The 288,358-nt window shown below is 44.0% G+C and overlaps 2 protein-coding genes across 3 annotated transcripts; both read right to left on the reverse strand.

Moving 5' to 3' along the window:
* Positions 1–30,194: 30,194 nt before the first annotated feature.
* On the reverse strand, positions 30,195–219,446 carry NDUFS4 (NADH:ubiquinone oxidoreductase subunit S4). Its single transcript, XM_077285188.1, has 5 exons — positions 219,234–219,446; positions 161,996–162,074; positions 39,576–39,748; positions 34,852–34,925; positions 30,195–30,413 (listed from the first exon to the last, which is right to left on the reverse strand). Exons 1-5 carry the CDS (start codon positions 219,311–219,313, stop codon positions 30,310–30,312), a joined length of 510 nt encoding a protein of 169 aa, XP_077141303.1. The 5' UTR covers positions 219,314–219,446; the 3' UTR covers positions 30,195–30,309.
* Positions 219,447–282,463: 63,017 nt separating this feature from the next.
* Positions 282,464–288,247, reverse strand: FST (follistatin). 2 transcript variants are annotated; one of them, XM_077285199.1, is made up of 6 exons: positions 288,094–288,247; positions 286,830–287,021; positions 285,978–286,196; positions 285,596–285,820; positions 285,002–285,232; positions 282,464–284,317 (listed from the first exon to the last, which is right to left on the reverse strand). In XM_077285199.1, the coding sequence occupies exons 1-6, from the start codon at positions 288,170–288,172 to the stop codon at positions 284,238–284,240; spliced, it is 1,026 nt and encodes a 341-aa protein (XP_077141314.1). In that variant the 5' UTR covers positions 288,173–288,247; the 3' UTR covers positions 282,464–284,237. The 2 variants fall into 2 exon arrangements, with proteins under 2 accessions (XP_077141314.1, XP_077141322.1); XM_077285207.1 differs by lacking the exon at positions 282,464–284,317 and adding an exon at positions 284,467–284,613.
* Positions 288,248–288,358: the final 111 nt, after the last annotated feature.

Consider the following 288,358-nt stretch of genomic DNA (forward strand, 5'->3'; position numbering starts at 1 on the left):
AAAAACTAAAAAAATATCAATTCTGTATTGCAAGTGACATTTGATGTCACAAACAAAGCCTAAAGGCATCTGTCACGGGGTCCTTCTCCGGTATCACACAATCAAGAGAGCAAGAGAAGAATGAACAATCCCAAGCCTTTATTTAGGCAAAAATATGAAAGGTCCATAAACGATCCATTACACAAAGGATAAGATAGTCCAGAAGCCGAATGCAGTTCAGTAAGAGGACAAAAGCCCTGGGAGATGAGTGTCCAACAATCCAGCAGACAGAGGATAACAGTCCATATACTTTTCTTTCTCTCTGAGGTGCTGTGTTCACATCATAGTTCCACACAGAATCTGATCCGTGTCTCACCTCCCTGATATTTTACAACTCCCTCTCCTCATTCACAGGTTAGGGGGGTCGTTCGCAGGGGTTCATTGTTTCAACAAGCTAGGTCAATATGTCATTAGCATATTAGCAAACAGGATTATTCACTGACCCTGTGAGAAGACAACAATACAGTACTGTGGGGGCTGATATCAGATGGCAACCACAGCCATTCATCAATTAGCAAATAACTCATCCTACAAGAGAACACCATGATAATCAGTAAAATATTAATACAAATAAAATGATATCCACATACCATCACAGCATCAAATAGTGTCTTCAGAAGGTATTTGCACGACATCGGGCTACGGGTCAGATGTCCAGCTACAGGTGTTCCAATCACCTCACCCCACCATTCTCAAGTGCTTTCATGATGCAGAACAGGATGGCAATGGAGGGCTCTACTCTTTAGGAGTCCTGCTTTTGTCTTGGATGCAATGATAGAGTTTGATCTTGAGACCATATACACACGTGGTCAAAATCGTGGGTTCCCCTCGTTTAATGACTTGGACTATTCTGAAGTGGCTTTCTATGAGTCCTGAGATTAATCCTATTGGGCATCTTTGGAAAGCTGTAACATGCCATCTGGAAAAGGCAACCTTCAAACACGAGACAACTGGAGCAGTTTGCTCTTGAGGAGTGGGCCAACATACCTGTCGAGAAGTGCAGAAGTCTCATTGACAATTACAGGAATGTAAAGCAATGTCTGACTTTCATTTGTTCATTTTCATAGATTTTTTATTTATTACTTTTGTCAGATTCAAGTTATTTCTGTGACCATTGTGAGTTTTTCTGTCATTAAACGAGGGGTACCAACAATTTTGACCACGTGTGTATATTGTCTCAAGATCAAACTCTATCATTGCATCCAAGACAAAAGCAGAACTCCTAAAGAGTAGAGCCCTCCATTGCCATCCTGTTCTGCATCATGACAGCACTTGAGAATGGTGGGGTGAGGTGATTGGAACACCTGTAGCTGGACATCTGACCCGTAGCCCGATGTCGTGCAAATACCTTCTGAAGACACTATTTGATGCTGTGATGGTATGTGGATATCATTTTATTTGTATTAATATTTTACTGATTATCATGGTGTTTTCTTGTAGGATGAGTTTTGCTAATTGATGAATGGCTGTGGTTGCCATCTGATATCAGCCCCCACAGTACTGTATTGTTGTCTTCTCACAGGGTCAGTGAATAATCCTGTTTGCTAATATGCTAATGACATATTGACCTAGCTTGTTGAAACAATGAGCCCCTGCGACCCACCCCCCTAACCTGTGAATGAGGAGAGGGAGTTGAAAAATATCAGGGATTACAGTGAGACACGGATCAGATTCTGTGTGGAACTATGATGTGAACACAGCACCTCAGAGAGAAAGAAGAGTATATGGACTGTTATCCTCTGTCTGCTGGATTGTTGGACACTCATCTCCCAGGGTTTTATCCTCTTACTGAACTGCATTCGGCTTCTAGACTATCTTATCCTTTGTGTGATGGATCGTTTATGGACCTTTCATATTTTTGCCTAAATAAAGGTCTTGGGATTGTTCACTCTTCTCTTGCTCTCTTGATTGCTATGCCATGAAGAGTCCTTATTGAGGGAACGCAAAAGTGTCCCAGGTGCAATTTTTCAACTTAACAACTCTAAGCAACATTTTGGTCATGATACTCTGAGCAGACTGCATGGCCTAAGTGTACTACCATGGCCTGCTGCGCCTCCAGACTTGTCTCACAATGAGCACATCTGGTTGGCAACTGCATAGAAATCTAGGTGATTTGGATACCCTATTGCATTAAGCGTGGAAAAACAATCCTCAGACGACCATTGGTACCTCATTTATAGCAGCCAAGCGTGTAAGTGTGGGAATTTATGCACCTGGAGCTCATACTTGATATTAAATAAATCAAGATTTTTTTGAAAACGTTGTTTCCATTTTTTCATCACTGACATATCTATCCATGCTATGATTTCCATAATTCCAACAAGAGGAGAAAGAAGACATACACATAGCCGGGGATCACCAAGAGAACAAATATTGGATAAATACTTATTTTATTAAGGTCAATACAAGACACAGCACACATTAAAAACAATTAAAAACCTAATGGGTACATCCCCATAAAGGGGTAGCCCCCAAAACACCGGATACAAATTAGTACAAAACAAATATATCCTATAGATATACTATAACAGGTGCACCCAATAGTATAACAAATGTGGAAAAGCGCATATAAGATGTACAATATACAATTGCTCCAAGAGTACAATTTGTGGTATTAGCCCTGTAGGCATGTAATTGTTATGGCCATAACAAATGTAAAAGTGTAATGAGGCTCAAAAAATGGTAGAGCTCAAAAAATACTAGTAATGAATCTAAAACACCCCTTTGCAAACAGATGTTTTTGTATATGTTAAATGGGGAATCATATCAAGATAAATGATCAGATCTAATAATTAGGTCCCATATACTCTACTAATCCCGCATATATATAAAGGTGCTGCATGCAAGGTATACAGAGTCTGAAACAATTACTGCATGAAATAGAAGAGGCATACAGACATGTATTCTGATGAATCAGATATATATAAATAAATCCTAGATGCCACAAACAAACAACCAAGTAAATAAATTGGTAGAAACAGAACATATACAGGTTGTGATATAAAATGAAGGATAATACCTAGATATAACAGATCATGGATGGAATATATATAGACTTGCACTTGCTAATAGCCATTGGTGCAGGAAAATTTGGTATTTACTCTACACTGCATGTGCAAGTCTATATATATTCCATCTATAATCTGTTATATCTAGGTATTATCCTTCATTTTATATCACAACCTGTATATGTTCTGTTTCTACCAATTTATTTACTTGGTTGTTTGTTTGTGGCATCTAGGATTTATTTATATATATCTGATTCATCAGAATACATGTCTGTATGCCTCTTCTATTTCATGCAGTAATTGTTTCAGACTCTGTATACCTTGCATGCAGCACCTTATATATATGCGGGATTAGTAGAGTATATGGGACCTAATTATTAGATCTGATCATTTATCTTGATATGATTCCCCATTTAACATATACAAAAACATCTGTTTGCAAAGGGGTGTTTTAGATTCATTACTAGTATTTTTTGAGCTCTACCATTTTTTGAGCCTCATTACACTTTTACATTTGTTATGGCCATAACAATTACATGCCTACAGGGCTAATACCACAAATTGTACTCTTGGAGCAATTGTATATTGTACATCTTATATGCGCTTTTCCACACTTGTTATACTATTGGGTGCGCCTGTTATAGTATATCTATAGGATATATTTGTTTTGTACTAATTTGTATCCGGTGTTTTGGGGGCTACCCCTTTATGGGGATGTACCCATTAGGTTTTTAATTGTTTTTAATGTGTGCTGTGTCTTGTATTGACCTTAATAAAATAAGTATTTATCCAATATTTGTTCTCTTGGTGATCCCCGGCTATGTGTATGTCTTCGTTCTCCTCTTGTTGACATTACTTCCTTGGACATACCCCGGGTTGATCCCATTTTTGATATAAGGCTGATGGTGCCCTCCACTCTCTTTTTCTATGATTTCCATAATTCCACAACTTTTCCTTTTTGGTGCTTCAATTTAAATGTTGATAAGTATGCAAATTGCCTCTTCAGAGAGCAAGAGGACTTGAACTTGAGCACCACCTTTTGGAAGTAGCGATACTTAGGATGAAAGCCAAACCAGAATTTCAATTTGCAGACGTGTTTCGGGGTTTTGCCCCTTCTGAGTGCAAAGCACGAGATCTGATCTAGCTGTATGAGTGGCCTCTGACTGGGCTTTAAGAGGTAACATTTATCCTTCCAGAGTGAGCGCCTGGGTGAAGAGACTTATAGGCCTTGCATGCGCCTCTAGGAAATTAAATATGCAAATTGCCTCTTTATAGAGGAAGAGGTCTTGAACTCTAGATAGCACTAGAATTCAAGTTCTCTTCATCTCATTTATTTTATATATCGTCACTGACGATGGTGTCAGCGTTTGTAGTGACATGCCCCATTGTCAAAGGTAAAGGTATCTTACTTGCTACTAATTTACAGATCCATTTTCAGGAGGAGGAACAGAGAAATGGCACAAAATGTGAAGAAAAGGAAATGCAGACTATTTTTTCTTTGGAGAGTTGACAGGTCCTCTCTGTAATATAGGCAGTAACACTGACAGAAGTAAAAGAACGCACAAAACTACATAATGCAATCTATTTGAGAGAATAACTGGACACGGTTGACGCTTGGCAAAGACTTTTCAAAAAAAGAATGCAAATGAAGAAAATTAATCCTTATCGGTAGCACCAAAATTATAGTTTTACTACTAGTTTTTGCTAAACACGAGGAGGAACAATCCTTTTAATGAGAGCAAGGACTAAAAATCCTGTTGTGGAAACTTGTGACTACACGAGGGAGAACCCCCGAACCTCTACAAACAGTCATATGATTTATGCAAAGGAAATTTCGATATAGAGGACATGTCAGGAAGGTGGTGAGGACGTGTTAATGCTTCCAAGTAGAAATGTCAGGATTTAAGTAAGGTGAAAGGAGAAGAGATATCTCAGGTGCCAAGGATGTACTAAAAAAAAATCAAGTCCTCCTGCCAAAAAGCAAATATAGTAGTAAAGTTAATTACAGCTCTTCTTTTATTGAGTAAAAACTGAAATATTTTACTTATTACATTATGTCACACTGATTTATCCTTTATGTGCAGCGATTAATTCTGATTATATCACTGGGTGTTCATATGTTGGGGTCCATATGTTGTACCAGCAGCCAGCAAGGCTAAGGTAATGGCTGATAGATATAAGCCAGTGCAAAGTTATAGGGAAATCAGGACAAATAGGCAAAATAAACAAAAATAAATTAAACAAAAAGTTAAACTGGTGAACTTCATACTTGGTCGCTTGGAGTTTATTGGACCCCACGCAAGTTTGTTTACGTCATATTCCCACCAGCATGGAACGTAGGTAACCGTCCGTTTCTGTAGCTTCCTAGCTCGAGCGCCCCACTCCTTCTCATCCGCATAGCGAGGCAGTTCGTTTACTGTCCACTAAGCATCATGATAAAGTTATATGTGAAGGTGATACGAAGAAGCCAGAAATAATAGAGTTTTACACTAAATCCAATCCATACAAACAACAAACCGTGTGAAACCTATAACATCGCTCAGTACATTAAGAGATGGTAAAAATTCTTCTTTAATATGTGTTGTTTATTTTTCAATATGAGATATGGGTTTCAAAGTAGTATAAATGGCCATGCGGTGCTTGTATCTGAGGGTTCTAGTTAGCAGCAAATAAAGGCAACTATCACCATTTCTCAAGTTTGGTCCATCAAGTGATCCGTACTGGTATTGATAGCAGGACGCCATGATCGCTCCTTTTCCACTCTGAGGTTCTATCAGCTGGTTTTTTTTCCGATGACTTAGACTGAGTAATTCTGCATTTTTGCTAAAATAAAAAATAATAAAAACTAGAGAGGACGTTTCATAAAATTGTTCATATTGAACTGGACACACAACGTAATAGTGGTTGCAGAGCGGAATATAACTTTTTTTTCATTCAATTTTGCCACTTTGTTGCAGTGATATTAGGAATCAAAGTATTCTGTTTTTTCTTCCTCTTGTATGAGTTGTCCAATCATAAGCAGGCAGCAACACTCAGGAGAAAAAGAACACGCCCCACCACAGCATTGAGCAGATTTCTCAGTGTGAAACATACAGCTCTGGCAAAAATTAAGAGACCACTGTAAAATTTTCAGTTTGTCTGATTTTCTCTTTATAGGTATATTTTTGAGTAAAATGTAAATTGTTCTTTTTTTTATAAACTAATGACAACGTGTCTCTGAAGTTCCAAGCAATAAATTTTGAATTTATTTTCTGAAAATGAGAAATGGTCAAAATAACAAAAAAATGCATTGCTTGCAGACCTGAAATAATGCAAAAAAAAAAAGTTCGTAATCATTTAGGGTACTGTCACACTCTGCAACTTTCCAATGATCACGACCAGCGATACGACCTGGCCGTGATCGTTGGAAAGTCGTTGTGTGGTCGCTGGAGAGCTGTCACACAGACCGCTCTCCAGCGACCAACGATGCCGAAGGCCCCGGGTAACCAGGGTAAACATCGGTTTACTAAGTGCAGGGCCGCGCTTAGTAACCCGATGTTTACCCTGGTTACCATCTTAAAAGTAAAAAAAACCAAACAGTACATACTCACATTCCGGTGTCCGTCAGGTCCCTTGCAGTCTGCTTCCTGCTTTGACTGAGTGCCGCCGTAAAGTGAAAGCAGAGCACAGCGGTGACGTCACCGCTGTGCTCTGCTCTTACATTCCGGCCGGCAGTCAGTCAGAGCGGGAAGCAGACTGCAAGGGACCTGACGGACACCGGAATGTGAGTATGTACGTTTTTTTTTTTTTTTTACTTTTACGATGGTAACCAGGGTAAACATCGGGTTACTAAGCGCGGCCCTGCGCTTAGTAACCCGATGTTTACCCTGGTTACGAGCGAACGCATCGTTGGATCGGTGTCACACACACCGATCCAACGATGACAGCGGGAGATCCAGCGACGAAAGAAAGTTCCAAATGATCTGCTACGACGTACGATTCTCAGCAGAGTCCCTGATCGCTGCTGCGTGTCAGACACAGCGATATCGTATGGATATCGCTGGAACGTCACGGATCGTACCGTCGTAGCGACAAAAGTGCCACTGTGTGACAGTACCCTTAGAAACAACAATACTAATGTACTAATGTTTTAACTCAGGAAGAGTTCAGAAATCAATATTTTGTGGAATAACCATGATTTTTAATCATAGCTTTCATGCGTCTTGGCATGCTTTCCACCAGTCTTTCCCACTGCTTTTGGGTGACCTTATGCCACTCCTGGTACACAAATTTAAGCAGTTCTTCTTTATTCGATGGCTTGTGACTTTCCATGTTCCTATGATTACATTCCAGAGTTTTTCAATGGGGTTCAGGTCTGGAGATTCGGCTGGCCATGACAGGGATTTCATCCACACCTTGATTGACCTAGCTGTGTGGCGTGGCGCATTGTCCTGCTGGAAAAACCAGTCCTCAGAGTTGGGAAACATTGCCTGTGCAGAAGGAATCAACGGTTTTTCCAGGATAACATTGTATGCAGCTTGATTCATACGTCCTTCACAAAGATTTACCTGCCCAATTCCAGCCTTGCTGAAGCATCCCCAGATCATCACCGATCCTCCACCAAATTTCACAGTGGGTGCAAGACACTGTGGCTTGTACACCTCTCCAGGTCTCTGTCTAACCATTAGACGACCAGGTGTTGGGCAAAGCTGAAAATTAGACTCATCAGAGAAGATTACCTTACTCCAGTCCTCTATGGTCCAATCCTTATGGTCTTTAGCAAACTTCAGCCTGGCTCTCCTTTGCTTCTCATTGATGAAAGGCTTTATTCTAGATTAAAATGACTTGAGTCCTGCCTCTAGGAGCCTGTTACGAACTGTTCTTGCCGTGCACTTCACCCCAGCTGCCATTCCTTTTGTAGGTCACTTAATGTCATCCTGCGGTTGCTGAGTGACATTTGAATAAGATGACGGCCATCCCGGTCAGTGGAGAGTCGTTTTTGCCCCCTGCCGATCTGTAGCTCTGTTGTCCCAATGTCTGCTGTTTGACCTTGTTGTAATGGACTGCCATCTTAGAAATTTTAAGGATGGAGGCAACATGACGCTCACTGTGTCCCTCTGCTAGTAAAGCCAGAATTAATCCCTTCTTTTCCTCACTCAAGACTTTTCTTTTCAACTGCCTTGGCATGGTTAAAAGTTATTTTTTCATTCCTATTACTTTTGGGATATTACTAGCACTTGCAAAAAGGGAAAAGTAGTCAGCTCACCTGAATATAGGCTATTCCTCATCTGTTCCTGCACGGAAAAAAGGTTGAGCAGCCAGTCCAAAGGAAAAAAAAAAGTTTGATGAATCCAGCAGGAATGAAGATTAAAATTCTGTTTTTATTAATCCATATTAAAAAATGTTTTTTCATCCTTATGGTAAACCACATGAGAATGTTGGTATATCACAGCATTATGCACATATAGCAGCGTTTACAAACGCGTTTTGACATGGCAGTGTTTTTTATACTTTCCTTCTTTAAATAAGATTTGGTTCAGGTGATCACCTCATCAGAAGCACATTCAGTAGAATGAGGTGTAGTCTGGTTGGAATTCAACTGACACTGGAATGGAATAGCTGTCAGACATGTAGAGAAGCTGATTTTTATAAAACTGTGCAGTGGTCTCTTAATTTTTGCCAGGGCTGTATAATCAAAAACAGCAATGATCTCCTGGTGTAACCACCTGCATCATTAGAAAGTGCTGGGAGTAGAGCACACATACAGTGGGGCAAAAAAGTATTTAGCCAGTCAGCAATAGTGCAAGTTCCACCACTTAAAAAGATGAGAGGCGTCTGTAATTTACATCATAGGTAGACCTCAACTATGGGAGACAAACTGAGAAAAAAAAATCCAGAAAATCACATTGTCTGTTTTTTTAACATTTTATTTGCATATTATGGTGGAAAATAAGTATTTGGTCAGAAAAAAAATTTCATCTCAATACTTTGTAATATATCCTTTGTTGGCAATGACAGAGGTCAAACGTTTTCTGTAAGTCTTCACAAGGTTGCCACACGCTGTTGTTGGTATGTTGGCCCATTCCTCCATGCAGATCTCCTCTAGAGCAGTGATGTTTTTGACTTTTCGCTTGGCAACACGGACTTTCAACTCCCTCCAAAGGTTTTCTATAGGGTTGAGATCTGGAGACTGGTAGGCCACTCCAGGACCTTGAAATGCTTCTTACGAAGCCACTCCTTCGTTGCCCTGGCGGTGTGCTTTGGATCATTGTCATGTTGAAAGACCCAGCCACGTTTCATCTTCAATGCCCTTGCTGATGGAAGGAGGTTTGCACTCAAAATCTCACGATACATGGCCCCATTCATTCTTTCATGTACCCGGATCAGTCGTCCTGGCCCCTTTGCAGAGAAACAGCCCCAAAGCATGATGTTTCCACCACCATGCTTTACAGTAGGTATGGTGTTTGATGGATGCAACTCAGTATTCTTTTTCCTCCAAACACGACAAGTTGTGTTTCTACCAAACAGTTCCAGTTTGGTTTCATCAGACCATAGGACATTCTCCCAAAACTCCTCTGGATCATCCAAATGCTCTCTAGCAAACTTCAGACGGGCCCGGACATGTACTGGCTTAAGCAGTGGGACACGTCTGGCACTGCAGGATCTGAGTCCATGGTGGCGTAGTGTGTTACTTATGGTAGGCCTTGTTACATTGGTCCCAGCTCTCTGCAGTTCATTCACTAGGTCCCCCCGCGTGGTTCTGGGATTTTTGCTCACCGTTCTTGTGATCATTCTGACCCCACGGGGTGGGATTTTGCGTGGAGCCCCAGATTGAGGGAGATTATCAGTGGTCTTGAATGTCTTCCATTTTCTAATTATTGCTCCCACTGTTGATTTCTTCACTCCAAGCTGGTTGGCTATTGCAGATTCAGTCTTCCCAGCCTGGTGCAGGGCTACAATTTTGTTTCTGGTGTCCTTTGACAGCTCTTTGGTCTTCACCATAGTGGAGTTTGGAGTCAGACTGTTTGAGGGTGTGCACAGGTGTCTTTTTATACTGATAACAAGTTTAAACAGGTGCCAGTACTACAGGTAATGAGTGGAGGGAAGAGGAGACTCTTAAAGAAGAAGTTACAGGTCTGTGAGAGCCAGAAATCTTGATTGTTTGTTTCTGACCAAATACTTATTTTCCACCATAATATGCAAATAAAATGTTAAAAAAACAGACAATGTGATTTTCTGGATTTTTTTTTCTCAGTTTGTCTCCCATAGTTGAGGTCTACCTATGATGTAAATTACAGACGCCTCTCATCTTTTTAAGTGGTGGAACTTGCACTATTGCTGACTGACTAAATACTTTTTTGCCCCACTGTACCTTTCAAATAGGTCCCGGCAGTCAGTGAGCGGCACCACTGAGCTCACCTGTGTCAGTTTACAAGCCCTTCTATCAGCTTTGCTTCTCTCATAGCAGCATCACCTCTGCTGTACTGCCCCTCCCCAACATTGCTTGTCCAGAGTGGAAAGCTCTAAGGCATTAGCAATCACACCTATGTCTGCTGTTGTACATCCCGTGTCCAGTTCAACATGAAACATTTGGTGAAAGGTTCAAATAAGTACAACCCATTTGTTCATGCCAGAAAGCAAAGAGGGAAAACAAAAATATTGACATCAAAAACTGTTCCTGCACATTATTTTTTTTCTTTCTTTATATGCTGCTCATTTATTCCTGGCCCAAATGGACTTCTGTCTTAAATGGCATACAGGTATTCAAATGAAGGTGGTTGTCTGGCATGTAAACATTTTTTTATCACAGAGTTATATAATAAAATAAGCCATTCTCATCCCACCAGTATTTGGCTGCCTCTGATACTTTCCTCATTGGTCTGTACTTCCCGCTGCTGCAACTGCAACTTATCAAGCACTGCAGACAATCATACAGTCCGTGATTGACGGCAGCAGTCAAAAGCCCCCGGGCTGTGAGGTCTCTGTTAATACAAGAAGTAGAGACTGGAAGGGGCTGTATTAGAACAGGAGAGGCGGGATTCATGAGGCGAATATTGCTTCTTCTCTTTAATCAATTGAAATCAATTTCTAAAAAAATGTTCTACTCCATAGACAATCCCTTTAAAGAGGTACTCCCATCTTGGACATTTCAGACTATCTAATACATACAATCCCACCTAATAGCACTGATTGTGATGGGAATACTGTAATAACCTGGTTGATAACCCTTATAAGTAAATGGTTTGTCCAATACTACTTAAGACCACCCACAAAGTGTGCATGCACTATGGACAGTAGAATACGGTCTTATATCATACTGTGCACAGTGCATGCACACTGTCTATTAAGGGACGTTCTTTTCCCCTTACCTCGCCAGTCATGGCTGTCATGCCCTGATGGCGGCCCTGCCTCTCATATTCTTCTCCCCTGATGATTTGAAAAATAAAACGCGTCGGGAGATGATGGCGATACGGTCATTGAAGCATACCTGGATATCCCAGTGGTGGGCAATAATGTGGTAGAGGACTTATACTTTCCTCCCTCTCCCCCGGACTACCAGGACCGTCTGAATTTGATTGAACTACCGCCCGGGTGTTGCTGACTACAAACCGGGTGAGATTGTTCCTTATTTATCATTCCGACAATATTCACACATTATAGGAATTATACTGGGGATTGGATTTGATCCTGGCATTTAGTGCACATCTCTTCACAATGGCACATGTAGGAAGTATGATGTTATCTTTGCTATTCTAACATACAAACAACCAAAAGACGACGGTCAAATTACCGCCCCCTTTAATGAAGACGACCATAGATAAAAATTCAAATTAATTTTATTTAAAGATATTAGAAACAAATGGACATACATGTTAAAAAAGCTACCTCTATATTAAATCAGAACCATACCCCATGGGGGAACCGTGGAGAAAATAACACAGATTGCCATACCAAAAAATGATCAACAGGAGTACTGGAAAACAACCTAACTACATCATGTGCCCGATAATTCAAGACCACAGACTAACATAGATCTCATATTAGGTGCTAACCGCATCCTATCTCTATATCTATGTTAAAGTGCCTTGTGTATAAATGCAATTCATAAGGTGCAGTGATATTATAAAATGCAGTAGCGTTGTAATCCCAATGTGAACATGACTCCGATATCCCAGAACCAGTAATATGTACCCAGGCGTACAAGGTTACCTATATGTAGATATCCCGTGGCAATTTTTTTTCTGGATGAAAAACGGATATGTTTTTATACACTGGTGTGAACTTCGTCTAACACGGTGAGATGGGAATGGGAGAACAGAGAGAAGCCTTCCAATCAAAAGCTCTGATGACTTTGTAACAATTTTTGCAGCGCGATCATCTAAAGAACGGATTTACAAATACTGCAGCAGCAAAAATGAAATCTTTTCGTAATGAAGACTATTTAGAAAGATCCTTAAAGAAAACCTGTCAGCACAATTTTGTAATGTAATGTAAAGACATGGCTGTAATGACGCTGTAATACCGATTCCATTGATACCTTTGGTGAAGAAATCCACTTTGTCCTTCTGTAATCACCATTTGAAGTTTTCTACTAATTAGATTTTGGTGCACAGGGGCTGGACAGTGCACTGGGTCTTGTTCTCCTTGTCAGTGATTCCCAGGCTCCTCTGCCTGCATCCTGTCCGTGATTCCCGGGCCCCTCTGCCTGCCTCCAGTCTGTGATTCCCCGGCACCTCTGCCTGCCTCCAGTCTGTGATTCCCGGGCCCCTCTGCCTGCCTCCAGTCTGTGATTCCCCAGCCCCTCTGCCTGCATCCTGTCCGTGATTCCCAGGCTCCTCTGCCTCCCTCCAGTCTGTGATTCCCCAGCCCCTCTGCCTGCATCCTGTCAGTGATTCCCGGGCCCCTCTGCCTGCCTCCAGTCTGTGATTCCCCGGCCCCTCTGCCTGCCTCCAGTCTGTGATTCCCCGGCCCCTCTGTCTGCCTCCGGTCTGTGATTCCCAGGCCCCTCTGTCTGCCTCCGGTCTGTGATTCCCCGGCCCCTCTGCCTGCCTCCAGTCTGTGATTCCCCGGCCCCTCTGTCTGCCTCCGGTCTGTGATTCCCAGGCCCCTCTGTCTGCCTCCAGTCTGTGATTCCCCGGCCCCTCTGTCTGCCTCCGGTCTGTGATTCCCAGGCCCCTCTGTCTGCCTCCGGTCTGTGATTCCCCAGCCCCTCTGCCTGCATCCTGTCCGTGATTCCCGAGCCCCTCTGCCTGCCTCCAGTCTGTGATTCCCCGGCCCCTCTGTCTGCCTCCGGTCTGTGATTCCCCGGCCCCTCTCCCTGCCTTCGGTCTGTGATTCCGCCTCCCTCCAGTCTGATTACCGGGCCCCTCTGCCTGCCTCCTGTCCGTGATTCCCGGGCCCCTCTGCCTGCCTCTGGTCTGTGATTCCCCGGCCCCTCTGCCTGCCTCTGGTCTGGGATTACCAGACACCTCTGCCTGCCTCTGGTCAGTGATTCCCCAGCCCCTCTGCCTGCCTCTGGTTTATGATTCCCCGGCCCCTCCGCCTGCCTCTGGTCTGTGCTTCCCTGGCCCCTCTGCCTGCCTCTGGTTTATGATTCCCCGGCCCCTCTGCCTGTCTCTGGTCTGTGATTCCCCAGCCCCTCTGCCTGCCTCCAGTCTGTGATTCCCCAGCCCCTCTGCCTGCCTCTAGTTTGTGATTCCACAGCACCTCTGCCTGCCTCTGGTCTGTGATTCCCCGGCCCCTCTGCCTGCCTCCAGTCTGATTCCCCAACCCATCTGCCTGACTCTGGTTTGTGATTCCCCGGCACCTCTGCCTGCGGTCTGTGATTCCCCGACCCCTCTGTCTGCCTCTGGTCTGTGATTCCCCGGCTCCTCTGCCTGCCTCTGGTTTGTGATTCCCCGGCCCCTCTGCCCTGCCTCTGGTCTGTGATTCCCGGGCCCCTCTGCCTGCCTCTGGTCTGTGATTCCCCGGCCCCTCTGCCTGCCTCTGGTCTGGGATTACCAGACACCTCTGCCTGCCTCTGGTCAGTGATTCCCCAGCCCCTCTGCCTGCCTCTGGTTTATGATTCCCCGGCCCCTCCGCCTGCCTCTGGTCTGTGCTTCCCTGGCCCCTCTGCCTGCCTCTGGTTTATGATTCCCCGGCCCCTCTGCCTGTCTCTGGTCTGTGATTCCCCAGCCCCTCTGCCTGCCTCCAGTCTGTGATTCCCCAGCCCCTCTGCCTGCCTCTAGTTTGTGATTCCACAGCACCTCTGCCTGCCTCTGGTCTGTGATTCCCCGGCCCCTCTGCCTTCCTCCAGTCTGATTCCCCAACCCATCTGCCTGACTCTGGTTTGTGATTCCCCGGCACCTCTGCCTGCGGTCTGTGATTCCCCGACCCCTCTGTCTGCCTCTGGTCTGTGATTCCCCGGCTCCTCTGCCTGCCTCTGGTTTGTGATTCCCCGGCCCCTCTGCCCTGCCTCTGGTCTGTGATTCCCCGGCCCCTCTGCCTGCCTCCAGTCTGTGATTCCCCGGCCCCTCTGCCTGCCTCTGGTCTGTGATTCCCCGACCCCTCTGCCTGCCTCTGGTCTGTGATTCCCTGGCACCTCTGCCTGCCTACCGTCTGTGATTCCCCGGCACCTCTGCCTGCCTCTGGTCTGGGATTCCCTGACACCTCTGCCTGCCTCTGGTCTGTGATTCCCCGGCCCCTCTGCCTGCCTCCAGTCTATGATTCCCCAACCCATCTGCCTGACTCTGGTTTGTGATTCCCCGGCACCTCTGCCTGCTTCTGGTCTGGGATTCCCCGGCCCCTCTGCCTGTCTCCAGTCTGTGATTCCCCGGCCCCTCTGCCTGCCTCCAGTCAGTGATTCCCCGGCCCCTCTGCCTGCCTCTGGTCTGTGATTCCCCGGCCCCTCTGCCTGCCTCTGGTCTGGGAGTCCCTGGCACCTCTGCCTGCCTACCGTCTGTGATTCCCCGGCACCTCTGCCTGCCTCTGGTCTGTGATTCCCCGGCCCCTCTGCCTGCCTCTGGTTTGTGATTCCCCGGCCCCTCTGCCTGCCTCTGGTTTGGGATTCCCCGGCCCCTCTGCCTGTCTCTGGTCTGTGATTCCCCGGCCCCTCCGCCTGCCTTCGGTTTGTGATTCCCTGGCCCCTCTGCCTGCTTCCGTTCTGTGATTCCCCGGCCCCTCTGCCTGTCTCTGGTCTGTGATTGCCCGGCCCCTCTGCCTGTCTCTGGTCCGTGATTCCCTGGCCCCTCGGCCTGCCTCCAGTCTGTGAAACTCCAGCCCCCCAACTGCCTTTGGTCTGTGATTCTGCCTCCCTCTGGTCTGTGATTCCCCGGCTCCTCTGCCTGCCTCTGGTCTGTGATTACCCGGGCGCTCTTTGTGCCTCCGGTCTGGGATTACCCAGCACCTCTGCCTGCCTCTGGTGTGTGATTACTTAGCACCTCTGCCTGCCTCTGGTTTGTGATTCCCTGACACCTCGGCCTGCCTCTGGTCTGGGATTCCCCGGCCCCTCTGCCTGCCTCTGGTCTGTGATTCCCCGGCTCCTCTGTCTGCCTCTGGTTTGTGATTCCCCGGCCCCTCCGCCCGCCTCTGGTCTGGTATTACCTGGCACCTCTGCCTGCTCTGCCTCTGGTCTGTGATTCCCCGGCCCCTCTGCCTGCCTCTGGTCTGTGATTCCCTGGCCCTTCTGCCTGCCTTCGGTCTGTGATTCTGCCTCCCTCCAGTCTGTGATTCCCGGGCCCTTCTGACTGCTTCCTGTCCGTGATTCCTGGGCTGCTCTGCCTGCCTCTGGTCTGTGATTCCCTGGCCTCTCTGCCTGCCTCCAATCTGATTCCCCGGCCCCTCTGCCTGCCTCCAGTCTGTGATTCCCTGGCCCCTCTGCCTGCCTCCAGTCTGTCATTCCCCGGCCACTCTGCCTGCCTCCAGTCTGTGATTCCCCGGCCCCTCTGCCTGCCTCCGGTCTGTGATTCCCCAGCCCTTCTGCCTGTCTGTGATTCCGCCTCCCTCCAGTCTGTGATTCCCGGGCCCCTCTGCCTGCTTCCTGTACGTGATTCCCCGGCCCCTCTGCCTGCCTTCGGTCTGTGATTCCCCAACCCCTCTGCCTGCCTCCAATCTGTGATTCCCGGGCCCCTCTGCCTGCCTCCAGTCTGTGATTCCCGGGCCCCTCTGCCTGCCTCCAGTCTGTGATTCCCGGGCCCCTCTGCCTGCCTCCCTGTATGTGATTTCTGGGCCCCTCTGCCTGCCTCCGGTCTGTGATTCCCGGGCCCCTCTGCCTGCCTCCAGTCTGTGATTCCCGGGCCCTTCTGACTGCTTCCTGTCCGAGATTCCTGGGCCCCTCTGCCTGCCTCTGGTCTGATTCCCTGGCCTCTCTGCCTGCCTCCAGTCTGTGATTCCCGGGCCCTTCTGACTGCTTCCTGTCCGAGATTCCTGGGCCCCTCTGCCTGCCTCTGGTCTGATTCCCCAGCCCCTCTGCCTGCCTCCAGTCTGTGATTCCCCGGCCCCTCTGCCTGCCTCCAGTCTGTGATTCCACGGCCCCTCTGCCTGCCTCCAGTCTGTGATTCCCCGGCCCCTTTGCCTGCCTCCAGTCTGTGATTCCCCGGCCCCTCTGCCTGCCTCCAGTCTGTGATTTCCCGGCCCCTCTGCCTGCTTCCTGTACGTGATTCCCCGGCCCCTCTGCCTGCCTCCGGTCTGTGATTCCCCAGCCCCTCTGCCTGCCACCAATCTGATTCCCGGGCCCCTCTGCCTGCCTCCAGTCTGTGATTCCCGGGCCCCTCTGCCCGTCTCCAGTCTGTGATTCCCGTGCCCCTCTGCCTGTCTCCAGTCTGTGATTCCCGTGCCCCTCTGCCTGCCCCCTGTCCGTGATTCCCGGGCCCCTCTGCCTGCCTCCAGTCTGATTCCCAGGCCCCTCTGCCTGCCTCCTGTCCATGATTCCACCTCCCTCTGGTCTGTGATTCTCGGGCCCCTATGCCTGCCTCTGGTCTGTGATTCCCCGGCCCCTCCGCCTGCCTCTGGTCTGGGATTCCCCGGCACCTCTGCCTGCCTCTGGTCTGTGATTCCCCGGCCCCTCTGACTGCATTTGGTTTGTGAATGATAGGTCATTGTTCTTACCCTCCTCTGTTTGACTGTTTGAAACCTTGCCCAGATGCCATCATTGCCATCGTCATTCCCGAGTAATCTACAATAAAATTGCGCCTCTATTGCTCTGGGCGGCACATGCGCAGTCGACTGTAAAATAACTCAATCTGGGCATGTGGAGCCCACAGTAACGATAGTGCCAAATTTCAAATAGAGAAAGCAGGTCACTGAAAAGGCAGTGCCCATGATTCACAGACCGGAGGCAGGTGGAGGGGCCAGGGAATCACAGACCAGGAGAAGAAGACCCCATGCACAGTCCGGCCCCTGGGTACTTAAATCTAATTAACAGAAAACTCCAAATGACGATTAAAGAAGAACCACAAAGCGGATTTCTTCACCAAAGGTATCAATGTAATGAGTATTACAGTCCTGTTTTTACATTACATAACCGTGTCGACAGGTTCCCTTTAACTTTGTATTTAGGTAGCAGATAGGAATTTAATGGGAATGTGTACATAGCCTTTACGTTTTGTGTCCTCAGAAAAGTTTTGCTCTAAGAATAAAACCAGTCTGTTTGCATTGCAATTAGTTACTGCTAGCATCGACGGTGACATCTCCGTCCTTTGTGGAGCGTTATGTGAGAGCAGGTAGCTTCCTTCAGACTCAATGAAAGTTTTAAGTCAACAAGTATTTCAGCCAAAAAAAAAAACCCACTATAGTGATCTGAATCAATATTTGTTTTGTGTTTTCCAGACACAGCGTAATGATTTGTGAGCTCTGGGAAGTGCGATGAACTGTCTGCACACATCACAATGCGCCATCCCGACAATATCCTCCGTGTCTCGCCTTGCAAGGTGTCTACATTGTTCGTGCTCTGACGAGAGGTCACCATCAGTAGTAACTTCAACATCTGAAAAAAAATAAAGTGCTCATTATTCTGCTCTTTGTCAATATTATTGTGAACAGGAACCTTTCTATCGAGCACAATTCCCTAGAATTACATTTATTATCAAGAACTTAGCGCCCAGCCCTAGACATTAACCACTTGTGCGCTGGATGACTTTGCCGTATAACCCAAAGGCAAGTTTTCTCCCTCGTCGAACAGAAGACATTTGGAAAGAGACGAGTCATTTTTCAGGCTTGCTTCATTAATGCTATAAAGGATTGGATTTCTTAAGGAATTGCATAAGTTAGCTACTTTTCACATTCTTGGCCCGTAATCCAAACACACCCCGTTCGTTGGGGTGTATATTTTTCCTTCTGTTCACTTGCAATTATAGCCTATTTCATGAACTGCAGGTTGGATGAGTATTAATGTTGTAGCCTGTTGAAATTTCCTTTGAAATGATCGTTTGGATTCCATCAAGTCACCTTCGAGACGCATGGAATGTGTTGAGGAGTAGAAGCTCCTGGCCTCTAGTACAAGCTGCTACCGTATGGTAGACTTACTCATTCCCTTCTCCGTCAATCGTCCAGTTTCACCTGGATACAAAAGTGACATCTTAAGGATCTTGAGTAGAGGCACACCCAGATAAGCCTTTTCGAGCTCCGCACATTCCTTTCCTTGATATTTTCTAAACAAACTTGGTCTATATTCCCACAAAAGGCACGACTGACAACTTCTACATATTATAAAATGCTGTCTGGACAAGTGAAGAAACACATACATTGGTAAGAATTATCATATCACATAGACCCTCGTCCATTTGTCCCCCAAATAGGGCATCGACCCTCCGAGGCCCATCACAAACTCTCGGGACAGGGAGCAGGTGATCATATCTGACAACCCTGGTAGCCATATCTGACCCAACCTTGTAGTCATATCTGACCCAACTCTGGTAGCCATATCTGACCCAACCTTGTAGTCCTATCTGACAACCCTGGTAGCCATATCTGACGCAACCTTGCAGTTATATCTGACAACCCTGGTAGCCATATCTGACCCAACCTTGCAGTCATATCTGACAACCCTGGTAGCCATATCTGACCCAACCTTGCAGTCATATCTGACAACCCTGGTAGTCCTATTTGATCCAACCTTGTATTCCTATCTGACCCAACCCTGGTAGCTATATCTGACCCAACCTTGTATTCCTATCTGACCCAACCCTGGTAGCCATATCTGACCCAACCCTGGTAGTCCTGTCTGACTTGTCCTTGTGTAATACTACATTATACCAACAGGAGGCATGATTGTCCAATGGGGTCTTCATCACCCAGTAAAATGAGCAGTTTGTTCGGGGGGGGTCTCGATAGCAGATGATGGGTAGGATAAACAGCTGTAGGGTGACATGCGGAGCCAACTGTGTGTACATGTTGCATGACTGATAACGTGATGTAATCCTTCCTATATGATGCGTAACAGATGCCGAACTTCAGAGAGCAGAATAAAGAAGCACTTAAAATGAACATAATGATAATGTCCAAAATAGATTTAGAAGTTGGAAAAGACAAAAAAGAAGCCTTGTAGGATTTAATAGAAAACCAGTCTGTAAGTAATTGTCCCAATGCCCCATTTCCTTATGTCTCATCTTCTTAGTAGGCTAAAATGTCCAAGTGCTCGTTAAAAGTAGCAACTTTGTATTTTGCCTCTTATTAAAGTCCTCAGTAACAGAGGGATTTTGCCTAGGTTCCCAGCCACTTCTGCAGGCTATCAGAGGTGGCTGTTTTTGTGTTTTACAAGGAGCGCACGCTTACAAGCTCTTTGCTATAGAGCGAGCAAATGCTGCTCTGATGCTGGCCAGATTAGTGGATCAATTCAGCTTTAATGTTCCTGTGCCTGCAGCATAGAAGAGCGCACACAAAAAAGAAAAAAAAAGGCCACTGGTCCGAACTATTAATCATCAGAAGCGGACCACCCAATGGCAACTGGGAGGTACGGGAGGGCTGCACTACTGAAGGCAGAAAATATTACGTAAAGGGAATGTGTCGCCAGGCTTTTGCTGCTGCATTGGAGAGCAGCATGATGTAGGGGCAGAGACCTTGATTCTAGCTATGTCACTTACTAGGCTGCTTGCTGTAGTTTTGATAAAAATAACTATTTTGCTGTAAATCTCCCAGTTCTCTGAATGCTGAGCTCTAAGTAGCCCCACCTACAGCAATGATCGGCAGCTTTCTGTGTACACTGCGCATAGGCAGAAAACTGTCAATCAGTTGTGGAAGGGTTATAGAGATCATGAATATGGAGGACGACATGGCAGCAGGTTTACTAGTCCTCTATTAATAATCTCCTGCTGACAAAACAGTGATTTTTATCAAAACTAGAGCAAGTAGCCCTGCAAGTGACAGATCGCTGGAATCAGGGTATCTGTCTTTACATTATGCTGCTCTCTGAATAAGTGGCAAAAATAGTAACAGATTTCCTTTGCGTAACTTTGTACACGTTTTGTCCTTCCGAGCTCCCTCTGGGTTTAATCCGTTCTGAACTGATCCATTCTTAAGAGTCAGTGGATAACTAAGGCTGTGTGCACACGCGCTCCCCGCAGACCTCTTTATTTAGTTTGTGTTGTCTTCCAAGCAGATGAATGGTCGGGTCACTTTTTTTGGCATCTTTTGAAACTTAAGGCGGGTATAAGATAATCAAAAGACGGAACCCATGAACGGCAGAGGGGCTGTTAACATTGCACACGTTCAATCTTTGGAGCATTTTTAAGACGCCTTCTCAGGTTGAAAAAAGAGGGTGGTCTGCACATACACTGATGGTCCAATGGTTGCAGTTTTTAAAAACGGATGCAAAAAAAACCCTCAGAAAAAACAGATGCAACATGGTTGCAAAACGGATGAAGAAACAGTCCCATGCAGCCTTAGACTGCGGCTGCGCGGCGACTTTGGCTCCAACGACTGAAGTACGCTCAGTGCTGATGTTACAGTGTTATACCCGAGAATGGCGTCGCGTTTCGACACCTACACTACCGTGACAAGCAAGTTGTAAAATAATCAGACTTGGTTATATTTTGTGCGACTTGCTTGTAGGTGTCGCATTTTGATCCCAATTAGTGATGACTGAGCGTGCTTGCATAAGGTGTTATCTGAGCATGCTTGTGTCCTAATCGAGAATTTTCGGTGCGCTTGAAAAAATGCTCGAGTCGCCGCGGTTCCATGTCTTGCAGCTGTTCGAAAGCAACAGCACATGATGGGATCGCCTAACAGGAAATCCCTGCTGTCGAACAGACCTAGGACATGCAGCCGCGGGGAGTCGAGCGTTCTTTTCGAGCGCGCCTAAAATACTCGATTAGGACACGAGCATGCTCAGATAACACCTTATGCGAGCACACTCGCTCATCACTAATCCCAATCACTTTTATAGTGCCACAATGTAGCAGTGGCACCGGGTGAACTTCGGTCATGCGACGACGGTCTCGGCCAAAGTCCCTGTGTAGCCTAATTCTGCCTGATTATCCTCAAACCATCTCGGCTCCTCTGCTAAACCTCGGGTCGGTGCTCCAGATTGAGCACAGCTACTAATCCAGAGAGGATATTTACCGGACCGGCTACTCCGGGGAAGGTCCAATTCTCTTCCAAGTCTTCAGCACTTGGAACAATGACTTTAGCCATGGTTCAGCAGGCGTTCCTATCTAGGCTGGCCACTTTCTTCCTTAAAGGGGTTGTCGATTTTAGAAAAAACATTTTTCATGCACTTCATTATGAAATTCTAAACTAATAGCAAGGGGTCTCTTTGATCTTCTCGCTCTGGATGACCGGTCCTGTCCTGTGTCCCATAGGCATCCAATTAGTTTTGAATGTGGACTGTGTAATACTTCACTTGGCCTGTGGGGGCGCAGCAGGGAAACTGAACACTTCGTGTCATGTATTCCCAAAGGAGGTCCAGACAAGGTGACCATGTGCGATCATCCAGTTGTGAGGAGTGGGGAACCCAACAATGAAAATCGGGAAGCCTTTAATTTCCACACAACCGCCAATCAGGAAAAACCTTGGCATTACAAATCAGCCCCTATCAGGTGAAAGGGTACAAGTTCAAATAGCCCCCAAAAAACCATACACAACTCCTAACATTGCGCCAAAACTTTAGGTCTATGAAAAACGAGGACATCTGACGAGGAGAATATTAGTCCAATAAAAAGTATCGCAGACTGTCCCCCTGTATAACCAGTAAGGATTGGGTTGGGCTAGTGAAGGACCAGTCGGATTGTTTCCTAAAATCCTACAGAAGGGAAATGTGCACTTCACTTCTCCAGTCTTCATACCGATTCAGAATTTTGTCATAGAAAAAAAAATCGAAATCAGCTTAACTTTAAGCATGAGAAATTGCATAAGTTTTCACCCCCCATGTATACTCTCAGACTGTAGATACAGATAGGAAAATAAGTTGCAGTAACTTCACTAACCTGTTGGTGGCACTGTGGTCGCTAATCTGATAATGAAAAAGGGTCGACATATAAATAAAACCTGCGAGAAACCGGTGTACGGCGGCGGCGCGCGTCTGCAGCGACATCACATGTGAAAAACACATTGTCAATAGAACGTTCAGATGTTTTCCCAGAAATGAAATGTGTACACCTGAAATGAGCGGCCCGAGGGCGAATCCTGACAGATCAGGAACAAAACGACATTAAACCAAACAAGAACACTCAAATATTTTGACTGTAGAATAAATGTCTGAACACAGAGAGGATTTACCGTCCGGTCGAACGATGTCAGATTTTGCTACTGAATTATTACCATGATCGTTATGCGAGGTGACGGCAACACAAGGATGGATTGTGGATGCAGCATTCTGCCATACACCGTTACATGTTATTTCAGAATGTAAAGCATGACCTCGCTGCCCTCAACCCCACTACAAATGAAAAATATCTGTTGGTGCCATACCAGTCTAACATGACCAGATTCTCCTGCTCTGCAAGTTGTCATCCACTTTTTTTTTATAGTTTCCTTTCATCTGCCAGCACTATAAGTGCTGGAACTTCCTTTTCATTACTTCCCTGCATGGTTTAATGATTTGCGTGAAATTGAAAGCCCACTTGTCTGTTATGCCAGTATTTGTCTCTTCCCTGACCTTTCTGTCTTTTTGATTAGACAGTTTCCCTTCATATGCCAGCACTATCGGTGCTGGGACTCCCTTTTCATTACTTCCCTACATGTTTTGCTCCTGCCATTGTCTACTGGTTTGCTTGCTCTGAACTGAAAGCCGACTTCTCTGCTTTGCCAGTACTTGTCTGTCCCGGATCTCCTCTCTGTCAAACACCTTCCCTCAATCTATCATCATGATAGCAAATTGGACAGCAGAGCGACACCTAGTGGTTAACACTTTGAAGTGTTTGACAGTGTGGGGACCATGTACATATCACACATTAGAAGTACAAAAAAATGACAGTGAAAGGAAATGTGCATCAGAAAATTATTGAATTAGGTATTAGTTAGGTGTATTGTTCTTTTTTTTTTCTTACATCTTTGATTTTTTTTAAATTTTTACTATAAATAAATAATATTGCAATCTACCCACTGGCTACAAGGTCTTATATTGGACTCTTGTGTGCTTTACATGAACATTAGCAGCAATAAAACTGACACCCTATTTGTTCGTACGGAAGTATAAACTAGGCATGCTAAAGTCTGGGAAAAGGTCATTGCGAATTGTGGGGGAGGAGGTGGCCATGACGTCCCCTATTGTGAATGTAAAGTTCACTATGGTGTTGTGTGTCAATAAAAGCCTGTATGAGATCATGGGCGGACATCTCATTGGCGAGACCCGTGCAGCCAAACCGGGACCCAAGAAGCTGCTTCCACCTCCAAAAGAGCTTCTGTCACAGACAGAACAATTGTACTGCAAAGGGCCCTTCTTGTACTAGGGCCGCTTTCTGTCTGTGATGATAATTGACTGCTGAAGAGTCTTCTGCAAGTGCAAGTCTGAAAATGAGCCTAACATTCCCAAATCCTGTAACCGTTCCTCATAGGACATGGTTTGCAGACCAGTCACCGTTCTGGTCGCTCTTCTCTGAACTTGCTCCAGTTTGTTTATGTCTTTTTAAAAATGCAGTGCCCAAAACTGGACACATTATTCCAGATGAGGCCTGACCAAAGAGGAGTAGAGGGCAATAATGACTTCATGTGATCTAGACTGTATGCTTCTGTTAATACATCCCAGAATTGTATTTGTCTTTTTTGCTGCTGCATCACACTGTTGACTCATGTTCAGTCTGTGATCTGTTAGTATACCCAAGTTTTTTTTCACATGTGCTGTTGCTTAGCCCTATTCCTCCCATTCTGTATATGCTTTTTGTTATTGCCCAGATGTAGTACTTTGCATTTCTCCATGTTAATAACTATTCTGTTAATTGCTGCTTATAGTTCGTTGGTTTATATCTTTTTGAATCCTCTCTCTCCTTTAGTATTAGCTATCCATCCTAGCTTTGTGTCATCAGCAAATTTAATCAGTTTACCCTCAATTCCTTCATCTAAATAATTGATAAAGATGTGGAACAACACTGGGGAACAGGACAAAACCCTGTGGTACCCCACTTGAGACATTCTTCCAACTGCATGTGCAGCCATTTATGACCACTCTAAGGGTACGTTCACACAGGACTTTTTTGCTGCTTTTTTTTGCTGCTTTTTTTATGCTAATTTAGGTGCGTTTTTTTGGTGCGTTTTTTGGGTACGTTCACACAGGACTTTTTTGCTGCAGATTTTTGCTGCTTTTTTTATGCCAATTTTCAGCTGCTAGGACACCTCACAATGGCTCTTCACACCTTACTACCAGGAACTCCCTCACAATAGATCACAATCAGGACACCTCACAATGGCTCTTCACACCTTACAATGGCTCACAATGGCTCTTCACACCTCACTAACCACACCCCTAAGCTCTTGGCTGTGAGATCCCTTCCTGCTGGCCATGATTTTCTGCAGCGTTTTTTTCATCACCCATTCAAGTCAATGGGTGAAAAAACGCTGCAAAAACGCAGCAAAAACGCTGAAAGTAGTGACATGCCCTATGTCCAAAAAAAGCAGCAAAGCAGGAAAAACTGATCAAACAAAAAACCAACGTGTGTGCATGAGATTTCTGAAATCTCATAGGCTTTACTGGTACTGTAAAAAGCAGCTGAAAATTAGCATAAAAAAAAGCAGCAAAAAAAAGCAGCAAAAAAGTCCTGTGTGAACGTACCCTAAGACAGTTATGAATCCACCTAACAGTTGCCTTGTCCAACTGTTTTTCAATAAGAATGGTATGAGATACTTTGTCAAATGCTTTGCTGAAGTCAAGATATACTATATCTACAGCATTTCCCTGATCCACCCAGTCAGTGATTCTGTAATAGAAGGAAATTAAGTTTGTCTGACATGACTTATTCGTTACAAAGAGGCAGTGTGAAAATTGCAGTTTTTTAGGTTTTATCGATATGTAAAAAAATTAATTAAAAATACATTTTAAAAAAATTGCGTGAAAAACTACATCATTTTCTGATGACACATTCCCTTTAAAGGCAGCAGAGAGCATTTAATCACCTATCCACAGGTGGTAACTGTCTGATCACTAGGGGTAGCATTAATCACTAAAATAGGGTAAAATAGGGGTCTAGAGCCCCTTGGTCCTATTACCGTAACTGCAGTGAGGAGGGTATAGGAGAAGTGGATTCCGGTGTGGGCGGCAGCTCCTCTCTGTGTCTATGGGGCTGCCAGAAACTAGCTATAAAATGACCTATTAAAAAAATAAAAAATAAAATACATTTAAAATATTAATATGTGGCCCCAACAAGAAGCATTTTTAGGCGGCACCAGAAATCATTTTTTTTTTTTTTTATATTTATTTTTGCCATTTTTGAGAAATCTGCTAAACTCTTCCTTATAAAAGTCAAAGTGCAGTGAAGACTAAACCTCCCAAAATAAAGTGAATTATGGAAGCGCATTTCCAGCTTGCAACCTTTAAGTCTATTCTTAGTAGGACTGGATGAAAAATAAATGTGGCTAATTGCAGCAGGCAGTGTTTTTGCACGTGTTTATATAACATACATGCTAGATTAAGATCTGAAAGCGCCGAATCGTAAAAAGTTATCTATCATTTTAGCAATTAAATGCTTTATACGTATAATTTTCTTGATTAGCGTTCCAAGCCCAAAAACTTGAAATTCTTCTGCTTGTATAAATAAACCTACAAGGACATTTTGGTTTTTCCTTATTTTCCCTCCTAGCGGTCTGAGCGAGGAGGTGGAGAAGTGTTTCCCAGAATCACTAGAATACGGGAAACAGCTTCCAGTATCACCAGCTATGCCCCCTTCATCTTGTGATCATTGTTCGCTCGGATTTACCGTTAGTGGAGAATATTTTTTTTTACTACTGGAAAACACCTGTTGGAGCTGGAGAGAGAGCAGCGGCCATTGTACCCGCATATACTTACATCTAATATTGGGATTGCACCTGTCGCTGCATTCGACAAGGAAAATCTATTTCTACCTTGACAAACTATCAACGAGTATAATTTGGTGCTTAACCGTCTCCGTTCTGTAAGGAGATTGTACTTGGCTACTACATGGCGGAAAAAAAAAATATCAGACAGTCCACGAATATATATATATATAGCAACAAAGTACATGCCTGTCAACCTAGACTGCTAAACATTGCATTCAGAGGGCTCTGTCACCTCTCCTGTCGTCTCTTTTCGTAAATACCGTACACCCCCTTGGCATTTCTTGGGTTTTGCAACCTCCCAACTTGGAACGTCACTGTTTTTTTATTGCTTGCGTCAGTCCATGTAAAGAACATGCCTACAACTGTCAACATATACAGTAGTTGTGTTTTTGTTGTGAAGCAACCAACAAATAGGACAAAATAAATGAAAACTTCAGTGTGCGTAACTATTTACCTCAAAACTGCTCCAGCTCCTTCAAGTAGGATGGTCTCCTCAGGTGAACAGCAATCTTCAAGTCCGACCACAGATTCTCAATTGGATTAAGGTCTGGACTTTGACTAGGCCACTCCAAAACATTCGTTTCCACTTAAACTACTCGAATGTTGCTTTAGCAGTATGCTTTTGGGACACTGTCTTCTTGAGAGGCGAACCTCTGACCCAGTCTGAAATCATTGACAGACTGAAGCAGATTTTGCTCAAGAATATCCTCGAATTTTGCACCATCCATCTTCCCCTTGACTAAGACCATTTTCCCTGTCTCTGCTCCTGAAAAATATCCCCATAGCATAATCCTGCCCCCCACCATGTTTCACTGTGGGGATGGTGTTCTTTGGGTGATGGGACGTGTCACTTTGGTGCCAGATATAGTATTTACCTTGGTGGCCAAAAAAGTTCAATTTTGGGTTCATCTGACCAAAGCACCTTCCTCCATACATTAGGGAGTCTCCCACATTTCTTTTGGCAAACTCAAAATGAGCCTTACAATGTTTGTTCGTAAGTTAAGGCATCTTTCTGCCCACTCTTCCATAAAAGCCAACTCTATGGAGTGCACGGCTTATTAGTGCCGATGCATCACACACAAATCGGATTACACAAATATTTATACACAGGTTGTAAGGGAACTAAATAGGTAAGATGCCAAGGGAAGTGAATACTTTTGCAAGCCACTTTATTCCCCTCAAAATAAAATTTCTAATACATCATTATTTCTTTACTTTTTTAGGAAAGTGTTGTCCCGTTCCACTGCCATTCCTCCTGGAAAAATATGAATTAATTAGCGGGCAATTGGTCATTACCATTCCCACTGTAAATTAGGTGCGCTCCTACAGTGAGATGACACAGTCTAAAGGAGCTATAAAAGAGGAAGAACACAGAGTTGTAAGAAACGACGCTTCGGCATTATCTTCTGCAAATGCAAATAGTTACCAAAACAGACATGTGTTGTGTTTAAAGCATATTGGGGCTGTTTTATTAAAGGCGTTATCCAGGTCTATTTAATTATTTATTTTTTTAATCAGTGGCTTAAGAAATTACAGGCAGGTAGTTTAGAAAAGTAGGAGACAAAAAAAGCGCAAATAGGGTCTTATCCTCAGGATTGCTTCTAATCAATTATGAGAGAACTGCTCACCTGGTTGTGCATAGTAAAGGCGTGTAGGCAGGTAGTTGGCACAGACGGCTCCTGCAGGCGATTCAGCAGCTTCTCTTCCGCTCTTCTGATGGGGCGTGACTGCCGACATCATCCTGATTGATAGCCGACTTCCCGCTGACAGAGAAGCCCAGAAGAAAAAGAGCTGCTCTGTTGACATGGAACAGCTGTATCGCCGGCCGGAGGGATCAGTGACTGTTCTGTGTCAGCATCGGGCAGAACAGGAAGGTAGCTGCCTCTGTTCACAACTACCTCCCCTTTTAGTTTTTAGGCCAATAGTTAAGAAAAATAATAAATAATCCTGGACAACCTCTTTAATTACAGCTTTTATTACATAATAGTGCCCAATTAAAGGTAAAGTTTTGTAACCGGTATGGAGGCTTTCCACTTTCGGTATGGAAGGACAACTTTTTATTTTTATATCATAAATGCTCAAATTATAAAGAGCTTTTTATTTTTAAAATGGGCAAATTGTAATTGAACCCCTCCCCCCCAAAACATACTTTTCCATCAGGACTCCTTTGACCGCTGCAGTCAATCAGCCAGTGATTTTTATTTTCTCATGTTCACGATTAGGATCTGATCTGCTGTACTCGGCAGCGGCCACTACACAATGAATAGAGCTGTGCGCGCTGCAGGTTCCAAGGCTGCATGTGTCCTCTGCCGGAGTTTATAATGGATGCTTTGTGGATGTGCCATGTGTTGGACCCCCACCATGCTTATATTATCTAACCTAAGGATAGCAATGTAATAAGCCAGTGAACAATTTTAATGGAGCAGCATTGCAGTCTTGTCAGGAGGCTGGGGTCCCACTGGGTAGCCGAGTAAAGAGGACAGAGCACTGTGGGGAGCACAGGAACGGTCAGGTTCCCAGACGTTGGACCCCTACTGATAAAGTGATGGCTTATCCTAAAATATCCATCGCATCTCTTTAAAAGGAACCAGTCTGGAAGATAATACTGGTGCATTGGTTTTGTAGTAATCAGGTCAGCTTTAGATAAGAAAATGGGGCCTTGAAGCCAAATAAATTTTTTTCTGAAACTGTTTTTGGGGGCGTGTAAAAACAAACAAGTTTGCAGTTCACTTTATTTAGAATCCTCTTTTTTCTCAAGAAAGGAGGAATTTTTAATCCTATAGTCTACTGTTGCCTAGGTTGTTGCCTAACAGCCACTTCTGCAGTCTAATCAGAGGTGGACAGTTTTCGAGCACTTACAAGCTCTTTGCTCTGGAGCTGGCTGGATCACGGATTCTGGCTAGCTTTAGTCTCCCTGCATTTCTTCAATGCCTCTCCTTGCAGGATAGGAACTGTTAATCATCATAAGCGCACCACTATCCGGCAAGCAGAAACCCGAGAGGCATAGCAGCTGTGCACTCTTGAAGAAAGAAGTGGAGCGCACATTGCTTGTCACAGCGATGTCCATGTCTATGTGGCGGTGTCTGGTGCTCAACATCATATTCAAGTGGATGATCTCTGGCTGCAATACCAGAAACATCCACCGGGACTGCTGTGTTGACAATAGAAGTGTGATGGCTGTGGCAGTAGGGAAAGCGCTGCAGATTTTTTTTTTATACTAATTAAGGGGGTACTAGACCTCAGATGACATCATACAATGAAGATACTAAAATAGCTTTACACATTATAACATGGAGGGGCGTAAATACTGCATCCCACCCCTCATAAAATAGTTGTCACAGCTTTTATCCCCATGTCTTGTACGTACTGTATGTGTAAATGCCTCTCATTCTCTTCATAAGTGATTTCGACCATAATACTCTATAAAATTAACCTCCGCCGCGATGACAATGAGGAGCGCAGAGGCGCACTGACATTGTCTGTACCGAGCGAGCGAAAGGAAATCTAAGAGCCGGCCACAGGAGCCAGAACAAAGCAAGAATTTCTCTTGATGGATTAGCGAAGGTCTATGAAAATACCGCCACATTGCTGAGCGCTGCAGCTGATTTGGACTCTTGGCTATTACCGGACTTGGCGTTCAGCAGTTTCCTAGAGCTATGAACTCCCTAAATCGCCTCTAAATATAGAGAAATTTATCAAAGGCTCAATTGGAAACTTCAAAAACATTTTAAATAGACACCAGGAGACGCGTTTGTAGTGTAAAGGTCATATTTATTAGGAGATTAAGAGTTGTATTATTCCGGGGCTATAAATACAGCGCAGCTGACTTCGCTCGCAGTCAGACTTACGGACGGCCAATAACAATTCATTTTGTGGATACCCTGGTCCGTTTGTTCCAAGAAAAGTTTGCTCCATAAGACTTGGATTTTGGCTTTGGAATCCTCTTCTCGTCAAGCTCGTAACTCCATCCTATAAAAATGACATAGAGCCAGGCCTTGATTAGATGTAAACACCGGGAACAGAAACTAAACATAGAAAATTACCGGCAAGTGACATTTTTTCATTCTCACGTGGCCGTGCAGTGGTATCAAGCATCAAAGGGACGGGTTATAGACCAGACGTAAAGATGGGGGGCGAGCGAGAGCAGGGATGGGAGGTATATGGTTTTATTTTGCTTTTTATACAGCCCGACCTTCTGGATGAAGTGCACGTGTAGAAGAACACACAGGGCTCAGACTGTACGCAAATATGAATATTATACAAAAAAAGGAGTTCTATACGAATATATAAAATTATTAATTTTTATTACAACAATCATTAAAAGAACATGACATAGTTCAAAGGAAATTTTGACAATATAGTAATAGAATAAAGGAGACCTTAGTACAAAGACATCCGAGTCTCAGGCAAGAAAAAAACAGTACAAAACACCATGGTATATCCATGTAAATGAGCGCAAATATCAGCACAAGAAAAGCATGGCAAAAATATTTAGTGTAGTACTAGTATCCATGTGGCCATGTGTCCGCCATACTTAAATCAATTGCTGTGCAAAACTGATACACATTCGCTTACCCATGGTGAAATAATAATCTGCCTGGGACTCCGAGTACCCCTTAGGGTAGATTATTATTTCACCATGGGTAAGCGAATGTGTATCAGTTTTGCACAGCAATTGATTTAAGTATGGCGGACACATGGCCACATGGATACTAGTACTACACTAAATATTTTTGCCATGCTTTTCTTGTGCTGATATTTGAACTCATTTACATGGATATACCATGGTGTTTTGTACTGTTTTTTTCTTGCCTGAGACTCGGATGTCTTTGTACTAAGGTCTCCTTTATTCTATTACTATATTGTCAAAATTTCCTTTGAACTATGTCATGTTCTTTTAATGATTGTTGTAATAAAAATTAATAATTTTATATATTCGTATAGAACTCCTTTTTTTGTATAATATTCAAGTATTCGGAGTATACGTTATCACTCTCTAATACATACATGGGTAGAGATAACTTTTTTCTTATACCTGCACACAGAGTGTGTGGGGCCCATATTATTTCTGTTGGTTTGTTTTCATGTACGCAAATATGAGTGGTAAATATTACAAAGAAGACATTTTTACTAAAACGTTGCACTTCAATTCTATTTAAATAGGTTGTCCACGACTTCACCATTGATGATCTATCCTTAGGATAGGTCACAGTGTCTGATCAATCGGGGTTCAACACCCAGCACCACCAACCGATCAGCGGTTCTCGGTGACGACCACCTTTGCCCACTTGCAGAGCTGATCCGATAGTGGCTGCAGCTGGGTACTGCCCATCCACCTCCCATTCAAATCAATAGACACCTCTCCATTACTAATACCAGGGTGTGAGGTCAGCTAACAGTAACCCCAAAAACCATTACCCCGATTCCCAAAGCACCGGGGCAGTTGAGAAGAGCCAGGCAAAGCGCCAGACTTGGTGCATATAATGTGCCGCTCCATTTCTGGGATTGATGTGGGCTGGTATTTTTAGGCTGGGAAGGGCCAGATAACTATGGACCTTCCCAGCCTATTAACAGCTCCCAGCTGTCTGCTTTACCTTTGTTGGTCATCAAAAATAGGGGTGATCCCACGTCATTTTATTTTTTAAATTATTAATTTACTTATTAGGTTAAACAAAGCAAAATGCTCTTTAATGCAACATGAAAGGAACTAAAGGGTGAGACTTTGTAATATGTAGGGGGGTTGTGAAATAACATTCCATCTAATATATTTCCATCATTGTCTATGATGTCATATAGCTTTATATTTTTTGTTTGTCTATGTGTTTAAGTGTTGAACTTTTTGCTTTGGGCAACTTCCTGTTTGCTCTGCTGCCTGTGCTTCAACCAATTTTATTGAGACAAAAAAGAACGGAAAAATGCAAGTAAGCTACGGTGCTGAAAGGTTGCAGAAATTGTGAAGAGTCAAAAACTCAATAAACAATGGTTGTGGCAATGTAGCCCTATAGTACTAGCTCCAAAATATATTTTCCATGTCATTTTTTACCCCTCAGTTTCTTTATTCCACCCCACATAAAACATTTTTTATTTATTTTCAACACATTATATGGTAAATTGAATAATGGAGTTAAAAACTAGACAGGAAACATGTCTACTGGAAGACTGGGAGGGGAAAATGGAAGACAGGTAACAAAGGGGTTAAAGAGGTTGTCCATTTGGAAAGTCCATTTTCATCTACTAGTGACATTCAGTAACTAGACGGGGTCCGGTGTTCAACATTCCCATCTTATGCCTGGAAAAGAAAGCCGCTACGAAGAGTCTCCAGCGATGAAGGAGCGGTCCTACATTGCCCACTGATGTGGATGGGAAAGGTGCAATGATTACAAGATATAGACAGCTTCGGGGTGAATTTTCATAACCCCAGAATTTTTGTGCTTTTGTTTTTTTCCCCCCTTTTGCTCAAAGAATCTTTACTTTTTTATTTTTTTTTTCCATCAACATCTCTGTATGAGGGCTTGTGTTTTGCAGGACATGCTTGCCCTGCCATTCAATGTACAAACATTATTTTAGTGGAAAGAGTTTTTGAAAAAAATAAATATATACAGCTCTGGCAAAAATTAGGAGACCACCACATCAAAACCCTGTCATGGGCAGCCCAATCTCCAGACCTGAACCCCATTGAAAACCTCTGGAATGTAATCAAGAGGATGATGGATAGTCACAAGCCATCACACAAAGAAGAACTGCTTACATTTTTGCGCCAGAAGCAGTGTGAAAGCCTGGTGGAAAGCATGCCAAGACTCATGAAAGCTATGATTAAAAATCATGGTTATTCCACAAAATATTGAATTCTGAGCACTTCCTGAGTTAAAACATTAGTATTGTTGTTTCTAAATGATTATGAATTTGTTTTATTTGCATTATTTGAGCTCTGAAAGCACTGGGTTTTTTTTTATTGTAATTTTGACCATTTTTGTCAGAAAAAAAATACAAAATTTATTGTTTGGAAATTCGGAGACATGTTGTCAGAAGTTTATAGAATAAAATAATTTACATTTTACTCAAAAATATACCTATAAAGAGAAAAATCAGACAAACTGAACATTTTGCAGTGGTCTCTTAATTTTTGCCAGAGCTGTAAATACAGTATATATTGTTCTGAAACTCATAACTTTACTTTTCTGTCCATGGAGCAATGTGAGGGCCAATTTTTTATGCCCTGGGCTGACATGCAATTTTGATCATTTTTTTAAGGGGAAAAATTGCAATTTTGGCCAATTTTTTTTCAGCGTTTCTACTTTATATTCCGGTAGGTAGACAGAATTTTAGAGAAAAAAAAATAAAAAAAATAATAATAATAAAAAAAAAATTATATATATATATATATATATATATATATATATATATATATATATATATATATATTGATAGTTGCACTTAAACGACTAAACGACAGCGATCGGCGCCAACTCCAGGTTGTAGGTAGATGGCGGCAGTGTAACACAACCAGCATCTGCCTATTATGAAGCTGTCTCACCTCCTGTGGGGCTTCATACTTTCCTAGGTCATTAAATGTTAGAGGGGCTGTCCACTACTTTTATATTGATGACTGATCCTTGGGATATCGGTATAGGATCTGTGGGGGCCACCACTCCCACGTTACATGATCTCCAACAGCAGCACTGGGTGTAAACCGTGTAGGCAGCAGAACACCGCGGCGCCATCGCACCGTTCAGCTGCCGCTGCCAGTTCACACCCGGCTGCTGCTGGTGGTAACAGCTGATCGTTGGCAGCGCCAAGTGTCGGATCTCCATCGATCTTATCAAAGTAGCAGAAAATTACTTTCAATGCATGTATTATGGAGTCATTTTTGCAGTTGGGTTTCATAGAAAAGTGGCTTTTACAGGCTTTTTGCTTCCTGCATTGTGTTGGCTGCAGAATGCGTCACCAGGGAATCCATCAGTGTGCTCCTTCAGGCAGAGTTGGAAATTATTTTATTTGTCTTTTTATCAGCTGATTTATGGGCATATCAAATTTGAGCTGATCTTTGCAGTGACCATAAAGCAGCCAAGCGAGGTTCAGAAAAAAGTTACAAACTCCTAGTCATAACATGCTCCCTGACGATTTCTCAGTTAACTCATGCTGCAGCCAATGAAAATCCACTGAACGGTCTTTATTTAATTTACCCTGTGGCCATTCTGAAAGTAACACACCCACTGCCAAATTTCTCCACAGACAACAGAATCAGGGGACACTCTACATCCTGCGTAGTGTCAAAGTGTCCATCTACCAAGTACAGATAGTGGAGGATCCCCTTACGGCATATAACATCACAAGTCATTTGGCACCAAAACAAAAGCTGAAGAAAGGCAAAATTAAGATAATGACGAGGATCAGTAACGTTACTCACTGTTCTTTTCAGCAAATGCAATGGCATCTTCTTTACAGGTGAATGACAGAACCATGTTAGACAAGGGGTCAGCGCTACAAAACAAAGGACAGAATTAAATGCAGTGTCCAGTGTCATTATCCGATCTATTACTCATAAGGCGCAGAGGACAGAAGTGTGAGGTCTCCTGAGGAGGGCACGCGTCCGCCAAGGAGGGCACGCGTCCGCGAAGGAGGGCACGCGTCCGCGAAGGAGGGCACGCGTCCGCGAAGGAGGGCACACATCCACTCCACGGAGGAGGGCACACATCCACGCAGGAGGGCACACATCCACGCAGGAGGGCATGGCTTTATGCTTCCAGCAAACTCTGACACAGGAGCCACCAGAAAACCCATCACTTCTCGTTTCAGAAGCAGCTGTTGGTTTGAACTATAGCTTGTTGTGTAACCACGGCCCAAAATGATTTCATGGATGTTGATGACTGATTATTAATGGGGTTTTCCATGTCAGACAATCTCAAAGTCATGGAACTCACGGAAAGTCCAGCAATATGTCTGTCCTCACGATCACGTCTTAATCTTACACATCTCCAGAGACACAAGGGACCTCCAGTGTTTATTAGGACTAGTAACCTTCAGGCATTCTGGGGATTACGTGGAGGAAAATGGCCAAACTTGGCTTCGCGAATGTCGACATGAGCGGCCAGGTTGATTCCACTGTTAGCGGCTCCGATGTTTATTATAAGAGTGTAATTACATAGTTAATCTTCTGTAACAAATTTCTCTCACCAACAACATGTGTCGCACAGAGCTCCGAAACATGAAGAGGTATACACAAGCCGGCGAGCTGCTAACCATGTGTATACATTCTCCGTGAAAGCCGCACAAAGCGTGGGCCGGGGCAGAGGGTCACAACTCTCGAGAAACCCTAAGCGTACACTGCGGGACTACCTGCGCTAAGACGGTAAGGAGAACAGCCGCATCAACGCTTCTTACAGCCAAGAGTAAATATCAAATGATTACAGTCAGGAAAGTATCGGAAGAACAGGTTATAGATTCTGCTTTATTACCTAAGAGGCAGCGCTACTTTTGACAAAGGCTTGTAGTATAAAAAAAACCCAAAACAGCAGATCGTTTTTTGAATTCTGAACCAGTCTATAACCCCTATTTTTCATTTTTGTACTTTAGTATCTTTCCTCTTTTTCCAAGTGCCTTAACTTTTTGTCAAACAGCCGCGAGACATACAGGCGCGGGGGCTCGAATATATTTTGCACAAAACTCTGAACTTTGGTTTGTGTTTCCGAGATTTGCAACCACTTTATATTTCCGTGAATGGGAGCTGTGTGACGGCTTGTTTTTTTGTGTGGCACATTGATGATGTTCTCGATAAAATGTTGGGTTACATATGGCGTTTTCATCGCTTTTTACTACACTTCTTGTGTGAGTAGTTTGGCAGACGATAAAAATGGTAATTCTGGAGCTTAGACTTATTTTTCCCTTTACGGAATTTACCGTATGAGTTAATTTTATGAGAGTACAAAGATGGCGGCCCCAACCCACATGTGTGTCATGGCGTCTACATACACCAGAGCAGTTGTATGACGTGATCGTTCCACCTAAATGCTGCTGTTGGAGCTATCCATGATTGCTGCTGTTAGAGGCAGGTGTCAGCACCCTACATGTAATGTACAGTGGATATTTAAAGTCTACACACCCCTGTTAAAACGCCAGGTTTTTGTCATGCAAAAAAAATCATACTAAGAAGAATCATTTCAGGACTTTTTCCAACTTTAAATGTTTCAAATACTCTGTACAAATCCATTAAGAAACCAACTAAATTCAATTTGAGGATAAAAATGAGAACAATACTAAATAATGTGGTGGTGCATAAAAGTGAACACCCTCTTATAATTGGGGATGTGCTTGTGCTCAGAATTTCCTGATCGCATTTACACTCAGGTTACATAGTAGGGAGTAAACTACTGTCATTATTTACAGGGATTCTGATTAATCCCATATAACAAACGTTAGCTACTCCAGTAGGATTTAGCAGATATTTTCTCAGTTGCCTCTTTAAGCAAAAACCATAGTGTCCACAAATAGCTTACAACACAGCAAAGGGATCTCACTGTTTAAAGTCAGGAGAAAGGGTACGAAAAAATAAATTATACCATGGTAGACTATGAAGACGTCCTCAAGAAGTGGCTTAAATGAACCGGGCGTCCTTCAGAAACTGATGAAAAGACAAGAAGAAAATTGTTCCAGGATGCTGCCAAGAGACCTACAGCAAAATTAAAGTAGCTGCAGGAATTTCTGGCAAGTTGTGGTTGCGTAATGAATGTGACAACAATCTCCCATAGTCTTCTTATGTCTGGCCTGTGGGGTAGAGTAGCAAGCCTAAGAAAAACATACAAGCCTGGCTATGTTTTGTCAAAAACTACATGCCAAAAGCAAGTGGGATAACGTGGTATGGTCTGATAGGACCAAGGTGGAACTTTTTGGCCATTATTCCAAAAGTTTGGAAAATGTTTGGCACAAAGTCAATAGTGCGCATCACCAAAAGACCACCATACAGAGTTCCTCTTTGAGCACTGCTGGCGCACGTGCATACATACTGACATGCGTTTCACTGCCTGGGAACAGGAATCGGTACAATTCGGGCGGTCGGCGTGCAGTGCGCCACCTATGTGATCAGTATGATACAGCTATCATTTTACAAATGATTGATTCTTACGATCCTCCCACAGCCATTGTGTTGTGCCATTGGCTTTGATACACTATAAAAGTCCACATTGCTCCCCTTTCCCCTTACATATACCCCCTGAAGAAGCAGGGTGAAACGCACGTCGGAGCTAGGAACACTCCGGTCAGATGATCTTCCTTTTTTCTGTAGGTATGTAACTATTAATTCACTGCTGTATTTTCTCCTATATGATGTTAATTGGTTGGGCTTCTTTTTACATATGTTATACGGTCTAATACATGGAACAATAGGTTGGAATGTATACTATACACTATTGATATTACTAGCACCATTCGGACCATCTATTCTGCTGTGTTCTACATGACATCTCCTTCCATGAGGTTGTAGAAATGCGTTACTAATATACTTTATATAGCCTGATGCAGTAGTGCTCCTGAGGTTTTCTTGCCTTTTATGTGTATTTTATTGTGTCAAAATTTTTAATACATTTTGGATAAATACATGTTTCTACACTATTTGGAGTATGATTGCACCTGTCTTATCCAGAAGATTTCCCTACAAACTTTTTTTATCAATTAAATGTGTGTTTATGTGCATGCAATGTAAAGCGAGTGCGTCAATATATTCACCCAACGGCTCTTTCTGCGGTGACCAGCACCAATTTTCTCTGCTTCTAGGAGACATCACCATCCTGCAGACAGCCCGGGTCACACTGTGCTCTGCGTGACCGGGAAGCATCTTTTACAGTGAAAGCCTATGGAGCGTCAGAAAGACTCAGAACAAGGATCCAGAGGCTTTCACTGTAACACAGAATCAGCCGGCTAGTTAAAATTGCAGTGACATCACAGAGAAGAACGGTGCTGGACACCTGAGAAAGCGGTGGTAGGTGGCCATATTAACACACACACACTAAATTACATGCATGGACACACACATTTAATGCATAAAAAAAGTTAGTGGGAGAGCTTCTTTAATTTTGCAACAAAACCTTCAGGTCTTTGCTAAAAATCTGGAGAGTAAAAGGAGTTGGTGGACAATATTCCGCGCTTCCGACAGAATCGAGATGTATATCCCAGTATGGCAAGTAAGATGGTGGTTTACGTCAACGTGTTTCAAAGTATATAACTTCTTCTTCAGGAAAAACCACATGTATCAACACATCAAGGACCCTAAGCATACCGCTAAATCGGCAAACGAAGGGCTTAGCCAGAAGATGAACAAAGTTTTGGAGCCCAGACGTGAATCCAACTGAAAATCTGGGTGAGACCTGACGAAGGCGCTGTACACAGGAGACGGCCTCACAATCTGACAGATTTGGGGCTACTGCAAGGAAGACTGTCAATTCCAGATGTTCCATGCCGATAGACTCCTACTGAATGCTGTTGGAAATTCATGGGGTACTTCAACAAAGTATAATAGTTTCAGGGTGAGAATATTTATTAAACCACATTATTTTAGTTCTTTCTTTTTCTTTTTCCACCTATGGGTAATATTAAAGGTGTAAAAAAAGTTATATAATGATTTTTCTTAGTATGAATTTTTGTTTATAGGACAAAAAAAACTCCTGGAAGTTTTAAAAGGAGTGTGTATAACTCTTTATATCCACTGTATCCTGAAGAATTAAGATTTCCCTTCACTGGAACTAACGGGCCTAGGCCAACTTCTGAAAAACAAGCCCATATAATTAACTCTACTGCACCAAAAAGTTTACAACTTTACAACTGGCACCATGAAGTCAGGGGGTAACGTTCTCCTGACTTCCTGAGTTGGCCGGAAGTTATACTCCTGGGGGCAGTGAGGTCGGATATGATACTCCGGGAGGGCAGTGGGGTCAGATATTATACACTGGAAGAAATTGGAGTCAATGAAAAACCTGAATTCATTGATTAAGATGTGTGTCCCAGAGCTTTTGTCTACATAGTTTGTGTGTCCTCCGTCAAATACACCATCGATCTAAAACGTGATGAGTAGGGGGACACGTTTATTGTCCGAGGTAGAGGCGCTCACACCTCCAGAGACATGTGTAGTAATGAGACACTTACGTTGATGCCCAGCCCATTAGTGGGTTCTCCCATCGCTCTCGAGTATCAAAGTCAATTCTCCATTTCTTGGTGTTCTGAACGCCGGACTGCATGGCGTTACGTGCCGGGACATAGATGTGAACTTTCCTGGTTTTCAGTTCCTCTTCTGGAAATCCAGTGATTGTGGAGATATCCTAAACCAAAGAAGAAAAGTATGTCAATAGGATTGTGTGTCACGTTCCCGTATCTTGAGGAAAGAGTGAGAAAGCAAATTCTTGGAAAGTAATTTATTTCACAAACAGGGATACAAAGCTGAGAAAACACTGAGGAGTTAATAATAAACCAAGGTGTCCCGAGGTCCCAACTCAGAAGTTGACATATTTCCAGACCAATGGCTAACTTCAGAAGCCAGAGGATTACTCAGCGGAAAAAAAGTGAAAGTAATTAACATTACTAAACACTTTTGTCTACGTCGGGATCTAATTAACAAAAACTACTGCACCCCACCCAGGGTTTCCAGGGTTTTTCCTACGGGAAAGACGTCTCTTATGGGAAATACCTTATACAAATGCAGATCACAATGACACAAGTCCATCATAATCAATGAAAACTATTATCCTGTCCATCAGGCTAAAGAAGAATTATCATTTTCTAAAGCGGCTTCTATAAGTTACAAGTCCGTTAATTAAGTAGCGTGGAACAATATGTTCCCTGTTCAACCAGGCACATCCGGAAAAACTACTACCCCAATCATCATTTAGGCTCCATCTGAAGTTCCTTGAAATATTGTTTTTGGATGGTTTTATCAAGAATTGGATCAGTAAAGAACATAGAAAAACTAATCCAGTAAATAATTGTCCTATTCTGTCAAGTTGCTAACATTCATGTTGAGCCTAAAGATTTCGTGGAAAGCTAGGTGGAAACAAGCATAACTGCCATTGTGAAATTCACAAACCAAGCATTCCTGGTACCAGTACTGACATCTTCTAACCGACATTAGTTCCTCAATCATTTTCTGTCCCTAGTTGTTGAAGTTTGCCACCCAAAGGTCTGGGAAAGCTAGGTGGCAACTCCTATGGAACATGAAGACTACTATATGGCTGGCACTAGTGATGAGCGAGCGACGCGCTTGGATAACGTGTTACTCGGTCATGCTCGGGTGCTAACCGAGAGTCTTCGGCGTGCTCGAAAAATATGTTCTAGTCCCCGCAACTGCATGTCTTGTGGCTGTTCGGCAGCCGAAACACATGTAGGGATTGCCTAACAAACAATTGCCTAACAAACAGGCAATCCCTACATGTGTTACAACTGTCGAACAGCCGTGAGACATGCAGCTGCGGGGACTAGAACATATTGTTCAAGCACGCCGAAGACTCTCAGTTAGCACCCGAGCATGACCGAGTAACACCTTATTTCCCATTGACAGTAGCTGAATGATGAATCTTTTTTTTTTTTTTTTTTAGAGAGAAGCGTTGTAATTTTTAATGCACTGGAGAACAGGAGAAAAATAAATTCCAAATGAGTTGAAATAATGGAAGAAACAAAAAACTTTTTTTTTAATGTTTTTCCACCATTAATTGTATGGCATTTTGTCAACATTTTAGGAGACTTTAAATTATCCGTCAAATGAAGCTGTGTACGGACGTGCTTCTTTTGCGTCCAGAGTTGACTTTTTATTTGTTTTTAGATATTTTGAGGTACTCATGACATTTTTATAGTTCATGGTGTAATTTTTTTTTGCCACTGAAAAATGGCAATCCTAGTGTTCCAATTTCATAGTTTGATATTTTTTATAAGATTGGATTTTTTTCAAAACACAATAAAACCAAATATGTTTCCTTTTTTTTTTCTTTTTTTTTAAAGATATTAACATTTTATTAAAAGGGTAAAGAGGAGCAATTTAAACTTTTACATATTTTACATTTTTAAAAACAATTTTTTTTTTAATTTTTACAATTTTTTGGTAGTGTTCTTAGGGAATTTGAACCTACAATCGCATATCCTATATACTGTGATGCCGCATATTTACAGTATATATTGAAACTGATGGAAAGGATCGAGGGGGCACTCTCCGGCTTAAAAACTTTCTTTTATTCCATTAGAGATTAAAAAAAAAAAAAAAAAACAACATTAAGCAACGTGAAGGTATATAGTGAAATAATGGATTTCCTATGACGCTCAGCCCATGACTAAGATTCCGAGGAAAAGCAAGGTTTAGATGCCTTCCTCAGGCCCATCGGTTCTCTGTGATCATGGCTTTTAAAAGATTTACGGAATATTTTCTTTATTCGTGAATAATAGTAATCCAGAGGGAAAAAAAATCATTAAGTAGTTCAATAACCAAAAAAAATCATGTTGCCAGGTTATTTTTAACACACAATGCATACTATAAAAAAACAAAACCCAAAAAACAATGGCGAAATTGTGTTTTTTCACTGTAGTTGGAAATTATTTTTTTGTTTTTCAGTTCATTACATGGTACAAAGAATGGTGTTATTGAAAATGACAACTCGTCCCGCAAAAGACAATCTCTCATACAAAGAAGGTTGATGGAAAAATAAAAATAAATTCCATATCTTCCCATAGCCACTCTGGTGGTCATCTCATGCACATCTCATGAGGATCTACTCCAGTCACACCTCAGCCTCAGCAGTGGTCACTCCGGTGGTCATCTGACGCACATCTAATGACGATCTATTACAGTCACACCTTAGCTTCAAGACTGGTCACTCCGGTGGTCATCTGAAGCACATCTCATGAGGATCTATTAGAGTCACACATTAGCCTCAGCGCTGGTCACTCCGGTGGTCATCTGACGCACATCTAATGACGATCTAATACAGTCACACCTTAGCTTCAAGACTGGTCACTCCGGTGGTCATCTGACGCACATCTCATGAGGATCTATTAAAGTCACACCTTAGCCTCAGCACTGGTCACTCTGGTAGTCATCTCATGCACATCTCATGAGGATCTACCGTGTTTCCCCGAATATAAGCCAGTGTCTTATATTCTTTTTACCCCCAAAAGTCCCACTATGGCTTATTTTCGGGGTATGGCTTATATTAGCCAAAAAAAAGGCAACTTTTTTTTTTTAACCAAAAAGTTAACATTTATTAACATGCTGAACAGTATAGTGCCATATAGTGCTCTGCACCGTTCATTATTGCCCAATAGCTGTGCCATATAGTGCTCTGCACCATTCATTATTGCCCCATAGCTGTGCCATATAGTGCTCTGTACCGTCCATTATTGCCCCATAGCTGTGCCATACAGTGCTCTGCACCGTCCATTATTGCCCCATAGCTGTGCCATATAGTGCTCTGCACCATTATTGCCCCATAGCTGTGCCATATAGTGCTCTGCACCATTATTGTCCCATAGCTGTGCCATATAGTGCTCTGCACCATTATTGCCCCATAGCTGTGCCATATAGTGCTCTGCACCATTCATTATTGCCCCATAGCTGTGCCATATAGTGCTCTGCACCATTCATTATTGCCCCATAGCTGTGCCATATAGTGCTCTGCACCATTCATTACTGCCCCATAGCTGTGCCATATAGTGCTCTGCACCGTCCTTTATTGCCCCATAGCTGTGCCATACAGTGCTCTGCACCGTCCATTATTGCCCCATAGCTGTGCCATATAGTGCTCTGCACCATTATTGCCCCATAGCTGTGCCATATAGTGCTCTGCACCATTATTGCCCCATAGCTGTGCCATACAGTGCTCTGCACCATTATTGCCCCATAGCTGTGCCATATAGTGCTCTGCACCATTATTGCCCCATAGCTGTGCTGCTGCTGCTGCAATAAAAATAATAAAACACATACTCACCTATCTTGCTTGCAGCTCCTCGGCGCCATCTTCCCGGCGTCTCTCCGCACTGACTGATCAGGCAGAGGGCGGCGCGCACACTATATGCGTCATCGCGCCCTCTGACCTGAACAGTCAGTGTGGAGAGAGAGAGACGCCGGGAAGATGGAGACAGCGCCCGGCGTGTGGAACGAGGACAGGTGAATATGCGATACTTACCTGCTCCCGGCGTCCCTGGCTCCTTCCCCCGGACAGCTGGTCTCCGGGTGCCGCAGCTCTTCCTCTGTCAGCGGTCACCGGCACCGCTGATTAGAGAAATGAAATATGCGGCTCCGCCCCTATGGGAGGTGGAGCCGCCTATTCATTTCTCTAATGAGCGGTCCCAAGTGACCGCTGAACAGGGGAAGAGCTGCGGCACCCGGAGACTGTGGCCAATCAGCGCTCGAGATGCTGGGGAGCCGCTGGACCAATCAGAGCTCCGGCCGGGGCACACAGAAAGTTAACCCTGCACTCGGGGCCACTAGAGAGAGGACAGAGGGGACCGAGGCAGTCAAAAGGTACCATGGCTTATATTTTCCACGTGTTTCCCACTACGGCTTATTTTCGGGGTATGGCTTATATTAGCCGCCCCTTCTCTACCCCCCACTACGGCTTATTATCGGGGGTGGCTTATTTTCGGGGAAACACGGTACTCCAGTCACACCTCAGCCTCAGCAGTGGTCACTCCGATGGTCATCTGACGCACATCTAATGACGATCTATTACAGTCACACCTTAGCTTTAAGACTGGTCACTCTGGTGGTCATCTAACATAGTAACATAGTTAGTAAGGCCGAAAAAAGACATTTGTCCATCCAGTTCAGCCTATATTCCTATATTCCATCATAATAAATCCCCAGATCTACATCCTTCTACAGAACCTAATAATTGTATGATACAATATTGTTCTGCTCCAGGAAGACATCCAGGCCTCTCTTGAACCCCTCGACTGAGTTCGCCATCACCACCTCCTCAGGCAAGCAATTCCAGATTCTCACTGCCCTAACAGTAAAGAATCCTCTTCTATTTTGGTGGAAAAACCTTCTCTCCTCCAGACGCAAAGAATGCCCCCTTGTGCCCGTCACCTTCCTTGGTATAAACAGATCCTCAGCGAGATATTTGTATTGTCCCCTTATATACTTATACATGGTTATTAGATCGCCCCTCAGTCGTCTTTTTTCTAGACTAAATAATCCTAATTTCGCTAATCTATCTGGGTATTGTAGTTCTCCCATCCCCTTTATTAACTTTGTTGCCCTCCTTTGTACTCTCTCTAGTTCCATTATATCCTTCCTGAGCACCGGTGCCCAAAACTTGACACAGTACTCCATGTGCGGTCTAACTAGGGATTTGTACAGAGGCAGTATAATGCTCTCATCATGTGTATCCAGACCTCTTTTAATGCACCCCATGATCCTGTTTGCCTTGGCAGCTGCTGCCTGGCACTGGCTGCTCCAGGTAAGTTTATCATTAACTAGGATCCCCAAGTCCTTCTCCCTGTCAGATTTACCCAGTGGTTTCCCGTTCAGTGTGTAATGGTGATATTGATTCCTTCTTCCCATGTGTATAACCTTACATTTATCATTGTTAAACCTCATCTGCCACCTTTCAGCCCAAGTTTCCAACTTATCCAGATCCATCTGTAGCAGAATACTATCTTCTCTTGTATTAACTGCTTTACATAGTTTTGTATCATCTGCAAATATCAATATTTTACTATGTAAACCTTCTACCAGATCATTAATGAATATGTTGAAGAGAATAGGTCCCAATACCGACCCCTGCGGTACCCCACTGGTCACAGCGACCCAGTTAGAGACTATACCATTTATAACCACCCTCTGCTTTCTATCACTAAGCCAGTTACTAACCCATTTACACACATTTTCCCCCAGACCAAGCATTCTCATTTTGTGTACCAACCTCTTGTGCGGCACGGTATCAAACGCTTTGGAAAAATCGAGATATACCACATCCAATGACTCACCGTGGTCCAGCCTATAGCTTACCTCTTCATAAAAACTGATTAGATTGGTTTGACATGAGCGATTTCTCATAAACCCATCTCATAACGCACATCTCATGAGGATCTATTAGAGTCACACTTTAGCCTCAGCACTTGTCACTCCGGTGGTCATCTGACACACATCTAATGACGATCTATTACAGTCACACCTTAGCCTCAACACTTGTCACTCCGGTGGTCATCTGACGCACATCTCATGAGGATCTATTACAGTCACACCTTAGCCTCAGCACTGGTCACATCTAAAAACATACCATTACAGTCACCCCTTGTGCCTGAGTCGACTTCCACCGAGCCGGTGTGTAGTGGTGGCCAACGGTCATGGTGGTTTTGCCGGCCGGCGGCCCGCCCTCAACGGAATAAAAAGGGAGAAGTTGTGGAAGAGATGCAGGTCCAACTGGTCTCAAAAGCAATGTCCAGACCTCAGGTGCAACAGGAAAAAACTTGTTTTAACTGGAGCATTTGATGATGATGATTATTACAGCTCTCCACAGTTATTCAGCACACTGAGCCAACAACCCCTCATGGTGTGATGAACCCAGCTATTTTCCACCAAAGTGTATCAGCTCTCCTCACTCCCGCTGCATAAAGCACTATATGTGCTCTAAAAGCTCTCCTCTCTGCCTGGACCTTGGAATCCACGGCACCTCAGGCTTACAAGAAAGTACCTCCGCTCTCTTCCCACTGCTGGCAACTAAGAGTCGTATTCAGACATCTCTCCTCTGATCCCTAACTGGTGACATCTTACAGCTGGGCACTTCTTGAACCGCGCAAGACACTATGTCCCAAGCGGCTGCGCAGATTTTGCTGTAGTCCCGACAGCAACCACAACAAAGGCACTGGTTGGCATCCTTGAATTCCAGCACCGCCCAATCCCAGGGGTGCACATTTTCTTCTCCTGGGCTCAGTAGCTCTCCTTTAGGGGCTGATACCCACCAGACTTCACAATAGCCCTTACACTACTTACATGTGTGTGTAAAAATGGCTGAAGAGCTGTCTTCTCACACCAGAGGACAGACATTTGTGACGCCTGTCTGTGCAGGGCACCACACTTGGCTTGAGTGCAGGCCACTCAGTTGGTCATCTTATGGATATTCGATGATGTCCAGTTTCTTTCCCGTGACTATTGCAATCAAGCCCCAGCAACTGGGTGATTGCAAAAATGGATGACAACCTGTCCTGGGGTGGGCTGTACCGGACTGGTCAGAACTGGAGTCAGTGCAACATTCTCTGAAAACTTTTCTTGTAAGTCAGAACATAAACAGTTTCTACGACCACATTTGATTGTACAATCTACATCACCATTACCAGCGCGTATGATAATATATCCGTATATAAAATTGTCTAATATACCGTCACCTTTGGCTCAAGGAGGGTGATGATCCGCTATAAGCCACACACACGTGTTACTTTTTATATAGAGAAATTAATAGTTCCAGCATTGGAAATGTTATTGCTGACAAAAGCAAGTAACGAACCTTCCGGCAGAAAAATGTATTGTGTAATTCAGTACTACAATATAATGTCAGATGTGAGGATTGCCAACAGAAATCTTACATAACCCCCAATCCACGACGCGGGTTACGGAACACAATGGGGTCTCCAGATTGTTATAAGCCTCTGGAAGTGAGCGAGGTCAGCACATTCACAACACCACGACCAAAAATCTCAGCCCCGACATGGGCTCAATCTTATCGTATCGAACTTTATGGACAAATATGTTTATTAGTAAAAGCCATAAAAGATGCCAGCAGGCTTTCTCCAGCCCCCAATATATGTTTTACGGCACAAATGCTCCAGTATGGCGACGTCCCGCAGCCGCGGCTGTACTGTCTTTACAGTTACAAGTGCAATTTGTTCCAATCAGTTTTTGCTTCTTTAATGGCATTTCCTAGTTTCGTTAAATATTCACACATTACTTTATAGGCAATGCGTTGTTAATTAAGGGCTCAGCGGGGCACTATAAGTTATTTTAATAGGCATGAAATCATTCATTCCAGCCAGCCATTACAGTCATCATTGTAACGCACTTTACAATAGCTGCAGTTGATCCTCTATAACATAAAGACATCTGCTCCAGGTGCTCCACGTTCATTACTGCACCCCTTACCCACAGGCAGCGTTACACATGGGGAAAATATGAAATTATGGCCCCAGAATGATAATCCATTACGAGGCACTATATTAATGTTACAAATACTGCTTTATATCCTTACTGTTAAAGCGTGCCTGTCCTTCTATACAAAACCTGTACAATAACGTGGACTAGCTGCCCTCATCCCACAAGTTAAAGTGGCTTCTGCTGCACTTGGTATCAGTTAACCATGTCCAGGAACATATAAGATTGTAACTTGCCATCCTCTCTTTTTCAGTAGGGACTTAATCTTCTTCAGCATTCTGTCAGCACTATAGGTGCTTGAGATTTCTCTAGCTCAAGCTCTCTGTTATGCCTGTATGTAGTATGACAGACAAGAGAGCAGGAGCATAGAAAAAGAAAGACCCGCACCCATCGCCCATAATCTGACGGTCTGTCTCTGCTGCTAGAGATGGATTACACTTGACAACAGGCAGTGGACAGGACATTGTACAGACGGGAGGCACCTGATGGTCTTCACAGTGATATTCTTGAAGAAACAACACATCTATCAAATGAAAATGAGATCAAGCTGTCTGGAAGTATTTGCGTTTTTTCCAGAAATAGTGCCACACTTGCGGTATATGTGGAATATACTGAACATAATATCTGTATATCAGTAAATCAGGGTTCTGGTCCTCCAACTTTTCAATGTACATTCAGTATGGAGATCTTTATTATCATTTTATTTTAGGTTTTGTTCATACGTCCTTCTGTATGTTTAATTTTAGGAACAAATAGAATTCCCAAAATGAATCCATTTGCTAACTGATGCACAGAGAGGCAGCGTGGCCCCCGATTATCATGGATCTGTCTGCTTTCTGTATAGAGTCCATTTTTGCAGCAGAAGGAATAGCGCGGCATGCAGAACTTTTTTATCTTGTTCTGAAAATGGCAAACCAAGCAGGCCCGATAATTCATTATAATTTATGGGGCTCATTCGCTTCTGTTTACATCAGTAAGCAGCAAATGGCTTTAATTTGGGCATGAAATGAGTGCAGTGTCGGACTGGTGTGTCACCAGTAGCCAACTCTAGGGCCCCACTTTTCAACTACATGCAAATGTGACAATAGCCTCAATCACAAATTTATATAACAATGAACTGGGTAGATTGTTACATGTCTGTACAGAGTGATTCCAAGTATTTTGTGCCCAGTACTGCTCATATAAGATGGTGGTGGCCCCCCGGAGGATTCTCCTGTTCTCCTGTCCAAGCCTGAATGAGTGTGATCCTAAAACGGAACATGGAAATGGCACAGAAAAATGGACATGTGAACAGAGCCTTAAGGCACGCATACTCATAGATGACTGCCGGCTGAACGATGCTTCGACCAACATCTTCTCAGTGGACTCTCCAATACACATCAGCTGACATGTCAGCGGGTAGCTTATCTCACTCCTCTGTGATCCTGCCAATCACAGGGCAGCAGCGCCTGAGACAGATAGACTGCTGAACTGTGATTGGCAGGAATTGGAAAGGCGGAGTGAAACTGCACGCCCCCAGAGAAGACTGAAGAAACGCCTAGTTGGGCTGCAAAGCAGAGATTTCACATACTGCCCTTCAGAAAAAAACTAATGTGAATATCTCTGCAATGGAGTGACGCAGAACAAAATGAAAATAAGCTGCAGAATCAGAATCCTTTATAAGGTATTCACATTAACTTTTTCAGCAAGTGACAAGTCCTCTTCAATGTATTAGTTTGAGAAAACATGTTAAAGGGATATTTTGATTATGAGGATATGACATCACTGAGGGTGAGGGTCACGGCAAACACTGAGGTCGCCGTATTCAAACAAGAAGGCCGTGATACTAAAGAGAATGTGTCACCAGGTTTTTGCTACTTAACCCTTCATATCTTAATGAGACGTCCAACTGTAATTTTCATCTGTGTACACAGTGCATAGGCAGAAAGTTGCCATTGATGTTGGCGGGGTTATACAGAGCTCAGAATTCAGAGAACTGCTAGATCAGCAGCAGAGAAAACTGATTGGATCAAGAGGACTGCAAGCAGCTCAGTATGTGACACATCACTGGAATCAGGGTCTCTGCACCTACACCATGCTGCTGTGAGATGGGCGACAAAAACCTGCTGACGGAAACCGCTTTTAAAGGCTTTGTTAGGACACTTCTTACGCACATGCAGAGAAAACACGCCATTTAATAAGTAGTATAAATGACAAATAAATAAAAATGACTTGCAGAAATTCTGATGCGTTACTTCTTATGGCTGCACAATGTAAATATTATTTTTGCTTTCTCCATGGTGATACATTAGACTCCAGAAGTGCGGTGTGTGGAGATGGCTGGATATTAGTGCATAGATGCAGGCCCGTCTGGTGTAGTGTGTATAATGCAGAGGGATTCCACGGCCTGCCATGACCCACATTCTGCCAAGGGGCCTTGCAGCAACGTCTAGACTGGCGCATTCAGATGACATTCGTGCTTTTGTATGGAAAAAATTGTCCACAAAACACCCTGCAGGCTGACAAAGCAAAGACGCTTGTTAACTCCGAACAGCTTGTTGGCTAAAGTGGATAGCAATAAATACGCATGATTTTTCAGAACAGGTGCACCCTGGGCCCGAAAGCATGAATGCGGCAATAGTTCCAAACCCAGCAGTGTTTATGGCTGTCTAATGTGTGTCTGTATCTATTAAACTGCATCATTAAAGTCGGATACAAGGAAATTTACCACTGAAAGAAAAACAGATTACAGCCCATACATCCCCCAGAAATGGACCGGGCTTATGTGCACACAGTGTGTAAGGAACACCGCCACCCTCTGCCAGCAACACACAGGTGTCACGTGGAGGAATAATACATGGTCAGACTCAGGACCACAAACCTTATTATTATGGTAAATGGGCTGTGAAGATAATGGCGATGCTCCCTGTAAACAGGCTGCGCAGGTAACGGCGGGGCTCCCTGTAAACAGGCTGCGCAGGTAACGGCGGGGCTCCCTGTAAACAGGCTGTACAGTAATGGTGGTGCTTCCTGCAAGCAGGCTGTACAGTAATGGTGGTGCTTCCGGTAAACGGGCTGTACAGTTAATGGTGGTGCTTCCTGCAAAAGGGCTGTGCAGATAATGGTGGTGCTTCCGGTAAACGGGCTGTACAGTTAATGGTGGTGCTTCCTACAAACAGGCTGTGCAGATAATGGTGGTGCTTCCTGCAAACAGGCTGTGCAGATAATGGTGGTGCTTCCTGCAAACAGCCTGTGCAGATATGGTGGTGCTTCCTGTAAGCAAGCTGTGCAGATAATGGTGGTGCTTCCTGCAAGCAGGCTGTGCAGATAATGGTGGTGTTTCCTGCAAGCAGGCTGTGTGGTGCTTCCTGCAAGCAGGCTGTGCAAATAATGGTGGTGCTTCCTGCAAACAGCCTGTGCAGATATGGTGGTGCTTCCTGTAAACAGGCTGTGCAGATAATGGTGGTGCTTCCTGCAAGCAGGCTGTGCAGATAATGGTGGTGCTTCCTGCAAGCAGGCTGTGCAGATAATGGTGGTGCTTCCTGTAAGCAAGCTGTGCAGATAATGGTGGTGCTTCCTGCAAGCAGGCTGTGCAGATAATGGTGGTGCTTCCTGCAAGCAGGCTGTGTGGTGCTTCCTGCAAGCAGGCTGTGCAGATAATGGTGGTGCTTCCTGCAAACAGCCTGTGCAGATATGGTGGTGCTTCCTGTAAACAGGCTGTGCAGATAATGGTGGTGCTTCCTGCAAGCAGGCTGTGCAGATAATGGTGGTGCTTCCTGCAAGCAGGCTGTGCAGATAATGGTGGTGCTTCCTGCAAGCAGGCTGTGCAGATAATGGTGGTGCTTCCTGCAAGCAGGCTGTGCAGATAATGGTGGTGCTTCCTGCAAGCAGGCTGTGCAGATAATGGTGGTGCTTCCTGTAAGCAGGCTGTGCAGATAATGGTGGTGCTTCCTGCAAGCAGGCTGTGCAGATAATGGTGGTGCTTCCTGCAAGCAGGCTGTGCAGATAATGGTGGTGCTTCCTGCAAACAAGCTGTGCAGGTAACTGCAGCCAATCTCAAAGTTGAACTGCGGTGCGCTGGAGCAAATCCCTGGGAACGCACCCATGCAGAACTGCAAGCCCTTCATTCTCAAAATCAGTTGGGGTCACCAATATGCCATCGCTCACCAAGGTGGAAATACCTCTTTAAGTGGTCCTAATTGTCAGCTCTATGGGTGCAGCACTTGGCCACAATATGGTAGGTGTCAGCAGCAAACACAAGAGTAAGGCTATGTTCACAAGTTGCATTTTTGCAGTAGTTTTTTTATATAAATTTCCAGCTGCGTTTTACAGTACCAGAAAAGTCTGAGATTTCAGAACGAGCCTGTTTTTTGCAAAATGCAGCCTGTCACTTCTTTCAGCGTTTTCCACCCATAGAAGCAATGAGTACAGCAAAAATGCTGCAAAATCACAAATATCAGGCTCTGCTGCGTTTTTGGTGCCAAAACCTAATGAAGTTGAATCAAATGTATTTTTACGCACTAAACGTCATCAGAATGCACAAGAGACAAATGTACCCTGACAAAACACATCAAAACCACAGCAAAAGCTAAGTAAAACCTGCTGTTGTAAGCAGCTTAAACGTGGCATAAAAAAAACACAAAGTGTGAACAAAGCCTTATAAAGCCTAATAAATAAAGTTGAATCTGCTCAACAAAAAAAAAAAAATCAATGAAAAATCATTTAAAAAATACTTGAAAAAGGTTCTTCCTCTTTGGTAAAACCACTTTGCTGTTCGTGTGCTTCGCGCCCATCCCCATTTCAGGGTTTTGAAAAAGGTCTTTCATGAGAAGAACAAAAAAATGCATGGCACCTCGATGAAGCTGCTCCTGATGGAATCCGCTCCAAACTAGTCTCTGTCCAATCAAAATGCAGAAAAAAAAAAAAACCAGGAAAAAATCCTCGTCCAAATGCTGTAAAGACACATGCACACTGAGCACCCGACTCATGAAGACTGGCAGAACACATGGGAGAAGGGAGAGTTTGGGGGTCGGATGGGCCGAATCCATTAAGAGGGGCGTGCCATGTGATGAATTGGGTGCATCTAGCAAGAAATGCTACTCCAGGCAGAGATCTTTTCCTCAATCTGACGGGTGGCCATTGCACTGACTATTTAGAGAGCGCTACACCAGTTTTCTAGCGTAAACTCTGGACATTTCGCTCCCCAAGTCCGCTTGTAGAGTTCTTGGAGCGGAAACGCTAACGTTTTGAGGAGCGTTGAATAAGCTGTGGAGCGTACACTCAGTTTCTGCTCCAAAAACTAAGCAAAAATACTCTGTTCAAATACCCTAAAGATTCGACAATACGGCTTCAGGAAAAGAAAAATTCATCCAAAACTTCCCCAAAAATGAGCGTTTCCTCAAGTGATTTCCACCAAAAAACATGACCTCCTCAAAAGGTCCATGTGCATGAACCTGCGCACAAATATTGGAGGCAGACAAGGGAAGGAAATAAAAACAACAGGTAAACCCGGTCGATCCTGATGCCAGTTTCAGATCTGGAACAGTTTCCACATGTTCTTTTGCTGCCTTTTGACTTGACTGTCATTTTTCAACATGTCACTTTTTTATCTTGGCAGTTTTAGAAACCTAGTCGGAATAAAACTCCATGTGGATTTCCCACAGTGGAAGAGTATGAAGCCGTGCTTTTGTGTGGATTCTGAACCGTTCCGGACGCAGTGGGATCATTCTGACGCTATCCGTGTACGTTGTGGTGCAAAGTTTACAGCGTGCGTACTCATTACTGTATTTATTGCTGCGTGTTTGCGGTGCATAATCCAGACCACAGATCCTCAGCCATTCTGCCACATGTGAACATGGATTTAGCTCTCTAATGGAGTATGCTTCAGAAAGTTTTCCTAATGAGGATTCTGATCCCCTATCAGTATGTCTTTGGAGTGTGGGAGGAAACCAGAGAACCCGGCGGAAACCCACAGGGAGAACATACAAACTCCTTGCAGATGATGTCCTTGGTGGGATTTGACCCCAGAACCCCAGCGCTTAAAAGCACCAGTGCTACTCACTGAGCCACCGTGCTGCCCATGAGAACCAACCATGTTTTTCACGAACAGCACCAATACCTATGCTAGTCTATGGGGTAGCCCACATGTCCGATTCCTTCCTCGAGCTGCACAAAAGTACGGAGACTTATTTGATATTAATCTGATTCTTGGAACCACATTGCCGATGCAGGTCTGTGTGTCAGTGATGTTCACAGACTGATAGAGAAACTTTTTTTTATTTTTTTTTATTTTCATCCGAGAAAAACTGGCCAAACTTGGATGGAGAAACTGACTCACTGACCAAACTCTGATTAAACGAACTTTTTTTTATATATATTTTTAGATGTATAACAAAAAAAAGGTGTGCGTGTATATATAAAACACATACATATATACAAAGTTATGGCTGGAAGTATTTAGTTAAGTGTGTAAATTCAAACTAAATCCGAAAAACGGGTAGGATAAAATAGTTGGCACCCTCAGCCTAATATTTGGTTGCACACCCATTGGAAAAAAAAACTGCAATCAATCGCTTCCTATAGCCATCAACAAGCTTCTTACACCCATCAACTGGAATTTTGGGCCTCTACTCTTTTGCAAACTGCTCTAAGTGTCCATATTTGAAGGCGCCTTCTCCCAACAGCAATTTTAAGATCTCTATACAGGTGTTCAATGGGATTTAGATCCAGACTCATTGCTTTCCACTTTAAAACTCTCCTGCGCTTTTTTCCCATCCATTTCTGGGTGCTTCTTTAAGTATTATTTGGGTCACTATCCTGCTGGAAGACCCGTGACCTAGGACGCAAACCCAGCTCACTTGTGTGAAATACGGCCGAGTCTCGCATGGTAACACCCGGCTCTGCCGCCGGCACTTGGGAGCGGAGCGTGCAGCTCTATGTATTGCTGTGCGGCCGCACGCTCCGCTCTGGATTGCCGACGGCAGAGCCGAGTTTTAACATGCGAGATTCGGCCGTATTTCACGCAAGTGAGTATGAGCCCTTAGTGTGGCACACACAGACACACAATGCAAAGATTGAGCCAACTTATCCCCTTTTTTATCTGCTTTCAGGTGAGATTTTCATATTGCACACACCTGTTACTTGCCACAGGTGAGTTTGAACAAGCATCACATACTTGAAACAAAGTTGCTTACCCACAATTTCATTGCTCCAATACACATGAGGGAAATAAACAGGTGTATAACAAAACATACGTACTGGCAATATTTTTCTGAGAGAAATACTTCATTTTCTGGAACAATTATAAGGGTGCCAACTAGTGATGAGCGAACGTGTTTGGATAAGGCCCTATCCGAGCATGCTCGTGTGATAACCGAGTGTCATTGGGGTGCCCGAAAAACATGTTCAAGTCCTTGCGGCCGCATGCCTTGCGGCTGTTCGACAGACACGACATATGCTGGGGATTGCCTTTTATTACATAAATATATATATATATTTTTTAAACAGTGTGTGTACTTATATATCTACTATACAATTGTCTAAGGGTCACTTCCGTCTGTCTGTCCTTCAGTCTGTCACGGATATTCATTGGTCGCGGCCTCTGTCTGTCATGGAAATCCAAGTTGCTGATTGGTCGTGGCAAAACACAGTCCGGCAGCAAAATGGCCGCTCCTTACTCCCCGCAGTCAGTGCCCGCTCCATAATCCCCTCCAGTCAGCCCTCACACAGGGTTAATGCCAGCGTTAACGGACCGCGTTATGCCGCGATGTAACGCACTCCGTTAACGCAGCTATTAACCCTGTGTGACCAACTTTTTACTATTGATGCTGCGTATGCAGCATCAATAGTAAAAAGATCTAATGTTACAAATAATAATAATAATAATAATAATAATAAAAAAAAGGGTTATTCTCACCTTCCGACGTCGCGCGCTGTCCTCGGCAGTGCAAGCGGCAGGTTCCGGTGCCAAGGATGCTATGCGAGAAGGACCTGCCATGACGTCACGGTCATGTGACCATGATGTCATCACAGGTCCTGCGCTCATACCAACCCTGGGACCGGAAGCTGCCCCGTGCACCGCACACAGGCGCCAGGACTTCAAGGGGCCTTTGGAAAGTGAGTATATGTTTATTTTTTATTTTAAGTCTTTTTTTAACCAGGCATATAGTGCCCACATTGCTATATACTACGTGGGCTGTGTTACATACTGCGTGGACTCTGTTATATACTACATCTCTGTGCTATATACTATGTAGCTGGGCAATATACAACGTGTCTGTGCAATATACAACGTGACTGTCCAATATACTACGTGTCTGTGCAATATACAACGTGACTGTCCAATATACTACGTGGCTGTGCAATACACTACGTGCTCTGTGTTATATACTACGTAGCTGTGCAATATACTATGTGGCTGTGTCGGTTCTGTTATATACTACGTCGACTAAGCAATATACTATGTGGCTGTTATATACTACGTGGCTGTGCAATACACTACGTGGCTGTGCAATACACTACGTGGCTGTGCAATATACTACGTGGCTCTACAATATACTATGTGGCTATGTTATATACTACGTGGCTCTGTTATATACTACGTGGCTGACCAATATTCTACATACCTGTGCAATACACTACGTGGCTATGTTATATACTACGTGGCTGTGTTATATACTACGTAGCTCTGCTATATACTACGTACGCGGTGTTACATACTATGTAGCGCTGTTATATACTACGTAGCTATGTTATATACTTTGTCGGTTGTGTTATATACTATGTCACTGTGCAATATAGTACGTAGCCTGTGCTATATACTACCTACTGTACATATTCTAGAATACCCGATACGTTAGAATCGGGCCACCATCTAGTATTTCATATATTTTTAACTGTTGCAAAGCTTTGTCTTTGCAAAGCAATATCCAGACTCCTTCCATGTAGCCCAAGAAAGATGGGTTCATATCCACGATATGCCCTGGCAAAGACATTTGCTGTGTTTTGTCTATCGAAAGTCACAGACCTTTTTCCTGCCTACTTTCCAGTAGTGAACACTATGCAGCGATTTGTGTCTGTGCATCCTGCGTATAGTTTTCAGCGCTACCAGCGGTGACAGGAACTTTGCTGGAAGACGGACAATTTAATCAAATATTTTCGCTTTTACAAGCCTCCAGCCTCAAACCAAACTTTTTTTTTTGTTCTTTAGCAATGCAACAAGGGTCTTGATGTTGTCACAGATCATCATCAACCCAAGTGAGCCATGTCTCATTTGTTTTTCTTTTCACCTCATAAAGCAGGCTTGGAGATGTCAGATGGACTGTGGCTATAATACCAGGAAAATGAGTCGTATATTCAAGATGTAGAGAGCAAGATAAGGTGTGAGGGTAGAGTTGCACTGAGGCCCAGATTATACCCATTTTCCTCACAAGTTTCAAACATATGATACCGACTTTTCATGGTGGTCACTAATTATCTGGCTGTTTTATGACCATTCAGAACTTTAGAAGGACCAACCTGTCTACGAGTGTGTAAGAACATCAAGATCCAGTCAGTCAAATTAGGGAATGTTCACACAGAGCTTTTGAAAAGTTTTTTATGGGATCTTCTCAGCTACAAAATGCTCTTCAAAAATTCTTGGAAAACTCTAAAAATTCATTTTGGGGGGAAACCCACTTTTGTGTTCATAAGAGGAGTTGGAGTGAGTTTGTCACAAAAATGTTGGCAAAACCAAAAGCAAAGCCTCTTCAAGAAATAGGCAGCTGGCTTTTTCCTGATGCAGATTCACTTAGGATAATTTGGTGGGTCCACTGTTTTCTAGTGAGGAGCGAGTGTACTCCTTGCTCGGGTTTTCCCCAGCACGCTCGGGTGATCTCCGAGTATTTGTTAGTGTTCGGAGATTAAGTTTTCATCTCCGCAGTAGAATGATTTGCGGCTACTAGACAGCTTGATTACATGTGGGGATTCCCTAGCAACCAGGCAACCATCACATGTACTCAGGCTGGCTAATAGCTGTAAATCATTCAGCTGAGGCGATGAAAACTAAATCTCCAAACACTATCAAATACTCAGAGACCACCCAAGCAACGAGTACTCTCGCTCATCACTACTGGTATCTCAATGATGCCGTGTGAAAATACCCCCCAAAGACGGAGCATTAACTGAAGTGGTTTCCCCTTGAAAAGTTTTTGAATGATTCAAAAAATTGTTTGTACATACCAATAAAGCTCTCAGTAGGGGAGCAAAAGACAAAAGTGCAAAGATGAAAAATTCCCTTATCTTTAAAAGTGTGAAAGATGTTCCAGTTCAGGAAAAAAGTTAATCCTAGTCAGCTGACCATTATAAATAAACAAACTGCGCTACACTCACCCTCCCTGGGTCCACAGATGAGTCTCACCACGGCTCCCAGTGTTAGGCTTCGATTCCGATGTCAAGTCAACAGTCAATCATTGTGCTTACTCCCGTTACTTTTTATAGGAGATATTATAAAATTCTCGTGCATATGGCGATGCAAGTTGTATATTCAGCGCCATTTGTCTCAAATCCTGTCCTGGAGAGGACACAAAAATCTTTCCCAAGCCCCTATGGCCAGGTTCATATCAGGTGTGGCTGCCAGCTCATGACTTTTGGCTTATGTTTGACTACCTGTACAACGGGGATTCAGACATGTCCCCTATGAAGCCTTTGGCTTCGATAGCACAAACAGAGTCCAAAAAGTGATACTTTGGGCTCAGTTTGTTCTCCTCGCCAGCGGTGTCAGGTTTTCAGCTGAACACAATAGCGCTGTATATTGCTATATTATGTGCCTGGAAAAAAAGGCAGTCAACACAGGAAAGGAAGTTCTAAGACTCCAAAGATTCATACTTTTGCCTCACCGCAGTCAATATTCTGTCTGGAGAATGTCTGTATCCCATTTTTCAGGTATCCATATGGAAACTCTTGGCTGCCCAGGTAATGAATGGGCAACCATAACACAGAACAATCCCAGCCCACAGAAGAAATTAATGCTTATAATGAAAATAAAGCACTTGCCGTGCATAACTTTTATCCTACGACACCCGACCACTCCTCCATTCATTCCCGGAGGAGCTGCCGCAAAAGCCAAGTGCAGCTCTTGGCAGCCACATACAGTCACACTGTTGCTCCATTCTTACGAGGATAAGAGTTCCCCCTTCTGCCGGAGGGAGCAGGTCCAAGTGTTCAGACCTTCACCAATCAAGAAATTATAACCTATTTTCTGGATAGGTGATAACTTGTTTTAACCAGATAACCCCTGTTAGCATTTTCCTTAAACATCTACAGGAATTTATTACAGACCCAAAAATCCAGAATGCCTTCTTTCTTCTTCAAATCAGTGAAAATGTGCTTGAAAGCCAATCTCCGCATGTTACGGGGTCTGCACATCGTCAGCCTGTCAATAAGTAGCCAACTTACTTTTGGAAATGACCTGTTCAGCTCCCTGCTGGTTTCGTCATGAACCCATCATGAACCCAGGGTTAGGGCGGGGTTGAAATGAAAAGAAACCACAATCTCTGTCAATGTGAATGAAAGATGACACGTTGGGCAGGGTAGTCATGGCGCATTTGTGTTTTTTTGTTTTGATTTTCTTTACACTGTGCTTCACTAGCATCTCCTATCAGACAACCACTCTAGAAAAGGTCATCATTTGTAAAAGATTTTCCAAAGTGGATGGTTGGCACAGAGTGGTTGCACGTGACACTACCTTGGCACTGGATCCCTTGACTGCAAAAGCTGTTAAGACCAAATCTACAAGGTGCCGTATCATAATCCACTTGCTGAAAAAGATATGGAATAAAAAGCTTGGCCTCCATCAGAGTCCTGACACCTAGGAGGCAGCAAGGTCCCGAATTTCTTATTCCTTGCTGGTGCACAGAGTCTAGACACCGTGATTTCTCACACTTTGAAAATCCCTTACAACACTCTTTTGTGATCCTTCCATCTACATGGCTTTCTGCTGGTGACAAGAAAACCTATCCTTTAAGTTACATTTCAATAGGTGAAAGCCTGAGCTTTACAATTCGCTGAAAACAATATGAACTCTTGAAAAGAACTATATGGCACCAGCCTGAACCCTATCCTGCGCGGGTCACCGAGAGATCGCTGCACAGTCGCAATACTATGAAGCTTAAATTAACTATATAAAAAAAGCTTAGCCCAATGGAAAGTATGACCCAAGTCTAGAATAACATGTGCTCAACCGGGAAAATGTCTTATTATGTCCAGGCTCATCCAACTGTTGACATTGAGTGTACAGAAATGAAAGTTTGAGAGACAAAAAAAAAAACTTATCCTGAAAAAACGCATCTAGAATGGAAGGACACCATGTGTGTGGGTAGCCGACTTTTGTCTGACGTCAATTACGAGGGAACAATTGATCAGACAGGTTGGATGTAATGGGGGAGATTTATCAAGCTACATGTGCCACAATTCAGGAGCAATTTGAGCCAGAAAAAAAAGTTTTTTCATGGCTTGCACCTATATATATTTTTTTAAATTTGTTTATTAATTCAGAATAAATCAAACAATACACACATTTGCATTTGCTACGATCAATTATAACATAAAATACAGATAATTGCAGTGCAACATCATGTCCAAGTAATACAAAAATAGCAAATTGTGTATGTCCACTCACTAGTGCTTATAAACTACCTATTATATAACAGTAACTACTTTAACTACCAATAACAATACGTCACCAAAGAAGATTCTATGTAATTCTCACCCTGTAAGCGATGCCCCGGAAACCATAAATCCAGCTGCTTACATAAGTGTTAAATTAGTGTGGACTATAGAGTGTGATGTGAGGAATTCCACCTACCCCAAATCTTCTCAAATTTACCTGGACATCCTCTGTTTTGGTACAGTGTTCTTTCATATGGAATAATCGAGTTTACCAATTCCACCCAGGCTCTAAGAGACGGGTGAGAACCACCCATCCACCTTAACGCTAACACTTTCCGTGCCATAAAAAGTGCCTCTCGTAAAAATATCCCAGTGTAATGATCCCAAGTTTCCACATCCCATACTCCAAATAAGCAGGTCAATGGCTCAAGCGGGACAGGAATCGACAATAAGGATGTAAGTAATGTCGTCACCTCATTCCAATAATGAAAAACCACAGGGCACTTCCAAATCATGTGGATAAAATCTGCATTACAAGTATGACACCTTAGGCAATCTGACGAGTGGAGGCGACCCATTTTAAAGAGTCGCGTCGGTGTCAAATAAGACTGATATATAATATATAACTGGGTCATCCTATTGTTAATCGAAGGGGAAACTTTAGTTGAAGATTCCAGAATATCATCCCATTCCTCTCCCAACACATCAGGAAGGAGAGCCTCCCACTTCCCCCTGATAGAATTGATGGCAGACCCAATTCCCTGGGACAACAAATATGTATATAAAGAGGATATGAGTCCTTGAGGACCCTGTGATTTGAGAATGCCTATCAAAGGCAAAGATGAAATAGCCCGACTTGTACCCGCATTCCGCATGTATGATTGGAAAGCTGACCTTAATTGCAAATAACGGAAAAATTGAGATCTCAGGTTATTGTAAGTATTCTGTAATTGTTCAAATGATATAAAAACCCCTTGGTCGTATATGTTACCTATCGAGAGAACACCACACGAAACCCAAAAATCGGTAGACAGATGGTTCAGCAACTCCGGGAGATAACCATTATTCCACAATGGCATTTCAGCTACTATATCTACAAATCTGATGACTTTTTTAATTTGCCACCATATTAATCTTGCCAACCGGAGTAAAGGCAGCAAACGAGGACCACTAACTTTCTCCAACTCCAGAAACCCCAGTGGACAATCAATCCTGGCCGAGTGAAGCAGATGACTCTCAGAGTTAGGTAGAGAGTTATCGGGCATCCATTTATTGTCCTGCAAGGTAGTACAAATAGAAATCTGGCAGAGCTGCCCCACCCGCCTGTTTCGGTCTCTGTAGAGCAGACAGCTTAAGTTTGGGCCTCCTAGTCCTCCCCCATATAAAGGACGTGATTAGGGAATTTAAATTTGCAAAGTAAGATTTAGGTATTGGCACAGCGCTGTGTTGAAAACAATAGCTAAGTTTGGGAAGCAATATCATTTTTATTAAATTAATACGGCCAGCAACCGAAAGTGGGAGCCTGTCCCAGATTGCAAATTTAGATGTGACCAAATCCAATAATGGGTAGATATTGAGTTGTAGGTCAAGTCGACTATGTTGAGACATATGAATACCCAAATATTTAAAATTAGAGACGATCGGCAACGACGAGAGAGTTTCAAGACGGGGCGTCGGGGTATGAGAAAGAGGCAACAGAGTAGATTTATCCCAATTTATATAGAGACTGGAGAGTTTACTAAATTCATCTATGGTTGCTATTACTCGTGGTAATGTTTCCTCTACTTTATCCATAAATATCATGTCGTCAGCATAAAGACTAATAGTATCCACACGACCCGCAATATTTATACCCTTAATATCCAATGAGGACCTTATACGTATTGCCAGAGCCTCTATCGCAAGGGCAAAGAGAACCGGGGACAGAGGACATCCCTGACAGGTTCCCCTGTGTAAGGTGAAGGATTCAGAGATATAATTATTCACACTAATACGTGCCTTAGGATTCATATAGAGCATACCTATCCCTCTCAAAAATGTATCCCCAAAGCCGTATTTCTGTAGACAGGCAGAGAGGAAGGGCCATTCGAGAGAATCAAATGCCTTCGCCGTATCCAGCGACGCCAATGCCCAATTATTATCTGATTCTAAAAAACTATATTGAATTACTGATTGGACGCGCCTAATATTGATGGAGGTACTCTTCCCAGGCATAAAACCAGTTTGGTCTGGGTGTATAAGATCTAGTATGATCGTGTTCAGTCTAGTAGCCAAAATTTTGGTGAAAATTTTATAATCTACATTTACCAGTGATATGGGGCGATCCACATTCCAAAGGGTCCTTCCCTTCCTTCTTAAGCATAATAATATTTGCATAAAATGTTTCAGGCATGGATCCTCCCTCCCATATTCCCTGGAGCACCTTCAGTAAGAGTGGTGCCAATTTATTCCGATATTTCTTATATAATTCAATGGGAAACCCGTCGGGCCTGGGGGCTTTTCCAGTAGCCATATCTGTCATAGCCTGCTCAACTTCCTCAAATGTGAACTTAGCATCCATAAAGGCCTGCTGGGTTGGATTTAGCAGGGGAACGCCACATCCGATAGATAGTCTAAACATTCCGAAACATTAAGGCCACTCCAAGACCTATATAATAATTTATAATAATCATGGAAACACCGAAGTATTTCATCAGTAGAAGACACTAATGAGCCATCAGGTGCTCGAATCTGTAATATTGTGTTAGAAGTATTGTGTTGGCGCACTAAAAAGGCTAGAAATGTGCTGGCTTGATTCCCCAATTCAAAGTAGAATTGACGGGTAAAGAATAGTTTGCGTTTCGATTTAGTATCTATGTGCGGAGTATACAGCCTCTGGGAAGCAAGCCATTCAACTCTGTTACCGCTGGTTTAATTGGTTACATAAGCGGCCTCAGAGTCCCTCAACCGCCGCTCCATCTCATCATCCTCCCCCGCCGTTGTCCTTTTAATGTAAGAAATTGTGGAAGACAAACACCCCCTTAAGTATGCTTTTAAAGAATCCCAAAACAAACTAAGATTGGGAGGTTCCGGATGAGTTAAGATACAACAGTTCAACTGATCAACCGTTCTATCACTAGAATCTATTAATTTCAACCAGAAGGGATTCAGTTTCCAAGGCATATTATTGTTGGATTGACGGTATTTAAGTTTAAGAATAACGGACTGTGGTCTGATATCCCCCTATTACCATGCTCAACGCTATCTACCCACAATGCCAGCCCACTAGATCCAAAAATGTAATCTATACGAGATAAAGATTGCCTGGTGGACGAGTGACAGGTATACCCCCTAGTCTCAGGGTGACGTGTTCTCCATAGGTCTATCGACCTGCTACCACCCATGAACAATGCTAACTGGGAGGGGGACTGAGGAGAGGACCCGCCGGGTATCACGTCATCTAGTCTCAGTCTATCCATAGCACTATTCATGACCAGATTAAAATCTCCCATACAAACAACGTTGGCATCAGGATAATTTAAGGAAAAACACAGTGCCATGCGAAGAACCGATGTATTAGCCGGAGGGGGATTATAGACACATAATATCACATATTCACGTGAGTTAATTAAGGCATGTACAAAGACAAAACGACCCTCAGGATCCCGTCGTGCTTCCCTGGCTTCCCACCTAACATCCCTGTGTATCAGAAGAGAGACCCCTCTTGAGTAGCTGGTGTGGAATGCATGGAGAGACTACTGTACCCACGGCTTTTGTATACACCTAACTGTATCCCTAGTCAGATGTGTCTCCACCAGGGCAACAACATGAGGATGATAACGTTTAATTTGCGAGAATACCTTAATTTTCTTACGGGGAGTCTTAATACCCCGTATATTCCAGGTCATACATATAATCTCAGACCCCATATCCACATGCAATAGAAGAAATATCGCACATCAGTACTTGAGCAGGAATCAGGGACACCACACAGAGCACAAAAATATTAATGGCGACAACCACACACATCAAACAGTCAAAACTAGTATAAAGAACCAAACCAAACAAAACTTGAACAGTAAAGGAGTATGATACTATACTCCTACAGTCAAATACAGAAGGGGATACCCTCACTGATTCCAGCGTCCGGTATTGCAATAACCTCAGCACCCATACGGAGAGCTCCGTTTATATTGCTATTATACAAGTAGGAGCAGCCTAGGAGTCTGCCACGTCTGCCCTGGCGTATTTTTTCAGTTTATTAGCAGCCCCTGCTCCCTTGGAGTGATGCATTGCGGACAGCAATAGAACTCCCTCAGGATGACTATACTTGTAATTATGACTGGTCCACTTTCCAATAGCGGACACGGCAGGGTTAAATACCGGGGTATATCTCAGGGGAATCACCAGGCAGGCAGGATGAGCGCCAAGGGTTATGAGAACAACAGTTTAGCATTTACCCAGGCACTGCGGCCCAGAGCAGCCCTACAGTCCCCACAGGTGGAACAGCAGGGAGGGGGTTAATCCCTCCAGGATTTTGGCGCCAGCAGGAGGAATGTCTGTCTGATAAGGGGGTGCAGGGCCCAATTTTCCAGGGCACACACCGCACCACCCCCTTGTTATCTCAGGCTGCCCTGTTGGGGTGCGCGCTACAATAATGGCCGCCGTCCCCTGCAGTCACCGCCGACCGCTCCAGTCCTCCAGTCCCACAGCACCCGTGCTCGGGTGTTCCACAGCGCTCCCGGCTACCTTTCAAGGACCCTCCGCGTCTTGGAGGAGAAAGTCCGACACCGATAGGGCTGGCGCTGCGCTCCGTCCGCCTGAACGCTCGCTCCAAAGATGGTCGCCGCTACACGTGGGCTCCACTGCCTGCTCGGACCGCTCCGGCTCCTGACGTCCCGGGTCTCCACAGCTGCCATCTGAGGAAAGTCACAGGGCTCCCAGGGCTTCAGCCCCCGCAGGAATATTCCCTGAAATCAGGGATTATTTAGCAGGATAAAGTCAGGATGGCCGGAGCTCTCCCGAGGTGCGTCCTCTCTCCTGCACTACATAACCACGCCCCACTTGCACCTATATTTATTATGCATTTTAGACACTTTCTATACATTGCCAAGCAATATTGCGCGGCTTTATGTAAAGGGAGAATGACCTTACAAACAACATGTGCTAAAAAATACACAAAAATGTTTTCGCAAATTCCTGGCACAAAGTAAGCCAACTAGGAAAGTCTAAAGATGCGCCAGTATTAAACTACATGGACCACTATGATAAATCTGGAGTATTTTAAGACTGTCTAGTCTCTCGGTCCCTATACACAGTATACTAATGACAGCCAAACCGGACAATACTGACGGGTTCGGCCCATAGTCTCCCAACAGATGTCAGTAAACAGAAGGATCTGGTATATCAGAGTTCAGACTGCTGATCCTTTTTATTGCCAAGAGATGCCAGACAGTAGATCTCTCAGAGAACACAGGAGAGCTTGTTGGGGGCTCAACCGATGTGGCCTCCACCAGTCCAGAGAATTGGGGCTCTGAAAAGCCCAGGCTAAATGGAGCAAGGGTAAATGATGCGCATTGCCTCTCCATTCATTCTAACAGGAGCGCTGAAGGTCAGCCAAGAACTCTGCCATCTCTGGGGCTCACATTCCGAATGAATGAAACGGCACTGCACATCATCAGCCTCCACTCCATTCAGCTGGGGCTGTTCAGGTTCTTGGTAGGTGCCATGAGGGTCAGACCCCCAATTATTGTAAAGTAATACTCAATTCTTTGGAGAGATGACTTCCAAAACTTGAAAACACCCCTTTAAAAGAGGATGTCCCCTACATTAACATTGATGGGTTACCTTAGGATAGGTGATTAACATCTGATTGGTGGGGGTACGACTCCATACCGATCTGCAGTTCTCGGTGTCGGCTGTAACTGACCAGTTACGGAGCTGCACTGTGTCTACTGTTACTTGGCTGCTGCCATGTCTTGGACATTCACCCCCTATTCAAATCAATAAGAGGTCGGATGTGCAGTACCCGGCCGTGGCCACTATACAGAAGACAGAGTTGTGCTCTGCAGCTCCGTGACTGGTCCATTCAGGCCGCTGTTGACACTGAGAACAGCTGATCAGAGGGGCTGCCGCGTTGCTGCACCCCCACCGATCAGACATTGATGACCTTACCTAAGGATAGGCCATCATTTTTAAAGTAGTAGACGACCTACCTCTAAGCTCACAGTATGACTTAGACAGTATTCATAAGATGCCCCATTTTGTTCATGACGCCGATAACTTCACAGACTGCTCTAGAGACCGGTCCAATGCCAAGAATGAGAATTAAAAAAGGGTGTCCACTTCAAATTTACCTTAAGATGTGTTGAAAAATATAAATATTCGCTCCATGTCTAACTTGTGTGCAAAGTAGGAAAGTCTTTCCTGTGTCAGCATGTCATCATTGCTGTGTGTGAACGAGGTTGGCTACGGTCTCATTTCCATAACTAAGTTTGCCCCAGTCTTTGTCTAATCATGAGCTGGGATTGTGAGAGGGGGTTGGCTGGCTTAGCAACAGAAATGAGTCAACCAACCAGCCCCCTTTCACACACAGTACTCGTCATGTTAATAAGTAAAACAAAGGCTTTAAAAGGTTTTTCAAAAATTGTTCAACATTTAATTAAAATATCTTATACCTTCCAAATGCAGCAGCATAATGAGGAATAACATTCTAAGTAAGCCAGGAGTTCTTCACAGAAACTGCGTCACACTGTTGACTCATGTGCAGTCTGTGATCTATTGGGTATACTAACAGATAACAGACTGCACATGAGTCAACAGTGTGATGCAGCAGCAAAAAAGGCAAACACAGTTCTAGGATGTATTAGAAGTATAGAGTCTAGATCAGGGGTGTCAAACTGCATTCCTCGAGGGCTGCAAACAGGTCATGTTTTCAGGATTTCCTTGTATTGCACAGGTGATAATTTAATCACCTGCACAGAATGATTCCAGCACCTTGTGGAATGCTAAGTAAATCTTGAAAACACTCATGGTTTGAGGCCCTCGAGGAATGCAGTTTGACACCTCTGGTCTAGTTCATGTGAAGTAATTGCCTCCCGCTACTCCTCCTTGGTCAGGCCTCGTCTTTAATACTGTGCCCAGTTCTGGGCACCACATTTAAAAAAAAAAGACATTGACTGGAGCAAGTTCAGAGAAGAGCTACCAGGACGTTGGACGGATTGCAAAGTATGTCTTACAAGGAACGGTAAAAGGATTTGGTAATGTTAAGATTGCAAAAAAGAAGGCCACGAGGAGACTTAATAGCTGTCTACAAACATCTGAAGGGCTGTCACAATGTAGAGGGATCGTTATTCTCATTTGCACATAGAAACATGAGCAGCAATGGGATGAAACTGAAAGGGAGAAGATACAGATAGGATATTATAAAAAACTATTTGACAATGAGGGTGATCAATGAGTGGAACAGGCTGCCACGAGAGGTGGCGAGTTCTCCTTCAATGGAAGCCTTCAAACACAGGCTGGACAGACATTTGTCAGATGGTTTAGTGAATCCTACATTAAGCAGCATGATGACCCTGGAGGTCACTTCCAACGCTAACATTCCATGATTCTATGAAATATGAGGTTTATGAGTCTAGCAGAGAGCATTCTTAAAACGATAAGACATTTTTATACAGAAGAAAACTGATTACAAAAAAAATGTAACATTCATAGCCTTGCCAAGCACCGCCAAGTTCCTGTAATATCCCATACAGGGCATATATCACAGAACTGGGCAATGCAAAAAACGCAGCCTATTCCCAGTACACGATCTTCTAGAAAAGTGTTTTACCATGAATGATGTCATGTCTACTTTTCTGGTAGTGCTAGCTCCTAAAAGAGAGAGCAAACATACTTTGTCTCTTGTGGTTGTTGTGCATATTGGGGTCGCACACATCAGACAGCTGTCAGGTGAATGTCCATTCAGGCGACATACATTTTTACTAACCGCCCATACCTATGCCTGCTCAGGTGAGTGTGGATATATTCGGTATAAAGAGAGTAGAGGCCACCATATACACTAGATAAAAATTGCCTAAACCTGACAACTTTGGAAGAACCAACCAGAATATTCAGTGTGACTGTGAGGGCCTCCCAAACCATGTTTGGCAGCAGAATAACACGCTCTCCCCATAAAAAACACATGGATGTTCTACCGAGTGATCCGGTAGAGATAAGCCAAGAGCTATCTAAGGTATATGGGCACCTTTAACCCCTTCACCCCCGGAGCTTTTTCCGTTTTTCCGTTTTCGTTTTTCGCTCCCCTCCTTCCCAGAGCCATAACTTTTTTATTTTTCCGTCAATTTGGCCATGTGAGGGCTTATTTTTTGCGGGACGAGTTGTACTTTTGAACGACATCATTGGTTTTAGCATGTCGTGTACTACAAAACGGGAAAAAAATTCCAAGTGCAGTGAAATTGCAAAAAAAGTGCAATCCCACACTTGTTTTTTGCTTGCCTATTTTGCTAGGTTCACTAAATGCTAAAACTGACCTGCCATTATGATTCTCCAGGTCACTACGAGTTCATAGACACCTAACATGACTAGGTTATTTTTCACCTAAGTGGTGAAAAAAAATTCCAAACTTTGCAAAAAACAAAACAAAACAAAATTGCGCCATTTTCCGATACTCGTAGCGTCTCCATTTTTCGTGATCTGGGGTCAGGTGAGGGCTTATTTTTTGCGTGCCGAGCTGGCGTTTTTAATGATAGCATTTTGGTGTAGATACGTTCTTTTGATCGCCCGTTATTGCATTTTAATGCAATGTCGTGGCGACCAAAAAAACGTAAATCTGGCGTTTCGAATTTTTTTCTCATTACGCCATTTAGCGATCAGGTTAATGCTTTTTTCTATTGATAGATCGGGCGATTCTGAACGCGGCGATACCAAATATGTGTAGGTTGGGGTTTTTTTTTATTGATTTATTTTGATTGGGGCGAAAGGGGGGTGATTTAAACTTTTATATTTTTTTTATTTTTTTCACATTTTTAAAAACTTTTTTTTTTTACTTTTGCCATGCTTCTATAGCCTCCATGGGAGGCTAGAAGCAGGCACAGCCCGATCGGCTCTGCTACATAACAGCGATCATCAGATCGCTGTTATGTAGCTAAAATTCAGGTGTGCTGTGAGCGCCGACCACAGGGGGGCGCTCACAGCCACCGGCAATCAGTAACCATAGAGGTCTCAAGGACCTCTATGGTTACAATGGAGGAGCATCGCCGACCCCCGATCATGTGACGGGGTCGGCGATGCGCTCACATCCGGCCGCACGGCCGGATGTGGTAGTTAAATGCCGCTGTCTGCGTTTGACAGCGGCATTTAACTAGTTAATAGCGGCGGGTGATCGCGATTTCACCCGCCGCTATTGCGCGCACATGTCAGCTGTAAAAAACAGCTGACATGTCGCGACTTTGATGTGCGCTCACCGCCGGAGCGCACATCAAAGCGGGGGTCCCGACATGTGACGTACTATTCCGTCACATGTCGGGAAGGGGTTAAGCTGGCCATACACATGACAAATTTATCTTCAGATCATAGGCAGATCCAGCTAAAATTCATGAGATCTATTACAGGAAAGATACATATCTTGGTACCGTGTTAGCCAGTAGATAGAAAAATGTTTAGAATTGAGCGTCCTCAGTGGTTGATACCTTTTAATGGCTAACTGAAAAGATGGTAACAAATTGCAAGCTTTCGAGACTACACAGGTCTCTTCATCAGGCATAGACTAATACAAATTCTGAAGAATCACTGAAGAATTCTGAAGAATAATAATATTTGCAAATGCCTCCAATTAGAAATGTAGTACAGTTTTTCTGATTCGCCATGTCTCTTTCCTCATGTGCAGGCACTGTAGAACCATAGGCATCCATGGTTACGACCACTAGCAACTAGCTGTCTCTATATCAGTGGTCGTAACCATGGATACCTAAGGTTCTGCAATGCTTGCACATGAAAAACGACATAGCGAATCAGAAAAACTATACTACATTTCTAACTGGAGGCATTTGCAAATAATATTATTACTACACCTAGTACATATTAGGATAGGATCTTGGAGATGGGAATACCCGTTTAAGCAGATTCTACCAGTGATTTGCAGATAAATATCTTGTATGTATGGCTGGCATAAAGGGGGTTGGTTCCATCATGTCTAGCAGGACCACTCTGTTCCACAGCCTCCCATGCTTCTGGTTGCTGGTTGGGTGGTCCTGATTGACAGTTCAGGTTAGCAGCATTGTTGTGCCATGGGGCTGAACCGTGTGTGCCCTCGATGCGGCTATAGCAGGGCTTTACCTCTGCAGCATCGGAAGGGCTGACGGAGGGGATATGCCCGAGATTGGAAGCTCAGATCGTACTCCAGACTCAGGGGAGTGCTTACAGGCTCAGCAGGAAAGCATTGTGTGTATACATATATTCATATAGTACGGAACACTATATATTACAGAGCATTCTATAGGAATATACACTCACCGGCCACTTTATTAGGTACACCATGCTAGTAACGGGTTGGACCCCCTTTTGCCTTCAGAACTGCCTCAATTCTTCGTGGCATAGATTCAACAAGGTGCTGGAAGCATTCCTCAGAGATTTTGGTCCATATTGACATGATGGCATCACACAGTTGCCGCAGATTTGTCGGCTGCACATCCCAAAGATGCTCCATACAAGGCAGGATGGATCCATGCTTTCATGTTGTTTACGCCAAATTCTGACCCTACCATCCGAATGTCGCAGCAGAAATCGAGACTCATCAGACCAAGCAACGTTTTTCCAATCTTCTACTGTCCAATTTCGATGAGCTTGTACAAATTGTAGCCTCAGTTTCCTGTTCTTAGCTGAAAGGAGTGGTACCCGGTGTGGTCTTCTGCTGCTGTAGCCCATCTGCCTCAAAGTTCGACGCACTGTGCGTTCAGAGATGCTCTTAGGCCTACCTTGGTTGTAACGGGTGGCGATTTGAGTCACTGTTGCCTTTCTATCAGCTCGAACCAGTCTGCCCATTCTCCTCTGACCTCTGGCATCAACAAGGCATTTCCGCCCACAGAACTGCCGCTCACTGGATTTTTTTTCTTTTTCGGACCATTCTCTGTAAACCCTAGAGATGGTTGTGCGTGAAAATCCCAGTAGATCAGCAGTTTCTGAAATACTCAGACCAGCCCTTCTGGCACCAACAACCATGCCACGTTCAAAGGCACTCAAATCACCTTTCTTCCCCATACTGATGCTCGGTTTGAACTGCAGGAGATTGTCTTGACCATGTCTACATGCCTAAATGCACTGAGTTGCCGCCATGTGATTGGCTGATTAGAAATTAAGTGTTAACAAGAAGTTGGACAGGTGTACCTAATAAAGTGGCCAGTGAGTGTATATGTATAGTCTGGATACACCGGCTCGTGCAATGGTTTTCCTAATTCTTATTGGAATGTGCACATTGCAGATTCAGAACGAAGGCAGCAAAGCCACGAGAGAACACATGGAAACAAGACATAATGAAAAGTGAGTCACACAAACCAGGATGTGTGTAAGGGATCACTCACACGAGCGCAATCCTATAAAAAGAAGGGATTGCACTCGGATCAATGTTATACTATGGGGCAGCGCAGAACTGCTGTTTTTTTTCAGCTATCCTTATTTGCATGCTGCAATTTCACTCTGACATCGAATGGGTGTGAGAAAACAAATTGGATGTCATACGGACCATGAATATAACATCCCATTTTTACGGATTCATTACAGTGCTGTACTGTAAATGGTTCTGTAAAAGATTAATAGCAGCTGAATAAAAAAAACACGGATTGTATACGGATGACAAGTGAGAAAAAAAAACTGTACCACTTTTCTGGACGAAAATTGGACCGATCATTTATAGGAAAATGTGACCTCAGCCTTAAACTTTAAATTCCTCAAAGTACCCCCTTTTTAATCTGGTAACTTTACACCCCCTTGGGATTCTCTCAAGCTGCTTCATCCAGTAGTAACTTGAAATTTGCTTCCAATGCCTTGTCAAGAGCTCATTTGTGGAATCCCCGGCCACAAAATGTTTGCACCCCAACACTGCCTCTGCAAAACACACTTGATGGGCGAACCATTCCATACCGTGCTTCACAACCACAAGTCTTCGTTTCTTCTACTTACTCACGCAGTTTTTGAAGGGCTTAAGTTTATGGTGGCCTGGAAAGAGTTTAGCCACAACCAGTGAAGACAAGGACTCTGATTGTTGGGATTAGCATTATTCAACACTACAGTACCTGTATCAATAGACAAAGACAAGACCCAACTGTTCAAAGCGGAGCTCCAAACATCTACCTGGAGCCCATACCCTGCAGGGTCACAAGGGCAAGACTTTGTAGTAGGATTAGCAATCTTACAATCAATCACTCTTCCTTTCCCGACTCTCTTCAGCCCACCCAGTGTCACTTCTGTAATCCAAGCACAGGAGTCACCCTGTCCTGCCTGCCTATTCTGCCACTTGATATTCCTTCAGTGACACCCACTCTACAAATCACATTATTTAGGCAGGTTAAACTATGTCGCTCATTAGGCATTCACTTTTTTTTTTTTTTTTTTTAAAGAAAAGGCTAAACAAATACCTTTTCCCACATATCATGCTTCAAACATAAAGATACCAAATGTAAATTTTGGTGAAGAATCAACAAGTGGAACACAATTGTGAAGTTGAACGAAATTTATTGGTTATTTGAAATTTTTGTGGAAATTCCAAAACTGAAAAGTGGGGCGTGCAATGTTATTCAGCCCCTTTAACTTAATACTTTGTTGCGCCACCATTTGCTGCGATTACAGCTGCAAGTCGCTTGGGGTATGTCTCTATCAGTTTTGTACATCGAGAGACTGAAATTCTTGCCCATTCTTCCTTGGCAAACAGCTCGAGCTCAGTGAGGTTTGATGGAGAAAGTTTGTGAACAGCAGTTTTCAGCTGTTTCCACAGATTCTCGATTGGATTGAGGTCTGGACTCTGACTTGGCCATTCTAACACCTGGATACGATTATTTGTGAACCATTCCATTGTAGATTTTGCTTTATGTTTGGGATCATTTTCTTGTTGGAAGACAAATCTCCGTCCCAGTCTCAGGTCTTCTGCAGACTCCAATAGGTTTTCTTCAAGAATGGTCCTGTATTTGGCTCCATCCCTCTTCCCATCAATTTTAACCATCTTGCCTGTCCGTGCTGAAGAAAAGCAGGCTCACCACGTTTGACAGCGGGGATGGTGTGTTCAGGGTGATGAGCTGTGTTGCCTTTACGCCAAACATATCGTTTAGCATTGTTGCCAAAAAGTTCGATTTTGGTTTCATCTGACCAGAGCACCTTCTTCCACATGTTTGGTGTGTCTCCCAGGTGGCTTGTTGCAAACTTTAAACAACACTTTTTATGGATATCTTTGAGAAATGGCTTTCTTCTTGCCACTCTTCCATAAAGGCCAGATTTGTGCAGTGTACGACTGATTGTTGTCCTATGGACAGACGGTCCCACCTCAGCTGTAGATCTCTGCAGTTCATCCAGAGTGATCATGGGCCTCTTGGCTGCATCTCTGATCAGTCTTCTCCTTGTTTGAGATGAAAGTTTAGAGGGACAGCCGGGTCTTGGTAGATTTGCAGTGGTATGATACTCCTTCCATTTCAGTATCATCACTTGCACAGTGATCCTTGGGATGTTTAACGTTTTGGAAATCATTTTGTATCCAAATCCGGCTTTAAACTTCTCCACAACAGTATCACGGACCTGCCTGTTGTGTTCCTTGGTCTTCATGATGCTCTCTGTGCTTCAAACAGAACCCTGAGACTATCACAGAGCAGGTGCATTTATACAGAGACTTGATTACACACAGGTGGATTATATTTATCATCATTAGGCATTTAGGACAATATTGGATCATTCAGAGATCCACAATGAACTTCTGGAGTGAGTTTGCTGCACTGAAAGTAAAGGGGCCGAATAATATTGTACGCCCCACTGTTCAGTTTTTGAATTTCCACAAAAATGTAAAATAACCAATACATTTTGTTCAACTTCACAATTGTGTTCCACTTGTTGTTGATTCTTCATCAAAAATTTACATTTGGTATCTTTATGTTTGAAGCATGATATGTGGGAAAAGGTTGAAAAGTTCCAGGGGGCCGAATACTTTTGCAAGGCACTATATTATATTATTATATACACACACATATACACACACTAGGGATATAAAAAAAAATGTGGAATACAAATACAGGAAAGGAAAAGTACTGTAGGTATATCTGGAAGTAGATGGCATATAAAGCACTGCGCTAATATATTACTGATCAATCATGATTACTCAAAGCTCTAATAATAGTGAAAGTGGACTTGTATATGATACCTGTGATAGTGAGTTCATAACATGCGAAGACTATTGTGACACTTAAAGTTCAATTGAAAACCTGTATAATATTTGTCCAGGGGACAAAGCTTTCCATAGCGAAACGCGCGTCTGGTGTGGTGGGTCCCTGGTAACTTTCAGTAGTATTGTTCGTCTAATGATGTATGCACACCTTTGCTAATTTATATGCATGCACCATTCTGGTCCCATATTCGGACACTTAATGTGACTAAATAAGTATACCAGGACTCTCCTTGTACTGACACTGATTAAACTTTGCTGTTGCTTACACCCGATACTATACAGGTTTTCAACTTGAACTTTAAGTGTCACAATAATCCCGGCATGTTATGAACGCACTATTATGGGTATCATATATAAGTCCACTTTCACTATTATTAGAGCTTTAAAAAATCATGATTGGTCAATGATATATAATCGCGGTGCTTTATTCGCCATTTACTTACAGGTATACCCACCTTTCCTTTCCTGTATTTGTTCCTTGTGTTTTCTGTGATTCCGCTATGTATGAGACTTTTGGCTTAACCATAGCGGTTATTGGTGGTGTTATGCTTCTTATTATTAAAATGAAAAAAAAATGAAAAAGTCCAATCTTAATTGTGTAGAGAAGCCTTCTTCCTCATTGTCATGCATTAATAATCAGGATTTGGAAAGTGCAATATTTATTTATGTTGCTCATATAGTGCCAAAAGAACAGTACAGACACAGTCATCACTCACTACCTCCATTAGCGCTCACAGTCTAAATTCCCTATGTCTTAGGAGTGTGGGCAGAACCCCGAGTAAACGGAGAAACCCACGCAAACACGGGGAGAAGATACACGCTTCATGCAGATGTTCTCGAGCACATGTGCATCCAATGTGTGTATTTTATATTGCTAGAATTACCATACTTAGTAACTTGACGATGTTATCGTACGCTTTGTAGAAAAAACAGGGTGAAAAAAGAAAAAACAAAAATAATGTGGTTGCATAAATATGCACAACCTTACATACTTTAAGTGTCCTTAGAATTCATGTCAGCATTCGGTCATTTTGAGTAGGAGTCTATCAGTGTGGCACCTAGGCTTTGCAAGCTTTGCCAACTTTTTCACGAAGTAGAGCTCCAAATCTGTCAGACTGAAAGGACATCTCCTGTATACAGCCCTCTTCAGGTCAACCCACAAATTTGCTATGGTGGGGAAATTCCAAAACTTTGATCTTCTGCTGGTGAAGCAATTCTTTGGTTGCTTTTGAGGTATTCTTACAGTCATTGAAAGTCCTCTTCATCTTTTTAGTAGAAACCTGAAGGTTTTGTTGCTTGATTGACTGATATTTGGAAATGTTCATAATTCTCTCCACCTTTGCTTAAGCCCCAGTTCCAGCTGTCGAAAAACAGCCACCACAAAGCATAATGCTGCCTCCACCATGATAAACTGTGGGTATGATGTTCTTTTGGTGATGTGCAGTGTTTCTGCACTCAAAAATATCTTTTGAAACTTTGGACAAAAAGTTCAGTCTTTGTCTCATTAGTCCATACCATGTTTTCCCACGTGCATGCTTTTGACAAAATAAATGTAGGTTTAAGCAAAACATAACCAATGACTGGTTGTTTTTCTTTTGTCACTCCATCCCACAGGTCATATAAATGAAGACTATGGGATATTTTTGGAACATGCAGTGCACCAAGCAGTACTTGCCAGAAATCCCAGCAGATCCTTTAATGTTGCTGTGGGCCTCTTGGCAGGAACCCGGATATTTTGCTGTTTTTTTCATCGATTTTTTAGGTATGTCCAGTTCTATGTAATGTCACTGTTGTGCCAAATTTAAGCCACTTTTTGATGACCATCTTCCCAGCGTTCCATTATATATCTAATGATTTGTTATTTTTTGTAACCTTCTGATTCATAACTTAACAATGAAATCCCTTTGCTGTGTTGTAAGCAGATAACCGACAAAGGCATTTGCTGTAAAATACAACTAAGAAAATATCATGAAAATCCTACAACATCATCTAACTTTACATGGGGATAATAGTAGCGGTGTACTGATTACTGTATAACAAGTTTAAACGGATTAGCCACTTCTGAACACAACATTCACAACTTATCAGAGGGATAACTTATGCAAACACAATATTTTAGATTTGTTATTCTTATTTCAGATTGTTTCCCAGTGGATTTGTACAGATTATGGGTAATAAAAGTTCTGGAATGATTCCTTTTGGCATTAATTTTTTACATGACAAAAACCTGGCATTTGAACTATGGTGGGTAGGCTTTTCATACGTGTATGTGTTGAGCTGAAACATTGTGTACCTTTGGCATGGAATCAATTTTTTTCACTTTTTTTGCCATGTTTGGAGCGTGTCTATATATACACACAAAACAAACATAAGTATATGATATACGTGTATCCACAGAAATGTTTCCTGCGTGTGCACCATAGTACAGGAATCCTGTGGATGCGGAGATTATTTTATGATCACATTCTGATTAAATTGTATGAGCCCACCTGTCACAAAGAGGTCACATTACATAGAGGCATCTCCTACCTACACAGTGTGTCTACAAAATGTGCGATAAATATAGTAATTCTCACAATACGTAATACTGCACACCCCGGATCATATCTGATCAAGAATAACTTCTGAATGAGATTTGTATATTCTCCCCATGTTTGCGTGGGTTTCCTCTGGGTACTTTGGTTCGCTTGAATCGCTTTCTATAACTATTGATCATCGTCTTGCACCTCTCAACTGTAATTATGGACCACTTCTTTTGCAGACTATTCCAAGTCTCAAATTTGAAGGTGCCTTCTCGAGACAGCAATTTTAAGATCTCGCCACAGGTGTTCAATGTTATTTAAATCAGGACTCCTTGCTTGCCATTTCAGAACTCTCCAGCGCTTTGGTCAGATCCTTGTCTGGGTGCTTCTTGAAATATGTTTGGAGTCACTGTCCTGCTAGAAGACCCATGACCTAGGACGCAAACCCAGCTTTCTGACACTGGGCACTACATTGCTACCCAAAATCGTTGGGAATCTTCAGATTTCATGATGCCTTGCACACAGTGAAGGCTGCAAAACATCTGTGAACCTCCACCATATTTGACTGTAGGTACTGTGTTCTTTTTTCATTCTGTTTTTGGTAAACAGTAGAATGATGTGCTTTAACAAAAAAAAAAAATTTTGGTTTCATCTGTCCATAAGACACTTTCCCGGAAGGATTTTGGCTTACTCACATACACTTTGGCAAACTGAAGTGTAGCTTTCTTATGTCTGTGTCAGCAGTGAGGTTCTAACGCCAAAGCGTTTCATTTAACTGTCGACGGGATAGTTCACGCTGACACTGATGAACCATGAGCCTGCAGGGCAACTTGAGTTTCTTTGGAATTTGATTGGGGCTGATTATCCACCATCCATATTATCCTGCATTGCAAACTTTAATCAATTTTTCTTTGCCGTCTACGTCCAGAGAGACTAGACACAGTGTCAAGGACGGTAAACCCCATGATTATGTTGCGCACTGCGGACAAAGGAACATCAAGATCTCTGTAGATGGACTTGTAACATTGAGATTGTTCATATTGTTCAACTGTGGTACTTTAGTCCTCAAAAAGTTTTCTTCTTCTCTTTCTGTTCTTCATGTTTAATGTGGCACACACAGAGACACAATTCAAGGAATGAGTTAATTTATCCCCTTTTTATCTGGTTTCAGGTGTGATTTTCATATTGGCCACACCTGTTACTTGCCAAAGGCGAGTTTGAACAAGCATCACATGCTTGAAACAAAGTTGTTTACCCAGAATTTTAGAAAGGTGCCAACAATTTTGTCCAGTTTTTTTGTGAAAATATGTCCAATTAGCCTTTGTTTCTCAATTTTTTTGTGTTGATCCAATACACACAAAGGAAATAAACGTGGATAACAAAACATGTGTAATTGCAATAATTCCTTTTCTGGAACATTTTCAAGTGTGACAACATTTTCGGCCACGATTGTATATACATATTCTGTATAAATGCATTGTGCCTCTCTCTATAAACATACGCAGTACACATAACAGGCACATATGTACCTTCTCACGTTATATATTATGTACACTGTCACCCATACAAATCTTGGGTAGCTGAGTGCTGGGTGGCCATGTGAAAACACAAGTATATCGTCTTTGAAGTTGCAAAACTATTTTAAATGCACAGATTAAGACCTAAGGGTAATGTGAGAAAACAAGTCTTATATCTGCAAAGAGGGAAGAAAGAAAAAAAAGGAAAACAAGAGGAACAAATGGGGCTGTAGGTGTAAAACAACCCCCAGGCTGCTCCCCAGAGCCACCCAGAATCACAGGCACCTCGCTATGTTCTTCACTTTCTAATTGACCATTATGACTTCAAAGAGTCAGGCTGTGGACTGTCTGAATTCTGCAAGATGGGGGAATAAAGGGGTTCAGTTGTGTCCAGGATAGTCCTCCTATTATCAGCGCGTATCAGTATAAATGTAGATTAGACTGGCGCACAGCAGCTGGCATGCACCTTTTGGCAATCGTTCCTTGAATAAATTAACTCATACCTCCGAAAAACCCACAAAAATGCCACAGATCTTAGTAATGACTTCCTTCGCCCCACCTACTAACCTTGGAGGCTCAGTCCTGCAGGTAATACATTCAGCTTTTTCCTATTTAGAAGTCAAAATCTTCCACTTTGCAGGTCAAAACATGAAAATGAAATTAAAAAAAACTCCTATAAAAGAAGTTTTATTGGCTCCATTTCCATGAAAAGGCTTGTTATGATAAGACTCAGCTAATCATGTCATTTATCAGGATGAAGCGAGCACATGCGGCGTGAAACCATTAGTTTCTTATCAGGTCCATCACGATCAGCCTTTTACATGACAAAATAGAGAAGAGACAAAACTAGAAAGAGGGGGAAAAAAAGGAGAATGAATAAAAATTCAGCAGGTAGAAAAAAAGTGATGACCAATTGCTGGTGTGAGACGTCTAAAATGCTCGTGCACACGACCGATGAGAACATGAAATATCTGAGGTTTTCATGGACAGCACTCGTACCCATGATACTCTATGGGGCTGTGCACAGGTCCAATTCTCTCCTCGGACCGAGCGGAAAAAAAAAATCAGAGACCTGCCCGATTTTGATACAAGTGTCGGATCAAAATCATTAATGCACAAAATCATTAATGGAAGACTATGGGGTCAGACATAAGAATGCGGTCCGATATTCACCGACTGATAGAATGGAGAGGGTGAAGACATATATACCGTATATATTTTTTCTCGCCACTTCCGAGAAAAACTGATGCCATGCTGATCAATTTCTGATCAGAAAAATCGGACTGTTTTACTTGGATGGAGAGGAATCGGCTGTGTGTAAAGCCACAGATGGGGTACCTAGGGGTAAAGCCACAAATGGCCACTGACCGAACCATCAAAGAAAGTGTTGTTTTCCAGTAAAAGCTACGTGTGGTTATGTGTGGCCAGGACAGAAAATATAGGACAACGCCTGTACTAACTATAGTATCAGATTATTCCGCAAGTGAAAGTGCGTTGTGGTTGATGGTGTGGGGTGGCATTTCTTTGGAGGGCCGCACAGCCCTTCATGTGCTCACCAGAGGTAGCCTGACTGCAATTAGGTACCAAGATGAGATCCCCAGACCCCTTGTGAGACCATATGCTGGTGAGGTTGGCCCTGGGTTCCTCCTAATGCAGGACAATGCCAGACCTCATGTGGCTGGAGTGTGTCAGCAGTTCCTCCATGTTGAAGGCATTGAAGCTATGGACTGGCCCGCCCGTTCCCCAGACCTGAATCTGATTGAGCACATCTGGGACGTCAAGTCTGGCTCCATCCACCAACGTCACGTTGCACGACAGACTGTCCAGGAGTTGATTGGTGCTTTTATCCGGGTCTGAGAGAAGATCTTTCAGGAGAACATCCGTGGCCTCGTAAGGACCATGCCCATGCATTTTAAGGAGGGCATACAGGCACGTGGAGGCCACACATACAACTGAGCATCATTTCCTTGTCTTGAGGCATTTCCACTGAAGTTGGATCAGCCTGTAATTGATTTTCCACTTTGATTTTGAGTATCATTCCAAACCATTGTATGGTTGAGGGCTTTTTATGATCATAAAAAAATATTCCTGAAGATAATAGAAGCAGGTGGGTTACACAAAAAATGGGTTGTCCAGCTTTAGGATATCAATAACTAATGCTACAGATAGGTCATTGATATCACCAACGAGTTCTTTTCACCTCCAGATATAAACAGTGAAAGGAGCCAAAACAGCAGAGCAATCGTTACTGGGTAGTAGCCATTGGTGCAAAATGCAGCTCAAATGCAGAAGTGATGGCACCGGAGCAACTCAGATACAGAAATCAAGTGGGTGTCTGTAGGGCCATCATCTGCAGAAGTGATGACCAGGCGCATTATCTCCTGCAGATTTCACACCGGATTGTCTCAGATTAGCCCCCATTAAATGACAATGTGGCACTTCATGTATTTCTGCAAGCAGGTTTCTCTGCATGCAGAAAAAAAGTGATCAGCCATGTTCTGTACAATCCTTTTCACGATCCTAAAAAATAAAATTAGCAGGAAAATGTTGAATTCAACTTAACGGTTTTAATTTTAGAAAAAAATATATATATAAATTTACCAAACTTTTTTTTTACTTTACACAAAGGGTTAAGGCCAATTACTAATATGATGGTATTGTTGGAAGTTTTAGTCTGAACTTGTGGCAGTTCAAAAGATGTTCCCAGATAAGGGGCTTCTACGTAGCACACGCTGCACTATCCACTGAGCAATTGGGTCAACGCCTCCAGCCTGTTCCGCTGATGTTCTGCAGAACTGGTAGTCCTCATCTGACTGCTGAATTACTTCCAGACGCTGACTGGGTCACTACAGTGTATTTTAAGGTACGCATTTTACTTTGTGCAAATCCAGGTTTTGCTAACATTCTGCTAACATCTGGACTGACTTATGGACAGAGCAAAAAAAATCATAAAATCTGTACAGTCAATAACAAAACCACCACATCAGATGGAGATATTTGCATCACAAAATAGCAACCGAGACAGATTCTGGGCGAAAATATTATAAATTATCTATACATTCATTTTTAAGACTGGGCTGAAATATTAAAGATGTACAGCCCCATCAAATGCTGCATTGTTAATGACATTAAAAGGGGAGAGAACCAGGAGCATTGCAAACCTCCGACCACCTGTGCTTCTCCTGTTCGTAGTTCTCGTGACATCAGGGGTGTATTGAGAGACAATGTAATGATTAGCAATGAGCAAATAGCGAAATATCTGGATTCAGGAAATCAGCACAAAAATTTGTACCGAATAACGGATCCAATGCAAGTCAATGGGAAAGCTGAATATTTTTCTGCTGGACCCAACAAACAGGTCTGGGGCATGGAAAAAAATCTGAAATGGATGAGAAAGAGCTAAAAATAAATGGGAACAGCATGGAGAAGATGCCTGCATGCCTTTCTGACACACGCCACGCGATAGATGAAAAGCCGGCAATTCATCTGCCGCGCACAGGAGCCGTCGGGAAAGAATAGATGGATTGCATACAGTAAATACACATAAAATAGATATATAGCTGGCAGTGACACATAAAATTAGTACAGTGTGTTTGCAGCTTACGTTACATGTATTTATTAAAATATTTATCTGAAAAAAAAAAAAAAAATGGCGTGGGCTCCTGCGTAATTTTCTTAACCAGCAGAGGGAAAGGCGATGGCTGGGGGGCAGATGTTTATAGCCTGGGAAGGGGGTAATACCCATGGAGCATCTCAGGCTATTAATATCAGTTCACCGCTATATACTTAGCCTTTACTGACTACTAAAATGAGGGACCCTAAAAAAAATGACGTAGGGTACCCCTATAATTAATAACCAGCAAAGGCTATGCATACAGGAAGGCTAGCCTAGGAAGGGGCCATGGATACTGGCCCTCACAGACTAAAAACATTAGCTCTCAGCCGCCCCAGAAAAGGCGCATCTATAAGATGTGCCGATTCTGACACTTAGCCTCACTCTTCCCACTTGCCCTATAGCGGTGGCAAGTGGGGTGTTAGTTTGGGGGGTTAATGTCACGTTTGTATTGTCAGGTGACATCAAGCCCCGAGATCAGTAATGGAAAGGCGTCAATAAGACGCCCCCATTACTAACCACATAGTCCTAATGTATAAAAACACCCCCCCCCAGAAAAAAAGTCCTTTTATTGAAAGAATGACATTGAGCAGCGTCTGCTACCGCTGCCCTGTGTCTTGCGGTGAACTAGTAGGACCTGTCTGACATCACAGCGAGCGTAAGAAAGTTCTAACGCTCCCGATGTCCGTGTGTGTAATACGTGTAGCACAAGTGTGGCAACCGTGTGCCGCATCAGTAGAACAGGACGGATGCCAGGGAAGCAGCGTTACAGTAAGCGCAGTTCCCTAGTGCTGAAACCTGGTGACCATCACAAGCAGGGGAGAATGATGAGAGTTGTATTCAAATGAGAACAATGACAGCAGGCTATTGCTCCCATCATCTGACACCTGCTGCCGCTAATAATAGTGACTGCAGGAGTATTCCTCACCCGCAGTCTGCGCTATAAATAAATGAAAAATCCAGCGGGGGTTCCCCTGTATTTTATATAACCAGCCAGGCAAAACTCATAGCTGGGGGCTGCAACCCTTAGCTGTCAGATTCAGCAAAGCTGGTTATCAAGAATAGAGGGGTCCCCCTTATTTTTGACAACCAGCCTAGCTAAAGAAGACAGCTAGGGGCTGGTATTCTTAGGCTGGTAAGGGGCCATGGATATTGACCCCCCACAGCCTAAAAATAGCAGCCCGCAGCCGCCCAGAAAAGGCACATCTATCAGATGCGTAAATGCTGGCGCTTTGCCCGACTCTTCCCACTTGCCCTGTAGAGGTGGTAAGTGGGGGTTCAAATTTGTGGGGTTGATGTCGCCTTTGTATTGCCAGGTTACATCAAGCCCACTGGTTAGTAATGGAGAGGCGTCTATGAGACACCTATCCATTATTAATGCAATGTTATATTGTAAATAAAGACACAGTCAGAATAAAGTCTTTTATTAGAAATAAAACAAAACACAATTTTCCATTTTTGTTTAAAAATAGCAAACAGTTATACTCACCTAACGCCTAATTTGACTGAATCCCTTGTCTTCTGTAAGAAAATTGAAATAAAAAACAACCATATCCCTCACCTATCCGTCGTTCTGTCCCACGCCGTAATCCATATCTGGGGAATGAGTAATTTTCAACCTGGATGGTGCCAAGATGTGACTGTCCAGGCTGAGAACCACTGGTGACTGAGCTGCTGCGTCGCAGCGTCAGTAACCGGCGGTGACATCATCGAGGTTCCTGCGGGTCAGTGAGGCTGCGTTCTCAGCCGCTGCCGAGGTCACTGCAGTTCAGCCCAGCTAGGAACGCAGCCCCAGTGACCGGCAGTAACCTCGATGGCTTTGAGGTGGACTCATGTCCTGTGAAGCTGTTTTCTCAATGGTAAAGGGTTTTCTGATCACAAACGATATGGCTTCGGAGAACACTAGTGAATGACCCATTACCTGCTGTCAGTTCTAATAATAGTAATAATAAAAAAAAAGTTGATGAGAGAAAGCAAAAATTAGTAACATTTCTAAACAAAAATGAAAGTTTCAGCTCTGACTTCTTATTTCCTTATATAACATGCACTTGTTCACAAGAGGGAATTCTCAAGAAAATCTTTCAGTAGTGCAGCCTCAGGATTTGTAACCATTACTTCAGATCAGAGTGATGAGATGGAAACCTCATCCGTTCTTACATGGATTCTTATAAAGGATTAAGTGTCTAATGTTAGAATGGGTGACAGATCCACTTCAAGTTTCTGGCTTCTCACACCCCTAGTAAAAGGCAAACATTGCTGTCGGCAATAAAATGAACACCACAGCTATTTAAAGAGTATCCGTTGCTTTAATTTTTATTTCATAAATCAATAGTACCCGAAAATAAGAAACATTGTAATATATCTGAGAAATCTGCTTTTTTCTCCTCCTGGACTGATCAAAATTCTCAGTTCCTGGGTGAAATCTGTATTCAGTGAAGACAGATTATTACATTACTGAAATGATGACAGTTGGTGCTTATAACATTCTATGTAGACAGGAGGGAGAAGGGTGGAGCTAGAAGGATGGAGCTAGAAGGGTGGAGCTAGAAGGAAAAGGGTGGGGCTAGAAGAAGGGGGCTAGAAGGAGAAGGGTGGGGCTAGAAGAAGGGTGGAGCTAGAAGGAAAAGGGTGGAGCTAGAAGGAAAAGGGTGGAGCTAGAAGGGTGGGGCTAGGATAAGGGTGGTGCTAGAAGGAGAAGGGTGGAGCTAGAAGGAGAAGGGTGGAGCTAGAAGGGTGGTGCTAGAAGAAGGGTGGAGATAAAAGGGTGGGGCTAGAAGGAGAAGGCTGAGGCTAGAAGGAGAAGGGTGAGGCTAGAAGGAGAAGGGTGGTGCTAGAAGGATAAAGGTGGAGCTAGAAGGGTGGTGCTAGAAGGATAAGGGTGGAGCTAGAAGGGTGGGGCTAGAAGGATAAGGGTGGAGCTAGAAGAAGGGTGGGGCTAGAAGGAGAAGGGTGGTGCTAGAAGAAGGGTGGAGCTAGAGGCAGAGCTCCTCCCGCCTTCTACATAAAATCTTATAACAACTAGCTCATCTGTTAAGTATAAGGCAGGGGGGAGGAGCTTTGACTCCAGCTCCTCCCACCTGCATAGAATCTCATCCGCACCAACTGTCATCTCTTATTTCAGTAATATAACATTCTGTCTTCACTGAATACAGATTTTATCTGAGGGGGAATGCTGACAAAGAGTGATCAGTCCAGGAGGAGAAATAGCAGATTTGTCTGATAAGATATATTAGAGATTCTTTCTTTTATATGCATAATTGATTTATTGAATAAAAATTAAAATGTCAGTTACTCACTAAGATTATGGATGTCCATGTACTGTATTGCACAAGCAGGAGTTCCTATTTTTAGTTGTTCTTTCCTCTATGTAATAGAGGGGGTCCTAAATCAAGTCTGTATGTCATAGAGGAACATATGGACAGGAGTGGCCTTTGAGAGGCAAAATCTTTTGATATGTCATCACCTCCGATGTTTTGATTAATAATGGGGTGTAGGGTGCTGAGAAAATTCAATCGATCACTATAAGTGAGGGGGCAAAAGAGCGCAGCTCATCTGATAGTGACGCTGACTGTAGGCTTAGTATTGGGCTCTTCTTCAGTCTGAAATTCGAGCAGTGCTCAGATAGGCTAGATCACTTGGGGATCTAGTCTATAAAACTTCTGACATGTCTGTATACTTAAGTTTTATCTTATAAACATTCTTAAAAAAAAAAGTAAGAAAACTTTTAGAAAATAAATAGGTTGGTTGTTATCTAACTTTTTGTGCGGTCTTTCTTATATTGGGTGATTCATGACAACAGGTGTGATGTAAGACGTCTGGAATTTATGCCTTATTTTCAGAGGAGGAGGATTGGCAGCAGCTTTGTGGGGTGTGTAATTTTAAATATTGGAAAGTGGCCGGCTTTCAGGCTCTGATCTTAACCTGTAGGTACTTAGACAGCGCAGCAGAGACAGTAAATCAGCAGCTTCCTCTGCTGGCAGACGCTCTCAGTAGTGGGTTATGAGGCTGCATGAACTTGGCCTCTGCCCTTCCACGTCGCAAATCTGCCGCTTATTGTCCATCCAGCACAATCCGCACTGGGCTTACTCTGACTATAAATGGTAGAGCAAGGAGAAGGATGGGTGAAGAAGGCAGCACAGACTCATGGATGCAGCGCGGATGTGGCGCTAAGTGTGGTGTCTGCCACCATGATCCACAGTAGGAACTTTCTTTTATTTCAATGGCTCATTCTAAAATAGCAAAGTTGCATCTCATGTTTCTTTTTTTCGTAAGAAAAATGAAAAGTTGCATAAGTCTTGTGTACAATTGTAAGTCACCATGCGCCAGCCTTAACCATCCCTGCAGTAAAAGGAATCTGTTTTTCTATCATTTGTGCAAAAGTGGGTGAAAATTAACTTTAAGTCGCATCTGTCACAAAATGTGAAAAGCTTTTCTCAATCATAAATGGGTAAAATTGTCAATTTGCATATTAAATTTCACAGAGGAGCATTGCATGGCAAATAAGCCTCCTTACCTTGGCATGCCAGAGCCAGTATGTCACTCTCCGCAAGGACAAACGTTACCCCTTAGACCCCAGTCCAGAGCCTCTCGCCTAGCCAAATCAGATCTCATACTTTGCACTGATGAGGGGCAACACCCCGAAACACCGTGTCTGCAAATTGAGATTCTGATTGGGTTTTTATCCTAGATCACATTTCAAGGCTCATTAAAGGGTTGATTGTGACTTGTAGGATCGCTACTTCCAACAGGAGGTACTATAGAGTTCAAGTCCTCTTTCTCTCTGAAGAGGCAATTTGCATCCAAAAAAAAAACAAAAAAAAACTTTGCAATTCACCCCTTATTTATTCTCTCACAAATACGAAGGGAGTTTTAATTTTACTACTTGTTTATGAATAATGATCTGCTAATAAAGACTGTCATTTTGGGGGACTTCACTTCACGTAGGACATGGCCGCCCATTCATTGGTGATCCAGTACCACCCCAAAGCCACACGTCCACCAGCCATATCACCTGAAATCTGGGGGGTTATGAGCTGGATGTGTGATCAGCTGATCACTGGGATGGTTTTCTGTAAATCCCTTTTTTATAGATTTTTTTTTTTCAGCATTAGGATAGGCCATCTATATTTGATTGAATCAAGAACTCAATGGAACCTTGGTCATTAGAAAAAGAAAAAAAAAGGAGGCAGATTCTGTATGTTCTCCATTCTGAGAGTCCGTGGAAATCAGACCGGACTCAGATGTCATCGGGTCCAATTCATTTCATGGACCCATTGGCTTGCATTGTAGATTTTGATCCGACCATCGGATGAAAATTGGACGTCTCCGATATTTGCAGCGAATCACTCGGTCCGAGGAAAAAAAAATAAAACAAGAGAATGGCCCCATAGAATATCACTGGTACGAGTGCCATCTGTAAAAAGGACAGATAGCACAAAAATCAGACGTGTGAATGAGCCCTAAAGGAAAGTCTGCCCCGTGATACGCACAAGACAGATTGGAGCTGTCGGGACCCATGGATGAGGCTGTTGTCATATTGTGGAAACTGATCTTATAGGGGCCAGCCACCTGAAACATACCCGGTCAGGATTCTGGTAGGACTGCGATTAGCTCCATCCAATGGACTTCTTCAATAGATGAATGGATAGATTAATTTGAGGGATGGTTAGCTTTTACCCCCTTGTTGGGTCACAGACCTGTCATACATCCTATCTCAATTCTAACCTGAAGCACTTTGAGCAGTGTGTGAGCCCAAATGGCAACCACAAGGCGACCTTTTCAGATAGGTTGCGGTCTATCAGCCATGACAACAACCTGTGGCCACAGCGTGGGAACAGGAGTTCCACATCTTACATCCGGGTACTCCTCTTTTGGTTATCCCGGCTGGTGTGACATCATATGTGTAAAACACCGCAATAATGACGTCATGAGTCAACCCGGCTGATCAAAGAAAGAGCTTTGAACGCCAGGAGGTAAGAGATGGTGTGACGGCCACAGACCACTGTCGTGGATGGTGGAATGGGATGTGCGGACTATAGACCCTATGCTAAAGCTTACCTTTATCTTTGCCTGGGCCATATACACTCACCGGCCACTTTATTAGGTACACCATGCTAGTAACGGGTTGGACCCCCTTTTGCCTTCAGAACTGCCTCAATTCTTCGTGGCATAGATTCAACAAGGTGCTGGAAGCATTCCTCAGAGATTTTGGTCCATATTGACATGATGGCATCACACAGTTGCCGCAGATTTGTCGGCTGCACATCCCAAAGATGCTCCATACAAGGCAGGATGGATCCATGCTTTCATGTTGTTTACGCCAAATTCTGACCCTACCATCCGAATGTCGCAGCAGAAATCGAGACTCATCAGACCAAGCAACGTTTTTCCAATCTTCTACTGTCCAATTTCGATGAGCTTGTACAAATTGTAGCCTCAGTTTCCTGTTCTTAGCTGAAAGGAGTGGTACCCGGTGTGGTCTTCTGCTGCTGTAGCCCATCTGCCTCAAAGTTCGACGCACTGTGCGTTCAGAGATGCTCTTAGGCCTACCTTGGTTGTAACGGGTGGCGATTTGAGTCACTGTTGCCTTTCTATCAGCTCGAACCAGTCTGCCCATTCTCCTCTGACCTCTGGCATCAACAAGGCATTTCCGCCCACAGAACTGCCGCTCACTGGATTATTTTTCTTTTTCGGACCATTCTCTGTAAACCCTAGAGATGGTTGTGCGTGAAAATCCCAGTAGATCAGCAGTTTCTGAAATACTCAGACCAGCCCTTCTGGCACCAACAACCATGCCACGTTCAAAGGTACTCAAATCACCTTTCTTCCCCATACTGGTGCTCGGTTTGAACTGCAGGAGATTGTCTTGACCATGTCTACATGCCTAAATGCACTGAGTTGCCGCCATGTGATTGGCTGATTAGAAATTAAGTGTTAAGAAGTTGGACAGGTGTACCTAATAAAGTGGCCAGTGAGTGTATTTTGCACTAATGGGTGGATAGGCTGCAAGCCCTGCAGGTGGCCAAACCTCCCAATGCACAGAACACAGAAACGGGCCGGCACTACCTGAAGTGCTAGATGAGTGCGCAGGTACGAGGACGCTGGGCTGTAATACAGACATATAGAAAAGCATTCTGCAAGCACCATATACAAATATAGAATGTAATGATAGAACACTGGCGTCCTCGTCACTGCGTCACGTTCCAGGAGAAGATATTTTCTTGGGTCAACTTGAGGATTTTTCTCTTTTCCTAATGAAGAGTTTGTGTTTTCGTGGTTATTAGTTAATCACAAAGCTCAACCTGGGAAAACAAAATAAGAGCTCAGCATGCGATTTCCCGCCGCCCCTGCAGCGACCTTTGTCCTGACCTGCGGGGACCACCCTCTCTGGTCATTATCTAAGCTGTGTGATCGCAATACACAAAGGTCTACAAAGTTTTGAGCGGCTCAAGGGACATGGTGCATTAATAATTTGTCACCATGCTTCTGTCTGAGCAGACACCCGCGCTCTCCATCACCAACTCCCACAAACCGTCAAGTGTGCACACTAGTGAGTGATTGCCCTCCGGCTGAAGACAGATAACATATCAGAAGAAGGGTGAAACATGTCAACCTTTCCACTCCCCATGGCACCAAGGAGGAGTGGGAACAGCACACTGCCACCATTACCCAAAGTATTCTAGGAAGACGGCGAAGACCAACCAACCAAAATAACTTTTTAAGATGCAAAAAAAAAAAGCAAATAATTTCTCTAGTCCTGGGGCTCACAACTCGTGGTCCGAAAGCTGTGTGGCCTATGATGCCATTCTGTGTGGCTTCCTGATATTTGGGACTTCTCCCTGGTCAGTACCCTATAAAGGTTGGGCATAAATGTGGCTCTGATGTCGTTTAGGAGGCTTGTGAAATGATTGTTTTTGTAATCATCTTCTCTCATTTTTTAAGATGTGCCAAATGTAGGAGCAGAGGACCCCCATTGTCCCCCACTTATTGGAGATTTATGGCATATACCATATTGTCAATATATACTTCAGATGGGTATACCACTTTAAGCTTCGGTGTGACCTATGGCAGTCGTGTTCGAACAGCATTGCCCTTGGATCAAAAAAGATTGTACACCCCTGCCCTAGTTAATATTTCTGTTTTAAATACATCCATTTTTCAAAAATAAAAAAAAATCGGTCATATTTATCAACAATTACCCACCTGGTCTAAAAGGAAACCGGAAGCAGTGATGTCACAGACCACTGCGACCTATCACTGGCTGCAGAGGTCAGGTGATTGAGCAGCACATCATCGGATAGATCCAGGTGTGTTGCGGTAGGCAAGTATGACCAAATCTAGTTTTTACATATCCAGTCTCCGGGGCAAAATTTTAACTAATCGCTGCGTCCAATTCATAACATAGGTGATCTGTGATTGCTAAAAGATCCAATAAAGGGACCTCCAACAATCACTAGAATTGGGGTCTCAAATTAATTAAAGAAAAATAGTTGGTCAACCAATGTAAACAAAAAAAAAATAATAAAAATTAAACTTACACAACGAGAGCGGTAAATGATTCCAGTAGTGCTCAACTTGGGGCCGACGCTTAGATTTGGGAACCAGCCTGACTTTTGTTTTATGTGTGGACAGTAAACAGAAACAAATAAAATAAACTAATTAAGAAAAGATGCTCAAACTCAAAAAGGAAACTGCTTACAAAATTACTCAAATGTTTTCTTTTAAGAAAATAGTGTTTTGTTATAGAAAGTTTATAACTGTTTAATCAACACAAAGTTACCGGACCCCCGCCGGGGTTTGGCCCTTTCTTTTTTTTTTGTTAGTTTTACCATGTGACCTCTTCTATAATGTAAACATAATATTTGTTGTTGGCAGATTCGGGGCTTGACCTAGAGGTGGCCCGCAGAATAATGATTATCAAAGTTTAAAATGAAGGCAGAAGTGCCAAAAACAAACATCCCGTCACAGCGGGGAGCAGCGTTCGGGAAGTGTCAGCCTGGTATTTTCCTATTAAATAAGGATAAACAGATTGGAGAAAGTGATTGGATCATGTCTCCATAACGGGATCCCACGCACAGGGACAACAAGCCATTTGCAGGTTAGACTTTCACTGTGTTTATCCAATTAAGACCGATCTGTTACTGTTCTCACTGTACGGGTGGACGGATTCGGCACTTGCACCCTACAAATACAGGACTCCGCTCTAAAGTTCAGCAAAGTTCATCAAATACAAAAAAGTTATAGCTGTTGTGTTCTACTTTTTCAGCCATTTTTAAATTATGACTATTTTACACTATGCAAAAAAAAAAAAAATCTTCACTGGTGATTTCTACAGTTTTAATTTAAAATACTACAATTTGCATTGTTTTTTTAAATTCCACTACATTGTTCATTGTGCATCCTATCAATATCCCCTGGATGTTTTCTATGGCTTACTCCTTTAGGGACGACTGGGAAAAGAACTTTGGAGGGGTCGTAATTAATGGCGTTATCGCTCCTTCTAAGCCCCACTATTTACCCACTTTATAAAAGCATTTCTAATCTTGCACGTTTCCGATTACTGAGGGGCGACCTGGTCTACGTGCATCTCCAAGCCTCCGTGATCATCTGCAGCCCATGCTTCCACAACACACACGTTTTACATCCAAACGGTTCCGACAGTTCTGTTTTGTGTGTTTAATATTTGGTTGGTTTGGCCGTTTTTAATACTAATTATCTCAGTTTGTTTTCTGCCAATATTTCATAAATATCAGGAACTTCCATATAGTTTCTGTAATCTGGAGGCTGCTGACACTTCGGGTTTATAAGGTAAGGGCTTCGTTTCCACCTATCCAGCTACATGATCGATCCGACTCACCGTAAGAACCTGGCGATAAAGTTGGATGACAACTGATGTCGGTTCTACTTCAGTTAAGGCACAAAAAAAGAGGAAATGGAGAGTACAGATAAATGGAAGCCCAGCCCAAGACTACTGCACCATTAGTTATATTTGGGAATTTAATTGGGCTCATTGTGTTCTCCACTGGTAATCCTTCCAAATATTCCGGGTAGGGCACACACTACCCAAAAGGCCTTCATTGAAGAGCAAATCATGTATATACAATATTTATCTACGTGACACAAGTTGATGTCCTTGGGTTTGAGAAAAATAAATGTATAATTATATAAAACTGTCACTGAAAGACTTGGGTGTATGGGTGGCCGGCAGTGAGACAATGGGTTCTTTACTCTAAGAGCAGTGACACTATGGGTTCTTTACTGTAAGAGCAGTGAGACAATGGGTTCTTTACTGTAAGAGCAGTAAGACAATGGGTTCTTTACTGTAAGAGCAGTGAGACAATGGGTTATTTACTGTAAGAGCAGTGAGACAATGGGTTCTTTACTGTGAGAGCAGTGAGACTATGGGTTCTTTACTGTCAGAGCAGTGAGACAATGGGTTCTTTACTGTAAGAGCAGTAAGACAATGGGTTCTTTACTGTAAGAGCAGTGAGACAATGGGTTCTTTACTCTAAGAGCAGTGACACTATGGGTTCTTTACTCTAAGAGCAGTAAGACAATGGGTTCTTTACTGTAAGAGCAGTGAGACAATGGGTTATTTACTGTAAGAGCAGTGAGACAATGGGTTCTTTACTGTGAGAGCAGTGAGACTATGGGTTCTTTACTGTCAGAGCAGTGAGACAATGGGTTCTTTACTCTAAGAGCAGTGACACTATGGGTTCTTTACTCTAAGAGCAGTGAGACAATGGGTTCTTTACTGTAAGAGCAGTGAGACAATGGGTTCTTTACTGTAAGAGCAGTAAGACAATGGGTTCTTTACTGTAAGAGCAGTGAGACAATGGGTTATTTACTGTAAGAGCAGTGAGACAATGGGTTCTTTACTGTAAGAGCAGTGAGACAATGGGTTCTTTACTGTGAGAGCAGTGAGACTATGGGTTCTTTACTGTCAGAGCAGTGAGACAATGGGTTCTTTACTGTAAGAGCAGTGAGACAATGGGTTCTTTACTGTAAGAGCAGTGAGATTATGGGTTCTTTACTGTGAGAGCAGTGAGACTATGGGTTCTTTACTTTGTGCGGCTGTTTCTATACACGTTCTCTGCGCACGCGCCTTGCCTTAACCCTGTATTTATCAGGTACTATGTTTTGGATCATGTGTGGTCCGGCTTCATCTACTTCCGGCGTCTCTGGGCGCCCACACACCGGTCTCTTATGAGCTATTAGGCTCTTAATATTTATAGCTGTCAGGCCATTCTATTGGGATCTTCCCTGACGAAGCCTGCTTGTCAGGCGATACGCGTGGGCATCGCTCTAAATACCAGGTTGTATTCTAATGGAGGGTTTCCTCCGTATATAGCTATGAGATTCAGTTTAGCACCTCTACTTATGGGTGATCCTTAAAACCCTTTCCCTCCCCCCTCTTTGGCTACTTTTTATATATACAATTCCTTAGGGCAGCTGTTTGATATACATGTTTCTGCATAGGGCTGTTTTGTGTGCGTATATCAGGTGTATACTATCTGCCTAACATGGATATATTTCTGCACATTTCCCCATGAGCCATTAGTTTGGGTTGGTTTTGGGTGGTTATATTATATTATATTTCTATTTTGTCTCTAGTACCTGTGTATTTTGGATGGTGTGTATTTTTTAATTATGTTTTAACTGTTTGTGATGTCTTTGAATTGTCTAATAAAATCAGCTTGTTATTTTTATAAATTATTGCGTACTATTATTGGTGTGCGAGTTTTTTGCAGTAATGCTTTTTCTTCTTGGTCTTGCTATTTGGCTTATTACTGACTTTGCACCCATGATATGCTTTATCATTATATGGTAGTGCGCCCAATATTTTGATTACTCGAAGCAGTGAGACTATGGGTTCTTTACTGTGAGAGCAGTGAGACTATGGGTTCTTTACTGTAAGAGCAGTAAGACTATGGATTCTTTACTGTAAGAGCAGTGAGACTATGGGTTCTTTACTGTAAGAGCAGTGAGACTGTGGGTTCTTTACTGTGAGAGCAGTGAGACTATGGGTTATTTACTGTAAGAGCAGTGAGACTATGGGTTCTTTACTGTGAGAGCAGTGAGACTATGGGTTCTTTACTGTAAGAGCAGTGAGACTATGGGTTCTTTACTGTAAGAGCAGTGAAACTATGGGTTATTTACTGTAAGAGCAGTGAGACTATGGGTTCTTTACTGTAAGAGCAGTGAGACTATGGGTTCTTTACTGTAAGAGCAGTGAGACTATGGGTTCTTTACTGTAAGAGCAGTGAGACTATGGGTTCTTTACTGTGAGAGCAGTGAGACTATGGGTTCTTTACTGCAAGAGCAGTGAGAGTATGGGTTCTTTACTGTAAGAGCAGTGAGACTACGTGTTCTTTACTGTGAAGGCAGTGAGACTATGGGTTCTTTACTGTAAGAGCAGTGAGACAATGGGTTCTTTACTGTAAGAGCAGTAAGACTATGGGTTCTTTACTGTAAGAGCAGTGAGACTATGGGTTCTTTACTGTAAGAGCAGTGAGACTATGGGTTCTTTACTGTAAGAGTAGAAAGACTATAGAACTCTCTGCCATATGCTGTAATGGTTGATTCATTAAAAAAGTACCAAGAGGGCCTGAATGCTTGTCTTGATAAATATAATATTACAGGCTATGACTTTACCTGCAGATACAGCAGTAGTCTGCAGATAAAAATCATTACAATGCTGCCTGGCCACCTTTCTGGAAATGTGGCTACTGGGAGAAAATGAACTTACTTCCTCCCAAGAGCCGCCGGCTTTCAGTCATGAGGGTGTGCATGGAGCGGGTACAGTCAACACTCACAGCATCGCTCGCTATACTTTGAGCGCCGGGAGTAAGCACGCCCCAGCACTTTAACAGCTTACAGTGTAGCACATCTGTGCAGATCAGAGTGCACAACTGCCGCCCACAGTGTAAGGAGTGGTGATTGGAGCTGCTCCGTGCACACCCTTATGACTGAAAGACGGTGACTCAACAGAGCAAAGTTATTTTTTTCCAGGTAGCCACATTTTCAGTGCGGCGGCGGGGCAGCACCATAATGCTATTTACCTGAAGATTACCCCTATGTCTGCAGGTAAATAGTGCTTACCAAGGGACAGGTTCTCTTTAAAAAGAGAACACACAGCTCTCCTGTGTTATTACATATTTTAGTGTGAGACTTTTCACTTATTAAGCAAACGTATCAGCTCTTACTTATCGCCGCATGGCAACATGACACTAATTATTCACTTGCTATAATATATATCTTTTTATTCAAAGAATTTCATTCACAGCTGCTTAATCACGTGTAACTCTTCAATGATCGTGCAAACAGGTTTTCTTAATGAATGCTGCTAATTATTTTCTGTAGTTCACGTGTAAGGACCTAGTTAGGTTTGACTGCTGAGTTTTGAGCTACTGAAATAACATGTGTGTCCATTTTTACCATCAGCATGTCATCAGCGCTCGGCCCCCGGGCGCCATCAGCGCTCGGCCCCCGGGCGCCATCAGCGCTCGGCCCCCGGGCGCCATCAGCGCTCGGCCCCCGGGCGCCATCAGCGCTCGGCCCCCGGGCGCCATCAGAGCTCGGCCCCCGGGCGCCATCAGCGCTCGGCCCCCGGGCGCCATCAGCGCTCGGCCCCCGGGCGCCATCAGAGCTCGGCCCCCGGGCGCCATCAGAGCTCGGCCCCCGGGCGCCATCAGAGCTCGGCCCCAGGGCGCCATCAGCGCTCGGCCCCCGGGCGCCATCAGCGCTCGGCCGCCATCAGCGCTCGGCCCCCGGGCGCCATCAGAGCTCGGCCCCCGGGCGCCATCAGAGCTCGGCCCCCGGGCGCCATCAGAGCTCGGCCCCCGGGCGCCATCAGCGCTCGGCCCCCGGGCGCCATCAGCGCTCGGCCCCCGGGCGCCATCAGCGCTCGGCCCCCGGGTGCCATCAGTGCTCGGCCCCCGGGCGCCATCAGCGCTCAGGATGACTAATCTCCTATACTTTGCAATGTTAAACACAGACAGCACATAGATCACTGATGCCATCCGTGTGCTGCACGTGTTTTTCATGGATTCATAGAGTTTAAGTCCTCTTTTTCTCTAAAGAGGCAATTTGCATATTATATTTCCCAGAGGAGCATTGCACGGCGAATAAGCCTCCTTACCTTGACAAGCCAGAGCTGGTATGTCACTCTCCACAAGGAGAAACCTTACCCCTTAGACCTCAGTCCGGAGCCTCTCACCTAGCCAAATCAGATCTCATACTTTGCACTGATGAGAGGCAACACCCCGAAACACCGTGTCTGCGAATTGAGATTTTGATTTGGCTTTTATCCTAAGTCATATTGTCAGACTCGTTAAAGAGAATCTGTCACCCCAAAATTCGCCTATAAGCTAAAGCCACCGGCAACAGGTAACACTGTAATGCTGTAGATAAGCCCCCGATGTAACCTGAAAGAAAACCAAGTTAGATTATACTCACCTGGGGAAAGCGATCCGGTCCGATGGGCATCGCGGTCCGGGTCCAGTGCCTCCCATCTTCTTACGATGACGTCCTCTTCTTTGCTTCCTGTCGTGGCTCCTGTGCAGGCGTACTGATTTGCCCTGTTTGCATGAACACACAGTTTGTGAAAAATACACAAACTTGTGAACAGCACACCAGATTATAATAGGTACGTGTTCCATCTGTGAGAAAAACGGAAACCACACGTATGTGTAACATGGACGTGTGAACGAGGCCTTAGACGGACAATCCGTTTTCAAACCTTCATCTTGCATCTTGTCTTTCTTATTTTTGGCGGCCATGTGATCAGCTAATAGGCCAGTGACAGAGATGAGCGCCCTCTAGTGACGAGGAACACTTGTCCCTAAGCACAAAACCTGCCCAAATCTGTCAGAAAATACTTGTGGTCAGGATAACCTCACTATGTGAAGGAAAGCGAAAGGCAGAAAGTAAGAGTGATGGCTGACAGAGTGCTACTCCCTGCCATGGGCACGTCCGCTGGTTTTTTTTTTTGGCAAATCTGCTCTTTTGGCATTGAAAAGGCCCCTTTTGTCACGTTTTCACGGAGTATCTGCATAAATTACGGCTATGTTCACATGTTGCATTTTTGCAGGCAAAACGATCTCCTGGCAGTAAAGCTACTTAAAATAGACAACTATTGGTGCGTTTCTGCTGTTTTTTTTGGTGCAGATCATATGTGTCATTTGTCTGCTTTACATGTTAAATAAAGTTAGTTTTATTCAGTAAAAACAAAAGCAAAAAGGCACTAAGGCAGGGTTGCGTTTTGGCAATCTCTCATTGCTTTCTATGGTGAAAAAAGTTGCAAAAAAAAAAACAGCCGTTTTCCAATTCGGTTAGGAAAAAATAAAAAATAAAACAAGCCTGCACGTGAAATTTCTGAAACCTCATGGCTCTTGCTGGTTCTGTAAAAGGACCTTTAAATTTGCATTAAAAAAAAACGCAGTGTGTGAAAAAAGTCTGCTAGAGCCTTGTCTATAGTACGAGTTTAATAAAGTTAGTTTCATTTGCAAAAAATCTTATAAAAACCCAGCAAAAAAAGCCACAAATACTTGTTGCGATTTTTTGCAGCTTTTTTCCTCACTTTCCCATTGCTTTCTATGGGTTTAAAAAATGCTGACAAAAATAAAACAAACGTGTGTAAGATTTCTGAAACCTCATACCTTTTGCTGGTTCTGTAACACACAGCTTTTACTTTGTATAAAAGAAAAAAAAAAAAGCTGCTAAAATGCAACGTGTGAACATACCCTAAGGCTCTGCAGGCTTTGCTGCACTGTTTGATAAAGGTTAGTCGCCCCCCCAAAAAAACATGATGCAACTTCCTTAGGTTTTTGCACCAAAAATGCAGCAGAACCTGATACTTTCCTTTTTTACTGCCTTTTTGCACTTACTCTGCTTTCTATGGGTGAAAAAAAAAAGCTGAAAAACGCTTAAAGTATTAACAGGCAGCAGTTTGCAAAAGTGCAGCAGTTTTCCAAATCAGGCATTACTGAAATCTCATTGTCTTTGCTGGTGCTGTAAAACGCAGCTGAAAATTTGCATTAAAAAAACGCAACGTGTGAACATAGCCTAAGAAGGTTTTAGATTATATTTTCATTAATTACGCAATTAACGAGCAGTTAGACAATTTCTGCATTCAGGGTGCTAAAACTTTCGCCGCAGACAAGTGTTTGCAAGCAGAAAATAGATAAATCAGCGTCTTGCCCTTGGTCTGCGGCTGAAGGATAGGCCATATTTCCACGTGTTACTATCAGGCTCTCAGAAATGGCTTGTCTTTGATGTGATATAAAATGGTGCACGGTGAATAAACCCCCCTCCCGCCTGTTCTTCAGAAGGAAAAAATAAAAAAAAAAAGCCATATTCTTTGACCCAGTGCTCCAGACTCGATTTTCTTTTTGCAGAAGAATGCTGCGTGAAGGGAGTCCAGACAAAACAGACACTTGAGATGCTGGAGGAGTGGCGGTGCCCAGCCTCACACCCTCCTGCCAGAACACTGATAGCACCAGCACCGCTGCCATAAGACCCTGCACTCACTCATTACAGCCACAGGACAGGCATTCAGACATTTACAAAGGAATCGGCTCACTTCTTGCATATGCAAATGGCCGGGCCCTCAATGACTTGTTCCTCTTCTATGTAGAACACAGGAAAAAAAAAATGGAAAAAACTGATGCAAGTGATTAAGGCTATAAATCCTGGAGCTGGTAGCCCCAATGCCTGATCTTTACAAGGGCTATAAAAGGTTTACAAGTGATAATAGAGCCAGTGGTTTCTACACTCGCTCTGTCAACATGGAGACAAAGGCGGCCACCTCTGTGGCTTCTGGATGACTTGGGTGCCTGCAGACACTGTGCGCAGCTCTAGGTCACCCACCGGCCGGCGATACCCGTTTACCCCTCAGCTTGCCTAATCCATCAGCAATTAGGTACAAAAGCAAATACAGGGGTAAAGACCCTGATTCCAGTACAATCAGTGTTTTATCAGCAGGAGATTATCAGAAGGACTAGCTTCTTCATGCCTCCCGGTCCAACCGCGCCCCCCAGCATTCATTAGCAGTGCTCTCTCACTCTACAGAGTAGACAGAAAGCTGCGGTGTGTTCTGGGTTATACACAGATCAACCACTGAGCTCTGCTAAATCTGCAGCAAAGAAAACTGATTCTATGAGAGCTGCAGGACTCGATTTACTAAGTGACATCGCTGGAATCAGGGTCTGTGCCTCTACATCATGGTGCTGTCAGACAACACAGCAAAAAGCTGCTGACAGATTCCCTTTATACCAGCGTGCATGGCCACATAACATCACGCGTCCAGTGCAACATGAAAAATTTGGTACCTACTGGATCGGCGCTGCTCCTCCATACATCTGATACCATCAGTGCTTCTTCTGGCTTCGGTAGAACATCAAGACTGGAGACTACTTAGTGGCCGTCAATTAGCTGCAGCCATTGCGTGATGTCGCCCGCTATTAAAAAGGAAGTACAGACCCCGACAAGGAATCGAGTGGAGGAGCGGTGCCGGTCTGGTTTTATGGAAAATAGATATTGGCTGCACTCTGAGTTTCACTAGTGGAGGTGCCAAATGAGGGGACTGGAGAGATCCCTCGTAGACCATGTAGAATAAATATTAATTGCACAGCACCATGGAATTAATGGAAAAATATAAATAAATAATAATAATAATAATAATTGCACACTGTGTTAGAATGCAAACCAGATTTCTTTTATTAAAGTTCAAAAAACAAGAGCAACCTCAATGTCAACGCGTTTCGGCCAACTCGGCCTTTTTCACGACAGTTGTACTCGGCAGGTATTCTCTTCCAGACAGGGATTTTTCTTACCTGAAGGTGCGATTTGTTACGTCTGGAAGGTATACCTCAAGAGATATCCGTGAGTAGGTTGATGAATGTGGATATCGTAAATTATAGTGCCTGGTTTTCACATGTCCCAGACCGGGTGCTTGCTCCAGGGAAGAAAAATCCCCGTCTAGAAGAGAAAACTTACTGAGTGCAACTCTCGTGAAAGAGGCCAAGTTGGCCGAAACGCGTTGTCATTCAGAGGTTGCTCTTGTTTTTGGAACTTTAATAAAAGAAATCTGGTTTGCATTTGAGCGGAGCGTGCAATTGATATTTATTGTACTTTTTTATTTTTACACATATATAATTGAAGTACATGGGGGTCAATGACCAGAGGTTTTTAAAACTTTTTAAGTTTGACCAAAATAAAATTAAGTATAGTCACCCATCAATGCAACAGCAATGACTTGGCGCCACTTACCCCCGGTCTTTATTAACAGGCTGCAGTGCTGACCACTGCCAATCACTGGGCTCAGGGGTCTCATGCTGTCTATAACAAACCGATCCTGTGCCCTGTAGTGATGGGCGAACGTGCCTGGGTAAGGTGTTATGCGCCAAGCACGTGTGCTAACAGTGTCTTTGGCGTGCTCGAAAAATATGTTCGAGTCCCCGCGGCTGCATGTCTCGCGGCTATTCACTACAACAAAGGAGCCGGCGGCGTAGCAGAGATGGGTGAGCCTAGCTAGTCGTCATCTCCAACCGACCGTAGAATAAAGACTCGCAAGCATGGAAAATCCCCTTACAGGTCTGTGAATCTAACAGAGGACCGCCATGAACTTGTCCAGGACAAACCGGGACCAGTTCACAGCCGCACTCTCGAATCACGGAGAAGCCGATACAAGAGAGGCAATGGCACCGATTGGGCAGCAGGAAGAACCGCTGAAGTATCAGGGAGTGTTCACCATGCAGAACAAGCTCAGTGTTGGAGGAAGCTGGCTGGCGCAGATCAAGCGCTTGTAAAGGATGCAGCTGCCAGCTGACTTCACATCATCACAACACAGGGTAATTTTCAGAGCAAGCTGAGTGATTTATAATGGCGAATACCAGGCGTCATGTAAGCTCTTAGGACAATATATGTTCTAGTTACTTAAGACTTCAAAAGCACTGAGTGATTGAGGCAGGATAGGATAACTTCCAGGTGCAAGGACACTGAACTGTCGGGTGTTCTCAATGCCTCCATGGAGGAGCGCCATGTCCCCAGCCTGGACTTACTGTACATAGCTGCTAGATACAGGCATGGAACAAGTATGTATGTAACATACAACCTGATCAACATACAGAAGGGAGAAAATGTAAAAAAAAAAAAATCCTCTAACATGCATTACTTGTGTAATGAAGAAACAGAGTTCAGAAACAATATTCCTAGTATCTTGGGTCAGCGGCCACATTGGTAGTCCCTGCCGACCAGAACACTGCAGCCCTCCTCATACCGGATGGCATCCATGGTGACTTATTAGATTAGTAGGCCTGGGGCGCAATCATAGATCTGGTATGGCGCATGACATTGGGGCTGGTCTACTAATCAGACGCCGCGAGAACGAAGATTATCCTATTTGCATCTGGATATTATCACCCGTAAAGATCATTGTTAATATATATTGCAAATTCCAATGGCATCTTTATAGTCATTGACTATAGTACATTTCTGTTATTATTTGTGCCGTAGATCATAGTGAACCTGTTGGCTTGTGATGGGTCTCGTCCCCCCAGCTAAGATCTGTTCACTTTTTGAAAAGTTGGCGGAAATGGCTGTAAAACAGCAGAAGTTGCAGAACTACAATGTTGCGATTGTTCTTTGTCAGTTCTCTGGCGAAAACGGACTGATGAATTGCCGACTACTCTCAAAAATATCAACATTAAAACGACAAAAAGTCTGAAACATAATTCCTCTAACCCAAATCACTGTAATAGACAGCATACAATCATACGCCAGGGAGGAGAAACAGATGCCTGGGGCCTTGGAGGAACACAATGACCTCGGAACAAGCATTTCTAAGTACTAAAAAAATAAATAAAAAATATAATATATATGCTTTGTGCATGTTTTGCGAGCTGTCTGTAGCATTTGGCATTGTGGAGCACAGAGAACAAAACGAACACCAGTGTAGTACTGTGAAGTTAGAGGAAAGGCCCCCATGAAAGTAACTAGCAGATTTCAGTAGGACCCTGATGTATTTGGGACCTGATGACTTTCCCCTGACACACGATGCTGTGGGAGAGAAGGATGCGACCTGTGGAATTTCTATGGCTGATCCTTTTGTTTTCCAGGAGATAAAACACCATCAGGGGTGTCTGTCTTGCGGCACTCTCAATAACAAAGTGATAACTTCACATTCTTTACTAACGAGACCGCTGCAGTCAATCACCGGCCTCCATGGTGATGCTTGCATCTATGGCACATGACCAGTACAGGCCAGTGACTGGCTGCGGAAGGCAAGTGAATGATAGGTATGACGATCGCTTCCACGCAGCCAATGACAGTGATTTGGTAGAAATTATTTCAGTCTTTCTAAACGTCCTTTGGTTGATCCTGGAATCTTTGGGTAGGCGGCGGGGGCAGAGAGACACGTGAATTGTGATTTATGCTATGTATATTAGTAGTTTTATAACCAGGGACAAGAAATAGAAAAACATAATACTTATATATAGATAATACAAAGGCTCTGTTCATGTCTCGTTTTTGGGTATGTCGGGGGTGCACAACGGGGTATGACATACCCATATAGTGCACGGGGGCCTGCAGACATGTCGGGGGTACGATGACATACCCATATAGTGCACGGGGGCCTGCAGACACGTCAGGGGTACGATGACATACCCGTATAGTGCTCGGGGGCCAGCACACACGTCGGGGGTACGATGACATACCCGTATAGTGCTCGGGGGCATGCAGACAAGTCGGGGGTACGATGACATACAAGTATAGTGCACGGGGGCCTGCAGACACGTCGGGGCTCCGATGACATACCAGTATAGTGCACGGGGGGCCTGCAGACACGTCGGGGGTACGATGACATACCAGTATAGTGCACGGGGGCCTGCAGACACGTCGGGGGTACGATGACATACCTGTATAGTGCACGGGGGCCTGCAGACACGTCGGGGGTACGATGACATACCAGTATAGTGCACGGAGGCCTGCAGACACGTCGGGGGTACGATGACATACCCGTATAGTGCACGGGGGCCTGCAGACATGTCGGGGGTATGATGACATACCCGTATAGTGCACGGGGGCCTGCAGACACGTCAGGGGTACGATGACATACCCGTATAGTGCACAGGGGCCTGCAGACACGTCGGGGATATGATGACATGCCCGTATAGTGCACAGGGGCCTGCAGACACGTCGGGGATATGATGACATACCCGTATAGTGCTCGGGGGCCTGCAGACACGTCAGGGGTACGATGACATACCCGTATAGTGCACGGGAGCCTGCAGACACGTTGAGTGTACAATACAATATTCCTCATAGATACATTCCAATTAGTCGAAATGAACTCAATGTCCAGGATTAATAGATAAATTGTCTTACCAGGAGAGTATTGTGAGGTTTCAAAAAAAAATAAATAAATGAAGTCGGGAACTGAATGGTAATCACGGACATGTTACCAGCAGTACAACAGGAGTGAGAGTGAACAAACACTGCAGCGACCGCGGATCGCTGCGAGACAAGGATTAATGATGCTACACAAATACCAAATCTGCTGAACAAACATTTATTTCAATGCCACTTCAAACCAAGTTCCTGAGTCTTGTGCCCCGGACCCGTCCTGTACATGTCAGAAGACTAAAGTGTTAATAAGAGGAAACCAGCAGTGAGGGGAAAAAAAAAAGTGAATAGCAGGACTTAGACATATGCTCAGCGAGATGACATGACACTCTAATCCCCGGCATTATATGCCAGTCAGCAATTACAAGCAATGAATTTGTCATTCTCCCTGCACTGGATACAGAAGATAGGGCATGATGTATAGCGGGCCGGAAGGCCGACATGTCACTCACCGCAGATCACAAGTGCTGTGCCTTTTGGACCTCAGACTTTGATGTCCCTCTCGTGGCAGCTTTGCTACATTGCCGCATGGTGTTGAATGTCTGCCAAAGATGTGGTATGCATGGGAGTCGTGACAAACCAGAGCTAAAACGTGAATGAAGAAGGCTTCGGTTCTACTAAAACTTGGTTATATCAGGGCACAAAGTCCTTATACTATGCACAGAGAGAGGGAGGGTACATGCACCCTGTACACAGGCACATATGCTCCCAGAAGCAATGGAAGGAAACTGAATGGGAGGAGACAGATTAGATATTAGAAAAAACTTTTTGACAGTGAGGGTGATCAATGAGTGGAACAGGCTGCCACGGGAGATGGTGAGTTCTCCTTCAATGGAAGTCTTCAGACAGAGATGCTTTAGTGAATCCTGCATTGAGCAGGGGGTTGGACACGATGACCCCGGAGGTCCCTTCCAACTCCAACATTCTATAATTCTATATATCCAATTTATTCATTTTGGATAAATACAATAACCAAAACCTATTCCCAACTAGTGCAAGTAATATGCCCCAGGTGACTGATGTGCCGGTAATATTCACTATTCGGAAAGCGCTCAAGATTTATTTTTTCTTAAGACCCCAGTCAAAAAGGTAATCTCCTAAACCTTTAAAAATACATGTGTGGTTGTATTGAAATATTTCAGGTAGCTTTAGGTCAACACTAGGGATGGGCAAACGTGCTCGGATAAGGCGTTATTGGAGCATGCTTGGGTGCGGACTGACTTCAGTGTGCTCGAAAAATAAGTTTGAGCCCCCCGCGGCTGTTCGATAGCTGGAACACATGCAGGGATTGTCTAAAACAGGAAATCCCTCCACGTGTTGTGGTTGTCAAACAGCCGCGGGGACTCGAACATATTATTCAGGCACGCCATAAGACACTTGGTTAGAACACAAGCATGCTCCAATAACACCTTATCCCAGCATGTTCACTCATCACTATTTAATGCACAAAATATTTTTACATTAGAGTCTTTTTGATGTTCGTTTTTAAAGAGAATTTTCACCAAATTCATCAAAGAGTTACAGCCATCGCCTTTCAGGGCTGATATAATACTAGATGGTGGCCCGATTCTAACGCATCGGGTATTCTAGAATATGTATGTCCACGTAGTATATTGCCCAGTGACGTAGTATATTGCCCAGTGACGTAGTAGATTGCCCAGTGACGTAGTAGATAGCCCAGTGACGTAGTAGATTGCCCAGTGAGGTAGTATATTGCCCAGCCACGTAGTATATTGCCCAGTGACGTAGTATATTGCCCAGTGACGTAGTAGATTGCCCAGTGAGGTAGTAGATTGCCCAGTGACGTAGTAGATTGCCCAGTGAGGTAGTATATTGCCCAGCCACGTAGTATATTGCCCAGTGACGTAGTAGATTGCCCAGTGACGTAGTAGATTGCCCAGTGACGTAGTAGATTGCCCAGTGACGTAGTAGATTGCCCAGTGAGGTAGTATATTGCCCAGCCACGTAGTATATTGCCCAGTGACGTAGTAGATTGCCCAGTGACGTAGTATATTGCCCAGTGACGTAGTATATTGCCCAGTGACGTAGTAGATTGCCCAGTGAGGTAGTAGATTGCCCAGCCACGTAGTAGATTGCCCAGTGACGTAGTATATTGCCCAGTGACGTAGTATATTGCCCAGTGACGTAGTAGATTGCCCAGTGACGTAGTAGATTGCCCAGCCACGTAGTAGATTGCCCAGTGACGTAGTATATTGCCCAGTGACGTAGTAGATTGCCCAGTGACGTAGTAGATTGCCCAGTGACGTAGTAGATTGCCCAGTGAGGTAGTATATTGCCCAGCCACGTAGTATATTGCCCAGTGACGTAGTAGATTGCCCAGTGACGTAGTATATTGCCCAGTGACGTAGTATATTGCCCAGTGACGTAGTAGATTGCCCAGTGAGGTAGTAGATTGCCCAGCCACGTAGTAGATTGCCCAGTGACGTAGTATATTGCCCAGTGACGTAGTATATTGCCCAGTGACATTGTATATTGCCCAGTGACATTGTATATTGCCCAGTTACGTAGTAGACAGCACAAAGCCACGTAGTATATTGCCCAGTTACATAGTATACAGCAGAGCCACGTAGTATACTGCACAGCGACGTAGTATACAGCACAGAGCCACGTAGTATATTGCCCAGTTATGTAGTATATTGCCCAGTGACGTAGTATATTGCCCAGTGACGTAGTATATTGCCCAGTGACGTAGTATATTGCCCAGTGACGTAGTATACAGCACAGAGTCACGTAGTATATTGCCCAGCCACGTAGTATATTGCCCAGCCACGCATGTCACAGGTTAAAAAATAAACATATACTCACCTTCCGAGGGGCCCCTTGTAGTTCTGTCGCCTGTGTTCGGTTCAGGCGGCAGCTTCCGGTCCGAGGGTGTGATGACGTCGCAGTCACATGACCGTGACGTCATGGCAGGTCCTTGTCGCACACCAACCTTAGCACCGGAACCTGCCGCTTGCATGGACCGGTCACCGGAGCGTCGGAAAGGCGGTGGAAGGTGAGTATATAATGATTTGTTATTTTTTTATTATTTTTAACATTAGATGTTTTTACTATTGAGGCTGCATAGGCAACATCAATAGTAAAAACTTGGTCTCACAGGGTTAATAGCGGCGGTAACGGAGTGAGTTACCCGCGGCATAACGCGGTCTGTTACCGCTGGCATTAACCCTGTGTGAGCCGTGACTGTAGGGAGTATGGAGCGGGCGCCAGGCACTGACTGCAGGGGAGTAGGGAGGGACTAATCGGACTGTGCCTGTCGCTGATTGGTTGCGGCAGCCATGACAGGCAGCTGGCGAGACCAATCAGCGAATGAATATCCGTGACGGAAGTTGCCGACAGAAAGACGGAAGTACCCTTTAGACAATTATATAGATTCTATAATGCTGCATATCTGCCCCTAACCAGGCCTGCATGAAAAGAAAAATAACTTATACTCACCTGCGGGGCAGTCCGGTCCGGGGGTCATCAAAGCAAGCAGGAGGGCGGCATCGTAAGAAGAAAGGGAGGCGCCGGAACAGGACCAGCGACGCCCCTCAGACCAGACTGCCCCGCAGGCGAGGGAGTATAATAAAAGCTATTTTTCTTATCTTGTAGGTTGGGTTGGGGGCAGATATACAGCATTATAGAATACTGTATATCAGCCTTAAAAGGTGATGGCCGTATCTCTTATCGGCCAAACCTGGTGACAGGTTCCCTTTAAGTCCAAGTGGGCATTACCATAGAGTTTTAATTAGGGGTGTGTACTTCTATCTCTGACCAATCATCAGCAGGCAGCCACACAATGGGGAAAGAAGAAAACGCAGTGTGAAACATGCACATTTTGACAGTCTGCTCTCCTCACTGCAGAATCATGACATGTGCTGGAGTACAGCAGATCTGGGTGTGATTAACTAATTGCTTTTCAATTTCCATCTCCAGCAGTCAATGTGCGAGGAGGGGCAGTGATGAAGTTTACCAACACTTCTAGTAGCTTTCCTCTCAATTCAAATCAAATGATCTTTATTGGCAATTGCAAATTGCCAAATGCACATTAGCTTTGTTAAAGCAAGTGTAGGACTGCCAACCAGGGCTCTGGAGTAGGAGTCGTAGAGTAGGAGTTGGCATAAAATGGACCGAGTCCGACTCCTGAAAGATATAATACATTGGGTACAGTAGTACAATACAGTAAGTGATGCAAATATTTTCATAATAATTTGGGAAAGTTATGAAGTGTCCAATAAATGTCTGTTCTGTTCCTGATCTAAGGATCTCGGCTTTTAGTTGAGATGAATCCGTGCTGCACTTTATGGACATGATCAGTATTGAGGCAGTACGGTGGAGTCGGAGTCGTGGAGTAGGAAGTTAAGGAAATTGAGGAGTCAGAATCGGTGGTTTGGCTTACCGTCTCCACAGCCCTGCTACCAACTCTGCTGTGCTGTCTCTCCCCCCACACTGTCTGCTGGAGAATATACATGTTAGTCACACCCAGATCTGCTGTGCTCCAGCACAGGTCAGCACTCTGCAGTAAGAAGAGCAGACTGTCAACACATGCCTCACACTGAGCCAGTTATACGCTATTGTGGGGCGTGTTCTTTCTCCAGTGTGTTGCTGCTTGCTTATGATTGGTCAGTCAGAAAGAGGAAGAAGTACACACCCCCTTGAAAAATTTGGTGAAAATTCCTTTTTAATTTTACACATTGAGTTTGCAGTGCGCAGATACATCTGTACCTATTACTTTACATATATATATCCTAACAGAGTATGTTCACGCTCATTGGATTTGCCTATGACAAAAATCCAAATCCAGGTAACATTATCTTCGTACTAAGCGCTATTTGCAGCTAATAAGTGTTTACGTAACTGGGGTTCTAATGTATCTAGTCTCTATTATTTATGCTTTTCTTATATAGCGCTATCACATTCTGCAGCACTTTACAGACATTATCATCACTGTCCCCTATGGGGCTCACAATCTAAATTCCCTATCAGTATGGTGGTGACAGGTTTACATTTAATTACGGCTAGCACTTGCACTTTATTAATATGCGGGCGGCACGGTGCAGCCTTGCAGCGCTGGAGTCCTGGGTTCAAACCCCATCAAGGACAACATCTGCAAGGAGTTTGTATGTTCTCCCCATGTTTGCATGGGTTACCTCCGGGCACTCCGGTTTCCTCCCACATTCCAAAGACATACTGATAGGGAATTTAGATTGTGAGCCCCACAGTGATGATAATGTGTGCAAACTGTAAAGCGCTGCGGAATATGTTAGCGCTATATAAAAAATAAAGATTATTATTATACACCACAAGCTATTTTGTGTCTTACGACATAAGTTTCTCCAGGCTCATGATGTGTCCCCTAACAGGAGGTGTTCCCTGTAATTCTGATGTTTTAGGTTACATTTTTTTCAATAAAATCATATTTTTTATATTAAGAATTTTAGCATAGATTTCTTCTTAGCCTTAATTATATCCTGGGTGGTAGTTGTTATACAATTAAAAAAAAAATAACCAAAAAATAAGCCCTCAGACAGACCATTAAAGGAAAAAGAATACGAAGTTATGGGTGTCAGAAAATGGTGTGAGAAACCGTTTTTTTTTTTTTTTTTTTTATAAAATTCTGTTTTTTTTTTCAAAACCAGTACAAAAAATAAATGCATAAATAGACACATACATTGTACTGACCTGAAGAATTATGTTGCCAGGTCATTTTTACTAGAGTATTGAATGGCACAAAACCAAAAGCAGAAAAGTATTGGCGGATGTTGTTGTTTATTTACCGCATTCAGATTGTTGTTGTTGTTTATGGTAAAGCGAATGAGATCTTGCAAAACTAGAACTCATCTTGCAAAAAAACAAAGCGCTCATTGGGTTACGGTTCTTAAAAAAGGAGAAAAAATAAAAATGCGCAAAAAAAAATAAAAAATTTCAAAATTAGCTCAGACTTGAGCAGTGACACATTAAAATCCAGCAAATAAATCTGAGTTTTCAGTGATGGTCGAAGGTGCAAAATGACCATACTACCCATGCTAAACCTCCACCATAACATCATGCGATCACACACGGCTCTCATTTTATTATTTCCCCAATATTCAGTGACTCATTAGTATCAGATCCGCTGATGTAACGGGATGAGACCTTCTCTGCATTACAGATAAAAAGATTTCCAGGAAAAGGCGCCGGCTCTGCTCACATATTGCAACCAGTCCGGCCATTTATTTTTTTAAACAGCTATCACACTGATTAAAGATCGCGTTTCTTGTAAAGAGTTTGTCGTGTTATCACAAATGGAGAAGAGGGAAAAAATAAAAAGCAAAGTATTAAAAGTCTTTTTATAGTAGTCTGAAGAAAAATCCCAGGAACTAATAGCACCCTGATGTAACTGCGCCACATGAACATTACTATATACAGAAAGAGGCTACATTAAGAAATCACAATAAAAGAGCAAAAAACACAAAGAAAAAGATTTTTTTTATTATCGTACATTAGTGCATACCCAATTCCATCAATTTTCCCTCCATAATCAGTACAAATCATGTTTTCCCCCCCACAGTGGTGTCTTGCAATGAAGGGGTTATGAGGTCTAAAGAAAGTTGGCGACCGATCCCGGAGGCAAAAAAAAAAAAAAGATCAGGAGATCAGTGTGGATCGGCTCAGCTCCCCGGAAATCAGCTGATTGAAGAGACAAAGCTGCAAAACAGAGCATAGCTACTACTTAAAGGGCTAATCGGCAGGGCGCGGAATGTCCCCCATGGTTATAGGCTTATCCTGAGGATAGGCTACCCTACTAATTTTATGGCCCTAGATAATTTTTAAAAAAAGTTGTCCAGGATTGGCATGAAACTCTGAAGTCACTCTATATGACTACAGACTTGCGAATCCTCACAGCGCACATGGTGAGACCGACCGGTCATGAGACTACAAGCATGCGATATGCCACACTGCGGCTATATGTACGCAGCCTTGCTCAATACGTGGAATGTTGTCAGGAGTATGTACACTGCTCAAAAAAAATAAAGGGAACACTTAAACAAAATGTAACTCCAAGTCAATCACACTTCTGTGAAATCAACCGTACAGTTTTGAAGCAACACTGATTGCACCAATTATGAATTAATTTCTCTTGAAGTTGTGAAAATCGAACAGACAACAGGTAGAAATGATAGGCAATTAGCAACACAACACCCTATGAAGGAGTGGTTCTGCAGGGGGTGACCACAGACCATTTCTCTGTTTTTACCCTTTTGGCTGTTTTGGTCACTTTTGCATTTTATATTGCTCTCACGCCTAGAGGTACTGTACAGTAACATGAGGTGGTGTCTACAACCCACAGAAGTTGCCCAGGTAGTGCAGTTCATCCATGATGGCACATCAATGTGAGCTATGGCAATAAGGATAGCTGTGTGTCAGCACAGTGTCCAGAGCATAGAGCATTTACCAGGAGATGTGGAGGGGGCCGTAGGAGAACAACAACCCAGCAGCAGGACCGCTGCCTCCTCCTTTGCACAAGGAGGAACAGGAGGAGAAATGCTAGGCCCTGCAAAATGACCTTCAGCAGGCCACTAACATCCATGTATAATCCGACAAAGGAGTTTGCACAACTGCCATATAAAGTATAAAATATATTAATATTTATTTAGTTAACATCATAATATACAAAGGGTACAAATGTTTAATAGCACAAAAAGTTAATGTCCAAATAACTATATGAAAGACCGATACAGGTAACAGGCACCACATAGCACACCAATAGTAAAAGACTGGAGGTCACAGGTTCAACATATCAAGTAATTTAAGAGCATGTATATCCAGCAAGTCCTATGGACCTTCTACTAGCAATAAGTCAATAACCATATAGAGGACTGGACCTCACCCATACTCAGTCGTGGTGTGTATGCAGCAGCACCAGCCCCTACGCGCGTTTCGCGTAGGCTTCTTCGGGGGGCTGTACTGCGTGTGTCATGAACAAGGTTTTTATAAGGCCATCGCACCTGAAATAGATCGCCGGACTTAATGAACGGCGCATGCGCCAGTGACGTCGGTGCCGGAAATCAGCATCACCGCTCGGCCGTCCGAGCAGGGCGAGAAGCCAGGGAGCCATAACCATGGCAACCCTGACTCTCACGCCCGACCCAATGGACACCGGCGGCGATGCGCCGTCACTACAGCGTCACGGTCATGCGCACAAGTCCCAGCGAGGAGGAACCTAAGAGCGGGGGTAGGTAACTAAAGTGCACAATGAAAACAGCGTATTCAACAGTTCTAAAGTGCAGAGTGCTGTGCAAGATATAAGAATATACAGGTACATGTGTGACACATAACCTATCGACATCAAATCGTACAGACATGAAAATCCATAAAACACAATTAATTAGTGACAACAATATACAGTGTTAAATAACATCAAAAAAGGTGAAAACAAAAGTCCATACGTAAAAGGTATCACAAAGTGAATATATAAGAGAATAGTTCTTGCAGTATTCATTCAGGATGTGAATAAGGAATGTGAGTCCCACTTTCGGTCCCTCGTATTAAGGTGCGATGAACGTCAATAACTGTGGTATTTTCATCATATATAACTAGAAATACAATAAAATAACAAGAACAATAAATAAAAAATAAAAACACACGAGGACATTAAAATCTAAGTCCAGAGACTAAATATCATGATATTAAAGGAAAGAGGCAAAGCTATTCTGCTCATTAAGTCCAAAGGGAGTCATAGTGTTCAGGACATTAATCCATCTGCATTCTCGCTGGCATAACATGCGTTTTGTATCCCCACCTCTAATACCGGCGTGAATCTTATCAATACCCAGCACTTTTAACTCATAAGGATTGCATTTATGTTTTTCTCTGAAGTGTCTGGGGATTGTTTTTAGGTTTTTAATCTCTTTCTCGTCCTTTGCAGCTATGATTTCTCTCACGTGCTCACGTGTGCGTACACGTAGCTCCCTGGATGTGAGCCCTATGTAAATAAGGTCACACGTACATCTGGCATAGTATATAACATATGTACTCTTACATGAGATAAATTCCTTAATTTTAAACTCCCGTCCCCCATCTGAGGATATAAATGAGGTGGCACGCTGATGGTTTCTGCACGCCATGCAATCCATGCACGGGAAAAAGCCAATCCTTGGTTTCCTACCCCCTACAATCTCGAGGGGTCTTGCCACATAGTGGCTTCTGACAAGTATATCGCGCAAATTGTGACTGCGCCTAGCCGTCATCAGTGGATTTTTTGATAGATGCTGATTCAGAACAGGGTCTGTTTTTAAGACGGGCCAATGCTTAGATAATATTCTCCTTATATCTTCCCAATTTGCATTGGAGGTAGTAATGAATCTAGTGCCTCCTTGTTGTATATTTTTACCCATCTTTTTGTTTTCAGACAAAAAATGGCAATGATCCTGAGATAGTAAGGAGGTCCTGTTGGTACATTTAGCCCTCCTGTATCCTTTTTTGATACATCTTTTACTGTATCCACGTTCACTGAATCTCTCCCCAAGGTCCACAGCCTGACGCTCAAAAGCCTCATCAGAAGTGCAAATTCTCCTCATCCGGAGAAATTGGCCCACAGGCACAGCTCTGACAGTTGAGCTTAGGTGTGCAGAGGATGCGTGAAGTAAAGCATTCACTGAAGTCTCCTTCCTATGCACATCCATACCCAATGAACCATCAGGCTGTACCTGTATTCTGAGGTCGAGAAAAGAAATATCACTAGGATGCCAAGAATAGGTGAGTCTGATGTTGAGGTCGTTGCGGTTCAGCCCGGAAACAAATGAATCTAAATCACTGACCGATCCCTGCCATATGAAAAAAATATCGTCTATGAAGCGGTACCATCCTAGAATTTGGGGGGCGGCATGTGCGTCGTCTTGAAAAACTTTTCTCTCCCAAAATCCCAAAAATAAATTTGCATACGAAGGCGCACATGCCGCCCCCATCGCGGTACCCCGCTTCTGCAGGAAAAAACGGTCCTTAAATGTAAAAAAATTATGTTCCAGGATGAACCGCAACAAGTCCAACACCAGATCTCTGACATCCGGATCTATATTACTCGACTCCAGAAAAAAGGCCGCCGCCCTCAGACCATCCTCGTGATCGATGCACGTGTACAATGTTTCTACGTCCACCGTCACGAGGAGCATGTCAGATTCAATATGTAAGCCATCCAGGCGTCTAAGGACGTCCGTGGTGTCCCTGACATAGGAGGGCAACGTCTCTACCTGTGTTCTAAGATAGTAATCAATATATTTACACAGTGGTTCGTTCAGCCCCCCTATGCCAGAGACAATCGGACGCCCTGGGGGATTCCGAGCATCCTTGTGGACCTTGGGGAGAAGGTAAAACGTGGGTACACGCGGAAATTCAACAGTAAGGCCATCTCGTAGTTTCTTATTAATTACCCCTCTCTCAAATGCCATATCCAGAATATTATACACCTGTGTCTGGAACTTGTGACTTGGGTTCTCATCTAGCATCGTATAGGTTTCTTTGTCCCTCAATTGTCTAAAAACCTCCCTCTCATATTTCTCGACCGGCCAGACCACCACATTACCCCCCTTGTCTGCCGGTTTAATTACCACATCGTTCCTATTTTGTAACTGTACAAGAGCTTGTTTTTGTTTATAGGTGAGATTATTATCCCTCTTGGTGTCATTTAATTTTTTTAAATCCTCCATCACCAATCTGGTGAATATCTCTACTTGAGGTACTAGCGACAAGGGGGGGAATGTGGTGGATCTGGGAGCAATACGCGGAGGAGAAATACCTGAAAAATCCGTGAGTGCCTCGGTCTCCAGCTCCTCCAAAATGCACAGAGTCTCCTGTTCAGTTATTGGAGTAGAATCCGAAGGGGACCCATGCTTGGAGTGTAAACGTTTCAGTACCAACTTCCTTGAAAATAAATTTAGATCTTTTAAGACTGTAAAAAAATCAAAAGAGTTAGTGGGTGCAAAGGAGAGTCCTAATTGCAGAACAGAAATTTGATCTGCAGTCAATGGTTGATCTGAAAGATTAATTACCTCAAGATTGTTGGTTTTTGCCTTCTTCTCCCTCTGTGGGGAGTTGAAGGCTTTTCGTTTGTTATATGTTTTTCCACTTCTCAGCCAATTTTCTCTAGGAGGGTCTTTCCTCTCCATAGCGGGTCTCCCTGTCTCCACCACTTGATTTCTCTCCCCATTAGATGATGTAGAGGAGAAGGATACTGATCTCCCCCGTATTTGTGGGTTAATATTGGGAATATTTCTCCTCCATCTATAGATCCTATTGTTTTTCAGATCTGTCAGATCCCGCTGATACTTTTTGCTTTTTCTCGTGACAATATCAGTTTCCCATTTCTCTAAATCAGCATCCATCTCACCACTGAATTTAGTGACCAGTTCAGCCGAGGCTTGCTTGGTAATTTCACTTTGTATGTCATTTAATTCCACATCTAATTCATTTAATTTGGCTTCATTTGATTTGATCAGGAGCTCCATAAAGCCTTTTGAACAATGTGTGGCGATTTCCTCCCATTTATTTTTAAATGCTTCCTCCTCCACAGAAAATGAGGGGAACAGTTGGACTCTCAGTCCCCTTGGTATCAAGCCACATGATATATATCTCTCAAGGAATGCCTTATTCCACCAGATACGTGTACGCTTGTTTAATAATTCCTTAAACTTGTTTCTCATTTCAAAAATATCTCTGGACTTAGAATCTAAAATGTTACCCGGTCCTTCACAAAACACTTTCTCAAGTTGTGTCAACCATGATTTCTCACGTGCACGGTAGTCCATGTGCTCAGAACTAGAAGCTGTGTAGACACAGAAATTAGCATAGAAATCACCGCTCGGCCGTCCGAGCAGGGCGAGAAGCCAGGGAGCCATAACCATGGCAACCCTGACTCTCACGCCCGACCCAATGGACACCGGCGGCGATGCGCCGTCACTACAGCGTCACGGTCATGCGCACAAGTCCCAGCGAGGAGGAACCTAAGAGCGGGGGTAGGTAACTAAAGTGCACAATGAAAACAGCGTATTCAACAGTTCTAAAGTGCAGAGTGCTGTGCAAGATATAAGAATATACAGGTACATGTGTGACACATAACCTATCGACATCAAATCGTACAGACATGAAAATCCATAAAACACAATTAATTAGTGACAACAATATACAGTGTTAAATAACATCAAAAAAGGTGAAAACAAAAGTCCATACGTAAAAGGTATCACAAAGTGAATATATAAGAGAATAGTTCTTGCAGTATTCATTCAGGATGTGAATAAGGAATGTGAGTCCCACTTTCGGTCCCTCGTATTAAGGTGCGATGAACGTCAATAACTGTGGTATTTTCATCATATATAACTAGAAATACAATAAAATAACAAGAACAATAAATAAAAAATAAAAACACACGAGGACATTAAAATCTAAGTCCAGAGACTAAATATCATGATATTAAAGGAAAGAGGCAAAGCTATTCTGCTCATTAAGTCCAAAGGGAGTCATAGTGTTCAGGACATTAATCCATCTGCATTCTCGCTGGCATAACATGCGTTTTGTATCCCCGCCTCTAATACCGGCGTGAATCTTATCAATACCCAGCACTTTTAACTCATAAGGATTGCATTTATGTTTTTCTCTGAAGTGTCTGGGGATTGTTTTTAGGTTTTTAATCTCTTTCTCGTCCTTTGCGCGTAGGGGCTGGTGCTGCTGCATACACACCACGACTGAGTATGGGTGAGGTCCAGTCCTCTATATGGTTATTGACTTATTGCTAGTAGAAGGTCCATAGGACTTGCTGGATATACATGCTCTTAAATTACTTGATATGTTGAACCTGTGACCTCCAGTCTTTTACTATTGGTGTGCTATGTGGTGCCTGTTACCTGTATCGGTCTTTCATATAGTTATTTGGACATTAACTTTTTGTGCTATTAAACATTTGTACCCTTTGTATATTATGATGTTAACTAAATAAATATTAATATATTTTATACTTTATATGGCAGTTGTGCAAACTCCTTTGTCGGATTATATATGTATTGTGGTGGAGTTTTTTCTGTCCGCTTGAGGACTTATATGTGGCTCCGTTCTAATTATTTCTATGCTAATTTCTGTGTCTACACAGCTTCTAGTTCTGAGCACATGGACTACCGTGCACGTGAGAAATCATGGTTGACACAACTTGAGAAAGTGTTTTGTGAAGGACCGGGTAACATTTTAGATTCTAAGTCCAGAGATATTTTTGAAATGAGAAACAAGTTTAAGGAATTATTAAACAAGCGTACACGTATCTGGTGGAATAAGGCATTCCTTGAGAGATATATATCATGTGGCTTGATACCAAGGGGACTGAGAGTCCAACTGTTCCCCTCATTTTCTGTGGAGGAGGAAGCATTTAAAAATAAATGGGAGGAAATCGCCACACATTGTTCAAAAGGCTTTATGGAGCTCCTGATCAAATCAAATGAAGCCAAATTAAATGAATTAGATGTGGAATTAAATGACATACAAAGTGAAATTACCAAGCAAGCCTCGGCTGAACTGGTCACTAAATTCAGTGGTGAGATGGATGCTGATTTAGAGAAATGGGAAACTGATATTGTCACGAGAAAAAGCAAAAAGTATCAGCGGGATCTGACAGATCTGAAAAACAATAGGATCTATAGATGGAGGAGAAATATTCCCAATATTAACCCACAAATACGGGGGAGATCAGTATCCTTCTCCTCTACATCATCTAATGGGGAGAGAAATCAAGTGGTGGAGACAGGGAGACCCGCTATGGAGAGGAAAGACCCTCCTAGAGAAAATTGGCTGAGAAGTGGAAAAACATATAACAAACGAAAAGCCTTCAACTCCCCACAGAGGGAGAAGAAGGCAAAAACCAACAATCTTGAGGTAATTAATCTTTCAGATCAACCATTGACTGCAGATCAAATTTCTGTTCTGCAATTAGGACTCTCCTTTGCACCCACTAACTCTTTTGATTTTTTTACAGTCTTAAAAGATCTAAATTTATTTTCAAGGAAGTTGGTACTGAAACGTTTACACTCCAAGCATGGGTCCCCTTCGGATTCTACTCCAATAACTGAACAGGAGACTCTGTGCATTTTGGAGGAGCTGGAGACCGAGGCACTCACGGATTTTTCAGGTATTTCTCCTCCGCGTATTGCTCCCAGATCCACCACATTCCCCCCCTTGTCGCTAGTACCTCAAGTAGAGATATTCACCAGATTGGTGATGGAGGATTTAAAAAAATTAAATGACACCAAGAGGGATAATAATCTCACCTATAAACAAAAACAAGCTCTTGTACAGTTACAAAATAGGAACGATGTGGTAATTAAACCGGCAGACAAGGGGGGTAATGTGGTGGTCTGGCCGGTCGAGAAATATGAGAGGGAGGTTTTTAGACAATTGAGGGACAAAGAAACCTATACGATGCTAGATGAGAACCCAAGTCACAAGTTCCAGACACAGGTGTATAATATTCTGGATATGGCATTTGAGAGAGGGGTAATTAATAAGAAACTACGAGATGGCCTTACTGTTGAATTTCCGCGTGTACCCACGTTTTACCTTCTCCCCAAGGTCCACAAGGATGCTCGGAATCCCCCAGGGCGTCCGATTGTCTCTGGCATAGGGGGGCTGAACGAACCACTGTGTAAATATATTGATTACTATCTTAGAACACAGGTAGAGACGTTGCCCTCCTATGTCAGGGACACCACGGACGTCCTTAGACGCCTGGATGGCTTACATATTGAATCTGACATGCTCCTCGTGACGGTGGACGTAGAAACATTGTACACGTGCATCGATCACGAGGATGGTCTGAGGGCGGCGGCCTTTTTTCTGGAGTCGAGTAATATAGATCCGGATGTCAGAGATCTGGTGTTGGACTTGTTGCGGTTCATCCTGGAACATAATTTTTTTACATTTAAGGACCGTTTTTTCCTGCAGAAGCGGGGTACCGCGATGGGGGCGGCATGTGCGCCTTCGTATGCAAATTTATTTTTGGGATTTTGGGAGAGAAAAGTTTTTCAAGACGACGCACATGCCGCCCCCCAAATTCTAGGATGGTACCGCTTCATAGACGATATTTTTTTCATATGGCAGGGATCGGTCAGTGATTTAGATTCATTTGTTTCCGGGCTGAACCGCAACGACCTCAACATCAGACTCACCTATTCTTGGCATCCTAGTGATATTTCTTTTCTCGACCTCAGAATACAGGTACAGCCTGATGGTTCATTGGGTATGGATGTGCATAGGAAGGAGACTTCAGTGAATGCTTTACTTCACGCATCCTCTGCACACCTAAGCTCAACTGTCAGAGCTGTGCCTGTGGGCCAATTTCTCCGGATGAGGAGAATTTGCACTTCTGATGAGGCTTTTGAGCGTCAGGCTGTGGACCTTGGGGAGAGATTCAGTGAACGTGGATACAGTAAAAGATGTATCAAAAAAGGATACAGGAGGGCTAAATGTACCAACAGGACCTCCTTACTATCTCAGGATCATTGCCATTTTTTGTCTGAAAACAAAAAGATGGGTAAAAATATACAACAAGGAGGCACTAGATTCATTACTACCTCCAATGCAAATTGGGAAGATATAAGGAGAATATTATCTAAGCATTGGCCCGTCTTAAAAACAGACCCTGTTCTGAATCAGCATCTATCAAAAAATCCACTGATGACGGCTAGGCGCAGTCACAATTTGCGCGATATACTTGTCAGAAGCCACTATGTGGCAAGACCCCTCGAGATTGTAGGGGGTAGGAAACCAAGGATTGGCTTTTTCCCGTGCATGGATTGCATGGCGTGCAGAAACCATCAGCGTGCCACCTCATTTATATCCTCAGATGGGGGACGGGAGTTTAAAATTAAGGAATTTATCTCATGTAAGAGTACATATGTTATATACTATGCCAGATGTACGTGTGACCTTATTTACATAGGGCTCACATCCAGGGAGCTACGTGTACGCACACGTGAGCACGTGAGAGAAATCATAGCTGCAAAGGACGAGAAAGAGATTAAAAACCTAAAAACAATCCCCAGACACTTCAGAGAAAAACATAAATGCAATCCTTATGAGTTAAAAGTGCTGGGTATTGATAAGATTCACGCCGGTATTAGAGGCGGGGATACAAAACGCATGTTATGCCAGCGAGAATGCAGATGGATTAATGTCCTGAACACTATGACTCCCTTTGGACTTAATGAGCAGAATAGCTTTGCCTCTTTCCTTTAATATCATGATATTTAGTCTCTGGACTTAGATTTTAATGTCCTCGTGTGTTTTTATTTTTTATTTATTGTTCTTGTTATTTTATTGTATTTCTAGTTATATATGATGAAAATACCACAGTTATTGACGTTCATCGCACCTTAATACGAGGGACCGAAAGTGGGACTCACATTCCTTATTCACATCCTGAATGAATACTGCAAGAACTATTCTCTTATATATTCACTTTGTGATACCTTTTACGTATGGACTTTTGTTTTCACCTTTTTTGATGTTATTTAACACTGTATATTGTTGTCACTAATTAATTGTGTTTTATGGATTTTCATGTCTGTACGATTTGATGTCGATAGGTTATGTGTCACACATGTACCTGTATATTCTTATATCTTGCACAGCACTCTGCACTTTAGAACTGTTGAATACGCTGTTTTCATTGTGCACTTTAGTTACCTACCCCCGCTCTTAGGTTCCTCCTCGCTGGGACTTGTGCGCATGACCGTGACGCTGTAGTGACGGCGCATCGCCGCCGGTGTCCATTGGGTCGGGCGTGAGAGTCAGGGTTGCCATGGTTATGGCTCCCTGGCTTCTCGCCCTGCTCGGACGGCCGAGCGGTGATGCTGATTTCCGGCACCGACGTCACTGGCGCATGCGCCGTTCATTAAGTCCGGCGATCTATTTCAGGTGCGATGGCCTTATAAAAACCTTGTTCATGACACACGCAGTACAGCCCCCCGAAGAAGCCTACGCGAAACGCGCGTAGGGGCTGGTGCTGCTGCATACACACCACGACTGAGTATGGGTGAGGTCCAGTCCTCTATATGGTTATTGACTTATTGCTAGTAGAAGGTCCATAGGACTTGCTGGATATACATGCTCTTAAATTACTTGATATGTTGAACCTGTGACCTCCAGTCTTTTACTATTGGTGTGCTATGTGGTGCCTGTTACCTGTATCGGTCTTTCATATAGTTATTTGGACATTAACTTTTTGTGCTATTAAACATTTGTACCCTTTGTATATTATGATGTTAACTAAATAAATATTAATATATTTTATACTTTATATGGCAGTTGTGCAAACTCCTTTGTCGGATTATATATGTATTGTGGTGGAGTTTTTTCTGTCCGCTTGAGGACTTATATGTGGCTCCGTTCTAATTATTTCTACACTAACATCCATGTGTCTGCTCAAACTGTCAGAAACACTCCATGAGGGTGGTATAAGGGACCGACGTCCACAAGTAGGTGTTGATCTTACAGCCCAACGTGCAGGGAGATTGGCATTTGCAGAGAACACCAAAATTGCCAGATTCGACATGGACATCATGCGCTCTACACGGATGAGAGCAGATTCACACTGAGCACGTGACAGACATCTGGAGACACCATGGAGAACAGTCTGCTGCCTGCAACATCCTCCAGCATGACCGGATTGGCAGTGGATCAGTAATGTGGGGAGGCATTTCTTTGAAGGGCCACACAACCCTTCATGTGCTAGCCAGAGGTTCCCCGAGTGCCATGAAGTACCAGAATGAGATACTCAGAGCCATTGTGAGACCATATGCTGGTGCAGTGGGCCTTGGGTTCCTAATGATGCATGACAATGCTAGGCCGTATGTGGCTGAAGTTTGTCAGCAGTTCCTGCATGATGAAGGTGTTGATGCCATGGACTGTCCTGCCCGTTCCCCAGACCCGAATCCAACTGAGATCATATGGGACATCATGCCTCATTCCATGCGCCAACTCCACGTTGCACCATAGACTGATGATAGATGCTTTAATTCAGGTCTGGGAGGAGATCCCTCAGGAGAACACCTGCCGCCTCATGAGGAGCATTGCAAGGTGTTGTAGGGATGTCATACAGTGCACGTGGAGGCCACACACACTACTGAGCATCAATTCCTTGTCTTGAGGTGTTTCCACTGAACTTGGGTCATCCTGTAATTTGATTTTCCACTTTGATTATCATTCCAAATTCAGACCTCCCAGGGAAATTAGTTTTGATTTCCATTGATCATTTTTATATTTTATTGTTCTCAACGCATTACACTATGTAATAAAGATTTGCAACTGGAATATTTCATTCAGTGATATCCAACATGCGGTATTTTGGTGGTACCTTTATTTTTTTGAGCAGTGTATATTGCATACTTGAGGTCAATGCAACTTTTCTTGCACTATACACAAAAAAGTCTCCAATGTTGCCCAGTCTATGGCTGCACATCATAGGAGAATCAGCATGGGAGGCATGGGTGCCTTTAGCAGGTTAACAGCTTCCAGGCAAAGGGTGGCTGGAACAGACAACAGGGCAGAATCATGTGGTCTAAATTTTGCCATCAGTGACTGACAGCAGCATTTAATGGGTAAACAGCTGCAATTATCGTCAGATGCTGGCTGTGTAATACAATGATTTGAAAGTGTCTTACCAGCTTGTAGCTCATCAACTATGTAATTTCAATATTAAAGGGGACCTGTCAGCAGAATTTAACCTCCCAAACTATTTATTTGTGCTTGTAGGTCCTTCATACACAAGACCAGCAATACCTTTATACGTTCTTCTATTCTTGGGAAATCAACATTTGAATTGATATGTAAATAAGGTTGAAAAACTATTTGTAGATCTTAAGCCTCTGTCACTCCAGCACTATTCCCCAACTGGCACGGCCACATGAAGGTTAGTCAGTCAGTCAAGCAGGAAGGGGTGGTGCTGGGTGGGGAATAGAGCTGGACTGACGAGGTTTGGATTTACAAATAACTCTTTTGCATATCATTTATAGGAAATGGAGGAACACAATGGCTGTAAAGGTATTGCTGGACTTCTCTTTGAAAGAGCTAGACATGCATATAGTTTGGGAGGTGAAATCCTGACGACAGATCACCTTAAGCTGAAAGGTGTCCAGGTCTTGCAATACAGATGCACTGTGGCAGCTTGAATGAGGATTTCATAAGGGCAAATTTATTTTTCAGAAAAGGAAAAAATATCTACACGTTCTAAAGATCAATTGTAACAAAAAATAAAATAATTCAATGAACAATTTAAAAAACTTTATATCCAAATTTTGTCTATAAAAATGAACCAGCTACTTATGTAGTGGGCTATCAGGAGTGAAAAGGCACAAGAAAGTTCTTATGGCCTAGAACTTTTTACCAAGGTATAGTTTTTCATAAAGAAGCCATCCCGTTAATAAGTGCACTGTAAAGAATGCTTCCTGACACAGGAATAAAGCCCCCAAGCCTGGTCCTGAGAGGCATCACATCACATTGACGTGTATCCAAATTCCTTGAACGACTTCAGTTTTTTTAAGACAAGCAGTCAAGTATTTTTGCCTTTTTTTCTGATCAAAGTGTGAGTGTAAAAATATACGCCATACCTTCATCAATACCTATTCTCTTTTCCTCGCAGCAATACAGGACATGCCTTGCATGAAACGTGAGCTGTGTCAACTTGATCAAGGTCAGACTGTCTCAAATCTATTTCCTTATCTGTCAGCATGTTTCTAATTTGTAGATTTCCTTTCCCTAAATTGAGAAATATTCCTCCTCTAGCTAACGCTCATGTAAAAACATTATTTTAACTCAACTGAAGCTTTAAGTCTGTCGGCTCAACATCCAACATAGTTTGCAGAGGTCATGTGTAGGCAATGAAGGACATCTACTGAATGGTTTCTGACGCTGGGGAATCTTAGCCTTGTCCAAGGGTATACGTTCTACGTAATTAGCAAAAATTAGAACACAGAAAAGTATATTTACCCAGAACTACAATTACGATGGTCAAGGACAAAGAATGGTGTGACCTGACCCTTCTACTACAAAGCTTGGAAATTAGAACTGAATTTCCCAGAGATATCAACCAGTTAAAAGTCACCACTCTTCGTAAGTGTGCCACCCACATGGTGCACGATCCAGACCGGTGAGCACAGGAACGCTTGGCCCAAAGTCAGTCCTGTAGATGTGCGTGAGCTGATGTAAACCATTGAACACCAAGCCATACCTGGCCCACCTTTTTTATTGTAGATGTGATTTAAGAGCTGTAAATTTGTACTTGTTCAGATATTCAAATACATTGTTTTTGTAGTAAAAAAGCCTAATTTTAATGTAATTTAAAATTATTGTATATACATACATATATAGATTAAATAGTGTTAGGTCCAGAAATATTTGGACAGTGACCAAATCTTCATGTTCTGTAGGTCACTATTTTGGATTAAAAAAATGAAACAACTGAAATGGAAATGAAGTGTAAACCTTCAGGTTTAATTAAAAAGAGTGAAATAAAAATATTTTGTGAAACGCTTAAACATTGCAAACATTTTTATAGAAAATATCCTCATTTCAGAGACTGAATAGTAATTGGACTCCTTAACTTTACAATAAAATGTTCATTTTTAATAGTTTGTAGAGAATCTTTAGCACGTAATCACTGCCTGAAGTCTGGAAGCCATGGACGTCACCAAACGCTGGGTTTCTTCTTGTGTGATGCTTTGCCAGCCTTTACTGTAGCGGTCTTCAGTTGTTGCTTGTTAGCGAGTCTTTCTGCCAATAGGGGTTGTCTTGAGCATATGAAATGCGGCTCGATGGTGTTGAGATCTGGTGATTCACTTGGCTGTTGAAAAGTATTCCACAACTCCCAGGTTGCTTTTGCAGTATGCTTTTGGTCATTGTCCATCTGTCCTGTGACGCACCATCGAACCTTGCTGCACTTGGTTGAATCTGAGCAGAAAGTCTCACCCTGTACCCTTCAGAATTCATCCGGCTGCTTCTGTCTGGGGTTTGTCTTCACCATGGAAAGGATTCTGTGCTCATCCAACACTGTTCTCTTCTGTGGACATCCAGACCTATTTGGAGTCCCCAAACTCACTAGTGAGATTTTTTTTTCAGAATGTACCAATGATTTGCCCACTTTTAACATCTCTGCTATCTCTTGGATGGATTTCATTTTTTTATTAGCCAAATGTAGGTCTGTTTCTCTTCCAATGAGAGCTGACTGTATGTGGGTTCACAGCAACAGCTTCCAAATACAGATGCCACACCTGGAACATATCAACCCTTTTCCGACATCAGGTGTTAAGGTACGCCGAAGTTGATGTGGGCTCCAGCGCTGACCTCACATCTTTTCTGGCACATGTCAGCTGTTTTGAACAGCTGACATGTGCCTCTAACAATGGCATTTAACGTGAGCTTCCGGCAAGAGCGCCTTAAATACGGCCCATTGGTGACCCTGTCACATGATCGTGGGTCACCGATGTGTTGGCATGACAACCAGAGGTCTCCATCCAGCAGACGTCTATGGTTGTCACTGTCGGATTGCTATAAGAGCCGTCCGGTGGTCGGCGCTCATAGCAAGTGAGCAATTCTGCTACATACAGGCGATCTGATCATCAAAATTGTATCATTAAAAACGTCAGCTCGGCACGCAAAAAATAAGCCCTCACCCAACCGAGATCACGAAAAATTGAGACGCTATAGGTAAACTTTGGATTTTTTTTTCACCACTTAGATAAAACAAGAACCTAGACATGTTTGGTGTCTATGAACTCGAAATGACCTAGAGAATCATAATAGCAGGTCGGTTTTAGCATTTCGTGAACATGGTAAAAAAAACCCAAACAACTGTGGGATTGCACTTATTATTGCAATTTCACCACACTTGGATTTTTTTTTCCTGTTTTCCAGTACACAATATGTTAAAACCAATGGTGTCGTTCAAAAGTACAACTCATCCCGCAAAAAACAAGCCCTCACATGGGCATATTGACCAAAAAAAGTTATGGCTCTGGGAAGAAGGGGAGCAAAAAATGGAAATGAAAAACCAAAAATACCTCTGGTCGTGAAGAGGTTAAAGAGCTGTAATTCCTAATCCCTTACTCCAATTAGGATATGAACACCCTCAAAGTAAAGCTGAGAGTCTGCACATTAAGACCATATTGATTATATACCGTATATACGAGTATAAGCCGACCCCCCTAATTTTGCCACAAAAAACTGGGAAAACTTAATGACTCGAGTATAAGCCTAGGGTGGAAAATGCAGCAGCTACCGGTAAATGTCAAAAGTAAAAATGGATACCAATAAAAGTAAAATTAATTGAGACATCAGTAGGGTAAGTGTTTTTGAATATCCATATTGAATCAGGAGCCCCATATAATGCTCCATAAAGTTTATGATGGCCCCATAAGATGCTCCATATTAAAATATGCCCCATATAATCCTGCATAGAGGTTAATAATGGCCCCATAAGATGCTCCATAGACACATTTGCCCAATATAGTGCTGCACAAACGTTAATTATGGCTCCATAAGATGCTCCATAAAGATATTTGCCCCATAGAGTGCTGCACAAACGTTGATTATGGCCCAATAAGATGCTCCATACAGACACTCGCCCCATATAATGCTGCACAAACGTTAATTATGGCCCCATACAGACACTTGCCCCATATAGTGCTGCACAAACATTAATTATGGCCCCATAAGATGCTGCACACAGACACTTGCCCCATTTGCTGTTGCTGCGATAAAAAAATAAAAAAAAACATACTCACCTCTCAGTCGCTCAGGCCCCCGGCACTTTCAATATTCACCTGACTTCGTTCCGGCGCCGCTCCATCTTCAGCGTCTTCTGCACTGACGTTCAGGCAGAGGGCGCGCACTAACAACGTCACCGTGCCCTCTGACCTGAGCGTCACTGCAGAAGACGCTGAAGACGGAGCGGCGCCCGGAACGAGGAGCAGGTGAATATAGCGCAGCGCTGCGCTCCCCCTCCCCGTTATACTCACCTGCTCCTGGCGCTGTGCAGGTCCCTGGCTCCCCGGAGCTGCAGCTTCTTCCTGTACTGAGCGGTCACCGTTACCGTTCATTACAGTAGTGAATATGGGGCTCCACCTCTATGGGAGGTGGAGCAGCATATTCATTACTGTAATGAGCGGTACCAGGTGACCGCTCAGTACAGGAAGAAGCTGGGGCGCCAGGGACCTGCAGGGACCTCGCCAGGAGCAGGTGAGCATAATTAGACAGCCCCCGCTCCCCCTCCCCTGCCGACCCCTGGGTATGACTTGAGTATAAGCCGTGAGGGGGACTTTCAGCCCCAAAAAATGGGCTGAAAATCTCGGCTTATACTCCAGCATATATGGTAACTATATCCTGAATATGTTTTGGTAAACATCTAAAATTTATAAACTTGAGTCACTGTCAAAATATTTCTGGACCTTAATAAATAATATATATATATATATATATATATATATATATATATATATATATATATATATATATAAAAATCAGGGTCCCTCCCCCTCTGTACCAGTCTGTCATCGTAAATTTGTGTACTGTAAATGATATAACTCTGCATGTAACCCCTCCTCATGTACAGCACCATGGAATTAATGGGGCTATATAAATAATAAATTTATATATATATATATATATATATATATATATATATATATATATATATATATATATATATATATATATATATATATATATATATATATATATATATGTATATATATATATATGTATATATATATGTATATCTCTATCTATCTATCTATATATATATATATATCTCTATCTATCTATCTATCTATCTATATATATATATATATATATATACACACATACATACACTCTCTCTCTCTATATATATACATATACACACACACATACATATTATATATACACACACACTGCCTTGAGAGAATCGTACTTGAACTTTTCCACATTTTTTCATTTTTTCAATTGCACCCACAAACTTAAATGTATTTCATGTGACATGCCACAAGAAAGTATTGCAAATGCAGCTGTGGAAGCGGACGGCTGATCAGACGGAGCGCTCCAGGTATACAGGTTCACTCTGCAGCTTATTTGGTAAGTGCTATAGCTTGCCGAATAAGCAGAAACCCGATCAAATTCGCTCATCTCTGCTGGCAATATGACTCTCCAGGTCACTATGAATACGGTGATGCCCAAATTGCATAGGTTTCTTCAATTACTTTGGGAAAAAAAATTGTGTTGTGAGATCTGTAACTATTTTGGTGTCCATGGGGCGGTTAACCCCTTCATGACCCAGCCTATTTTGACCGTAAAGGCAATCTGTCACCCCAAAAATTGTATATGAGCTAAGCCCACCGGCATCAGGGGCTTATCTACAGCATTCTGTAATCCTGTAGATAAGCCCCCGATGTATCCAAAAAGATGAGAAAAAGAGGTTAGATTATACTCACCCAGGGGCGGTCCCGGTGTGTTCCGGTCCGATGGGCGTCGCGGTCCTGGCCTCCCATCTTCTTACGATGACGTCCTCTTCTTGTATTCACGCTGCGGCTCCAGCGCAGGCGTACTTTGTCTGACCTGTTGAGGGCAGAGCAAAGTACTGCAGTGCGCGGGCGCCGGTGTAACAGGCCAGATTAACCCCCCAACCCAGAATATACCCGGGATTAAAGTGGCCTAGTCCAGTTTATACCCCTCCAGGTCAGAACATACCCCAGCTACTGTAGATCAGATTTTTCAGGCTTTTGAGAACCATTGAGCGATATAATCAATAAAGGAGCCCCAGGCAGCAAACGGGGCCCCAGGCAGTGCACAGGGCCCAAGGCAGCGCACAAGGCCCCAGGCAGCCCACAGGGCTCCAGGCAGCACACAGGGCCCCAGGCAGCACACAGGGGCCTCAGGCAGCAGCACACGGGGCCCCTGGCAGAACACAGGGCCCCAGGCAGCGCACATGGCCCCAGGCAGTACACAGGGGCCCCAGGCAGTACACAGGGGCCCCAGGCAGTACACAGGGGCCCCAGGCAGCGCACGGAGCCCCAAACAGCGCACGGTGCCCCAGGCAGTGCACAGGACCCCAGGCAGCTCACAGGGGCCCCAGGCAGCGCACAGGGCAACAGGCAGCACAGAGGGGCAACAGGCAGCACAGAGGGGCCCCAGGCAGCACAGAGGGACCCCAGGAAGAGCACAGGGGCCACAGGAAGTGCACGGTGCCCCAAACAGCGTACGGGGCCCCAGGCAGCGCACAGGACCCCAGGCAGCCCACAGGGGCTTCAGGCAGCGCACAGGGCAACAGGCAGCACAGAAGGGCCCCAGGCAGCACAGAGGGGCCCCAGGAAGTGCATGGGGCCCCAAACAGCGTACGGGGCACCAGGCAGTGCACAGGACCCCAGGCAGCCCACAGGGCCCCAGGCAGTGCACAGGGCCTCAGGCAGCACACGAGGTCCCAAGAAGCGCACGAGGCCCCAGGCAGCACACGGAGCTCCAGGCAGCACACGGAGCTCCAGGCAGCACACGGAGCTCCAGGCAGCTCAGAGAGGCCCCAGGAAGAGGACAGGGGTCCCAGGCAGCGCACAGGGCAACAGGCAGCACAGAAGGGCCCCAGGCAGCACACGGGGCACCTGGCAGAACACAAGGCCCCAGGCAGCCCAACGGACACCAGGCAGCCCACAGGGGGTCCCAGATAGCGCACAGGGGGGCAGAGACAGTGAGCAAGGATGTAAGAGATAGAGCGCAAGGGGGGAAATAGAGCGCATATCCCCTGTACGCTGTCTGAGACCCTGCTCTTGAGTATATCACCCAATCCTGTAAGGCTAGTTTCACATTTGCGTACAGCCGTGCGCATGCGTACGCTCTCAGTGAAGCCTTGACCACTGCTGTGCCCCGCCAGTTAAGCTCCGCCCACGTTCTTTTGACGGTGCTGCAACCCGCGGCGAAGGCAACAAGTTGGATTTTCTTGCGTTCACCGAATCGTCTAAACAACGCATGCGGACGCAAACGCAGACATCCGCAGGGCCTGTGTACCCAATGATAAAGATAGGGTACGCAGGCCGCATGCGTACCTGGGCGGAGCTTAACTGGCGGTCGCGGCAGTGGGCGGGGCTTCACTAAGAGCGTACACAGCCATGCGCAAATGTGAAACTAGCCTAAGATGTCTAGGGCCCCTGTGCGATGTGCGATGTCTGGGGCCCCTGTGCGATGCCTGGGGCCTCGTTCTTGAGTACATCACTCAATGGTTCTCATAAATGTGAAAAATCTGATCTTTAATATGCTTTAATCTTTAATATACACAAGAACGGGGCCAAAGACATCACACAAGGGGTCCCAAACAGCGCACATGGGATCCCAGACAGCGCACAGGGGGCATAGACAGCGCACAGGGACCCTGTGCGCTATCTCTTCCCCCCTTTCACACTGTCACTTCCCCCTCCCTTTTGCACTGTCTCTGCCCCCCTGTGCGCTGCTTGGGTCCAAGTTCACTGTCTCTTCCCCCTCCCTTGTGCACGGTCTCTACCACTCCGTGTGCTGCCTGGGGCCCCAGGTGCTGCCTGGGGCCCCTGTGCGCTCCCTGAAGCCCATGTGCTGCCTGGGGCCCCGTGCGCTGCCTGGGGCCCCCGTGCGCTGCCTGGGGCCCCCGTGCGCTGCCTGGGGCCCCCGTGCGCTGCCGGGGCCCTCATGCTCTGTCTGGGCCCCTGTGCTCTGCCTGGTGGCCCCGTGTGCTACCTGGGGCCCCGTGTGCTGCCTGGGGCCCTGTGCGCTGCCTTGGGCCCCTTTGCACTGCCTGGAGCCCTGTTTGCTGCCTGGAGCCCTGTGGGCTTCCTGGCGCCCCTGTGTGCTGCCTGGGGCCCCTGTGTGCTGCCTGGGGCCCTTGTGTGCTGCCTTGGGCCCCTGTGTGCTGCCTGGGGCCCCTGTGTGCTGCCTGGGGCCCCTGTGTGCTGCCTGGGGCTCCGTTATTGATTATATCACTCAATGGTTCTCAAAAGCCTGAAAAATCTGATCTATAGCAGCTGGGGTATATTCTGACCTGGAGGGGTATAAACTGGACTAGTCCAATTTATACCCCGGGGTATAGTTTGGGCTAGGCCAGAATATACCTGGGGTATAATCTGGCCTAGGCCACTTTAACGCCGGGTATATTCTGGGCGGGGGGGTTAATCTGGCCTGTTACACCGGGAAAGGTCCTCATAATTCCGTTCTTTTATGGACATAGTGATATCAAATATGTTTATATGGTTAAACAACAGCGAGGCAGACACAGGCTATATAAAACCCAAAAATAAAATGGTGGAATTTTTTTTCTTCCTGCTAAAAAAAAGCCTTTACACAACTACCTCAAAGGAAAACTAATTGGAAGAGGGTCCCACAGATTGTGTAACCCACAAAACCTGGTGTAGGCCCTACATATAACGACGAACAGCAGTTACAGCTGACGACAGCAGGGCCGGACTGGCCATCTAGCAAATGCCAGAAGGGCCTATCTGGTCGTGGGCTGCCTTGTCTGCTACGTTGTTAGCAGAATCAGTGTTCTCAAGACACTCATACTGATAAGAGTTGAGACAGAGCACAAAGTCGCTGATTGGGTCACTTACCCCAGTAGGCCACAGGTATCATTAGAAATATTGTTCTGGTGCTTGGGGACGGAGACAACATGGGCCTGTGTGATTTCAAATTCCATGGCTGAATTTCAGCCCCAGTCCGTACCTGGACGACAGTCCGTTATCGTCTCAGGAAAAAGAGGATTGTGCTTAAAATTCTATAATTGTTCGTTCCTTCTGAATATTCGCAAAAAAGATTGGTCATCCTTTGTGCAGTGCCGAGAACAATGACAGAGGTTTAGAAGTAAAATGCGTAAGATTGTGTCGGTGGAACGATCACTCTTCGGGCGCACTCAGACATCGGTCAGAGATGGGACCACAATGCACGGCCTGACCATGGGTCTCCCCACCCAAGCGTGACAACTTCATATATTTCTAGGAGGCTGTCACACTCAGGTCAGGAGACACACGGACATCTGTGCATTATGGATCAGTCTCAGCCCGATTTGTACGGATGCCTGAATGCGCCCTTACAACAGTTGTCCAGCCTACTTCTGTCTAATGACTATGGCCACCTTTACTATAGCATCAGTGAATAAAAGCTGAAGGCAGGTGTAGATACCAGTGTTTATTGCATACTCAACTTATGCTTCTAAAGAGGCACCAACAGGGAAAACGTGGACAGTTTTTGCTCTTATTTTATTCCCGCTGCTCCCCCGGGTATTTGATTACATTTTCTTTTAATCCTCCTACTCTGCCTTTTTCTTGCTCCTCCATTAAGCTTTCCTTTTTTTTGGTTTTCTTCAATCCGCCATATGGTTTCAAAGATAGCATCAAGTAAGAAGATGCATCATTTTTCTTGTCTTTCCAAACAGGAGTTTTTCACAGGGTAATAACACAGAGCTGCTTAAAGTTACGCCCCCGAAGAATCAGGAGTACAACACCTCATTGGTAGAAACAATAAAAATTTGCACCAATTAAAAAGGCTCCGCATCTATTAAAACCAAAAACTGAATACCCAAGGAAGCAGCAGGAATAAAATAGGAGTAACAAGTGCTAACTTTTTACCGGACAACTAAAAAAATAAATTGCCGGTATTTCTCCCAATGTCAACAGCTTTACTTGGGGTTAAAATGTACTTTTCCTACTTATTCTCCTGATCAATACCTTCTACCAATGATCTGAAAACACAAGGTGATGATGCAAGTAAAGGCCTGTTGTCCAGGAATGGGGCGTTTTTTGCCATGTAACACGACGTTACAGCTTTCGGTATAATCCCCGGCAGCTGCACAGTAGAAGAATAACCCAATTTGAGCATTAGCTCACGTTTGCCGATGCCAGTATCCTGCTGCTTTCTAGGTTTAGTGTCAAAACTGCCTTCGATTGAACAGTCGAGAAGCACAAACTTCAATGTATTAAACTCATTTCTGCAGTAAGAGAATCAATGCGAGGGCTAAATACTGCAGGCGGCGCGGGAGCAAGTAAACAAGTGAAAGAACATAATGGGATTTATTTTTTTTCTTGAAGCTGCTGCCTGGAAAAAATTACATTGGATACGTTCTACTTGTCAACAAAAATCTCCAAATCTGTGTATGTTTTATTCATGACATTGTCATTTTTAGGAATGCCTCTTCTTCCTAGAATCCATTTAGCAGATTTTTTTTTGCTTTCTTGGAACTTTCTTCTCAGCTGGAGAACAAATGATGAATCCATAAGAGTCGAGTGTCAATCACACCAGAGAGAGATACCGCTGAGCCAACAGATAAAACATGAGCTCAATCAATAGCATACTGCTCGGATAGCGGGTAACCATGCAATCTAGCCAGGTCACACCTCCGGGGCTCGTGACAACCCTAGAATACAGGTACTAAGCTTCCATTCCCTCCTTCCAAATGGCTCGTTCATTCTGAAGATCACGGGTTTGAGCAGTTGGACTTCCAACATGTTTATGGCTTATCCTGGGAATATGTCACCTTAAAAGCTTACTCGGCCCTTCACACAAAGTGTGAAGAAAGCCACTGCTCTAATCCCTCTGCTCTCTAATGTTCCATCCACTCTTCTTCAGCAAGTGGGTCCTATTCAATAACATTCTGCCAGCACTACAGGAGCTGGACTCCCCCTTTCACTCACTTCCCAGCATACATTGCTCCTGCTATTGTCCAATGGCATGCGTGTACTGAATTGAAAGCCCGCCTTTCAAGCTTGCATGCAGCTTGGCAGAAGCAGAGACACAGACCCATCCCCACCTCCAGCAATCCACCCCCGGCGGCTCTGCTGCAGGAGACCAGTTACACTGGACACCAGGCAGTTTGACAGAAGTGACACCTCCAATGGCTGACACCTTGGAGTGATTTTCAGAGGTTTTTTTTTGTTAGTTTGTTTTTCATGAAGTGACTAGAGATTATGCATTTAGCACATTATCAAATAAGATCAAGTTGTGGGAAAGGACAAAGACCAATCAAAGTAGGATTGCTTAATTAAAGGGTTGTGCCGCAGTAATTATAAAAATAACGCACAGAAGAACTATTACGTCAGGTTACTTTCTGTGCTACTCTGTTATACAATTCCATTAAATCATCATATAGATGTGTTCTTCCTCATCTTCCCTTTTGGTTCATTACATCCCAAGATGAATGGTTTATTGACTTTGTAAATTGAGAAATTAAGAGTTACGAAATTTGTATAGAAGAAGGCTGTACACTTCTCTATATTATTTAAACACTTCACACAAAAAATATGGATTGCTCCACAAGTGAGCATCCTATAGCAAAACAAGATGAAACCCTCCTCCTTGGAGAAGGTAAATGGCCAAAAGAAAGTTGAGGCAGTGTGACCATCTTGTTTCTTATTTAATAAGGAAAAGGTAACTGAACCATCAGAACCTAAGAACCATCAGAACCTAAGTGGTAGAAGGTCTCCTCCCCACCATCGGAGGAGGGGTAGAAGGTCTCCTGCTGACCATCGGAGGAGGGGTAGAAGGTCTCCTCCCCACCATCGGAGGAGGGGTAGAAGGTCTCCTGCCCACCATCGGAGGAGGGGTAGAAGGTCTCCTCCCCACCATCGGAGGAGGGGTAGAAGGTCTCCACCCCACTATCGGAGGAGGGGTAGAAGGTCTCCACCCCACTATCGGAGGAGGGGTAGAAGGTCTCCTCCCCACAATCAGAGGATGGGTAGGTGGTCTCCACCCCACTATCGGAGGAGGGGTAGAAGGTCTCCTCCCCACCATCGGAGGGGTAGAAGGTCTCCTCCCCACAATCGGAGGAGGGGTAGAAGGTCTCCACCCCACCATCGGAGGAGGGGTAGAAGGTCTCCACCCCACCATCGGAGGAGGGGTAGAAGGTCTTCACCCCACCATCGGAGGAGGGGTAGAAGGTCTCTACCCCACCATCGGAGGAGGGGTAGAAGGTCTCCTCCCCACCATCGGAGGAGGGGTAGAAGGTCTCCTCCCCACCATCAGAGGAGGGGTAGAAGGTCTCCCCACCATCAGAGGAGGGGTAGAAGGTCTCCCCACCATCAGAGGAGGGGTAGAAGGTCTCCCCACCATCAGAGGAGGGGTAGAAGGTCTCCCCAACATCAGAGGAGGAGGGGTAGAAGGTCTCCTCCCCACCATCGGAAGAGGGGTAGAAGGTCTCCACCCCACTATCAGAGGAGGGGTAGAAGGTCTCCACCCCACTATCGGAGGAGGGGTAGAAGGTCTCCTCCCCACCATCGGAGGAGGGGTAGGTCTCCTGCCCACCATCGGAGGAGGGGTAGAAGGTCTCCTCCCCACCATCGGAGGAGGGGTAGAAGGTCTCCACCCCACTATCGGAGGAGGGGTAGAAGGTCTCCACCCCACTATCGGAGGAGGGGTAGAAGGTCTCCTCCCCACAATCAGAGGATGGGTAGGTGGTCTCCACTCCACTATCGGAGGAGGGGTAGAAGGTCTCCTCCCCACCATCGGAAGGGTAGAAGGTCTCCTCCCCACCATCAGAGGAGGGGTAGAAGGTCTCCCCACCATCAGAGGAGGGGTAGAAGGTCTCCCCACCATCAGAGGAGGAGGGGTAGAAGGTCTCCCCACCATCAGAGGAGGAGGGGTAGAAGGTCTCCCCACCATCGGAGGAGCGGTAGAAGGTCTCCTTACCATCGGAGGGGCGGTAGAAGGTCTCCCCACCATCGGAGGAGTGGTAAGTCTCCCCACTATTGGAGGAGTGGTAGAAGGTCTCCCCACTATCAGAGGAGTGGTAGAAGGTCTCCCAATTATTGAAGGTGTGGTAGAAGATCACCTCACCTTTGCAGGTGGTAGAAAGTCACCTTAACATTGAAGGAATGGTAGACTGTCACACCACCATCGGAGCAGTGGTAGAAGGTCTTCCAATTATCGAAGTTGTGGTTGAAGCTCACCCCACCTTTGCAGAACAAGTGGTAGAAAGTCACCTTAACATTGAAGGAATGGTAGACTGTCACACCACCATCGGAGCAGTGGTAGACCATCCTCCCACCAACTGAAGAGGAGTGGTAAGAGTTCACCCCATCTTCAGAGGAGTGGTAGAAGATCACACCACGAGTGAACAAGGTCTACCTGAGCATCTTCTCCTAAGTGCTCATAATGGTAAGTACGGTAATATTTTTAGTAGTGCATTTTTCCTATATGAGCAATTACAATGATAATTTGTAAATTGTAAATAAGTGAACCATGAAGATGTTTAGAGAGTGTAAATTAATATTTTAATTCTGAGTATTTAGGCTTAATGCCCCGGACAGCGTGAGCTGTAAATATGGCCCTGGAAAAAAAAAAAAAAGTGTGATGTAATCCCTCATCTCACGTGTGGCGGAGCTACATGGGGTTTACAACATATATTCTATAATCAGTAGCTTTTCTTTGGTATATTTGTTTTCTTTCTCACGTGTAAAGAGTCAGAATGTTTCTCCTGAATGATAATGATATATGCAAACTTCAAATCAGCAAAACAAAAATTAACAAAAAAAAAAAATAAAGTTTCTAAACTAAACGACAAGTATGAATTTCCTGTGACCCATTAGCAGGAACGTTGGATATCTCTCTGAATTTTGTGCTTGGAATACAAGTATAAATATCAGGTTGCATATGAAATAACAGACCACACATTGCAGAGCGCTTTAAGAGAGATTTGCCAAAACTCTAATCTGCTACTAATTAGGAGTGGAATGTCATCGATAGATTTTTTTTTTCACTAATTGTATTCCAGCTGTCATAATGGGGGAGGTGACATCCAAGCAAAGGCTTGTGTTCCCCTACGGACTTCACACCATCATACAGGTAGGTGAATGGACTTCAGAGACTGCGGTCCATCAACGGTTAACTGATTAGAACAGTCAGAGCTGCGCTCCAGTCTGCAGCTCCCGGGGTAAGGAAATTCTTAGAAAAAGTTGAAAAGAAAGCTCAAATCCAAGAAAGAGAATGTAATATGTTTGGAGGATGTCCAAGCAAACATTTGTATTATTATGTTTTTTTCTTTGCTACGATTATTTTTATTTTCTATTCTCAGACCACCTATCGTAGCTATCCTTAAATGCCTGAGGAAAAAAAGTGAGGACCGGCAGGGTCCAGAAGTTATCAGTGATACGGTAGCATAGAAAACAGAGCCCTCTCAATGGTTTTATTAATCATGTAGCCGGTGTTCAGAGATGCTGCGAGCGTTTCTGAGAGGATCCAATCCAAAATCCTCAGTAAAAAAAAACAACTTCCTATTCATCTGTATGGGTTATCCACTTTGTTTCTTGCATCTTTCTAGTGCATTCTGATGGAAACCGCTCCAAAACAGGCGCAGGCAATTCAACAGGCCACAAAAAAAAAAATTACCAAAAGAGAAGCAGGAAAAGGTTTTAACTTGAAAATTTCAGGTTTTTGAAGGTTTAAAAAAATAGATAAAAATTAAAGCCTAACTCTACATCCACTCTTCTTCAGTAGGCAGGTCCTAGGAAAGAGCATTCTGCCAGACCTGTAGGAGCTGGAACTAGCTCTATACTTTCTTCCCAACATGTACTGTGCCTGCCATTGTCCAAGAAATACAACTTTTCCTCTAAACTCTGCATTGTGAACCTCCTCCTATTCTTCATGGGAATAGAAAAAACAATTGGGTGCTGCAGTCCCTCTTCTCTATGGTATGAGAGTACAAAGTTAGCCATGACCATTACTAAGGTAATCGTGTTCATTTTTCTTGATTTTACTCATATATGACGACACAGCATTTTATTTTAATTATCGTAACCAGACGACAATTTTCAGCAAGGAGGGATAAACTATTATCTATATGTTGACTTTTGAATTTACTGTATTTTTCCGACTATAAGATGCACTTTTTTCCCAAAAATTTTTGGGGGAAAATGGGGGTGCATCTTATAGTTGGAATATACTTACAAGTAGTGTGGTGGCAGCAGGAGTCGGGCAATTCTGTGGCCGTCCGACACTGCAGGGCGATGATCACACTCCCATCCCAGGCTGGTGTGGCAGGTTCGGCGGTGCTCGGTGGTGTGGGGGATGTGCTGGCATTTTGTGAAAGCCCGGAGGCCCCGCACATCCATTGCTGTGATGCGGTGGCCTCCGGGAAAATGGCTGGCGCATGCTCAGAATGAGATCTCGGCAACGAGATCTTATCTCCAGAGATTTTGGGACAAGATCTCAATCTGAGCATGCGCCACCCCCGGTGGCCATTTTCCCAGAGGCCACCGCATCGCAGCAATTGATGTGTAGGGCCTCCAGGCTTTCAAAAAAGGCCAGCACATCCCCCACACCACAGAGCACCGCTGAACCCGCCGCACCAGCCTGGGATGGGATATCCCAGAGGCCACCGCATCACAGCAATGGATGTGTGGAGGCTCTGGGTTTTCAGAAAATGTTGGCGGTGCCCTCGCCCCTTTAGCACCGCCAAACCTGCTGCACCAGTCTGGGATGGGAGTCATATCGCAGGACCACCGAACACCCCCTGTGACCACGCTCCATCAGCGCTGCCGATCCCCCCGATAAGCTGAATTCGGACTGTAAGATGGACCCCCATTTGACAGATTAATTTTTTTTTCTTATTTTCCTTCTGAAAATTTGGGGTGCGTCATAGTTCGAAAAAAATGGTATGCGTTTCTTTCCGATTAGTCAAGAAAACAGACTTTTGTTTGTATAAGCTTGTAATATTGATTTGTAAGTTGACATTTGATGTAACATACTGTGCTGTTTCCTGGATGACTAGTGATGTTTGCTGATACGCTGATTACACACTGCCCAGGCCAGCTGGTTTGTTGACTTGCGAAGGAGGAAAAACTATGCAAATACAATACATATACAATAATCAAATAATGCAAGTTGGTCTCATCTCCATTCTTCCTCTTTACCTGTGAATGCTGGATAAAGGACACTTGTTAACTACAAAAATATGCCTCTGTAACATCAGACAGATATTCAGCCAAGACAGCCAAAGAACCAGAGACTCTCTACAGGACAGCAGCCAAGACATCATGGCTCCATCACGAGGGACACAGATTTCTACAGGATGCCAGCTTAGGGGACCAAGGTCCCAGCTGAAAGAGTACAAATCTGTTCCACTGGCCAATGCAAATCCATGAGTACGTTTGGAGTAGTCAGGATTTGGACCCACCGGTCGCCTGAGCCCCAAGGATACGTTTGTGGGCACCTAGCTCCATGGAGATGTTCAGAGAAAACAGGTTGTGACCCTCCGGTCAAGTGACCTTGTACACCTCAATGGACTGCCAACTTCCTAAGCTTGTCTTTACCTCCTCTCTGTGCGTGCCACAGGTGGGGTAGTCGGCTCTGGAAACTCTGAAGTCACAGCTGCTCTTATCTTGGCGAGTTAGCGGAAGAGAGAGACTCTAATTTGCACCATCTTGGGTATTTTGCTGGGACTGTTCTATGTGTTATCTGACTGTTTTGTGGTATAATAAAGTATAGCCACACTGTTTTACCCTCACCATGTGTTGCCTGAGTAGCATTACGCCCACATTAAAAGGAGAGCAGGCGTTTGGAGGGATGATCCCTGGGTCCATACGGTTTCGGCTAGTGGACCAGGGCACCCGATGACCCCCCGCATCTCCACACCAACATATTCCACAGGGCAGTACACAATCTAAATTACATATTAACCCTAGAACGCATGACGTTAAAAATATACATATTAATGTTTGGGGGCCTTTTAGGCCCCCATGCACATAATGTAGAAAAACACACTTAAATAACTTTCACAAGTTTATTTCAAAATTGCTCAATAAAATATGAATACTGGACAAAATTTTAATTATAATTTTTCACAGAAAACACCAAAAAATCTTTTTTTTTTCCAAAATTTCACACAAAGACATGAAAACACACAAAAACGCATATAAATCTATAGCAAACTAGCTGCAGTTACATTTTTATTCTAACTTTCTTTTCTATTATATTAGTCTTCCCAACAATTCTGACATGTTATTTTTTCAGAAGAGTGTTCTTTGCAAACAGTTTCCTTACAAGTGGAACAATATCGCTCAGTTTTCCTCTGTATGTTTCTTGGACACATGATGTTTCACGCTTTCGTTTTCTTTCTCCTGGCTCTGGAATAATCTGAAACTGTACGCCACACCGTTTAATTGCTTCTTTAGTTTGCTTTGGCAAGCATTTCAAGTCCCTTCGCTCTATCATGTGAGGCATTACAAGTTCATGACAAAGGTCCTTCAAGAATATGCGTCTCCTGTCCTTCCTCTGTGCATGAAATTCCGGATGAGTTTCTGTATAAATAATGAATGAATTTAGGGCTGCTACATCAAGTATATTTGAAAATAGTACTACAGGCCATCGTTTTGTTTGCCTCTTACACGAATATTCTCCCACCATCTCATCCATTTTATCTACACCTCCTTTTGTTGTATTGTAATGCAGGATGATTTCTGGTTTCATTTTTTTGTCATTGCTGTCAACACTGCAATCGTGATGCATGGTACTGAGTAAAATTACAGATTTCTCCTTCTTCGCCTTGTAAGATACCAAAGTTGCTTTGTTATTGAATCCAAAGACTCTCATAAAGTGCTCGCTGACGATTGTGTTTCAGTGCTTCTGGAATTTCTTATCTGTTTTGCTTTATAGTACCAACAAGTGTAATAGCTTTTGCAAGCAGAAAATTGCCTAGTTCAACATTGGTGAAATAATTGTCCATGGTAATGTTTCTACCTGAATTGAATATTGGAACAGCAAGAGTTTTGACTATTTCAGATCCCAGATCCTTCTGTACTGGTGCACCAACCTCTTTGCCACAGTAGATTACGCCATTTATGCCATAATAATTTGCAGAATCACACATCCAGAAGATTTTTATTCCGTACTTGGCTGGCTTGCTGGGCATGTATTGTCCTCTGAACGGTACAAGTTGCTCATCTACAGTAACATTAGTACTAGGATTGTAAAGTTTTGTGCAATTTTTGATAAATATGTTCCAGATATAACTGATAGGGGCTAATTTGTCTGTTTCAAATCTCGCTGCACGAGTTCACTTATCATCAAAGCGAATGATTCTTCTAATTTCCTCATATCTGCCCACTGGCATTGTCGCCTTATAATGTGGATCAGAAAGTGGGTCCAGAAATAATTCTCTTATTCGGACATCATATGATTTTTGACTCCCTGCCAGCAGTAAAAGTCCAATATATGCATAAAGTTCCTCTTTTGAGATGTTATTATCCACACCCTGGCCCCTCCACCAGCATTACTGAGTACAAATAAAGTAACTTGAGACACAAACACTACTGAGAACATGATAAAAATAGCGGGGGCCTAAAAGGTCCCCAATTCGTACAGATGTAGTTTTCACCAAACAAGCATTGTTACACCATAATGCCTATGAAAAAAATTATATTTACAACTGGATATTATCAACAACGACATACTTGAGGAATACCTGGAGTTTCAAAATTCTAACTAAAGTAATTTTGCAGATAATAGCAAAAATGTAAGCATGGGGGCCTAAAAGGCCCCCAATATGCGTTCTAGGGTTAACCAGTCAGTATGTTTGGGTTGTCAGAGGAAACACTTGCACATTTTGGGCAAACAATCAAACCCCCCTCCCTTGGTTGAATTCAGAACCAGGACCAAGTACTACAAAAGTATTAACCCCTCAGGCAATATGTTAACCCTGCTGTCAATTTTGTACACATTTTCAGTAGGAACAGTAAAAGGGAGAGTTTTAAAAATGATTCTCCAACTTTGCAATTTTCTGAGGAAAGCAATTATACAGTGATCCATACCCGCGAGAAAAGACTGGTCTTCTAAAATGCTGGATTTATGCATATCATGTAAAAAGGACCTAAATGAGCTTGTGAGAGGCAGTGCATGAGAACTATATAGGACCGAACATTTTACCTTATTATGTAACGGATTTATCTGGTGTAAATCTGGCATTTATTGTTGTTTTTGTTCCTCTCTGGTCCCCAGATGACTCCCTAATGGGGTGGGTCCTCATGAAGATACTCAGAAGAGTTGGTGACCATGCCCAGTTAGCGAACAAGACTGTATTTACATACAGGGAAGAGCGAGCCATATATAACTTCTCATATGTCGACCAGAAAAAAAAAAAATGTTATGGATCTCAGACGAAGGGAGGAAAAAACAAAAGCTCAAATATGAAAAAATTGCCTGGTCTTTAAAGAGTTGAAACAACAGTGAAGATGTCAAGCAATCTGTCTCCAAACAACTTTTGGTGGCTTTTTTGTGGACTACCACTTCTTCCGCGAACTCTCAATGTTTCTCTATAGAAGAAAAGCCGGTGGCAACTTGAGTTGATGGTGGGAATCAATCTTGTTTTGTGGCCTTTCCTTTTGAAGTCAGTTGTAGCTTAATAAAGGGGTCGTAATATCTTACATATTCACGGTATAGTCCATGAGCGGCTGTTATTCATAGCGCTCATTGAAGTCAATGTAGAGATCTCTGCATGAGCAGCCAAGCTCTCTGACGTCATCAGTCATAGAACCAGACAAGTTGTTCTCCAAGTGATCATTTTGCTGCTACCCATTAATTTTTCACTTTTCCATTAGGTCTATGACACCACGATTAAAAACAGACTAGCTGAATCGTTCTAAGCTCTATATAGAAACAGGAGGTAAATTTCCCTGTATGAGTCATCATTAGAACTACACTCCAAAATTACTGCAAAGTCCCTGACAGGGGGAGGAGCGGAGCAGATGGGTCAGGAATTGAAGAGGGGGTGAAGCTGGGCAACCAAGGACTTTGCAGTGATGTAAAATTGTAATTCTAATGATGACTCATGCAGGGAAAAGACTTCCTGTTTCTACATAGAGCTTAGAAGGATTCAGCTAGTCAGGTTTTATTCACACAATGTGAAAGACAATGGAAAAGAGAAGAATTAACTGGGTAGCAGGGCAAAATGAGCAATTCTACAAGGTACTATATAATATGCGGACTGCAATATATTACAGAGGATAAACATGTTGATGGTAGGAGTGGTTCTTTAAAGTCTCCTATGGATTTCAATTGGTCTACAGACAAATGATAGCTCATAAAAATGCATTTTCTATAAAGGTACAATTTACAGCAAACGGCAGAGGTGCAAATAGAGCGTACAGCCAGCGAGGTGGGCAGCGCTCTCTGGTGATGGGGTCAGTGACACATAAGCAGGATGACAGCTCTGGGGAAGAGTCAGGCTATAACGGCAGGAGACGAGGCTTTCACACAGGAGCCTGAGCTCTGCACCGAGTAGGTACAGTCTGCATTATTTTCCAGAGCTGCCTTAACAATTGGTTGGTTTTGGAAATGGCCAACAAGCCGGAAACATCCCAAGCCGATTAACGGAGCTCCGATAAAGGCACTGGGAAATATTACCTTTTCCTACACCACATTACTGTGCAAGACTTGTTATAAAGACAACGCTTCCCAGAATACATATCATGCTGGAGAATTTCAGCTCTGCAGGCAACAGAAAGACAGGTCGAAGATCTTTACTAACAGATCATTTGTCCACTTTTCGATGATCTGTATAAAAGGGCAATTGAAGGCGGGATTCGTTATATTGTCGATCGATGCTCCTTGTGGGCGGGTCAGAAACTATCCGTGTAAAAAGACATTTTGGGGAATATTCAGTTGTCCTTGAAACAGTCAATACACGAACCGCGATGCACGGAGCGGGCGCTGGTCTCCCAACCGGAAATCAGCAACCTCGTATATGTCTATGGGGTGGTCTAGTTCAGGTCAGGAGACCCGCTATGGGTCCGTGCCTCATGGCCTCTACATGGACAGTGTGTCACAAATTACTGAATTCTCATTACTCAACTTCACAAATTCTTATGTAAAAAGAAACTTTACTTACGGACATGTGACACACATGGACGTCTCATGTCAGCTGCTGATATATAGAGCAGGACCACTCCATAAGTGGCAGGTGCCGGCTGTGCTACACAGCCGCCACCTCACTATCAAAGAAATTGTTTGCCAGCGGCATTTAAGAGGTCAATATCCAACACTGGCATTTAAGTAGTGCAATCACATCGGCACGACTGTTCCGATGCCCATCTGTTTCCCTCCTAAGATAATGAGGAGTCCACAGCTACGAAACCTAATAAAGACCACCGTCGCCACCAGTTTTCTACTCCCATGAAGCCTAGCCACAGGGCGGGATTCATAGGAGATCGCCATTTCCACCATATATTGCAGTATCCAGCACAGAGACCAGACAAATGCAGGCTCTCTAAGGGAACTTAAAGTAAAAATGAATTTAAAAGGTTCAAAAGGAGTAAAAAGAAAGTGTGTGTGTGTGTGTGTGTGTGTGTGTGTGTGTGTGTATGTGTGTGTGTGTGTGTGTATGTGTATGTGTATGTGTATGTGTATGTGTATATATATATATATGTTTTCCCAGTTTTTTGTGGCAAAATTAGGGGTTTCAGCCTATACTCGGGTTGGCTTATACTCGAGTATATACGGTAATATAAATATTATACACACACACGTTTAAATCATGTCCGTCCCTTTTCCTAATTAAAAGAAACAAACAAAAAGATAATTTTGTATTGCCAAGTTTATAAAAGTCCAGTCTTTGTAAACAAAATATTGACTCATACGGTAAACAGCATAAAAACCTAAATGTCATTTTTTGGTCATCGCAGCTCCCTTCAAAAATATGCAATAAAATGAAATCAAAATATCAAATGTACAGTGGGGAAATAAGTATTTGATCCCTCCTTGCTGATTTTGTAAGTTTGCCCACTGACAAAGACATGAACAGTCTATAATTTTAACCCCTTCACGACATGCGCCGAACTATTACGGCGCATGTCGTGTCTCCTCCTTTAATGTGGGCTCCGGCGCTGAGCCCACATCAAAGTCGCGATATGTCAGCTGTTTTATACAGCTGACATGTGTGCGCAATATTAACTAGTTAAATGCCGCTGTCAAATGCTGACAGCAGCATTTAACTACCGCTTCCGGCCATCGGGATGGAAATGCGTGCATCACCACCCCCATCATGTGATCGGGGGTCAGCGATGCGTCAGCATGACTACTTGAGGTCTCCTTGAGACCTCTATGGTTGTTGATGCCGGCTTGCTGTTAGCGCCACCCTGTGGTCTGCGCTCATAGCAAGTCTGTAATTCAGCTGAATAGGAGCGATCTGATGATCGCTCCTATGTAACAGAGCCGATCAGGCTATGCCAGCTTCTAGCTTCTCATGGAGGCTATTGAAGCATGGCAAAAGTTAAAGAAAAAAAATGTTATAAAAAATCTGAAAAAAATTTAAAAAATATAAAGTTTAAATCACCCCCCTTTCGTCCCATTCAAAATAAAATAATAAAAAAATCAAACCTACACATATTTGGAATCGCCGCGTTCAGAATCGCCCGCTCTATCATATCAATTAAAAAAAAGGATTAACCTGATCGCTAAACGGCGTAGCGAGAAAAAAATTCAAAACTACAGAATTATGTTTTTTTGGTCATCGCGACATTGCATTAAAATGCAATAACGGGCAATCAAAAGAACCTATCGGCACAAAACTGGTATCATTAAAAATGTCAGCTCAGCACGCAAAAAATAAGCCCTCACCCAACCCGAGATCCCGAAAAATGGAAACGCTACGGGTGTCAGAAAATGGCGCATTTTTTTTTTTTTAGCAAAGTTAAAAATGGCATTTTTTTTCACTACTTAGATTAAAAAAGAACATAGACATGTTAGGTGTCTATGAACTCATAACGACCTGGAGAATCATAATGGCAGCTAAGTTTTAGCATTTCATGAACCTAGCAAAAAAGCCAAACAAAAAAAAGTGTGGGATTGCACTTTTTTTTGCAATTTCACCGCACTTGGAATTTTTTTCCCATTTTCTAGTACAAACATGGTAAAACCAATGATGTCGTTCAAAAGTACAACTCGTCCCGCAAATAATAAGCCCTCACATGGCCAAATTGACGTAAAAATAAAAAAAGTTATGGCTCTGGGAAGGAGGGGAGCGAAAAACTTAAACGCAAAAACGAAAAAGGGCTGCGTCTTGAAGGGGTTAAGGGTAGGTTAATTTTAACATTGAGAGCTAGAATAACAAAAATAAAATCCAGAAAATCACATTGTATAAATTATATAAATTTATTTGCATTTTGCAGTGAGAAATAAGGCTGTGTGCCCACGTTGCGGGCTCGTGTGCGGATTTTTCAACACGGTTTTTGAAAAATGCGCAGGTAAAACTAACTGCGTTTTACCTGCCGATTAACCACGGATTTCCTGGGTTTTTTGTGCGGATTTCACCTGCGGTTTTACACCTGGGGATTCCTATTGAGGAGCAGGTGTAAAACGCTGTGGAATCCGCACAAAGAATTGACATGCTGCGGAAAATACAACGCAGCGTTTCCGCACGGTATTTTCCACAGCATGGGCACTGCGGATTCGGTTCTCCATAGATTTACACGGTACTGTAAACCGCATGGAAAACTGCTGCGAATCCGCAGCGTCCAATCCACAACGTTTGCACATACCCTAAGTATTTGATCCCCTACCAACCATTAAGACTTCTGGCTCCTACAGACCAGTTGGACGCTACTAATCAACTCTTTACCTGCATTAAAGACAGCTGTCTTACATACTGCAAGTAGATGAACAGCGCTCCAGCCGGATGTAGTAATATCCAAGTGAAAAATTTATTAAGCCATGGTACAGCAACGTTTCGACCAAAATGTGGTCTGTTTCAAGCATACATATCAGTACAACATGCTGGCTTAAATAGTGTGGATACCACACAGGGCACCAATCACCATCCAGCCATCAATTATATAAAAAAAAGCAACACATAATACACATCTGGGATGGTTCACTGGACATAGAACGGGCGCCCCATTGAGTGAGTGCTGTCAGCCCTTCCCTTCTTTATTTCTACAGCTGTCTTACATAGTCACCTTTATCAAAGACTCCAGTCCAATTACTCAGTCAGACTGTAACCTCTACAACATGGGCAAGACCAAAGAGCTTTATAAGGATGTCAGGATTGAGATCATAGACCTGCACAAAGCTAGAATGGGCTACAAAACCATAAGTAAGATGCTGGGTGAGAAGGAGACAACTGTTGGTGCAATAGTAAGAAAATGGAAGAAATACAAAATGACTGTCAATCGACATCGATCTGGGGCACCATGCAAAATCTCACCTCGAATCTCACCTCGTGGGGTATCCTTGATCATGAGGAAGGTGAGAGATCAGCCTAAAGTTACAAGGGGGAACGTGTTAATGATCTTGAGGCAGCTGGGACCACAGTCACCAAGAAAACCATTTGTTTTAAATCCTGCAGTGCCCGCAAGGTCCCCCTGCTCAATAAGGCACATGTGCAGGCCCCTCTGAAGTTTGCCAGTGAACACCTGGATTACTCTGAATGATTGAGAGAAGGTGCTGTGGTCAGATGAGACAAAACTTTAGGTCTTTGGCACTAACTCAACTTGCCGTGTTTGGAGGAAGAGAAATTCTGTCTATGACCCAAAAAACACCATCCCACTGTCAAGCATGGAGGTGGAAACATTATGTTTTGGGGGTGTTTCTATGCTAAGGGCACAGGAACTTCACAGCATCAATGAGAGAATGGATGGAGCCATATACCGTAAAATCCTCAGTGACAACCTCCTTCTCTCGGCCAGGACATTAATAATGGGTCATGGCTGGGTCTTCCAGAAAGACAATGACCCAAAACAAACAGCCAAGGTATCAAAGGAGTGTCTCAAAAAGAAGCACATTAAGGTCATGAAGTGGCCTAGCCAGTCACCAGACCTTAATCCCATAGAAAACTTATGGAGGGAGTTGAAGCTCCGAGTTGCCAAGCGACAGCCTCAAAATCTTAATGATTTAGAGATGATCTGCAAAGAGGAGGGGACCAAAATTCCTCCTGACGTGCGCAAACCTCATCATCAACTACAATAAATATCTGACTGCTGTGCTTGCCAACAACGGTTTTGCCACTAAGTATTAAGTCTTGTTTGCCAGAGGGATCAAATACTTATTTCTCACTGCAAAATGCAAATACATTTATATAATTTATACAATGTGATTTTCTAGATTTCATTTTTGATATTCTAGCTCTCAATGTTAAAATTAACCTGCCCTTAAAATTATAGACTTTTCATGTCTTTGTCAGTGGACAAACTTGCAAAATCAGCAAGTGATCAAATACTTATTTCCCCCACTGTACTCCATTGGCATCAACAAATACCTGAGATCATTACACAAAAAAATATGGAAAAGTCAAAAGGAAAAACAAGGTTAATAGTCTCAGAAAATGGACACAATTTTTTTTTTTTTTTTTTAATTCAAACACTTAAAAAATAAAATAAATATGATACCAGATTCGCTTCGAAATGGTCTTACAACCATAGCCCACCACGCAGAATACAAGCTCTCAAACAGGTCCATCTACTGAAGAATAAAAAGAATCATGTGGTTATATTTTTCACCATTTTACCAAACTCAGATTTTTTTTCTTGTTTTCCAGTACATTATATGGTAATCTGAATAATGGCTGTAAGAACTGGGAAGTTCTATTGGAAATGTTCCTAAAGCGCAGCCACAACATCCACCATTATCTACTATATAATTGTCTAAGGATCACTTCCGTCTTTCTGTCCTTCTGTCTTTCTGTCTGTCGCGGATATTCATTGGTTGCGGCCTCTGTCTGTCATGGAATCCAAGTTGCTGATTGGTCTCGCCAGCTGCCTGTCATGGCTGCTGCGACCAATCAGCGACGGCCACAGTCCGATTAGTCCCTCCCTACTCCCCTGCAGTCACTGCCTGGCGCCCGCTCCATACTCCCCGCAGTCACCGCTCACACAGGGTTAATGCCAGCGGTAACGGACCGCGTTATGCCGCGGGTAACTCATGCTGCTATTAACCCTGTGTGACCAAGTTTTTACTATTGCCTATGCAGCCTCAATAGTAAAAACATCTAATGTTAAAAATAATAAAAAAAATAACAAATCATTATACACTCACCTTCTGCCGCCTTTCCTGCTCCTCGCGACGCTCCGGTGACTGGTCCATGCAAGCGGCAGGTTCCGGTGCTAAGGATTGTATGCGACAAGGACCTGCCATGACGTCACGGTCATGTGACCGCGACATCATCACACCCTGGGACCGGAAGCTGCCGCCTGCACCGCACACAGGCGACAGAACTACTACAAGTATGAGTATGTGTTTATTTTTTAACCTGTGACATACGTGACTGGGTAATATACTACGTAGCTGGGCAATATACTACGTCACTGGGCAATATACTACGTGGCTGGGCAATATACTACGTCACTGGGCAATATACTACGTATCTGGGCAATATACTACGTGGCTGGGCAATATACTACGTGGCTGTGCAGTGTACTACGTGGGCTGTGCAATATACTACGTGGCTGGGCAATATACTACGTGGCTGTGCAGTGTACTACGTGGGCTGTGCAATATACTACGTGGCTGGGCAATATACTTCGTGGCTGGGCAATATACTACGTGGGCTGGGCAATATACTACGTGGGCTGGGCAATATACTACGTGGGCTGGGCAATATACTACGTGGGCTGGGCAATATACTACGTGGGCTGGGCAATATACTACGTGGGCTGGGCAATATACTACGTGGGCTGGGCAATATACTACGTGGACATGCATATTCTAGAATACCCGATGCGTTAGAATCGGGCCACCATCTAGTCTCTACTATATAAATAAGGGTCACTTTCGTCTGACTGTCCTTCTTTCTGTCACGGATATTCATTGGTTGCGGCCTCTGTCTGTCATGGAATCCAAGTCGCTGATTGGTCGTGGCAAAACGCCCACGACCATTGCCATGACCAATCAGCGACGCGCACAGTCCGGAAGAAAATGGCCGCTCCTTACTCCCCGCACTCACTGCCCGGCGCCCACATACTCCCCTCTGGTCACCGCTCACACAGGGTTAATGCCGGCGGTAACGGACCGCGTTATGCCGCGGGTAACGCACTCCGTAACTGCTGCTATTAACCCTGTGTGTCCCCAATTTTTTACTATTGATGCAGCCTATGCGGCATCAATAGTAAAAAAATGTAATGTTAAAAATAAAAAACAAAAAACCTGCTATACTCACCCTCCGTAGTCCGCCGAGCCACTCGCGCCGGCTGCCATCTTCCGTTCCTGGCGATGCATTGCGAAATTACCCAGAAGACTTAGCGATCTCGCGAGACCGCTAAGTCATCTGGGTAATTTCGCAATGTATCCTGGGAACGGAAGATGGCGGCCGGCGCGAGCGGCTTGGCGGAGCTTCGGTGGATCCCAAGCGTCGGTAACCGCTTCCTGGATCCAGGCGCCAACGGAAGGTGAGTATATAACTATTTTTTTATTTTAATTCTTTTTTTTTTTTTTTTTTTAACAGGGATATCATGCCCACATTGCTATATACTACGTGGGCTGCGCAATATACTACGTGGGCTGCGCAATATACTACGTGGGCTGCGCAATATACAACGTGGGCTGCGCAATATACAACGTGGGCTGCGCAATATATAACGTGGGCTGCGCAATATACAACGTGGGCTGCGCAATATACAACGTGGGCTGCAAAAAATACTACGTGGGCTGCAAAAAATACTACGTGGGCTGCAAGATATACTAAGTGGGCTGCAAGATATACTAAGTGGGCTGCGCGATATACTACGTGGGCTGCACGATATACTACGTGGGCTGCGCGATATACTACGTGGACTGCGCGATATACTGCGTGGGCTGCGCGATATACTGCGTGGGCTGCGCAATATACTACGTGGGCTGCGCAATATACTACGTGGGCTGCGCAATATACTACGTGGGCTGCGCAATATACTACGTGCGCTGCGCAATATACTACGTGGGCTGCGCAATATACTACGTGGGCTGCGCAATATACTACGTGGGCTGCGCAATATACTACGTGGGCTGCGCAATATACTACGTGGGCTGCGCAATATACTGCGTGGGCTGCGCGATATACTGCGTGGGCTGCGCGATATACTACGTGGGCTGCGCGATATACTGCGTGGGCTGCGCGATATACTGCGTGGGCTGCGCGATATACTGCGTGGGCTGCGCGATATACTGCGTGGGCTGCGCGATATACTGCGTGGGCTGCGCGATATACTGCGTGGGCTGCGCGATATACTGCGTGGGCTGCGCTATGTACTGCGTGGGCTGCGCAATGTACTGTGTGGGCTGCGCAATGTACTGTGTGGGCTGCGCAATGTACTGCGTGGGCTGCGCAATGTACTGCGTGGCTGTGCAATATACTACGTGGGCTGTGCTATACACTACGCATACATATTCTAGAATACCCGATGCGTTCGCATCGGGCCACCATCTAGTGTATCATAGTTATCACTTGTTTTATTCTTATTTCCCAAATTTGTTAACATTAAAAAGTATTTAACCTAAGTAAGTACTGGAACAAAAAGTGAAATGCAGAAGTTCCGGAGCAATGCACTTAGGTGACGAGAAGAATAAAAAGAATGAAAGGAATTTTTGACAACATGAAATTCTTTAATGGAATGCAATCCACAGAGATATCGAAAATGCCAATGTGCAAGAATATGCAACTTCTGGAAATACGTGGGTACTCTAGTGTTCCTACTGTCTGAGCATGAGAACATGCATCCAACACATACAATTTCAGCCGCAAGATGTGCAAAGTAGGTAGAGACAGACCCCAGAGGACTTGCAGCAGTAATTGCAATGAATGTTGCGCCAGGTGCAGGCGGTCATGTGACTCCAGGTACGCGCTTTGCATGCTCTTGGACACATTCCGACTAGACGTGTCCAGCCTTGCTGAATTCACTTGTATGCCACTCACATACTCGAGGGTCACACACCCACTAGTTACTGCCACCGGAGAATCTCGACAGCGCATACACTGAGTGCTGCGAGGATTCACAAGTCTGCAGTCACACAGAGAGCCTGGATAACCCCTTTTTTCAAAAGTGACTTCAGGAATTGGCAGCCATTACATCGGCATTATAAAAGTCATTCTTTTTATTACCAGGTCCTGAATGCCAATTCTGCCAAACAATTCATCGGTAAAGATATAAAAATATACTCTGGCCGATCCACCTGACATATACTACCTAACCGGAGATGGTCGCCTATCAGTGTGTATTCCGCTACGTCACCGATGCCGGAGAGTTCCCACAGCCGCTTCGCCTTTTATCTTCGGAGTAATGATTATGGCCATAAATCCACTCGCTCTGTCTTCCCACTAAAGGTGCGACCATCACTCCTACAAAGAGTGAATGGAGGGAAGGTCGCACATGCTCTCTACTGCTCCGTTCACACAATGAACTTTGTGTCTCCTGTTTTTACGATTGACAGTCATCATGGTGGTCCAAGAGGCCAGGTCACCAGCAATCCAACATTTGTCACATCTGGCAACCCCTTTAGGTCTGGTTCACGGTTCGTAAATGGACAGCCAAACTTGGATGGGCCGCTAGTTTATTGACCCGACATTACAGCCACAAAGGCACACATAAGGCTGTAACTTTGGGTCTGGAGTCCGGACAGCGCCTGACATATACCGCCACCTGAACATGTTCTTAGGAGGTTGTTGGTTTTTTTTGAGGATTTTGAATCTGATCCACTTTCAGACTATGTTCACATATTGCATTTTTGCTGCATTTTTTTAATGCAAATTTTAATCTGCATTGTACAGTAACCGCAAAAGCTAGGAGATTTCAGAAATCTCATGCACACACATTAGTTTTTATTTCCTGACTGATTTAGAAAACTGTTGTTTTGAAAACTCCAGCCTGTCACGTCTTTCAGCATTTTTTCACCCATAGAAAGCAATGAGTAAGTGCAAAAATGCAGTAAAAAAACGCAGGTATCAGGTTTTGCGGTGTTTTTGGTGCAAAAACCTAAGGAAGTAGCATCGTTCTTTTTTTGGGTGCACTAAACTTTATCAGCATGCACAAGACGCAATAAAAACACAGCTTCTTTACTGTCAAGAGAGCAGATTTTGCCTGCAGAAAAAAAAATGCAGCAAAAACGCAACGTGTGAACAAGGCCTAAGAGCCACATCCAAAAAATGCATCAAACTGAGTGTTCTTCCTACTAATTTCAATGATAAACCCACATTGCCGTTCAGTGAGTTTGAGAGTTTTTTCCAATAAAGCTTTGAAAAACTTATCAATGAGGGGAAAAAAAGTGATAGGTGACATTTATGATGTGGATTCCTCATGCAATCCGCTTGAAACGTGATACTCGAGTAAAAAAGCGGAAAATAAAAAATCACTCTGGGATAATAAAAATTGCTTCCGAAAAACGAAGTCTTCCAAATCGGTGTAAAATCTGCAAAAACATTTTCTATAGCAGTAATGCAGTTCCAATTTCAAATATTCAGTGTTTGCATGTTACAACATTTAGAGTGAAACTGTATTTCCCTGGTTATACTGAATAGTCGTGATGGCTTGCACCTGTTCACACTCGTCTTATTCTCTTTGGAGATACTGCTCAGAGTCTTTAAATCTAGAAAACTTGTCAAAAACCACATAGATTCCTGAAGAGAATTTATCTTGAAAATTACAATGGATGTCTCCACCTCAAATAATCTCCAGCTTTATATATTCTTAAAGGGAACCTGTCACCCCAAAAACTGAAGATGAGCTGAGGCCACCGGCATCAGGGGCTTATCTACAGCATTCTGGAATGCTGTAGATAAGCCCCCGATGTTTCCTTAAAGATGAGAAAAACAGGTTAGATTATACTCACCCAGGGGCGGTCCCGCTGCGGTCCGGGTCCGATGGGCGTCGCGGTCCGGTCCGGGGCCTCCTATTTTCTTAAGATGATGCCCTCTACTTGTCTTCACGCTGCGGCTCCGGAGCAGACGTACTTTGTCTGACCTGTTGAGGGCAGAGCAAAGTACTGCATTGCGCAGGTGCTGGGCCTCTCTGACCTTTCCCGGCGCCTGAGGACATCATCGTAAGAAAATAGGAGGCCCCGGACCGGACTGCGATGCCCATCGGACCCGGACCACAGCGGGACCGCCCCTGGGTGAGTATAATTTAACCTCTTTTTCTCATCTTTCAGGATACATGATACAGAATGCTGTAGATAAGCCCCTGATGCCGGTGGCCGCAGCTCATATACGATTTTGGGGGTGAAAGGGTACCTTTACCACAGTACATCCAGTGAGAAGGGCAAACCCCCGCTACCCTCACCGATCTGCAGGAACAAAGCTCTGTGGCTCTTAGACAAGGGTACTCTTTCACTAAGTACTTTGCACCGTTTCACTCTTGATTTCATGGCTGCAACCGGGTTCAATTGAATGGGAACAACTAGAAATACCAAGTATATGGACACATACAGCACCCAGTAGTGGGGACAGGCATCAGTCTATCAAACGTGATCATCTACCAATGCTACATCAGCTTCATTTCAGCAGTGCTAGCACAATAAATAGTCAGTAGGAAATTAAAACCCATCAACAAGACTGCTCAAACATAAAAGCAGGAAAATATTGAAAAAAAATTCTCGTAAAAAAAGAAATAATAAAAAAAAAGGTCTCTGCTGGATACATAAATAATCAGCATTTTCATTATGCTTTTGTGCTTTTCTAACGTGATGAAAGACTCCGCCATTATTGCACCTATTCTTAATCCCTTCACCCCCGAGCCTGTTTTCTTTCACCTTCATAACCGGGCCAAATTTTACAACACTTCAAAAGTATCCCAGTGATTCCGAGATTGTTTTTCGGAATACATTGTACTTTATGTTATTGGTAAATTTAGGTAGAAATTTTTTGCATTTATTCGTGAAAATATTGTAATTTGGGCGAAAAGTTTGAACGTTTCACAATTTTCAAAATGTAAGTTTTTATCTCCTTCAACATGTCAGCCAAGCTGTACAAATTCATTTATAAGTAACATTTCCCACGTGTCTACTTTGCATCAGCATCATTTTTTAAACAGGTTTTTTGTTTTGCTAGGAAGTTAGAAGGGTTAGAAGTTTATCAGCAATTTCTCATTTGAAGTAACTGAGGGTCCTATATGAAAGAAAATACCGAAAAGTGACACGATTTTAAAAACTGCACCCCTCTAGGCATTCAAAACCGCATTCAAGAAGTTTACTAACTCTCGAGGCGCTTCATAGGTCCTAAAGCAATGTGGAAGGAAAAAATAAACAATTTTTCCCATAAACAAAAAAAAAAAGTTTATTTAGCCCCAAATTTTGAATTTTTACAAAGGTAACAGGAGAAAATAAAACATATAATTTATTGTGCAACTTCTCCTGAGTACACCATTGCCCCATATGGAAAACTACTGTTTGGGTGCACGGCAGGGCTTGGAAGGGAAGGAGCGTCATTTAACTTTTAGGGAGCAAAATTGTCTAGAATAGATAGCGGACTCCATGTCAAGTTTGCAGAGTCCCTGAGGTGCCTAAACAGTGGAAATTCCCCATACGTGACCCTATTTTGGAAACTACAGCTCTCAAGGAACATATCTAGAGGTGTGATGATCACCTTGAACCCACAGGTGCGTCACAAAATTTTATAACGTTGAGCAGTGAAAAAAAAAAACACAAACACATTTCCTGAAAAATGTTTCATTTTCAGAGGGGTAATAAGAGAAAATGGACATAATTTGTTGTGCAATTTGTCCTGAGTACACAGACACCCCATATGTGGTGGAAAACTACAGTTTGGGTGCATGGAAAATAAGGAGCACCAATTGAATTCTGGACAGCATATTTGGCTGGAATAGATTGTGGATGCCATGTCATATTTAAGAGACCCTAACATGCCAAAACAGCAGGAACCGCCACAAGTGACCCAATTTTGGAAACGACACCTCTTGACGACTTCATCTAGCGATGTATTGAGCATTTTTAACCATCAGGCGATTCACAAAATTGGGCTAAGTCAATGGAAAATTATCATTTTTTCCATGGATGTGGCCTTAAAGTTCCAATTTTCCAAAGGGATAAACAGAAAAAAAATAAACGGTAGGTACAATTTGTTACGCATTTTATCCAGAGTATATGTGGTTGAAAACTACTTTTGAGGCACAGTTCAAAGCTTAGAAAAGAAGGAGCGCCATATTGTAGTGCACATTTTATAGTGTTGCCAGAAGAGAAGAACCTCCCATAAGTGACCCCATTTTACAAAATACACCTCTCAATGAATTCATCTAGGGGTGCAGTGATCATATTGACACCATGGGTGCGTCACAGAAGTTGACACCATTGGACTGTGAAGACAAAATAATTTACCACAAAAATCTGTTTTTTGCCCCAGATGTTACATTGTCACATGGAAAAATGGGTAGAAATTGCACCAAAATTTGGCACACAATTTTTGCTTAACATGGCAATACTCCATATGTGGCTGTACAGTACTGCTTAGCCACAAGGCGAGACTCGGAACGGAAGGAGCGCTATTTGACTCTTGGAGAACAAACCATCGTAGAATAGTTTGCAAAATCTATATACAGAGCCCTAAGTGCCAGAAGAGCAGAATCTCCACCTAAAATGACCACATTTTGGAAATTACATCCCTCTGAGAATTAGTCTACATGTGTAGCGACAATTTTGACTCCATGGGTGTTTGCCAGAAACACCTTAAGCGAATGTTGGGGAGTGAAAATTGCAAATCTGACAGTGTAGTGCCCATACATTGTGCCCAACTAGTGCTACTGGAGACAGGGATATCGTAAATTAAGCGGACTATCATCGCTACAGAAATGCCAAATAAGTGGATGCTAAATGTGATTTAGGCACAGAATGGAAGGGAACATTAGGATTTCGGAGTACAGAATTCACTGGATTTCTTTTGAATGGCGAGGAGCCATAAGTGCTTACAGTGTCTGTACATTGTAGTGCCCAATGTATGTAGAGCCCACAAATTGAGACCAGCTCGTGCTTCTAGAGCCATGCACCTGTAAATTAGGCAGACTCATCGCTATGGAAATGCCAAACATGCGGATGCTAAATGTGGTTTAGGAACATTGTGGGGCTCATAGTGCTCTTCCAGAGCCGTTGTCCTACCAGTAACGAGGAAGTCCCCTATATTTCCGTTAACCCCTTCATGACCCAGCCTATTTTGACCTTAATGACCTGGCCGTTTTGTGCAATTCTGACCAGTGTCCCTTTATGAGGTAATAACTCAGGAACGCTTCAACGGATCCTAGCGGTTCTGATATTGTTTTTTCGTGACATATTGGGCTTCACGTTAGTGGTAAATTTAGATCGATAATTTTTGCGTTTATTTGTGAAAAAAATGGAAATTTGGCAAAAAAATTTCAAAATTTCGCAATTTTCTAATTTTGAATTTTTATTCTGTTAGACGAGAGAGTTATGTGACACAAAATAGTTAATAAATAACATTAACCACATGTCTACATCAGCACAATTTTGGAAACAAATTTTTTTTTTTGCTAGGAAGCTATAAGGGTTAAAATTTGACCAGCGATTTCTCATTTTTACAACACCATTTTTTTTTAGGGACCACCTCACATTTGAAGTCATTTTGAGGGTTCTATATGGCTGAAAATACCCAAAAGTGACACCATTCTAAAAACTGCACCCCTCAAGGTGCTCAAAACCACATTCAAGAAGTTTATTAACCCTTCAGGTGTTTCACAGCAGAAGAAGCAACATGGAAGGAAAAAATGAACATTTAACTTTTTAGTCACAAAAATGATCTTTTAGCAACAATTTTTTTATTTTCCCAAGGGTAAAAAGAGAAACTGGACCCCAAAAGTTATTGTACAATTTGTCCTGAGTACGCCGATACCTCATATGTTGGCGGGAACCACTGTTTGGGCGCACGGCAGGGCTCGGAAGGGAAGGAGCGCCATTTGACTTTTTCAATTAAAAATTGGTTCCAATGTTTAGCGGACACCATGTCGCGTTTGGAGAGCTTCTGTGTGCCTAACCATTGGAGCTCCCCCAAATGTGACCCCATTTTGGAAACTAGACCCCCCCAAGGAGCTTATCTAGATGCATAGTGAGCACTTTGAACCCCCAGGTGCTTCACAAATAGATCCGTAAAAATGAAAAAGTACTTTTTTTTCACAAAAAAATTCTTTTAGCCTCAATTTGTTCATTTCCACATGAGCAACAGGATAAAATGAATCCTAAAATTTATTGGACAATTTCTCCTGAGTACACCAATACCTCACATGTGGGGGTAAACCACTGTTTGTGCACACGGCAGGGCTCGGAAGGGAAGGAGCGCCATTTGACTTTTTGAATGAAAAATTAGCTCCAATCGTTAGCGGACACCATGTCGCGTTTGGAGAGCCCCTGTGTGCCTAAACATTGGAGCCCCCCACATGTGACCCCATTTTGGAAACTAGACTTCCCGTGAAACTAATCTAGATGCATAGTGAGCACTTTAAACCTCCAAGTGCTTCACAGAAGTTTATAACGCAGAGCCGTGAAAATAAAAAATCATTTTTCTTTCCTCAAAAATGATTTTTTAGTCCGCTATTTTTCATTTTCACAAGGGTAACTGGAGAAATTGGACCCCAAAAGTTGTTGTCCAGTTTGTCCTGAGTACGCTGATACCCCATATGTGGGGGGAACCAATGTTTGGGCACACGATGGGGCTCGGAAGGGAAGTAGTGACGTTTTGGAATGCAGACTTTGATGGAATGGTCTGCAGGCATCATGTTACATTTGCAGAGCCCCTGATGTGCCTAAACAGTAGAAACCCCCCACAAGTGACCCCATTTTGGAAACTAGACCCCCCAAGGAACTTATCTAGATGTGTTGTGAGCACTTTGAACCCCCAAGTGCTTCACAGAAGTTTACAATGCAGAGCCGTGAAAATAAAAAAATCATTTTTCTTTCCTCAAAAATGATGTTTTAGCAAGCAATTTTTTATTTTCACAAGGGTTACAGGAGAAATTGGACCCCAATAGTTGTTGCTCAGTTTGTCCTGAGTACGCTGATACCCCATATGTGGAGGGGAACCACTGTTTGGGCACACGTCGGGGCTCGGAAGGGAAGTAGTGACGTTTTGAAATGCAGACCTTGATGGAATGGTCTGCGGGCGTCACATTGCATTTGCAGAGCCCCTGATGTGCCTAAACAGTAGAAACCCCCCACAAGTGACCCCATTTTGGAAACTAGACCCCCCAAGGAACTTATCTAGATGTGTTGTGAGCACTTTGAACCCCCAAGTGCTTCACAGAAGTTTACAACACAGAGCCGTGAAAATAAAAAAAATATTTTTCTTTCCTCAAAAATGATGTCTTAGCAAGCAATTTTTTATTTTCGCAAGGGTAACAGGAGAAATTAGACCCCAATAGTTGTTGCCCAGTTTGTCCTGAGTATGCTGGTACCCCATATGTGGGGGTAAACCACTGTTTGGGCGCACGTCGGGGCTCGGGAGGGAGCACCATTTGACTTTTTGAACGCAAGATTGGCTGGAATCAATGGTGGCGCCATGTTGAGTTTGAAGACCCCTGATGTGCCTAAACAGTGGAAACCCCTCAATTCTAACTCTAACACTAACCCCAACACACCCCTAACCCTAATCCCAACTCTAGCCATAACCCTAATCACAACCCTAACCCCAACACACCCCTAACCACAACCCTAACCCCAACACACCCCTAACCCTAATCCCAACTCCAACCCCAACACACCCCTAACCACAACCCTAACCCCAACACACCCCTAACCCTAACCATAACCCTAACCACAAGCCTAATCTTAACCCTATTTCCAACCCTAGCCCTAATTCCAACCCTAACTCTAATTCCAACCCTAACCCTAAGGCTATGTGCCCACGTTGCGGATTCGTGGGAGATTTTTCCGCAGCATTTTTGAAAAATCCGCAGGTAAAAGGCACTGCGTTTTACCTGCGGATTTACCACGGATTTCCAGTGTTTTTTGTGCGGATTTCACCTGCGGATTCCTATTGAGGAACAGGTGTAAAACACTGTGGAATCCGCACAAAGAATTGACATGCTGCGGAAAATACAACGCAGTGTTTCCACGCAGTATTTTCCGCACCATGGGCACATGGTTTTCCATAGGTTTACATGGTACTGTACAAATAATACAAAACCTAGCACTCGACTTTGTAGTGAGAGGAAACAAAAAATGTATTATATCCCAAGACAGTAAACGTTTCGGTCACACAGAGGGACCTTCATCAGTAACGTATACTGGGATAACGGATAGATACAAGTAGCTATATGGCCTGCCAAAAGTATGTCTCCAATATCACATTGGATACCGGAGGGAGAAGAAGGACTACAGCCTATAGGGTAGCTGTCATCGTGGCGTCCACCGCTGAATACATTACAAAATAAAAGTAAATATATTTTCTTCATTTTATTAATGTCCCTACTTATGGGGGTGATAAAGGGGGGGGGGTTCATTTACTATTTTTTTATTTTGATCACTGTGATAGGTTTTATCACAGTGATCAAAATGTACCTGGAACGAATCTGCCGGCCGATTCGGCGGGCGCACTGCGCACGCGCCCGCTATTTTGGAAGATGGCGGCGCCCAATGGAACAGACGGACGGACACCGGGAGGCTCGGTAAGTATGAGGGGGGGATCGGAGCACGGGGGGGGGGGGATCGGAGCACAGGGGGGTGGGATCGGAGCACGGGGGGTGGGATCGGAGCACGGGGGGGTGGGATCGGAGCACAGAACGGAGGACTGGGGAGGAGATCAGTGGCGGTGGGGGGTGGGGGGGGGGGGAGATCAGGGTTTCCAGCCATGGACGATGATATTGCAGCATCGGCTATGGCTGGATTGTAATATTTCACCATTTTCACAGGTGAAATATTACAAATTGCTCTGATTGGCTGTTGAAAGTGCAACAGCCAATCAGAGCGATCGTAGCCACGTGGGGGCAAAGCCACCCCCCTGGGCTAAAGTACCACTCCCCCTGTCCCTGCAGATCGGGTGAAATTGGAGTTAACCCTTTCACCCGATCTGCAGGGACGCGATCCCTCCATGGCATCACAGGTCGGACTGGCACCAACTTTCATGACGCCTACATGGCGTCACAGGTCGGGAAGGGGTTAATAGATGACACACCTGAGTGAAGACTTGCCTTTTTTTGTGGATTGTTTTGAAGCTTTTGTTGAGAACATTTTACATAACATTTGGGATCACATTTATCCTGCGCACTATGCTGAGCACTTACATCGGAGTTTCCATCTAAATCTCCAAATGATGTGATTCAGATGAAACGCCCGCGAGATCAATTCACTATAATGCGGCAGCAGAGTTATTCTGGACTGTCTGGCCTCTGTTCAGGGTTGTTCTTTTCAGAAGTGCGCAAAACTGTGGCCGACAGCACTTTTATGTACCCTTAAAAAGACAGACTATGCCAGATCACAGGTCCTATTGCGTCCACAGAGCCTCCATCTGCCTCATTATAGGGTTCCATCCGAATCATGTATTTCAGAGATTTACACGGCAACCCCAATGCAAGGGCTCAGCGCAGAGTGCAGGATAAATGTGTGCCGAGCCTTATTGCGATCTTTGGGAGGCAGAATGAACAAAACAGCAGGTGAAGAATTGGTTTTACTTATTTTTTACGCCGCTCCTCATGTGGTATAAGTGATTAGACAACTTTATTGTTTGAGTCGACGCGATTACAGCGATACCAGATATACAGCTTTTTTTTTATGTTTGGCTGCTATCACACACTAATTGTTTTTTTTGGCAAAACAAAGTTTTCACGATATTTTGAGAGCTTATAATATTTTTACAATTTTTCATTTTTTTTTACATTTTTTCCTGGATGGGACATCAACTTCTCCTGCCCTGATTGCTGATCTAACACTCTGCAATGTATTTGCATTGCAAGGTATTAGATCAAGCAATTGCAACAAGGGAGGAGATGTGTCGGCTCCTGTTCTGATCAGGATCTTACAGGCCCCCAATACCTGGTTGACCCTGCGTCATCTTTCGGCCATTGGGTTGTGCCGATCGGAGCAGAGAGGGAGCCCCCTCCCTCTGCAAATGTCGTTGTCACTACTCATAGCAGCATTACATGGGTTTAACACCCACAAACAGCCCTAGCACTGATCGTTGGTGTTGCTGCAGGGTGTCAGATCTTATAGTGCTGGCACCAGCTTTTAATCGCATCGGCAATCGGAGAGCGATCACGAGATCTTCATGCTATACATGTACAGCGGTTGTCGTGAAGGGGTTGTCCGGGGTTTCGGCTACAGGTCTGTAATCACATACAGCAACTGCAGACTTGTAGGCTAAGACCGGACAACACCTTAAAAATGTAATCATTTGTAAATTGCAAACATCTAGCAACTGCAACTCAAACAACGATTTTACAGAAATGTAAGAAATGTGAGGGGTACATCTTGTGTAACTTACCAATTTTTCATCTACAGTGATGAGTTCTGTGTCTTGGGTTTGGTTCTGTGCCTGTCTCCACGTGGAAGTGCTCAACAACCTGCAAAGCAAAACTCAAAAGTTATCAATGATTCAAGGAATGAGAATAACAGAAAAATCTGACATTCAATATCCGTGACCAATACAGGAATGAGAAGCAAAGAAGTGCAAGTGAGGGTGCGAGCGAGAGACAGAAGCGAGCAGGAGAGCCCGAGAGACAGCGCAAGCAGGAGAGCCCGAGAGACAGCGCAAGCAGGAGAGCCCGAGAGACAGCGCAAGCAGGAGAGCCCGAGAGACAGCGCAAGCAGGAGAGCCCGAGAGACAGCGCAAGCAGGAGAGCCCGAGAGACAGCGCAAGCAGGAGAGCCCGAGAGACAGCGCAAGCAGGAGAGCCCGAGAGACAGCGCAAGCAGGAGAGCCCGAGAGACAGCGCAAGCAGGAGAGCCCGAGAGACAGCGCAAGCAGGAGAGCCCGAGAGACAGCGCAAGCAGGAGAGCCCGAGAGACAGCGCAAGCAGGAGAGCCCGAGAGACAGCGCAAGCAGGAGAGCCCGAGAGACAGCGCAAGCAGGAGAGCCCGAGAGACAGCGCAAGCAGGAGAGCCCGAGAGACAGCGCAAGCAGGAGAGCCCGAGAGACAGCGCAAGCAGGAGAGCCCGAGAGACAGCGCAAGCAGGAGAGCCCGAGAGACAGCGCAAGCAGGAGAGCCCGAGAGACAGCGCAAGCAGGAGAGCCCGAGAGACAGCGCAAGCAGGAGAGCCCGAGAGACAGCGCAAGCAGGAGAGCCAGAGAGACAGCGCAAGCAGGAGAGCCCGAAAGACAGCGCAAGCAGGAGAGCCCGAGAGACAGCGCAAGCAGGAGAGCCCGAGAGACAGCGCAAGCAGGAGAGCCCGAGAGACAGCGCAAGCAGAAGCACCCGAGAGACAGCGCAAGCAGAAGAGCCCGAGAGAAAGCGCAAGCAGGAGAGCCCGAGAGACAGCGCAAGCAGGAGAGCCCGAGAGACAGCGCAAGCAGGAGAGCCCGAGAGACAGCGCAAGCAGGAGCCCGAGAGACAGCGCAAGCAGGAGAGCCCGAGAGACAGCGCAAGCAGGAGAGCCCGAGAGACAGCGCAAGCAGGAGAGCCCGAGAGACAGCGCAAGCAGGAGAGCCCGAGAGACAGCGCAAGCAGGAGAGCCCGAGAGACAGCGCAAGCAGAAGAGCCCGAGAGACAGCGCAAGCAGAAGAGCCCGAGAGACAGCTCAAGCCGAAGAGCCCGAGAGACAGCTCAAGCCGAAGAGCCCGAGAGACAGCTCAAGCCGAAGAGCCCGAGAGACAGCTCAAGCCGAAGAGCCCGAGAGACAGCTCAAGCCGAAGAGCCCGAGAGACAGCTCAAGCCGAAGAGCCCGAGAAACAGCGCAAGCAGGAGAGCCCGAGAGACAGCGCAAGCAGGAGAGCCCGAGAGACAGCGCAAGCAGGAGAGCCCGAGAGACAGCGCAAGCAGAAGAGCCCGAGAGACAGCGCAAGCAGGAGAGCCCGAGAGAAGAGAACGATCAAGTAGGAAAGAGAGAAGAAGAGCAGGGGCAAGAGAGAGCACAGAAATTACTAAAGCAATAGAGGTAAAGATGAATATCTAGAAGGAGAGAAAGGACTAGCCAAAGAGACTGTGCAAGAGACAGAGGCTCTAACAGAGGCCGTGTGAGAGACATACTGTAAGAAGGAGAGAAATAGCGGACACAAAACTTCTTTTTCTCCTCAGTTATAGTAGTTCAAGCTGCTGAGTTTTTGGCAGTCTCCCACTTAGCAGTTCACAACAGGCTGCACTTTATGTCTGCTACAGGCCCCCTGTCACAGAGAGACCGCCGGTGGCAAAAATTGCTCTATGGGAATGTACAGTAGTGGGTTTGTCACGAACAGACATAAGAACACAAAGCTGTAATAAAGCAGCTTGAGACTGAACCCAAAACGATGGCATCAGAGGTGAAGAAGAAAAAGAAAGTATTTGTTAAATTGTATTAGCTGCATGGCTTGAGACAAAAAGTGCAAAGCAGAATGGACAGAGGGGGGAAGAGAGGTCTCCAGCAGAATTTAACAAGGTGTGGTTCTTTATTGTAAGAAAAAAATATTGTAATTCCCTGTGAGCAAATATTGTAAATGAATGAATGACTGAACATCCGCACTTTCCTGAGGCGCAGAATCAACTCAGTCTACGGGAAAAGCAGCAAACCCAACGATGGCTGTCCACAGACGTCAATTAAGGTCTGGTATTAGGAGTTTAGTTAAAAACCCCACATTATTAAATTAATTTAGAGAAAAAGCCACACAAAACTTTTTTTTTTCTTTTTTTTCCATCCAGCAGTTTCTAACATTTTTAATGCTTTTCTATGTTAAGAGCAGAAGAACAAAAATGATTATGCGATCAGTCACGACAGACATTGACGGCGAAATACAGACTCAAGAGTCCATCAAAGAAAAAATGCCATAAGCTGAGCTGGGTTTTCCCTGGCAAATGTGATAAAGCCTCCGAAGATATGAACCTAATCTAAACCAACTATTTGCCTGATCTAAATGCAAAAATAGATTATATTTTACTATTTATTATATACAGTGCTCAGTTTAAGTGAGTACACCCTCATTGAAAAGTAAGATTTTAATCAATATCTCACTGAACACAAAACAATTTTTAAAATTTTGACAAGTGAGTTTCATAGAATTTTTTTTAAAGCCATAACATGAAGGTCAGGTTAATTACCGTATATAACTTTCAGTACAAAATCTTCAGTTTTACTGAAATTAGTTGATGCAAAAATGAAGACACCCCACATCCAAAACTGCTACATTCAGTACATACATTTTGTAAGACCTCCATTATTTGTAAAAGACAGCACCAAGTCTTCTCGGCATGGGATGAACAAGTTGGCGACATATTGCAACATCTATCTTTTTTCATTCTTCAAGAATGACCTCTTTTTGAGATTGTATGCTGGGTGGAGAGTGATGACAGCTGGTCTCTTCAGAATTCCCCATAGGTGTTTGCTTGGGTTTATATCAGGAGACACTTAGCCGCTAAATCACTTTCACCCTGTTTTTCTTTAGAAATGCAACAGATGTGTTTTGGATCATTGTCATGTTGGAAATGTAGTTCCTGTCACCAGCAGCACTCGTGCAGTCCCACATAAGGAGACGGCCACCACCATGTTTCACTGTAGGCACCATGCATTTAGAAAAATGTAGAAAAAAAAATTATATTGTGTTACCGTATTAGCCACAAAAATCAATGTAAATACTTTTATGTCCAAAAAAGACAAAAGTATTATATGATTGATATCTTTATTCTCTGGATAGCCAATAAAGGTATCAACCCTAGAATACATTTTTATTTTGGGTGCATAAAAGTATTTATACAGAAATAATGTAGAAAAATACATAGTGCCTACAGTGAAACATAGTGGTGGCAGTATTCTTATGTGGGGCTGCATGAGCACTGCTAGTGTTGTGGGACCTACATTTCAATGATGGCATCATGAATTCACAGATATACCGCTCTATAGTGAAAGAAAAGATGCTGCCATCACTCCGTGCCCTTGGTAGACGTGCACCTTTCCAACAAGACAATTATCCTGAAACATACATCTGTTGCATTTCTGAAGAACAGGGTGAAAGTGATTCAGTGGCCAAATGTCTCCTGATCTGAACCCAGCCAAACACGTATGGAGAATTCTGAAGACACAAGTAGTCATCACTCTTCATCCAGCATTCAGGCTCTAAAAGAGGTCGTTCTTGAAAAATGGAAAGGATTGATGTTGCAATACATCGCCAACTTGTTCATTCCATACATAGAAGCCTTGGTGCTGTCCTTACAAGTCATAGAAAGTACTAGATATAGTAGTTTTTGATGTAGGGTGTACTCATTTTTGCATTAACTAATTTGAATAAAACTGAAGATTTTGGAATGACATATTAACCTTACTTTCATCTTATGAGTTAAAACAATGTTCTATGAAACTCGGTCTTGCCAAGACTTTAGAACTTGTTTCTGTGTTCAGTGAGATACTGACTAAAATCTTACTTTTCAAAAGGGGTGTACTCATTTATGCTGAGCAGTGAATATACATTGTAATACTGATGGGAGGAAATTTTACAGCTGTCTAGAAAGTAGGTCTGCAAATAAATTGTGAACCGTGCAAGTGTGAGTTTCCGAGGCAAGGAGCGATGACTGTGTGGGAGTCACTTCAATGGGAGCGCCGCCTGTAAACCCTCAGATGTGTGGATGGCGTAGCTGGCTTGTACAGATCAGGAGGCAATCATCTGTGCCATCACGCCAGCTTTACAGCGCTCAATCCTTTAAGTCTAGGTTGATCTCATATTCTTTAGAATTTGCAAACAGACATTTGAACATGTTACCCTCAGATTATCTTTTAGCGCAGGCTGACATGGAAATGAGCTAAAACAAATGTTCGGTGTCTGTGGAGTTTATTTTTACAGCTACGACAGGAATGGAGCTTCTCAACCTTAGAAATATTTCTCAATTTTCTATAAAAACAGGCTAAAAACAGATAAATAAGTATATAAACTCAAAAATCGGATTACAGGGTGAACTGTAGATACCTCAGGCAAAACTCCAAGTTACAAAAAACATCTATACCTGGAGGTGCACTTACACTGGCCGATTATCATGACCAAGCGATCCTAAGAATGCTCGGTTCCCGAAATATGGTGAATCTACTCAGGCAGCCAATCGCATCAGAACACTCATTTGTCAGGTGAAATGATTTTTCAATGCTTAAAAAAAAAAAAATCATAGTTCTCGGCAGCATATCATCCTGTGTAAACAGAATATGTGCTGCCGAGGACAATGAAGTCTATGCACACAATAAACGATCATTCTGTGGACACCGGGACTGCAGTCGGCCTCTCTAAGCTGGCGATTAAAGGTTTTTGTATTGAAAATACCATCTATGTTAAGTCACTGGACCTAATAAGCCGCAAGTGCAGGGAACTTGGCGATACAATTACAGCTCTCCGGCCTCTCTCCCCACCGGTCTCCGGTCACGGACTGACAGGTCACTCTTCTCTCAGTGACCTGCTCCCCTGCCTGATATCTCACATAAGAACCGTTCTTTCCGGGGCGGCGCATGCGCGAATCAATAGTCTAATTCTAGGAATGTCTTCAGGGTCTTAATAAGGAATGCGCTTCCCCCAGGAATAATGGTGCTTGCACAATTTCTGGGAGGGGGAGCAGGTCACAGAGAATAGTAACCTGTCAGTCAGTGACGGGAGGCTGGTACTGGACAAGGAAAGAGGCCGGAGATCTGCAAGTGCATGTTCAAGCCCCATACACTTGCAGCTAATTAGCATAAAAATTGGACAAGGAATTTTTCAGCAACACGGACTGCAAAAACAGAGGTATGGATTTATTCAGGATTACAGTCGTTTACCAATGATGAGATTAGTTTGGAGCACAAAAGCTGCTGACAGGTTCCCTTTAAACGACTGACGGCTAGCTCCTATGTGGCCGATTGGCAGTCTTTTAATGGTTGGGGTCATGCAGAGTAAACACACTCTAACCAATTGGCTGTATAAGAACTCATCAACATATGGGTAGCGGCTGCAAGAGAGCGTGCAACCTTAAAAATAGAATGTATCAAGTTGTGAGATGAAAGAAAAACGCCATAATTCCAGACGTGGACATTAGCATGTATGCCGGTGTTTACAAGATGTTCAAGACCAGGAGGGACATGAGCAGGAGAATTTGTTTTGGAAAGAAACCGAATCAGACATGAAAGATTTATGGTTTATATTTGACATTAGACCAAGGGCAATGATCTACCAGTCCTCAAAACACACGGCAACACTGGTGATGCTCTACTGGTCTAGCAGTAGGGTCCGCCACACCAGAAAACGCCATCCATGAACTTCAAGTCTCCTATTGCCCAAGAGGAAGGGTCTTTAAACGTTGCTTTACTAATAATTGTACAAAAAAAATGTACAAAAAAAGAAAAAGAAAATGCAGTTCTGCATATGATCTGGAATTATGTATTAATGTGGATAAAAATCACTTGACCTAAATGGTGAAGATTTGGAGATATGTTCTACACTTAATATACAGTTACTTGGGAGAAGCAGTGGTCACCTCCTCCAGAAAATACACGTATATCAGATGCACCCCCATAGATCATTTGTTGCCAGCAGCATCCAGAAATTCTTGGATATTGCCAAAGCAGCTACCATTTCCATACTGGTCACGACCGTGTACTGTGGATCCACCCCAACTATAGTTTTGATGGACATGCTGTGGTTCAGCAGCATCCGAGAACTTTTAACTTCCACCCGTGAACATTGATAGGCAAGGGAGACGGGTGTTGGTACTCTCACCAATCAGATATTGATGACCTATCCTAAGGATAGGCAATAAATAATACAGGTAGTGGTCAACCCCTTTACAGCCACCATACACATTAGGTGGCTGTCGGATGAACCATTGTTTGGCCGGCAGCCATCTTGACTGTCTCTCCCATACACAGGATGGCTGCGTGGCCGAGCGCTCCTGTGTTCTTTATGACTGCAGTCATTAGACTTCTTTGCCAGTACCTTATCTCCAAGCCTGAAACCAGAAAAGACCGATCGACATCTACACCAACAATAAATTGTCGGAGATCCAATACAACTAAGACTGTTGGCTGAACCCGTCAATTTTGCAGGTTTGGACGACATGAGCCTAATGTCTATGTGGAAGATGGGGGTTATGGGATTACCTTCCTTCCACCTCCCTCCTTTTCAATCTGCCATTAATAAGAGCTAACTCATCCCGCACACATTTGATGCTTGTCCGACAGGGCAATATTTTTCTCAAGAACATGTATGGGTATTCTTTAAGACACCCATACACAAAAGATGAAAGTTGGTAGAACCTGGCAATTTTAATAAGACCTTTCGACCATATGATTGTGTATGGGAGCCACTGGAATCTCCCCTGACAGATGTCGTGGGAGTGAAGGATCATTCTGCTGGAATTTAAACAGCCAAATTTTGTAATAGGGGGAAAATAATCCGCTACCAAAGGTGACTGGCAGCAGCTTTCTCCTCTCTCCCTGCGGGAAACATATGAACACTCGGCTGAGCCAATCTTAAGTGTATGGGGTAGTCCACCATCAGCTCATATTTATGGTCAGCTTTACACTATGGGTAGGTTCAAATGCTGCATTTTACAGTACCAGAAAAGTGAATTAGATTCCAAATATCTCATTCACACGCTGTATTTGGGTTTTTTTAGTGATGGGCGAATTCCTGGATGTTCGGGGCTGGCAAGATCAGATAAAAAAAAAGCTTAGTTCGGGTACCAGAACAATACCTGAAACAGGACCCCATTCACTTGAATGGGGGGCCCGAACATCCAGTGATTGCCACACTGTCATGTGCATGACAGGGCGGCAAACACTGCCTCTGATTGGTGGGAATAGAGAGCGGTCAGAGAGCCGCGGTTCCCATGCTGTCAAATGACAGGTAAACCTGCAGCTGTGACCGGAGGCAAAAAGTTTACCTCTGGTCACGGATGTCGTCTGATGGGACTACTACTCATCAGCCTGCGATAACATTGAGAGCAGGTGGCAGCTGATGGGAATATTTATCAGCCGGCGCTTGCACTCTAAATAATAATAAAAAAAAATAAAAAAAATAAGTTGTGGGTTCCCCTGTTCATTTGATATCCAGCCAGGCAAAACTGACAGCTGCGGGCTGCAATCCTCAGCTGTCAGCTTTAGCTAGGTTGGCTATCAAGAATAGAGGGGTCCCCACACCATTATTTAAATAAATAATTAAAAAAAAAAAAAAACAGCGTGGGGTCCCCTCTTTATGGACAGCCCAGCCCAGCTAAAGCAGACAGCTGGGGGCTGGTATTCTCAGGCTGGTAAGGGGCCATGGATATTGGCTCTCAGCCTGAAAATAGCAGCCCGCAGCCGCCCAGAAAAGGCACATCTATTAGATTGCCCTGCACTTAGCGGCAGCAGGCATAGGCTGATGGGAGTATTTAGTCCCATCAGCCGACATCAGTGACCAGAGGTAAACTTTTTACCTCCGGTCACAGCTGCAGTCTCACGATCTCATCTCGAGCTTATGGCTGATCAGAGCCGCCGATGTTTCTCGTGCTGTCATGCAGATGACAGTGTGAGAAACACCTGGTGGTTGGGGTACCGAACCCAAATAGTAACATCGACTTCGTGGTGCAGTCCGTGCCCAAATAGTAGGTGTTTGGTACGTACCTCGAACTTTACTTTTCGGGTTTGCCCACTTGTTTATTACTTTTTTTTGAGCCTCTGAGTTTTCCTTCACTTTCTTTTTTTTTCTTAATCAGTTTGTCAATTCTTTCAGCACTTTTGAAAATGAATGGAAAAAAAAAAAAAAAAAAGGCAGATAAAAACCCGGCAAGCAACATAGCGTGTGAACAAACCCTGACAGACCCCTCTAAAGCAGGTACACTAAAACACTAACTAGAAGCGGAAATATATTTTTTCACTTACCTTCTGTTGGTGAACAGAAAAAACACAAGGCTTTTAAAGTCTCTATTGCATTAATAGACATCTGCACTTAATGGGCTCTGGGATATGGTTTTCTTTCTTAGTAATAGAAGCTAAAATTGCATCTTCGTTTAAAAAAAAAAACAAAAAAAAAACCTGAGTATGTATCAAATAAACAGATTAAAAAGCCGCCCTAATCTCCAACTATGTTAATCTGGCATCTGTTTATTGTGACGCAAAAACATGTCATTATAAGTGGAAACAACTGCTAGAGCATTATCTAGATGGAGAAACTCACCGTATGTGGACGGAGCAGATTGAGAAACATCCTGAAAGTTCCTTGTCCCTAAGCGTTTTCACAATGAAAGCAGTCTGAATAAAAGGAATTTATCAAAAATACATTTCGTGAGAAAATTGAAAAGGTTGGGCTAAAAAAAAAAAAAAAAAGCAAATACGGTGATTATAAACGGTCCATGAACAATCACATGGGGAGAACCCAAATGACTGATCAGCCGCAATCATGAACATCGTAAAGAATCCGTGAAAGGCAGATGCCTCGGAGACATCAGATACTGCTAATGTATTAGGGGACGTGGAATCTTTTACCATTGGCATGCTACGGTTCCCAATGGTTTTCTTAGGGCAAGGCCAGAAGGAGCAGCTGAAGACTGATTACAGATAGCGCTTAGTAATGTGAACGGCAGTGCTGGATTAGTGTCAAGAGTGAGATCTCGCCTATTCACTACGAGGAGGACCGTGGAGGGTTGTGGGATCCCACAACCTGGAAGTTCGGACATGATTTTACCTAGTCATGTCCTTTTGGTGGGGACACAAAGGAACCCTCTGGTCACTTTTGATGAGTATTATTTAAAAAAAAAAAAAAAATCACCAGTCTAAGGATGCCCACCTCTTTTCTTAAAGCACCACTCCAGCTTTTATTTTTCAGTACTGGAGTGGTGCTTCTAATGTAAGGTCCTTGCCAATATACTCACCCTCCAAGGTCTTCACCTTTTGTCCGGCGGGGCTCCGGTCCATCAGCACCACTTAGTGACTGCAACTTCTCACAGTCTGGAAGTCAGAAGTTATGTCACAAGCTCTAAATACAAGTCTATGAAAGCCAGAACGAGTCCAGAACAAGGCTCTCGGACTTGCATTGAAGAGTGACCTCCGACACGCTCCATGAAACACTGGAGAGATACGGCAGGTTACAAGCCAACACGAGTGGCAGCGATAGAAGAGAAAGACTGCGGCAGGTAGGCATATTACTAGGGGCAGAGACCTTAGGTTAGTAGAAGCACTACTCCAACGGTAAACTAGAAGAAAAAAACTGCTAGAGTGGTACTTTAAATATAATGGCCAGCCCTAGATTGGAGATGGGTGCTCTTTATGAGTGGTATGGTGAACTCCAACTGGAAAATTAAGAGAAGACTGCTGCTGCAAAAAAGGAGAGGGGTGGGATCAAAACTTATTTCGGATCACTAATATTTTGACCTTGAAAATTTTAAGTGAGCACTTGCATATCTTGGTGTAACCTCAAATTAATTACCGTAAACTTCATGGATAGCAATCTGCCCAGGTAAGGTTTGTTTAGACGTCTGTGCAAATTTGGCCAGAAATCAGACCGCAATGCACGGATGGGCCGAGGCTCTCCGACTGATGTGCACGGATGTATGAATGAGCAATTAGGTATATATTGCGAGTAGTGATAGGCGAGTAGTATTGTTACTCGGGTCTTGGGTGATCAAGTATTTTGGCGTGCTTGGAGATTTTTATTTTTCGTTGCCTCAGCTGCATGATTTGCGACTTGTAGAAAGGCTGAATACATGTGGGAATTCCACACATGTATTCAAGCTGTCTAGAAGTCGCAAATCATGCAGCTGAGGCAACGAAAACTAAATCTCCAAGCACGCCAAAATACTCGGAGACCACCGGAGCAACGAGTATACTCGCTCATCACTAATTGCGAGTCAACGTTGCCTGCTTTGGTACAGATTAAATGAAATGCAAGTACACTGGAGAGGTAACAGCAAGAAAATGCCCAAAACAAGACCGATTTTGCAGGTGGTGGCCACAGACAATTGCTCAGCTTTCCTGATTCTTCTCCAGTTTTGCATCTTGCTATTGTCTTTGTGGCCACTGGAAGCATGAGGTTGCACATGAAGCCCAGCTCCACCAGGATGGCTCGTCCACACATGCCATCGCAAGAAGGATTGCTGTGTCACCCAGCAGTCTCAATAGCATGGAGAAGATCAGGACAGGCCAGTAAAAGGGCATCAACCCAGCAGCAGGACTGGTATCTGCACATTTGTACAAGGAGGATCATTACAAGCACTGCCAGAACCCTACAAAATGACCTCCTTTGGGCTATGTGCATGTTCCTGACCAAAAGGTCAAACTCTATGAGAATGGCATAAGGGCCCTGTGCTCTGTTTTGGGACGTGTTGTGTCCACGTCCTAGTATTCTGCAACACTAAAATTGACAGGTCTACCCTAGGCAGACCATTTTCTTCACAGATGACAACAGGTTCAACTTCAAACTGAGCACTTATAACCAATGTGAAAGTCTGGATATGAAGTCGAGAACATGATGCTGCTTGTCAGATCATTCGGCATGATTGTTTGGCTGCAGGACAGTGATGGTATAGGGTAAGGCATGGAAGGTTGGACAAACCTTCAGATGATAGCCAATGGTAACCTGGCTGCAGGATCAAATCCTCAAAGCCACTGCCAGTCCTTACACTGGTGCAGTGACCATGGGTTCCTCCAGGTGCAGAACAATGCCAATAACAAAGGCATTGATGCCAATGACTGGACTTCATGTTCCCGAAACCTGAATCCAATTTTTATATATCAATGCCACCAAGTAGCTCCCCCAACTCTCCAGGGCTCAATGATTGTCTTTCCCAGATACGGGAGGAGAACCCCAGTACACAATCCGCCATCTTAACAGGAGCTTTCCTAGACATTGTCGTAGGTGACTACAACCACGTGGAGGTAATGTACACTAATGAGACACAATATACGGTAAGTTGCCATGATGAAATACAAACAAATAGAATTTACCTGTGACTGACAGGAATTGTTTTTTGTTTGATTTTCAAGGTGATTTGTAATCTAGCCCAGAGTTGGTTGATGACTTTGGTTTCAACTGAACATTGAGTCATTTTGTTCTCAACTTATTACACAATTTATATCCGTAAAGGTTTTCAAGTTGAAGCTTTCATTCGTTGAGATCCAATATATGATTTAAAGGGAACCTGTCACCATGAAAATGCAGTCCAATCTGAAGGCACCGTGTTACAGAGCAGGGGGAGCTGAGCAGATTAATATATAGTTTTGTGAGAAAAGATTCAGCATAACCTGTGTTTTCATAATTTAATCCTTCGCTCTTTCTAGGATTTTTCGGTCCTGTGGGTGGTCCCATCAGTGATTGGCAGCTCTCTCTGTATGCACGCTTATCACTGATGGGTACAGTGGGCGATGCCATGAGTGATTGGCAGCTCTCTCTGTATGTACGCTTATCACTGATGGGTACAGTGGGCGATGCCATGAGTGATTGGCAGCTCTCTCTGTATGCACGCTTATCACTGATGGGTACAGTGGGTGATGCCATGAGTGATTGGCAGCTCTCTCTGTATGTACGCTTATCACTGATAGGTACAGTGGGCGATGCCATGAGTGATTGGCAGCTCTCTCTGTATGCACGCTTATCACTGATGGGTACAGTGGGCGATGCCATGAGTGATTGGCAGCTCTCTGTATGCACGCTTATCACTGATGGGTACAGTGGGCGATGCCATGAGTGATTGGCAGCTCTCTCTGTATGCACGCTTATCACTGATGGGTACAGTAGGCGATGCCATGAGTGATTGGCAGCTCTCTCTGTATGCACGCTTATCACTGATGGATACAGTGGGTGATGCCATGAGTGATTGGCAGCTCTCTCTGTATGTACGCTTATCACTGATGGGTACAGTGGGCGATGCCATGAGTGATTGGCAGCTCTCTCTGTATGTACGCTTATCACTGATGGGTACAGTGGGTGAGGCCATGAGTGATTGGCAGCTCTCTCTGTATGCACGCTTATCACTGATGGGTACAGTGGGCGATGCCATGAGTGATTGGCAGCTCTCTCTGTATGCATGCTTATCACTGATGGGTACAGTGGGCGATGCCATGAGTGATTGGCAGCTCTCTCTGTATGCACGCTTATCACTCATAGGTCCGCCCACTGGACCCAATAGCCCAAAAAGAGCAAAGGAAAACCTGATTAAAATACAGGTTGTACTGAATATTTTTTCACAAAATTATACATCAATCTGCTCAGCTCATCCTGCTCTGTAACATGGTCCCTGTAGATTGGGCTTCATTTCCATGCTGACAGGTTACCTTTAAGTCTTCCCTTCATTTTTCTGAGCAGTGTATTTTGCAGAAACTGTGAAGCTCTTTGATTTGCCTATCTAAATAGCAATAGAAGCTGATGACAAGCCATACTTTTTAGAAGCCTGAATACTCTGCAGGCTTTGAAGATAAAAGTGTGATATTTGCAGCTCACAAATGTTCCCATGACCCGGCTATGACACATCTGAATAGAGAAGTACTTTACTCCGAGTCCTAACTACATTATAGATTATATTTCTCATAAAAGAAGAAATTTAAAATGTCATTGTGACACAAACTCTCGGACTTTAGGATTTCTTTATAGTAGGTGAATAAATGGTGTACTGGATAGTGACTCACAGATTACGCAAAGTAGTTAGGCTATGTGCACATCCTGCAGAATGGTGTGCAGATATTTCCGCACTGATTTTGATAAATCTGCAGGGCAAAAACACTGCGTTTTTCCTGCGGATTTACGGCGGTTTTTGTGCGGATTCTACTGTGGTTTTACACCTGCGGTTTTCTAATATGGAGCAGGTGTAAAACCGCTGCGGAATCCGCACAAAGAATTGACATGCTGCGGAAAATAAACCTCTGCGTTTCCGCGCGTTTTTTTCCGCAGCATGGTTTTTATTTTCCATAGGTTAACATGGTACTGTACACCGCATGGAAAACTGCTGCGGATCCGCAGCGTCAAAAATGCTGCGGATCCGCAGTAAAAACCGCAACGTGTGAACATGTATATTATATATATATATATATATATATATATATATATATACCAAGCAAAGGTACAAAAAAGCGGCACTATCCTGGTTGGGTCAACCTCACACTTTAACTACTGCGGGAACAACGATGGTTTCTGTGCTGCAAAACACCATATAACTGCGGGGTGCTCCTTCAACGAAAACAGTCTTTAGTTTCAGAAAAAGTCCAAAAGAAATGATGAGGGCACTCACCGCATTGAATAGAAATGGTTCCTTTATTGAAGATAAAACATCCAGGTAACGGTCATGGCCGGGGGAGAGGCAGCTCGTGCGAGCAGGGGTGGACAACGGCCGTTTCGCGCTGTCTTGCGCTTCTACGGGTTGCGCTTCTGGACCCGTAGAAGCGCAAGACAGCGCGAAACGGCCGTTGTCCACCCCTGCTCGCACGAGCTGCCTCTCCCCCGGCCATGACCGTTACCTGGATGTTTTATCTTCAATAAAGGAACCATTTCTACTCAATGCGGTGAGTGCCCTCATCATTTCTTTTGGACTTTTTCTGATATATATATATATATATATATATATATATATATATATATATATATATATATATATATATATATATATATATATATATATGTATATATATATATATATACAGGTCCTTCTCAAAAAATTAGCATATAGTGTTAAATTTCATTATTTGCCATAATGTAATGATTACAATTAAACTTTCATATATTATAGATTCATTATCCACCAACTGAAATTTGTCAGGTCTTTTATTGTTTTAATACTGATGATTTTGGCCTACAACTCCTGATAACCCAAAAAACCTGTCTCAATAAATTAGCATATTTCACCCGTCCAATCAAATAAAAGTGTTTTTTAATAACAAACAAAAAAACCATCAAATAATAATGTTCAGTTATGCACTCAATACTTTGTCGGGAATCCTTTGGCAGAAATGACTGCTTCAATGCGGCGTGGCATGGAGGCAATCAGCCTGTGACACTGCTGAGATGTTATGGAGGCCCAGGATGCTTCAATAGCGGCCTTAAGCTCATCCAGAGTGTTGGGTCTTGCGTCTCTCAACTTTCTCTTCACAATATCCCACAGATTCTCTATGGGGTTCAGGTCAGGAGAGTTGGCTGGCCAATTGAGCACAGTAATACCATGGTCAGTAAACCATTTACCAGTGGTTTTGGCACTGTGAGCAGGTGCCAGGTCGTGCTGAAAAATGAAATCTTCATCTCCATAAAGCATTTCAGCCGATGGAAGCATGAAGTGCTCCAAAATCTCCTGATAGCTAGCTGCATTGACCCTGCCCTTGATGAAACACAGTGGACCAACACCAGCAGCTGACATGGCACCCCACACCATCACTGACTGTGGGTACTTGACACTGGACTTCAGGCATTTTGGCATTTCCTTCTCCCCAGTCTTCCTCCAGACTCTGGCACTTTGATTTCCGAATGACATGCAAAATTTGCTTTCATCAGAAAAAAGTACTTGGGACCACTTAGCAACAGTCCAGTGCTGCTTCTCTGTAGCCCAGGTCAGGCGCTTCTGCCGCTGTTTATGGTTCAAAAGTGGCTTTACCTGGGGAATGCAGCACCTGTAGCCCATTTCCTGCACACGCCAGACTCAGTCCACTGCTTCCTCAGGTTCCCCAAGGTCTGGAATCGGTCCTTCTCCACAATCTTCCTCAGGGTCCGGTCACCTCTTCTCGTTGTACAGCGTTTTCTGCCACATTGTTTCCTTCCAACAGACTTACCATTGAGGTGCCTTGATACAGCACTCTGGGAACAGCCTATTTGTTGAGAAATTTCTTTCTGGGTCTTACCCTCTTGCTTGAGGGTGTCAATGATGGCCTTCTTGACATCTGTCAGGTCGCTAGTCTTACCCATGATGGGGGTTTTGAGTAATGAACCAGGCAGGGAGTTTTTAAAAGCCTCAGGTATCTTTTGCATGTGTTTAGAGTTAATTAGTTGATTCAGAAGATTAGGGTAATAGGTCATTTAGAGAACCTTTTCTTGATATGCTAATTTATTGAGACAGGTTTTTTGGGTTATCAGGAGTTGTAGGCCAAAATCATCAGTATTAAAACAATAAAAGACCTGACAAATTTCAGTTGGTGGATAATGAATCTATAATATATGAAAGTTTAATTGTAATCATTACATTATGGTAAATAATGAAATTTAACACTATATGCTAATTTTTTGAGAAGGACCTGTATATGTATATAGTCTTCATATATGTATATAGTCTTCTGTAGCCCAAGTAAGGGTTATGTTCACACGTTGCGTTTTTGCCAAGAAAGAAACAGCATTTTTCTGTACCAGCAAAGTGATGGAAATTTCTGAAATCTCATGCACTTGTTGCCTATTTTTTCCTTGCAGATTTGAAACACTAAGGCTATGTGCACACGATGCGGATTTGCTGCGGATCCGCAGCGGATTGTTCCGCGCAGAAACGCTGCAGATCCGCACTGTGATGTACAGTACAATGTTAATCAATGGGGTAAAAAAATAGCTGTGCAGATGGTGCGGAATTGCTGCGGATTTCAAAGAAGTGCATGTCACTTCTTTTGTGCGGATCTGCAGTGTTTCTGCACCCCTCCATGTTAAAAATCCACAGTGGCAAAAACCCGCATCAATTCCGCATAAAAACAGCACAAAATCCGCATAAAAACCGCAGCAAGTCCGCGGCTGCGGTTTCTGCCAGGAGATGCGGATTTTGTGCAGAAAATTCTGCACCTCTTTTCTTACGTGTGCACATATCCTAACAATCTGCAGCACAACAATTCTTTCAGCAATTTTCACTCATTCAAAAGCATGGGGGAAAAAAACGCATCAAAAATCACGTAAAAAAGGGCGTATATTACACAGCGTTTTTCCTGCCAACACTCCATTGTATAATACTTAAACTTCATGTCAATTATCAAGTTTTTCCACATATTGTGTTTCACATATGGATTTTGCATTGCCCCCCAAAACACTGACATTAAAACGCCTGGAGGAAAAAATGGTGGCATTATGAAAATCACAAATTAATAGAAATGTTAATGATATGCAAATGACAACAAAATTAAAACAACGATTCAGTCAGTATCGAGTATGGGCGACATGTGTAGAAATCCTGCCACTTACAGCCTTGCTGGTCGCTATCAAAAAGGTTATTAATGTTGTCTGAGGAATGTTTTGCTCCACTGAATGCACTTGGGCAAATCACCAAGATCCTCTGCTGGCAGATCTCTTTACAATTGCCAATCAATGATGTCACAGATTTGCTCGATGGGAGACAGGTCTTAGGATGCTGCAGGTCATGACAGCACATTAAGGCCATGCAGGCTGCTCCCAGTAAAAACCGGTTCCTGAGACACTTTCATGTTGGTACGTGATGGTCTCTTAATGGTGTTGTCACATGGTTCCCAGATGGAGATCGGAAGCTTGTATTGAGGTCTGTCCTCTTCAGCAGTGAGCCACACTTTTGTCTTGTATGAAATTAAACCCAGAGATTGGTTTTGAGACAACAACCAGATGAAGAGGCCTTCATAAAGGAACGTCACACTGGTCTTACTCCTGGGATATTGGGAGAGGGGAGGCATAATGTACGGTAGCCGGACCCCTATAGTTTTCATTCAAGGTGCACTAACAACTTGACGTTACATTGATTTCGTTGTGGAACCAGTGGTAAGGAAGGCCATTTCCGCCAAGTATCCCAGGAACTATTTTTCAACACGAAAACCCAAGGCCACAAGTTGTTGGTGCTACTTTGAGCAGTCTGTGTGGTCTAATAATGCTCCCATTGCCTGAAGAGTCTGAGAACTTGTCTGCCATCCAGCATATATGTGGAGGCAATTGCAAAGACAGCTGCCAGCAGCGGATCTTGATAACCTGTGTGCCCAAGTCCATTCAGTGCAGCAGAACAATCCTGACAACCATTAATAACCTCACTGATGGCAGCCAAGGTGTCAAGCGTGGGGATTCTGGCTAGTGGCGCTCATACTCCATACTTTTTTTTTCAGTATATTACGGTATATAGTAAAATGAACGGTGTCATTCACATGTACAACTTTGTCTTGGGATAAAACAAGAAAACAAAACACAAGCCCTCATACGGTCGAGACAACAGAAATAACTTCATGGGGAGGAAAAAAACAAAACAAAAGCAAAAAAATGGACTCCAATGGGCTAGGGGGTATGTTTTGAAATTCTTCACTATTTTTTCCTGCCCATTTACTCGAAAGGTCTGTGAAACTATCAAAGAGGCTTCTCCCCCTCCGCTCTTAAAATGACCATATTACCGAAGGTCAGAATCCCACTCTTAAGAAAGAGATAGCACATTCAAGAAACATACAACCCCTTTCTATATGTGATAGACAGGAGAAAAATTAATTTGACAAAGCTCACATCCTTCCTCCGAGCAGGAGGGGAGCTCTCTGGTGAGTAAATACTAATCGTACCGCGCCAGCTATCAGCAATCTGTTATGAATTATGTGCAAGCAATTTTGACCACACACAGTAAGTCTACAGCAGGACCACTTTATGCCTAGTCCCTTTGGTCACAGAAAATAGAAAAACTATTAGCACAATGCCCTTCATTATATTGTTCTTAATCTGGATGTCATCTTATTATACCTTTTATAAGGCTCAGTCTACATGTGAGACTCTGCAGATCTGAATTTAGTCCTAATTTTACCATCAAAATGGTGGACCACTTAGAGCAGCTTTTCGCAAATTCCATCCTCGCGGGCCCACAACGATCATGTTTCCAGGATTTCTTTAGTATCACACAGGTGATTAAATCAAGACATATCAATGAATCAATCCTGAAAACATATTCTGTTGGGGGGGGGACTGAGGGCCAGATTTGGGAAACATTGACTTAGATGAAACAGTGGGGTGTATCAAGTGTCGCTGATGTGTGACGTGTAAATGTTAATAGCCTTATGACCCCCATACACAAGACAAATATGGGCAGACAAATGTGTCAACTGGCAGAATGGTCATTCGTTGACAGGAGAAAGATGATCAAAATTTATCGTCCGTTTTGGACTTTTTAGGCTGATGACAAACAACCAGTGCCTATGACACGTTGAAAAACATCCATCTTTCCTGATGATTTGAATGATAATGAACACTCAATTGGTTATTGGTCGAAAAGAACAATTGCTTGTTTCATCAAGGAAGCCAACAATCATTCATTATGGCCGAAATCTCCTGCTTTGGCCAACTTTCTCTGATGTGTAGGAGGGCACTAAGAAGAGATGCAAGAAATCCATTTCTTAAAAATCAAAATGGATGGCTCAGTTTGGTGTACCCGGGTCATGCATGGCAAGATGGCTCTTTCCCCAGAGATAGGAGTTGATCAACGAAGGTTGTAGGTTCTAGACCAGTGAGAGTCTGAAGTGTGACCATGTTTAAAGAAAGGGTCACAAAAGAACTTGGATAAATAGTTGTGGTTAAACAGATAAAGAACCTGTTAACAAAACATTTAGATCAGGAACCACCTCAGTTGGTCAAGAAATTAGACGGTGTCAGCAATGCTAACTCCAAAATATTGTAACCACCTATGATGGCCCATCTCCAACTATTGTCGTAGGGATATATTCTCCCACATCTTCAAAATGGAAATGGGTCTCTCAGAGTTTCTACTTCTGATGACTGACCTTCCCAAGCAAATCTTCCAAATCAAGCCAAATTTTGTGACACATTTGCAACCATTTTGTTCTGTATAATGGATCTGATCATTGCTATTCACATATTTGCCATTTATTTTAGTTACCTACAACGGGCTCCATTCTGTTTTGGCAAATTATGTGTCTGAAACACTGAAAATATGAAGCACGCCAGGGCTACACAGCAGCATTTGCTAGGTGCTTTGCAATTCAATAACACAGCTTAAATTGGTTTATGGCTGAAAACCTACTGCTCTGTGGGGGTCTGATCACTGCGACCCACACCAATCAGCAGTCAGGACACAACTATGGTTGCTCGAGTTCTGGGTTTCCCTACAGCAGAGGTATTATAAGCCTATACTTCTACTAAGCACAACATTTGCGAAAAAAAAAACAGTTGCCAAAGAAGGAAAGACCATTGCACGGCTCACATGGCTAATCTTCTTCCATACCGTGGGGGCAAGTAAATCCTGCCAAATATCTGCCACCAATCTGATGTAAAACAGCCATCAGCATTTACAGCACGGTGAAGGTAAAACCGCTCTGCATTAACATTTTTCTGTGAGATCGTAAATCATAGAGACGCTGTACTAAACGTCAAAAACCGCTGGGGGCTGGTTTAAGGGAAGAATCTTCCGTCTGTCTTCTGTCTCTTCTGCAGGACCCGTACAGCTTACTTCGTGGTCTGTGTTGTCTCACGCTCATAAGTCATTATTACAAGCATTTGCAGAAGAGAATAAAAACCAAAACACTCACTAACATGGATGGCGATATAGAAGATAGCACATCATTTACAGAGCACAATTACAATGTAAGGATGCCTGTAATTCCCGGGCCTGCATATGCCCCAATTATAAGTACCTGAAAGGGAGAGGAGCTGGTAATTAGAAAGCTGAAAGTGTGGTTCCCTTAGCTTCGGATCTGTGAATTACATACCAGATTGTTTGAGGTCATACTACCCACCCAGATGGGAATGTTTATCACATACCAACCCCACCGGACTGATTCACAATCTGAGCTTTTCAAGTGAGCATTAAATCAATGAGTTTAAAAAAGTTACAATATGTCCAGATGAGGCACATTCAGCCTCCGTCCCTCGAGTTGGAATAAAGGCATCTGTGATTAAGTTCAAAGTGAGCGGGGCGCCTCACCCCGAGGCACGCCGGGCGGATCACCCCGAGGCACGCCGGGCGGATCACCCCGAGGCACGCCGGGCGGATCACCCAGAAGCACGCCGGGCGGATCACCCAGAGGCACGCGGGGCGGATCACCCAGAGGCACGCCGGGCGGATCACCCAGAGGCACGCCGGGCGGATCACCCAGAGGCACGCCGGGAGGATCACCCAGAGGCACGGCTCACCTGAAGCACCCACAGAAAGTGCGTTGTAACAAACTCTAATCCTGCACAATCTTCTATTTATTACGCAATTATTTATCAAATTAATAAAGGGAAGTGCTCCGCCGTGACGTATATTTTTCTTTAAAAAAATATATATACATATACACATATATACATATACAGTACAGACCAAAAGTTTGGACACACCTTCTCATTTAAAGATTTTTCTGTATTTTCATGACTCTGAAAATTGTACATTCACAATGAAGGCATCAAAAGTATCAATTAACACATGTAGAATTATATACTCAACAAAAAAGTGTGAAACAACTGAAATTATGTCTTATATTCTAGGTTCTTCAAAGTTGCCACCTTTTGCTTTGATGACTGCTTTGCACACTCTTGGCATTCTCTTGATGAGCTTCAAGAGGTAGTCACCGGGAATGGTTTTCACTTCACAGGTGTGCCCTGTCAGGTTTAATAATTGGGATTTCTTGCCTTATAAATAGGGTTGGGACCATCAGTTGTGTTGAACAGAAGTCTGGTGGATACACAGCTGATAGTCCTACTGAATAGACTGTTAGAATTTGTATTATGGCAAGAAAAAAGCAGCTAAGTAAAGAAAAACGAGTGGCCATCATTACTTTAAGACATGAAGGTCAGTCAGTCTGAAAAATTGGGAAAACTTTGAAAGTGTCCCCAAGTGCAGTGGCAAAAACCAACAAGCGCTACAAAGAAACTGGCTTACATGAGGACCGCCCCAGGAAAGGAAGACCAAGAGTCACCTCTGCTTCTGAGGATAAGTTTATCCGAGTCACCAGCCTCAGAAATCGCAGGTTAACAGCAGTTCAGATTAGAGACCAGGTCAATGCCACACAGAGTTCTAGCAGCAGACACATCTCTACACCAACTGTTAAGAGGAGACTTTGTGCAGCAGGCCTTCATGGTAAAATAGCTGCGAGGAAACCACTGCTAAGGACAGGCAACAAGCAGAAGAGACTTGTTTGGGCTAAAGAACACAAGGAATGGATATTAGACCAGTGGAAATCTGTGCTTTGGTCTGAGGAGTCCAAATTTGAGATCTTTGGTTCCAACCACCGCATCTTTGTGTGACGCAGAAAAGGTGAACAGATGGACTCTACATGCCTGGTTCCCACCGTGAAGCATGGAGGAGGAGGTGTGATGGTGTGGGTGGGGGGGGGTTTGCTGGTGACACTGTTGGGGATTTATTCCAAATTAAAGGCATACTGAACCAGCATGGCTACCACAGCATCTTGCAGCGGCATGCTATTCCATCCGGTTTGCGTTTAGCTGGACCATCATTTAATTTTCAACAGGACAATGACCCCAAACACACCTCCAGGCTGTGTAAGGGCTATTTGACCAAGGAGGAGAGTGATGGGGTGCTACGACAGATGACCTGACCTCCACAGTCACCAGACCTGAACCCAATCGAGATGGTTTGGGGTGAGCTGGACCGCAGAGTGAAGGCAAAAGGGCCAACAAGTGCTAAGCATCTCTGGGAACTCCTTCAAGATTGTTGGAAGACCATTCCGGGAGACTACCTCTTGAAGCTCATCAAGAGAATGCCAAGAGTGTGCAAAGCAGTCATCAAAGCAAAAGGTGGCTACTTTGAAGAACCTAGAATATAAGACATAATTTCAGTTGTTTCACACTTTTTTGTTAAGTATATAATTCCTCACGTGTTAATTCATAGTTTTGATGTACATGCTTCAGTGTGAATGTACAATTTTCATAGTCATGAAAATACAGAAAAATCTTTAAATGAGAAGGTGTCTCCAAACTTATATATACACACACACAGTGGTGTTCTAAAGTCCTGCATAGGATAAATTGATTTTTCAAGTTTTAAACGTTTTCTGTCAAATATCTTCGATGCTAATAAGATATATTATATATGGTTTTGTTCAGAAAACAATTTTGCATTCTCTCCCTGTAATATTTTTAGCTTTTGAAGCAGTTTTGCCTGAAATTATTGCAACAATATGGGAATTGAAAGCACAACTAAATATTGTACAGCTTGAGATCCAAAATTAGCCAATCACAGATGAGGTTCTTGTGACCAATCATAACCTGGATATGGCAGCCAATCACATTGCATTACATTGCGTCACATCTGCTGCTTTGTTTGTTTTATCTGTTGGTCTATCTAGTGAATCATACTGTAGAGTTTTATGATGGGAGCCTTCAGATTTTTGTCAGTGGAGGATCGTGTGCGAGTTGTGGTGCTACATGAAGAGGGTTATACTGGCCCCCAGATCGCAAGGAAGGTCGGCTGTAATTGTAAGTGCAATATTGAGGTAGCAACATCAACTGTTAGGAAGAGATGTTTGGAAGCAGGATTGAGAGGGTGCAAGGCTCGAAAATGAGTATGGCATACAATGAGGGATTACAAAAACATATATGTTCCACCAGTTTCACTGTAGAGATGCAGAAGTATTAAACATATAGTTTTCTTCACGCCTATGCACGACTTATGAACGCAATTGTATATACACACACTGTGTGCAGAATTATTGGGCAAGTTGTATTTTAGAGGATTATTTTTATTATTGATCAACAACTATGTTCTCAATCAACCCAAAAGACTCATAAAATATCAAAGCTTAATATTTTTGGAAGTTGGAGTGGGTTTTTTTTTTTTTAGATTTGGCTATCTTAGGAGGATATCTGTTTGTGCAGGTAACTATTACTGTGCAGAATTATTAGGCAACTTAATAAAAACCAAATATATTCCCATCTCACTTGTTTATTTTCACCAGGTAAACCAATATCACTGCACAAAATTTAGAAATAAACTTTTCTGACATGCAAAAACAACCCCCCCCAAAATTAGTGATCAATATAGCCACCTTTCTTTATGATGACACTCAACAGCCTTCCATCCATAGATTCTGTCAGTTGCTTGATTAGTTTACGACCAACATTGCGTGCAGCAGCCACCACAGCCTCCCAGACACTGTTCCGAGAGGTGGACTGTTTTCCCACCCTGTAGATCTCACATTTTATGAGGGACCACAGGTTCTCTATGGGGTTCAGATCAGGTGAACAAGGGGGCCAGGTCATTATTTTTTCTTCTTTGAGACCTTTACTGGCCAGCCACGCTGTGGAGTAGTTGGAGGCATGTGATGGAGCATTGTCCTGCATGAAAATCATGTTTTTCTCGAACGATACTGACTTCTTCCTGTACCGCTGCTTGAAGAAGTTGTCTTCCAGAAACTGGCAGTAGGTCTGGGAGTTGAGCTTCACTCCATCCTCAACCCGAAAAGGTCCCACAAGTTCATCTTTGATGATACCAGCCCATACCAGTACCCCACCTCCACCTTGCTGGCGTCGGAGTGGAGCTCTCTGCCCTTTACTGATTTAGCCTCTGGCCCATCCATCTGGCTCATCAAGAGTCACTCATTTCATCAGTCCATAAAACCTTTGAAAAGTTAGTCTTAAGATATTTATTGGCCCAGTCTTGACGTTTTATCTTATGTTTCTTGTTCAAAGGTGGTCGTTTTTCAGCCTTCCTTACCTTGGCCATGTCCCTGAGTATCATACACCTTGTGCTTTGTTACTCCAGTAACGTTGCAAATATGAAATATGGCAAAACTGGTGGCAAATGGCATCTTGGCAGCTTCATGCTTGATTTTCCTCAATTCATGGGAAGTCATTTTGCGCCTTTTTTGCCCAACACGCTTCTTGCGACCCTGTTGGCTATTTGCCATGAAACGCTTGATTGTTCGGTGATCACGCTTCAAAAGTTTGGCAATTTCAAGACTGCTGCATCCCTCTGCAAGACATCTTACAATTTTAGACTTTTCAGAGCCCGTCAAATCTCTCTTCTGACCCATTTTGACAAAGGAAAGGAATAATTAAGCACACCTTATATAGGGTTTTGATGTCATTAGACAACACCCCTCCTCATTACAGAGATGCACATCACCTGATTTACTTTATTAGTAGTTGGCTCTCGAGCCTGAACAGCTTGGAGTAGGATAACATGTATAAAAATTATCATGTGATCAAAATACAAATTGCCTAATAATTCTGCACACAGTGTATAAAAATGTAATGTGGCCGAGATAGAGAAATTTGACACTTGAGTGCAACTAAATCACATTGCATCCTGTCAATCCCCAGTTTAGCACCTTGGGCTAAAGTTCTTTGTAATCTGAGACCGGCTGGTTGTCATTGACAGTCTGTCTGACAATATAGATATAAGCACGAGCAGATGCCTACAAACTGGCCCTTTATTAAGCTTAAGGTACTGGTACAGGTTTTGTTTTTTTTATTTGATTCAGTCAAAAGTCCATCTTATTTAGTTGCTTCTATCTACAAATTCATTAACACCTAAACTAACAATCTATATATGGAGGCCAATGTGAATAATTAGCAGAAACACCATGATCCATAAACAAAGCATTTCCTGTGAAACGCGCACCGGTGCGGTGGGAGCCTGCCAACATCTTGCCATAACTATTGGAATTCTCTGGGTAGCTTTTGTGAATTCTGCTTTTGGGCTCCCTCCGGTGGTTGTAGGTGGTAATGCAGTTGTCCCTGAGTTGCAGTCCTGGTCAGGTGTATCTGCTGATTGCAGTTCTGACTGGGGTATTTAGGCGTGCAGGATTCATTAGTCCTTGCCAGTTGTCCATGGTTGTTGGGAGGTTTTGGTCCTGGTTTGGTTCCATCTGCCTTCTGCCAAATCAGCAAAGATAAGTGTCTGGTTTTGATTCTGTGGCACACATGCTGTGTGCTTAATAATTCTGTGCTATTCAGTGTTTTTTTGTCCAGCTTATGCTGGTTTCACACTTGCGTTTTTGTCTGCAGCGTTTTTTCCCCCTATATTTAACATTGAAAACGCATGCGTTTTTTTTGTACGCGTTTGGTCGCGTTTGTAAACGCATGCTTTTTTTTTCTTGCATGCGTTCATTTTCAAAAATGCAACCTGTAGCATTTTCTTGCGCATTTTTTTGCCGCGAAAAAACGCATGCGTTTTTTCGCGGCAAAAAAATGCATTGCTGTCTATGTAAACGCATGCGTTTTTAAGCACATGCGTTTGTTTGCGTTAAAAACGCATGCGTTTTTATAGAAAAAAACAGAAAACACACTGAAAAGCCACCCACCACCATCAAGGTGATAAAGGGATCCAAACCCTAACCCTAACTCTACCCCTAACCTCACCCCTAACCGTTTAATGAACATTTTCTGACAGTCATAGTGCCACATATTTAAGTGCCACGTATCACGTATTTCAGTGCCACGTATTTCAGTGCCACATATTTAAGTGCCATGTATTTCAGTGCCACGTATTTCACTGCCACGTATTTAAGTGCCACGTCTTTCAGTGCCACGATATTTCAGTGCCACGTATTTCACTGCCACGATATTTCAGTGCCACGTATTTAAGTGCCACGATATTTCAGTGCCACGTATTTAAGTGCCACGTATTTAAGTGCCACGTACTGTAAATACTATAACTACGTGGATAACCACCTATAAAGGTGGCACTGAAATATCGTGGCACGTAAATACGTGGCACTTAAATGCGTGGCACTTAAATACGTGGCACTTAAATACGTGGCACTTAAATACGTGGCACTTAAATACGTGGCACTTAAATACGTGGCACTTAAATACGTGGCACTTAAATACGTGGCACTTAAATACGTGGTCACTGAAATATCGTGGCACTTATATACGTATATATGTATATAAACGTATTTCAGTGCCACGCATTTCAGGTTAGGGTTAGGGTTAGGGTTTTTTGTTTTTTTCTTGTGTTTTTCTATAAAAACGCATGCGTCTAAAAAACGCATGCGTTTTACCGCGTTTACATGCGTTTTTTCACACATGCGTTTTTTTAAAAAACACATGCAGATAAAAACGCAAGTGTGAAACCAGCCTTAGATTGTCAGTATTTTCTCAGTCTTGTTGGATTCTCTGGAGTGGCAGATATACATTCCATGTCTTTAGTTAGATTGTGGAACTTTTTGTATTATCTGCTGTGGATATTTTTGGAAGGGTTTTAATACTGACCGCTTAGCATTCTGTCCTATCTTTCCCTATTTAGCTAGAGTGGCCTCCTTTGCTGAATCCTGTTTTCTGCCTGCGTGTCTTTCCTCTCCTACTCACAGTCAATATTCGTGGGGGGCTGCCTATCCTTTGGGGTTCTGGTCTGAGGCAAGGTAGTATTCCTATTTCCATCTATAGGGGTATTTAGTCCTCCGGCTGTGTCGAGGTGTCTAGGGTTTGTTAGGCACACCCCACGGCTACTTCTAGGTGTTAGTTTAGGTTTTGCGGTCAGTACAGTTTCCACCTACTCCAGAGAAAGTTCAAGCGGCTCCAAAGTCACCGGATCATAACAGGTAGCATCTATGTGCATCATTTATTATACTTAATTTATGCTCGATTTATTATGTAGGGGGCCTACTTAGGCATCGTACTACAGAGAACTTTACGTCTTGTCGTTCATATATGACTGGGTTGTTAAATAAGAAACCTACTTCGATATACTAGTTCAAATGGTATTTTATATTATCTCTCTTCCATTCTAACAAACCATGGGTCTGGTTATCCATATCCTGTTTTGAATATAAATATTCCCTTTACTATATATTCTGGTATAATTCTCAAGTTTGGAGGTTAACCCTCACTTTAATGCATGTGGTGTTTTTTATTCTTTTATATATTTTTTAAACTGTAATTTCAGTATGTACTAAATAAATATTTGTAGAATGATTTTACATTGATTGCATTACTTTTTTTGGCATTTCTACAAATTCGTAGCACACTTCTCTTCATGTGATTTCATATCATCTCCCTGGGAATTACATTTTGTCTTTCCTAAAGGGGATCACAATCTCAGTCAGTAGAAATTCCGGCATGATGAAATTGCATGGACTGTATCACTGAAGTTCTGCAGTGGAGGAGAAAGAGAAGCTACTATTGCAGATAATGATGATGACTACACAGCTCCTGTCACAAAGTTATAACAAAATAGATCACAGTTCAGTTTCCATGAATGTATATTTGCTTATTATGAAGAATAAATATTTATCAAGACAGATGGTCATGCGATACCGAACTGATACAATCAATTGCTGCTAATGTCCATGTAAAGAAAAGGAAGGAATATAAATATAAATATTAGCCCTAGTGTTAAAATTCCAAGAATTTAGAATTTTATTATAGACAGTGGTATAAAAAAATCATCCACTTTTTTTTTTTTTTTTAAAGACAGTTTAATATACGGTAGATATCGGATTTAAACAAAAAGTCATTTTCTGGTGACCCATTCCCTTTAAAGACTAAAGATGGTTGCATCTGAAACGCATATTGTGACAGATGCAATGGACATCTTTGAAAGCTGGTTTTAACTTACGGTACCTAATTATTCCCTTTTAGGGTATGTGCACACGTTGCGGATTCTCTGCGGATCCGCAGAGTTTTTTGCAGTGCAGAAACGCTGCAGATCCGCAATTGATTTACAGTACAATGTAAATCAATGAGAAAAAAAACGATGTGCACACTTTGCGGAAAATCCGCTGCGGAAACGCTGCGGTTTAAAAGAAGTAGCATGTCACTTCTTTTTTGTGAATCTGCAGCGTTTTTGTACCCATTCCATTATAGAAAACCGCAGGGGTAAAAAACCGCAGCAAATCCGCAAGAAAACCGCAGCAAAAACGCTGCGGAACCGCACAAAAAACCGCAGGTGCGTTTTCTGCAAGGAGAGGCAGAATCCGCACCAGAAATTCCTAAGCCTAATCCGCAACGTGTGCACATAGCCTAAAAGTTGCAAAAACTTTTTCCAAATTTCATCTCTGCAATTGATCAGGGGTGCAGTGTTCCCCTAACAAAAGGGCCTGTGGCGAAGCACGCACACTAGTGCTCCATTCAATCTCTATGTGACAGATGAGCTCACCAGAAGAGCAGTGGATCACGCAAATGACGACTGTGAAAAAAGGGTATAGGATTCTGTACTTGTTGAAGGTCCCAGTGATCACACATTTAACACCTATCCTGTGTTGTTCATGTGTTAACCCCTATAAGCCCCAGTATAAAAGTTGTGTAGTAACTTATAGATCCGCCACGACAAGTTGTGGTTAAGAAGAACGTCACGGGGCTTCCAAATATGAGGATGTTATTTTTTTTTATTAGAACCAAATTTATAGATCCTATAAAAAAGCAAATTGTTAACAGGAATACTACTGTCTGCTGATCACCCGAAATTAAAAACTCTACTTATTAATGAAGAACGGAAATGAAGGCAATGAAAAGCCACATGACATAAGCCCTGCGGCCACCGCCAACATAAGTAACCTGCAGGACGATACGGTTATTTTCCCCAATGTGTAGAGGAACCATTGGAGGACATGCCAGCTGTACGGAAAGTTTTCCCCTTGTACGGGACCTTCTGGAAAAATGTCTGACTTACAACTTTTAAACAATGGTGTTGTGTTGTAATGGGAAATGGCTGAAAGCAAAAGAGCAGCTCATTTTCACTAAACACAAGCTTTTCAGGATCATTAGCCATATCCGTTTATTCAAGTCATTAACAGCTTCCAGAAAAAGGCCTATAAAATATTGCAGGACCCATTAAACGCACTTAGAAATTTTTTTTAAAAAAAAATAGTAAAATAATAAAAGAAAAACCACAAATGAAAATGAACACAGACAATTTCAGGGTTTTTATTTAACCCCTTAACGACCGCCAATACGACTTTTTACAGCGGTCGTTACTGCCTGGGCCTTATAACTCTGCGCCTATTTTAGTGCCCCCCGAGGGGCGAAAAAGCTGCAAGTGTCAGCTTTATGTCATAGATGATGTCGTCCTGCTGCTTCAGCCATGATTAATTTTAGCACCGATCGCAGCCGTTCAACCGCCTAGATGCTGCTGATAATCATGACAACAGCATCTAAATGGTTAACAGAGTGTGCTCGTTCATTAATTCCATCTGGGACCCCGCAAACGCAAATGCGGACCTGACAGTTGTCATGGCAATCAGACGCCAAGCAATGGTAATGTTAGGCCCTGCCTTACGCATGTTGTGCCAGTATGAAGATGGCAGGTCTGCACTGCAGTAAATCAGTATTGTAGGGACCTGAGCAACCAAAGTGAAAAAATGTGAAAAAAACAAAACCTCAACAAAAGTGAAAAACATACACAAGCGGTATTGCTGTGTATGGAACAACCAGAGTTTCTCCAGCGATCAGTCCAATGGTATCCATTAAAAAGTTCCAGATTTCTTCAGTTACAGTATTGCATACATTCAATCCCTTATGGACGACATGTTTCGACACCACATGTGTCTTCCTCCAGGTCCTAGACACATGTGGTGTTGAAATCTGGAACTTTTTAATGGATAAATAAAAGATAAATATTTTACTGTACCATTGGACTGATCGCTGGAGAAACAAAAAGTTTTTTCATTACATGTGTGGATTTGTCCCAATCTGTTTTCCGTGCGAACTGTAACCACAGCTTTTATGTATTCCGGTTTCTTCAAAGCGGTAAGCTGGCTTTGCCAAAAACTTATATATATATATATATATATATATATATATATATATATATATATATATATATATATATATATATATATATATATATATATATATATATATATATATATATATATATATATATACACACACACACACACATATACACACACACAGCTTTTCATGATACGTACATGCAAGAATGGAGTGAAAGGTGATCAAAAATTGAATCACTGAAAACATCAGCTAATCCCTCAAGATAAAAGCCCTAACAACTCTGGCGGTGGAAAAATTAATTTACAGCACTCAAAATGTGAAAAACGCCCCAAAAAAGTTTTTTGTTGTTTTTTAAATATTTTTCAAAATTTGTGCAAACGTAGCAAGAAATATAAAAGACAATATAAATCTGATATCATACCGACTTCAAGAACAAAAGCCGCCTCATTTAGGCATCTTTGTTTCACATACAAGTGCTTCTCACAAAATTAGATCAAAAAGTTACGGTAATTTATTTCAATTCTTCAATACAAAAAGTGAAACTCCTATATTATATAGAATCATTACAAACAGATTGATCTAGTTCAAGTGTTTATTTCTGTTAGTGTTGATGATTATGGCTTACAGCCAATGAAAACCCAAAAAGTCATTATCTCAGTAAATTAGAATAATTAACAAAAAACACCTGTAAAATCATCCTAAGCGTCTATAAAGGTCCCTTAGTCTGTTTCAGTAGTTCCACAGTCATGGGGAAGACTGCTGACTTGACAGATGTTCATAAGGCAGTCAATGATACACTCCACAAGGATGGTAAGCCACAAAAGGTCATTGCTAAAGAATCTGGCTATTCACAGAGTGCTGTATACAAGCATATTAACCCCTTCATGCCGCGGCCCTTTTTCGTTTTTGTGTTTTCGTTTTTCGCTCCCCTCCTTCCCAGAGCCATAACTTTTTTATTTTCCCGTCAATATGGCCATGTGAGGGCTTATTTTTTGCGGGACGAGTTGTACTTTTGAACGACATCATTGGTTTTACCATGTCGTGTACTAGAAAACGGGAAAAAAATTCCAAGTGCGGTGAAATTGCAAAAAAAGTGCAATCCCACACTTGTTTTTTGCTTGGCTTTTTTGCTAGGTTCACTAAATGCTAAAACTAACCTGCCATTATGATTCTCTAGGTCATTACGAGTTCATAGACACCTAACATGACTAGGTTATTTTTTATCCAAGTGGTGAAAAAAAATTCCAAACTTTGCTTAAAAAAAAAAAAGTGCTCGTAGCATCTCCATTTTTCGTGATCTGGGGTCGGGTGAGGGCTTATTTTTTGCGTGCCGAGCTGATGTTTTTAATGATCCCATTTCGGCGCAGGTGCATTCTTTTGATCGTCCGTTATTGCATTTTAACGCAATGTCGCGGCGACCAAAAAAACGTAATTCTGGCGTTTCGGATTTTTTTCTCGCTACGCTCTTTAGCGATCAGGTTAATGCTTTTTTTTTAATTGATAGATTGGGCGATTCTGAACGTGGCGATACCAAATATGTGTAGGTTTTTGGTTTTTTTTATTGTTTTATTTAGGATGGGGCGAAAGGGGGGTGATTTAAACTTTTATATTTTTAATATTTTTTTCACATTTTTAAAAACTTTTTTTTTTCACTTTTGCCATGCTTCAATAGCCTCCATGGGAGGCTAGAAGCAGGCACAGCCTGATCGGCTCTGCTACATAACAGCGATCATCAGATCGCTGTTATGTAGCTCAAATGCAGGTGTGCTGTGAGCGCCGACCACAGGGGGGCGCTCACAGCTACCAGTGATCAGTAACCATAGAGGTCTCAAGGACCTCTATGGTTACCTTCCTGATGCATCGCCGACCCCCGATCATGTGACGGGGGTCGGCGATGACGTCAGATCCGGCCGCACGGCCGGATGCGGTAGTTAAATGCCGCTGTCTGCGTTTGACAGCGGCATTTAACAGGTTAATAGCGGCGGGTGAATAGCGATTTCACCCGCCGCTATTGCGCGCACATGTCAGCTGTACAAAACAGCTGACATGTCGCGACTTTGATGTGCGCTCACCGCCGGAGCGCACATCAAAGCAGGGGACCCGACATGCGCAGTACATGTACGGCGCATGTCGCGAAAGGGTTAATGGATTGTTGATTGCAACACAAAGTGTGGTAGAAAAAGGTGCACAAGCAACCGGGATAACCGCAGCCTTGAAAGGATTGTTAAGAAAAGGTCATTCAAAAATTTGGGGGAGATTCACAAGGAGTGGACTGCTGCTGGAGTCATTGCTTCAAGAGCCACCACACACAGACGTAGCCAGGGCATGGGCTACAAGTGTCACATTCCTTGTGTCAAGCCACTCATGACCAATGGACAACGCCAGAAGTGTCTTACCTGGGCCAAGGAGGAAAAAAAAACTGGACTGTTGCTCAGTGGTCCAAGGTGTTGTTTTCAGATTAAAGTAAATTTTGCACTTCATTTGGAAATCAAGGTCCCAGAGTCTGGAGGAAGAGTGGAGAGGCCACAATCCAAGCTGCTGGAGGTCTAGTGTGAAGTTTCCACAATCAGTGATGGTTTGGGGAGCCATGTCATCTGCTGGTGTAGGTCCACTGTGTTTTATCAAGACCAAAGTCAGCGCAGCCGTCTACCAGGAAATTTTAGAGCACTTCATGCTTTCCTCTGCTTTCAAGTTTTTTGTAGAAGGAAATTTCATTCTCCAGCAGGACTTGGCACCTGTCCACACTGCCAAATGTACCAATACCTGGTTTAAAAACAACAGTATCACTGTGCTTGATTGGCAGCAAACTCGCCTGACCTTAACCCCATAGGCAATCTATGGAGTATTATCAAGAGGAAGATGAGAGACATCAGACCCAACAATGCAGATGAGCTGAAGGCTGCTATCAAAGCAACCTGGGCTTCCATAACACCTCAGCAGTGCCACAGGCTGATCGCCTCCACGCCACATTGATGCAGTAATTGATGCAAAAAGAGCCCCAACCAAGTATTGAGTGCATTTACTGAACATACATTTCAGTAGGCCAACATTCCGAATTTTAGAATCATTTTTCAAGCTGGTGTTATAAAGTATTCTAATTTACTGAGATAATGACTTTTGGGTTTTCATTGGCGGTAAGCCATAATCATCATTATCAGAAATAAACACCCTTTAAATAGATCACTCTGTTTGCAATGACTATATAATATACGAGTTTCACTTTTTGCATTGAAGAACTGAAATAACTTTTTGATCATATCCTAGTTTTGTGAGAAGCACCTGTACATGTTCTGTGATTTCGACAGATGCAACACTTACTCATTATAAGCTATGGGGCTGTATACATGTCCGTGTTTTTTGTAGTCTGTCGGTGCAAAGACCATGGAGACATGTGCGCTCTCCCAAACCCCTGAAATCACGGATTAAAAAATGCCAATACAAGCCTATGGGACTGTGAAAGACATATACAGCACACGGATAACATCTGTGTACAGTCCTACGTGCTGTCCGTTATTAAAGGGGTTGTCGACTACTAGGACAATCCCTTTTCAATGTGAATGTTTGCCCTCGTGAAAATACAAAAAGCTTATACTCACTTCCCGTGTCGACGCCATGCCAGCGGTGTCGGCACTCGCATTCCCAGGGCTCACGTGCGGTTATGTCATGTGAGCTCTGCGCCTTCAGACATATTACTAATCAAGAAGTGAGCGGCCAGTGCTGATTGGGCGCAGGGCTCACATGACAATCACACGTGAGTCCCGGAAACTAGAGTGCCGACACCACTGGAATGGCGCTGACAGAGGAGCGCTATTTGCATCGTAGACAGCAGATTTTCCTAGAATAATTTGCATACTCCATATACAGAGCCCATAAATGCTAGAAGAGTAAAATCGCCCCTCAAGCGACCCCATTTTGGAAACCATACCCCTACCAAATTTGTGGACGTTAAATGTGGTTTAGGCACACTGAGAGGCTCAGTAGGGAGGGGGGCATTAGGAGTTGGGAGTGCAGAATTCGCTGAGTTTTTTGGGGGGTGGGTGAGGAGCCATTTCGCTTTTCCAGAGCCTTTGTACTACCAGTAACGAGGAAGCCCCGTATATTTCCGTTAACAGACGACGGACCTGAGTAAAGACTTGCTTTATTGTGGATTGACTTGAAGCTTTTATTGGGAACATTTTACATAACATTTAAGATCACATTTATCCTGTGCTCTACGCTGATCACTTACATCGGGATTTCCATCTAAATCTCCGAATGACATGATTCTGATGAAACCCATCGAGAGATCCATTTACTATAATGAGGCAGCAGAGTAACTTTTTTCAGAAGTGCACAAAATTGTGGCCGACGGCACTTTTATGCAATCCTAAAAAGACTGACATGACCAAATCATAGGCGAGATGACATCCACAGTGCCTCCATATGCCTCACTGTAGGGAATCTTCCACCTGAGGTTCCGTCTGAACTACGTATTTCAGAGATTTACACAGAAACCCCAATGTACACGCCCAGAGCAGTGCGCAGGATAAATGTGTGCTGAGCCTTACTGCAATCTTTGGGAGCCAGAATGAAAATGAAAAAAAAAAAATCAACAGAAGGTGAAGAATTGCTTTTATTTATTTTTACGCCGTTCCTCGTGTGGTATAAGTGATTAGGTGACTTTGTTCTTCGTGTCGGTGCGATTACAGCGATATCAGATTTATCCCAGTTTTTTATGTTTGCGGTCACACACTAAAAGACACTGATTTGTGCATCACCATATTTTAATAGCTATAATTTTTCCATATTTCTGCTGACAGTCATGTGAGGGTTTGGTTTTTTGAGGGACAAGTTGACGTTTTTATTGATACCATTTTTAGACATGACATTTTTTATCGTTTTCTATTCCGATGTTTGTGAGGCAAAATTAACAAAAAACAGCAATTCAGGAATTGTTTTTGGGCTTTTTTCTAGGCCATTCTGCGTGTGGTAAAATTGGTAAGGCAGCTTTATTCTTCGGGTCAGTACGATTGCAGCGTTACCACATTTATATCAATTTTTTATGTTTTGTTGCTTTTACACAATAAAAACTTTATTCTGAAAGCTATAACTTTTTATTTTTTCCGCTGATGGAGCTGTATGGTGGCTTGTTCTTTGCGGGACAAGACAACATTTTCAGCTATACCATCCTTATTTACATTAATCTTTTTGATTGCATTTTATTCCACTTTTCTCCCAGCAGTATGATGAAAAAGCATAGTTTGCCACTTTTTTTTTCCTTTATGATGTAAACTGAAGGGGTTAACTAGCTTGATCGTTTTATAAATCGTGTTGTTCCGGATGGGGCAATACCAAATATATGTACTTTTTGTGTTTCTTACATAAAAGTGTGTATTTATTGGTGTAATATTTTTTATTTAGCTTTGCTTTTTTTTTATATTTTATTTTTTCTTACTTTCTTTTTTTATTACCGTATATACTCAAGTATAAGCCGAGATTTTCAGCCCATTTTTTGGGGCTGAAAGTCCCCCTCTCGGCTTATACTCGAGTCATACCCAGGGGTCGGCAGGGGAGGGGGAGCGGGGGCTGTCTAATAATTCTCATTACAGTAATGAATATGCGGCTCCACCTACCATAGTGGTGGAGCCGCATATTCATTACTTTAATGAGCGGTACCATGTGACCGCTCAATACAGCAAGAAGCTGCGGTGCCGGGAAACCAGGGACTGCACCGCGCCAGGAGCAGGCGAGTATAATGGGGAGGGGGAGCGCAGTGCGATATTCACCTCTCCTCGTTCCAGCCTCCGCTCCGTCTTCAGCGTCTTCTGCAGTGACGCTCAGGTCAGAGGGCGTGGTGACGTGGTTAGTGCGCGCCCTCTGCCTGAACATCAGTGCAGAAGATGCTGAAGACAGAGCGGCGGCCGGAAAGAGGAAAGATGAATATTTAAAGTGCCGGGGGCCTGAGCGACGAGAGGTGAGTATGTGATTTTTTTATTTTTTTTTTATCGCAGCAACAGCAAATGGGGCAAGTGTCTGTATGGAGCATCTTATGGTGCCATAATCAACGTTTGTGCAGGATTATATGGGGCAAATATCTTTATGGAGCATCTTATGGGGCCATAATCAACATTTGTGCAGCATTATATTGGGCAAATGTGTCTATGGAGCATCTTATGGGGCCATTATTAACCTTTATGCGGGATTATATTGGGCATATTTTAATATGGAGCATCTTATGGGGCCCATCATAAACTTTCTGGAGCATTATATGGGGCGTATTTTGTATGGAGCATCTTATGGGGCCATCATGAACTGTATGTAGCATTATATGGGGCTCCTGATTCAATATTGATATTCAAAAACACTTAACCTACTGATGTCTCAATTAATTTTACTTTTATTGGTATCTATTTTTACTTTTAACATTTACCGGTAGCTGCTGCATTTCCCACCCTAGGCTTATACTCGAGTCATTAAGTTTTCCCAGTTTTTGTGACAAAATTAGGGGGGTCGGCTTATACTTGAGTATATACGGTATTTAGTCTCTCTTTGGGGCTTTCACTTTTTTCACTTTGATCACAGGTATAGTGCATTGCAAAGCATTATACTTATATAGAAGCTTCTTACACCATCTTAGATCATGGTCTAAGAAGCGTCCCGTAGCTTGGTGATCCAGGGGTCGGGTCAGGTCACCATGGCAACGATCAGGCCCCCCCGTGATTACTTCACGGGGGTGCCAATCTGAAGGCATAGGGAGCTTCCTCCCATGGCCGCCATCCTGAATGTTGAAATGGCTCTTAATCGCAGCATTTAAGGGATTAAACAACCATGTGTGGTGCTGGTACCGTCCCTGGCTGTTAGTGTAGGAGCTCGGCCACTAGCAGTGCCAAGCTCTTTCTGTGATCGGGCAGGAGGTGATGATATTTCAGATTGACTGACCGGTCACAATGCCCTGAGTGTGGGGACTGACTGCATGGGTCTCCGCACCTCTTCCCGTGCTGCTCAGCTGTCAGTGACAGCTGTCGGCACGGAACTGTCGCAGCGTTTTTACACACAGTGACAGTTTAAAGTCATGACGAACATAGCACGTCATAATGCGAGAACTGACACCAGACCATGACGCGCTATGTATGTCATTTGTTAATAAGGGATTAAATTAAAAAATGCAATAAATATAGATCAAAACGTCATATATAAATCAAGAGAGTCAATAAAAGTGTCAGATCGCCATGCAGAGGTACAAGCCTTCATGCAGCTCACTCAACAAAGAAGGAAAAACAAGAAGTCCTGGAAAATTGAGACAAATAAAACCTTTTTCTTTTTACAATTTCTGATTTTTTTTTTCTCTGCACTGAAATGTATTTATTTCACTCACTGGTATAGCGCCATTAATTCCACAGCGCTGTACATACACCATCATCACTGTCCCCATTGGGGCTCACAATCTAGATTCCCTATCAGGATGTCTTTGGAGTGTGGGAGGAAACATGAGAACTCGGGGGAAACCCACGCAACACGGGGAGAACATACATACTCCTTGTTGTCTTTGGAGGGATTTTAACCCACGACCCCAGAGCTGCAAAGCAACAGTACTAACGTTACACCATGAAAGCGCATGAAAACGAAAAATCTGTACAAGTTTGGCATCACTGTAAATCATACCGACCCAAGGCCTCATAATGCAGAACGATGTTTATGTATGTATACTGTTAAACCCTGGCAGAATTGCATTCCGTTTTACAATTTCACTCCACTTGGAACTTTTTTTCCTGTTTTCCAGTACATTGAATGTTAAAACGAATGGTCTCATTCAAAACTGTGGCTCATCTTGCTAATAAGCCCTCCTACGGCTCTGACCACAGAAGAAAAAAAAAAAAAAAAAAACTTTTGGCTCTTGAAGGGGAGAAAAAAAAAAGCTCCAAAATAAAAATTGGCTGCAGATGGAAGGGGTTAGGGTCAAAATAAAAATGGAAGAATATCATTTAGAAATGCTATATATAAAAAAAAGGCAAAATTAAATATAGCATACTGCTCAACTCTCTAGAAAACAGCAGAAACAAAGACAAAAGTGAACGGCACTGCCCAAAAACTTGTTGATTAAATTAAAGCCGGTGTATTAAGTCATTTTTGTCCAAAAGACAGCCACATTATAGGATTCTGGGTGCAACTCCATGAAAAATCAGATTTGTTCCATAGTGTGAAGAGAAGAAAAAATGGAATGCACTCACCGATCTCAAAAGGGAGCTTTTATTGAATCTTCATAAATAAAACTTCAGGGCCGGGGGAAGAGGAGTGGAGCTCGGGCGAGCAGGAGGAGACGACGGCCGTTTCACGCAGTGCATGTTGCAGACCCGTTGAAGCGCAAGCACTGCGTGAAACGGCCGTCGTCTCCTCCTGCTCGCCCGAGCTCCACTCCTCTTCCCCCGGCCCTGAAGTTTTATTTATGAAGATTCAATAAAAGCTCCCTTTTGAGATCGGTGAGTGCATTACATTTTTTCTTCTCTTCACACTCTCTAGAAAACAGCTTAACCCCTTAAAGATAGGGTGATTTTTTGATAATGATGGGCTTTTTGGAGGTTTCCTGTCTGTGAGACGAGTTTCTGCTTTGGGTTATTCCATTCATTTTGCCATATAATGTATGGAACAACAACAACAACAACAAAAATGATTCTCCACGTCAGCATGAGTATGGCATGCCAAAATTGTATACTTTTTATAAATCTGTAAAAAAATAATAATAAATAATTGGTTACTATTGCTACCACTCAATTTTCTGCAGAGCACTGAATGAACTTTATAATGTTACAATCTTAATCATTTCATCTACAGGTAAGGCTACTTTCACACTAGCGTTAACTGCAATCCGCCACAATGCATCGTTTTGCCGAAAAAACGCATCCTGCAAAAGTGCTTGCAGGATGCGTTTTTTCCCCATAGACTAACATTAAGCGACGTATTGCGACGGATTGACACACGTCGCAACCGTCGTGCGACGGTTGCGCCGTGTTGTGGCGGACCGTCGGGACCAAAAAACGCTACATGTAACGTTTTTTGCTCACGACGGTCCGCTTTTTCCGCCCCCACCTCCCCGCACCTCACAATGGGGCAGCGGATGCGCTGGAAAAATGCATCCGCTGCCCCCGTTGTGCGGCGGAGACAATGCTAGCGTCGGGAACCTCGGCCCGACGCTAGTGTGAAAGTAGCCTTATAGCGCCACAATTCTGTGCTGTGCAATGTACGGTGAGGGCATATTTACACCGCACATTCCGGCTGGCAGGAGCTGTGGAAGGTGCCCCTGACCCAGGAGTCCCTCTCCCCTCTCTGGTGCAGACTATGGTGGCCCCTGACCCAGGAGTCCCTCTCCCCTCTCTGGTGCACACTAAGGTGGCCCCTGACCCAGGAGTCCCTCTCCCCTCTCTGGTGCACACTAAGGTGGCCCCTGACCCAGGAGTCCCTCTCCCCTCTCTGGTGCACACTATGGTGGCCCCTGACCCAGGAGTCCCTCTCCCCTCTCTGGTGCACACTAAGGTGGCCCCTGACCCAGGAGTCCCTCTCCCCTCTCTGGTGCACACTAAGGTGGCCCCTGACCCAGGAGTCCCTCTCCCCTCTCTGGTGCAGACTATGGTGGCCCCTGACCCTGGAGTCCCTCTCCCCTCTCTGGTGCAGACTATGGTGGCCCCTGACCCTGGAGTCCCTCTCCCCTCTCTGGTGCACACTAAGGTGGCCCCTGACCCAGGAGTCCCTCTCCCCTCTCTGGTGCAGACTATGGTGGCCCCTGACCCTGGAGTCCCTCTCCCCTCTCTGGTGCAGACTATGGTGGCCCCTGACCCTGGAGTCCCTCTCCCCTCTCTGGTGCACACTAAGGTGGCCCCTGACCCAGGAGTCCCTCTCCCCTCTCTGGTGCACACTAAGGTGGCCCCTGACCCAGGAGTCCCTCTCCCCTCTCTGGTGCACACTAAGGTGGCCCCTGACCCAGGAGTCCCTCTCCCCTCTCTGGTGCACACTATGGTGGCCCCTGACCCAGGAGTCCCTCTCCCCTCTCTGGTGCACACTAAGGTGGCCCCTGACCCAGGAGTCCCTCTCCCCTCTCTGGTGCACACTAAGGTGGCCCCTGACCCAGGAGTCCCTCTCCCCTCTCTGGTGCAGACTATGGTGGCCCCTGACCCTGGAGTCCCTCTCCCCTCTCTGGTGCAGACTATGGTGGCCCCTGACCCTGGAGTCCCTCTCCCCTCTCTGGTGCACACTAAGGTGGCCCCTGACCCAGGAGTCCCTCTCCCCTCTCTGGTGCAGACTATGGTGGCCCCTGACCCAGGAGTCCCTCTCCCCTCTCTGGTGCACACTAAGGTGGCCCCTGACCCAGGAGTCCCTCTCCCCTCTCTGGTGCACACTAAGGTGGCCCCTGACCCAGGAGTCCCTCTCCCCTCTCTGGTGCACACTATGGTGGCCCCTGACCCAGGAGTCCCTCTCCCCTCTCTGGTGCAGACTATGGTGGCCCCTGACCCAGGAGTCCCTCTCCCCTCTCTGGTGCAGACTATGGTGGCCCCTGACCCTGGAGTCCCTCTCCCCTCTCTGGTGCACACTATGGTGGCCCCTGACCCAGGAGTCCCTCTCCCCTCTCTGGTGCAGACTATGGTGGCCCCTGACCCAGGAGTCCCTCTTCCCTCTCTGGTGCAGACTATGGTGGCCCCTGACCCTGGAGTGCCTCTCCCCTCTCTGGTGCAGACTATGGTGGCCCCTGACCCAGGAGTCCCTCTCCCCTCTCTGGTGCAGACTATGGTGGCCCCTGACCCAGGAGTCCCTCTCCCCTCTCTGGTGCAGACTATGGTGGCCCCTGACCCAGGAGTCCCTCTCCCCTCTCTGGTGCAGACTATGGTGGCCCCTGACCCTGGAGTCCCTCTTCCCTCTCTGGTGCAGATTATGGTGGCCCCTGACCCAGGAGTCCCTCTCCCCTCTCTGGTGCACACTAAGGTGGCCCCTGACCCAGGAGTCCCTCTCCCCTCTCTGGTGCACACTACGGTGGCCCCTGACCCAGGAGTCCCTCTCCCCTCTCTGGTGCACACTACGGTGGCCCCTGACCCAGGAGTCCCTCTCCCCTCTCTGGTGCAGACTATGGTGGCCCCTGACCCAGGAGTCCCTCTCCCCTCTCTGGTGCACACTAAGGTGGCCCCTGACCCAGGAGTCCCTCTCCCCTCTCTGGTGCACACTAAGGTGGCCCCTGACCCAGGAGTCCCTCTCCCCTCTCTGGTGCAGACTATGGTGGCCCCTGACCCAGGAGTCCCTCTCCCCTCTCTGGTGCAGACTATGGTGGCCCCTGACCCAGGAGTCCCTCTCCCCTCTCTGGTGCAGACTATGGTGGCCCCTGACCCAGGAGTCCCTCTCCCCTCTCTGGTGCACACTATGGTGGCCCCTGACCCTGGAGTCCCTCTCCCCTCTCTGGTGCACACTATGGTGGCCCCTGACCCAGGAGTCCCTCTCCCCTCTCTGGTGCACACTATGGTGGCCCCTGACCCAGGAGTCCCTCTTCCCTCTCTGGTGCAGACTATGGTGGCCCCTGACCCTGGAGTGCCTCTCCCCTCTCTGGTGCAGACTATGGTGGCCCCTGACCCAGGAGTCCCTCTCCCCTCCCTCTCTGGTGCACACTAAGGTGGCCCCTGACCCAGGAGTCCCTCTCCCCTCTCTGGTGCACACTATGGTGGCCCCTGACCCAGGAGTCCCTCTCCCCTCTCTGGTGCACACTAAGGTGGCCCCTGACCCAGGAGTCCCTCTCCCCTCTCTGGTGCACACTATGGTGGCCCCTGACCCAGGAGTCCCTCTCCCCTCTCTGGTGCAGACTATGGTGGCCCCTGACCCTGGAGTCCCTCTCCCCTCTCTGGTGCAGACTATGGTGGCCCCTGACGCAGGAGTCCCTCTCCCCTCTCTGGTGCAGAATATGGTGGCCCCTGACCCAGGAGTCCCTCTCCCCTCTCTGGTGCAGACTATGGTGGCCCCTGACCCAGGAGTCCCTCTCCCCTCTCTGGTGCAGACTATGGTGGCCCCTGACCCAGGAGTCCCTCTCCCCTCTCTGGTGCAGACTATGGTGGCCCCTGACCCAGGAGTCCCTCTCCCCTCTCAGGTGCAGACTATGGTGGCCCCTGACCCAGGAGTCCCTCTCCCCTCTCTGGTGCAGACTATGGTGGCCCCTGACCCAGGAGTCCCTCTCCCCTCTCTGGTGCAGACTATGGTGGCCCCTGACCCAGGAGTCCCTCTCCCCTCTCTGGTGCACACTATGGTGGCCCCTGACCCTGGAGTCCCTCTCCCCTCTCTGGTGCACACTATGGTGGCCCCTGACCCAGGAGTCCCGCTCCCCTCTCTGGTGCAGACTATGGTGGCCCCTGACCCAGGAGTCCCTCTTCCCTCTCTGGTGCAGACTATGGTGGCCCCTGACCCTGGAGTGCCTCTCCCCTCTCTGGTGCAGACTATGGTGGCCCCTGACCCAGGAGTCCCTCTCCCCTCTCTGGTGCAGACTATGGTGGCCCCTGACCCAGGAGTCCCTCTCCCCTCTCTGGTGCAGACTATGGTGGCTCCTGACCCTGGAGTCCCTCTTCCCTCTCTGGTGCACACTAAGGTGGCCCCTGACCCAGGAGTCCCTCTCCCCTCTCTGGTGCAGACTATGGTGGCCCCTGACCCAGGAGTCCCTCTCCCCTCTCTGGTGCACACTAAGGTGGCCCCTGACCCAGGAGTCCCTCTCCCCTCTCTGGTGCACACTAAGGTGGCCCCTGACCCAGGAGTCCCTCTCCCCTCTCTGGTGCACACTATGGTGGCCCCTGACCCAGGAGTCCCTCTCCCCTCTCTGGTGCAGACTATGGTGGCCCCTGACCCAGGAGTCCCTCTCCCCTCTCTGGTGCAGACTATGGTGGCCCCTGACCCAGGAGTCCCTCTCCCCTCTCTGGTGCACACTATGGTGGCCCCTGACCCTGGAGTCCCTCTCCCCTCTCTGGTGCACACTATGGTGGCCCCTGACCCAGGAGTCCCTCTCCCCTCTCTGGTGCAGACTATGGTGGCCCCTGACCCAGGAGTCCCTCTTCCCTCTCTGGTGCAGACTATGGTGGCCCCTGACCCTGGAGTGCCTCTCCCCTCTCTGGTGCAGACTATGGTGGCCCCTGACCCAGGAGTCCCTCTCCCCTCTCTGGTGCAGACTATGGTGGCCCCTGACCCAGGAGTCCCTCTCCCCTCTCTGGTGCAGACTATGGTGGCCCCTGACCCAGGAGTCCCTCTCCCCTCTCTGGTGCAGACTATGGTGGCTCCTGACCCAGGAGTCCCTCTCCCCTCTCTGGTGCAGACTATGGTGGCCCCTGACCCAGGAGTCCCTCTCCCCTCCCTGGTGCACACTAAGGTGGCCCCTGACCCAGGAGTCCCTCTCCCCTCTCTGGTGCACACTATGGTGGCCCCTGACCCAGGAGTCCCTCTCCCCTCTCTGGTGCAGACTATGGTGGCCCCTGACCCTGGAGTCCCTCTCCCCTCTCTGGTGCAGACTATGGTGGCCCCTGACCCTGGAGTCCCTCTCCCCTCTCTGGTGCAGACTATGGTGGCCCCTGACCCAGGAGTCCCTCTCCCCTCTCTGGTGCAGAATATGGTGGCCCCTGACCCAGGAGTCCCTCTCCCCTCTCTGGTGCAGACTATGGTGGCCCCTGACCCAGGAGTCCCTCTCCCCTCTCTGGTGCAGACTATGGTGGCCCCTGACCCAGGAGTCCCTCTCCCCTCTCTGGTGCAGACTATGGTGGCCCCTGACCCAGGAGTCCCTCTCCCCTCTCAGGTGCAGACTATGGTGGCCCCTGACCCAGGAGTCCCTCTCCCCTCTCTGGTGCAGACTATGGTGGCCCCTGACCCAGGAGTCCCTCTCCCCTCTCTGGTGCAGACTATGGTGGCCCCTGACCCAGGAGTCCCTCTCCCCTCTCTGGTGCACACTATGGTGGCCCCTGACCCTGGAGTCCCTCTCCCCTCTCTGGTGCAGACTATGGTGGCCCCTGACCCAGGAGTCCCTCTCCCCTCTCTGGTGCAGACTATGGGGCCCCTGACCCTGGAGTCCCTCTCCCCTCTCTGGTGCAGACTATGGTGGCCCCTGACCCTAGAGTGCCTCTCCCCTCTCTGGTGCAGACTATGGTGGCCCTTGACCCTGGAGTCCCTCTCCCCTCTCTGGTGCAGACTATGGTGGCCCCTGACCCAGGAGTCCCTCTCCCCTCTCTGGTGCAGACTATGGTGGCCCCTGACCCAGGAGTCCCTTTCTGGTGCACACTAAGGTGGCCCCTGACCCAGGAGTCCCTCTCCCCTCTCTGGTGCAGACTAAGTAGCTGACACTATGTTCTAAGCTGTTGTGGGGGCGTATTCTTTCCCTAGTATGTGGCTGGCTCCTTTTGATTGGTCATCATCATACAGGGAGAAGAAGTACACGCCCCCAGTGAAAACTATATGATAGTGACTACTAGGACTTAAACATTTACTCATTAGGTGCCAAAATACTTTGATTGCTAATATCTCCCCAACAGACCTAAGAGCTATGTAATGTATGCAGTTTTATATAGCAAAATCTGGTGACAAAAAAAAATCAAAATACAGTAAAAAAAAACAGCCAAGAATTATTCAAGTGTCTCCGGTCACCTTGCGAGAACTTTGTCAGAACAAGGGTTAAGGGAAATAACCCTCCTTTCTCACAAGTTTAGTGCCAAACTCGAAACCATGTTTTAGACATCAAGTCAGGTAACATAATTTAATGACATATTAATAAAGCGCACTTCCTTCCACAAAAGCCATAACTTGCAGAAAATACATAAATACAGAACTTGGCATGCTGTAGAAAGAACACCTGATCTTGGCGCTGTAGTAGCACAGAACACCAGGGAATGGCTGCAGGCACTGACAAGCTGGCACAACACGCTGCCCATTACCTTTCCACCCTGAAACCCACCCAAAAGTAGAGGGTACAATCTGGGATCATCTGTGCACTGCTCCTAAGTCGGGATCCACAACAAAAACTGCAGGAAAGGTTTGTAAGGGTATGTGCACACGTTGCGGATTCTCTGCGGATCCGCAGCGTTTTTTGCAGTGCAGAAACGCTGCAGATCCGCAATTGATTTACAGTACAATGTAAATCAATGAGAAAAAAAAATGCTGTACACACTTTGCAGAAAATCCGCTGCAGAAACGCTGCGGTTTTAAAGAAATAGCATGTCAATTCTTTTTTGTGAATCTGCAGCGTTTTTGTACCCATTCCATTATAGAAAACCGCAGGGGTAAAAAACGCACAAAAAAATGCTGCGGAACCGCACAAAAAAACGCAGGTGCGTTTTCTGCCAGGAGAGTCAGAATCCGCACCAGAAATTCCTAAGCCGAATCCGCAACGTGTGCACATAGCCTAAATGTGAATTCATATGCTTTATCCTTCTTTTCTCCAGGTAAGTAAGTGTCTGCCACATAAGTCTTGTAATAATAGTACCGTACACGTTAAAGTGAAATCTGTCAGCAGGTGTTTGCTTTTTAATAGGAGAGCAGCATGATATAGGGGCAGAGAACCTGATTCCAGGGATGTGTCACTGATTAGTCTGTGTGTTGCAGTTTCAGTATAAACAGTGATTTATCAGTAGGAGATTATCACTGTCGGACTAGATCTCACGTGCAAGTCAGTCAGGCTAATTTGTGTAACCCCGCCCCCCCACCACTGACCGGCAGTTTGCTCAGGAAGCTGCTAAGCAGGGGCGTCGCAGGATAATACACAGCTCTGCTACATCTAACTAGAGAAACAGGGATTCTATCAAAACTGCAACAAGGAGTCCAGTAAGTGACATCACTGAAATAAGGCTCTCTGCCCCTACATCATGCTGCTCTCATATTACATAGCTAAAACCTGCTGACAGATTCCCCATACAGTTGCAAAGGTTAGAGTCGCTGCATGAACCGGTAACGGTATTTTTGGAGCCCATGACAGCACCAGGAGAGAGAGGGGATCTGCCCTTCAGGGACAGGAAACCTACAGATACAAAAGGGCGGCACCTCTCCCATGCATTAGATGGATTACAAAGTGTAAGAGGACCACCATGGTTAATGGCAACAAAATCTGTACACTATTCTAATGGCTAATCAATCCACACACGTGAAAAACTATTAAGAGGAAGACGTGCACACCCACATGTGAAGGGAGGAAATCTAAGGGTGCTGTCATGGGCTCCGAAAAATACCGCTACCGGTAAGTAACTGACTTTATTTGGTCTCCCATGACAGCACCATGAGAGAATTACAAAGCGGTAATAACTGCCCTAGGGAGGGACTACAGCCTGCAGCACCCTTATACCGAAGGTGAGATCTGCGGAAGCACCCATATCCAGTCTATATTAATTATAAAAGGTGGAAGGAGAAGACCTTGTCGATGGAGACTTCCATCCTCTATGCCCATGAGGTTACCATGGATCGAGTGGAATGCACCCTCAGCTTTCCTGGAGCTGACCTGCCACTTTATGTATACGCTAGAGAAATAGCCTCCCTAATCCACCTAGCTAAAGTACTTTTTGACACTCTAAGACCATTCCTGGTGCCTTGAAAGGAAACAAACAAGGCATTGTCCTTCCTCCAAGAATCAGTGACCGACAGGTACTCTAGTAGCAATCCCCTAACATCTAAACTGTGGAGCTTCCTTTCTTTCTGGTTAGGAGGATTGGGAAGGAAAGAAGGAAGAGCTATCTCTTGTGACCTGTGAAACTTAGAGGCTACCTGGGGCAAGTAAGCTGGATCCAGCCTAAGCACCACCCAGTCATCCAAGAACTGTGTATATGGAGGGAGTCTAGACACAGCCTGCATATCACTCACCCTCCGTGCTGATGTTAATGCGACTAAAAAGGCTACCTTGAGGGAGAGTATTTCGCCCAGTCCGAATAAATGGAACCGGGTCCCCGTAAGGGACAGGAAACCAACTGAGGCGTGGGAGAGGTGCCGCCCTTTTTTATCGGTAGGTTTCCTGTCCCTGAAGGGCAGATCCCCTCTCTATCTTGGTGCTGTCATGGAAGACGGAATAAATCTTGGCTTTCCAATAATATGCAGGTCCTTTTGGTGCCAGAATGGCACAGAACCATCAAAGTATAATCTTCATCTGAGGTTGTCCTATAGTATTTGGCACCAAGACACTCAGCAGACCTGTTGAAGAAACTGGATGTCCATTAACGTGCCTTGGATGGCTATGACCCGATGAATCGCTATAGCAATTAGGCACTTGAGCAAGTTTATTTTTCTGAGCAACTTGCTCATCTTAGCTGGCAACGTAACACTGCAGTCACAGGTGACCGAACTAGAACAATGACTGAATGTGCCATTGTTTAGGGCCACACAACCCTACCAGAATAACGCCATCGGTTCAGGGATCGGTAAGCCAGGGCCAACATGCTGCGACTTTTTCCAATAAAAGTGAGAACCAAACTGATAGTAAATTTTCAGAAAATAAACATTGAGAATGTTGTGTTCCGGATTTCATCACCTCTGGAAGGTTCTGGATGTGATTAAATAATAGAAAAACAGCAGCGAAGCCCCCACAACGTCCATCATGTAAAGGCCATGAGTAGCCCCTGTGCTCACACCGGACTCTGTAATTACACATGCGGGAGACATCACAATGTGATCTCCACTAACCACCTCTTCACGATGTTCAGATGTAGTCATAGCGCTGTTATACGTGGCCAGAAAACCATAAAAACACCTACAGAACGCAAAGGACAGCCATACACACAAGACCTTGTGCCAAAGGACAAGTGCCGATAGGCAACACATCCAGCTTGTAAAGCTTGTAGATGGTCAACTGATGGAAAAAGCTCTGGTTGAGTTTGTCTTTAGACCCCCAGCCCAAGGATAGGGGGGCAGCTGCAGCAGGCAAAGAGGAGGAGGCCTTTTATTTTGTGCTTGTTTTCAGGCCTTGGGGAAGCCCATAAAATTGCAACCGCGGTAGTAGTAGGAACAGAAAGCCGTCATCCCTTCAATCAGCTCATCAACTTCTGAGGACTGTCCGCTTTGATCCTTGTAGTAAATCGTGGTTGATGTATTGGTTGTATAATTCAATGTGACCAGCTTTCCTCATCTTTACCTGTGGCCGCAACCCTGACTTCCTCTAGATTACTTATAGGTCCAAAACAGGGGACAGTGACCACAGTGCTGACCGGGCCCTGCAGGGCTCACGTGTCACAACAATTGTATGAGAGCCCCGGGAACGCGAGTGATGATGACACTGCCGGATTAAGTGTTTTCGTTTTCATTCAGATCGAGATAGGGTTGTCCTAGTAGTGGACAACCCCTTGAAGGCCTTATTAATACATCAGTGAGTTTTCTGTCCCTCTCCTCTGGCATTTTCCCCTCCTCCTTCAAACACTATCATTACTCCATTACTAAAGAAACCCGCTCTCGACCCATCCTGCACAAACAACTACAGACCAGTCTCCAATCTCCCCTTCATCTCTAAACTCTTGGAGCGCCTGATCTACTCCCGCCTTACCTGTTACCTCTCCACTCACTCCTTCCTAGACCCTTCACAGTCCGGTTTCCGTCCCCTACATTCGACAGAAACTGCACTCATCAAAGTGACCAATGACCTTCTGACAGCAAAACGTAACGGTGACCACTCTCTGCTCATTCTTCTCAACCTTTCTGCAGCTTTTGACACTGTTGACCACCTTCTCCTACTCTCTAGGCTCCAGTCACTAGGCATTAAGGACACTGCTCTCTCCTGGTTCTCCTCCTACCTTTCTGACCGCTTCTTCAGTGTTCTATTCTCTGGTTCCACATCATCTCCTCTTCCTCTCACTGTTGGGGTACCTCAGGGCTCAGTCCTTGGCCCCCTTCTCTTCTCCCTCTACACGGCCCCAATTGGACAGACCATCAGCAGATTTGGCTTTCAGTACCATCTTTATGCTGATGACAACTATACACGTCATCCCCTGACCTTAACCCCCGCTGTACTACAGAACGCCACTGACTGACTGTCCGCAGTGTCCGACATCATGTCCGCTCTCTATCTGAAACTCAACCTCTCCAAAACTGAACTACTTCTGCTCCCGCCATCTACTAACCTCCCTAAATCTGACATTTCCCTCTCCGTGGGTGGCACCATAATAACACCCCGGCAGCAGGCGTGCTGTCTGGGTGTTATGTTTGATTCCAATCTCTCCTTCACCTCCCATATACAATCTCTTGCCCGCTCGTGCAGCTTAAACCTAAAGAACATCTCTAGAATCCACCCTTTTCTTACCATGGAGACAACAAAAACCCTCACTGTCGCCCTGATCAACTCCCGCCTGGACTACTGTAATGCTCTATTAATTGGCCTCCCCCTCACTCGACCTTCCCCTCTCCAGTCTATCCTTAATGCAGCAGCCAGGGTTGTCCATCTGGCTAATCAATACTTGGACGCGTCCGCTCTTCGCCAGTCGTTACACTGGCTGCCCATTCATTACAGGATACAATTCAAAGTACTTGTTCTCACCCACAAAGCTCTCCACAGTGCGGCACCCCCATACATCTCCTCCCTCATTTCTGTCTATCGGCCTAACCGACCTTTGCGCTCTGCAAATGACTTTCGACTAACCTCTGCACTGATCTGTACCTCCCACTCCCGACTCCAACACCTCCCGTGCTGCGCCAATCCTCTGGAATGCTCTACCCCAAGATATTAGGACCATCCACATCTTGCATAGTTTTAGGCGCTCGCTCAAAACACATTTGTTCAGAGCGGCCTATCACGTTCACTAATCAAAGTCATTTTATGTTTGTGTGTAGCCCATTCAGTACTTCCATCTATCCCCCCACCCCTGAAGATGGCTGGACCATCATTGTAAATACATCATTGTAAATACACACCTGTACTTTGTATCTCCCCCACCTCATTGTAGATTGTAAGCTCTCACGAGCAGGGTCGTCTTTATTTTGCTTTAATTATTGTATTGTTAACGTTGTTACTTATGACTGTTGTGTTTGAAACTGTTAAACTGTAAAGCGCTGCGGAGTATGTTGGCGCTATATAAATAAATATTATTATTATTATTCTCATACTCAAAAAAAAAAAAAGGTACGATTTTCGTCAGTGTAACCTTTAAACCTTAGAGTTTTAAAAGTTTTTCTGTTATGCAAGAAAAAAAAAAACTATGGAGGTTTCTGATGAATTGCTTAGCAAACCCTCAGTGAAAAAAAGATGTATACAGATGTCATCTGAGTGCTGTCTGATTTGTTCACTGACTCACAGGCGAGTTTTATCTGTGACTTATCAAAAATTGTACATGTCTCTATTTGGTACAGACCATTCAGTGCACAAAAATGCACAGACGTGTGAACCAGGGCTGTGGAGTCAGTAAGAGAAACCTCCGACTCCAACTCCCCAGCAGTGGTCACTACTGAGCATGTGCATAAAGTGCAGCACAGATTCACCTCAACTCCGACTCCCCAGCACTGGTCACTACTGAGCATGTGCATAAAGTGCAGCACAGATTCACCTCAACTCCGACTCCCCAGCACTGGTCACTACTGAGCATGTGCATAAAGTGTAACACAGATTCATCTCAACTAAAGGCCTAGATCCTTAGATCAGGAACAGAGCAGACATTTATAGGACATTTCCTAACTTTTCCAAATTATTCAAATTCGGAGTCTGTTTATTTTACACCAACTCCATCAAAATGGACACAGACTGACTCCACAGCTCTGGTGTGAACAGCCTCAGACAATAATGGGTGCGAGTTCTATCCATGAAAAATACAAATAGAAGAAGTGTGTGAAAAACTGAGGTCTGAATGAAGGCCAAATCATGGAGGATTGGTAGAGCTACTGATGAAACGGGAGGAGTCTCGCTACCTTGGTTTACTCTACCGCCATACCTGTATAATGATGGCGCAGGACTAATAAGGTGCCGTCTGCAGTTGGCTATGTGACTCCCAATATCTCCGCAGCTGTCAGAGGTTTTGTGTTTGGCATTTTATGATGTAAAACATTGTGACTTGAGAAGACACAGTCAGATTTCCCCATCACAAAAACATGAATGTGTCCTTTTCTGTGATACAAAGTGGTTACACAACCAAACAAAATACGTCCAAGGGCAAGCGAATACTTTTTACAGGCGGAACGTACTCTGGTCTTCTTTACTGCAACCCTTCAAATACAATTACCAAATATGTAAACACATGATTTATGCATCTAATTTGGCTCTTCCACGTACAATTACAGTAACCTGGGGGGGCGAGGCGAGTGACAGTTTTATTGTGCAGCCGCATCATCAGGCCTCATTACACAACATACTGGGCGCAATGACCCAACAATTGTGGGGGTGGGATGATAAATATTCATTTTCGGGGGATTTTTTTCAGCATTTTTTTTTTACATTCCTGATCTTGGAAAGGTCAAAATACAACAACAAGACATAACTAAATTATTTTTTTTCAAAATTATGAAAATTACTTTTCGAATGAGACTGGATATTGCCAATATCGGCGAGCTTCACACTTTAAATTTTAGAAACATATCAGATAAATCAATCTGAATGAATGGGTAATTTTAATGATCTGTTCAGGAGCCCAGTGCACCCCGGCCTGCCAGCTTCCTGCATGCAAGTGGACCGTGTGCTCCTGAATGAGCTAGCCCTTGGCCAAAAAGCGATGGTGCGCTCTTCCACTCTCCTACTAGAGGCGCCATCAGAAAAGTGCAGGGAAATTGAAGCTGGTGGCTTCTGCTTGGAAGCTGCCACTGTATTATATTAGAAAAAAAGACAAAAAAAACCCTTCAATAAAATATCAATATATATATGTGGATACGCTGGTTGCTAGCTTTTACAAGCACTAAGCACTTTTACTCAATTGCGAAGTTGAGTCGACCCTTTAAATGCAATCTATGATATATTAGTAGTGCTGCGACTAAGGTTGTATAAAACCTCACATCACGACTACTGTTCAAAATAGAAGCCATGATACTTTGCTGGCTGAATCATACAAAAGTTAGTGATGACCGGAAGTGCTCGGATAAGATGTTATCTGAGCATGCTCGGGTGCTAACGGAGTGACATAGGCGTGCTTGAAAAATATATTTAAGCCCCTGCGGCTGGTATGTCTCACAGCTCATCGGCAGCCACGACACATGCAGATACTGCCCACCAGACAGGGAATCCCTGCATGTTTTGCGGCTGTCGAACAGTGGTGAGACAGGCAGCTGCGGGGAGTCGAACATAGTATTCAAGCACGCCGAAGACTCTGTTAGCACCCGAGCATGCTCAGATAACACCTTATATGAGTGCAATCGCTCATCACTAAAAATGATCCAAACAGTGGACTACAGCGACCCGCTAATGATCACTAGAATTCTGGGTGCTGTACTCCATGCCCCCCAACTCAAATCTCCTATTCAATGAAATGGACCCAAATTCACCATTAAGGCATCAACAGTTCAATTTGGCTACTGAAGTATTTCAGAAAATAAAACAAATCATGATTTATCTTCTGGACAGGTGATGTTATATTGCTGTGTCCCTCAATCTCCAGGGGCCACAGCACTGAAGAGCTTAGTGAAGAGTCCGAACAAGTACGCTGCTCTATACATCGTCTATAGGAGAGCCGATGTCAGCAGAGCACAGAGGTCGCCGGTCACAGACTTTGAATATCATTTCCTCTGGTGATCGGTGGGGTCTAACTTATGAACTACACCAGTGTTCCCCAACTTCGGTCTTCAAGCCATGAGAAGTTACCAGCTGCATGAGGTACAGCAACACGCGCCTCTACTGAAAATTACTGTATATTGTTATACAGAACACGGGAACAGAAAATGGCAAAGTAATTCTCATTCAAATCAAGCTCCTTCCAACTACTGATCCCCTGGGGTAACCTTAAAAAAGTCCCTTCTCAGCTTACCCCTCATAGATGTCCTCAGTAATGTGGTGGCCCAAATCCTCGGCCATCTTGATCAAAATCTCATCCTTCTTTCATCCTCAGTTCATTATCTTACTTTCCGCTCTCCTGGACCCGAGTGCTACAACTCTTTATATCGTGGTTTTGTTTAAAGGTAAAGTTTCCTGACTATTTTGGATTTCCGCTGTAAAACTTAGGGCTGCTTGCTGTCATTTTTTGGTCCATTTATTTTGCCTTTACTGTATATTTTGGTCTTATGAAAATCCCCCAAAAACATTAATTGAAATGTACAAGCAGCAAACATACAATCCAATTATTTCCAAAACTACACAAGTGCCCTTCTATCATGACCAAGGTTGCAAGTTAAATCTCCTTGTTTTCAGGGTGGGGCAAAACTTCATAAACATTCACAAGAAAAACAGTAAAGCCAAAGAGAAAAAACTCTTGCCATGACACTAAGCTAATGTTATGACCTACACAAATATGTCCACCATACACATGAGATGGCTGTCGGCTAATCATTCGGCTAGCAGCTGTCTCTCCGATACACAAGGCATTAGCTCACCGAGCGTTCCTGTGTTCTCTACAAGCGAGCCACTGCCAGACATGTCTGCCGGCAGCTTATCTCCGGGAGAGCCGATGACCCTGCAGTCCGAAAGAGAACAAGCCAAACAGGTATAATATATGGAAGGCAAGCAGTGCAAATTTTTTTTTATATCCAATTGCAAAAATGATTTTAGCCTCAATTACATGAAACAAAAAAATAAAAAAATTCCTCCAAAGCTTGACAACCCAAAGAGTCCTCTAAACTATGCTGTGAGGCCTGAAGACCCCAAGTCCAAACTACAGAATACCATAATATGAGCCCAATTCTAACACCTGTTTTCAGTGAAAGGTTTTTAATAAAAATGTTTATAAACTTTTCCAAGCAATCTCCATAAAGGGTTAACTTTTTGGTAACTGAATTTTTACAATTGATGAACTGAAAAACTGAAAAAAAGGCCGTTCATATGAACCCATCAGTCAGGAGGGTCCGATGATGATAAACTTTTCAGCCAGTTATCCCTCATTCATGCTGTCAGAACCAAACATGACTGACTAATACAGGAAGATATAAGCTTGATATTAAAGGGAAAGGAAAATATTGGACCTTCCAAGAACACGTGCAGTGTACAATGGAGAATCGTGGCAAAAGAAACAACCTGTCTGATTCGCTGAGACTCCACATGTGCCGATCAGGAGGACTGGAGAGGCGCCGCCCAGGAGGACCGGAGAGAGAGAGAAAGGCGCCGCCCAGGAGGACCGGAGAGAGAGGCGCCGCCCAGGAGGACCGGAGAGAGAGAGGGGCGCCGCCCAGGAGGACCGGAGAGAGAGAGGGGCGCCGCCCAGGAGGACCGGAGAGAGAGGGGCGCCGCCCAGGAGGACCGGAGAGAGAGGGGCGCCGCCCAGGAGGACCGGAGAGAGAGGGGCGCCGCCCAGGAGGACCGGAGAGAGAGGGGCGCCGCCCAGGAGGACCGGAGAGAGAGGGGCGCCGCCCAGGAGGACCGGAGAGAGAGGGGCGCCGCCCAGGAGGACCGGAGAGAGAGGGGCGCCGCCCAGGAGGACCGGAGAGAGAGGGGCGCCGCCCAGGAGGACCGGAGAGAGAGGGGCGCCGCCCAGGAGGACCGGAGAGAGAGGGGCGCCGCCCAGGAGGACCGGAGAGAGAGGGGCGCCGCCCAGGAGGACCGGAGAGAGAGGGGCGCCGCCCAGGAGGACCGGAGAGAGAGGGGCGCCGCCCAGGAGGACCGGAGAGAGAGGGGGGCGCCGCCCAGGAGGACCGGAGAGAGAGGGGGGCGCCGCCCAGGAGGACCGGAGAGAGAGGGGCGCCGCCCAGGAGGACCGGAGAGAGAGGGGCGCCGCCCAGGAGGACCGGAGAGAGAGGGGCGCCGCCCAGGAGGACCGGAGAGAGAGGGGCGCCGCCCAGAAGGACCGGAGAGAGAGGGACGCCGCCCAGGAGGACCGGAGAGAGAGGGACGCCGCCCAGGAGGACCGGGGAGAGAGGCGCCGCCCAGGAGGACCGGAGAGAGGCGCCGCCCAGGAGGACCGGAGAGAGGCGCCGCCCAGGAGGACCGGAGAGAGGCGCCGCCCAGGAGGACCGGAGAGAGGCGCCGCCCAGGAGGACCGGAGAGAGGCAGGCACCGCCCAGGAGGACTGGAGAGAGGGACACCGTTCAGGAGGACTGGAGAGATGGGTGACCGTTTGAATGGCACTACTCTAGCGCTGCGGGCATATTATACTAGAGAGATGGGGGAGTGAAAGCTGCTGAGGGAACATTGCTGAATTCTGAATCAATGTTCCCATGGGGGACACGCGCAGCAGATTTTTGGGCTGGGACATTCAGTGTGCACAAGTCCACATATGGACAGAGTCCAGATCAGGGGCTAAGGTATGTGCACACAGTTTTGTTTCTGTTCTTTCAAAACCACATGAAAAACCACTTTGCAATTCAGGTGTTCAGTTCAGTGGTTGTGATGTCATTTTTGTGCCAGCGTCATTTTTTTCTATGATTTAAACTAGCAAGTGACTACCTAGCAGAAGCCGCCCTGAAAAAAGAGCAGGTCACTTTTATCCCATTCACAGTTTCCAAATAATGAGGCAGTTAAAATAGAAAGAGACTGGATATGTGCACCGCAGTGTTATTTTTAACTGTGCATTATGATTTTTTTTTTTGTGGCAGATATGTGGCACTTTTTCCGGCAAGCTCCAGCCAGTGCACACAAACTTAAAGGGAATCTGTCACCCCAAAATTCGCCTATAAGCTAAGGCCACAGGCATCAGGGGCTTAATAGCTACAGCATTCTGTAATACTGTAGATGATGTCGTCCTCTTCTTCTCTTCCTGTCGCAGCTCAGGCGCAGGCGTACTATACCTGCCCTGTTGAGGGCAGCAAAAGTACTGCAGTGCGCAGACGTCGAGCAAGGTCATAGAGGTCCAGCGCCTGCGCACTGCAGTAGTTTGCTTGGCCCTCAACAGGACAGACAAAGTACGCCTGCGCCGGAGCCACGACAGGAAGAAAAGAAGAGGACGTCATCGTATGAAGATGGGAGGCGCTGGACCTGGACCGCGAAGCCAATTGGACCGAGACCGCCCCTGGGTGAGTATAATATACCGTAACCTGTTTTTCTTCTCTTTCAGGATACATTGGGGGCTTATCTACAACATTACAGAATGCTGTAGATAAGCCCCTAATGCCGGTGGGCTTAGCTTATAGGCCAATTTTGGGGTGACAGATTCCCTTTAAAACACTTCAAGAAACAATACAGGAAAAGAAAAAGGTCGTAGAAATCTGGGAAAAATTGAGACTTCTGGCATTTTCATCAAACTTACACAAATTAGGCAGAGCTGGGATGTGGCGCTCCTTAAAATAAAAAAATCCCCTCATTCTTGACAACGGAGTGGAATTTTTAATGCATCACTGCAGCTTTTTTTTCCCTTTTCAGTGCTGGAGTGGCGCTTCTAGTGTAAGGTCCCTGACCGTAGTCTTATACTCTTTCCCCGGTGTCTTCACCTTTTTTCGGCGCCATCTTATGACTGTCCGGAAGTCAGAAGTTATGTCACAAGCTCTCAATGTAAGTCTATGAGCGCCAGAACGAGGGGCTTATAGACTTGTTCTGAGCAGTGACCTCCGGCTGGAGTGATCCGGCCCGTCACAAACTGCCGAAGACCAACGGGAGCAGCGGAGACAGAAGGTGAAGGAGGCGGCAGGTAAGTGTAAGGCTAGGGGCAGGTACCTTACATTAAAAGCACCACTCCAACGGTGTAAAGAAAAAAATGGGGGCACATACAGCCCGCGGAGGGGCACATACAGCCCGCGGAGGGGCACATACGGCCTGCGGAGGGGCGGCAGACCCGGCCCATGAAACCATTACTGACCATTGTTACTGGAGGACTCCAGCTGTAATGTGGTCACACAGGACAGTCCCCCGCGGTGCGGACTACGTGCCGTGTAATACACATATGTATCGCCATACGGGGCCCCTCACACCATCTCACTGTACGGAGCCCCCACAGGGCACAATGTGATCACGACCACCACTATGACATTACTACAAGTGACTTAGTGTGGGCAGAATCTAATAAGTGTGCACTGCATACTGCCAATACCAAGGCTCCATCCAGCCTGTCAGTGCAGGGCACACAGCCCGAGGACACCGCCACACATACCCCGCAGCCCCCCACATCACAGCGGCTGACACACTGGCAGCGCTCCGTTACCTGCTCGGGGGAACAATGGCCGTCGCTGCTCTCCTAACCCACAACACTTGTCTAAGCGCCGGTGACATTGAGGCCGCCATATTGCTTGTGGAACAGAGCTACGGTAACAGCCGAGGGACAAAGCGCAGAAGGGCGAAAGAGAACGCGGTGACGTCACGGCTAGCGTCCTCCGCTGCTCTGCAGCAGTCCGAACTGGAGGAGCAGCGCGCGCCGCGCACGGCTGACAGGCAGAGCGGAGGCAGAGAGGCAGAGCGGAGGCTGACAGGCAGAGCGGAGGCTGAGAGACAGGGCGGAGGCAGAGAGGCAGAGCGGAGGCTGAGAGGCAGCGCGGAGGCTGAGAGGCAGAGCGGAGGCAGAGAGGCAGAGCGGAGGCAGAGAGACAGGGCGGAGGCAGAGAGGCAGAGCGGAGGCTGACAGGCAGAGCGGAGGCTGAGAGGCAGAGCGGAGGCTGAGAGGCAGAGCGGAGGCAGAGAGGCAGCGCAGAGGCAGAGCGGAGGCTGAGAGGCAGAGCGGAGGCTGACAGGCAGAGCGGAGGCAGAGAGGCAGCGCGGAGGCTGAGAGGCAGAGCGGAGGCTGAGAGGCAGCGCGGAGGCTGAGAGGCAGAGCGGAGGCAGAGCGGAGCCTGAGAGGCAGAGCGGAGGCTGAGAGGCAGAGCGGAGGCTGAGAGGCAGAGCGGAGGCAGAGAGGCAGCGCAGAGGCAGAGCGGAGGCTGAGAGGCAGAGCGGAGGCTGACAGGCAGAGCGGAGGCAGAGAGGCAGAGCGGAGGCTGACAGGCAGAGCGGAGGCAGAGAGGCAGCGCGGAGGCTGACAGGCAGAGCGGAGGCTGACAGGCAGAGCGGAGGCTGAGAGGCAGAGCGGAGGCTGAGAGGCAGAGCGGAGGCTGAGAGGCAGAGCGGAGGCTGAGAGGCAGAGCGGAGGCTGAGAGGCAGAGCGGAGGCAGAGAGGCAGAGCGGAGGCAGAGAGGCAGAGCGGAGGCAGAGAGGCAGAGCGGAGGCAGAGAGGCAGAGCGGAGGCAGAGAGGCAGAGCGGAGGCTGAGAGGCAGAGCGGAGGCTGAGAGGCAGAGCGGAGGCAGAGCGGAGGCTGAGAGGCAGCGCGGAGGCTGAGAGGCAGCGCGGAGGCTGAGAGGCAGCGCGGAGGCTGAGAGGCAGCGCGGAGGCTGAGAGGCAGCGCGGAGGCTGAGAGGCAGCGCGGAGGCTGAGAGGCAGAGCGGAGGCTGAGAGGCAGAGCCCATCTGTACGGAACTGCCGGCGTGAAGCTAGTGAGTGTGTGATCAGGCTAGTGAGTGCGTCATCAGCAGCGTCGGACTGGAGCACCTTGGGCCCACCAGAGAAAATCATTCTTGGGGCCCCCTATGTAGCTACATAGAAATAAATACAAGACCACCATTTGTGCGATAAAAAGCGCTAATATCAGGGTATAATATAAGGTAGTTCACGTCTTAATTATGTAGAAAGGGTTGGGGTAGCCCACTCATAAAATATAATGCAGTCTCTTCTCATCTATAATTGTCTAAGGGTTTTTCTGTCTGTCCTGGAAATCCCGCGTCTCTGATTGGTCGAGGCCGCCTGGGCCTCGACCAATCAGCGACGGGCACAGTATCGCCGTAGATGTCATAATGGTTGCCATGGCGACGATGATGTCATAAAGGTTGCCTCGACCAATCAGTGACGGGCACAGTCTGCCGCGAATTCTGGAATCATCATTGTCCATATACTACGAGGACATGCATATTCTAGAATACCCGATGCGTTAGAATCGGGCCACAATCTAGTAGAATATAATGCAGCCCCCCACAAAATATAATGCAACCCCTTCAGGTATGACGCAGTCCCCACCATAGAATATAATGTAGCATCCCCATAGGGCATAATGCAGCCCCCGTCATATAGTATAATGCAACCCACCACAGAATATAATGTCCCCTGAGAGAATGCAGTTCCACCACAGAATATAATGCAGCCCCCCCATAGAGTATACTGTAGCCCCCTCATATAGTATGATGTAGCCCCCCATAATATAATGTAGTACCATGAGTATAATGCAGTCCCCCCACAGAATATAATGTAGCCCCCCAGGGCCGTATTTAGAGTTTCTGCTGCCCTAGGAACTTTTAGTGCTGCCTCCCCCATTGTTGAGTATGACACTATCGGCAGTGACTTTGGCAAGAATCGCTGATGTGAAAGTCGCCTTTTGCAGCAGATCCGACAGTTTTTCTGCATCTGCCGCGTAACGGATCACTTACGGCAACAGTGCGTTCGGCCTTATTCATTCCCTATGGGATTTGCGGCACTTGCCATGATCTGGCAAATGCGGTACCATATCTCCCAACCTTTGAAGAAGGCATAAAGTTTGCCGCGCGCGTAGTGCGCCGCGGCAAATTTTAGGCCACGCTTCTGACCACACCCATTTCACAACTAATCACACCCATATCCACATCCCAACCACAGCCATTTAGCACTGCTGATCACACTGTTTTATATCCAACTAGCTGAAGAGCCCGGCGTTGCCTGGGCATAGTAAATATCTGTGGTTAGTTATAGCACCTCACTTCTCTTATTTTCCCATCACGCCTCTCATTTTCCCCATCACATCTTTCATTTTCCCCCTCACATCTCTCATTTTCTCCCTCACAACTCTCATTTTCGCCCTCCTCTTATTTTCCCCCTCACTCCTCTCATTCCCCCCTAACACTTGTCATTTCGACTTCACATCTGTCATTTTCCGATCACTCCACTATTTTCCCTCACTCCTCTCATTTTGCACTCACACCTTTTCATTTTCACCTCACACCTCTCATTTTCACCTCAGTATATACATGTTTGTCATCTCCCTTATATATAGTATACACCTGTATGTCATCTCCTGTATATAGTATATACCTGTATGTCATCTCCCCTGTATATAGTATATACCTGCTGTGTGTTCATGTCCCCTGTATATAGTATATACCTGTATGTCATCTCCTACATATAGTAAATACCTGTATGTAATCTCCTCCTGTATATAGTATATACCTGTGTGTCATCTCACCTATATATAGTATATATCTGTGTGTCATCTCCTCCTGTATATAGTATATACCTGTATGTCATCTCCTCCTATACATAGCATATACCTGTATGTCATCTCCTCCTGTATATACTATATACCTGTAGGTAATCTGCTCCTGTATATAGTATATACCTGTGTGTCATCTCCTCCTGTATATAGTATATACCTGTATGTCATCTCCTGCTGTATGTAGTATGTACCTGCATGTCATCTCCTCCTCTATATAGTATATACCTGTGTGCCATCTCCCCTGTAAATAGTATATACCTGTGTGTCATCTCCTCCTGTATATAGTATATATCTGTATGTCATCTCCTCCTGTATTAGACCTCGTTCACACGTTATTTGGTCAGTATTTTTACCTCAGTATTTGTAAGCTAAATTGGCAGCCTGATAAATCCCCAGCCAACAGTAAGCCCACCCCCTGGCAGTATATATTAGCTCACACATACACATAATAGACAGGTCATGCGACTGACAGCTGCCGGATTCCTATATGGTACATTTGTTGCTCTTGTAGTTTGCTTATTAAACAGATTTTTATTTTTGAAGGATAATACCAGACTTGTGTGTGTTTTAGGGCGAGTTTCGTGTGTCAAGTTGTGTGTGTTGAGTTGCGTGTGGCGACATGCATGTAGCGACTTTTGTGAGATGAGTTTTGTGTGGCGACATGCGTGTAGCAACTTTTTGTGTGTCGAGTTGCATGTGACAGGTTAGTGTAGCAAGTTGTGTGCAGCAAGTTTTGCGCATGGCGAGTTTTGCGCGTGGCAAGTTTTATGTGTGGTGCCTTTTGAGTATGTGCAAGTTTTGTGTGAGGCAACTTTTGCATGTGTTGCAACTTTTGTGCATGTGGCAATTTTTCCGCGTGTGCAAGTTTTGCGTGTGGCGAGTTTTCCATGAGGTGAGTTTTGCACGTGTGGCGAGTTTTGCATGTGGAGAGTTTTGAGCGGCGACTTTTGTGTTTCGACTTTTATGTGGCGAGGTTGGTGTATGTGTGGTGAAATGTGTGCTGAGGGTGGTATATGTGTTCGAGCACGTGGTAGTGTGTGGCGCATTTTGTGTGTGTGTTCATATCCCCGTGGTGGTGTGGTGATTATCCCATGTTGGGGCCCCACCTTAGCAACTGTACAGTATATACTCTTTGGCGCCATCGCTCTCATTCTTTAAGTCCCCCTTGTTCACATCTGGCAGCTGTTAATTTGCCTCCAACACTTTTTTCCTTCCATTTTTTCCCCATTATGTAGATAGGGGCAAAATTGTTTGGTGAATTGGAAAGCGCGGGGTTAAAATTTCACCTCACAACATAGCTTTGACGCTCTCGGGGTCCAGACGTGTGACTGTGCAAAATTTTGTGCCTGTAGCTGCGACGCCTCCAACACTTTTCCTTTCACTTTTTCCCCATTATGTAGATAGGGGCAAAATTGTTTGGTGAATTGGAAAGCGCGGGGTTAAAATTTCACCTCACAACATAGCCTATGACGCTCTCGGGGCCCAGACGTGTGACTGTGCAAAATTTTGTGGCTGTAGCTGCGACGGTTCAGATGCCAATCCCGGGGACACACACACACACACACACACACACACACACACACACACACACACACACACACACACACACACACACACACACACACACACACACACACACACAGCTTTATATATTAGATGATTGTAAACAAAAAAAAATATGGCCACACAGTGCTCCATACTGTATAATGGCCACACATGATGCTCCATACTGTATAACGGCCACCACACATGATGCTCCATACTGTATAATGGCCACACACAGTTCTCCATACTGTATAATGGCCACACATGATGCTCAATACTGTATAGTGGCCACACATGATGCTCCATAGTGTATAATGGCCACACATGATGCTCCATAATTTATAATGGCCACACAGTGGTCCATACTGTATAATGGCCACACAGTGGTCCATACTGTATAATGGCCACACAGTGCTCCACACTATATAATGGCCACACATAGTGCTCCATACTGTATAACGGCCACACACAGTTCTCCATACTGTATAATGATCCCACATGATGCTCAATACTGTATAATGGCCACAAATGATGCTCCATACTGTATAACGGCCACACATGATGCTCCATACTGTATAATGTCCATTGGCCACACATGATGCTCTATACTGTATAACGGCCACACATGATGCTCAATACTGTGTAAAGGCCACACATGATGCTCAATACTGTATAATGGCCACACACAGTTCTCCATACTGTATAATGATCCCACATGATGCTCAAAACTGCATAATGACACCCCCCTCCCATCCCATATGCATGGCTCACATCCCCCCCCCTCCTGTATGCATGGCTCATATTCCCCCTCCTGTATGCATGGCTCATATCCCCCCCGAATGCATGGCTCATATCCCCTCCTGAATGCATGGCTTATATTCCCCCCCCCCCCCCGTATGCATGGCTCATATTCCCCCCCCCTGTATGCTTGGTTCATATCCCCCCCCCCCGAATGCTTGGCTCATATTCCCCCTCTGTATGCTTGGCTCATATTCCCCCTCCCTGTATTCATGGCTCATATCCCCCCCCCTATATGCTTGGCTTATCTCTCCACCCCCCCCGCTCCCATCTTGCATGGCGCGCCGGCTTATGTCCTCCTTCATCCCCCCCGTCCCTCATACTCACCTGTCCCACACCGCGCGGCCATGGCGACATCTCTCTGGCTCTGTCCCGAATCCCGACGCAGCACCTTCTTCCTGCGTGAGCGGTCATGTGATACCGCTCATTAATGTCATGAATATGCACATATTCATGACCTTTATGAGCGGTACCACGTGACCGCTCATTCAGGACAAGCTGCAGACGCCGAGACCAGGCATCGCTGGAGCAGTCTTCAGAGTATCGTCTTCAAGGAGGGTGTGGGGGGGGCCCTAGGCAGCTGCTGGCCAGTATGACAGCAGGTGTCCGTGCCTGGGCCCACCGGAGAATCCTCCGGTTCTCCGGTGGTCCAGTCCGAGCTTGGTCATCAGGCTAGTGAGTGCGTCATCAGGCTAGTGAGTGCGGCGTCAGGCTAGTGACAGTGTCATCAGGCTAGTGAGTGATATATATATATATATTTATATATATATATATTTATATGCCTATATATAAAAAAAAATCCCAGTGCCCCAAAAAATTAAAGTATCCATGATTTATTTTTTTTCAAGGTGAAGAAACTTATACAGATTTTTCATGACAATAATCATCATGTTGCAGTTCCCAGTGACTGCAGCTGATGTCGTCATATCAGAATTTTAGACTGTAGACAAGGATCACTTATAATTATAATCATTTACTAGCAAACCTGCTGCCAAGTAATCCTCCGTATTCATGAGCTCTGGGTAACCCCACCCCAATGGCTGATTAGCAGTTTTCTGTGTACAGTGCATAGGCAGCTTTCTGCCTATCAGTGGTGGTGGCGGGGGTTCATTAACATGGAGGACTACATGGCAGCAGGTTTTCTAGTCCTTTGCTGATAATCTTCCTACTGGTTAAGTATTGATTTTATCAAAACTACAGCAAGCAACCCAGTAAGTGACACATCGATGGAATCAAAGTCTTTGTCACTATATTATGCTCCTCACGGAGTAGGTGGAAAAACCTGGTGACAGATTCAGTTTAGAGAGATATTTCCAAGATAATAAGTTATCCTGCATGTATTGGGGATGCAATTGTTACGACTCTGTTGTTGGGTGTCCCGGGACCAGGGGCTCCTTCCTTGTCCCAAATGCAAGGGGCACCCTAGCTCCCACGTTTCACCACATTACTTGTGATGGTGAAGACACTGGGGCCACGTACCTTGCCTCCGCTCCTGAATCCGCCCTCAGTCTGTCCCCTTCCCCCACCCAGGGAAGAGAGGAGTAGTAGTGTACCGTAATACACCAACCAGACTAACAAGGTAATACAAACAGGGATAAAGGAAAATACCAATTGTACAAATATACTCAGAAAATATACTCAGACAACAAAGGAATACACCGGGGAGTGGAGGATGGTGTTAAACCTTGGGCTGTGGAGTCTGTAAGAAAAACGTCCTACTCCGACTCCTCAATTTTCATGACACCGACTCCACCAAAATGGGCTCCAACTCCATTACTCCGACTCCACAGCCCTTCTTAAACCAAAGTTGAAGAAAGGGAATTATCACACACTCAAAATCTAGCAACAGTCACAGTCATTTATTTAGTATATTATTTTTCATCTTTTTTTGCACATTTTTGGCAGGATGCAGCCAGACTCTTTAGTGTTGATTGCGTGAATTGGGGCGTCTGTCTTGTGGGGTGCACTGATATAGTGCTGGGCAGCCCGCCTGATCTAATAGTACGGGCGTCATAAATAGGGTGTAAGCCGGACACTGTGCAGCACACGTATCTGTGTGACTGGCGTCCTATGCAAGCTTCATCTGAATGCATTTTTAATACTACACAGCTACCCCCTCCATGAATTGGTAGGTTGTGAGTGGCTGCTTCATCAGTATTTTGCACCTGTGCTGCCCCCGCCTTTATCACGGGGGTCTGCTGCATCCTGCTAGTGCATTGGTAATCTGCCCTCGTGTTGGTAAGGCTGGGTTTTCTTCTGTGATGTTTTTAGATAGATATCCTACAGATATAACATTTCACATCCCCTCTACATATTTTAAAATTGCACCCTTTAGCGCCTTTCAGATGGAGTTTATTCTACCGCTGTTTTTTTGCTTGTTTAACCAAATAAATGAATGAAAAAACTTGACGTGGGGTCTCCCCTATATCATGAAACCAGCAAAGATAAAGCAGACAGCTTTGAGCAGATATTATCCGGCTGCAAAAGTCCATGGTTATTGGGCACTTCCCAGCCTTAAAATGCCAGCCCGTAACTGCCCCAGAAGTGGAGCTTCACATAAGATGTTCCGATTCTAGCACTTTGCCTTCACTCTTACAAATTACCCTGGTGCGGTGGTTATCAGAGTAATGGAGCTTGGGGTTGGGTTCCACTGTGAATTGTCCAAAAACATAGCTAGCATAGCTTGGTGTTAGTAATGGAAAGGTGTCTATCAGACTCCAGCATTACTAACCCAATACTAAAAAGTTAAAATCACACACCAGAAAAGTTTATTTTAAAAAACACTCCCCGACTTTTTTTCCTGGTTTACCAATTTATTTAAAAAAAGAATGAAAAAAAACATGCAGGTCTGATGCAGTCCAGGAAATCCGATGTAGTCCACAAATGGAAACCTAATAAAAATAAAAAGTGAGAAATAAAAACACTGTCCCTCGTTCAACAATTTGTTATAAAAGAAAAGTCCCACGCAGGTCTGACATACTCCAGCGCTTCCCCCGACTTCCCTAAGTCTGCTGTTCAAAGCCTAAGGCTATGTGCACACGTTGTGAATTTTGCTGCAGATCTGCAGCACCTTTCCATGCGTTTACAGTACAATGTAAATCTATGGAAAACACAATCCGCAGTGCACATGCTGCGGAAAAAACGTGCGGAAAAGCAGCATGTCAATTCTTTGTGCGGATTCCGCAGCGGTTTACACCTGCTCCATAATAGGAATCCTCAGGTGTAAAACCGCAGGTGAAATCCACACAAAATCCACGTAAAAACCGTGGTAAATCCGCAGGTAAAACACAGTGCCTTTTACCTGCGGATTTCTCAAATCCGCTGCTGAAAAATCTGCAGAGGTCAAAACTACGTGTGCACATAGCCTAAGGCGGGGGTCACACTTGCAAGTGCAATGCGAGAAACTCGAGCAAGTCTCTCGCCTCAATACCCGACACTGCCGCCGGCACTTGGGATCAGAGTTTGCGGCTGCATGTATTTCTATGTAGCTGAACGCTCTGATCCCTAGTGCCGGCAGCAGTGTATTAAGGTGAGAGACTCGCGCGAGTTTCTCGCATTGCACTCGCAAGTGTGACCCCGGCCTAAGGAGCCTCGTTCTGAGACTCCATAGACTTTTAGCAGCAGTCGCTCCCGGCTTATACTGCGCTACAAAAGACTTGGCGACTGTGAAGAGCACTGACGTCACCACCCTTCAGAGTCATCGGGTCACACTGCGCTCTGCGAAGTTTTAAGAAAAGTTGCATTGTTATTTCATGAGGGTTTCAAGTATTAAGTAGAATGAACATTACTGTCACTTGTCATTCGAGAACCTGCTCCTACAATGTCTGCTTCTCTCACCAAGAATCACTGGTTTATTTCTGCAAGTGGCGGTGGTGATGGCGGAGACATAGGGACAAGAAGCTCTGGGCAGCATAGGCCTTCTGCTTTTGTTCATTCATGTCTGCTCTGCTGGTCTTGAACTGTTTCTGCTCATCGAAGATTCTCCTGTTTTACACTTGTGTTCTGACCTGATTACCTGGAAAGCTCTGGAAGCAGAGTTATCTTCCAGCCACCATCCTCCCTATTGCTTGGAAGAGGTCATTTATATAAAGTGATAAAAGATGATTGATCAACAAGGCATCTGATATGAGGCATATGGGTAGGACTGTTTTCAGTTTAGATAGGTCACATGTGGTCATGTTCACTTCAATGACATCTAAGTTTAGGCTTCAGAATACTTGGCTGATTCAGTAGAAGGATAAAAGAAGAGGTAACATGTCCAAATGGAGAAGATTGTATTTGATTTTCCCAACCTATAGCCACTTGACAGGGAAAGGACTTGATTTGTTCACACCGTCATAGTAGAGGAAATGGCATGTTCTAGCCACAACGGAAAGGATAAGTGAGGTGTCGGATATTACCCAAAGGCATCAAACTATGTCAAATGGGTTAATGACCATTCCATCATTTGTTCCTGCCGTGTTATCGGGATGTAATTTAATGCTTTTACACACAGCAAATGAGCGTGCAATTTTCTACGCCATCATGTGCTTAATAGTATACCGCCAAAGGAATACTTGTATAAACAACGGTTCCTAAATGGCAAAGTCCTCCGACCCGCCAGGATCCATGCTTTCAATCCCGACCACTCTCAGTGTAAAATCCTGCCAATATTGTAGAGGAAGCAGTTGTTTGTTTAGGCTTACACGACTGCCACAATATTTCTGGTCTCCAGAGTTGTTTTCACGAGACGATGGAATGAAATGTAAGGTTTCATAATGCATTTTGGCATTTGCGTTAACCAAAACCATTTCCGAGGGCTTTCAATCTTGATCATATTTTCTAAATTGCACTTATAAATGTTGTAATGTTTTATTTGCTTTCTCAATTCATGACTTTAATTCAAAACAATGCGAGTCAAGTCTGCTGTAAATTTTATCTCGTACTGTTGGGCCAGAAACCAGATTCACATTGATGATATCCGTTAAGGTCAAAACAGCCGTTTGTGGTTAGGCCTACTGGTTGTGCATTCCCGACCTACTCTGTGCTAGAAACCATCATCCTGTCTTCTGTTTGCCGCGATGTGATTGAAGAGCTACACAGGAAAACATTAATGCTAGACTACGGAAGAAGAATCTTTTTTTTACCCTGTCACTGTACAGATTAAATATTCAGGAAGACCCCTGGCGCTTTGAAAACCAGTTGTCCCCAAAGTGTTCTACAATAATGCTAGATATCTAATAATGATTAAATATATTGGCTCATATCTTTTGCGAACCCAATGTCATGCCTTAGTCTCTCCCGTTGATTTACATATTTCGTCTTATATCTGCTGGTACCCTAAGGGCACGGGTAGGCAGTTAATTTTCCCAAGGGGCCACATGGGAGACTGTTGTTGAAGGCTGAACCAACAGGCCAATCCTAATTCTTAGTATTATTGTTCTGTATTATGTTTTATCACTTAAACAAACACTCCTCCTTCCTTCAAATGTTTCTCATCTTAATATATATATAAAATAATAATATATATAATAATTATAAAATATTTTACATTTTGTGGGGACTTTAGGTTATAGGGAAATTATATTTGTGGCTGTCTAAAATGTTTGCGCTCAGAAACAATCCACCATGTCTAAACATCTCTGCCAATGCTTTGTCTGGTCTGTAAGAAATCTTCTTGACAAAGTCATTTTTTTTGTGGCATAAAAAGATATTTTCTCTATCAGTCAAGTAAAGGGCACTTTACCCTCTACTTAACGTATTTCGGCCATTGTTCATGTCCAGTGGCACCAGCACACAATATTCCTTGTTCGAATGTATACAGGTGCATCTCACAAAATTAGAATATCATCAAAAAGTTAATTTATTTCAGTTGTTCAATACAAAAATCAATGATGGTTTGGGCAGCCATGTCATCTGCTGGTGTAGGTCCACTGTGTTTTATCAAGACCAAAGTCAGCACAGCCGTCTACCAGGAAATTTTAGAGAACTTCATGCTTCCCTCTGCCGACAAGGTTTATGGAGATGTGTTGTGAAATTGGATTTTGGGCTCCCCCGGTGGCCACTGGTGGAATTGAACTGGTGTGCATCATCCTCTCTGTTCACCTGTTTCCATCAGGATGTGGGAGTCGCTATTTAGCCTTGCTCCTCTGTCACTTCCATGCCGGTCAACATTGTAATCAGAAGCCTTTCTGTGCATGTTCCTGCTGCTAGACAACTCTCAGCTAAGTTTGACTTTAGTCCTTGTTTGTTTTTGCATTTTGTTCCAGTTCACAGCTGTAGTTTCGTTTCTGTGTCTGGAAAGCTCTTGTGATCTGAAATTGCCACTCTGATGTTATGAGTTAATACTAGAGTCTTAAAGTAATTTCAGGATGGTATTTTGATAGGGTTTTCAGCTGACCATGAAAGTGCCCTTTCTGTCTTCCTGCTATCTAGTAAGCGGACCTCAATTTTGCTAAACCTATTTTCATACTACGTTTGTCATTTCATCTAAAATCACCGCCAATATTTGTGGGGGCCTCTGTCTGCCTTTCGGGGAAATTTCTCTAGAGGTGAGCCAGGACTATATTTTCCTCTGCCAGGATTAGTTAGTCCTCCGGCCGGCGCTGGGCGTCTAGGGATAATACGCAGGCTACGCTACCCGGCTACTGTTAGTTGTGCGGCAGGTTTAGTTCATGGTCAGTTTAGTTTCCATCCTTCCAAGAGCTAGTTCTTATGTTTGCTGGGCTATGTTCTCTTGCCATTGAGAACCATAACAGTTTGACCGGCCCAAAAAGGGTTAAATTAATTGACAGAGAAAGGAGAGAAAAGAGAAGTCTGCTGAAGATTTTTTTTTTTTTTTTTTTTCCTTCAGTTCTGAGTGTGCTTGTAATTGAATCTCTTGCAAGTCTGCCTATATTGCAGCCTTTCTCTCTCTCTCTCTCCTTCTAATCCTGGAATGGCTCTGTGTTCACCTGTTTAAAATGGATATTCAGAGTTTAGCTGCAGGTTTGAATAATCTCACCACGAAAGTTCAAAATTTACAAGATTTTGTTGTTCATGTTCCTATATCTGAACCTAGAATTCCTTTGCCTGAATTTTTCTCGGGGAATAGATCTTGCTTTCAAAATTTCAAAAATAATTGCAAGTTGTTTTTGTCCCTGAAATCTCGCTCTGCTGGAGATCCTGCTCAGCAGGTCAGGATTGTGATTTCCTTGCTCCGGGGCGACCCTCAGGATTGGGCTTTTGCATTGGCTCCAGGGGATCCTGCGTTGCTCAATGTGGATGCGTTTTTTCTGGCCTTGGGGTTGCTTTATGAGGAACCTCAGTTAGAACTTCAGGCGGAAAAGGCCTTGATGTCCCTATCTCAGGGGCAAGACGAAGCTGAAATATACTGCCAGAAATTCCGTAAATGGGCTGTGCTTACTCAGTGGAATGAGTGCGCCCTGGCGGCGAATTTCAGAGAGGGTCTCTCTGATGCCATTAAGGATGTTATGGTGGGGTTCCCTGTGCCTGCGGGTCTGAATGAGTCCATGACAATGGCTATCCAGATCGATAGGCGTCTGCGGGAGCGCAAACCTGTGCACCATTTGGCGGTGTCTACTGAGAAGACGCCAGAGAATATGCAATGTGATAGAATTCTGTCCAGAAGTGAACGGCAGAATTTTAGACGAAAAAATGGGTTGTGCTTCTATTGCGGTGATTCAACTCATGTTATATCAGCATGCTCTAAGCGTACTAAGAAGCTTGATAAGTCTGTTTCAATTGGCACTTTACAGTCTAAGTTTATTCTATCTGTGACCCTGATTTGTTCTTTATCATCTATTACCGCGGATGCCTATGTCGACTCTGGCGCCGCTTTGAGTCTTATGGATTGGTCCTTTGCCAAACGCTGTGGGTATGATTTGGAGCCTCTTGAAACTCCTATACCCCTGAAGGGGATTGACTCCACCCCATTGGCTAGCAATAAACCACAATACTGGACACAAGTAACTATGCGGATTAATCCGGATCACCAGGAGATTATTCGCTTTCTTGTGCTGTATAACCTACATGATGTGTTGGTGCTTGGATTGCCATGGCTGCAATCTCATAACCCAGTCCTTGACTGGAAAGCTATGTCTGTGTTAAGCTGGGGATGTAAGGGGACGCATGGGGACGTACCTGTGGTTTCCATTTCATCATCTATTCCCTCTGAGATTCCTGAATTCTTGACTGAATATCATGACGTTTTTGAAGAACCTAAGCTTGGTTCATTACCTCCGCACCGGGAGTGCGATTGTGCCATAGATTTGATTCCGGGTAGTAAATACCCTAAGGGTCGTTTATTTAATCTGTCTGTGCCTGAACATGCTGCTATGCGAGAATATATAAAGGAGTCCTTGGAAAAGGGACATATTCGTCCTTCGTCATCTCCCTTAGGAGCCGGTTTTTTCTTTGTGGCTAAGAAAGATGGCTCTTTGAGGCCGTGCATTGATTATCGGCTTTTGAATAAAATCACGGTTAAATATCAATATCCGTTGCCACTGCTGACTGATTTGTTTGCTCGCATAAAGGGGGCCAAGTGGTTCTCTAAGATAGATCTCCGTGGGGCGTATAATTTGGTGCGAATTAAGCAGGGGGATGAGTGGAAAACCGCATTTAATACGCCCGAGGGCCACTTTGAGTATTTGGTGATGCCTTTTGGTCTTTCAAATGCCCCTTCAGTCTTTCAGTCCTTTATGCATGACATTTTCCGTGATTATTTGGATAAATTTATGATTGTGTATCTGGATGATATTTTGATTTTTTCGGAGGACTGGGACTCTCATGTCCAGCAGGTCAGGAGGGTTTTTCAGGTTTTGCGGTCTAATTCCTTGTGTGTGAAGGGTTCTAAGTGCGTTTTTGGGGTTCAAAAGATTTCCTTTTTGGGATATATTTTTTCCCCCTCTTCTATCGAGATGGATCCTGTCAAGGTTCAGGCTATTTGTGATTGGACGCAACCCTCTTCTCTTAAGAGTCTTCAGAAATTTTTGGGCTTTGCTAACTTTTATCGTCGATTTATTGCTGGTTTTTCTGATGTTGTTAAACCATTGACTGATCTGACTAAGAAGGGTGCTGATGTTGCTGATTGGTCCCCTGCTGCTGTGGAGGCCTTTCGGGAGCTTAAGCGCCGCTTTTCTTCCGCCCCTGTGTTGCGTCAGCCTGATGTTGCTCTTCCTTTTCAGGTTGAGGTCGACGCTTCTGAAATCGGAGCTGGGGCGGTTTTGTCGCAGAGAAGTTCCGATTGCTCCGTGATGAGACCTTGTGCTTTTTTCTCGCGTAAATTTTCGCCCGCCGAGCGGAATTATGATGTTGGGAATCGGGAGCTTTTGGCCATGAAGTGGGCTTTTGAGGAGTGGCGTCATTGGCTTGAGGGGGCTAGACATCAGGTGGTGGTATTGACTGACCACAAAAATCTAATTTATCTTGAGTCAGCCAGACGCCTGAATCCTAGACAGGCGCGCTGGTCGTTGTTTTTCTCTCGGTTTAATTTTGTGGTGTCCTACCTGCCGGGTTCTAAGAATGTTAAGGCGGATGCCCTTTCTAGGAGTTTTGAGCCTGACTCCCCTGGTAATTCTGAACCTACAGGTATCCTTAAGGACGGAGTGATATTGTCTGCCGTTTCTCCAGACCTGCGGCGGGCCTTGCAGGAGTTTCAGGCGGATAGACCTGATCGTTGCCCACCTGGTAGACTGTTTGTTCCTGATGATTGGACCAGTAAAGTCATTTCTGAGGTTCATTCTTCTGCGTTGGCAGGTCATCCTGGAATCTTTGGTACCAGGGATTTGGTGGCAAGGTCCTTCTGGTGGCCTTCCCTGTCTCGAGATGTGCGAGGCTTCGTGCAGTCTTGTGACGTTTGTGCTCGGGCCAAGCCTTGTTGTTCTCGGGCTAGTGGATTGTTGTTGCCCTTGCCTATCCCGAAGAGGCCCTGGACGCACATCTCGATGGATTTTATTTCGGATCTTCCTGTTTCTCAGAAGATGTCTGTCATCTGGGTGGTGTGTGATCGTTTCTCTAAGATGGTCCATTTGGTTCCCCTGCCTAAGTTGCCTTCTTCTTCCGAGTTGGTTCCTCTGTTTTTTCAAAATGTGGTCCGTTTGCATGGTATTCCGGAGAATATCGTTTCTGACAGAGGTACCCAATTCGTGTCTAGATTTTGGCGAGCATTCTGTGCTAGGATGGGCATAGATTTGTCTTTCTCGTCTGCTTTCCATCCTCAGACTAATGGCCAGACCGAGCGGACGAATCAGACCTTGGAGACATATTTGAGGTGTTTTGTGTCTGCAGACCAGGATGATTGGGTTGCTTTTTTGCCTTTAGCGGAGTTTGCCCTCAATATTCGGGCCAGCTCTGCCACCTTGGTGTCTCCCTTTTTCTGTAATTCGGGGTTTCATCCTCGATTTTCTTCTGGTCAGGTGGAATCTTCGGATTGTCCTGGAGTGGATGCTGTGGTGGAGAGGTTGCATCAGATTTGGGGGCAGGTAGTGGACAATTTGAAGTTGTCCCAGGAGAAGACTCAGCTTTTTGCCAACCGCCGGCGTCGGGTTGGTCCTCGGCTTTGTGTTGGGGACTTGGTGTGGTTGTCTTCTCGTTTTGTCCCTATGAGGGTTTCTTCTCCCAAGTTTAAGCCTCGGTTCATCGGCCCGTACAAGATATTGGAGATTCTTAACCCTGTGTCCTTCCGTTTGGACCTCCCTGCATCTTTTTCTATTCATAATGTTTTTCATCGGTCATTATTGCACAGGTATGAGGTACCGGTTGTGCCTTCCGTTGAGCCTCCTGCTCCGGTGTTGGTTGAGGGCGAGTTGGAGTACGTTGTGGAAAAAATCTTGGACTCCCGTGTTTCCAGACGGAAACTCCAGTATCTGGTCAAATGGAAGGGATACGGTCAGGAGGATAATTCTTGGGTGACTGCCTCTGATGTTCATGCCTCCGATTTGGTCCGTGCCTTTCATAGGGCTCATCCTGATCGCCCTGGTGGTTCTGGTGAGGGTTCGGTGCCCCCTCCTTGAGGGGGGGTACTGTTGTGAAATTGGATTTTGGGCTCCCCCGGTGGCCACTGGTGGAATTGAACTGGTGTGCATCATCCTCTCTGTTCACCTGTTTCCATCAGGATGTGGGAGTCGCTATTTAGCCTTGCTCCTCTGTCACTTCCATGCCGGTCAACATTGTAATCAGAAGCCTTTCTGTGCATGTTCCTGCTGCTAGACAACTCTCAGCTAAGTTTGACTTTAGTCCTTGTTTGTTTTTGCATTTTGTTCCAGTTCACAGCTGTAGTTTCGTTTCTGTGTCTGGAAAGCTCTTGTGATCTGAAATTGCCACTCTGATGTTATGAGTTAATACTAGAGTCTTAAAGTAATTTCAGGATGGTATTTTGATAGGGTTTTCAGCTGACCATGAAAGTGCCCTTTCTGTCTTCCTGCTATCTAGTAAGCGGACCTCAATTTTGCTAAACCTATTTTCATACTACGTTTGTCATTTCATCTAAAATCACCGCCAATATTTGTGGGGGCCTCTGTCTGCCTTTCGGGGAAATTTCTCTAGAGGTGAGCCAGGACTATATTTTCCTCTGCCAGGATTAGTTAGTCCTCCGGCCGGCGCTGGGCGTCTAGGGATAATACGCAGGCTACGCTACCCGGCTACTGTTAGTTGTGCGGCAGGTTTAGTTCATGGTCAGTTTAGTTTCCATCCTTCCAAGAGCTAGTTCTTATGTTTGCTGGGCTATGTTCTCTTGCCATTGAGAACCATAACAGAGATGGAAATTTCATTCTCCAGCAGGACCTGGCACCTGCCCACACTGCCAATAATACCAATACCTGGTTTACAAACAACAGTATCACTGTGCTTGATTGGCCAGCAAACTCACCTGACCTTAACCCCATACAGAATATATGGGGAATTGTCAAGAGGAAGATGAGAGACACCAGACCCAACAATGCAGATGAGCTGAAGGCTGCTATCAAAGCAACCTGGGCCTCCATAGCACCTCAGCAGTGCCACAGGCTGATCGCCTCCATGCCACGCCCCATTGATGCAGTAATTGATGCAAAAAGAGCCACGACCAAGTATTGAGTGCATTTACTGAATGTACATTTCAGTAGGCCAAAATTTCGGATGTTAAAATCATTTTTCAAGCTAGTGATATAAAGTATTCTAATTTACTGAGATAATGACTTTTGGGTTTTCATTGGCTGTAAGCCATAATTATCAACATTAACAGAAATAAACACTTGAAATACATCACTCTTGTCACGATACCCGGGTATTAGTGCTGCAGGGGAAACTGCACCCAGCAGCAACGGAGCTGAACCAGAAACCGAGTAACATGAACACCAACGGGACCTTTCACATGAGACAGAGTGATCAGGTAAAGCAAAAGGACCTAAAATCATGTGACAGAGTGGGAGGCGGTCAGGGGGCGGAGCCAGACACCGGGGAAACAGAGAGGGGACAAGCATAAAAGAATAACGAAACAAGCAGAGGTCATAGCCAGGAGATTACAAGATACTAACAGAGAGAGTTAGAGAATAGTCAGAAGCCAAGCCAGGGGTCAGTAATCCAGGAAAACGCATAAAGCACGTGACAGCAAGACACTAAGCAAGCCAGCACACACTTCAGAGGTCAAGCATACAGGCTGCAGAAAAAGCTATAGCTGACAAGGATACCAGGATAGGAGCGAGTATAAATAGACCTCCCATCTTGAAAGAGAGGCTACGAACATTAACCCTGAGAGCACAGGACATTATCCTTGACCTAACCATGACAACTCTATTTGCAATGACTCTATATAATATATGAGTTTCACTTTTTGTGTTGCTGAAGAACTGAAAGAAATTAACTTTTTGATAATATTCTAATTTTGTGAGATGCACCTGTAGTCCTTGTATACAATGCCTTGAAAAAATATTCATACCCTGTTAATTTTTTCCACATTTTATTTCTGTTACACACAAACTTTAATGTTTTTTATTTGGATTTTTTGCAACTTTCCAATACAAAGTCGCAAGTATTTGTGAAGTGTAACGGGAATGATACATGGTTCTGATTGTAACATGCATTTGTATTCAGCCCCCCTGACTCAATACTTTGTACGACCACCTTTCACTGTAATTACTGCTGCAGGTGTTTTGGGCTATGTCTCTACCAGCTTTGCACATCTAGAGGCTGAAACTTTTGCCCATTCTTCTTACAAACTTGCTCTATCTCAGTGACATTGGATGGAGGCATCTGTGAACAGCAATTTTTCAAGTTTTACCACAAATTCCTAATGAGATTTAGGTCTGGACTGTGACTGAGCCATTCACACACATGAATATGCTTTGATCTAAACCATTCAATTGTAGCTCTGGCAGCATGTTTAGGGTCGTTGTACTGCTGGAAGGTGGTTCTATATATCAGTCTCAAGTCTTTTGCAGCCTCTAACAGGTTTCCCTCTAGGATTGCCATGTATTTAGCTCCATGCATCTTCCCATCAACTCTGACCAGCTTCCATGTCACTGCTGGAAAAAAGGCATCTGCAGAGCATGTTGCTGTTACCACTATGTTTGGCAGTGGGGATGATGTTTTCAGTGTGATGTGCATTGTTAATTTTCTGCCACACATAGTGTTTTGTATTTAGCCCAAAAAGTTTTACTTTAGTCTTATCTGACCAAAGCACCTTCTTCCACATACTAGTCCCTTACATAACTTTTTGCAAGTGGAACTTCTTATGGCTTGCTTTCAAAAATGGCTTTATAAAGGCCCGATTTGTGGAGAATATGACTAATACTTGAGCTGTGGACAGATTCTCTTAGATGAGCTGTGGATCTCTGCAGCTCCTCCAACGTGACCATGGCCCTCTTCTCTCCTTGCTTGAGATGTCAGTTTAGGTGGATGGTCATCTTGGTAGGTTTGCAATTGTGTCATAATACTCCTTCCATTTTTTGAATGATGGAGTGAAAAGTGCTTCAAGGGAACCTGTCACCCCGTTTTTTCCGTATGAGATAAAAATACCGTTAAATAGGACCTGAACTGTGCATTACAATAGTGTATTTTGTGAACCCTGATTCCCCACCTATGCTGCCGAAATACATTACCAAAGTCGCCGTTTTCGCCTGTCAATCAGGCTGGTCTGGTCAAATGGGTGTGGTGACATCGCTGTTCCTTCCCCCAGATCTTGCTTATTTTTCCGTTGGTGGCGTAGTGGTTTGCGCATGCCCAAGGCCCGAATCCACTTCATAGGTGTGGAAAAAGAGCGTGATCTGCGCTATTCCCCTGGTGATCGGTGGGGGCAGCCATCTTCCTGTGGCCGCACGTGCGCAGATTTAGCGCTCTGCTGCCCGCGGCTTCAGGAAAATGGCCGCGGGATGCCGCGCGTGCGCAGATGGAGATCGCGGCGGCCATTTTCCTGAAGCCAAGATGCGAACTCTGCTTCAGGAAAATGGCCGCCGCGATCTCCATCTGCGCACGCGCGGCATCCCACGCCCATTTTCCTGAAGCCGCGGGCAGCAGAGCGCTCCATCTGCGCACGCGCAATCACAGGAAGGTGGCCGCCCCCACCAATCACCAGGGGAATAGCGCTGATCGCGCTCTTTTTCCACACCTATAAAGTGGATTCGGGCCTTGGGCATGCGCAAACCACTACGCCACCAACGGAAAAATAAGCAAGATCTGGGGGAAGGAACAGCGATGTCACCACACCCATTTGACCAGACCAGCCTGATTGACAGGCGAAAACGGCGACTTTGGTAACGTATTTCGGCAGCACAGGTGGGGAATCAGGGTTCACAAAATACACTATTGTAATGCACAGTTCAGGCCCTATTTAACGGTATTTTTATCTCATACGGAAAAAACGGGGTGACAGGTTCCCTTTCAGGAGATGTTCAGAATGTTGGCTATTTTTTTTACAACCTAATCCTACTTTTATTCTTCTCCACAACTTTATCCTTGACCTTTCTGGTGTGTTCCATGACACTGTTTGATCTCTAATGTTCTCAAACAAACCTCTGAGGCTACAGAACAGCTGTAGTTATATTAATATATTAATAAATTAAACAGGTTGACTCAATTTACTAATTATGTGACTTTTGAAGTCAATTGGTCACTCGGGATTTTACTTAGGGATATCAGACTAAAGAGGGCTGAATATAAATGCATGTCAAACTTTTCAGATTTATACTTTTAAAATAATTAGAAAACCATGTATAATTTCCTTTATTTTTACACTTTATAAATTTAAATGTATTCTATTGGTATTTTATGAGACTGACCAACACAAGGTAGCAAGAATTTGCTACCTTGTGTCGGTAAGTCTCATAAAATACTAATAAAATACACTTAAATTTGTGGGTGTAATGTTAAGAAATGTTGTAAAATTCACGGGGTATGAATACTTTTCCAAGGCACTGCATATGGGTGCACACACCTTTAGTAACCAATCCCACCAGTCAGTAACAACAGATACCACTCCAAAGGCACTCGCTGTTATACTGTATGTTCATTTTATTCATACTATATGTGCACCAAGGTTAAAGATGATCTGCTGCTATTCTTTACCCCCTTCCCCATCACTCCTAAAAAAAATGTAATTCTGTGAGTCTAGCTGAGTGATCTGCAAAAAAAACATAAATCCATCAGATCCTCCTGCTCTTGATGTCTGTCTCTGCTCACCTTCTTTTCTCTCAGTGTTAGAGATACCAGGAGGGGATAAGAGGGAGTTGCATATCTGCAGTGTAGAGGGAGAGAGGTATCTAAAGTGCGATGTCAAGCATGGTAAAAAGGACTATAGACAAGGAGGAAAGCACATAGGAAGTACAGTTCTGGGACTGTGGTGATACATGAAAGCAAGTGAAGACAGCAATATCATAGCTAAAGACAGAGCTCACATCCAGCCTATATTATTGGGAGTGACACTCAAACATCACATCCAGCCTATATTACTAGGAGAGACACTCCCACAAAAAAATAGTATGACATTTGTGTCAGGCCACAAACTGCATATCAGAGGGTCTGAGAATGAGTAGGTGAAGATTGCAAACTGAAAATTAATGCAATTTTAGTAACAAAAAGTTACTTCTAACATATGTAAAAATCATTATTCCATGTCAAAGGTGTCCATAGCCTTTAATGCATCTACGGGTTCATGATGCTGAGTTCTGAGCTTCTACATGGTAAAGTTGCCTTAAACTGTCTGTGAGCTTGCCAAATAGTGGTGAATTTCCTTTCCTAAGAAAATGGTGAATCAGTGGAGCAGTACAACAACGAGATATAAAGTATAAACTTACAAAGTTTTTTAATATTCCTAGGAATTAGATTTTTAATGGTGCCAGATGCTAGTATAATTAAGATGATATAACAATAAAATGTTGCAGGATGATGTGCATATAATTGTCGGAGTTTTGCTAGGTTTCTAGTATGTTCTTATACCGAGCCTGGACATTGTCACATAGTTATGAGACGTTACATAACCGTAGACTCTCACCAGATCCCTTCTTGCCGTAGCTCCTCTCCACTCAACCTGACGGTTCTTTCTAGGGGTCGTTACGATTATTGTGATTGTATAGTTTTTACGAGTTTTCATACTTTTGCCGTGATAAGCTGCAACATAAAGTTGTTACTTGTGAAAATAAAGCTGTCATTAATAGTCTGGAATGTCTCCATGATAAGAAATATCCCGGACAGACGAGTCAGAAAATGACCCAGAGGCAGCTACGAGATGTAAGTAATATTGTACAGGCTCTGATAGATCAGCTAAATCCCCGCAATCAGTTCTCTGACATTCAGTGATCATTAGGCTGATGAGTCCTGAATTTCAACTTAGTGAAGCCAATCTGTAAGCTTCAGAATAGCTTGCCTAAGCCGCCTATTCTCATTATTTGTATGCATGTTTATGGGAGGTCGGGTAAGGTATCGATAGTGTGTGCCCACTTTTGTATACATGGCATTGTGCTTGTATTAAGGTCGTGCTCACACGATCAATGAATCTCTAATACGAGAGAATTGGATCGATTATGTAAATGACACTGGGATCAAACTCTGATCAGAGTGTCCGTTTACTGTGATCCAATTCTCTCACATGAGAGAATGGAATCAACAGGTGTGGAGAAGATGGAGAACTTGGTTTCTCCATCTTCTCTATTGTCTGTGTCCGCGTAAATCGTATGACATTCAAGTGTAGTCCAATGTTTTACACACACATCCATAGACTTGTATGGGTGCCTGACAACCGATTAGCGGATCCACTCGCAGCTTGCGGTGATTTTTTTTATCATCAGGTGAAAAAAAACGCAAATCTGCAGTTCCCCATGGAATAACATTGATTTGAATCCTGTCCTCAAAAACATCACAAAGCACTAGTTCTAGTGATAGGCTCTACTGAGCAAGCCCTCGAAGCCAGAAAGTGGAGGTATGAACCAACTGTGGGGTTTTGAGAAATAGTGTACGTTCTGCAGAGATTTATCTGTGGTCGATGGACTCTTTTACCAATCTATGAGCTCTTCTAGCATAGTAGATTAGGTCCCATTTTGACAGGCTGATAAACATTCCTAGGAACGCTCGATTCCAGATTATTCAAAGGAAATCAGCCAACAAAAAACAAAATGCTTGTTTGAAGAGTGAAATAAATTTTAAGTAAGCCTAAAAATTATCATCTTTGGAAGCAAATTGTTTTGTGTGCACAGAATGATAACATTAACGATCTTTCTGGGTGCGTAGAAGTTTGGTTGGGCAGGCCATTAAATGACCACCGATCAGCTTACATGTAGCCCATCAGTGGTAGTTTTACAGCAGTAGGAAGCCTTCTAGTGTTCAGCAGGGTTCTAAAACATTTCCTCTTAAGGCTGAGTCACACATAACGATATCGTTAACGATATCATTGCAACGTCACGCTTTTGGTGACGTAGCAACGATCCCGCTAACGATCTCGTTATGTGTGACAGCGACCAACGATCAGGCCCCTGCTGGGAGATCGTTGGTCGTTGGGGAATGATCAGGACCATTTTTTGGTCGCTGATCACCCGCTGTCATGGCTGGATCGGCGTGTGTGACGCCGATCCAGCGATGTGTTCACTTGTAGCCAGGGTAAATATCGGGTTACTAAGCGCAGGGCCGCGCTTAGTAACCTGATATTTACCCTGGTTACCATTGTAAAAGTAAAAAAAAAACACTACATACTCACATTCTGATGTCTGTCACGTCCCCCGGCGTCCACAGGGTTAAAACTGTTTTCGGCAGGAGCGCTGCGCACGCGCTGCTGCCGAGAGCTTCCCTGCATTGACTGTGTCAGCGCCAGCCGTAAAGCAGAGCACAGCGGTGACGTCACCGCTGTTACGGCCGGCGCTGACACATTCAGTGCAGGGAAGCTCTCGGCAGCAGCGCGTGCTTTAGCAGCGCTCTTGCCGAAAGCAGTTTTAACCCTGTGGACGCCGGGGGACGTGACAGACATCAGAATGTGAGTATGTAGTGGTTTTTTTTTTTACTTTTACAATGGTAACCAGGGTAAATATCGGGTTACTAAGCGCGGCCCTGCACTTAGTAACCTGATGTTTACCCTGGTTACCCGGGTGCTGCAGGGGGACTTCGGCATCGTTGAAGACAGTTTCAACGATGCCGAAGTCGTTCCCCTGATCGTTGGTCGCTGGAGAGAGCTGTCTGTGTGACAGCTCCCCAGCGACCACACAACGACTTACCAACGATCACGGCCAGGTCGTATCGCTGCTCGTGATCGTTGGTAAGTCGTTTAGTGTAACGGTACCTTTACTCTTCAGAATCCCAATCCCATTACTTTAAGATATCTAGTATCTTGTCTTGCTTACAAAAAAAGAGGAAGTTGATAACATCTGGAATAACATGTTACAGGTCCACTAGCCTTGATATACTAGTACTGTAGAGGAAATGTATTATCTGCAGAGCTCAAGGAGTAGACCCTGAAGCACTTTTATCTTGCACGTTGTATGTTGATGATTTTGCTGTGTGATCTGTTTTGCTAACATTCCATAGTAAGTTCTTCACATCTAAACATAGTGGTCTGGATACAGTTCAGCTTCCAATCCACTATGTAATGCGTTTACTATGATATATCGGAGCTGTTTGTATAGTTCCAAATTTTCCGAAGTATGTGACCCTTAGAGATTTTACCCACTTTGTTGTAGGTGAGAGCTGCTCGCGTTATCATTTCTTCTGACCCTTGACTTCGGTGGCCTAAACGTGCTAATGTCTGTTTGTTAGCATCAAATTATTGTTGACACACTATGACATGTCCCAGGTTCTCTGAGTTGCTCTTTCATCTCATTTACTCACTGTGTCTTGAGGAATTCGGATGAGACAGAAGTTTTGTTACCTCCAAAATAATACATGGAAAGATTTGCACATTTTATTAACTTGGTTTTCGTCCTAATGCAGGCCACCTGCAAACATTTTGGAAAGTATATATAATTTATGTGTAAATTGACAACCACTAAAAATTGTAGGACAAAAATTGACAACCATCAAAAATTGGAGGAAAAAAGAGATGTGGTCCTCTTAAAAAAGAAGCCTAGTATACATAGAATAGTTGGGAAAATCGGTCACGGAAGAGCTAACCTTGATCGAGGGTTGGTCTTCTAAAAGAGTTGTTCTTTTGATGTGGTTAGTACTTGTGTCGTGCCTAAGGTTACCCAACAGTTAGAAAATTTCAAGTACAGAAACTACCTAATAACATTTTAATAACACAATTGAACAATTTATAACACATAGAAGATTACAGCAGGAAGACTATCTAGCCTATCTTTAGATTGATTTTGTCTTCAACATTAGATAACACAGTGGTTAAGCACTGTTATGATGCGTTACTGGAATCCTTTGTTTGATTCAGAAGAAGGGCAACGTCTGGTTGGAGTTGTGTATTCTATCAGTGTTTTGGTGGGCTTCTTTCCTCACACCAAAACATTCTGATAGGTTTATATGGAATTTAGATTGTTAGCCCCAGAGGAGACAGAGAGCGTGTGTACAACGCCGTGGAATGGGTTGGAACTATGTAAATTAATTACATAAGTGAAATAGTCACTTATTCTTAATTTAATCATCTGACTATATCCGCTGGAAGTCTTGTCCTGAGAATCTACTTCAGGCTATACATATTGACTTTTTGAAGATTTTCCTGATGTTTTGTACTTAGCCCATCCTTGCCCCATTCTTTGGGTACAAAGTGATTGATTCACACCAGGGATTCAGGTAACTTGTTCTGGTGATCAGTTGGGGTTCCAGTAATCAGACCCACCATAGAACTTCCAGAAATCACTTATAGAGTCAATAGGTGAGTAATAACTCTTAAGTGGAATAGGCCTTTCAGCTATGGCATCTAAAACATTTTGACTGAGAGACAACTGGTCCATGAGAAATATAGGTTGTATCCTCAAAAAATATTTTTTTTCTGTGCCTCCTTCTAGATAATGGCCATTATCTTTATACTAAAGTATCAGAAGTCGAGATTGAGTTTACAAGCTGCACTAATATCTAAATTGTATTTCCTAATTGTATTTTCCTTAATTGTATATTTTTTAATATCTGAATTGTAATTAATACCTTGATTTTAGTCACTGTCATGATTGCTCACCACCATGTGGCTGCTTTTCAAGTGTATTCACATGGCTGCTTCCACTGACTTTCTGTTAGGACTTTTGGTACAGATTTACAATGTGTAAGTCCTGCCCATTAAAAAAAACAGGAATCATCTTCCTCCACCAATGCCCAGCTGACCCAAGACACTTTGGGGCCTCCTCTTCCATTTCTCACTGCCTGAGCAATAGGTTATTTGGTTTCCTCTATATACTAAAGATGTAATTCTGAAATTTTATTATGTTACCCACTGGATTTGTATCCTGACCCTGTTTGCAATTTCCTGCCTGCCTTGACCTTCTGCTTGACTACTTCTATGAAAAAACTCCACCTGCCGTGACTTTGACTGATATGACTAAGCTTCACCAATCTTGTGTTGTCCTTACATATTGGCTAACTGAGACCACTCTAAGGTTCTCACCTGGGGTCCCTGCAGTTAAGTCCAGATCCTTGTATAAGGGGTAAGGAGTGAATAGCAGGGGAACGCCACTCCTCACGATAGTCTCATGTAGCAACCCAAGAGGTTCACTACATACCTCGTGAGAGGTGAGCATAGATTTAGACATAAACACAACTATCAAAATGAACTTTGGACAAGTTGAGTATGATCAAATAGATATCCGTCCTATCAGAACAATTCATGATTCTAAACGTTACTTTATCTTTGAAGGTAAATGCCATGTGTGTAACATGTTAAAGATGTGGCCAAGAAAAGTACATTTCCTTGTGAAAGAACATTCATCATTCATAACTCATTCTCGTGTCCTAACAATATCAGAATGCTCTTCAGTTCTGGGACTTATTCTAATGTCTATTACTAAGTATCTGAATTGTCATGCCATGTAATTTCTTCAACTCATTCTCAAGTCAAAACCTTAGGCCCCTTTCACACATCAGTTTTTTGCCATCAGTCGCAATCCATCAAATTTTGAAAAAAAAAAACGGATCCAGCGACTGATGCCGCCAAATCTGTTTTTTTCTCATAGACTTGTGTTAGTGACGGATTACGACGAATGGCCTCACGTTTCAGCCGCTGTTCCCTGGATCTGTCGAAAATTGTTTGTCCGGCGTCTACGTCGAAAAAACAGACAGCGACGGATCCGTCGTCGTCCGTCATATGCTAGAGTGGAAGCCCATGGTGCCGGATCCGTCAAATGATGGAATCCGGTGACAGATTCCATATTTTTAACTGAGCATGCTCCGATCCAATTAGCCAGATCCGTAGGTCAGATCCGTCGAAAAAATGAATCCGTTGTATCAGTTTTTCACAACCTGTGACGGATCCGTCGAGCCAACAGATGTGACTGACAGCAAAAAACTGATGTGTGAAAGGGGCCTTAGGAGGCCAACCGCCATTCAAGATTTTAGGTGCTTAAAGGGTTTATAAGAACCTACGTTTTTTCTAACCACAGCATCATTGGTCCAAATTTAGAGGCAAAATACTTATTTTAATTGGAAATATTGAGTTTTTACCTTGCCTTATAAATTTTTTTGGGAACATTTTTTGGAATATACTAAATATTGTTAATTCATTCAATATGGCTGTACACACTACAGTCATGGTCTTAATAATGATTGACGGACCAAAGTTTTTAAACCAGTCAACTACATTTTCTGGTAGATAAGATTTTTTCATCTGATGAGTAACATCTTTTACAGCTCTTGCTTCTAGATATTGCTCTAACTGGTTAAAAGAGTTGTCGAATTACAAAGAAAAATGTCTTCCTGGCATGTCCATGTCTTTGATGCAATTTCGAAAACTGCGATTGCATCATTGCTGGCAGATAATGGGTGTGATACACAGTCAGGACCTGCCTCTAATATCTGCGGGTGGAGCTGAGCGCCGCCCAATGCTGTTAACCACTTAAATGCCGCTGTCAATCTTTGTCATTTTTTTTCTGTTTTCCAATATACTGTATCAAATGATAAAATGAAAGGTCTCACTACCACTTGTCCTACAAATAACAAGCCCTCATTCATCTGTCTATGTCAAGGAAAATATAACAAAGTTATGGTTTTTGGAAAAAAAGGAGGACAAAAGAAAGGTGTCAAAATGGAAAATCACCCAGTCAGAAATAGGTTAAAAGGCAGACAATGTTATAAATTCTAAAAAAGAATAAATAAAATATTCTCACTCCATTGCAGGTTTCTCTGGTGATCTCCGCAAGGTTAGGAAGTGATGACATCCTGTTCTCCAGTCACCTGACTACTGAAGCCTGTGATTAGCTGCAGCGATGCTGCACCTGACCTCTGTAGTTGATCACGGGCTTCACCAGTCATGAGACTGACTAACATCATCGTTTCCTGTCCTGGTGGAGACTATTAGAGTGGCCTGTGCTGGAGTGACTGTGATTAAAGCCAGTGAGGATACTTTTCATTACTTTTATAACTTTTGAATTTTTTTTATAAGTTGGACAACCCCAGCTGTTCAGCCTGGCAGATTCACACCAGAAAGTGTCAAAAATTATAGCAGAAATGCACTCAAATTTGTAACTGGAATAATCTTCTGATTCTGGCTCGCGGGCAACTTGGAAGATGCTCCAAATTCATTTAGATGTGGCACTTTTTAGTGAAAATGCCTCTCCCTACACTAATGTATTTTTGATCAAGCGTAGAGTAAATTTTTCCCTATGATTGTAAAATTTAATGTTGTAAATTTTAAAAGTTAAGTTAAAAGTTCAAAACGTTTGACTAGAGTTTCAATCCCACCTAGTAAGGATACAGAAAGAAGATTTTTCTTGACTGTTTTAAGACTAGACATATGTTATTGTCTAACATCTTTAACCATTGGGTTGTTTTGTGTGGTCACGTCCTCGGTGAATAAAGTGAGATCTGATTGGGTTTGATCTGGCATGACGGAAATCCAGGTCACCTGATCGCCCCTAATGTCATGTGTCACTTCATTAACCAAAGCAGTGATGGAGAATGTGTGTGGCTGAATTTCCATTGATGTTCTGCCGAATAATGAGATGGCTGTAACGATGCCCTTTGTGTGTGGTCAGTCCCCTCACACATCTACTGATTGGACTAGACTGGTTTGACTTGTAATTAGAATTTTGCTTACCTGTTTTCATCTATTATTTGACTCCATATGTAGCCAGTAGGTTCATTTTTTATCATTGTATTATTAGGTAAGATTTTTTTTTTTGGACACTATTGAGATTCTGGGTTCAGTCGTAAATTCTATGTGGACAAGACGGTGGCTGGAATCGCAAAAAGACAGTAAATGTTAATGTATTGCTTGCAGAGAGATTTTGGTGGAAATGAAAGTGCACTGGAGAGGCAGCACAAGACAACCCCAAAAAGAGAATGGTTTTGTAGGTGGTGGTGCCATAAAATTACTCTGTCCTTATCTTTACTGGTTCTTTAGTTTTTAATTTGTCTAGTGTCCTTGTAACTACTGGTACCATGAGGCGGTACCTGCCACCCATTCAGGTTACACATGTAGTCCTCCTGGATGGCACATCCATACAAGTGTTGCATTAAGGTTTGTTGTGTATCCCAGCACAATCTTAAGAGTGTGGAGCAGATTCCAGAACATGGGCCATTACATGAGGAGTGTCAGACAGGGTCATAAGCCCCCGTTTCACTAATCGAGATCGCTAGCGAGATCGCTGCTGAGTCACAAGTTTTGTGACGCAACAGCGACCTCAGTAGCGATCTCGCTATGTGTGACACGTAGCAGCGACCAGGCCCCTGCTGTGAGATCGCTGGTCGTGTCGGAATGGCCTGGACCTTCTTTTGATCGTTGAGGTCCCGCTGGGTAGCACACATCGCTGTGTTTGACACCTTACCAACGACCTCGTTGACGACTCAGACACTGAATCGTCATAATAGCTCCCATGTGACATCGTTGTACAGGTCGCTACAGGTCGCTGGTGAGATGTCAAACAGTGAGATCGCAGCAGCGATCGTTTTGGAAGATCTCACTGTTTGACATCTCACCAGCGACCACATAGCGACGCAGCAACGATCCCTAACAGGTCGTATCGTTGTCGGGATCGCTTTAGCGTCGCTAAGTGAGACGGGGCCTTTAGACTCAGCAACAAGACTGGTCTGTGCCCCTTTGTGTGAAAAGTAGGAGCACTCACGCGACCTTAAAAAAAATTACCTCTAGGTGGCTATTCGTGTGCATGTTTTTGACTAAATTATCAGAAAAAGACTTTATGAGGTTGGCATGAAGGTCTGATGTCCTGTAGTGGGACTTATCCTCACAGCCCAGCAACGTGCACCTTGACAGGTATTCATCAGAGGACATCAGAATTGTCCGGTCAGTCATTGGCTTCCCGATCTCTTTTCAGAGGAGAGCAGGTTCATACTGAGCACATGTGACAGACCTGAAAGAGTCTGGAGATGCCATAGTACAAGTTATACTGCTTGTAACATCATCCAGCATGACTGGACTGATGGTGGAACTTTGTTAGAGAATCATATCCTTAGAGGGTCCACAAACCTTAATGTTATAGTGAATGGTACCCTGACAGCTGCTAGTGGACTCTGGGTTCCTCCTTGTGCAAGAGAATACCTGGCCAGAGTGTATACGCAGCTCCTGGATAACAAAGCCACTGATGCAACTGACTAGTATTCACATTTCTCAGACCTAAATCTAATTGAGAACTTCTGGAACATTAGTAGTAGTAGACTGTCCAGAATTTTACCAATGTCCTGACCCAGGTCTGTGAGGAGATCTCCAGTACACTATCTCACCAGGATCATTCTCAGATCTTGTCAGCAGTGTTTACAGGAACATAGGGCCATACACACTAATAAGTCATGATATACATTTTACTTTGATTTCTGGGGTGATATGGAATCCGTCGACTAGTTGGCTTATGTTTTCAGTCTCCATTGACAATTGATAGGTCAATTGTTATCCATAAATTATACACTTTATATCAGTAAAGATTTTCAGCTTGAAACTTTCGTTCATTGAGATCTGATGTGCGATGTACGGTAACTGTTCCCTTTATTATTTTTTTTTGACCGATGTAGTTCCATTTGGATTTGCAAGTCCAGAGTCTGAGCCACGAGTAGGTAGGAAGCCAGTAATTAGTATGTATCCTGGTAGTCTGCTTATGTGCAGATTCATCTAAAGGCCGACTACACCGATGGGAACTATCACGGAAATATTCCACATTAAATTGCACGGTCCATTTCTTTGCTACTTTAATGGCAAACCGCTAAGAAACCCAGTTATGCCATTATAAATTTTCATTAAGCCTTTTTCATTCTGGCTAATTCATAACTTCTTTGGTTGGTATTTTTTTAAGCAGTCGCTTCAGTGTATTTACATAGCTGATTAGCAATGAAGTTGTTACGCCCCCAGAAGACAAGTAATGGTGGTACATGGTTCATACATAGTTGTAGCACTTCATTTCCTAGCTTCAGGAAAGAGTAACACTGGTCCTACCTTCCCAATATTCAATCACCTGGCAGCTGTACCTTATGACTCTCCTCCATACACATACATGATCCGATCAGCCAAGTGTGCTCCCAGTATTAGGAGGGGAGTGAGCCATTGCTAGACACATTTGGCAGCTTATCTTCCTTAAAGGGATTCTCCAAAAGTAATAAGTCAACCCCCATGACAAGAATAGGGGATAACTTAATGAGAACTGGAGGTCCAACCTGATAATGGGTCTCTAGAACCTGTTAACCATGTTTGACCTCAGCTCCATTCATTGCGACTTCATGAGACTGCCAGAGAAAGCTTAGTAGAGCGCTTGGCTATTTATGGCCATCCAAACTGCGAAGAACGTATGCTCCGGTTTGTTTACTAGTACAGATCTGGAGAGGGAAGTTATATCATTGCTCATTTTTTCTTTAAAATTATCTGTGTACCTATAGGAGTGATGTTTACCATGCCATATTAAGAGGGCTTTGACTCCATCAACGGACTGAACATGAAGTTGGCCAACATTAAATAAAAGTTGACCAAATCTGACTATTTTGGCCGGATCGACTAAACATCTACTGTGTATGAGCACCTTCTGACTACCCCTTGACAGATGATGTCGTAGAGAGAAGGATCAGATACTTGTAATTTCAGTGTCTGATCCTTTTGTTCAGCGGTGAGATATTCCACCACCAGTCTGGTAGCGGGGCTCTCATACAGAACACAAGAATGTTTATTCCAAAATATGATGGAGTCAAGAGACACCTGTCAACCAAATGATTGTCGGACTGACAAATATCTAATATGTATGTTCAACTTAAGTCAGTAAATGGTAGCAATGCTCTCACAGAAATGAATGTTTACCTGTAGCGTAGTTACTGGGGGGCAAAGGTGATGGTTAACCTGGTCCCTGCACTCAGAGGAGTCCACCCGGAGCTACACTACCCCTAACTGATCAGTGTGCACAGCACGCTGGTACAGTTAATCCCTGCATTGGAGCAGGAAGACATGGTCTCCCTGCACTACCGCTCTTTGTTCCATAAACTGCAGGTCACTTTTAGTCTGCAGTCAACAGAATGGGTGTGGCGCCAATGCACGCACATGATGTCAGAGTCCTGATGCGGTGATATCATCTCACCGCATTGGGACTCTGACTTTCTATACGTGCGACGGCGCTATGACAGTGCGTTGCCTTGCCGCTGGACTTGTCAGGATCCTGGGTTAGGTGTTAATGAAAACTTGTATGATGTGGCGAACCCTTATATCTAGTGTGGGGGTGATTCAGATGCCAGTATACAGCTTAGGGAATATTGCAGGGGCCATTATACAGTGTGGGAGCTAATGTGGGTGCCATAATACAATTTGGAAGCTAATTCGAGTCCATTATACAGTATGAGGGCTACTGCGGGGTTCATTATACTGTGCTTTGGGGAATCAGTGGGGAAATCAGACTATTTGTAGGGGAGGGGAGCTGTGGGCTCACTATACTATGTATAGGGGAGATGTGGTGCATTTTACTGTGTATAAGGGAGCTGTGGGCCCATCCATCATAATGTATGTAAAGGAGCTGTACATTGGGGGACTCAGGAGGACATTATTAGATAAGTGGGCACTTAAGAATCATGATTGTTACAGGGGCACTCAGAGTACTGTGATCTTCAAATGTGCATAAGGAGTATTATTACTTCCTAGAAACACTGCTTTTTAGGGCCCTTGAACACAGGACATTAATATTTTCTAGGAGGTATTTTACTACTAGAGGGCACAAAGGAGGCATTATTACCATGTAAGGGACACAGTGGTAGCATTATTATGTGGCATAGCTTATTGCTGGATCTCACAGGCTACTGTACCCTGGGGTCATCACATGATCTTAGGGTACCATGGTAATCATCAGGACACATGATTCTCATTGCAGGGGGCTGATGGTTACTTAAGGGTCTTGTGACCGCCTTGCAACCAATTAAATACCGCTGTCACGATCAACACTAGTATTTAAGGGGTTAATCGGCCCCCGATTGGTTCCAAAACCATCCGGGGCCGATACAGCAGGGTGTCAGCTGTCATGAACAGCTGACACCCATGGCAATTGCCGCTGCTGGGTGGTGGTACTCCCTTGTTCCTCAGCGCCATTAAAAAAGCGGCGGTGAAGAATAAGGCCCTTAATGATCGTTAAAAGACGTATCGGCGGTCGTTAAGGGGTTAAGCCTCCAGAGTATTCAAAACAAATTTACTGCAAATCGAATTTCCCAGTTAGATCCCCACGATATGTCGAAATGGAATGTCGTCAGATCTGCTCATCTCGAATTGAAATGTTTCTTATTTTCATGTGAACTATTGATTTAGAAACGAAAAATGAAAACCTGACACTTTGTACGCATGCATTTAGAATTCAGTCCTTTCTCCGAGATCCACTGATCCACTGTTGTATGGACGGTGTACTCGTACTCGTACTCTTATAACACTGTTGTGTATGTTTTATTTTCAGCCACCAACAACAAAAACAACAATAATGTAAGAAAAAAAACCCACCAAAACTTTTACGGAACGACTGTATAGGGTATTAGTTCATACAGGACTAGGAGGCTGCCCCTCGCTGAGTGTGTGAATGCTCTTAGATGACTCCGTTTGCTTTCCACCCGGTAACCCACTCTGTATTTCAATGGGATGTCATAATACCTAATCTTCTGCTTTTACTTTTTGGATGTTTTTGCTTTCCTTTTGTCAGTGTGTCTCTGCTTTTTCAACCCTTATCATTTGTCTGAGCCATCATTCAAAAGGGGAAATGTTCATTTCAGGGAGATTATCTTTAGTTTCATGGGGGAAAGAGAAACAGGTTCAAATGAGAGAGACTTCATCAAAGAGACTTGTAATCCCTATTGTGTCTACAGAGCCTTCCCAGAAAAGAACTTGATGAAAGAGCCTTAACCTTTTTTCAGTACTTAGCCAGGCCTGGAACACATTAATCTGCTTTTTTTCACAAGAATCTCCCACTTAACGGGTTAAATCAACAATTCTATCATCAACATTTTTTTAATATATACAGTTGTTAATAAAGTCATGTATGATTACATCACATTTTGTATTTTGTAATATAGGGGAGTGTTTAATCCATCCTTTTTTTTTTCTTCTTCTTCTTGTCTTATTTTTTTTTCTCTCTCACAATTTCCTTTACTTGTCACAATGAATTTTACACGGTCAACCAGATATTTATCCTTTTTCTTGTCTCGAATTTCTTTTTCAAAAGTCTCCTATCAGTAGGTTTCTTTTTCGAAATTTAGCAAAAACATTACAATTTTACGTTTTTTTGTCAAAAAAATAAAAGAATACAAAATAGAACATAATTCCAGTAGCAAAGCATAAGGAATATTAACAAGACATTTCTCTTTGTAAAAATAACATGCAGTATAGTTTGCCTCCTAATCTTGTTAGTGCGGACTATTGGTGTCTAAGCTGCTTTGTAAACATCCTGGAAGAAGTTCCCAAAACTTTTGGCTTTTTTTCTTTTTTTTTGCTGTTTTTGACAAATGTTCTAGCTAAGACATTAATTAAAAAAATCTTAGTGATAAATGAAACATTTACCACTGCACATTTACAATTGAATTTAGAGCAAAATATATTTGACATATTAACCCTGCTCTTCACAATAAATACACAGGATTAATATTTAAATTTGTCAGATCTATAGATTTTAGAGCACAATACAATTACTATAATTTACACAGTACTTATTTTTTCCTTAAAGTTGTAGAAATGTTGCAGTATTTGATAAAAAATATATTTTACAAAAATTAATCATTTGTGCTTCCAATATGTCGTCTTCTATCTGATACTAAAAATATATTCAGCAGTCTTTTAAGAAAACCACCAGTATGACTGTTGGAACAACATCCCACAGAGTTGACCCCTTACTGAGCAGAAAATCTGTGTAGTAATGTAGTGATACAGAAGTGATAAAGCCAGATTTCTCATTCCGGAGCCTGGATAGAGTTGGGGGCAATCTCTTTGGGAGTTAAACGGGTGGCCATATTGTTTGTCATCTAGTTTTCCAGAAGTAAAGGCCCCCATACACAGTAGACTTACTTTATTTAAACCTGGCGATATCGGCAAAATTGGCCAACAGTCTACTGTGTATTGGGGCCCCCCGACAGACAATATCAAGTGAGTAGATTCCGGAATGTCCAATTTCGAATGGCTGATCTTTTTTGTTTTTTGGGAGATAAGCTGCTGCCGAAGGAGTTTTGGCAGCTGCTCTCTCATTAAAAACATAGGAGCCAAATCAATTGTTCCAGTCTATGGGGGACTTGGGAGAGATAGCGGTAGGCTAACAGCCATCTATTGTGTATGGGGGGCTTAAGAATGAATTGAATAGATTTTCTTAAAGCACCACTTTTTTATTTTACTGCTGGAGTGGTGCAACTAATGTGTGTTCCCTGTCCCTTGTAATATACTTCCCAGCTGCTGTCTTCTGCTATTCCCGGAATTGCTCCAGTCGTCTTCTGCTGTTTCTGACCTGCCAGATTACTCCAGTGGTCACTTCTAGTGATAAGCGAACACGCTCGCCACTACTCGGTACTCGCCTGAGTATCACTATGCTGGGTGTACTCGGCGAGCACCGAGTATTTCCAGGATTATTCGTCGGTAGCTCGGGTCTCCACCCTGCAAATCTGGCGCTCTTTAGAGAGTCAATGACAATGCAGGGATTGTCAGCCATGCACTGTAATGCCGAAGCCATCTTTGTTGTGGTATTACAGTGATTGGCTGGCCTCACAGCGTCATCAGGTCTATAAGAGAACTGGTGCCGCCCTGCTTCCCGCATTCTGCTGCGGACTTAGCGAGTGTAGAGAGAGCTGCTGCCGAGATAGGGTCAGATTCGTCCTTTTAAGGCCGGCGTCACACTCAGCGTAAGACAATACGGTCCGTTTTTTACGGCCGTAATACGGCCGTAATACGGTCGTACTACGGAGAAATGTTCCCAAAATAGTGGTCCGTATGTCATCCGTAGGCAGGGTGTGTCAGCGTATTTTACGCATGGCATCCTCCGTATGTAATTCGTATGGCATCCGTACTGCGATACTTTCTCGCAGGCTTGCAAAACCGACATCTAATGGATTTATGTGCTCAAATGTCCGTTAAAACATATATACAGTATATATATATATATATATATCATTGAGACACATATATATATATTCTGTATTTATATTTAATTCAGCGCGATATATGTGAAAAGCCGGTAATTCAATTGCCGGCTTCTCATTTCTCCTTCCCAAACCCGACAGGATATGAGACATGGTTTACATACAGTAAACCATCTCATATCCCTTTTTTTTGCATATTCCACACTACTAATGTTAGTAGTGTGTATGTGCAAAATTTGGTTGCTGTAGCTGCTAAAATAAAGGGTTAAATGGCGGAAAGAATTGGCGTGGGCTCCCGCGCAATTTTCTCCGCCAGAGTGGTAAAGCCAGTGACTGAGGGCAGATATTAATAGCCAGGAGAGGGTCCATGGTTATTGGCCCCCCCTGGCTACAAACATCTGCCCCCAGCCACCCCAGAAAAGGCACATCTGGAAGATGCGCCTATTCTGGCACTTGGCCACTCTCTTCCCACTCCCGTGTAGTGGTGGGATATGGGGTAATGAAGGGTTAATGTCACCTTGCTATTGTAAGGTGACATTAAGCCAGATTAATAATGGAGAGGCGTCAATTATGACACCTATCCATTATTAATCCAATTGTCTGAAAGGGTTAAAAAACACACACACACATTATTAAAAATTATTTTAATGAAATAAACACACAGGTTGTTTTAGTATTTTATTGCTCTCTCAATCCACCTGAAGACCCTCGCTTGGCAAAATAATAAACCCACAATATACATACCATCCGAGGATCTGTCAGGTCCCACGATGTAAATCCTTCTGAAGGGGTTAAATCAATTTACAGGCAGGAGCTGCGCTAAAGCACTCGCTCGTGCCTGTAATCCCCGGGTGCTGAAAGGAAAGCTGGGTGATCTGTACTTACATTGAGTTGCGGTGAGGCGCCCTCTGGTGGATGAACTCATATGAACTGGAGCGTGGGAACTTTTCCAAGACTCCAGTTCATGAGGAGTGTAGTGGCCACAGACAGAAGGCGTGCATCTATTCCCTGTAACACCAACATGAGGGAAGTTGCCATTCCACCTGTTAGATCTTCCCGAGTCTGGTTATTTTTTAAAGACTGCTGATAACCCCAAACAGTCCATTTGCAGCACCTGCCATGCCCCCATCAGCCTGACCACCACCAGCATGATCAGGCACATGGCAACAAAGCACCCAACTTTGTAGGCTGAACCCCAGGCTCCAGGAACACTGTCTGCAGGTGACAACACTGCTTCTTCCTCTGTTTTGCGTAGAAGCCAATCCCCAGTCCACCGTGCCTGTGAAGATGCCTCTAGCCCTGCACCTGTTGTTGCCCACAGTCAAGCAGCACCATCATCAAACCCGTCCACGTCCTTGTCCCAGCACAGCCTTCAGTTGTCTATACCCCAGTCATTGGAACGCAAGCGGAAATACCCAGCCAACGCCCCACAGGCCACAGTCCTAAATTCTAACATTTCTCTTCTACTTGCACTCGAAATGTTGCTTTTAGGCTCATTGAGACGGAAGCTTTCTGCAACCTGATGGTGGCGGCCGTCCCAAGGTACTCAGTCCCCCGTCACCACTATTTCTCCCGGTGTGCCATACCGGCATTACACCAGCATGTGTCCCACAATATTACCCGTGCCCTCAACAATGTTGTTACTGGGAAAGTCCACCTAACCACGGACACATGGACAAGTGCTTGTGGCCAGGGATGGTACATCTCACTGACGGCACACTGGGTTAACATAGTGGAACCCGGGACTCAGTCGGACCTTGGGATGGAACACATCCTCCCACACGCCGAGGATTGCGGGCCCTACGTCAATCAGGGTTGCACCCACAGTATACAGTTCCTGCTATACCTCCTCCTTGACCTCCTCTTCAGCCTCCATCTCTGAAATCAGCACATCAGTCAGAAGCTGGAAGCACTACAGCACTGAATCAGCCAAGCGGCAACAGGCTGTGCTGAAGCTAATCTGCATAAGTGACGAACCGCTCAATGCAGAAGAGATGTGGACAGCGCTGAAAGAGCAGTCAGATATTTGGATGACACTGCTGAACCTACAGCCAGGCATGGTCGTGTGTGACAATGGCTGGAACCTGGTGGTGGCTCTAAGGAAAGGTGAGCTCACACACGTACCTTGCCTGGCTACCTCGTGGTTCAACGTTTTCTGAAAAGCTACCCAGAGCTGCCAGATCTGCTAGTGAAAATATGCCATCTGTCTACCTATTTTAGAAAGTCAGCTACATCTTCAGTCGCCCTTGCCGTGCTTGCAGCTTCCAGCTCACCGACTGATGTGTGATGTCCCCACGCACTGGAACTCTACGCTGCATGTTTGAATGGATTTGTGAGCAGAAGAGGGCAGTTGTTGACTACCAACATCAACAAGGCCGTCGATATTCAGTTCAGACTCCACATATAAGACCTCAGGAGTGGACATGGATGTCAGACATATGCACCATCCTACAAAACTTTGAGGTCTGCACCAAGATGGTGTGCGGCGATGATGCCATAATCAGAGTCACCATCCCACTTCTCAGCATACTGAAAACCTCTCTGCTCACAATTAAAGAGGATGCATTGTAGGCATAGCACGGGGACATGGAACAAGAAACCATACAGGGGATTACACTCAGCCCAGCCTCATGTCTTCCCAACGTGGATTGGTAGGCAATGAGGAGGAGGAGGAGGAAGAACAGGAGCTACTTTCATTTCACTTAGTGTATGGGCATTACAAGTCTAGGAGACCCGCTCCTTTAAATTGGGCCTAGTTTTAATGAGGCCTTCCTCCATCATCATTTTCCACCACTAGATCACCAGGGTTCACGTGTTCCGTGCTGCTACAGTCAATTTTTTGGCAAGGGTGTCTATGATGCCAATAGTGTATTTTTAAAAAATTTACCCCCCATGGGGAAATGTTTGTCAGCCCATGCACTTAGTGTATGGGCATTACGAGTCTACGAGACCCGCTCCTTTGTAATGGGACAGTTTTTTAATGAGGCCCTCCTCCATGTTTCTTCCAAGGGGGGATTGGAGTGCGTGCAAATTTGGGTCAAGGCGGCCCTTGCTTTCAATCCATAAGGAAACAGTATGGCAGGACCAACTGAAGAATGTGAAGTGGGTTTTCATGTGGCCATCCAGTACCTTGGTTCAAAGGCTTATTGGGGTGCATATGACTTGGTAGCAGGGCAGGCCTTGCAGTTAATACATAAGAAAACAGTATGGCAGGACCAACTGTAGATGTGAAGTGGGGTTTCCTGTGGCCATCAGGTACCTGGGTTTAAAGGCTTATTGGGGTGCATATGACTTGATAGCAGGGCAGGCTTTGCATTCAATGAAATATTGGTTCAGGAGACCCTCCTGTACCTCTCATGAAAGGGGTATTGGAGGCGTCGTAATTCTTGGCAGCCCAGCCACTCACTGCATAGGCAATAACAGTATAGGAGACCAACTGTTTATTAATGGCCCTTTAAGAATATTAATGCCGCCTGATGCCCCTCTAAAAATAGGCTTTGTGACTTTAAGAGTCTCTCCTTTAGAAATGAAACAAGATGTGTCTGCTTATGTGTCACACACCACATGGCCAGCTAGGGTTGTTAAATGTTACAATGACATTTCCCAGTGAATGCACTTGTATTGGTTGAAAGCAATGTTAAAGTTGAAAAACCCATCTAAAACGCTGCGTGTGAACATAGCCCAAGTGGTGGAGGAACATTTTGGTCTGGGGTAAATTGTTTTGCCTTATATACAAGTCATTACCCTGGAAAGGATGTACCTTAACATATTTCCCAGCAAAATCCATTTTGGTTTCGTTTTTGTATGTTTTTTGGTGCACCTGTAAAAATGGCATGAAACGCTGACAACATTGCTCACAGCTGGGAACTAGGAGTCAGAAATGCCTCCTGTGTCATTTGAGCAGTGTTTCCATCATTTTCAGGCATTTTTAGACCTTAAAAGGACCCCAGGGAGATCACAGTAAAAATACTTGGGTTTTCTATAGACTTATATTGGGCTCGTTGCTCCAGTCGAGTGCCCGAGTATTCCAATTTGCTCGACCTGAGTAATCAGCACCCGAGCATTTTAATGCTCGCTCATCACTAGTCACTTCTCAATGTAAGTCTATGAGAGCCACATCAAGGGTCTCATAGTCTTTCACTGAGAGTTTGTGACTTACCTCTGACTCCCGGCCAGTCAGAAGTTGTGGTCAAGATTGCAGAGCAGGATCAGAGCATAGCTGGGACCATCTGAAGACAGCGGCTGGTAAGTACACTATGTTCCAAATTATTATGCAACTGACATTTTTATCGGATTTTCCTAAATGCTCGGTGCAAGTGACAGTCAGTCTAATAAAAGTAATCACCCGCTAGAGTATACATCGAATTTTATTGAAGAAACCTCCCAATGATAACAGTATAATCTCCAAAATGAATAAAAACTTAAAATGAACTGTTCCAAATTATTAGGCACAGCAGAATTTCTAAACATTTGATATGTTTTAAAGAACTGAAAATGCTCATTTGTGGAATTAGCAGCATTAGGAGGTCACATTAACTGAATAAAAAATCTATTTAACTCCAAAACATCCTAACGGGCCAAGTTACATGTTACCATAGGACCCTTCTTTGATGTCACCTTCACAATTCTTGCATCCATTGAATTTGTGAGTTTTTGGAGAGTTTCTGCTTGTATTTCTTCCCTCCCTGAGCTGCTGGTTTGATGTGAACTGCCTCCCACACTCCTAGATCTTTTGCTTGATGATACTCCAAAGGTTCTCTATAGGGTTGAGGTCAGGGGAAGATGGTGGCAACACCATGAGTTTATCTCCTTTTATGCCCATAGCAGCCAATGAGGTATTTTTTGCAGCATGAGATGGTGCATTGTCATGCATGAAGATGATTTTGCTCCTGAAGGCACATTTCTGCTTTTTATACCATGGAGGAAAGTTGTCAGTCAGAAACTCTATACAGCATACTTTACAGAGGTCATTTTCACACCTTCAGGAACCTTAAAGGACCCTACCAGCTGTTTCTCCATGATTCCGGCCCAAAACATGACTCCTCCACCTCCTTGCTGACGTTGCAGCCTTGTTGGGACATGGTGCCATCCACCAACCATCCACTGCTCCATCCATCTGGACCATCTAGGGTTGCTCAACGCTTATCAGTAAACAAGACTGTTTGGAAATTAGTCTTCATGTATGTGTGGGCCCAATGCAACCTTTTCTGTTTGTGAACACTGTTTAAGGGTGGCCGAATAGTAGGTTTATGCACCACAGCAAGCCTTTGAAGGAGCCTACACCTTGAGGTTCGAGGGACTCCAGAAGCACCAGCAGCTTCAAATATCTGTTTGCTGCTTTGTAATGGCTTTTTAGCAGCTGCTCTCTTAATCCGATGAACTTGCCTGGCAGAAATCTTCCTCATTATGCCTTTATCTGCATAAACACATCTGTGCTCAGATACAGCCACAAATCTCTTAACACTACGATGATCACGCTTAAGTTTTTGGGAAATTTCTAATGTTTTCATCCCTTCACCAAGGCATTGCACTATTTGATGCTTTTCGGCAGCAGAGAGATCCTTTTTCTTTCCCATGTTACTTGAAAACTGTGACCTGCTTAATAATGTGGAACATCATTTTTAAGTAGTTTTCCTTTAATTAGAATCATCTGGAAAACCAATTATCACATGTGTTTAAGATTGATTTCAGTGATACATTGAGCCCTGAGGCACAATACCATCCACGAGTTTATTTGAAAAACAAAACAATTAAATCTTTATGACACTTAAATCCAATTTGCATAATAATTTGGAACACAGTGTATATTACTGCGAGCACATATTTATGATACCACAAAATGACATGGAGGTCTCCTGGGAGTGTGCTTAGGTTGGGCACTGCCTCTAAAAGGGCCAGCACGTGCTGCTAAAACGTCCAAAGCTAATAGCTGGGAGATGTCTGGTATATAAGGCACCCTCCCCTATTGGGAGATGCCTTAGCAACTTCAAGTGGTCAGTGTACTTCCTGCTTCTTGGTTGTAAAGTTCTCGTACTTGTGCATTCTGCATCTAATCCTGTCTGCCCCTTTTCCCGTCTGTCCATCTGTTCCTATACCCGAATCCACCCTGAATGTGCCTAGTCCTGATCTGTCTGGTCCACACCTGTGCCGCTAACCTCACCTGCCCAGTCTCAATCAGCACCAGTGAACCTGCTTCCCTGTCTCCTTGGAGGTTAGCTGCCACGGCTCCATAGATCCGTCCTGGAGTCCACCTGGATTCAAGTTTAACCACACCATCAGGGGCTCTAGTGAGGAGTTAGGTGTTTGCTTAGTTACGCCCCCACAGGCTCTTCCTGGATCATGGCACAGTGGTTCTACAAACCACGTGCGTGACAGGTTCAAAGACGTTTTGGGTTGGTTTTACTGCTTCTGGCACTGGGTGCCTTTACTGTGTACAAGGCATCATGAAATCTGAAGATTATCAACGGATTTCAGGTCGCAATGTAGTGCACAGTGTCAGAAAGCTGAGTTTGCGTGGTAAATCATGGGTCTTCCAGCAGGACAATGACCCCAAACATACTTCTAGAAGCCCTCTGAAATGCTTGGAAACAAAGCGCTGAAGAGTTCTGAAGTGGCTAGCAGTGAGTCTGGATTCAAATCCAATTGAGAACCTGTGGAGAGATCTTAAAATTGCTGTTGGGAGAAGGCGCCTTCAAATATGAGAGACCTGAAGCGGTTTGCAAAAGAATAGTTTTAAAAAATTCCAGTTGATAGGTGTAAGAAGCTTGTTGATGGGTACAGGAAGCGATTGATTGCAGTTATTTATTCCAAAGGGTGTGCAAACAAATATTAAGTGGAGAGGGGCAAAAATTTTATGTGGCCAAGTTCTGTGTTTTTTTTGTGTTGCTCCATTACACCCAAAGGAAATAAACGTGTACAATGAAACATGTAATTGCAATAATTTTCTGGGAGAAATACTTCTGGAACAATTCCAAGGGTGACAACACTTTTAGAAGGAGCATTCATATATATATATATACATATATACAGTATATATACTCACACTGCTAAAAAAAAGGGAACACTAAAATATCACATCCTAGATATCACTGAATGAAACATTCCAGTTGCAAATCTTACATAGTGCATAGTGCATAGTGGATTGCTTTGAGAACAATAAAACATAAAAATGATCAATGTAAATCAGAATTAATATACCATGGAGGTTTGAAGTGATGCTCAAAATCAAAGTGGAAAATCTAATTACAGGCTGATCCAACTTCAGTGGAAATGCCTCAAGACAAGGCAATGATGCTCAGTAGTGTGTGTGGCCTCCATGTCCCTGTATGACCTCAATACAATGCCTGGGCATGCTCCTGACGAGGTGGTGGATGATCTCCTGAGGGATCTCTTCCCAAACCTGGATTAAAGCATCACTCAACTCCTGGACAGTCTGTGATGCAATGTGGAGTTGGTGGATGTTGTGCGACATGATGTCCCAGATGTGCTCAATTGGATTCAGGTCTGGGGAATGGGCAGGCCAGTCCATAGCATCAATGCCTTCATCATGCAGGAACTGCTGACACACTTCAGGCCACGTGAGGCCTAGCATTATCATGCATCAGATGGACCCAGATGGTACCTAATGACAGTCAGGGTACCTCTAGTTAGCACATGGAGGGCTGTGCGTCCCTCCAAAGAAATTACTACCCACGCCATTACTGACCAACTGCCAAACTGGTCATGCTGGAGAATGTTGCAGGCAGCAGAACGTTCCCCACGGTGTCTCCAGACTCTGTCACATGTGCTCAGTGTGAACCTCTCATCCGTGAAGAGCATAGGGTGCCAATGTTGAATCTGCCAATCTTGGTGTTCTCTGGCAAATGCACGGTGTTGGGCTGTAAGCACAACACCTACTTGTGGACGTTGGGCCCACGTATCACCCTCATGGAGTCTGTTTCTTACAGTTTGAGCAGATACAAAGATGTTAGTAGTAATTTTGTAGGGCTGTGGCACAGGTTCTCCTGTTCCTCCTTGCAAAAAGGAGGAGATAGCGGTACTGCTGCTGGGTTGTTGCTCTCCTATTGCCACCTCCACATCTCCTGGTGTACTGGCCTGTCTCCTGGTATCTGCTCCATCCTCTGGACACTGCTGACACTCACAGCTACCCTTCTTGCAACAGCTGTCATTGATGTGCCATCATGGATGAGCTGCACTACCTGAGAAATCTTTGTGGGTTGTAGACACCGTCTCATGCTACTGTACCTCTAGGGATGAGAGCAATGCCAAAATGCAAAAGTGACCAAAGCAACAGCCAAAAAGGAAGAGAACAGAGAAATGGTCTGTGGTCAACCCCTGCAGAACCACTCCTTTATAGGGCTTTTCTTGCTAATTGCCTATCATTTCTACCTGTTGTCGGTTCCATTAGCACAACAGTAAAGAGAAATTGATTTGGTCAGTGTTGCGTCATAACTGGAGAAGATGATTCCACAGAAGTGTGATTGACTTGGAGTTACATTGTGTTGTTTAAATGTTCCCTTTATTTTTTTGAGCAGTGTATGCACACACAAGCACATATTTATTTAATGTGTTTATTAAAATAAAATTATAGCCTAAACATTATTTGAAAACTCAAATAAAATTGGAAAAGTAATTGTATACCCTTATATTAATGGTATTACTCCTGTAATCTGCAGGCAGCACCCTGATGCATCACAACATTATGCTGTGGACATATACGCTTTCACTGATGGACTGGCCATGGATATGCAGAGCATGGAAATAAGCTTTATCTGCAAATTGTTGGCAAGTACTTCACACACCGCGGTATCTCTGTGCATTGTAAAGCACAGCAGGAGCCCAATCATTCACAATTGTCTTCATCCTGTCGGAGTATTGTTTTCATCATCCGAACACAACTGAATGCGATGTGACATGGGCTGTTGTACGTTTTCCGATCATACATTACACAGGTTTTTATAGATTTGGATTTCATAACTGGAGCACAGGAGGGTAAATTTAGAAATTAATCAGATAATATTGCCTAGAAATATATGTAGAGCTGTTCTGGAAATTGTGGGTGATAAATATTGTTGATAATTGCAAAAGGCCTGATTGGGCTGAGGCTTCACAAAGACATCGATCACGATGTTCTGTGATGCAATCACATGAAAAACAGCTTTTCAAACTCGTATGCAGCGTATATTAGGGGGATGTATTGTGCACAAATACCAAAAAAAATGCAATAATAATAGATTTCTTATGATTGTGGAATTGAAGACGCATATCACGCATGTTCAAAGGTCAACAATCGTGTCCATTGATGGACGTGTGGAGTGTAACCTAAAGATGCCCATACACTTTTGATAGCCAAGTTCTCGTTCAGTATTATTATTATTATTTATTATTATAGCGCCATTTATTCCATGGCGCTTTACATGTTCAGTAGACATCTATTTCCTCTACTCCCCACCATAGACATGCACACTCTGTTTGGCCGAGTGTGCATGTGTTTTTTTTGTTTGTTTTATTACTAGTAAACGGAAATAAGCTGCTACAAGACATCTGTCTACCCTGAGGATGAAAAAATTGGACATTAAAATTTAGCACACTTGATTCTTCTCTGTTGCAGCATTTTTTGTACTGAGAGATTAAAGAAACACAGAGAAATAATACTAGTCTGGTCCGCCCTGTAAAGGGAGGGTCCGGCGCACTTGTATGGGCACCTTAAGGTCTACTTAGAAAGGCAATTCTAATCTTACGGCACCTTAAACACATTAGATAAAAGTTGGCTGAAGGTGCTGATTTCAATGGAAGCTGAAGACCATCTGATGTGTATGGGTGTTTTTGGATTGTCCACCAAAAGATGATGTTGGTAGAAAGAAGGATCGGGCGCTTTGAATTTCCATGCCCAATCATTTTGTTTCAGGGAAGATAAGCCACTGACAGAGCTGTCTGGCTCTGGGCTTCTCTCATTTGGAGAGAAAACTTTTGGCCGACCGCTATCACAGCCAAGTCCAAGAGGCTTTGCAGCAGCACATGGAGTCCTACTACTGTACGGAAGGCAATCCATGGCCACTGGAGTTCACACATTGCCACGTTATGGGGTTATAGCTATGTATGGCATACATTTGAATATCGAAGGAAAACTCTCTGCATGAAATTGGAGGAAAGTAGAGGAACAGTAGGACCTCCAGAGGTCCAAGCATGCTGTATTATGACTCCGTACACCTCAGATGTTATACAGGGCCCTAATATGACTGTTAGCATGATCCCTATTTCATTAAAGTTGCTAATTGATCTAGAACATGGCCCAGCACTCTGAATCTGATGACCCTCTGGGCATTCATGGTCGGCACATGCTTTGTGCTCTTATGTTGACTGCAATCACCAGTGTTTATTCCCCTGTCATAATGTAGTCACATCTCTCCCTTCTCCTTTTCTTATGCAGATTGAATCCTGCCGGGTAACACAAGGTAACTAATAGGCAGGTAATATAGAGTGATCGTGTAAATAGCCTTTTACAAGGCCTATCATCATCAGTACAATTGTTCCCAATCATTGCCCAGTGTAAAGGTGTTAACGACAAGCAATAGTTCTCTTTTTGGAAAAAAAATCCTTGATGTTGGCAGCTCATCCCCTCATATAAACAGGGGGAGAGCTGCTGACAATCACGTAAACTACATGGATGGGGGAGAAATGAATGTAAAAAGTGAATATGATTGTCATGTGTGCAGTAAATGATAGTTTCATAGTTTATTATGGTTGAAGGTAGACTTAAGTCCATTGAGTTCAACCTATAGCCTAAAATGTTGATCTAGGGGAAAGCAAAAACCCCATGACAGGCATTAATAGCTCCATATTAGGGGAAAAATTCCTTCCCGACTCCACATACGGCAAATGGACTAGTTCCACCGGATCAATGTCCCATCACAGAATCTAATGCCCATAATCTTTAATAATATGATTTTCAAAAAAGGCACTGAGGCTCCCCTTGAATTTTAATAATGAATGAACCATTGTAACATCACGTGGCAGAGAGTTCCATAGTCTCACTGCTCTTACAGTAAACAATCTGCGTCTGCGATGATTAAACCTTCTTTACTCTAGACGTAGAGGATGCCCCCTTGTCCCCGTCACAGGTCTAGGCGTTACAAGATCATTATAAAGATCTCTGTATTGTCCCCTCATATATTTGTATATAGTTTTAAAATCGCTCCTAAGCCAAAACTGAATAACCCCAAGTTTGATAACTTATCTTCTGCAGTCCACTCATACACACAAGTCTGTTTCACTTTTATCCAGTGTTTTACAATTCTCAGCCCAAACCTCTAGTTTATAGATATCCCACTGTACCATTCAATTATCCTTGTCTCTATTGATTACCTTGCAGAGTTTAGAATAATCTGCAACTATTGAAATTCTGGCTGTATGCCCCATTCAATGTCATTAATAAATGAAGAAAGCCCAATACTGACCCCTGAGGTACCCCACTGTTAACTGTGACCCAATATGAGTGTGTGCCATTGATAACTACCGTTTGTTTACTATCTCTGAGCCAGTTGTTAACCCACTTACACATATATTCCATTAGTTCCATTAGTTCATTTACTTCATTTTGTGTATCAACCTTTTGTGTAGCACTGCATCAAACATCTTTAAAAAGTCCATGCAGACAAAATAAACTGCATTTCTCTGATCTAGCCTGGAACTTTCATCCTCATAGAAGCTGATCAGATTAGTTTGACCAGACCGATTCCTTATAAAATCATGTTGATGTTGAGTCATAAGTAGAAATGGGCGAACCTGAACAGTAAAGTTCGGCGCCTGTACTGAACACCTACTGTTCGGGCACGGACACCAAACACAGACTTCACCAGGAAGTCCGTGTTACTGTTCGGGTTCGGACCCCCAAACACTGGATGTTTGTCATGCTGTCATGTGTAGTAGAATCATCACCGCCGGTCAGACAGTCGCGGTTCTCAGGCTGTCTAAAGAGAGTGTGAGCGCTCAGCTGTGATCGGAGGTCTAAAGTTTACCTCCTGTCACTGGTATCTGCTGATAGGACTATAGCTCCCATCATCCGACTCCTGCTGCCGCTAATAATAGCAAGAGCACGAGCGGTAGTATTCATCAGCCGGCTCCAGTGCTGTAAATAAATAATAATTAAAAAAACGGCATGGGTTCATCTGTATTTTGGATAACCAGCCAGGTAAAAGTCACAACTGGGGGCTACAACCCCCAGCTGTCAGCTTCAGCAAGGCTGGTTATGAAGAATAGGGGGGTCCCCACACAATATTTTTTAATTATTAAAATAAACAATTTAAAAAAAGGGCATGCGGTCCCCCCATTTTTGACAACCAGCGAAGCTAAAGCAGACATCTGGGGGCTGGTATTCTCCGGATGGTAAGGGGCCATGGGTATTGGCTCCCCCCAGCCTAAAAATAGCAGCCTGCAGCTGCCCAGTAAAGGCACATCTATTTATTTCTATAAAGGAATCTGTCACCAAGTGCAGAGAGCCTGATTCCAGCAATGTGTCACTTACTTTACTGGTTGCTGTAGTTTCGATTAAAAACTGTTTTATTTTCTGTAGATATAGCAGATCTCTGAATGTTGAACTCTTTATAACCTCTCCTACACCTCTGATGCATACTGTGCATAGGCAGAAAGCTGCCAATTAGTGGTAGGGGCATTGTTGGACTACATGGCAGCTAGTTTGCTAATACTGTAGAGATAATGTCCTGCTGATAAAACTGTGATATTATAAAAACTGCAGCACGCGGCCCGATAAGTGACACATCGCTGGCATCAGGGTTACTTTCCCTACATTATGCTGCTCTCAGATTAGGTAGACAAACATGGTGACAGATTCCCTTTAAAGGTTTTTTCATCATTATAAATGGATAAGATTGCAAAGTACTTATAAAAATAACCCTTCATGACATCCACCTTTATATGTCTATCGCAAGTCGGTAGCAGGTGTATGGGGCAGGCTCACGGGGTGAGCTCGCCCCATACTCAGCCGCTAAAGGCTGTGGATTACAGCCACCCACGATTGTTAACCTGTCAATCGTAACTGTTAAACTGTAAAAGTGACAATAAGAATGCCCCGGTCATTTCTTGTGTCTATCGTAGCGCCCTTGACGTGATCGCAGGTTGCCTGATGTGCTATGCTGACAGTCGGGAGTCAATACAAAGCTCCCTTGAAACCCTGCCTGTGGCCAGCAGTGATTTTCACTATATACAGCATTGCTGTGGCATATGTGGTATTGCCACTTTCAGAAAAGTCCAATCTATCAAAATATCTACTATATAATCATCTAATTCTGTCTGTTATGGAAATCCTGCGTCGCTGATTGGTCGCGCCAGCCACCCGCGACCAATCAGCGACAGGCACAGTCCAGCCGTAGTTCAGTCACGTTTGTTGAACAAGTTTTGTCAGTCACAGTGCCACGTAGTTCACTCACGTTTACTGAACAAGTTCTGTCAGTCACAGTGCCACGTAGTTCACTCACGTTTGCTGAACAAGTTCTGTCAGTCACAGTGCCACGTAGTTCACTCACGTTTGCTGAACAAGTTCTGTCAGTCACAGTGCCACGTAGTTCACTCACGTTTACTGAACGAGTTCTGTCAGTCACAGTGCCACGTAGTTCACTCACGTTTTCTGAACAAGTTCTGTCAGTCACAGTGCCACGTAGCTCACTCACGTTTGCTGAACAAGTTCTGTCAGTCACAGTGCCACGTAGTTCACTCACGTTTACTGAACAAGTTCTGTCAGTAACAGTTTGATGTAGGTCACTCACGTTTACTGAACGAGTTCTGTCAGTCACAGTGCCACGTAGTTCACTCACGTTTACTGAACGAGTTCTGTCAGTCACAGTGCCACGTAGTTCAGTCACGTTTACTGAACACGTTCTGTCAGTCACAGTGCCACGTAGTTCAGTCACTTTAACTGAAACACGTTCTGTCAGTCACAGTGCGACTTAGTTCAGTCACGTTCACTGAACACGTTCTGTCGCTCAGAATATTCTAGAATACCCGATGCGTTAGAATCGGGCCACCATCTAGTAAGAAATAATTAACTCGATCGGTAAATGGCAAAATTCAAGAATTTGCTTCTTTGGTTGCTGCAATACCAAAAAAAGTGATCAAAACGTCACATCTATCCCAAAATCATATCAATAAAAATGTCTCGCCACACAAAAAAACAGCCATCACACAGCACTATGGACCAAAAAATGAAAATGTGTCTCAGAAAAAGGTGACACAAACCTCCCCCCCCCCCAATTTTTCTTTCAAACTTCTGTTTTTTTCACTACTAAAATAAGAATTAAACTAGAAAAGTTTGGTATTGCCGGAAACGTACTGATGAGCAAAATCATACTGCGAGGTCATTTCCCCCCACAATGTATACCGTAAAAACAATTCCCAAAAAATAATGTCAGAATTACGTTTTTTTCACAATTTCACTGCACTTGGAATTTGTTTCTCGTTTTCCAGTATATTATTTGGTAAAATTAATGGTGTCATTCAAAATCTTAATTTGTGTATGTAATTTGTGTGTAATTAATTATTCTTTGTTCGTGATTTTTGTGTTTTCATGTCTCTTTTATCGCTCACTTATGCAGTTTTATATCGGGATTTTTTAATTAATTTTTTTATTTGTCTAATGAGTATCACTTACTGGATATTTAGGATTGATGGGAAAGATTTCCCATCAGGCCTCGATGAAGAAAGCTCTTTGCGTTTGAAACGCGTCGCCATCTTGTTTCCTACCCCCCCCCGCTATGTGCCATGGAATTTTGGGAATTTCAAAGTGTCTTTAATAAAAGATTTTCATATTTTTATGGATTGTTGTCAGAAGATTGAACTTTTTCACTCAGTTAGCACCACTTCTTTCTACAGGACAAAGGCGGGAACGTCTGCTAGGGGACGAGAGGGGTAAAGTCTTCTGCTGTCCATCTAATCGGTGCAATTATACAATTATAAGAAATATTTATTATATTCACGTCAATGAAAAATTCCATCAGTGTCTATTAGCTTTAACCCAGGTAGCGCGCAATGATTAGCAGAGGCATCGTACACATCTGCATCGCCGTAAGGGCTAATATAATGTCTGTACAACGCTGTGGCATAGGATGGCGCTATATAAGAAAGTAAAAGCAATAAATAAAGGGCTTACAATTGTGACAGGCTCAAGTATAGATGCCTCATCATACATGGAGCAGCATAAGACACTGCTGAGTCCCAGCCGACGTAACAAGCCGCCATTGTCTTACATCAATAAGGTAAAGGTGAGGATTATTCTCTCCCGCTGTTTGCGGATAAACCTTCGGAGCACATGCGAGTGTTTCACTCCGCGCCCAATGCATTCCTCCGCTTATACCAGCTGACACCGGAGAAAATAACACATCTGTGAATTGTGCTAGCCGAACATCTGCATCGTATATAGGAGTGTGGGTGTGTGGGCTCCGTCCACGGCGGGTGACCGCGCAGGAACCTGCTACAATACATATTTTATAGCGAAAAAAAAACCGTACAAATTTCCTTTTTCGTCTGGCAAGAAGTGTGGCCGTGTGTGAGACAAGTAGAAAAAATATCCAGTCCTACTAATCGCATGGGTGAGCGGCTTCACTAAACACACTCAGCCCGGGAAGGTAGGAAAATCCACCGCAGAGAATACGCCGTCTGTTGCAGCTTGTTAGCGCTAGGCCGGGGGCACACGGAAAATCACATCAGTTTCATCCAGAAAAAAAGGCTGATGGCATCCGTATGTCCGTACTGTACATCCTTCTGTCTGTAGTTTATATCCTTGTGCAGTCCGTGTGGCTGTATTTTACATCCATATGTCTGTATTTTACATCCGTATGTCTGTATTTAACGGCCGTATATCTGTATTTTACATCCGTATATCTGTATTTTACATCCGTATGTCTATATTTTATATCCGTATGTCTGTATTTTACATCCGTATGTCCGTATTTTACATCTGTATGTCCATATTTTATATCCGTATGTCTGTATTTTATGTCCGTATTTTATATCCGTATGTCTGTATTTTATGTCCGTATGTCCATATTTTATATCCGTATGTCCGTATTTTACATCCGTATGTCTGTATTTTACATCCGTATGTCTGTATTTAACGGCCGTATATCTGTATTTTACATCCGTATGTCTGTATTTAACGGCCGTATATCTGTATTTTACATCCGTATGTCTGTATTTAACGGCCGTATATCTGTATTTTACATCCGTATGTCCATATTTTATATCCGTATGTCTGTATTTTACATCCGTATGTCTGTATTTTATATCCGTATGTCCGTATTTTACATCCGTATGTCTGTATTTTACATCCATATGTCTGTATTTTACATCCGTATGTCTGTATTTTATGTCCGTATTTTATATCCGTATGTCTGTATTTTATGTCCGTATGTCCATATTTTATATCCGTATGTCCGTATTTTACATCCGTATGTCTGTATTTTATGTCCGTATTTTATATCCGTATGTCTGTATTTAATGTCCGTATGTCCATATTTTATATCCGTATGTCTGTATTTTATGTCCGTATGTCTATATTTTATATCCGTATGTCTGTATTTTATGTCCGTATGTCCAAATTTTATATCCGTATGTCCGTATTTTACATCTGTATGTCTGTATTTTATATCCGTATGTCTGTATTTTATGTCCGTATGTCCATATTTTACATCCGTATGTCTGTATTTTACATCCGTATGTCTGTATTTTATGTCCGTATTTTATGTCCTTATTTAACATCCGTATGTCTGTATTTAACGTCCGTATGTCTGTATTTAACGTCCATATGTCTGTATTTTACATCCAAATATCTGTATTTTACACTCGTATGTCCGTATTTACATCCATATGTCTGTATTTTATGTTTGTATATGCATATTTTATGTCCGTATTTTACCTCCTTATGTCCGTATGTCTGTATTTAACATCCGTATGTCTGTATTTTAGATCCGTATGTCTGTATTTTACATATGTATGTCTGTATTTTATGTCCATATGTCTGTATTTTATATCCGTGTGTCCGTATTTTACATACTATGTCACCTGTGTTTATACATCAGTAGTTAATAAAATTGACAAGACTAAATACAGTCTTATATGTTAATAAATGCAATACATCCATAAAGATCGGATGCAATCAGGATGATCTGTACGAGATCCGATTTTTTTATCCGCACCAATAGACTTGAATGGGCAAGTCTAATCCGAAATACAGAAGACACTGGTGTATGTTGACATTTTTTTCTCACATACACTTGGTCCATGTGAAAACATATCATCATCTGAACATCTCTATTTGATAACACTGGTCCATGTGTGGTTCCATTTGGATGCACATCGTCCCCCCTAATGTTTGCGAGGGGCAATAGATGAGTTGCTGTGATGCTCCAATGAAGCTCAACCACAGCCTTGACTTCAGAGTACTATATGTACGGCGATATTGAAATATTACCGTACATAGTACAAGTAATCAAGCAATCACAGGTTCAATTTTCCTAAAGGGACTAAATAATATGTGAAAAATAATCATAAAAAAAGTTATTAACAAATAAAAAAAACAGAAAAGTTTCAATCCTTTTCCACGTTCAGCAATAAAGAAATAAAAAATGGGCAAATTACCTACCTGAAAGTCCAATGTATCGAAATAAGCAATAACTCATATGGTAAACCCCATTAAAAAAAATATATATGAAAGGACAAAATTTTAATTTTTCCATTATAAAACGTTCCGCAAAAAATATAATAAAAAGCGATCAAAACATCCAATGTCCCCCAAAATTGTGATAAAAACTGCTGCTCGGTATGTAGAAAAACAAACCCTCACAAAACTCCATGTACAGTCACATAAAATAGTGACAGGTCTAGAAAAATTATGACATAAGACATTTTTTTTTTAACAAAAAAAAAAAAAATATACAACTTTGGTATCACCGTATAGTAATCTGGAGAATCATGTCTGCAGATAATACTGGCACACTCACCCATCAGTGGTTATCAGCTCCGACCGTGTACGGATCTAAACAGCGACCAAAGCTGACAGCATAGCGCCACTCACTGTGTAGTGGCCATTCCTGGTACTGCAGCTCAGCTCCTATTGAAGTGAATAGAAGCTGCAGTTTTGGAGAACTGCCATTACACAGCTATGCTGTTCAGTCCCATTCACTCTTCACACCTGGCCACCTATAGAGCTTAGAACACAACCGGGGCCAGAGCCATTGGTCAGTCCCACATCTAGCTGCTATTTTATTTATTTTACACACTTATATAGCACCATACATTTCCATCCCAGTCCCCATTGGTGCTCAGAATAGAGTGTGGGAGGAAACCGGAGAACCTAGAGGAAACCCATGCACACACAGGGGAGAACATACAAACTCTTTACATGTGTTGTCCTTCGGGAGATTTGGGCACCGTGCTGCCCTATTGTTAGCACAGATTATTAATATTCTGTTCCGTCCATGTGCGTAATATATACACACATAGTCCTGCCTTTTTTTGTCTGTGTAAAAGGCATAGTTACAGACATTGTATCTCCATGTACATTAAGTGATGTAAGCACAGATAGTGCTGCCTCCTTGTTTTCCTCTGTTAAAGGGAATCTGTCACCCCAAAATTTGCCTATAAGCTAAGGCCACCGGCATCAGGGACTTATCTACAGCATTCTTTAATACCGTAGATAAGCCCCCGGTGTAATGTAAAACAGAAGAAAAACAAGTTAGATTATACTCACCCAGGGGCGGTCCGGCCCGATGGGCGTCGCGGTCCGGGTGCGCATACCAAGGTCCCGTCTCTCCATGAAAGTGATGTAAGAAGAGGTTGTACTGCCTTCTTGTATCTTTGTTAATAGTGTGGGCACAGACCCTTTCACTTCATGTAAGAGATGTAATCGCAGATAGTACTGCCTCCTGGTCTCCCTGTGTAAATGGTGAGATCACAGACTATGTCTCATCCTGGTGTGGAGGACATGTATAGTACAGTTTCCCTGTCAATTATGTGAATTCTGGAGGCATAGGCAGAGCTCACACCCTCTGTCCCACCCGGTAAATGATATAGACATAGAGAGTAATACATACCTCTCTCTTCCTGTACACACTTTGGGCACAGATAGTTTTGACCCCTAGTCTTTATCTCCCTATAAATGTAGGCACATGTAATGCTACTTCCCTGTGATTCCTGTGTTGATTTGCTCTGCTGCAACCTCTCAATAATTCACAAAGCACAAATCTATGAATGAAGGGAGTTACCGATCCGTTGTGAAACAAATATGGTCCTTGGGCTTGAATGAAATTACTATTCCATGAAGTAAGTGACTCAGGAAACTTCACGTGAGCATGCTAAAAGACAAAATTATGGGGAAATTGTAGTTTCAAAATGACACATTCAGTGAATTAATATTTCACATAATAATCGAGGTCACTAAGACCATTCTCTTTATCATACTTGCATCCAACTATCCATACATTGCAAAAGAAAGAGAAAGAAATGAATGCAAAGTAGGATTTTACAGGTTGTATAATGCTCTGGATCTGCATTTACAAGTTTTCAGTTCCAGAGCTGAAATCTCCCAGCATTCTTTGCTGGTTTGATGCCTTGCTGAACACAATTCCTGTAGACGCGTTCTTTACAATACATCTGTTGTTACTATAAAGGAGGAGTTAAAAGGGTGGTCCGGGCCTGAAATACTGATGGACACTTAGCACCCCCGCCGATCAGCGTCAATCTCCTCCGGTAGCTGTGGGATATCAGCGATGTACGGTGGGTGTGGGGGAACACAGCGGCCTGGTACCCTGCTTAGTGATCGGACCCCCACCGATCTCATAGTGATTGTTTATCCCCGGGATACGTAATTAATTGTTCAGTCCTAGACAACCTCTTTAAGGCCCTATCTGACAACGCTTTGTCAAATCATTACACTGACAACCAACAAAACTATAAATGCAGCTCTGGACTAAAGCTGAACCCGAGCACCACTGCCTTGATATCCACGAGTGCTATCCATGAAAAAAAAACAGATCACACTCAGACCAATGTTATTCAATGGGGCAGTGAAGATGAGCGATTTGTTGTGACTGAAAAAAATCCCAGCATGCACGATTTTGCCCCTTAAATTGGATGCGCCTTAACCATTCAAGTCTATGGGTGCGCAAAAAACATGGATGCTATAAGGAGTCACAGTATAACATCTGATCTTTATGGATACATTACATTTCTGTAAGGTCTGTCCCACACGTCCAGATAATTCCGGTACCGGAAAAAATCGGTACCGGAGTTATCCGTGTCCGTGAGCTCACGTAGGCCATCCGTGTGGCACACGTGCGGCAGCCGTGTGCCGCCTGGGTACCACACGGACCGTGCAGGAGAGACAGCGTTACAGTAAGCGCTGTCCCCCCAGCATGGTGCTGAAGCCGCCATTCATCCGTTCTCTCCAGCGCTCGCTGGGGAGAAGGGATGAAAAATCTTTTTTTGTTTTTGTTTTTATGTGTTTAAAATAAACTTTAGGGCATCCTCCCCCCTCCCACCCCCTGTGCGCCCGGCCGCCGGCATTAAAATACTCACCCGCCTCCCTCGACGCTTGCTCTCCGCCCCGCAGCTTCTCCTTTATGAGCGGTCACGTGGTGCCGTGGTTTATTTTAAACACATAAAAACAAAAAAAAAAGAAGATTTTTCATCCCTTCTCCCCAGCGAGCGCTGGAGAGAACGGATGAATGGCGGCTTCAGCACCATGCTGGGGGGACAGCGCTTACTGTAGCGCTGTCTCCAGCACGGCACACGGAGAACGTCCGTGTGCGGTACGTGTTTTACACGGACCCATTGACTTTAATGGGTCCGTGTAATACGTGCGCTCCCACGAACACTGACATGTCTCCGTGTTTGGCACACGGAGACACGGTCCGCAAAAAATCAATGACATCTGCACAGATGCATTGATTTCAATGTGTCTACGTGTGTCAGTGGCTCCGGTACGTGAGGAAACTGTCACCTCACGTACTGGAGACACTGACGTGTGAAACCGGCCTAATACGGGAACCTGTAAATGGTTTTGTAAATGATTAATAGCTGCTGTAACTAAATGGATTGTATACAGATGACAAGTGAGAAACAAATCGTCCCTCTTTTCTGGATAAAACGATGAACAATGTTCTTATACCTTCGCGTGATCTGATTCTGATATTGACCGTCAACTCTCTATGGGGCTGATTCATCAACGTTTTTGCCAGAATTTTGTTGTAAAATAGTTTGTAATACCACAAATTATTTTACAACCAAATAGGGCAGCATGGTGGCTCAGTGGTTAGCATGGTGGCTCAGTGGTTAGCACTGCAGCCTTGCAGCGCTGGGGTCCTGGGTTCAAATCCCACCAAAGACAACATCTGCAAAGAGTTTGTATGTTCTTCTCATGTTTGCGTTGGTTTCCTCCGGGTTCTCTGGTTTCCTCCCATATTCCAAGACTATTGATAGGGAATCTAGATTGTGAGCCAGAGATGATAATGTCTGTAAAGCGCTACGGAATAAGATAGCGCTATATAAGCAATGCATAATAAATAATATCAGAAGTTTTGTTCAACATTTTTCAGCATTTGGCATTTTTACGCCAGCCCCGACCTCTATATGAAAAGTTGGATGGGATGTGGCCGAGCAATGTATCCGTAAAAAATTGGATGCTATATAGTGGAACCTTTACACTTGAAGAGGTGAGACATGTGGAAGAAACTAGTGTATGTTAAAAAAAAATTTCACTTTCAGGTTCAGTTGTGAAAAAACAGAAACTGCTCATCTTCATTGCCTCATTGAAGAACATTGGTCCGAATTCTGTCCGTTCTTTCACAGGCCTATGAAAAATCGATAAAAAAGTTACAAGTAAAATTTAGCAAATTACCCCAAAGGGGTAAATAAACCAAATTTAATGGATGTAATTAAAACTTAACTTTTATTTAACTTTAATAAAAAGTGGTCTCTATTGTTTAAATTTACTAAAGCGGTCCTGTATTATTCCTATATTACCAGGGGTTGTTCCCATAATTAGTTGATCCTACCCTACCAACTAATAACTTCTATATATATAGATTACAGCCTTAAGGTACCTTCACACGAAACGACTTTGTAACGATATCGCTAGCGATCCGTGACGTTGCAGCGTCCTCGCTAGCGATATCGTTTAGTTTGACACGCAGCAGCGATCAGGATCCTGCTGTGATGTCGCTGGTCGCTGAATAAAGTTCAGAACTTTATTTGGTCGTCCGATCGCCGTGTATCGTTGTGTTTGACAGCAAAAGCAACGATACCAGCGATGTTTTACACTGGTAACCAGGGTAAACATCGGGTTACTAAGCGCAGGGCCGCGCTTAGTAACCCGATGTTTACCCTGGTTACCAGCGTAAAAGTAAAAAAAACAAACAGTACATGCTCACCTGCGCGTCCCCCAGCGTCTGCTTCCTGACACTTACTGAGCGCCGGCCCTAAAGTGAAAGTGAAAGCACAGCGGTGACGTCACCGCTGTGCTGTTAGGGCCGGAGCTCAGTCAGTGTCAGGAAGCAGACGCTGGGGGATGCACAGGTGAGTATGTACTGTTTGTTTTTTTTACTTTTACGCTGGTAACCAGGGTAAACATCGGGTTACTAAGCGCGGCCCTGCGCTTAGCAACCCGATGTTTACCCTGGTTACCCGGGGACCTCGGCATCGTTGGTCGCTGGAGAGCGGTCTGTGTGACAGCTCCCCAGCGATCAAACAGCGACGCTGCAGCGATCGGCATCGTTGTCGCTATCGCTGCAGCGTCGCTTCGTGTGAAGGTACCTTTAGTCCCCTGAGGAAGCCTGTCAAGGTGAAACTTGTTGGGGAGGCTATGAGTTAATTCAGCTTCAATGCTCTTGTATATAAAGCTCTGGCAAAAATTAAGAAACCATTGCAAAAAAATATGAGCCTGTTTTTTTTGTTTTCTTTTTTGCATTATTTGAGGTCTGCAAGCAATGCATTTCTCATTTTCAGAAAATAAAAACAAAATTTATTGCTTGGAACTTCGGAGACATGTTGCCAGAAGTCTATAGAATAAAAGAGCAATTTACATTTTACTCAAAAATATACCTATAAAGAGAAAAATCAGACAAACTGAACATTTTGCAGTGGTCTCTTAATTTTTGCCACAGCTGTATAAATAATTCTACATACCCTGATAGTGGACTGCAGCCATGCAAGGTAGTATAGCCTCAGCAATGTGTAGAGGTTATTAGTTGGTAGAGTAGGGTCACCTAATTATAGGAACCCGTTGCAATATAAGAATAATACAGGGCCACTTTAGTATTTTTAAACAATAGGGACCACGTTTCATTAGAGTTAAATAGAAGTGATGTTTTAATTATATCCCATACATTGGGTTTATTTACTCCTCCTGGGTAATTTGTTAATGCAAATTTTCATCCCTGAAGGGTTGTATTACACCTTTGAGTTTGTTAAGTAAAATTAAAGGGCTCATTCACACTTTCAATTTTCACATACCAGTGCTGTTTTTCACGGATAGCACTTGTACCTGTGATTGTCTACGGGGCCACTCAAACTTCCATGATTTTTGCGGAGTGAAAAGTCGGTGGAAAATCATGGAGACATGACTAATTTTGATCCGAGGTTCAGATCAAAATTCTCGACATAATGGGTCCGTGACAAATATATGATGACATCCATGTGCGGTCCAATTTTCACGAACTGTAAGAATGGAGAAGGTGGAGAAACTTTTTTCTTTAATTTCTTCTCTGATGACACTCGGGCCATGCTTTGGTCAAACTCTTGTGGAAGTCTGATCAGAATAATTGGTCCCTTTTTCATGGTGTGGTGGAGCATCTAGATGCCAGACTGGAGCACAGAGATGACACAATGAATTGTTGCTTCGTGGATGTTTTTTCTTTACCTGTATGTGTGCAGATGAGTGCAGGGACATGGATGTGACGTGTGGAGGCCTCTACCTGCTCTCGGATTAATCAGTCCCATCTTTCATCGTCTGCTTCCCTTTCAGGAATGATGTCTCTAGTTTCTAAATCAGTCGGATCAAAAGCTACCTCCTGTGACCGCCCGGAATGAGGTCTGTTCTGGAATCCGCTGTCTAGCTTTGGGTTATGAATAATTGTTACCCAATTAGACCTAATTGTCTCTTACGATTCCCACCGTATTTATCACCAGACACAACAAGGGCGACGGATATAGACTTTCTATTTTAATGCTGCTTTTGATGCCAAAAGTGAGCAGTTGTGTCTGAGCGTTGGATACGAAGCTGCCAAAACATTGTTCCTAAATATACATTATTGACCGGCGAGGCTGTTCTGCCTCCAGGTTACCAGCTGAAGTAACTGGGATAATGTAGTAATTTTTTTTTCTTTCAAATCACACATTGAAGATTGCACCAAACACAAGATCACCTCTGGTACATCCACGGCTGTTTTTGTGTTTGCTGACATAGATGTAGGAAACAATGGCGATAATGAAGAGTAATTGAGTGCAAACAACCCCATTACAAAAATGAGATGTGTTTTACACCCCCTGGTCCACCCTCAAACACAAAAGGCAATTGGAAAGTGGAGTTTTATGATGATTGCTTGACACCACTAGAATAGGCAAACAAGAGAGCAGTAGTTGTCAGTAATGTACACACAGAACTAATGGCTTTACCAATGGATTGCTGTAGGCTATCAGTGGGTGTAAACAGGCGGGAGATTGCACTTTACAATGGATTACATGCTAGTTGTGCATGGTCTGGAAAGAGTTGGTGAAACTACTAATCTAAGAACTTTATCCGGTTGTTCCCCCGCAGGCCTCACTCTCCCTCTCTCCTGGTAATCAGACTATGTGGAGACCCCCATATCTAGGGACATTACTACTCAGCTTGGGTCATGGTCTGCCCCTTCTGCTCATCCCCTCCTTATCCCTAAGAGAATGAATTGGACTCTCATAGCGAGCCATCCCATTAGCTGCACAGTGAGCGTCTGGCCGTTCCATGACCCTCCTAAAGATCCTGTCAATGGGGAAAACGGCATCATCTGCTAAACATTAGGTCCAAATTTCACCATGGTGGCTGTGATATCACACGCATATTGTAGATATATGGAACCTGTCACCAAGGCACAGTGTTACTCATGAAGTAACCCTCCTATTCCATAGATGAGGATCGCTGGTTTGGGTAAGAAGAACATCAGTCTTGGATATTTTCCATTGTGTTATTGCATCTTCCTCTGCAAAAGTATCAGTCACCAGCTTTAGTATAAGACCGTTACTGTAAAGAGGTCTTCCGGTTATATAATAACGAGGACCTATACTCTGGATATCAGATTGGTGGGGGTCTCAAACATGGCACCCCCTCCGATTAGCTGTTACTACAGTAGACATTGAACGGAGCTGCACTGCGCAACCTCATTCGATATGGAGCCGCAGACGTCATCAGATAAGCTCCTGTCTTCTTACGTAGGTTGAATAGTATCAGTACCATGTCACCAGGAAACCCCTTTGTATTATATGTTCCCTATTTCCCAAATGTTGTACCTGTAATACACCATATTCTCCACTAGAAGCTATCATCTTGGGGATTAATGCCAAAGGAAAAGTGCATCGAAAGGAGAAGCAAAAAAATTATTTTTTTTAACACAGATTCTATATAATCAAAAAGAAAGAAATTGAAGGTACTTGGTGCAACTCACTGTATTACAAGCCCAAATATTGTAGATGCGTAACACCCCCATCTGCAATTTAAAGTATCCCCAAATTTTGGAAAACTTCAATCCCTTGCAATCAAAAAGCATAACCAAGGTGAGGCAATGACTAAGGACTGAAACGCGTTTGCTTTTTTCTATGACGGTGGAAGGATTTTTTTCTACTTGGATTTTAGTATGTCACAACTCTTGCTGGAATCTCACATCCTTCTGGATCTTGCATATCTCCGAGCAGTTGGTATCCATATCCTGCAGGTGAGCTGACTTCTCCCTTCTATTCAATCACAGAAGCAAGGTGACTTATACGATCTTCGGTGCCCCTCTATTTTAGTGGTTGGTGGTGTCCAACCTCCCTCCCATCCCCATTGATGAAAACTTCTCCATTAAATATCAAGTTTTCAAAAATGTAAAAATAGTTCAGGAAAAATTCCAAATCTCCAGAGCCGGGCCGGTATCTACAACAGGAGAAGACGCTGAAGAGTCACAGGGGAAGGGGGGGGCGCAAATTATTATTATTAAAAGAAGTTGTGACCCTGTGACAAATCCTCTTTAAAACGAGCAGTGATGCGAATGTAGCTATTAATAAACCGCACTTTCTGCAAATAACAAGTGTTTTTCTCTCTCCCACCTTTTTTTTTTGGCTCCTTCGCTTAATTGGGTTTTGCTTTTAATTTTGGACCGGCAATTAGGAAGGTCTAGCTGTTTGTGTTTCTCACTTTTAAGGGGCGCTTGACATAACTTGATAAGATTGGAAGTTACAGAGTGCCAGACAGATTAAGTCTTCGGGAGGAGGAGGGATGGGGAGAGAGACAAGACAAACAAAATTGATAGGGCAAAGTTTCACTGTAGAAGACACTCGGGAATACTGTACTGATTAACCTCGCACTCCATGCAAAGAATGTCCTGTTTACTCCCAATCATGGATATACAGTATATATGCGCTTGTACTATAGGATAAGCTATAGATGTAATGACTTATATCGTAACTACACTATGAAACCAAATCCACACAGATTACAGAGCTACATAGGAAATTTCCACTTTATTGTTCAACCATAATTTATTTACAAATACACTTTATAACTTTTATATACATTGCACATTTACATGGTAAAAAAGTACAAAACTATATATTTAAATGAATTTATATTTAACTTGCCATGTTTTGAAAATATAAAATTGAATCAGAAAACCAAGAAGTGTAATTGTGGAAAAAAAAAAAAAAAGCAAGAAACTTGGACTGATAAAGCTCCGATATGGTTACAACCAAAACAGAACAACGCTAATGTTTTGGCACGAGTTCATGGATTGGCTACACGGATTAACGGGATATGTTCCCATAGAGTCCTTACGTTTGTTGTTCTATTTGTGGTCACATAATAATAATGGCCGTTAATGACAGATTTTTAATGAATCTCGGGTTGATATATATATATATAGATTCGCAGCTTCTTTGTGATCAGTCAAGATTCCTTGTAAACAAAACCCAAAGAATGTATGTACAGGACTAAAGATAAAATCCAATAAATAAACATACTGGAACTGACATGCAAATGTGAGGAAATGAAAGAAAAAAAGCTCTAAAAAAACAGGAACAGGCTCGGTTCTGCACAACAAGGCTTTGTGAATCACCATGGCGGTCTATTTGTGAATCACCATGGCGGTCTACCAAGAATTCACCAAGCCATGATCTACGGAACTGCCAACATTCAGGGCCGGATTATGTTTGGGGGAAGACATTGGGAAAATAATTTTGTAGGGGCAGGTCACTGGACCCAGCCTGAACCCCTATTGCAGCCATAAATAAGGATTATGTTTGGAGAAGGACATTGGCCAAATAATTTTGTAGGGGCAGGTCCCTGGACCCGACGTTGACCCCTATGGCAGCCACAAATAAGGATTATGTTTGGAGAAGGACATTGGCCAAATAATTTTGTAGGAGCAGGTCCCTGGACCCAGCCTGAACCCCTATGGCAGCCACAAATAAGGATTATTTTTGGAGAAGGACATTGGGTAAATAATTTTGTAGGAGCAGGTCCCTGGACAAGACCTTGACCCCTATGGCAGCCAAAAATAAGGATTATGTTTTTCGTAGAAGGACATTGGGTTTATCATTTTGTAGGAGCAGGTCCATGGACTCGACCTTAACCCCTATCACAGCCATATATAACAGAAGCGGATGTGCATGTGTGGAAATTTGGAGAATTAATGAAAACAATGATTCTTTTAGAGCCACATGCAAGCTTGACCACCTCTTGACAGATCAATATAATCTTGGGATATCCATAAAGGCGAGTAGTAAATACCTTAATAAAAAAAAGTGCCAACTAGAAAATTCTGGGCCCTACAGAAAACTTTTTAAAGCTCCATAATTTTAACAGACCAAGGTAGGAAGTAAGAATGGAAGAGATTCACAACTTGGTGAATGGCGCCATAAATATACCCTCCCAATAATCCGGCCCTGCCGACGCTTACTCTATGACATCAATGTATGGAGTGGACAGCAATGGTCAGTGATAAGGAATGGACTTACACAGAAAAAAAAGCTGAACTTTACAAGCAAAGGTTTCTCACAATAAATAACACTGCTCTCCCTTTGACGAATATATTTCTTCAAAACAAGGTGTACAGTCAAAAAAAACAGACATTTTATGTATAAATTATAAAACATGACACAGTATAAATAAATGTCTACCAGACTCAACTATATGTATACTTTTTTTTCTTCCTCAAAATAAATAAGCATACACCTATGTACAGTATGGACATCACTCCTTGCCAAAGGCTGTTCCAACAGTTTTACCAGTGGACTGAAGATAATGGGAAGCTGTAGTCGGGGTCTTCCTCTTCCTCTTCGTCCTCAGGATCTTCATTAATGGCTATATAGGGGAATATAGGGGAGCTGTTGTTTAAATAAGGACAACAACAGCGCAGAAGCTCAGTGCATGATTGTTTTGTTTTTTTTGTGTTGTTTGTTTTGCTCTCTGAACAGCCATAAAACAGCGTTGCATTGTATGTGACTTGTAGCGATGCGTTTCGGCATCAACTTTTTTTTTTTTTTTTTAATTAATACTTTTTTTTTCCTTTCTGTTTTTTTTTTTTTAATTAATCTATGAAGTCTTAACTGCAGAAAGTTTCTGAAGAACCCAATGGATCAGGCTTTTATTGCAGGTTCCTGTAATCAGACAAAAAGCGCTCGTGTTCTAGGTGTACTGCTCGTGTCCTCGAGAGTTAGTAGCGGCCGCCGCACAAAAAGACAAGAGACCGGATCAACCGGTGAGTCTCATGGGGAGTTAGATCACTCAAAAGCATTAATGAAGCATTCAGCGAAGCACATAGAAGCGGAATTAGAAAAATAGACGGGAAAGATATTCTCAGGCAACCCCTGGTAAATAGAAAGTATAGCTTTTCCTGCCCAAGAGGCAATAATAGTCAGGAATGGAGCACGATAAATAGCTAGCCATTGTGCTGGTATCCAATTCTCTCTAGTCTTCATTACGGAGGGGTTGCCTTTCGATATCTTAGATTGGATTTTGTTTGTTTGTTTGCGGTAAGTCACTTACAGTTGCAAGATCCGGAGTGTTTGACTTCCAAAAGTACACCCAACGAGCAGGCTGCCTGCTTCATGGCGCACTCGCTGGGGTAGGTGGTGTTATCACTGGCGCAAACCGCTTCATCAGACTTGCTGTCCGGGCAGTAATCTTCGCACACCGCGCAGCGCCCTCTGCCCACTCGGCTGTCCCACAGGCATTTCTTACTGAAGCTGCACTTGATATCTTCACACGACTTCGCCTCTGCAAACAAGAATCATATGTCAGTAATCTCTCCAGTAGCAAACAATACAGACATCTCTACGGCCATCGGAGGGGCTGCAGACCACCCTTCTCCCGTGCACAGTTATAATCATTTCATACTACCCCAATACTTCTTTCTTCCTACCGGGTGGCCAATGATATGAATAACTGGACAGTTGAACTAGACACTAATAACATTTTATTTTAGTTATTATTTTTATCATTATTAGTATCTTCATATTCAGCTGAATTCTTTCTATTTGCCATTATCGGGGATGATATAAAATAAAGCAAATCTCGGCTCCCAAACTCAATAGTTGTGCCCCAGGCAGATGTCTAATGCCAGACAGTGCAGATACTTACTTATGCATTTTCCTTCGTACGCCAATCCAATAGACCTGCCCAGGAGACAGGTTGCTTTCCGCAGATGACAGGCGCTGGCATACGTAATCCCATCGTTTCCGCATAGGTATTGCTCCGGGTAGGTGGGCTCCGGGCAGTGCCGGTGACACGTCACACAGTAGGCATTATTGGTTTGGTCCACCACACACGTGGAGGTGCCCGGACATAGGACATCTCTGCACGTCTCTGAAATAGACACAGGAAAGAGCCATAAAAATGTGCCCAACTGAAAGCCAGCACCGTGCCAAAACATCAGATGGGCACAGAACCCACGATAGAGGGGTTTACAGTCCCCGGTCACGGTTACATGTAATGCATTGGTACAATAACATCTCGGACATACTTTTGCATTTGCCTTGGTACTGCACATCCAGCTCTGGGATCCCTTTGCATTTGGCCTTGAGCAGGGCACACTCATCCTTGTAGGTTTTGCCATCCAGCCCACACACGGGGCCTTTCCAGGTGATATTGGAGCAGTCCGGAGCACAAACGCACCTTGGCTTATTTTTCTTATTCATTTTACATTTTTTCCCGGGTCCACAATCCACGTTTTCACACGTTTCTGTTTTGCAAAATAAACAACGACTGTGAGCTCAGGTCAACGAGTATCAAACGGCAGATTAACGAAACAATGTATCTCAGTGCGTTAATGAAGCAATGTATCTCAGTGCATTAACGAAGCAATGTATCTCAGTGCGTTAACAAAACAATGTATCTCACATGTATCACGCTAGCACTAAGCACCTTTTAAAGAAATAAAACAAGAACAAGAAAAAAATATATAAGAAACTCAGAAATGTAGCCAGGGAAAAAGGTCCTCTCTCTCTCTCTCTCTCCAAAAAACTCCATCAGTTCACATGATCTACAGAGAGGGAGCACAAGTTCTTCCAGAAATCTGGTTCAAAATTGAGTGCAGATGTCCCCTTCACTACTTTAATAAATCCCCCTGTGAAAACTAACACTTAATAATCAAGTCTAGGTGGTCACAATCTGCAACCCCAGACTAAAGGACCCCAGGTACGTATGGCCGAGGGTTTGCGCGTCACATACAGAACAGCTTGCAGAACTTATCCCTAATGGCTGTGGCGTGATCTATGGGAAACGGACCCCCCGCCTTCCCACCCTATAACGTCCGCAGACACTACCGATGTCTGATAACATGCTGTAACAATTAGGATGGTGCGGAGCGCCCTACCTTTGCAGGGTATGCAGTGCGGCGCTCCTCCGTTGAATATCATCCATTTGAATAGCGTGCTGTTGGGTACGTCTTCCTCCGTCCAGGACGTGCCCAGTCTGCCAGTTTTGCAGCATTCCTCTTTGCTCAGTTCAGTCCTGTACAGGGTCTGGCATCGGCCATTCTTGGATTGCTGTAGCCAACAGTTCCCAGCTGCAAGACATAGCAGGGCAGCCATATCAGTGTCACTTAGCGGTGACTCAGACAAAACAAGTGTGCTCCGCGCCGCGACTTCCACGCCACTGTTTACTCTTATTTTGTCCTGTTTCATAACCCGCAGTAGTAACACCAGCCTATCCCCAGACACAGCGCACAGGTTAACCCCTTGAGAGGCAGCAGATCCCACGCGCCGTCTCCCCCTATCGCTGACACAGGCTTTTAAATAACATATAAACACAATTCTTCCTGCGTTTATTACGTTCATCCTATAAGGGATTTGTGTGTGTGCGCGCGCCGCTATGTTGCAATCTGAGGGGGCTTCACAACATTTGCACATTCTTTCGAAATATCCCATTTAGCTGGATCCCTTACAAAAATAACAGGGCTGAAAAAGTTTTTTTCTTTAAAAAAAAAAAAAAGTACAAAGAGACGTACCGAAGATAAAGATGTCATTTCCCAGATCTTTCCTGTACCATAGATCCTGTTTTGTGTCAATTTTTTGTTTATAAATATCTCACAATATGGAAATAAATAAATAACCAAAAGATTCTTTGAAATGGCTGATGACAAAAATACAATAAAAAGTGGCAAAATAATATATATATATATATATACGGTATATATATATGTGTGTGTATATATATATATATATATATATATATATATAATATATTATTATCTAGCACTTTACAATAATCTATCCAATGCCAGAATGTTTACATAAAATAATGTATTTATCATATTTCTATGGCCGTCACCTTTATCCATTACAGCCCTCAGGTATCTTTACAATTGTTCCTAGAATATTATTCTATATAAATCCAGACAATATCCAGGATACCAGATATTCATCAGATCACTAATTTCACCAAACTCCTGAAAACAAACTTTTTTTTTTTTTTTAATTCCAGTCCAGGAAAAAAAAAAAAATTGAGATCCACTTTCTAAAAAGTTTTTGCAAATTGTGTCCTGTCCAATGCAGAGATCATGAAACGATGAAAAACTCCAAAAAGATAAAAATAATAATAATAATAAAAAAAAAGAAATGAGGAGTTGATGTGCTTACCCTGGACAGTATGATCTCCCATGAAATGGTTCAGAGACATAGTCACAAGAAGTCCCAGCAAGCCCGGGCGATGTAACATCCTCAGCGCACAGTGTGGAGCTGGTGGTGCAGGCTGAGCTCTCTATTGAATGAACGTCAGGCTAGGCAGTCTCTCTTTAAATCTATAAGGGGGTCTTAGCTGTCTGCGGTGGGCGGTCTCCGCTCTGTGTGTGAGTGTGTGTGTCTCTGTTTTGGGGGTGGGGATTTTTTTAACAAATTCAGAGTG

This window comes from Ranitomeya variabilis, chromosome 1, assembly GCF_051348905.1.
Source record: "Ranitomeya variabilis isolate aRanVar5 chromosome 1, aRanVar5.hap1, whole genome shotgun sequence".
NCBI lineage: Eukaryota > Metazoa > Chordata > Amphibia > Anura > Dendrobatidae > Ranitomeya > Ranitomeya variabilis.

Bases quoted from the DNA above. Each gene is read 5' to 3' on its own strand.
- NDUFS4 (XM_077285188.1), bottom strand. From the start codon at position 219,313: ATGGCGGCCTCAATGTCACCGGCGCTTAGACAAGTGTTGTGGGTTAGG. The intron at 162,075-219,233 runs GTAACGGAGCGC...TTTGCTTTGCAG, and splicing joins GCCATTGTTCCCCCGAGCAG to GTTGTTGAGCACTTCCACGT. The intron at 39,749-161,995 runs GTAAGTTACACA...TCTTTGGTTTAG, and splicing joins TCACTGTAGATGAAAAATTG to GATATCTCCACAATCACTGG.
- FST (XM_077285199.1), bottom strand. From the start codon at position 288,172: ATGTTACATCGCCCGGGCTTGCTGGGACTTCTTGTGACTATGTCTCTG. The intron at 287,022-288,093 runs GTAAGCACATCA...TATGTCTTGCAG, and splicing joins GGGAGATCATACTGTCCAGG to CTGGGAACTGTTGGCTACAG. The intron at 286,197-286,829 runs GTAGGGCGCTCC...TTTGCAAAACAG, and splicing joins GCACTGCATACCCTGCAAAG to AAACGTGTGAAAACGTGGAT.